Below are 288,358 nucleotides of genomic sequence, written 5' to 3' on the forward strand. Positions count from 1 at the left end.
GGCTAGGCTTGTAAATGCCCTATGGCAGATAGACTAGTATGAACCTATGAACCTTTGAACCTATAAGCGGAAATCGAGTATCTGCATGGAGATTGTGGTACAGTGGGGAGTGGGAATTCATCAACATCCCCACTGTAGTGCAATCTCGGAGTTAGAATGACATTCTATCGGCTGCAATGTGCCGAAAACAGAATATCTTACACACAAGCAGTTTTGCACCAAAAAGTCTCTTAGCACTCTTCAAGAAACATCTTGATGAGTAGATGGGAAATAGGAAATACACCCCGGGGATCACTTCTGTGTGTCTGCTCGTTAGTGGCACAGGAAAATAACTTGATTGGGTGGTGTAAGCCAGGGAACCTTGTTGGCTAGGCTTGTGTAGGCCCTTGGGCCGATAGCCTAGTACCTACCTATGAACCTATGAATATATAAGTAGGGGGTATGTGTGGGCTGTAGCCCCCCACATGGGGGGTGCATGGGGGCTAGCCCCCATGCAAAAACGTGATAGCTGTATAGAAGTTTGATTTACATCAGCTCCTATATGGCTATCACGTGGTGGTTTCGTCAACAATGTTGAATCAAATGTGTCGAGCATTGGTTCGACATTGAGAAGGGTAGATTTTTTTACTTTCGGTATTACCATTCGTTTATTTGAATGGAAACTGTTTTTCCGTTTGAATAACCAATAGTAAACTACATATATATATATATATATATATATATATATATATATATATATATATATATATATCATCTTATATTTATATATATTTATATAGCTAGGCATACTTATATAAACATATGCATGTACATATAAAATTACATTTTGTAAATATACACACATTTTATAGATAGATGGATAGATAACACAGATATAAAATAAATATACATACACAGTTCACTGATAGGTATAAAAATAAATATACATATGCAGTTCACTGACATTAGATCACAGGTTCATTTCACTGACACAGAAATGAGGTGATACAAATGATTAAAACTACATTTGACTGAACATTGATTTGAAAGAAGTGTCATTTCATTGAAAGCATTCTATGACTTTTATGATTTTTAATATACATTTCAGTCAACTGTACTTTCACTCATTTGAATCTCCTGATTTCTGTGTTAGTCAAATGAGCCAACATAACCACATACACATATATATGTATGCGTATATATATATATATATATATATATATATATATATATATATATATATATATATCCGTATCTATCTATGTATATATATATATCCGTATCTATCTATGTATATATATATATATATATATATATATATATCTATATATATATATATATATATATATATATATATCTATATATATATATATATATATATATATATATATATATATATATATATATATATATATCTGTTTTATATATATATATATATATATATATATATACATACATATATATATATATATATATATATATATATGTTTATATTATATATATATATATATATATATATATATATATATATATATGCATATATTTATATATTGAGGTGTGTGTGTATATGTATACATATGGAGAGACATATTATATATGGGTTCTATTCATTTACTCAAAAGTTCGAAATATTAAACCTATTTGTTACCAGCATTTTGTACCAAAATGTTAAAAAATACTGATATGTGGTTACCTGAGATCACGGAAGTACATTGAGTGGGATTTTATCATTTTCCAATTGAAGTGTGATTTTGGAGTTTGTATATAATTTCAGGGGGTGGGAATACAAAGAGCTTGCCCCCTGCATAATAAAATATTTAAACTTTGTTTTTTTAATTTTTTTTTATGCATTCATCTTGTGGGATTGATCTATTGAGATTCACACATTTGTGCATTTTTATATTGTATATACATACATACACACACACACACACACACATATATATATATATATATATATATATATATATATGTATATATATATATATATATATATATATATATATATATATATATATATATATATATATATATACATATGCACAATTCAGTTTGTGTGCATTTGTAAAGGCAGTACAAATGAAGAGGTTCACAGCTGCTGTAAAAAAGGGGGTATTGCTGCCATCTTAAAATCATATTTAAAGTACTTTAAGAAATGTACATTTGCTGTATGTGATATACATTGCAGATCAACCACACAGTTTCATTGCAATGATGTTAATAATTGTGCTGTATCAATACATCAAAACATTCATAAAGTTTAATGATTACTTGGTAAACTTCAACTTGTATTTTAAAATGTATTACCATTATATTCCACCATCATATAAACTGTAATTGGTAAAATTTGTGGCGACTTCCAGAACCTCCCTCCACTTCAATAATGAATGCATACACAAAGGCTATATGCCAAGGCAAAACACCTAGTCTGTGGGATTGGGGTTCTGCAGAAATTCTCTTAACTACTTAATATTGACTATGTTTGCAAACATGCAAAATGCAATGTTTTAGGCCATGCTGAATAACATACATAGTAATGACGATACCATTGTCTTAGCACAGAACTAATCTCAGTTAGAAACAGGCATGTATAGAGTTGATCATTATTGCTAATAATTTCTTGCAGCTTAGAGTAATTACTTTGAAATCATTTCCAGCATTGACTATCTGCACAGATTGCCATGGCAGTATGTCTTTCAGAAGCAGATATATCAATTACCAAGCCCCCCCCCCCCGACACTGTGGTGTCTCTAAATGTATCAACTTAGGAATGTTCAGTATGGCTACAGCAATTTACTTAAAACTGAAGACCATACCCTTTTTGTAGTAAAGGCATGCACCACGATAGCTTTTCCAGGATGAACCTCTTCTCAATCTTGCAATAGTTTTACAATAACTACATCTCCAAGGCTGAGTCACACATTTATACAGTAACATGCTGCATGGCCTCAGGACAAGACAATGTAGTGCTTTAGAGAATGAAATCATCAAAGGGATGAGAGGTTGTTTACATCAATTTTAAGCTTTATTAATAAAGATAACTCAGACGTGGGAATTACTGCATTGTTTTCAGTCATAATCCTCACACAGTTGGGGTGAGTAACTATTTTTTCCTAATTTTTCTCAAATCTCCACAGCCCCAGAAGAGATTATCTATAATCATCACCAACATCAGTAGAGACACATCTAGTTGGTGCAACACACTCATAACTATGTCAAATACTGAATATTAAATATTATAAAAGCATATTACCTTAAAATGCGGTACTATTATTTAATGCAGTACTACATTTCAGTTTGTTAGATTATCGTAGTCCCGCTAGCAGTCAATGATCAGTACAAAGTAACAGAGATAGTAATGTAAATGTATTACACTGAACCAGTAAAGTGCAAAGAAGTGCAAATGTTTTACCTGTCACTGAAACAGTGGTTGTCAGTATTTAGTGCAGATTAGGTTCTAAAATGGGAATGCAACCAAAGCAGCTAATCATTCTCATTGCAAAGAGCAATAAAGACAAGTGCTAACAGGTGGTCATAATTTGGTCATTCAGTTAGTACCTGCTAAATATGTAATAGTGCTTAACAACAATTTCTGATTCAATGGTTAAATATTTAATTTTCTGTCACTGAAGTAATGCAACTGCTTCATAGCATTTACGGGCCCATTTTTGTTTCCATAACTCTCTCTCTCTGTCTCTCTGTTTTTTCCCTCACTTTATTTTTCTGCATGTCCAGTAGTGTCTGGGGTAGTTTAGCTACAAGTCTCCTGTGTACGAAAATGATCTCCATCTTCTCTTGCTCATCCAGAGATGTCTTCAAAGAGTGGATGCAGTGGTTCTACCCCTTTGAGCTCCCCCAGCAGGAGGCAATCTGGTTAGGCAGCAGTGTGATCTTCAGGACTTGGTTGAGGCAGTGATTTGGGAGGACCATATCAATCTCTCCTCCAGCAGGAACAAGACTAGCTGACTTGGCCAGGTCTGTCCTTTGAGCCACTAGAGGCCATCTCTTGTCAAAATCAGGGTCTTCCCATCCAGGTCCATGAAGCAGGAGGGATAATTGAGGTCCTCCAGACAGGGGTGGTGACTGTGCCATGGATCTCCCCATCCCCTCTTTGTGTCTGTTTCCTATCTATATGTATTGCGAACCCCAAACGTCAGCCAACATCTGCGTTCCTGACTTTTCTGTTTCTCTCTTCATTGACTCTTTCCTAATCATCTTTTACATCCTCTATACTTACACCTTCTCAAACATCCCATTTAGAAAAAAAATGGAAAAACTGAGTTCTAACCCTACAAAAATAAAGTGCCTTCATTTCCCACCTCTTTCAGGAAAATCCTCTTAATCTGTTTCTTCCTGCTTCCCTTGTCTTCTGTCTCCCAGATTTCCAGATTTCCTGTCTATCCTCTTTCCATCCTTTTAAAAGCTCAAATAGGGTGTCCATACAAGGATACCCTTTCAAGTGAATAGAAGAAACCTTCCAACAGATTGGGGAGGCTCCAGGCCTACAATGCTAAGCTCAGCTCAACACAGGTTCTCACAGAAAATCTGGAAAGATCAGCACAGGCTCATGGTCACATGGTTTATATATTAATTCTTCTACACATAACTTCACTCTTTTTTACTCGTTTTACACCACTTCATGTGTGAAAAATTGCTTTGAGAATTTAATCGCTGAGCTGGGATGTTCTGAAGCCAGGGTTGCTTGAGTGCCCTTGGCTCATTTAAACACAAGAGCTGCAGGGATATTCACAGATTACCGTTATGTTCATGTGAATTGTGGGGTTATGAATACCATCCTTAGCCTGCGTCATCTAGCCTTATCAATTGTTTGTAAACAGCTGGGTAATAAGTGAAGGCTGCAGTAGATGCTGATTTTCCTTGGCTCAAAGATATTTCAGCATGGTGAATGCAACAATAAAATTAAAATATGTTTTCTATATAGATGGACACCTACGGAAAACTCAGATAAGATATTAAAGAGCAAAAGCTTTATGTTGTCCACAAAGGCCCATATAACCAAAGCAATGCATTTCAAGTAATTACATACAACACTGTAAGTTAGACTGTAACCTAGAAAGTTGATGTTATGAAGAACTATGTGGTTGGAAAAAACTTTTGAGAATTCATATTCAAACGCAAGAGGATCAATCAGTCAGCACTTAAGAAAATAAATGCAGACTGTTCACTGGAATGTTAATTAAACTATAAAATTATGCTGAATGTTCTACACAAAGCTACGGAACTCAAGATGTGAAGTAATACATTTCATAGGACCAACATAGGTTTTGCAGTTACTCGAGCTTTCATAGGGTCTTAGGAGATTACTATGCTAATTGATCATGAGCCCTTACAAGCCTAGCTAATTTTATCCAGATTTTACCCAATTTTCTATTCCTAGGGTAAAGGAAAACAAGGGTCAGCAATTGGGGTTTTGACTATTTTTACAGACTATTTACAGACTGCTACTATCCATAAGGGACATGGGTGCCACCCAAGGAGTGAATTTGTGATTTCCCATCTGTTGGACCAGATTGCAGTTGAAGATGATCAGGAAAGGGTGCTACTTCACATGAAGCGGAAGGCTATTCTAAAGGAGTGGCAATCTCTGGGACTCATATATGTCTCTCCAGGATGATTCATTCATGTCAGAGATCAGGTTTAGATCTTTGGAGTGGGTAACCCTTGTGCAGTTTTGTGAATACCCAATATTTCCATCATGGCTGTATCAGAGACTACCCTGGTAGTTTAGGCACAGAGCACCCTTCCATAATTGGTAGGAAATTAAATACAGTGATAGGGATTGTCATCAGTCCTCATATGACATGTTGGTTATATCCTGTATTTTTTTGGTGTGAAACCTCTGAGGATGATCCAGCTGTTGCATGTGCTTAGCAAGGTACATACCAAAGAGTGCACTGTACTCTATGACATCCTTAGAGCTAGATGCCATGCCCTTACTTTTAAGCTAAGCCACACAGAAGGATTTCTTCACCACCGTGGACACATGGTGGTCAAGGTTCATATTACTATATATCGAGTACCCAGATCTCTCACCACTGGGCTCACACTTAGTGGGTGCTATCAATGTTATAATTTATAGGAGTATTTGATCTTCAAAGGGTATTATTACACATTTCTTTGCATTTAGTTTGAGGCCATTGCTTTGACACCAGTCATTAGTCTGTGTCAGACCTTTCTGTAAGATATCAACATTATTTGGGGAGTCAGTGATTGCTCCCAAGTTGCAGTCATCAGCAAATTTGGTCAGCCAAAGGCCATACACATTTGCTTTGACATCTGAGAAGTATATCCCAAACAGAAAGGGGCCCAGCACTAAGCCATGTGGTGCTCCATGGGTGACTGGCCTCTTGCTGGGTCTAGATTACCCCCACTCTAACAACATGTCCTATCCATGAGCCATTTGGCTATCCATATGGTGACAGAGTTTTATGCCAATTTTTGAGAGTTTATCTATAATACCCAAGTGTGGTATTTTGTCAAATGAATTGGTCAGCTCAAGGTAGATGGTATGCACTCTTACCCTAATTCATGGCTCAAAGAAGTCCACAAGATTAAGCAGGCAGGACCTGCTTTTGACAAAGTCAAGATTGGTTGGGTCTAGAGTCTGGAGATTTTCCTATGTCATTGTTAATTTGGTCCAAGATTGTCCTTTCCAGAGCCTTGCATATGAGACTAATCAGACTTATGGGTCGGTAGTTTCCTCTTCCTGGGTCAGTTGATAGTCCCCTCTTGTGCAGAGGGATCACTGTTGCTGTCCTCCACTCTACTGGGACAGGGACTGTGGTTAAACAGTGACCAAGCGGGTCTGCTAGCTCATGTTTCAAACTATGTATTAGGCACCCTGGGATTCCATCAAGGCCCACTAATGCCATGTTTGTAGCTTTAGAAAGCACAGTGACAACCTGTTCTTTTGTGATAACAGGCAAAGTAATGGTAGGGGGTACTTCATGGGGAGTGACCATAGGTGGTGAGGGGGCAAACTTTGAGCTGAATGTATTGGCCAACAGGTTTACTATTTCTTCTGGCTGAGTATAGTCAGTATTGTCTACAGCCAACGCAGCACATTGTTGAGTGTTTCCCTTAACATTTCAGACATAAGTAAAATATTTTATGGTTATCCTTTGCTTGGGAGGCTATTTTAGTCTCATATATAGATTTTAAAGACTTAACTAGTTTCTTGATTTACCTGCTGAGATTAATGAGGGATTTTTTCTCTGCTGTGTACCCTCCCACTTACCTTGAGACAGGAATTTCTTTCATGTTTTGTGTATTCTATTTATGCCAGGGTTTCACCACAATGCCTTGTTTATCCAGCTAGACCTGGGTTTAGTTCAAGCAGGTGTTACCATTTCTATGTAGTTGTTTAAGTGTACAGGGCATTCATCTACACATCTGCATAGGTCTCTGTGTATTTGGGGTTAGGGGGAGTTTTAAAATCGCCTGTGCTATCACTTAATAGAAGGTAATTTCCCTTGGAAAAATTCTTTAGGGTTTTAGGGCTTGACAGGGGTTCTACTGTTACATTTATTTCAAAGGAGACTGATTTATGATCCTATCTTGCCAATGAGGACATGTTTGTGTACTATGTCAAGGATATTTGAGCCCCTAGTAGGAGTACAGATGAGCTGTTTCAGAGCATTTGCATTGACAAACTCCAGAAGTCTCTGAGCCTGCAAGTAAGTGGTCATATAAGTTTCCCAGTTTATGAAGGGGTGGTTAAAATCACCCATAAGTAGTGTGTTGGGCTGATTGGTAAGTGATTCTAACTTCAGGCATGAGGAGCGGCTTTCAAGGTTCATGGCTGAGGACCTGTAGCTAGCAATGATATGGTGAGCAATTTTGCCTATGGTGAGCTGGCCATGGAGTAACTCAAGCGAGTCATCCTGCTTGACCAATTCTTAGTAGAATAGTGATGTTCATATATTCTTTTTTCAAGCTATCAGTCTTTCAGTAAAAAATATCACTTGAAAGGTGTTGTGCGTAATAGACCACAAATTCAGAAGTACAAGTAAAATAACCTGGAATGCTGTATTATTTTTTTAGTTACAATCAAAATCACAACTAGAACTAGAACTTTTCAGAGATAAATCTACAGGAAGAACAACTTAAACATTAAAAAGTAACCACTTTATTCTGTTGTTGATTGTACACTCCACTTTATTTAATTGTTCATCAAAAATATATTTTAAATTTCTATCTTTCTTATTACTAAACAAAGGTTTCTTCCCAACCAGATTAGCAACTTCTTGGTTCCCAGTTAAAATATGGCAATTGTTGTGCACAATATCTCTAATCAACTGAATATCTAGAGAAAACACAACAGGCATAGTCACTAACCACTCTATATTTATAACTACATTTTGTTTGTCTATGACAATATTCGAATCTCCAGCAGCAAGGTGTAAACATTTTGGGATTCCCTCTATACTGAAAACACTCAAGCATATTCTCAAACTATCAATCATGTCTAAATCTGATAGATGTCTTTTGATTCTTATTTGTCCTTTAACTATATTATTCTTTAAATATGCAGGATGCATGGTATTGTAGTGCAATACGGCATTGCTAGCATTATTCTTATAAGATGTAGCAGAGAAAAGCTCCCCACTATCTTGTTGCTTGAAATTTCAATGTCTAAAAAATAAACTCTGTCAGCACTCTTATAACATGTAAACTTTAAAAAAGTAGTAGTCTTATTGATAGAGTTAACAAATACGTGCAAACTATCTACATCATCCATCCAAATAAAAAAAATAAATCAATAAAACATTGATACACTTTTATATAGACATAACTGGGACCTCTGTTTCCCAGTATGCCATTACTAAATTAGTATAATTAGGTGCCATCCTAAGACCCATAACAACCCCCTTCTTTTGTCTGTAAAAATGTTCTAAAATTGTGAAAAAAATATTATTTAAAACTTGTTCAGTGATCTCAACAATAAATTTTATTTCACCAATTGTATATTTTTTATGCTGATGCCAAGATTTAGAAAATCCATTCAATTCATATTTCATGAGGAATAACTGTATATAATGATTGCACATCAACTGTTACCAAATATTATTCTTCCCCACCAAAACATCTTTAACTTTTTCCAAACAATGAAAACGATCTCTAATAAAGAAATGGAAAGCTTCCATTAATTTAAATAATGCTCTATCAATAAATTTATAAATAGACTCTGTTTTAAAATGTTGCCACAGAAACTACAGATGTAAAAGGCAGGACATCTACATCTTTATGAGCTTTTGGTATCCCCCCAAAATTACAACTGATTTTCTATACAAAAAGAATTACACAGAAATAATCCCATTGCACTGCATGTCCATCTATATGATTTTTTCAATATCCCTTAAAGTATTTTTCTCATAAAAATCTCTGATTCCAGCATACACTTTAGTTTCATATTATAAAAGATGTATTGGTGATGACCACAACACCTCCTTTATCAGCTTTCATAATACAAATAGTATAGTCTTTAACTGTAGCCCTCAAAGCTTTTCTTTGGACTTCTGTTAAATTATAAAACTTATTCTTAAAAGGTTTAGACAGGGCTTCCCTAATATCTGTATTACGATTAAATTCAAAAGCTTTTTCTGCTGGGCATAAAGGGGAATTAAATACACTGGAGATAACAAAATCTCCCCTAGTGGCTTCAATTTTCCCATTAAAATAAACTTTTAAATTCAGCTTCCTAACATATACTTTCAGCAATACTTGACTTTGTTTTACTAATCATTCTCTCATGCGTCTGCTTTTTTCTGCATCCATTAAATATGTCCTAAATGGCCAAGAGTAAACTGCAATAAGTATATATGAAAGAATTTAATTAAGCTAGGAGTTTGAGTACCACAAGGCCACCAGAAATCATTAGGTTCTAAATGCTCCATTGTTCAATGATGGCCTAAAAAATCATGATTTAGGACTTAGGAAAGTAACTATTTTTTTTCAAGGAAGAAATTATTTATTTCCAAGACTTAATGTTCAGGGATGATGACAGAGTAGTTACCGATAAAATGAGCAGCAGTTTCCCACAAGCTAAGAGGAAAATGCTCATCAGGGAACAGAAATCATAACAGGGATGACTGCTTTCCTCCCTCCCCTCCCCCCAAAAGGTAGTCACCTTCTGTCTACCCCTCTGGTGTTAAATTGGGGTGGAATTGAAAGGACAAATAATCAGCCATATTTTAAGTTGCTGCTGTCATACAGCTACACAATATGCTGCCTTGGCCCTAACTACAAAAGGCAGGCACCTTCACTGTACTTCTTTGAAGCCAAACTATGATGAAAATGAAAGAACAAACAGAGCACAACAATATATTTCAACCTATTGCTGGCAGCTGTATGTATACAGCATACCTCCTTTCTCCTACACCTGTTTAATAGCCACATGTGTACACATCTAATTACAATTATGAAAAAAGTGGAAAAAACAACACTTACAGTAATTCATTCCAACTTGTTCTTACACAGTACACCAGCTTTAGACAAGGTATAGGGACCCTCTGTACACATCTCAAAGGTGAGATTTTGAGAAAAGTAAAAGAAACAATGAGCACTCTGTCCCCACTCACCACACAAGCTGTCCTTGTGTGCACATCTCTGAAGTTTGACTGCATGGTATATTAAAGTAATAATTACCACAGTATCCCAGGCCTCCACTAACTGTAGTGATCTCTGTGCCCACCTCTGAGTGGGATCACTTTTAGACTAGGTGGGGTTGACAGCAAATGACTCTACTAAGGCCACTTATACAGCCAGGAATGATGGCTCATAGAAGCTCTGAGTGTTCTGGGATGCATTCTGTGTAATATTTGTTCATTACCCAGGAAGTTTATGTACGTATCCACCATTATTATTTTTTCACAGTCACACACACACACACACACACACACACACACACACACACACACACACACACACACACACACACACACACACACATACACACACACACACACACACACACACACACACACATGCATGCACGCACACATGCACGCACACACACACACACACACACACACACACACACACACACACTGCCCCTGACCAACCAGTACCATCACAATATATTCACACAGATAATATCAATCTCTCTACAGCACAGTTTTGGAGTGTTTGAGGAATCCAGAGCATCTGAATAAAACCCATACAAAGACAGGTAGGACATGCATATTCCACACAGATGGAGTCACAGCCAAGAACTCAGATTGGGAGACAAGCATTGTCAGATGACAGTACTTCTTACTGTGCCACTGTACCAATGATGGGTTCCTTTCTCTTACATCTAGACTAGTCCACAAAAGATTGCCACTTATTGTGTGCAGTGCTGATGTTTAACTGTGATATAAGTGAAATAAATTATAGCCAGCTTTTTGATCTTGTTGTGACAACCCACCACTGGACCAGTAATCAACAGCCTCAATCCTTACCACTGGCAACAGTGGGGGATGTACACTGGGAGGATAATGGGAACACATGCAGTATTTTCAGATGCAGCTCTCTGCATCAAGTGCAATTTCCCTTAAGAACACACAAAGACCACAATCAGTCCGAGGCTGGTTTCTCCCTTTTTCTCCAGATCCCCAGTAAGTTTCACCACTAGCACAGCTATAGAGTTGAGATCTCAGCTAAGTGGCCAAGCCAAGACCTCCAGCACCCTCTCAGTTCAACTAGTGTTTTGTGTCCCTGCCCAAGTAGCTGACACACACTCTTTGAGGTGTGATGCATACACACACATACACACATATACACACACACACACACACACACACACACACACACACACACACACACACACACACACACACACACACACACACCTGGGAAAGGCCGGCACAGGTTTACTAGTTATGACAACTCCTTAGCAGCTACTTTAAAGCCCTAAACAAAGGTTGTCCAATCTTACTGTGTAATATTAATATTAGTACAAATGGTAGTTTGATCAAGAGCAAGTCTATAAGGAGTGGCCCATACAGTGTCACCAAATAAATATACGTGAGTACTCTCAGAACTTAAGTATCTGTACACAGATTAGCCGCAATGAAAGGTTTAAATATTTAATAATAAATAATAAAATAACAAGAAAATACTCGGTATACATTCACAGTGACATCAGAGTTCAAAATCACTGGAAATATGTCAGTCAGTATTTATTTTGAGAAACCTACCCTGCTGAAAATATCTAAAAAAGCATTTGTCACCTTTTCTGCCACAATGGAGGACAGAGCTACAGCTTCAGGATATCTGGTAGCATAATCTACTACCACTAGGATATACTTCTTCCCTGTGGAACTTGGGGTACTCAGGTCCCACAATATCCATATCTACCCTCTGAAACAGCTCCTCAATCACAAGCAAAGACCCCAAAGGAGCTTTGAACTTGTTTCCTGCCTATTCTGCCTTTTGGCACTGCTCACAGTTCCTGCAGTACCCTATTATATCCCTGGAAATCCTAGGCCAATAAAAGTTCTGCATAATACATCTTTGTGTACACTTCATGCTCATATGACCTGCAAATGGAATGTCATGGGCTATGGCTAGAAGTGTCAGATGGTAGGCTCTGGGCACTGCCAACTGCTGTATTCTTTCACCCTCTAGCCCTTCCTCAGGGGTCCACTATCTAAACAGTAATACTTTGTCCCAGTATACAGATTCTCCCTTTCCTTGAGAATCAGATGCCTCCCTGGCTACCTCCCTCAAGCCTTGTAATGTAGGGTCTGAGAGCTGAGGCTGTCTCAACTCTCTTTGTAACCCTTCCCAGCTTCCCTTCCACAGGAAGTCTGGTATCCTCTGAAAGCGCTGCCTCACTGTCAGCCTGGGTACTATTACTCACCTCTGCCCTTGCAGTCACTCTGTCCAATGGAACATCAGTACCCACAAGCAGCTGTGGGACACCTTCAGTCTTATTGCTACAAGGTAGCTCCCTCCCTGAAGTAGCCACCTCACCAGTCTTGGCTTCAAGTGTGCGGTCTGTCTGGGTCCCCCCAACAGGTGAACAGACCCACACGCTTCTTTCCAAGCCTGACTGCATGTAACTGCATGCACACACGGTACTGCATCATCAAAATCATTCCCTATCAGGACATCTACAGGGTTATCCTCAAACACACCTATTTACTTGCTTCCTTTTACATCCTCCCAGTCAAGGTGAACCCTGGCCAAAGGCATTTGAAATAGGGTCCCTCCTAAAGCTCTGACTGGAGTGGACTGCCCAAGCAAGTACTGCTCCTCTTTAACCATTGCAGGCTTCTCAATTGTTAGTTTAGAGGCTGTGTCTCTCTTAGCAGTGGTCTGTTTTCCATCTACTAAGATAGGATATAACATCTTGTGGTAGTTTGGTATCCTTGATGTCTCCAGACAACTTACTGCTGGCATTCTGTCATTCCCACTTACTGGCTGTCCTACCTTTTGTTCCCCACCTTGCCTCCATGGACATCTATATGCTACATGGCCCCACTGATTACATTTAAAACATTTAACGCTTGATCCTGGACATTTACCTGAACTAGTGGTTCCCGTGCTACTGGCAGACTCTGTTGGGGCTGTTTACACTGTCCCTTAGACTCATGTGCAGTAGTGGGTATCCCTTTCCTGTGCAGTGATGCCCTGCTTGCTAGGTATAGGTCTCCCTTTTTCCCCAACTCATCAGCGGTATTGCACTCTTTATCTGACAACCAGATTCTCATGTCCTCAGACAAAGTGCTAGGGGCTTGTTCCCTCACCAAAAGGTCTGCCAGCCCTTCAAAAGTGGTGACTTGGCACCCACTCACTCATCTACGAAAATAACTGCTTAACTCAGCAATATATTCACACACACTGATCTGCCTTGCATCTATGCTCACAATACATTTTTCTATAAGCTTCAGGTGTTAACTTAAACAATTTTTAACTGTATTATAATTCACGTAATCAGTATCAGACAATTTAGAAAACAGTTACAGCTTTACCATGGAATAAGGGAATCAGGAAATGTACCCAAAGCCCTGGGTCAACATTATACTGATTGCATAAAACTATCAATATTATCACCCCTGTAAATTGTGGAAGACATTTACTGACATTTATTGCTTCTGTGGTTTGGTTACTCCCTTCCCCATACCTCCGTGACCCTGGCAATGAGTCAGCATCTCCTTTTCATGTTGCCTCTGCCTCTCATTTTCTTTTGCTTCCAGACATCTTAGTCTGTCTGCTGATTCTAATTCTATTTATTTCTGTTTTATCTTTTCTTCAGCCCCGAAACACTGCAGTTTCTCATTTTCTTCAGCCTCTAAATGCCATAGTTTCTCATTTTCTTCAGCCTCTAAATGCCACAGTATCTCTGCTGATTGTATGTCCAACCATTTGGCCTCCAGTTCAAGTCTCTAACTCGAGATGGATTTTTAAGACCTCTGTGGAAAGGCTGAACTGTCCATTTTCTGAGAGTTATACATCCCCAAGGCCAGTCTGGTTATCCTCCTGGTTGCTGGTCTGTGATGCAGCTGTGACTAAGGCTGCAATCATTTCTGATTTAGTCAGGCTGGCATGCACCGAGCCTTTGTCTTGGCACATCTCAGTCAACTGGCTCCTTGGCAACTTGCCATACTCCTTTGCAGACATCCTTGCCTGCTCTCCCTGACTAAGCTGACAAAAATTAATTAATGAATGAATGAATTAATTAATTAATTAATTAATTAATTAATTAATTAATTAATTAATTAATAAAACTATTCTGATATGAAACTCAGATTGTCTACCATATGGCTGCTTCTTTAGTGACCACTGTTTACAGACTATAGGAGTTCAATATTCACACCACTGAATTCCAGTATGTGATGTTGTGATCCCACCACTGCCAATCAATAATGTGATGACCCACCACTGGACCAGTAATTAAAGAGCCTCAATCCTCACCACTGGCAACAGTTGGGGACGTACACTGGGAGGATAACAGGTGCACACACAGTATTTACAGATGAAGCTCTCTGCATCAAGTGGTTTCCCTTAAGATCACAAAGAGACCACAGTGAGTCCAAGGCTGGATTCTCCCTCTTCCTGCAGATCCACAGTAAGACTCCCCACTGGCACAGCTATATAGTTGAGATCTCAGCTGAGTGGCCAAGCCAAGCCTCCAGCATCCTCTCTGTCCAAAATGTGCTTTGTGTCCCTGCCTAAGTAGCTGAGACACACACATACACTCTTTGAGGTTTGATTTACACACACACACACACACACACACACACACACACACACACACACACACACACACACACACACACACATCTGGAAAAGGCTGGCACAGGTTTGCTAGCTATGCCCCCTTTTGCCCAGACTATAAGGTAGTTGTCACTGACACCAGCCAACTCCTTATCAGCTACGTTAAGGGCCTTAACAAAGGGTGTCCCATCTTACTGTGTAATACTAACATTAATACAAATGGTTGTTTGACCAAGAGCAAGGCTATTAGGAGTGGCCCACACAATGTCTCCTAATAAATATGTGAGTACTCTCAGATCTTAGATATCTCTACACAAATCAGCAACAATGAAAGGTATAAATATTTAATAATAAATAATAAAAGAACAGGAAAATACTCTGTAAATATTCACAGTGATATCAGAATTCAAAATCACAGGAAATATTTAAAACAACATTGCAGGACAGTCACAAATAAATAAAGAAATTTATCTAAACTAAGCTTTGCTATATTTCTGACTATATTTAAGAAAAGTATACTATTTCCAAGAAACTTACATCATCAGAGCAAGGCAGATATTGTGGTGAATGGTTCTTGTCAGGTGCCAGACAAAATACAGAATGCACTGCCTGTCTCAGCGAGTTTATTACTGCTGGGACAGCTTGCTGAATGACATAATTTCTTGTCATCTGATTCTATCCCAGGTGAAATCCCACTGCTGGAAGCTGGCAGTATTTAGCATCTACCTGCAAAAATGCATAGACCTCAGATCTTTGGCAGATGCTGGAAGTCATAAAACAATTACATACCTTCACATTTCAAGATTAGTAATTATTTCACCCTAAAGACAATATTGAAAGCTCCCTAGTTTTAGACATTGTGTCTCCTTGCTGCATTGATTTGAAAGATACCATCTTTATGGCATAGCCATAAAGTAATTTAATTTCAGTTATTTTTCTGATGTTAGCCTCCTGTATTCCAGTTTCCACTGTAAAGTTACAATAATGCATGTACATTTCTGTTCTATACCATTACATTTTAAGCACAAGCACTTTGCAAAAACCTTTTCAACACACACTTTTGTGCCAGCAGTTTGATATACACCTGATATACAGTTCTAATACATTTGAAACACAAGCATATGAATCATGTTGATATTCACAAATGACATATAATTATTTACAAAATTCCAGATAGCTGTGCTGGCATTATCTCCCTTTCGTGACACTTGTATATTTATACATACATTAGTGAAATAAATTATAGCCAGTTTGTTGATCTTGTACTGATATTTATACATATATATATATATATATATATATATATATATATATATATATATATATATATATTACATACTTACACTTTAATCCCACTAACAGACAGACAGACACACAAGCATAAGCCACAGCAGTGTTTTCTTTTTATACTGCATTTGAATGCAGATAAAAAAATACAAGTAAAGCAGTAAACATTTTAGGAGACATACTTCAGCATATCTCTCAACAGTCCCTGATTATGACTCATATTTTAGCTCTGTCCCTCTTAATCCCTCCTTGGAGAAAACATGGTGTATTACATGTAATTAATGTAAATAATTAGAGTTATAGACTTGTAATACTGACAGAATACAATAATGTGAATTACTATATGTTTTGTGGAATAAAACAAGTTAATAGTAATATTTTAAAAGTGTCCCTGATTATTTCTGGATTTGTCCCTGGTACACTGAGAGTCATGTACCTCAGAAATGTATTAGCTCTTAGAATGATTCAAAATACCTTTCAAATGCTCACCATAATGATCAGTTTCAACAACTGGCTAAAGTATTGGTGTCATTCAAAGGGGATCCAGTGTCTGTCAGCCTGGGATGACATGCTCGACAAGCCACGTTGCTTCGCTAGGGATGGCTTGCACCTGTCACCCTTAGGCTTTCGTATACTGGCCAAGGCTCTTGCCACCCCCATAGTGCCTTTTTTAGGCAAGGCTCAAAGGACAAACCTACCTCCATAGACAACCCAAGGATAAAAAAACTAAAGGTAATGCTAAACAATGCCAGAAGTCTAAACCTCAAGATGCACGCACTCGAGGCTCTCCTCAGTATGGAGAAAATTGATGTCTGTGCAGTAACAGAAACCTGGTTCAAGGCTGCTGAGAGCACCCCAGCACTACCATGTTATAACTCATACCATGCGTTTTGGCACCAAACCTCGGACCGAAGCACAAAAGGAGGGGGAGTATCTATATTCATCAAAGATACCTACACCTCAAGGTTAGCGGCACTGCACAAAGCATCAGAAACCATCCATGTGCAACTAACAGCGGGCCAAACTGCCTTTCAGTTTGTAGCCTGCTACAGAACATCCTCCCTATTACAGCAACCCCACTTGGCATTCCTGAGAACACTGGAGAATATGAAGGTCTCTCCAAACACTATGTTATTGGGTGACTTCAACTACCCAAGCATTGACTGGGAAAACTACTCAAGCCCAAACACCCTCGCCCAACGGTTCCTTGAATTTATAAACTCTAACGCAATGAAACAACTGGTCACCACTCCCACAAGAGGGAACAGCATATTGGACCTGGTCATCACCAACATGGGGACTCTATGTTCCACACCAGAGGTAAACCCCTCATTGGTAAGATCAGACCATAAACAAATTTCCCTGGACATCCATATCCCGTCCCCACCCCCAGCCAAGGAAATCACTGTAAAGAATTTCTCAAAAGCCAACTTTGCACTTCTCAAGATTGAGGTTGAATCCTTCAAAGCCCCTGGGCCAGAGGATAATACAACCCAATCCACAGGAATGCATGGATCGCGCTATCCCAAATAAAACCAAGACTCACTCCTCCAAAAACAGGAGACTGGTCTGGTGGACCCCGGCCATAAATAAGCTATACAACAGAAGGAGGAAGCCACTACATGACAGAGCAAAATCCCAAAAAGGGAAGGCATCTCTGATCAGTATTAGCAAGAAACTTTGATCCCTCATAAAATCATCAAAGGCCAGCTTCGAAAGAAAAATTGCCCTAGACACTAAAGATAATCACAAGGCCTTCTTTAGTTATGTCAGGAACATGGGTGGAAACTCCCAGATATGCTCTGAATTGTTGCATAACAGTACAAAATATACTGAACCTACAGACATAGCCAACATCCTGGCAGACAGATTCAGCGCAACCCCCCCCCCCCCCAAAGGAGCAAATGCCTATCCCAACTGAATGTAAACTCCCTGACATCACAGATGCACAGGTGAAAGCTGCCCTCTCCAAAGCAAAAAACACAGCATCTATGGGACCGGACGGTGTCCCAGGCTGTGTCTTACATGAGCTCCAAGAAGAACTGAACCCTCACATTAAGTCACTGTTCAAACTTAGCCTTACTACAGGATATGTACCCAAAGAATGGCGTAAAGCTACAGTGGTCCCACTCCACAAAGGTGGTGCCACAACGGACCCCGGAAACTATTTCCCCATAAGCCTGACTAGTCTGGTCTGTAAAGCTATGGAGCGTATTATCATGGAACTCATAAACAAAGACATTGGGAGCCTGCAGCCACTGGACCCTACCCAATTCAGTTTTGTTAAGGGCAGATCTTGCCTCTTAAACCTAGTTGATTTCTTTGAAACAGTTACCAAAGCCATAGATGAGGGCAAGGTAGTCCACACAGCCTACCTGGACCTCACAAAAGCCTTCGACACAATACCCCATTCGGGCATCATAAATAAGCTTACCAGCTTAAATATCAACCCCTATATCACAAGATGGGTTGCAAACTGGCTCAGAGATAGAACCCACATGGTCAGAATCACAGGTGCCATGTCCAAATCCAAATTAGTTACATGTGATGTCCCACAGGGCTCAGTTCTGGGACCTCTCTTGTTCGGTATATACTTCTCTGAGGTTCAGGCTAACACAGGGGGATTATGGCTGACAAAGTTCACATATGACTGCAAACTGGGGGCCATAATCAAATCTCCAGCTGACACAAGCATCCTCCAAAGGGTCTCACAGAGACGGATGCTTGGTGCCAGAGCCATGGCCTCAAGCTAAATGCTAAAAAGTGCATAGTCATCCCCTATGGGAAAAACAAGGTGCCCACAAATTACCACATAGGTGGTGATCCATTAAGTATGGAAGAAGTAATTAGAGATTTGGGGACCAATGTAGATAGTAATCTCTCTGATAATCACATTGCCAAAGTGGTTAGAAAGACCATCTATATAGCCCACCTTATCACGAAAGGGTTCAGATCTAGATCAAGAGAAGTCATTGTGCCCCTCTACTCGTCCCTCATCAGGCCCATAATTGAATACAATGCCCCTTTTGGGATGTACCTTACCCGACACCTGCAGCAACTGGAGAGACCCCAAAAGTACCTCACCAAGAGGATCATGGGCTACAAACAGATGTCCTATGCAGCTCGACTAAAGAAACTCCAGCTCTACTCAGTTGCTTACTGCCTACTCAGAGGCGATCTATGCCTGACGTACAAAGCCATGTCAAACCCAGAATTAATGGACATGCTCCACCTCAAAAAATCCAAGTCCCTTAGAGCTACACGCTCCAGGGACCTAAACCTCAGCACAAAAATAAATAGGACATGCTGGAGGGACAGATTCATTTCCCAGAGGCTCCCCTCACTCTGGAATAGAATCCCAATTCATGTTAGACATAGCCCCTCGCTGACCCTCTTCAAGCAAAATCTGAACGCATGGATGGGAAATCGCAAATTCACCCCTGGGATCTCTTCTGTGTCCCTGCTAGACAGAGGCACAGTAAACTAATCTTAAAAGGGTACCTTCTGTGACCTACTTTACAGAGGCACAGTAGGCTAATCTAATAGGGAGGCGGAAGCCAAATACACTCTGGCTAGGCTTATAAATTCCCTAGAGCAGATAGCCTAGTATCTACCTATGAACCTATAACTGGATTTCCTGATAGAGACCCTGATTTCTGGATTTCCTGACAGAGACCCTGATTTCCTGACTGTCAGGAAAATTTCCTGACAGGTGGCAACCATCATTCTAAATGAGCTGCCTCTATTTACCATGACCTTCACTGACCATATTTTTTTATTTATTTTGCATTTATTTTACATTTGTTAACCAGGGAAGTCGGACTGGACACAGATCCATTTTCAGCAGAGGCCCGGGGATAAAAGCTCCATGTAACACTAAGAATTTATGCATACAAGAATACAAATAGGCATACATAAGCAAGCATTAATAATTTTTAGGTAGTTTCAATAGTGAATGATGCATGCTAGTAAAACTCGAGTTACATATTTTTTTTTTACACTAGAAGAACGCTGCTTGTTCTGTTCAGAACTTTACATTAGTTAAACAAGTCAACAGGTCAACTGGCTCTATGAAGGATTTATCATTGGAATAGTTGGATCATGACAGACTCCTAGCAACAGTGTAGAATATGGATTAACCTGGGGAGTAGCATGAGCAAAGCCAGTTATTTAAGTAATGGGTTTTGAGGAGTTTTTTATTGGAGATAGGAGGTGGTAGAAGTTAATTGGCTTGGGAGTGAGTTCCAGATGTTGGCACTGGAACAGGCAACGAGAGATTTCCCTGCTTCATTTTTATGTTTGATGACATTGATGAGGTTTTGATTATTGGATCTTAAGGCTCTAGTGGTGGTATAGTGATGAATTAAGTGCTGAAGTGCTGTTTTTTTTCTGGAAGGTAGTAGAGCTTGTGACCTATTAAGAGTTGGTTGAGTAGGAGTAGCTGAGGTAGTTCAAGCCAATTTAGTTGCTTTAGGGCAAGGCAGTGATGGGATCTGTGAGTGGCATCTGTGGTGAACTTGGCAATCTTGTTGTAACAAGATTCCATTTTGTTTAGTTCACTGTGGCGAAAGTTGGGAAAGATAAGGGAGGCATAAAGGAGAATAGATAGGAGGTGAGTCCTTGCAATAGTGGGTTTAGTATGTTTGGTGATGAACTGTTTTCTCCTATAAAGGGGACCAAGCTTTTTGTTAACTTTCTTTATAGTTTGAGCTCTGTGTATGTCAAATTTCAGATTATTGTCAATTTAAACACCTAACAGTTTAGTGTGTGTGATTGGGTTGATTTTTATATTGTCTTTAGATGTTATGGTAAAGTCATTGTTTAGAGGTTGAGACTTTCCAGGACTGAAGAGAATGAGTTTTGTCTTTTTGGGATTAAGAATAAGTTTGATGTTAGTGAACCATGATTCTGCAAGGGTAAAGTTGTTTTGAGTTATGGTATGAAGCTCTTTTAGGGTGGGGCCAGCACATATAATGGTGGTATCATCTGCATATTACAGTACTGAGGCTGAGGGTGAGGCTGAGGCAGTCTGATTAGTAAAAAGTGAGAACAGCAAAGGACCGAGGAGAGACCCTTGAGGGACGCCTATGGTTACTGCTTGTAGGGAGGAGAGTTGGCCTTGCCATAGGACAGCTTGTTGACGGTCTGATAAATAGTTACTGAACCATGATATGGTGGAGGAGCTTATGTTAAGGGCAGATAGAGTTTCTAGGAGTATAATATGATTAACTATATTAAAGGCTTTGGATAAGTCGAAGAATATGGAGGATACGAATAGCCCTTTGTTTCTATCATGATTGACAATGTTAGTGAAATAGATTAGTGCTATGGTGATGCTATGGGAAGGTCTAAGGTCGTGCTGTGATTCGGATAGTAGGTCATTTTTTAGAAGGAACTGCATGAGTTGAGAATGAACAACGCTTAACAATATTTTAGATAGAGGAGATAGAATAGTGATGGGGGGGGGTAGTTGGTTAGCTCAAGGGATTTACCTCCTTTATGCAGTGGTATAATATGTGATATTTTCCATGAGAGAGGTACTTTACATTCTGCTATTGACCTATTTATTAGGATAGACACTGGATAGGATATGGCTTCAGATGTTATCTGAAGGAAGTCTGCTAGCAGATTATCAGCAGCCAGTGTGGCTGGTTTAAGTTTTTTGAGGAGTTTAGCAATTGTTTTTGTAGAGGCTGGGTGCAGTGAAAAGCTGGAGAGGTAGTTTTGTGTGTTGGGATGGGTTGGGATGTCTATTGAACTGGGGGTATAAGTACTATTTTGGGTGTTGGCTAGGGCTTGGACTATTTCTGTATAAAATTTATTAAATTGGGTGGGAGTGCGTTCATGGTTGTTTGGTAATATAGGGGTTGGAGTGGTGGATTTTACTGGGTGCAGTAAAGCATTTATTGTGGTCCAAAATTTGTGTGGGTTATGAACATATTTTTCTTGCATGGATTTGTAGTAATTAGTCTTGTCAAGTTTGATTTTGTTTTTTGGTTTTGTTCCAGAGTTCTTGATAGTGTTGTCTCAAGGTAGTGGTTTTGTTTTTGTGAAAATGTAGCCAGGCTTTGTCCCTTTCTTTCATTAATGTTTTGGTATCTTTAGTTAGCCATGGGGCATAGTTAGTTTTGATTCTGATAGTTCTAGAGGGTGTGTGATAGTTTAAGATGTTTAGGAAAGTAGAGTTAAAGTACTGCACAGCTTTGTCTAGAGTTAACTATTTTAGGGGAGTCCAATTACAGCATTTTAGTACATTGATTAATTCAGTAGCTCTAAAGGACATTTTGTTATGTATTACTCTAAGGATAGGATGTTGAATATAGTGGGATCGGTCCCTGATTAGGTAAGTTGCTTGTTGGTCGCTCAGACTTTCAGGAAGACAGCCTGACTGCTGTGCAAGAGTGGGGTCAGATAGCAAAATTCAGTCTAGGATGGACTGGCGTTTGGATGTCTTGTCAATTCTAGTGGGATCAGATATAATTTGGGTGAACCCATGGAGGTTAACGTAGGTATTGGGGGTTTGGCTTGTGCAGTCAGCCTAGTCAATATTAAAGTCACCTAATAGTATGGTTTCTTGTGGGAGAGAGGATGACATCCAGTTTAGTAGACTTTCCAGTATAGTGATGTTTTTGCCTGTGGGATATAACCCCTGCAATAATTATTTGTTTGTTGGAATTAAGCTTTAATTTGGCAAGAATTAGTTCTACATCTTTGATGTCTTTGGAATTAAACTCAAATTGTTCAATATTGAGGTATTCTTGGAATAGTATTGCTACACCTCCCCCCTATTTCCCAATTCTGTCACTACTTATAATATTATATCCAGGATATGTAATTTCATTGTTATAGTTTTCTGGTTTAAGCCATGTTTCTGTTAGCACAGCGATTTCTGGTTTGTATGGAGCTAGCAGGGTGTAATGATCATGTGTTTATTTAAGTATGCTTCTAGCATTTATGTTCAAAAGGAGGAGAGAGGAGGCAGGCCTTAGGTAAAGAGAATTTGTCTGTTTTAAGTTTGAGTTGGGCCTTGGATTAGGGTGAATGTCCCCATAGCAAGTGAGTTTTTGGAGAAGGTATAAGTAGAGTATGGTTAGTTTGTGAAATATTTTAGCTTGTTTTAGGGAATAATGAGGATTGATTTTGTATGTTAGATTATTATATACGAAGGAAATAAATTGGGAGGAGGTAAGGTCACAAGGTGATTTAGGAAAATTCCTTAGTTTTAAGAGACTGGTTAGCGGTTCTGTCTGCCATGGTTTAGAGGTGGTGATGTATAGTTGTGAGTGGTAGGAGGAAAGGATGGACAGCTAGAGGAGAGAGAGGATAGTTAGTGGGTAAGGTATTAGTTTTGGTAGCAGGGTACTGGACAGCGCAGTGATGCAGCGGTAGTGCTGTCACCAAACAGCAAGAGGTACCCTGGTTCGATTCTGAGCTGGGGTGCCTTCTGTGTGGAGTCTGCATGTCCTCCCTGCATTCATGTGGATTTCCTCTGGGTGCTCCGGTTTCCTCCCACATTACAAAGACATGCGTCTGGAGCATTTCTCCACAGGCCTCCACTGAAAACTGGCTTCATTCCAAGTCAGACTTTCCCGGTTAACAAATATTAAATAAATAAATGTTAAATACAAATAAAATTTTATATGTGCTTAAAGAGATGCGTGTGTGTGTAATTACAGAGGGTGGTTGTTGAATAAGGGTGTGGTGTAGAGTGTTACTATGGAGGATGATAGGATAGTTTTAATTGGGCAATTGAAAGTGAAAATTACTGGGAGTGTGGTCTATACAAATAAATGTAATTGATGTGGGGGTGGGTGGAAATGGGGGTAGGGGAGCGAATGGAGCAGGGCAGCACCATCCTGTAGATGCAGTAGTAAGCAAAAACAATCATTGAGTGTTTCTATAGCATCTGTATGGGAGAGATATGTGTTTAGTTTTAAATTCTACAACATGTTTTACTTTTTAATTGTTATTGTACACAAATCTGTGAAGGAGGAATAAGCAGTCGCTAAGCTGAGAGGAAGGCTAGGGAGGTAGAAAGTTGAGTGGGGAGACTGTGATAGGGAGAGGGGAGGCCCTGGGTCAGGGGATGAGAATAGAGGATTTAGTGCAGGAGGTGTGGGGCCAGGGTAGGGCACAGATGATGGTAGTATGTAGAGGTGTGAGGGACTGTTCCAGTGAGAGGCAGGGGGAGTAGGAGGAAGGGGATAGCAGAGAGAGTGTCTGGGTGTAAGGTTAGGTAGGTGGGTGCACAACTTGGAGGGTTGAGAGAGCAAGGGTAGTGGGGTGGGGTTAAGCATAGATGTGCAGTAGTTGCCCAGGAGCAGTATTTTTAAGGAGGCACAACAGTAGGTACAAAGTTATATTGTACAAAGTAAGTAAAGAAGGACAGGATTAGTTATAACCCAGTATAGCATACATTATTAATTGATGGCACTGTTGCTGGAGAGGAATTTTACCGAGGAGCAGAACTCGTAGAAGGAGGGGGTGGTCTTCAGACTTGACTGGGGTTTAGCTAAAAAGCCCTTTTTCTGTTTGGTGCCAGGGATGCTATTAATTGATGGCACTGTTGCTGGAGAGGAATTCCACTGAGGAGCAGAACTCGTAGAGTGAGGGGGTGGTCTTCAGACTTGACTGGGGTTTAGCTCAAATGCCCTTTTTCTGTTTGGTGCCAGGGGCCTGGTCAGTGTGACACACCACTGGGTTTAGGGGGAGAGAGGAAGAAAGAAAAAAAATACTTGCTGTGACAACTGCATTGCCTCTGTTTACCATAACGTTCACTGATTATGTGACAATCACATTCCAAATGAGCTGTCTCTATTTACAATGACCTTCAGTGACCATGTGATACACACTCTGATAACCATCATTCCAAATGATTGCCCCTGTTCACCATAACTTTCTGTATTATTTTGTATGACACTGCTTTGCTCACACTACCACTGTATGACACATTCTAAGGCTATGTGATGTTGCCACAAAGGTCTTATGCAATACTTTGTTAAATATCTTCAGTACAAAAATATTATTATTTGTTCACTAACTCAAGTTATTCAAATCGATTAGATAAATTTAGTAGGACATTCTAGTTTTGGGTGCACATTTTCATCAGCTTCTGGATATAATAAATTAATTCTTATCTACTAGTAGGTCACTAGTGTCCAGTGTCTGACTTAATTACATTCTTGAACAGAAATCCCATTTGATTACTTGCCATCCTCAGACAGGCTTCTCAGACCACTGAATGAAAGCTATTTGTGTGGAAGCTATGCTGAATATATATATATATTTTTTTGTCAAAGTGTTTAAAACAAAATGCTTGTTGGAGTAAGTCCCCTCTCCCACAACTATGCACATACTGGCTGTTTGCATCCTACACCTGCAGACTTATCACATAGAACTTCCTCTTCTCCAATACTTTATTAAAGAATATCTGTATAGGCTTTCTTCCTTCACTCCTTCCTGAATTATAGGGTACATTTCAGTGGGCTTTTTGCTTAAGTTTGTACATGATCATTTCCTCTGAGAAAGAACTGAGATAAGCCCCTTCTACCTGCCCATCATGTCTAACCAGATATGTTGTCACTCTCCCCCTTTGGAAACATGGAGTATTGCTTTGCTCCTGAGATCTTCTGGACATTGTACAACAGTTTTGTTCTCTAAACCCAGTGTATATGGTTGCTTACATAAGTGCATACAGACACAGAGACTACCATGTCAACTGTTTTATCAACAGTGACAGGCTGATATTGCTGCTATCTAACTTGTCCATTATCCTGACTTAGATATATTTCTGCTGTAAATGCTATCCACTGTTGTGTCCTGAACATTCTTCTGTGATAAACCCAGTCCATAATTATATCCTATGTATGTTTCTTTTGCCTGTCCTAGGTATTTTTCCATTGTACATCCTACACATAGTTCTGTTCTGGACACATTTATGTGTTTGATTCAGTCCATGGTGCCTTCCTAGGCATACTTCTATTGCCTTATCCTGTCCATGGTCAACTCTAGTTTCATAATCTTTTGGAGTGATGCTTCTTCCTCCATAATTCCACATTTGCAGTCAGAATCATTTCCATTTGGATAAGCTGTATGTCCTACAATAATTTTAAAGTTTCATTTGTATTAATTTATCATTCCTATTCTCTATGGAATATGGCCCCAAATCTTCCCAGTTCAGCCCTGAAACATGTCATCTCGTTCATCATCTTGGTTACTGTCCCCTGAACTTTCTCCAAAAGTCTGATGGTCAACTCTAGCTAGAGGTGTCAGATCTAAATATTACTGAAAGGCATAGGCAGTGCATAACATATGCACTAGCCTTGGGACCAGTCCCCACCCTGAAGCATCATCTTTCGGTCATATCTACTTGAAGGTTCCCTACTGAAATGTTGAGACTCTAAATCCAGAGTACTGACATACCATTAAAAGGAAGTCAAACCCAGAAGAGCAAAGATTGAACATCACTCTTCTCCTTTAAGCATCTTTTTTTGCAGAGTAGCCCCGTGCACCACCTCATTGTGGGGGTCCTGAAGTTATATATAACAACAGTGAAAATGCCATACCAGAGAGAAAAGGGCATATTATAAGAAATCACAATCTCAGACTAAATATATGTAAGTCGTGATTTTTGGTTATTCATTCTTCACATTATAGGACTATCAAATGGGGGTCCCTACCACTCAAATAGTTAATACCTCAGATTGCTGCTAGCTGTGGTTGCTTACCTCTGTACTGTTAAGAATGCTGCTTTCTCTAATGAACCACTGTCAATGTATCTCTTTGCACACTGACAATTTAAATGTGTATTCGTGTTACATGTTGGGGAACAGTAATTTCTTGTCTCCAGGTGGAGTACCCTACACTTGCTAATATTTGGTGCCATATTCCATATTTCACACTTTATTTGTACAGTAGAAAGTAAATTAACTGAACTAATCGGGACCTAGGGTAGTTCGGATAATCAAACTGTTCAGATAATTAAACATATCATTAAACCAGATAAAAAACTTCTAAAAATGTTTTTGATGAAGATTAAACAAGAAAAATAAAACACATTTGCTGTAAGTACCAAAGGTACAGTACAGGTATATTATTGTACTGTAGTTAAGTATTTATTTGTCAAACTACAGCATAAGAGATAACAAACAGGGGTTACTAGGACATACTCAGGACTGCAGCATCCACCCCTTTAAAGTACAACACAGTACAGTATCAACAATCCATCTGCACACTGTGGGAGTAGAACCCACTGCCTTCTGCATGATAAGCAAGTATATTACCTGTTGTGGCACTAACAATCCTTTTAAATACTTTAATGCAATAGTAATATCATTTGCTAAACAACAGCTGCACAATGTAAACAGACTTGGCATACGCAGCACTAAACTTCTCTTACCCTGAAGCTGTCAGCTCCTTGTTAAAATGCACTTGACACTCACTTTCTTGTAAAATACACTTGACATGCAACCATCTCTCTCAACTTTGTAGCACAATAAATCTGGAAAAAGCCAACATTTATTGGGGGGGGGGGGCAAAACCAAGGACTAAATAATGCTTGTATAGTCTTAGAAAGTTGCTAGAATAAAAGGTTTTGTGTTACTATGCATTTCCTGAAAGATAGGAAAACTGAAATGTAAATGGCTGTCATTATTTAGTGAATTCAGTCCTCATTGATTTGCCAGAAAACCACAAATTTTAAGAGGAGCCAAAAAGGCTTGACATTCTGTGAAAATCTGGACAGTTGAGAGCTATGCACTCAGCTCCTTGAAACACAAGTGATGGTAGAGGTAGAGAATTCAGACTCTTGTTTGCCTGAGCAAAGTAACACTAAACACCAGTTATCCCTAATTAGGGTATTTCACACACACACACACACACACACACACACACACACACACACGCGCGCGCACAGTTTTAACTTGTAGATGAGGTGGAAGCAGCAACAAACGTAACGTTAAATTCCGAGGAGTAGGAAGATCAGGTGAAGCAGCAGCAAACATTACATTCCGCGTTGTAGGAAAGATGCACGTACAGGCATAATTCTTAGGAAGGCTGTTGGAATAATTGACATTTCGGATGACTGACATTCAGATAATGAGCACACTATTGTATATGTAACAATTTATACAAACAGATTTGCAGGAACTGAGTAAACTAGTGGAACAATGCAATGACTTCACTTTTTTTTTTTTCTTAAGTAACCCAGTATATGAATAAAGATGTGTGTCTTAACTATTGCAAGGCGTTATCATCTTGGAATCATGTTACCTACTCCCCAAACCCCAACAAGTCTTGTTTCATAAACATTGCTCTGCCACAACTTCCTATTTAACTTTCTTATCTTAACTGCATTGAAAATGTGAAGCCTCATTTTTAGTGGTTCTGCTTATCCTCATAGTGAAATAATGTTTTTTATTTATATATTTATTCACATCACCCTACTTTCAGTATCAGACTCATTTGTAAACAGGTTTCACGTCATGCTACCCTTCCAGTAAATGTACTAAACATATAAAGTATGTATAATGCCTTCACCCAGGGAAGTCAGATTGTTACAATTTCAGAAGCCAACTTGCTTCTGGAATAGGTTGAGTTTGGCATAGTGGTCAAAGTTTACTTCACACATGCAAGGTGCAGGGTTTAATTCTTACATCTGGCTAATAGCTAGGCTTGTAATAGTCTGCATACCGATAACCTAGTGCTTACAGTGGTCAAGGTTTGCATAATGGTTAAGGTTTTTACCTCATAGGCACAAAGTACAAGGTTTGATTCTGACCTCTAGTTACTAGCTAGACTTGTAATAGTCTAGAGTCTGATAGCTTAGTATTTAGCTAATAACCTATGAACCAAAAGCATGATGTGTAGTGGTTGCATTCCTTACAAGGCACTGATTTGCACCAATATCAAAAGTAGGATGAAATCCTTGATAAATATTTGAAGACTCTGTTATTGTCGCTGTTATGTAAATGTGTCTGCTACTAAATAAGTACACACATTCTTTGCTTTGCTTATATTGCAATCTTGAGGTACTCTCTAGCTGTCTGAAAAGGAAAGAAAAGTAATTTAGTTAAGTATGCATACCAGAGATTAGATAAGAAAAGGATTCAAGAAAGATACAAAGTGTACTATTTAATTACATAAATCGTTAAGCATTCTATATATTTTAGAAGTATGAAAGAAATGATTGTTTCTTCAACTAAATCTGTCATCGCCTCTCGAATCTTTACTAACACGACTTCATTCCTGAGTTTTAAGTCTTAATAAATTTTATGAATGTGGTGACACAGTGATTAATTGTTTGTCTCTCCTTCAATACACCCCCAAATCTCTGGAGAGAAGAAACTTTCAGACTAAATCTACAGATATTTCTAATGAAACTAATGAAGTATTTAGACCCTTTTATTACAAATATGACAAAGGGCAGAAGCCATTACTTGCATTAATAAAAGTAATTGGCTGCTTTTACCACAATAAGTGCTTAGTTCCCTTATGAGCAAATTGTGTTTTTAGTGGCCTTGAGCCCAGAACTACAACTAAAATGCAACAGTTTTGTTAGAAAGTCTCCCTGACTAAAGCATAGCCTCATATATTGATACATAAACATCAGTAACATAGTTGTTAAAAGACTGATTGCAAGACATGATGAATACACTTTGGAAGAGCTGAAGTTGTGGAACATAAAAAGAGGGGAAAACAAAAAGAATTAAGATATTGTTTTGGCATGACAGTAGTTGCAAAATTAAATACCAGTAGTGGAAACAAGGATGACTGAATGCAGTGGGTAAATTATAGTAACATCTCTAGCCAACTAATAGGTTCATAGGTTCATAGGTTCATAGGTTCATACTAGGCTATCTGCCCTGGGGCATTTATAAGCCTAGCCCGATTGTGTTTGGCTTACGCCACCCCTTGATTTGAGTATACTGTGCCCTTTTTAAAGTTTAGTTTACTGTGCCTCTGTCTAATAGTGACACGGAAGTAATCCCCAGGACAAACCTACGATCCCTTATCCACTCATCAAGATTCTTCTTGAAGAGAGTCAGTGAGGTGCTCTGCCTAACATGAATTGGAATTCTATTCCAGAGCGAAGGGAGCCTCTGGGTTATGAATCTGTCCCTCCAGCATTTTCTATTTATTTCTGTGCTGAGGTTCAAGTCCCTCGAGCGCGTGGCTCTAAGGGATTTAGATTTACTGAGGTGGAGCATGTCCATTAATTCTTGGTTGGACATAGCTTTATATGTCAGGCATAGATTGCCTCAAAGTAGGCGGTATGCAACTGAGTAGAGCTGGAGTTTTTTAACTGAGCAGCATATGGCATCTGTTTGAGTCCCTTGATCCTCCTGGTGAGGTACTTTTGGGGTCTTTCTAATTGCTGCAGGTGTCGGGTAAGGTACATCCCAAAGGGGGCATTGTATTCTATGATGGGCCTGATGAGGGATGAATAAAGGGGCACGATTACCTCTCTTGATCTAGATGTGAATCCTTTCATGATGAGGTGGGCTATGTAGAAGGTCTTTCTAACCACTTTGGCAATGTGGTTGTCAAAGGAGAGATTGCTATCAACTTGGGTCCCCAGATCCCTAATTACTTTCTCTGTACTTAATGGGTTACCACCTATGTGGTAATTTGTGGGCACATTGTTTTTGCCAAAGGGTATGACTATACACCTTTTGGCATTTAGCTTTAGACCATGGCTCTGGCACCAGTTATCCATCTCTGCGAGACCTTTTTGAAGGATGTTTGTGTCAGCTGGAGAGTCGATTATGGCGCCCAGTTTGCAGTCATCTGCGAACTTGGTGAGCCATAGTCCTCCCATGTTGGCCTGTACCTCAGAAAAGTAAATACCGAACAAGAGAGGTCCCAGGACAGAACCTTGTGGGACGCCACTTGTGATTGGTTTCGAGTCTGACATGGCCCCAGCAATTCTGACTCTGTGGGTTCTGTCTTTGAGCCAGTTTGTGACCCATCTTGTGACACAGGGGTTTATATTTAGGCTGGATAGCTTATCTATGATGCCCGAGTGGGGTATTGTGTCAAATGCCTTTGCACAGTCCAGCTGTGTGGACTACCTTCCCTTCATCTATGGTCTTGGTGACTGTTTCGAAGAAGTCAACCAGGTTCAAAAGGCAGGATCTGCCCTTGACGAAGCCAAATTGGGTAGGATCTAGTGTCTGTTGGTCCCCAATGTCTTTGTTTATGAGTTCCATGATGATCCTCTCCATAGCCTTGCAGACTAGGCTAGTCAGGCTTATGGGGCGATAGTTTCCAGGGTCCGCAGAGGCACCACCTTTGTGGAGTGGGACCACTGTTGCTGTACGCCATTCTTTGGGCACATATCCTGTAGTGAGGCTGAGATTGTACAGCAGTTTTACTTGAGGGATTAGTTCTTCTTGGAGTTCATGTAGGATGCAACCCGGGACGCCATCTGGTCCCATGAAAGCAGTGTTTTTTGCTTTGGAGAGGGCGGCCTTCACCTGAGCATCAGAGATGTTTGGGAGGCTGCACTCTGCCAGGATAGATACTTGCTCTTTTGGGGGGGAGGGGGTGGAGAAGTTTGCACTGAACCTGTCTGCCAGGATATTGGCGATATCTGTGGGTTCAGTGTATTTTCTGTCGTTTAGAATCAACTCAGAACAAGTCTGGGAGTTGCATCCCACGTTCCTAACATAACTGAAAAAAGCCTTATGATTGTCTTTAGTGTCCTGTACAATTTTTCTCCCGAAGCTGGCCTTGGAGGATTTTATGAGGGATCGTAATTTTTTGCTAGTACTGATCAGAGATGCCTTCCCTTTTAGGGATTTTGCTCTATCATGTAGTAGCTTCCTCCTTCTGTTCTACAGTTTATTTATGGCTGGGGTCCACCAGACTGGACGCCTGCCTTTGGATGATTGGGTCTTGATTTTGTTTGGGATAGCATGATCCATGCATTCCTGGAGATGTCCATAGAATGTGTTTATATAGGATTCTGCAGTTTGGGCCGTAGTTTCCACTGGCTCTGGGGCCTTGAAGGATTCCACTTCAGTTTTGAGAAGTGTGAAGTTTGCTATTGAGAAGTTTTTCACTGTGGTTTTCTGGGCTGGGCGTGGGGTCGGGATGTGGATATCCAGTGAAATTAATTTATGGTCTGATCTTACCAATGAGGGATATACTTCTGGCATGGAGCATAGAGTCCCCATGTTGGTAATGATCAGGTCTAGTATGTTTTCCCCTCTTGTAGGAGTGGTGACTAGTTGTTCCATAGCATTTGAGTTTATAAATTCCAGGAACCTTTGGGCTAAGGTGCTGGGGCTTGAGTAATGCTCCCAGTCTATGTTTGGGTAGTTGAAGTCGCCCAATATAATGGTGTTCGGGGAGATCTTCATGTTGTCCAATGTTTTCAGGAAAGCCAAGTGGGATTCCTGACTTTGAGAGGGTGGTCTGTAGGATGCTATAAACTGAAAAGCAGTCTTGCCCACTGTCAGTTGCACATGGATGGTCTCCGATACTTTGTGCAATGCCACTTTCCTGGAGGTGTGGATATCCTTGATAAATATGGAAACTCCCCCTCCTTTTGTGGTTCGGTCCGGGTTTTGGGGCCAAAAAGCATGATATGTGGTATAACCTGGTAGTGCTGGGGTGCTCTTTGGAGCCTTGAACCAGGTTTCTGTCACTGCACAGATATTGATGTTCTCCATACTGAGGAGAGCTTCGAGTGCATGCATCTTGAGGTTAAGACTTCTGGTGTTTAGCAGCATTACCCTTAGTTTCTTGTTCCTTGTGCTGTCTATGAAGGTGGGTTTGACTTTTGAGCCTTGCCTAAAAAAGGCACTATGGGGGTGGCAAGAGCCTTTGCCAATATCCGAAAGCCCAGGGGTGACAGGTGCAAGCCGTCCCTAGTGAAGCAACGTGGCTTGTCGAGCATGTCATCCCAGGCTGACAGACACTGGATCCCCTTTGAATGACACCAACATTTTAGCCAATTGTTAAAATCTATCATTTTGTCTTTATACTGTGGCATCATTCTAGGTGAGGGTAAGATGCTGCTCAAGGTCAGGGTCATACCGGCCTGGGCTACATGATCAGAGAGCTCCTCTATGTCTCTTTTCATGTAGTCAAGGGAGGTACGTCTCAGGTCATTCACGCCAGCATGTACAATGACGGAGTCATATTTGTATTTGCTTTGGAGTGACCTGAGTGCTTGCGTTATGTGGCGGATCCTAGCGCCTGACAGGCAGCTCACTGTGACCTTCTCTTTATTCAGCCTGGTGAGCGGGACATCAGTGTGTCTGACAATAGAGTCACCTATTACAAGAGTATCAGGTATGTTATTCAGCCTTAAGGGCTGTGACTGCTTGGCACACTGACTTTGTGTGCTATGTGTTGTACGTGTTTTGTTTTGGGGTAGTGTTTGCTTGGATGTCTGCTTTGGAGGTCTCTGTTGCTTAGGTAGATTTTTATTTAGAGCCTCCGAGTATGTTTTTGTGTTTTTATGTGTTTGGTTCGCTGTTGTGGTGGGACTATGTGATACTGGAATTGTGTTGTGTGAGGTTACCTTCTCCTCCTGACTGGTTACACCAGTTTTGAGATGAGAGAGCTCAGCCTCCAGTTTGGCAATATGGTTGCATCTCTCACATATATTCAAACCTGTTTGGAGGAGGAGAGGGTTGTCCGTGTACATGAGACAGTTGTAACATTGCCTCAAAATTCCCAGATTCACCAGCTGGACTGGAGAGGAAACCATTGACTGACCTTTGGACATGCTAGAGTAATATAGGGAACTGAATTAAAATGGACCAATAGGGGACAAGGTAATCACAGAGACTATAAGAGTAAGTAGTGCTTATGGTTTATTAATGCTAACTTGTAAAATTTGGACCAGTGAGGGGCCTTAGAATGAGAATATGGTGTTTACTTTGAGAGATAGAGCAATTCTAATTAGAATATAGTCTCCCTCTACTTGCTGCAGCATCTAAAAGAAATAAATCTTCTATTCAGTCCATCTCAAATGTCATATGCAGATTCATTACTTTCTCCACAAGAAATGAACACCACTGTAAAACCTTTGAAAAAGCTAACTGGCTTCCCATGAAACAATGTACTGACTTTCTACTTGCCTCTCATCTACAGAAATTTATCAAGAATGACACCTTCCCCCACTAGCAAACAAGCTATTCAGAGGTGCACTAACATACAACTTTAGACAGCTTAACCACTCATGTCATCTCCTCCAAACCCCCCCAAACTAGATTTCACTGTACAGATCATGCTTTCTTGGTCCTTTACCCCAGAATTTGGCAACCTCACCCTTCTTTGCTTAAAGTCATTCTGTGTATCGCATTTTATGATTAAAAATAAAATCAGATTTCAAAACTCTAAGAAAATGCACCCGCTGTCTCTCTGGTCATATAACTTTACTTGTTCATAGCCTTGCTCCCTACACTTATGTTGCTGTAACTCTATTTGTCATCAAAATTCTCTTAGCATGCCAGCTTTGATTTCCACTCTGTATATAATACACGTATATACTGTGTTTTATCAGTCACTCTGCATATAATATTATTTATCATATCGCGGTCATCCAGGGCTGAGACCTGAAATAGGTCCTATGGAATCATGTTCTACATTAGTTAAATTCAAAATAAAATAAACATCTGTGTTCAGTACAAGAAAATTCAGCAACTGTTTTTGAAACACAAACACAAACACATTGCTAACATAATGATGAAGTTCAGCAAACTAAAACAGAAAGTCTTCAGCATGTTGGAAAGGAAATGTGGTAGTTTAGTCATCAAGAATGGGGACAAGGTTAACGGTTTGAACAGAATGCTAACCTTAGTAGAAAGATTAAGTTATATATTCAGCAGGATAAGAAGCTACTAAGCACAAGGACCCAACAAAAGGAGCAATCATACCTCATTATTAATGAAGATTAATCATGTAGAACTGGTTAAAACATCTGATATCCAGATGTATCAGATTAATCAAAAGAAAAAGAAGAACTTGGGGATTTACAGAAATCAGTGAAGAACTTTATTTATATAGTTATTTACTTATTTGGTTAGTTAATTAGTTTGATAGCATCAGCACACTAAAAGTGAAAAAAGTCAGCAGGTACATAGATGGCTTTTTTTTCCTTTATATGGGTTAAATAACATGGTGAGCAGGGGGTATTGATTGAAAAAATTACTTGCACGGAGTGACTGTGAAAACCAAAGGAGTCTAACCAAGGACTTCAAAATGAAGCACGCTAGCTGCTTGGAGCCTTGAAGGTAATGTACAAAAATATTTTACCATTAGTTTTTCTTTTTTATGCAATTAAACTCTCATCATATAAAACAGTGTTTGTTTTTCTAGAATATGTAGCTTTTATTGTAGTTAATTCAGTAGAACTATAGTCATTAATTTAATATATGGTTTGTTTATATTTACTGTATGCTGATCATCTATAACATTACTTGCCATTTACATTTCATTCATACCCACTTTTGCATGACAGTTGTGAGAAGAAAGGGTTTGTAGCGGGTAGGCATATTTTCAATGGTCTGTAGCAAACTTCAGCGCAAGGTAACTGCAAATGTAGTAAGTCATGTTACTCAGTTAGCCAATTATGCAATAAATGAAACATTCCTAAAAACAATAATACTGAAGTAAAAAGGAACAAATACAAAATTAAACAGGATAAGTTTCACAGTAAAATGTATAATGCCAGGCATACAGTGTAATATCACAGATGTAACACTGTAATTAATAGTTGTCTGACATGTGGTTATCATTTTTGGAAATCATCTAGAGGTATGTGAACCCTGTCAATGATAACTTGGCATAAAAGCACAGTTGGGAGTTTTACATTAAATGAATCAGTGGATTATTTTAATCTGTGAATCAGTGAAAATAAACATGCAATGAAGATTCCATAATGATGATGATGGTTATGATGATAATAAAGATGCAAAGTTGAAGAGGACCATGAAAATAATGAGAATGATGCAGATGAAGAAGACAGCTATCACAATGAAGACGACGATGAAGATGCAATGAATATCAACTTGATGAATATATGATGATTATGCAGATTTAAAGATGTTGATGGATGATAAAGATAAAAATAAAGACATCAATGAAGATGCAATAAAGTTGATGATGAAGATGAAGATTTGATAATAATCAATCAGAACATTAACTTGATGATGAAGAAGATAGGATGATGGTCATGATACAATGAAGATGACCATGAACTGAAGATGAAGCTAATGATAATGAAGATGATGTGATGAAGATAGATGAGGATGAAGTTAATGAGCACAGTCAATTTATAACACATGCACCTTCTGTATTTTCATCAGACAGACATTCAATGCATCTGCAATGTTTATTTATACTGATCACTTCATCTTAATTGCATATTCATCTTTACAGTCATTTTCATAATATCCATTGCATGTTCATTTTCATCAAATCTTTCTAATTAAAACAAAAAAAAACCCAGAAACTGAATGGACAAGAATGGAGTACAATACTGTATAAAATATTGAGTTTAATGAACCATTTTAGCGCTTTCATCTCCTAAGAGACTTCATCAGAAATAAAACCAGAACATTGTTCAATTAACATTTAAATACTGAAAGTCCTATGACATCACAATTAATCAATTTAAAATGACAGTGACACACAAAAAATTCCTTAAAATAACTGGCACAATTCAATTATATAAAACAGCCTAGGAACAACTTTATAAACTGTTTTATATATATATATATATATATATATATATATATATATATATATATACATATATATATATATATATATATATATATATCTATAAAAAATTTTATATATATAAAATTTTTTATTATAATTATATAATGTTGGCTTTTTCATGTCACATATGTGCCAGAGAAACATAATCGTTAAGACCTGGCATAGACATAGCTGCCAGTCTAAGTTGCCACTGGCTCTCTTTTTTCTTTAAAATATTTTTCCAATCCCCTCCTCTGGGGTTAATATGTACTATTTCTAAAATTCCAAACATGAATTTATCAAAATTACTGCAACACAAGGAATGTCTATATAAGGCATTAGTAGTTTTTCTATTTTTAATGTCATTTAAGTGTTCATAAATTCTATGTTTAAGCATACGTTCCGTATTGCCTACATAGAAATGTCCACTGGTTATACACCAAGCCAAATAGACTACCCCCCTAGTGTTGCAATTACCCTTTTTAAAGAAAACTTTACTCCTGACACTATTGTTTAACACAACCTGTGGTTCCTTCATTATGTATGTACAATATGAACACATGCCACACGGCCTAGTACCATTGCTGACCTCTCTAAAATTTTCTATTCTATTCTCTAATAGTTGTTTAATATTATAACCCACCTTATGAACAAATCGAGGCCTGTGTCCCACTTTTTCTAAGATATCTTTTTTTTTTAGTCCTGAAAATATTCCAATTTCTTACAAATGCTTCCTGGACCAAATCAATATTTCTATTGTATTGTAAAACACATCATAATTGCATATTCATCTTTACAGTCATTTTCATAATATCCATTGCATGTTCATTTTCATCAAATCTTTCTAATTAATTTGATCTTTATCACATCCTGTCATCCTAATCATCATCATTGCCAACATCATCTTCTAGAGTCCATCTTCAGCATCACCATCTCTGTTGTATCTTTTTATTAAATATCACCATAATTGCTGTTTTCATTCCATCTTCATCAGATCATCATCACATCTTCATTCTTATCTAAATCTGATCATTGCTCTCTTCACCATCTTCATCAGCATCTTCATCACATCATCTTTAGCATCCTTAATATTTTCATCTTAACTATCTCCATTGCATCTTTGTCATCTTCTTCATCGTCATATTCAGCCTAATCACATCTTCAGCTTCTTTATTGCATCTGTGATTATTCCAACCATTTTCATTCCAGCTCTAATGCATACAAACAAGAGTTACTGTAGGGTTTATCACCCAGATAATCCACACTCTTCTAGTTTTCTTTCTAAAAGTGATCATCCCAAAGAAGAACTCTGCTGATTGCCATATTACATCTGAATTATTACACTGCATGCCAAGTAATATACAGTTTATTAGGAATCTTATTTTCTTTCATTTTACTTGAATAAAATCGTATTTACAAATTGATCAATTTGTGTCTGATTGTTTTGCACTCTGTTTCACTTTATGTATTGAAATATTCTACAGACTACAGAAAATATGTCTTCCCAATAAAAATGTTTCTTCCCACAGCTGCATCAGAAGAAGGCAGGGCCAGATTACAAAGAATCATGAAGACGGTGTACAGTTGCTCTGTACATAGTTCCACTAAAATAATTAAAGTAATACCTATGCATTTAAGAATCAAAAAGCCAACTTTACATTATGAGAGAACATATATAACAAAAATAAAAGGTAAATCATCTTTTGGCTGTAATCTTTAACCCTGGACTCATTAAAAATTTTCATACAACTTAGAATTAAACATTGCAGCAAAAAGACAGCAGAGGGAATACCTGCAGGATAAAATGACATTCATGCTGCTGGGACAGAGATGTATGCAGAGTACTCGGGCTATGTGAGCACATTAGTTTTCATTACTGAAACATGAAAAAGAGTATTGTCAGACTTCTCATGCATCAGTGTTTTACAATTAATTTTATCCCTCTGTATATTCCCGATGTTTAAGCTATTAGTGGTTTGAGAGCAAAACAAAGATTATGATTTGTTTTATGTTTTCATTTCACTGTCAATTAAAATTTTCCTTTTGACTATACCACAAAATTATCAGCTTAGGTATTTTCAGTGGGATACATATGCCTACAAAACATTCTGGGTCATCATCAACTAATGTTACTTTTTAGAGAAACAGCTACTAAGTCAGATTAAAGTTTTGCTAATAAATTATCATGTGTTAATTTTCGATGTAGGCTGTTCGATCTATGAGAGACAGCTGACAACTTGTCTCACTAGGATACAGCTCCATTGTTGCTGTGGATATCATGAAACAGTAGGAGGTTCTAGATTAATGTAAAGAGTGAGGCATTATAAGTTCAGTCTTAAAGTCACATTAGGAGGTTTTGGCTTCAAGAAATATCAAGGGGCTGCCTTTATCAGTAAAAGTTACGTTTTGCATTGAGCATTTTAAATATATTGTATATGGTAAAGAGATTCCTACTATCACTAAGAGTTTGTTATTTATACTTGTTATAGAAGGTGTGACAGCACACCTTAAACTATAACATTCGGACTACCCATAAAATGTATCAAAACTCTAAAGTTAGAAACCTATCGTGGGGAAAGAAGTATACCCTTTTCAATTACTATCAAAGCTATGAGATGAATAATAGGCATGTAGCTAATAAAATCAAGCAAAGATGGATTGCCTCCTTTTCACACAAACTGTCTAGATCACCCACATAGAGGTTTTACTAACATGGCAGTACATGGAAAAAGTAAGATGCAAGCCCAAAACTCACTAACCAAAAGCCGGCAAAGACTGGTATGCAGCAATAAAGGCGACGCAGCTCCTCAGTTGAAAACTTTAATATGTAGAAAACACGACAGAATATACCACATGAACACGATCAGCCAAAATGAAAAACACACAGATGTTAAGCGCTTTCATCTGCCGATTGCAGACTTCATCAGAACATAATCCAGTGCCACTGTCTAAAGTATTTAAACTGATTGCGGCGCCAAACCAAGCTGACTCCTTAAAGACACAATACTCTACAAACAGCAAACATGTCCTACATACCCTAATACATAATAATTAATAAAATATAAATAAATGAACTGGCATTCTATACTAAAATATTCTCTACTAGATAAATTTGATACATATAGATTATAAATACTTAATAAATAGTACATAATAATAATTAATAATGAAATATATCTAATACTATGAATAAATCTATGAAATGCATGAACTGGAATCTATGTATGAATATGTATAATATATAAAATACATATATTGTGTGCAAGAAAAAATGTATGGCCATAATATAATCTCATATCAAATAAATACTATATACAAAGTCTATAAAAACACATTGTACAAAATTGATCACATTTTAAGGAAAGGTTTAATACTAATAAAATCATTAAGTCCTGGGGTTCTAGTGGCATCAACAAGAATCTGCCACTTACTCTCCCTACATGCAAGTTTTGTTTTCCAATCCCCACCTAATGGATTAATAAATTCCGGATCAATTATAGTGAACAAAAAAATGTGTTGTTCACCTGCGTCTTTAATGTGTCTGTATAAGGCATTGTTGGGGTCCTTAGTTTTGATCTTATAATAGTGTTCATATATCCGCTTTCTCAATTGCCTCTCCGTCTTACCTATGTAGAACGCAGGGCATAAATTACATTTGGCTAAGTACACCACTTGTTTTGTGTGACAATAACCACCCCTACTCCTAATTTTAGTGTGATTTACATCTTCTAATATTATATAAGATGAAGTATATATATATATTTGCATTGTTTGCAACTTCCACATTTCTTGGTATTTGTCCGTTTATCCTTCTTATTCAAATCATGACTACCCGCATTTTCTAATAATTTCTTAATATTGGGTGCAGTCTTGTATACTATGGTCGGATACTGGCCCAACTTTTCTCTACTAGCATCTGTGACTGTAATAATATCCCAATATCTAGTTACTATATCCTTGATGTAATTTACATAGGGGGAATATGTTAGAACATACACTCTACCTTCCCTAAATTTATTTTCTGTTTGTGCTTTTTGAATAATATCTTGTTTTCCCAATAAATTCCCAATATTGCTGCATACCAGTCTTTGCCGGCTTTTGGTTAGTGAGTTTTGAACATGGCAGTACATGGCATAGTTATCTCTGGATTTAAGTTTGTAAAATCTTTTCTTGAGAATTGATTTTGTTTTGTGCATGGTCATGTTCATGTTATTTCATAATGTGTTTTTATACTTGAAGATTCTTTAGAAGGCTGGGCTTTACGGAACACAACTGAAATAAATGCAGTTTCAGAGATATTGTTACATAATGAAAATTCCATTTTGTTTATTTTTGTCACACTTTGTTTCCATTTACCAGCTCACCTTATGAACTAGTCAGGGCTGTCTTCAGGTAAACTTGTACCCTAGGCAAAGGGCTCCATGGCACCTTTCCCACTGCCCCCCCCCAAGTATATCAGCTATTGCCTTCCATGCCCCCCCCCCCCAATCCTGGACTATCTACACCATTCAATTTACTTTTCTTCCCTTCCCTATAATTGATCTTACTTTTCAGTGTTTTTACTGCATTCATTCATTCATTCATTAAATTTATCCTAATTAAGCATGGTTATACTCTGATAACTGTTATGGAAATAACTGGATTAAACTTGGGATCTGGGAATCACTAGTCCCCCAGAAGCCATAGGTGGTTGTAGATCATTAAGATTCATTTTGGTGTATTTTAAAAAACTTTCTATCTATGATGACCTGAATGAAAATCATGTTTAAAGTAAGAAATTAAGTGTTAATATTTCAGTGTGTTGCTTTTTCCTGCATATCTTAGCTAACTAAAAACTGCATTATAATAACTATTGAGGAAATAACTGCATCAAGCTATATTTTTGAGATTTTCCCCATTCCTTTGATCTAACGATAGCCTGAAGAAAAACTGTGATTAAGAAAAGAAATTCAATCTTATTTTTTTTTTCAAGGAAGAAATAAGTTGTTTCCATTGCTTAATGCCCACAGCTGACAAAATAGCAGTTTATTATAAACTGAGAAGAGGAATGCTTGTGAAAATCCATAAATCATACCTGGACTAGTAGAGATTTTATAGAAATATTTTGAATATATGCATTTGTACTGCTAAACATGCTTAAACATTTGCAAATGAGTGGATGGTAAGCATTAGGAATTGGTGACAATTCTTGCAGCATTATGTAAGCTTTCATTTGATACTATCAATTACTGCATATATTCTATTTTGGTCAAGTTATTAACAGAAACATTTATATTGCATATATTCATAATTTGGTATAAAAAACACTTTCTCACTTATTTACCTTCGTATTTGGGTTGGCAGACATAAATGACCTGAGTGGTGAGCTGTCATGTGAAATGGTGTTGTATCATGCTAAGTGTATGCTGCCTAAGATGTTTATATGAAATATGCATAAATATATTTATTACTAAACAAGCATAACTATCTGCAAAGTGGTAGTTATTCACCACTTAACAGTGAGAAGTTTTCTAGCGCTATGCATGCTTTCATTTCATAGTATGGCAAACCATATAAACTTATTCTAGGTCCTGTTATTACCAGAAATAATATTATATCAGATATTCACAACTGGCAAAAATGGCAAAACAAAAAAAAGACAACAAAAAATACATTCTTTTTTACTGACCGCTCCATTTTTGTCAGCAGACATTTGTGATCTGTTTACTAAGTAGTCATGTTGGATGTTGTCTTACCACACTTCTTCAATATGGACACTGACTCAGATCTTTACATAAAATATGCAAACATGCATAGATATCCAATTTATTGATAATTAAGTATAAATATTTTCAAAACAATGGTGGTCACCAAACAACAGCGAGAGGTTTCTCAGCATTATGCTAACCCCTCTTCTCAAAATTCCTTTTAAATTCCCTAACAGGGAATCAAACCCAGGCCATGGAGGTGAGATTGTCAAATTGTAACCACTAGACCACCAGGGAGAATGATAAGTTACACTACAACTCTGTACATCATTCTGTATAATAAACTTAACAAGAATTAAATCATCAGAAATAATTTCCATATCTTTCAAATTGTAACCAAAGTTCTAGATTAATAAAACTACAGTAAGCATCCACTTCTAGTTGTCTTATAGATATTATGCTTCAAAATGCAGCACAGTTTGCTGCAAAATTAGTTGCCAGTTTTGTTGTATTCCTTGTGACTTGTTTGTTTTAGAACATATATTTATATTGTTTTCCTTTCCTAAGAAATAAACTCCAGTTGCAAGGATAAGAACATCTGTAAACCCATCTAACTTGAGTGATATATATTTTCTACAACACACTTTGTCTTAAATCATTCATTCTGAAAAACCTTTTCAGTTTTAAAAGGATATAGCTTTTATAAGACTGAGAAGCATCATATGTATCTTCCATCAACTAGTGAATATTTCTTAATTAAGACTGACACTTACAATCAATACCTCATTGAAGAAATTCTATAATTGTTTGCAAATGTTTGTTCTAACATAGTTGACCATATGTTTCTATATCTAGCCTTTATCTCTCTCTTTTAAATATATATATATATATATATATATATATATATATATATATATATATATATATATGTAGATAGATATATATGTATATATCTTTACCAAGCTTTTCTTTTACAAATTCCTAAATTTAATTGCAAGTTTCAGTGATGTCACTATTAAATGCTCATTTAGTCCAGATAGCTTTGATATTGAATCAAAGAAATGACACAATACAATATATATATATATATATATATATATATATATATATATATATTTATATATATATATATCACAGCAGTCTGCATCTTCCAGGGAAACAAGTTCTGTTAGTAAACCTGCTGGTCATGTTGCCCATTTTAAATGAAGGCTTCCAAAAATTAATCAAAATTCACCAGCCTCTTGGTTAATACCATATTTAAACCAAGCCTCTTGAATTCTTTTGATAAAACAAACAGAGGCCAGTGATGTCATATTAACTAGACCATCACATTTATTACATTTTTAAAATCACCAAGCAGCATAGCGTGTGCTGGTGGCATGGAGGGATGAAGCCCATTCTATAGCAAAGGTGACTCACATTGGTACTGTTGGTCAGGTGCTTGGCATTGCAGGCACAGCAGATGCAGCATGAACCATCCTGGAGGTGAGGGATGATGGCTCCTGCCCAGCATCCACCACTGTTCTGAAGACAGGGCCTCATCTGAAGAGTGAGGGTTTATCAAGATGTGGGGAGTCAGAGTAAGGATGATGTGGTCAAAGTCACCCAAGCCAGCAATGGTAGCTGTGTTCAGAGCATGTAGGCCAACATACATATATTAACAAGTGGGCATAGGTGTCTCTTGCATTGACACAGTTGATTACATTCACCATCAGAGGCAGGTTTAGGCAATACGTTTAAAAAATAAAACTCTCTATGCTGGAATGACAGCATGAAGGACCCTCTTAGAGGCCTGCATGACCACCTATCATAAGACAGTATAATGTTTGATTGAGGAGAAGTCTGATGTTTAGCAGACATGGGGACATATAGGACACAAAAAATTACCAAGCACAATAAAAGGAGTCTGCCTGTACCACACAGGTCTCTGTCATCTTAACATTAACCTTATCTATTTCATAAGCTGCCTTAAATATCTGCACTCCATACACTTTACTGTGAAGTAACTAATTCTAAGTACTAAAACCTCTACCATGGATTACCAGTGAGCACATTATTGATCCTGAGGCCATTCTTTCCTGATTGATCCACATTATTCACCCCTATTTCTTGGAGTTCATCAATACTAAATAAGTTAGAGCATTATACTCAGGTTTCTACTGTGAATTCTATGGACCTAGTACAGTAGTAGTTATTATACAATGAATGGCCATTAATATTAAAAAACAAGAATGCTGATTGGCCAGCCCAACCAGCGTGCCCGTTGTAAATCAGAGACTATACCAACAGGAAAAGATCCGGTGGCAAGGACTTTTTCCCGTTAGTAAGTCTCATAATTTTATTACTTTTCTTTTTTTTTTAACTAAAAAAAGAAACTGGGAGACGTAAACGAAATGAGGGAGATGGCACAGACAAAAATAAAATGATAATCAGGTAAGTTTTACAAAATTAAAGAAATGTACCTGATTATCGTTTTATTTTTGTCTGTCCCGGCTCTGTTGAAATTAAACGTCTCCCAATTTCTTTTTTTACTTTTTTTTTCATTTTTAATTAAAAAAAAGGCAACAGAGATCTTCCATTCTCTGTTGCTTCCTCTACACAGCTCTGATGTACTGCGTAAGTGTGGGAACACAAGTTACATACTCATGAGCACTACATCAGAAAAAGCCCCAGGATAGCAGAAAACCATGGAAGGGCACCACGGAAGTATTATACAAGGACATTATTTAAGAAAAGTAAGTATTTTTTTCTTAAATAATGTCATTGTATAATAACAATAACCCACATCTGGGTGTGAGCAATGCTAGATTTACCCACAGTTGTCTTTGTTTGGTCACTTAGGCTTTGCCCTCGTGACCAGACCACACCAGCCGTGAGTAAATCTAGCATTACCCACACCCAGACGTGGGTTACTGCTTAAATATAATCCTGCTGAGCTTATAACACTGCTATAATATTACTATTATGATAGCTCCTCAATTATACCATCTGTCCATGATGCTGTTGTCTTTGAATTAAAGGATACTGTTCCAATTGGCTACTAACCTCTCTCTACATTTTTGGAAATGTAATGCTGATATCCTGTCTGTCATTAAATATTCCTTTAATGTTAGTGAATGGGGTCATGAATCAGAGAATCTTTCACGGCAGGAGTCCACTGAGAATTTCTATAATTACTGTGAACATGTAGGATGGCGCAGTGGTGCAGCGGTAGTGTTGTCACCTCACAGCAAGAGGTTCTCTGGTTCGATTCTCGTCTGGGGTGCCTTCTGTGTGGAGTCTCCCTGTGTTCATGTAGGTTTCCTCCAGGTGCTCCGGTTTCCTCCTATGTTACAAAGACATGAGTCTGGAGCATTTCTCCCCAGGCCTCTGCTGAAAATTTGCTTTGTTCCAAGTCAGACTTTCCCAGTTAACAAAAGTTAAATAAATAAATAAATAAATGTTGTTACATATCACATTTCTCCTCAGCAGGATTAGCAAACAGCCTTTTTGGTAGGATAAAAATAGCTAGTGTGTAAAAGAAAAAGTAGGTGCTGTTGCACCTACAAAACATTTCTAATAACAGTCTTTTTGAAATCTCAATTTATGGAACAACTATTTATAGGGCAAACCCATATTTTTCAAGTTGCTTTAACATTAAACTACGTCACTTGAATTAGAGAAATCCATTTGTGCTATGTTCACAAGCAATGCAATGTATACTCTTCTGAAAAGGCTGAATTGAAGACATTATTATCCATTATTTTAGTGACTGTACAGACTCTAATTGTATTAATGACAAGTGTCATTCTATCTCTGAATCCCTACTTATTTTTACATGAGAAGCATTGAACTGCATACTCTAAATGGTTAAACTGTTTATTGGACTTGATAATTGTCCTGGGATCTTGACAGACAAATGTTCCAGCTTACATGTAGCCAAATGTTCCAGCTTACGCGTAGCATTAGTGTTTCTGTTAACTAATTTTTACAAAAGGATGCAATCCTAAAGGAAATGAAAATGTCAATCAAGCTTCCTGTTAATAAGAGTGGGTTTTCTAGTGCTTCACATAAGTATCAGCTTGGCCAATACACTGAATAAAATCAGTGACAGAGCACTGCAAAACTGACAACACCATGGTCTTACAATATATCACCAGATTTTGTTAGAAATGTATGATGTATGTTGAACATGGCCTGTTGGTATGATTAGAGCTTTTTGTCCCTAGATAAATGTATCCCACTTAATGTGGTGTAGTTGTATAAACAAGTAAGCAATAATGCTCAACAGGGTGTGTGTTACTGTGCAATTAACACCCGACCAGAGGTGTTATGAAGCCCGATGCAGCAGGAAAGGGCATTAATTACACATTAACACATTCTGGAGGGCATTATTGTGCTTAGAGAATGGGCTCTCTAAAATTATTGTGTTTGACTTACTTATTTTTTTTAAGTACTATATTATTTTTATTTTTTGTATATTTTTGATGTAAAATAGTTCCTCCGCCTAATATTTCAAACTTTCTGTGGTATATGTTAATGGTGTTGGAGGAAGTATTTTACATTAAAAATATATAAAAAATAATATAGTACTTAAAAAAAAAAAGTAAAACACAACAATTTTACAGACAGCCCATTCTCTCTCTAATACGCAGTCACTTCTGCTTTCATATACGCATACACTCACACAAGATCGCTCTCACTCTCTCTTGATCTCTCTCACATACAAACACACACACACACACACACACACACACACAAAGGCACACACACAGTCTTCTCTTCTTTCATGCATACAGTCATGCACTCACTCACACAAGACCTCTCTCTCTCTCTCTCTCTCTCTCACTCAATCTCTCTCACAAACACACAGTCTCTTCTGCTTACATACACACATTCACTCACATATGCAGACAGAAAAATACACAAAAATATATACACACACACACATATACACACACACACATTCACTTTTTTTTTTTTTTTTACACTCGCAAACAGCAGAAGCACTGCTTAGTGAGTATAAAAGTAATGTCGGCTGTTAGTTTTCTAACAGTCCGAGCTCCACGGCAGCTTGATATGCAGACTAATTTTTCACTGGGCATTACTTTTACATTAATACCCTGCTGGAGAACATTCATTCTCCAATCAGAGTGCTGATATACAGTTCACCCATTCTCTAAAGAAATATAATACCATTCCCCATACTCAGTTTATACAATCATGAAATTAATGGCTTCCTTATACACTGAGTGGAAGGCTGCTTTAATGATGAGAGACAGAAACTGGCACCTCGCAATGTTCTCTCTGAAGTACATGTTACACGTGGGTACCATATGATCTGTTTTATATCATCTATTTGGATTACTTCATCATATTAATTCAACAGTGTGTCCTGCTTAACCAAGATTGCTGACAGACCCAGGTTTATAACCAGTAAAAAGAAGGTTGCAAGTCAAAATTTCAAAAATGACTTCTGTTAGTGCAAAATAGGATTAAAACTTCACTGTCAATACATTTTCTGTGCGAAATAGGATTATAAATTTGACTCTCAATACATTTTCTGTTCACTTGAGCACAAGGAATAGCAACTGAAGTGGGAAGCAGCTTTTGCAAATGGGAGGAAGCGGAGACAGTTAACACAGATGATTAAGGCTAAGAGATGTTTACGTGCTGCTTTCTGTTATGCAGGGTTTGATTCCTTTAACCTTCAGTTGCCTGATGTGTGACCTTGAGAGAGCCACTTAATCAGGCAGTGCTGTGGGACAGTTCTGGAATTGGGCTAAGCTCCTCACTGAATTCCTCAATTGTATGCCTGGAAACTACCTATGAACTTATCATTACTGTGAGAAAAAAATAATTTCCATTAAAAACAATGTTGAAAATCTGAGCACAAATGTGGACCTAAACATTGTATATGACTAAAATATCACAGCTATAGTTCAAAATTGGCATAGCAGGATTATTCTACGGTTAGAGGCCATTAGTCATAAATTCAAGATAGTCATTGTTTGTAATAGAACTGCATTTGTGGGATCCTTTTTACTGTGTTTTTACAATAGGAAATGTTTTCCTGGTCTGTCTGAGTTGGGAAACACACAAAATGGCTCAAAGTGTAGTTGTTCTATTGGTCAGAGGGCTTACAAGTCAGTTTTCTGTTTTCAGTGCTGGTATAAATTCAATACATTTGTATGGAACTGCTCACCGCACATCAGCAGTAAGCAGTGTCCTGTAGATAAGCAAACACCTAGAAAGCACATTTTCCCTATATAACGGTCCACAAACTGTTCCCTGTAAAGCAGCAAAAACCTTCCACTCCAACAACCTTAGGGCAGCTAGTTTGTATGTCTAGTGGCAATAACATTAAATTCAGTAGAATATAGTATTTTATGTGTTGCAGGCTGGTCTGAGCCTAGCATTGAGTGGCATATTACCTTCATCGAGGATAATGCCAAACAGAGCTGGGTCATGGTCAAATGGGTCCCTAGGCAGGGTAATGGATCAGTGTCCCCCCCACATCAACTCCCCTCGACAGCCATTCCAGTATTCCATTACTTGGCTATTTCTCCCCAGTTACCATACACTGTTCAAATCTGTCAATGTACATACTATTTTCTTCTTTACGTCTGCTGCGATTACACATATTTGGACTTATTTTAAAACATTTACTTCAAATTTTGCAGCACAAATACTGATAGCCATTTGTTAAACAAAGCAATACAGTCTTGCAATGAAAATGGACTTTTCTGCCCTTGAAATGCACATTCATTGAAACAGCATTGAAAGCCACATTCAAAGAAAATGCATCTGGCCAGTGGCAGATTAAGTTTACTTTTATGATGTTTTCAAACCATTGGTTCCTTGCACACATTTTTTGGACCATATGTACATGCATGTGTTCTTTGATTCACCTTCCTAAATCTGTTAAATAACAACTTGTGCTGTATTATACAAGGGATATTAGACTGTGTTTTTTTTAACATTTCCTATTAAGCAATAATACAAAGTGTATAAACCAATAATGACAAAACTACCCATTTCAAAACATTTCAACCACAAAAGTCCACTCATTACAATCCACCAATATCATTAAATATGCACAATCTCTGCAGAAGTAAAAGTCATCTGAATAATTCCACATTAAATACATTTTTAACTGATGAAGAGGCTGCTGCTGGCAAACAAATTTACATTTCAGTGTTTCATGTATAAATTCATTGCCCGCTGCCCTTGAAGAATAAATTGCCTATGTAACATAAAAAATGGTAAGCTGGTAATGTTGTAATAGGGAATGGCTGACAAACTGACAACAATTTCATTGTTATTAGACATCCCATCCAAAGGGGGACACACTCAGGAGTGCAGCATCCCTATCACCACAGTATCAGCAATTCATCTACATGGTGTGGGAGGAGAACCCATAGCCTTCTGCAAGAAAGGCAAGCATGCTACCTGCTGAGTTACTACCACTGCTTTCAAATTCCATGGCACAAACACTGATGGGCATTTGCTAAACAAATCAGTTCCACATTGAAAACAGACTTCACATGAATAATAGTAAACTTCTCTTCCCTTGAAACTCTCAATTCTTTGAAAATGCAATGAAACTCAAATTCCTTTAAAATGCAATGAAACTCACATTCTCTGAATATGCACTGAAGATAATTAATAAGTGAGCAGTCTGGTAGTTAGTGTAGAGGATTCAGGGTCTTCTTTCTTGTAACCAAGGTAAGGGTTTGAGTCCGAGCAAGTTACGTAACTAACCTGTCAGCCAAACTGAGTGTATTTTACAAGCACACACACACATGCGCACACACTGCTTTCACTATACACTTACTGAGGGAACGTATGGGTTTGCTCACTTGTCTCGCTCACAAAGTTGTTCTTATCCACATCCTCTTCTCCACATTTAAAATCCATGTGAGCAGCAGTAGAAGGAAAACTTAAGTGTGTATGCATGTTGTAATGCACGCAGAAGGGAAGGGAAAGTTAAGTATGTGCATCAAGCATGCAGAGTGCGTCCTTAAAGGAGAAATATAACTTTTTTTTAAATTAGAAAAAAATGTTGTGGGCCTCACCCATCCAATGGGCCTCATTATTCAGGGGCCAGCTAGTGGACCCTAAGTAACTGCTTAGGTCACCTAGTGCTGGATCCAGCTCGGATACCAAATTACAAACAGATGAGTGATTTAACAATTGTCTGAGTTTCTGGTGTCATTCTAAGGAGACTGGATATTTGTTAGCGTGGGAGGACATGGTTAAACAGTCTATGTTGCTTTGCCAGGGCTGGTCCATTCCTGTCCCCTCTAGGCATTTCAATACTGGTTAAAAATTATCCACCTACATGCAGCCTTTTTTAGCAATGTCAAATTGACAATCCTACAGACATAGTTAAATTTACTCAACATAACTTTAAGGTGTTATTGTTCAAAGCCACCAGGCTAAACAAAAAAACTACACTCCCTCCAAGCCCTTCTCACACTCAAGAATATAGACATATGTGCAGTCACTGAGATATGGTTCAAAACTGCAGACAGTACTCCAGCAGTGTAAGGTTTTCACTACCTTCCACACTTTTGGACTAGTGGCTGCACAGCCAGTGGTTAATGGTGGAGGTGTCTTGATATACATAAATAACAAGCATACTTTTAAGTTCCTTAAACGGGATGAAGTGTTGGAGTTTCTACATGTGCAGATCACCACAGACAAAATTCTGTATCATATCCTAGCTAGCTATAGGTTACCCTCCATGTCCCAAGGAAATCACAGTGCATACTTAAAACTACTGTAGACTCTTACTATCTAACTGAACACTCTACTCATGCGGGACTTTAATTGTCCCACTAAAAACTGAGCAGCCTCATATCTCTGCAGGTACAGAGATTTCTGGACATCATAAAAACAAACATGCTTGACTAGTTAGTGCATATGCCCCTACTGGACCTCATATTCACAAATATAGGAGAATGTTGCACCTCCTGTCAGGTTCTCCATGGTAAGGTCTGACCATAAAGCTGTCTCCTTTGAAATCAGTATGAACTTCATAACTCCACTAAACCTAGCCAATCCCAGAAAACACAGCAACCTACACAGAATTGTTCACAGAAACCCTGAACAACCATATCAATGGCTGCAGAGAGGCTGCTGTTCCCACCAGAAGTAGCCCCAAAACTAACTCCAAAAACAAACCACACTGATGGTATCCCAAAGTAAACATATTATACAACAAAAGAAAAAAATATATCACGTCTAAAATCAGGCAGTATAACTCCCATAAAGATAAAAATTCTCTCATAAAACATAACAGGCAACTAAGAGGGCTGATTAAGTCCAATAAAGCCAATTTTGAGGTTAAGATACCCTCTCGGTCAAAATACAACCATAACACCATCTTCAGCTGTCAGAAACCTCAAAGGTAGCTCACTGCAGTGGTGGATAAGGGTACCACATTCATTGACTTAGAAGATATAGTGAATCTGTTGGCTGACAAATTCAATTTCAATTTTACCCCCCATTCAACCCCAGCCACCCTCTAAGAAATATGCTCAAACATAACCCCTGTGGCTATAAATCGAAAGCATGTCCTGGTTACACTTGCTAATGCCAAGAACATAGCCTCAATGGGCCCTGATAATATGCCAGGATGCTTCTTGAATAGTCTAAAATAGATGTGTCCAACCTGCGGCCCGCAGGCCGCATGCGGCCCTCAAAGCTCTTCCATGCGGCCCTCAACCTCTAACTGCAACATCGATGTACACATGCCCCAAAACACTTTTTTTTGTTTTGTGTTTTTCGCTCCTGTGACCTGTAATGCTAATGTCGGTGTGTGCATGTGCCAAAGCACCCTTCTAGTTTTGTTTTTGAGCCGAAAAAGGGTCCTTGTGTTTACGCCATTATTTTGCACCGAACAATCAGTGTGTGTGTGTGTGTGTGTGTGTGTGTGTGTGTGTGTGTGTATGTGTGTGTGTGTGTGTTCTTGCTGAAGAGGGACTCATGTATGGATTTGCTGCTGTTGCCTTTGAAAGAGACAGCAATTATCTGTGTTAATAGATAAGTACTGAGTTAGTGAGTGCATGCATGAAAGCAGAATTGTGTGCGTGAAAGTAGAAGAAGAGTGTGTGTGTGTGTGTGTGTGTATGTGTGTATATGTGTGCATGACAGAGAGAGAGATGCATGCACAAAGAGGCTAAAAATGGTCAGTCTACCTACTGAACACAAACAGTTAGCTCACAAATACATCATACATTAAGAGTACACTTTCATTAAATTGCGGCTTTCCTGACAGGGAGAGTGTTGTATTGAACATGAACTCATACCTCTTAACTGTATGGATTTTCAAAGAATGTCTGGATTTTTGCCTTATCTTCCAATTTGTGTCTTTTGCTTAGGAAATAAAAGTAGTCATCCAAGGTAATGCAATTCCAGGGAGTAAGAATGAGACAGCAGCCTAGGGTTAATGGGTCAGTAGTGGACTGACTATGTGGGTCTGTAGTATATAAAATTGCATTGTTTTTTTCAGACAAACAAAAAAGCACCTAGTACTGTTTTTTCATTGGTGGGTTCTAAGCAGTGATAGATTGAACAACAGTAAGCATAGCTTTGGCGGATCATCAATACTGGCAAATCAAGTGGGCACAATGTCATTTTTTAAATGTTGGGGGTTTTAGTGTGTATGTGTGTGCTTATGTGTTAGGAGTGCTGCAACAGTAGACGATTATTAAAGACAGAGACTTACGGACTGTGGAGAATATGTTTCTTTGTTTCAAAACCTAATACTTGGGTACGCATGCCAGAAGTAGATTTTTTAAGACATAGCTTCTTGACATTACAGTGGATGGATATTTACATTTAATGGACAATATATTAGCGTGGGCCTGTGGGGTTCTGAAGGATGCTAAGTCTACCACTGCCAATGTCTTGTAAAGTGACCTGGAAATGGATATTGGGATGTTACTGAAAAAATATAGTAAGTGGGCTTAGAAATATAGTTTAATTAAACAAAGTGTAGTTTCAATTTACAGGCCATAATTTAATTTCTTTCAGGTAGTCCAGATACTGGTAGATTGTATACCATTAGACTTAATTAGGGAGAGCTGTCATTCTGGGGAAACAAGCAGCCCTAGTTTCAGTGAAAGCTCTATGGTTGCTTGCAGGTAGGAAGTTGCAGGATGTTGATACAATGTGTTTTATTTATTATTTTTAATGCATTTGTCATTTCAAAGCATGGTTTTCTTTGATGCAAAAGAAGGCAGGACTGAATGAGCCATATAATGTTTAACTGACAATAATGGGATAGAAAGATTATAAGTGATGTATAATGTTTGCAGCTACAGTTGTTTCAATGGTGTCTGTGATGCATAACTATTTTTGGGCCTGTGTCCCACTTTTATTTTTCACTTTGTCCAGATTTCTTGCTCTAAGGTTGAGAGGTATGGTTCCATACTAAATCCGAAGTTGTATTTACCTTGGAAGACTTTTCGGCATAATTATGAAAAACAGAGCCTTTTTAATATCTCTGCTTATTTCCAATATAAACTGCTATATAACCTTGCAAATAACCTTCTTATTAAGCTACTTTACTTCTTTTGGAATTGACAGGTATGATTCATCTGTTCGGACATAAGCATAGAGTGCTAATGTGACTTTTGATTTCTTGCAGCAGTCTGTGGTTTACATAATCACAATAACTTTTCTGTGTTTCTGGGTGTGTAATCAGTTTAACAGTTTTAAAGATGTTTTCCAAAAATAAATAAATAAATAATCCTCTCGAGACTTTGAACTATTGACAAAGTCTGGGAATTTGTTTTTTTCAAAAGCGAAGGTCAGCATTACAGCTCAGTAAACTGTCAGTCTGTGAGTAACTTCTGCACAAATTAAAATGTCTGAATGTCAAATGGCTTTAGATTGGTGGGAAGTTTATTTTTATTTATTTTATTTTATTTTACATTTGTTTACCGGGAAAGTCCGACTGGACACAGGCCCATTTTCAGTGGAGGCCCGGGGAGAAAAGCTCCAAAAATAACAAAAAACAATATAATACAATACATGAGAGAGAGAGACAGCAAATTATGGATGTAGTACTCATACAATATGGCAGGAATTACATCCCCTAACAGTGAGAATCATTGAGGTACAGAATAAACTTAAAAACATTTTTTTTTTACAGTTATAATTAGAGCAAGGCAAATATCAATGAGTTAAGTTTTTAGGAGAAAGCTGTTTGTACATAGCTGAAGCTCTGAAACAATCTTTTGGTATGGATTAACCTGGGGATTGACAAAAGTTATATGTTTACACCAGTATGTAGCATTATAGTTTATGGTTTTCTTATTGATTTACTTTTTGCCGAGCAGTTGTTTGTTGATTTATTGATGGTCCTTTTGGTGGTTGGAAATTACATGGATGAATCCATCTCTATTATGATTTTTTTTTCAGATATTTTGACTTCCAGACAATTTCATTCAGTGAGTTGGTGTCATGTGATTAATGAGGTTGCCTATTTTAAAAGTAGGGGCTTGTTTGTGTGTGTGTGTGTGTGTGTGTGTAAGAGAGAGAGAGATTTAATATGTATACTGAATATAATTTTGCAAATGGAATTCTTAGTTAAACATGCCCCTCTTCTTGGGCAACTAGACTTGAGTAACCAATATTAGATCTTAGCCACCCAGCTGGGAAAGGTTAATATGTGGATTTTCCATCTGGTTTGATGAAGGCTATGCTACTTACCCAAGGACTACATTTATGGCTATCCATCCAGCCATCGTATTGCTGAACTATATTGTTTGATAATGAGCGGAGCTTTTTAAAGAAGGTAAAGGTTTTTGTGTCAAGAACCTGTCCATAAAAAGTGGCTTGTTTATGTTGCAGTGAAGGCTGTGAGCGTTTTAAGTATAACCAGTATTGCTGAGGTAGAGGACGTCTCTTAAGGCAGGATCTTTCTTAGCCTGGAAAGCAAGCCAATGATGAAATTTATAGGGGCCAGTCAGAGACAGAGGAAAGCAAAAACCTTTTTAGTCTGTTTGGATAAGTAAGTTAACTTAGTCCTTTGACCTTTTTTGTCAGAAATGGTTGTAGTCTTTCTTTTGGCAGGGTGTTTTGCTGAGGCACATGCCAAAAGGGGCATTGCACTCAATGGCTCTTGTAAAGGAAGAATACAGGGATGTTATGACCTCTTTGTCCCTGGATGAGATACCCTTACTAATGAAGTGGGCCATGTAAAAAGCTTTCCTTACAACGGAGACAACGTGGTGGTCAAAAGTCAGGTTTCTATCAACCTGGGTGCCCAAGTACCATATGACTGATTGCGTGCTTACAACATTGTTATTAATGTGATAATTTGTGGGGACATTACTCTCCTCAAAGGGGATGATGATGCATTTTTTGGCATTTAGCTTGAGGCCATATTTCTGGCACCAGTTATTTGTTTAGGTGAGACCCTCTTGTAGCTTATTCAGAATTGTTTTATTAAGTCAGTAATGTGAATTCTTTACTTTATTGCAAATTTGTTGAGTTATTTTTGTGGATTATAGTATTGTAGGACTGCTGATGTTGACATTTTACGTAGTTGGACTGCTGGAATGGTTTTCCCAGTGAGAAATGCTAGTGCTGTAGTGAATATCTGTTTATTGTAAATATATATATATATATATATATATATATATATATATATATATATATATGTATATATAGATAGATATATTAACTAAGATGTTAGAGTTAACTGTTAGATTAGAGAATTAGAATTAGAATGATAATTAGAATTTTAAGGCAAATATTAGGCATTTATTACATTTATTCATTGTTCAAATGCACCTACCAGTACAGCCAGGAGGTCGACTGTGGTCTTCCGGAGCAACAAAAGAGTTAACTATATGATATATTTTATATGCGGCCCCAAGACCATTTCTGTTCACTCAATGCGGCCCCAGCAAGCCAAAAGGTTGGACACCCCTGGTCTAAAATATGACTTATCAGTGCCACTGGAGTCACTATTTAACTATTGTCTTAAAGCAGGCTTTGTGCCATGAGAATGAAGACTGTAAAGGTTATCCCCCTTCATGAGGGTGGACCATCAACAGATCCCAGAAACTAGAGGCCCATTATTCTAACTAGTATTATTTCCAAAGCCATAGGAAGAATTATCATGGAGATGATGAACAAAGACATTGGAGACCTTTAGACACTGAATCATACCTCCCAACAGTACTGAATTACTCAGTTTTTACCAAATTTTGGGGTCCAAATAATGGAGTGCCACAATTCCTGAGTGGTACCCCTTAATTTCCGAATTTTCCAGCATTTTTTATTTAAACTTTTTTTCTGGGTTTTTGAGCTGATGTTGTCACGTGTGCGATTACATCAGCACTGTGAAACAGCCTGCCAGCTTGTCAGATTTGAGCTCAAGGGTTCAATGTGCATGCATTTCCAGCTGTTCCTTAGCTGTTACCAGGAACAGAACAAGAACAAGCCGCAACATGAGGTATGAGTGAGCTGCTGTTTCCCTGAGATTTGCAAGCTGCCTGGAATGGAGATTTAAGCTATCGCTATTTTGTTTGTAGACTGAAGGAGGTATTGGTGAACTGCTGCCTGCAATGGAGAATTTAAGCTGCTTTTGTATTGGTGAGCTGCTGTTTCCCTGAAGCTGTCATTTTGTTTGCAGAGGGAGGTTTTGTAGAGGTATTTACAGAGAGTTTAAGCTGCCATGCATTTTGTATTGAAGCTGCCATTTTATTTGTAGAGGTGTGTGTGTGTGTGTGTGTGTGTGTGTGTGTGTGTGTGTGTGTGTGTGTGTGTGTGTGTGTGTGTATGTGTGTGTGTGAGACAGAGAGAGAAACTGTGAGATACTTCTTAACACCTTCCACTGATTAGTTATTTCATTTTGTCGACTTATCTATATTAAATTTAAATACAGTGTTCAGAACTGAAATATACATTTTTCTTTCATTTTAATGAATTGTTTTTTTCCTTGACACTGAGCAAGTTGAATGTCTTCTGTAGATAATTGTTATCTCATTAAATCTAAAAGTATCAAAGTACTTACACTCTTTAGGTGGGACATATACACTTCTGGAAGTACTTAACGATATGCAGACGTTACTGAATGAGGAAAAGCTGCATTTGTTTCTATATTTTATCCAGCCCATTTGGCTTATCTGAAACAATAACCATCTCTGCATTTATTATTTATTTAGCAGGTTGTTGAACTAGACTACTGGACCCTCCCTTTTTCTTATGACTTAAGCATGAAAAAAAACACAACCATACAATTTAATAGTATACAAGGGGCTGTAAAGAACAAAACATGCGGTAATGTACAAAGACAGTACAAGGCAAAAATATGACACATCATGTATAAAATGAATACTTAGCATTACTGTTGTCATATACACCCCAGGGAAAGCTCCACTCCTAGGAATAAAACAAAAACAACAGGGGGATAAATTAGATAATTATAACAGGTAAATCACAAGTATTCCTAAGGAAAAAAGTTGTTAATTGATATGTGTAGTGCTTTGACCGTATAGTCTTCCAAAGACTCAAATTACTGATAGACCACAGCAATGGACATACTAGGTGGTTAGAGGAGGTACTCAGGCTCAAGTCTTGTACCTTAGGTACAGGTGACAAGAGCCGAATGTCCCTACCCATCACCACTTGTGAAATTTCCAAGATTTATGCCTCATATTTTTGTTCTGTTCCTCATAAAATCTGTGGTTTTCTTGATTTGAAGGATTGAATTCACTAAATAATGACAGGCATTTGAATTTCAGACTTCATATTCTTCAGAAAATAAATGGTAACACAAAACCTTTTATTCTAGCAATTTTCTAAGTTTTTAAGTTCAATATTACAAATTTGCCCATATTATTGGCTTTATCCAGGTTATTTTGTACTAAGAGGTTGAGAATAGCTATGGTGAGAAGTGAGAACTGAATTCTGTATTTCCCCCATTATTGGCTTTGTCCAAGTTTTTTGTGCTAAGAGGTTGTTTTAGAGCTATGGTGAGAAGTGAGAAATGAATTCACAAATGATAGCCATTTAAGTTTCAGTCTTCCTAAAGTTTCTATCTTTCAGTAAACTGCTGATTTGGCATAGTGGTATGTTGCTCTGACTGTAGTGCACAGGGTCCTGGGTTCAAGATGTGGCAGTGAAACGCATGGTGGTAACGCAACATTTTATTCTAGTAACTTTCCAAAATTATAATACAAGCAATGCTTAAAATATGCGCCTGTTTTTTGGGCTTTTATCCCACCCCCCACTATTAAAAATTGTCTTTTTCCACATTTCTTGTACTGCAAAGCTAAGAGATACAGCTGAGTGTTGAGTGGAGTTGAGAGCTTCAGGGGAAGAGGTTTATTGTTGCTTATGCTGAGTCTGCTTACATTGTTAATAGCATAACAGGTTAAATACTTGCTTTTGATGCAGAAGATGTGGGTTCTACTCCCACAGTATGTAGATGGCATTGCTGATACTGTACTGTGTTGTACTTTAAAGGGAGTGGGTGTAATAAGCCAAGGATGTAGCTACAGATAGAACAGAAGTGAGAAAATATTATGCACAAGGGCATTTGTGTCTCAGTGTAAAGAGCAAAAATATTAACCCAAATTCAGGAACAGAAAATCAGCGATTATATTCTGTGCTGCATTATAAGAAAAAAATGTGTGTGGAAGTACACTTTTATGATGGAAATCTTCTGAATTGGGCAGTTTTGACATTGGTTCATTTTGTTTCATTGCCTACTGGAAAAATGTTCAAACAATACATTTAAAATGCACTCTAACAAGTGTTCTGTATTATACAAGGAATATAATAAAGTCAGGAAGGTGTATCAAAAAGCACATGTATGTTTCTTTCTTGTGTGGAAGGGGCTTATGATTTGAAAACAGCCCAAAAGTAATCTTTATCCACCACTGGCCAGATGCATTTTCTTTGGAAGTGGTGTGGGTTTCAATGCTGTTTCAATGAATGTGAGTTTCAAGGGCAGGGAAGATTTAATGCTATATTTATTTTCATTGTGAGACAGTATTGCTTTGTTTAGCAGATGTCTGGTGTTTGTGCATTGTACTATAAAATATAAAAATAAAATCCAAATAATCAATGTAGAAGTAAAGCAGTATGCACATTAGTGTTTATGGTAGATGGGGTGAAATAGCCAGGTAATGGGACAATGGAATGGCTGCGGGGGAACTCTAGTGCCATATTTTGGTTGTTGCATTTGAAAGTTGGTATCCCATAATTCCATTGGAGTGGGTGTGGTTACATAATTATGCATTCTAATTTTAGGTTAATCAGCGTACCGATTTGTACCTATTTTTCATGGGTCTTGTCCAGATTTTTTGATGTTTTCAGTTTGAGAGGTATGCACTGGATTCATCCCAGTTTGGTTTCATCAAAGGAAGGTCATACTTAATGAGCCTGGTGGGCTTCTTTGAAAACTCATAACACCAAAAAGGGCAACCACAGTGTTCAAAAATGACCACAAATAAAGAAATAGAACACTGTAAGCAGCAAATGGACACCAACCAACTTGAAAAAATCAGTTTAATTCTCAATATAAATTTAAAATGGATTGAGTGCTTTCATCCCCCCATGTAAAAGAGACTTCATCAGAATCAAAGTAAAAAACATTGCCAGCTTGTTTATATGGTAATTAATGAATAATATCACACAAGTATTCAGACATGTAAAGGCACCATCCTCATAAAACACATGACTAAATAATCCAACTAGTATAAAGTCATAAAATAATATACATTATGATTTAAAATATGTATGTAATATTACTATAAAACTTATTCTTAAAAAATAATAACAAAATGACACAAACCTTTATGTCTGTTGAAAGTAAATTATCCTTAGGGGGCAGCTTTTCTATTAAGAATAGATTTAAGAACATCATTTTATTCAGTCCTGATTATTTGCTTGCTTGTAATCCTATCTGCTATTTGACCTCTCTTTCCTCAATAAAACTTCTATAATCCCCCCCCCCCCCAGGATTTGGTATGACATGTTCTAATATAGCAAAAAAAGAAATTAGAAAAACCAACACATGTGGTGGAATGTTTATATAGAGTGTTATTCATATTTTTTTGTGGAAATCTGGTATTGATGTTTGTACATCCTATCCCTTAACTGTCTCACAGATTTCCCAACATAATATGCTGGGCAGGATTTACAAATAGCTAAGTAAATCACACAGGTTGTCTGACAGTTACCCTTAGCAAAATGCACTTTAGATTTTAACATATTTCCCAAGATTAATGTCCTTTTATCATATATATATATATATATATATATATATATATATATATATATATATATATATATATATATTTACATTGTGAGCACATCCCACATTTGGATGTGCCTGATTTGTCTAAATTCCAACTTTGTGGAGTTTGTTCTAAACATTTCTTAAGATTTGTACATGTTTTCAACCCAAAAGTGGGCTTGACACCAACCACTGACCATAATGAAGAATTACTTTGTAAAATGGCCGAGTTACTCTCAATAATTCTCCTGACTTGGTGAGCCCTTCCCCAGTAAGGAATGACCATAGCTCTCTCTCAGTTTTTATCTTCCTCAACTGTGACGTCTCTTTCTGGAAGTGTACTACCTAACAGTGGGTTGTACTTTTTTCCCCACTTATTTTTGACATATTTTTATTGAGAATTAAACAGATTTTTTCAAGTTGATTGGTGTCCATTTGCTGCTTGCAGTGTTCTTTTTCATTATTTGTTTTCTTTGGAAACTCATCAAGGCAATGGGTGAGATTAAAATGTTGCACACTACCTACCTTGATCTGTCTAAGCCATTTGATACAATACCTCATTAAAGCATTAACACATTTACAGAATTAGTCATAAACCCCTATATAATGTGCTGTATAGCCAGCTAGCTGACAGATAGAACCCAGGAGGTTAGCATTGGTGAGACTACCTCCACAAAGAAGCCGTTCACCAGTGGAGACCTTCAGGTCTCCATTCCGGGCCCATTCCTCACTGGCAACTACTTCTTGGAAGTCAAAGCTAATGTCAAAGGTCTTAAGTTGACCAAGTTCACAGATGATTTCAAACAGGGAGCAGTCATATAATTCTTAACCAAAATACCAATAACACAGACACATGACTTGTGCCAAGGCCACAACTTAAAACTCAATGCCAAGAAATGCATTATAGTACCTTTTGGGAAGTCGGCTACCCTGGCAATCTACATCATGGATAAACACACCCTAAGAGTTGACTCACTAGTCAGAGATCTGGAAACTCATGAAGATAGTAATAGCCTTCGACCAACATGTGTCTTAGGCAGTAAGAAAATCCATCTGTGTTGCTCATCTTATAAGGGCTTGAGATCTAGGTCCAGGAAGTTCATCATACCACTGTACTCAGCCTTGATCACACCTATCATATGGCATAATGCCCCCTTCAACATGTACCCAACCAGACACATACAGCAACTGGAATGTCCACAAAGACAAAAATACTGGGCATAAACAATATGTCCTATGCAAATCACCTCAAAGCCCTATCTCTATACTCATTTTCCTACAGATTACTGAGAAGTGAGCTATGCCTGGTTTACAAGGCATCCTTTGACCCCCACCTTCTGCACATCACGAAACAAACAGCATTGGAACTTCTTGATCCAAAGACCTAAATTTTGCTTGTAACTAACATTTAAGTGTAACTGACCATTGAATGGGAAATTGGAAATTCACTCCTTCATAGGTTAATACTTAGCTAACTGCCCTTGCAGGTCATTTTAAGCCTAGCCAATTATCCCATTTGAGAATCAAACTCTGCACCTTGTGTTTGTAAGGTAAACACCTTAACCATTATGCCAACCCCAATCCCTGGTCTGGTACCTATATCTCTGATAGATATAGGCATCCAATAAATCAAGTCATATAAAAAAAAAATCACCTCCTATGTAATTGTCTAAAATATAACACTTGTGGGTCACATCTGAGTTGCATGGATAGGCTTATAAAGGCCCTAGTAGTTGTTAGCCTGGTATACACATACCTTAAAATAAGAAAAAATAAGCTGCAAACTGAGACACTGGGTTTATTAAAATAGTAAAGGATGAACAAGCTTTCAAAAAACTTGTCTATATTCAACTTAAAAAACAAAGATAATTATACTTAAAAGCATACTTTACCTAGTATAATAAATTGATAAGTAATCATGCTTTTGCAACTTGATTGCAGAATTAATAAAATATTATCCACACCAAGGACATACAAAAACTTATTTTTAGAAATACCCCAGAGGTTTGTAAGTAAAAGGATCAGGGGCCTAAACAATCTGAATTACAGAGAAATCTGGTGACCTTATCCCTATACTCAGTTTCATATAGTCTTCTTAGAGATTCATAGGTTCATAGGTTCATAGGTAGGTACTAGGCTATCGGCCCAAGGGCCTACATAAGCCTAGCCAACAAGCTTCCCTGGCTTACGCCACCCAAGAAAGTTATTTTCCTGTGCCACTGTCGAGCAGAAGTGATCCCCAGGGTGTATTTCCTATTTCCCATCCACTCATTAAGATTTTTCTTGACGAGTGCTAATGAAGAACTTTGCATGACATAGATGGGTAGCCTGTTCCAGAGTATGGGAAGTCTCTGGGACAGGAATTTATCCCTCCAGCATGTCCTGTTTATTGTGGTGACAAGGTTTAGGACCCTAGAGCATGTAGCTCGGAGGGATTGGGATTTCTTTAGGTGTAGCATGTCCAACAGCTCCGGGTTTGACATAGCTTTATATGTTAGGAAGAGATCACCATGGAGTAGGTGATATGCTACGGAGTAAAGCTGGAGTTTTTTGAGGTGGTCAGTGTAGGGCATTTGTTTGAGGCCAGTAATGCTCTTTGTGAGGTACTTCTGTGGCCTTTCCAGCTGCTGCAGATGTCTTGTGAGGTACATTCCAAAAGGGGCGTTGTACTCTATAATGGGTCTAATGAGTGTCAAGTAGAGGGGAACAATGACCTCTTTTTTCCTGGATGAGAACCCTTTTATGATGAGGTGTGCCACATAGAAGGACTTCCTGACTACTGTGGCGATGTGACTATCAATGGAGAGACTACTGTCCACCTGGTTCCTAAGGTCTCTTATCACACATTCAGTGTTAAGTAGATTGCTGCCTATGTGGTAGTTCATGGGTACAGAGTTTTTACCAAAGGGGATGACACTGCACTTTTTGGCACTGAGCTTGAGGCCATGGCTCTGACACCAGGCATCTGTCTCAGCGAAGCCCTTCTGTAGGATGTCCACATCATTTGGGGACTTGACTATGGCTCCTAGTTTGCAGTCATCTGAGAACTTCATTAGCCAGAGGCCTTCTGTGTTATCCTGTACTTCAGAGAAGTAGATACCAAACAGGACAGGTCTCAGGATGGAACCCTGTGGTACTCCACTTGTCACTGCTTTGAGGTCAGATTTGGAGTCTGCAACTTTTACAGTGTGGGTTCTGTCAGTGAGCCAGTTGGCAACCTGTCTTGTGAAGTAGGGCTTTATACCTAGTTTAGTGAGTTTAGCTATAATTCCAGAATGGGGGATGGTGTCGAAAGCCTTGGCGAGGTCAAGATAGGCTGTGTGAACTACCTTACCCTCATCTACGGCTGCTGGTGACTGCCTCAAAAAAGTTGACCAGGTTCAGGAGGCATGATGTGCCTTTCACAAACCCGAACTGGGTGGGATTCAGAGTTTGGTTACCAATGTCTTTGTTTATGAGTTCCGTGATGATACGTTCCATGGCCTTGCAGACCAGGCTCGTAAGGCTATTAGGTCGATAGTTCCCGGGATCAGTGGTGGCTCCCCCTTTGTGGAGTGGGATAACTGTTGCTGTGCACCATTCAGTGGGTACAAAGCCCGATGCAAGGCTATTATTGAACATGGTGCTTAAGTGGGGAGCCAGTTCATTCTGAAGTTCATGTAAAACGCAGCCTGGGATGTTGTCCGGTCCCATGGATGCTGTGTTTTTGGCTTTAGAGAATTCAGCTTTTACCTGCATAGTTGTGATTACAGGGACTCTGCATTCTTCCTGTATAGATATGGGCCCTTTAGGGGATGGGGGGGGGGGGTAAAGTTAGCACTGAACCTATCTGCCAGGATGTTGGCAATATCAGTTGGTTCTGTAATTTTTGTGCCATTGTGCTGTAACTCAGAGCAGATCTGAGTGTTGCCATCGAGATTCTTGACATAGCTATAGAATGCTTTGTGGGTGTCCTTAGAACTAGTGACGATTTTGTTTTTGTAGCTAGTTTTGGAGGATCTTATAAGGGATCTCAGCTTCTTACTGAGGCTGACCAGGGAGCTCCTCCACTCATGGGATTTTACTCTCTTTTGCAACAGTTTCTTCCTTCTGTTGTACAGTTTGTTTATGGTGGGGGACCACCAGATTGGCTTCCTTTTTTTGGAGGATAGCGTCTTGGTTCTGTTTGGGATAGCACGATCCATGCACTCGTATAAGTGCTTATAGAGTGCATTTGTGTAGGATTCAGCAGTTGTAACTGTATTGTCCCTCTGCATGGATGTCATAAAGTTCACAGCTTCTGTCTTAAGAAGCATGAAGTTGGCTTTGGAGAAATTTTTTATCATGGTTTCCTTAATGGGGGGTAGGGGCGGGATGTGGATATCAAGGGTGATTAGCTTATGGTCGGATCGGACCAATGAGTTGACTCCAAGTGTGGAACACCAGTCACTCATGTTGGTAATGACTAAGTCTAGGATATTGTTGTCCCTGGTGGGGGTGTGCATAAGTTGATCCAGGGCATTGGAAATTATGAATTCCAGAAAGCGTTGAGCTAATGAGTTGGTATATGAGTAGTTTTCCAAGTTAATGGTGGGGTAATTGAAGTCGCCCATTATTAGGGTATTTGGTTGAACCCTAATATTTTCCAGTAGATCAAGAAAAGAGGAGTGGGAATCCTGGAACATGGTGGGGGATCTGTAGCAAGCTACAATTTGGATTGCAGTTTTGCTCAGAGTTAGTTGCACTTGGATAACCTGGGATGCATTATGCTGAGCAACTAGCCTGTAGGTGTGGATATCCTTAATGAATATGGACACACCTCCGCCTTTGATGTTTTGGTCCAAGTTACATGACCGAAAAGTGTGATATGAGTTATAGCCTGGTAGTGCGGGGGTGCTCTCTGGAGCCTTGAACCAGGTCTCAATCACTGCACAGATATCGATGTTCTCCATTTTAAGGAGTGCCTCAAGTGAGTGCATTTTGAGATTTAGCTTCTAGTATTGAGTAGCAGTACCCTCTGTTTTTGCTTGCCTGTTTCTGTTAAGGTGATGAATTTGTTATTTGAACCTTGCCTAAAAAGACACTATAGGGGCAGCAAGAGCCTTAGCCAGTATCAGGAATCCTAGTGGTAACAGGTGCCTGTTGCAAAGCATCATGGTCTGTCGACCATGTCAAAGATGAACTGGGTCTTAGCTATAGGACAATAAAGAACCCAGTAGTCCAAGATATCTTATACCTCAATAAATCAAACAATCCAGTTAATGCTGGATGGATGCCCATAAATTCACTCCTGGTATGATTAGCCTGGCTCACCTAAAGAAGGGCCTTAGGGTGGGTATTAGCAAGATGAAAAAGGTCTTGATGCTCAGTTGCCTTTTAACTACTATAATCCTATTTAGTCTTAAATTACAAACATGGTTAAAATCAATTAATCTCATATATGTTATAAACTCCACATTAAACAAAATATCATTTCATACTAAATTTAACATCTTTTACTCTGAAGAAATGCCTTAATGAATACCTGTTGTTCAAACCTCAGAAGCAAGATGACAGTAAAAACTGAATAACCATATAGGTAGAATTTCTACCTTTAGTGATATTCACCCATGTTGATGGCATACAGGAATAGAACCCCGAGTATCACTCAGGCAACAAGAGTTCAATCAGTGGCACAGGCATGGGCGGGGAGGATGGGTGTGCACTTCCAGGAGGGGTGGGTGGTTGGTCTCTGCTGGTTGCTGTGGCTTCTGGGGGAGTCGTACTTACAGAGTCACTGCAGGGGGTTGGACCATGCAGCAGCAATGCACACTTTACATCCATCCATAAAAACAGGATGGGTGTTCACAGGGTAAATAAAATATAGGTGCATACTAGAAAATCTTCCTCCCCAGAAGTATAACACTACCTCAATGTTCCTATATCTCCTCACTGGCCCAAAACAATGGTTGGAGAATGTTCTAGGGAGGCTTGTAGGGTTTGGTTGACAAGGGAGAGGAGTAGAGATTGTTAAGAGCAGCTGATGATCAGCTTCAGGGACATCAATACAATTATACTTAAGTAGTATTCAGTTTACAGTGCCATTTGTTAGAAAAAAACATTCAGCCAGAGGACTTCCATAGAATCCATAATCAGGATCATCAGCTGCACATTTTTAAGTTTATTCATTGAATTACATCGTTTTACAGCATTCATGTGTCCAAGGATCCTGACATGTACTTTCCATTCTTTATCATATACAGAAAGCAGACTGCAGCAGCACTGTGCTAAGTATATCAATCTGCTTTAGTTATTTTACATTACTATGAGACAGGTGGTACACATATCCCATTGCTGGATGCCAAAAACACTCTGCAACATTAATGTAGAAGTGCTACAACAGCTGGAACAGATGTGTGTCACTAAAACAATTGGAGTAGATATTGAAATATTTTTTTAAATCATATACCCTTTTTTCAAAAATTGTGAGCATTGTCCAAGCCATGAATTCAGTCTAGCATATATCTTTAAAATGACAAAATTCCTACTTAAAATATTTATCTTTCTTTGCTAGTAAACAAAGTACCTGTTGAAAAGCTGAGTACCGTGGAATCGTGGAACTGAAAGTGTGAATGAGTTATTTTCTAAGCCTGAGGTTGCACTATCTTGAAGCATTTCTTCTATACCAAGGTAGAGTGAACTTAGTTATATATACAAAAGTAGCAAAGGTTTAGGAGACACAATCCCCGTTTTTGGGGTGTTAGGATTTCTATATAACAGTGAGTTTTAGAACTCTCTGTAATTTGCAGAAATTATAATTTCATTTTTGAAGTGTTAGGAACTACAGGACCTGGCCTCATACTTCTGATATGGAGTCATTTGAAGGACTAGAGAAATTTTACCATTTTTATTAGTCCGCTTCTAAGCTTCTTTTTCTTACAATACTTCTCCACAATAAATTATGGTCTTATGCCTTCCAAAACCTCAGCTCCACCACCATTACAGTAACTCCACTGTGAACTACAAATTATTTTCATTGTATCCCACTTTCAAAAAGCATCACATCAAACTTTTGTTTTGGTAATTCTGTCTACTTCATCAGTTTTATTCCTTAAGGCTCTTGAAAGTTGCCCTTTCAGATTATTTCTGATTATGTTCATTAAATGTCAATCTATATTCATAGAAAGGTTTTGCCTTCTGCTATAGGTTTCTAATACAGTATGAACTCTGTTGAGAAATTACTTCTACAAATTACTACATCCAGAAAATTAGTTTCATCTTTATTATATGAGCAAAGTTTAATGGAAAATAACATACTTACAAAAGATCTGTTAATGATACTGCTTTCATCACTTACTTCCTTGCTTCAGTTCATTTCTCTCCCGCAACTCTTTATCTGAATATGCTATGACCCTGTTTTTCCCCACTTCATATTGCAAATCCTGTTTGTATTCTACTAAATTACCTTTAATTTCTATAAACTGTTTAAAATTTCTCTAAATATTTAATCATTGTCTTATAAGTTGTATCTATTTTTAGCAAATGTTTTCATACTATGTATAATATGGTATAATTATTAAAACTGTAGATATTTTTGCATTATTTTTGAAGACTGTTAAATTATTGTACTTTAAATGTTTTTATAATACTTTGGAATGTTTCTCCCTGTATCTCCACTAAAATAGGTGCCTATTCAGTAGGACTTTCCTGGTAATTAAATGTCAATAAATAAATAAAATGTATTAGCATCATAGCCATCCTCTTTTAGCATGATTGTCAATGTATGTCCACCAAATGACCAAAACAAATGCTAAGTGCATGCTTAAGACAGGTTGATATATTCTGTTCCCAGTAGCTGTTGAAAATAATAACCTTTGAAATAAAATATGTTGCATTTTAAAACAAAATTTAGACAGTGTACTACCAGTTCAATAAATTCAAGACTGTATTCAGAAAGGTTAGTTAAGAAATATATATATATATATATATATATATATATATATATATATATATATATATATATACACACACACAAACACACACACACACACACACACAGACACAAAACCTGGTATTTTCAAATGTCCTGATAACATAACATTTACCAAAAAGTTTACTAATTCCTTAGGAAAATCAGCTCTACTTGAGGCTATAGGTCACAAAGGAAGCAACACTATATCTGTGTGCCTAAGATATATCAAAGAGAACAGAGCAGAAAGAAATGTTGCGTTGCCAATAATATTTCAGGAGAAATGCACCATTGCTAAAAAAAAAAATCAGCCAGCATGAAGTTAAACTTTTGGAAGTTCGTATATATAGACATAAGCAGAGTTAACTTGTAAGGGCTGCTGTCATGCAGAAGCTCCCCAGCTGTTGTATAATAAGTGCTGTCCATTATTGTGGTGCTGGATGAAACTGTTGCTTTTAAATCGAAAAGGCTTACTGAGCAATTATTGAAAGATTCATATTTCATGATATTTCATTTATGCAACTCTACCTGCTCATTAGTAGCAAACAGTGAAATAGTAGTGTGTTCATTTGGCATACATTCTGAATAAACACTGATGTTAAAATTGCTATTTGCTCATTATCACAAAACATAGGTGAGCACTTCAGTCATCCAGAAGGGCTACAGTTTCATGGATTCATTTTAGATATCTCAGCATTCTGAAGTTGATACATATCTGCCTCTGTCTTATTCAGATAAGAAAGAATCCTAGAACCCTTGATGAAAAATCACCATTCTCCCATATTCAAAGAAATTGTTGTGAAATTAATTTTAACCATAGTATTCTGAGGGTCTTTCCCAGTATGAAAGAAGCTCCAGTTATCTTCATCTTTAAGAAAGCTCCAGTGGACCTGTGCAACCCGATAAACTGTTAACCTACCTTTAAACCCTCCATCCAGTAGTAAATTAAATGGATTTTGAATCATTTGTGACCTTTCGTAACCTTGATTCTTTTTGGCCTTGTTTTAGGTGGTGACGGAGCATTGAGATTGCTGTGTGTTAATGGTCTTCTCAAGATCAAGTACCAAAGTTATTATTTATTCAGATGCTCTCTGATAGGTCACCACCATTGGACATATGGGTCACGGGATCTTGCTGGATCACCTGACAACTCACAGTACCTTGTCTTGTACAGTCCTGTTGTGGTTCATCTCTTACATTTGGTGACACACTCAGCAGTTTCTGGGACAGTTCTTCCTTCAACTACTATCTGAAATAGATATTTCCAAACATGCCTCTATTTCCAGATGTCATTTAAAGCAGAAATGTATATGGTCATTATCATTCAAATGATACAGTGATACATCTCCTTCCTCCTAGGTCTTAGGCCAGTCCTGTGGCAAGGTCTTTAACTGCCTAATCATATCCATTTGCTGTATAAGAAATTTAAAGGGTCTGAAGCCAAATCTAAGACAAATATGTTCAGGTCTGTTGTACTGGATAAAATTAAATATCTAGGCACTGCATATAGCCTGGGCAGTACCATTTGCAAAACTAATAACTGCTTTTCATTCTTCTCATAAGCCACTATACTGGAAAATAACTTTGGAGCCGTCATATAGCAAACGCTGTAGATGGTGAAAGATATTTACATTTCCATGGTAACAGAGATAAACTACTCCAAACCGAAAGGAGGAATACCTGATCTCATTGATAAGGACTTTAGTCATTTAGAGGGAGTACTCAGATACTAGCAATAAAATGAAAGCAGAGAGAACCAGCTTAACTTTCCAAACAATAGAAATCACTAAGGTTGAACCATTCTTGTGAACTCTTTACATTACATACATTTAATTTGTTCAAGTACAGACCCTTTTCAACAAGTAAACCAGCACAAACAAATCTTTGAAAGTTACATATTTTAAATGGTCGGCTTTCAGTGGATTAAGTATGATACTCTGTTTTTATCACTAGACTTGTTACATAGTAGCCATAGAAATGGGGAGGAAATAAAAGCTGCTGTGCACTAAAAGCCAAAATAAACAAAATCTGATGCTATCTTTGGGGTATAACAATTACGGGGTCTTGTATTTCTAATAGGGTACTAATTTGAAGATGAAATGAACTAGTTCACTAAATAGTGGCACAGATATCAAAAGGACCTAGAATAATACAAACAGAAACAGGCATGACAAAGAGATAACAGCCTTTCATTTCACCCCAGCAACCACCACATCATTGACAGATGCCAGATTGGTAAAGCTGGATCATGTCTATAAACTGTAACCCCAAAAACTGCTGCTGCATTTCGACTGAAACCTTTAATTCTGATAAAAAATAATGATACTTTGTTTTAAATTAGATTTCATTTGGAATATGAATATTTTGAGGATTTCATGGATAATACAAAGAGGTCATGGCTTAACAATTTATTGATATGTTGAGTGTGTCCAGAAGGTACAGACTTGGTATTAAAGAATCTATCCCCACCAAGCAGAGACACATTACTTCCTTTGAAATGTAGTCTAATGCAACACACATAACACTACTAGGAAAATATAAACCTCCTCTATTAAGACAGTTTTGCACTGAAATTTAAGCATATAGACTTCTAAATAATAATAAAAGTAGCAGCTGTCATTAAGGAGCTAATATGTGCAGAATGATGCATGACAGTTAATGAACATTCTTCAGATAGCCACTCTCTGCTTAGTTTATATCTGTTATTGCAATGTTTCCTCTAGTTTGAGGTATGAGACTGATTGCCCCCCCTGCTGAAAATCTGTAGAGACTTATTTCCTTCTTTATTTATTTATTAATTTATCTAGGCAAGTTGACTGGACAGAAGATGATTTTTTGGCAATGGCTCAAGTCATTTGCAGTATGCAGTGTGTGTTGACACACACACACACACAGACACACACACACACACACACACAGACACACACACACACACACACACACACACATACATTATATATATATATATATATTATATAAAATCTACACACACACACACGCACACACACACACACACACACACACACACACACATATATATATATATATATATATATATATATATATATATATATATATATATGGTTCTACCTGACTTAGTCGACAGCGTAGAACACCGACAACGGAATCCCGAGCTCCAGAAGATCGACAATGAAGAAGACCGATGCGAATCGCGAGTGCCAGAACATCGACAATGCAGAAGACCGACACGATGGATGACAACACCGACGCCGAGGATGCCGACATGGGAAAAGGCTGTGTGAGTATGCGGTAGTGACGGACGTTAGGGTGCGAGTCAGGTAAGTGTGGATATTGACGGTCTGTGGGGATAGGGGTGGGTTAAGTGAGTTAGGGTTAGGGAGCGGGTTAGGTAAGTGTGCGGTAGGGATAGACTTTGGGATAGGGGCAGGTTAAGTGAGTTAGGGTTAGGGAGCGGGTTAGGTACATGTGCGATAGTGACGGACCTTAGGGTTAGGGTTGTCGATAGTTGTGTATGTAAGGTTTAGTGTGGGTTTGTAAGGATTTTGGTGTGCTTGTGTTGTGTGTGTGGTTTGTGGAATGGGGATGTGTTTTGTTTTTTATTGTTGTTATTGTGGTGTGTGCAGTGTATGGGATTTCGTGTTTGTGTACCGTCGGTTATTTCGTTGTCGGGTATGTGAGGTTTCGTGTTAATGCACTGTCGATTATGTGGTGTCGGTGATGTCATTGTCGGTGTTGTGTTTCGACTATGTCAGGTAGAACCATATATATATATATATATATATATATATATATATATATATATATATATATAATATATAGATAGATAAGATACACATATACTGACACACACATACATAGGCATCAAACAGAAATTAAAAGGTAGTAATGTAGAGTACGAAATAATAGCTGTAATATAATATAATATAATGCACAAAAAAAGGAGTTAGTTGTAAGAGTATCAGGAACATACAATCTATATTAAATCTGAGAGGTAGATAGCAAGGAAACTAAAGTAGAGTGACTGTAGTGAATTACTGACTAGATGCTTAAGGATTAAGGACATTAGAAAAGGTAGAAGGAAACATGACAGACAACAGATGATCATATATATGTATATGTAGGTAAATACAAGTGCCCTCCGATGTCTGAATTTTGTTTTGATTTGAGGGGGACAACAGTTAGAGTGGAAAAGTTTGAAGTTTGGAGTGGCATGCACCAAGAAGCCTTATTAGTAACACGCAGCCATTTAACATTTCAAAAAATTACAGACTGGTGTTGACAGTGGTCTATAATATATATGAAGTACATATTTAGCAGTGTCTTTTGTAGTTTTAATGGCTTAAAAGAAGAGTTCCTTGAAATTAAAAGATACTGCCTATTTAAGATTAAGACTGTTTATGCTTTTGCAGTGAAGGATTTTGCATCTTTGCTAAAGATGCTGGCGATCCTGTAAAAGCTTTAGTTGACTTAGCACTCTTCCTCCTCCTCTTCATGTGCCTAATATGTTTGTGTGTAAACATCTGTCCTGCTTGGTGTTCCTTCCACCTGTAACATTCAAAAAGCAGTAAAGTAAAATTTTAGGCTCTGTTTAGATGAAAAATTCACTAATTTATATTAGGCACAAAATACTACCTACAAAGTCAGTATGTGTGTGCAAGAATGTTTTCACTAATATCAGACAGAGGGTAAAGAAGCTGAAAAGGCTAACCAGTCATGAACAAACTTCATCTTGGTATCAGTCTGCGTGGGGTTACTTGCATATTGTCTAAGCAATGAATTAGGGCCATTAGGGGTGTTTTTTTTACAATAATAAAAGGGGGTGTCAGAAATTATTCAGAAAACTGATCTATCTGGAATTATTTTGGGGTATAGGATATATGTCTGAAAATAAATTCATTAAAGGCAACATAATCAAATCCAAATAGTTGCAAATCAAATAAATTAAAAAAAAAATTCTGTTTTAACGCTGACTCATTAAAATGTGGAAAACACAACAAATTGCATGTTTATCCATGGTATTGCAAAGAACAATTGGCTTCATATATCCCACAGCACTAGTCCTAACCTTAAAATCAACCTTAACCCATCATTATGTTTAAAAGTCATCATACTTTTAACAGGGACTGTATATCAGCATCATGACAAATCTATATTGTTTTTGCAAGGCCATTTATGGATTGGTATTCTTGACTTGTGTGACTTCAAATACTCCAGCAGTATATGCACACATGCATAATGCTGTCCTAACCTGAGCAAACATGATTTCTTTAATAATACTTTATTTTCCTATATCAAATTGTATGTTTTCAAATATGTGACATATAACTCTTCCCAGTATGATTTTCCTATATGCAGCTACCGCTGCTGTCCCTTCAAACCTAATCATTGCTGTCTCTACATTTGTGTTTGAGTTTCCATTGCATGCATATATCAAGTCCAAAAAACATAAATTTAGACAAAAGGGGATGTCTTAACATTCTTTGATGCTGATAAGTACTGGAGTACACAACAGAATCTTAGAGCTTAAAAACATTTCCTTTGCCTCAATTTTCGGAAAAAATAATGAGATGTAAAGCTTTCTGGAATTAAAGTTTACTCACACAAGCAAAATATTAAATAGTTGAAACAGTTGTTGCAATAAAGTGTTAACAAAGTAAGAAGCAAAATATATAAGTAGTGGTCAGTACCAGCTCTGAGAATAAACAAAACTCGGCCGGCTTGAGGAATATGGCTTACACTTTGGCAAGTATGAGGAAAGGATAAAATGTGTGGCAATAGACATTTTAACATAAAAAAATTTGCATAAACTTGATCAAAGAATGTGCCTCTGTTGTCTATAATTTAGACAAGATATAATAAACGGAAAGAGATAGTGGGCTCATTTTAACAGATAACAGAGTTTAAAATATATCTCAAAAAGGACAACATTTTGATGAAAATGTAAAGGAGAGAACATTTAGAAAGCAAGAATATATAATCACTCTACAGATACAAGTGATACCACACCAAATATAATAGTGTGTGGACTTGTGAAAACCTCATCAATAGAAAGACAGTAAGGAGGTACCACGAGGAAGACAAATAGAAAGCTACCGGGTCTGTATGAGAAGCAACATGGAGATGGGCTAAATTCTCAGTATGTAGGCAACAAATAATAGGCTGAAAAAGAAAAGAAAATGACAGGCCAGGCTTGGAGTGTTTTTTGGGGTGGAGGAATGTTGATGGGAATGTAAGTCAGTATAACACAAGATAAAAGAAAATGCATGGTCCAGGCATATAATAATGTCTAAAAGAAGTAGGATAAAGTTGGATGGCTATTCATTATTCTGGAAATACAGACTGTATCTTATATAAGGAAATGAACAAATAAATGTCCCTGTTTCTTCTGTGTGCCATTTAGGGAGTACAGGTGCAGATTGCCTACACTAGAAATGTAAGTGACATCTCTGATGGGCTTTGAAAGTTGATGTGCTCAACTCCATATAGCTATGCAGCAGCAACATGAGGTGAAACCAAAGGAGAAGGGTAAAGGGCATAAAATGTGTTGACTATATAGTGCTGCAGTGGAGTTCTCAGTCAAAGGCCTGCCTTGCACAACAAGACAGTAAGGAAACCAGACTGTACGGTGCCCTACATGCAGTGACACCACTCTTAGTGTGATGCATAGCAGAACCAGATTCTTTAATCTACGCAGCATACACATTTTCAGCCTGCCATGCAGTCATGGCAACACCCCTGGAAATGGTAATGGAGGAAGGTTCACCATATAGTGGGCTGCCATCCTCCTGTGCCATGATACCTACCACAAGATTTCCAAAAAACACAGCACTATGACTGTTATAGGCATATACATACAGAGGTATATGATATCTGGACATCTGAGGTAAACCCGGGATGCTGCAGGTCCCAACAAAGTCTGTCTTTTAGGTCATGTGCTTGCATGATGCTACAATGATCCTTCAGCAAATGGACTCTACCTATGCTTGTGATCTATGCTATGATTGCTGTAATAGTTTGTAAGACAATCTGCTTAGCATTTGTCTTACACAGCTGGGTTGCCTTCTGTTGTGGACAGCGTGTGTAGAAAGCTTTTCTCATACTTATGTATACACAATACATTCACGGGTGACAACTTGCAGCCTGTCTACAACTTGCATTTTGAGAAGACAGTTTTCTGTTAGCCAGCAGATGGGCATGTACTGAAACACATGCTGTATACTAGTGTTTCTGGAAGACTGCTTGCTGTGTCAGTAATGAGGATATTAGAAATGATATGGGTATGATTACTGAATTTATAGGCTTTTATGTAACCCTTCTGTCAGTAATAATGATACTCTCACACACAGCAGTACATGGCATTATGCAGTCAATGCAGGTGTTGTTTAGGAGTGCAGTTTGTGGTAACCCATATCTACATTTGTGATGATCAGTTGTTCATATGATGTGCAGCACAACAGCCCCTTGTATATCAGTGCAGTGGTCGAGTTAGTCCCTCTGTATACGATATACTATTAGAGAATGATTTTAATGCCTGTATAATGCATTAAGCACTGTGTGCACAGAATGTTTTTCTGACTGTAATTAATGTTTATGACTCTCTCTGTTAATCTTTTGCTTTTGAAATGCAAGCTTTAATACCAAAAAATTACAATAAACAGGGTAAATTGAGAATAAGCATGGATGTGTTGTGATACCTAAATTACTGTAAAATACAACTGCCAGACCAGGAAAATTCCTAAATCGTTACACCACATCATATTACAATAATTAAATAAATAACATTGCAGATGATATTTTTTTATGAGAAGGCAAAATCCCTTTACCTTTGGCCTGCCCATGTTGGGCGATATGCCTCTCCATACTCCAACTTAAATATTCTTACTTCTCCATCACATAACCTTGGAAGAGGGATTTTCCATCTTCCATGAAGTTCTGTAATTTCAGAGTAGTAATATTTAAGCATGTGGGGGGGGGGGGTTGCAGGGGCAGTATTACACTGTTACCTTCTGTATGCTTTTGCTCCCATTCCTTATGACCATTTGGACTTTAAGCCCTTCATTCCTCCATACTGGATATAGCCATTACAGGGAAGGATGATCCATACATATGTGCAGTCATCTAGGCAGCCATGCGGGTTGCTTTTTACATGGCCATTCAAGACCCATCAGGTCTATTTTGATATTTTCTTCTTCTAGAGATCCATCCAGACTAGCAGCCAAAGGGAAAGTTTCCTGCCTCAGACCTCCTCTTACTACTTTACAGAATCTGTAAAGATGAGCCTCACAAGAGTATGTCAGTGAGCCTCTAACCACTTATAATTTTGTATAACTCTCTCCTATGGAAAGAATGAGAAAGATGTCACTGTTTTCTTTCTTAGATAACTAACTAGCAACCTATCCTGTGTGTATGTGACTTAAAATTGTACCTGCCTATATATACTGTTAAAATGAATATGTGACTTGAAATTGTCCCTATCCATACATATTTTAAAATTTCCATTTTTGTAATTTCACTGTAATACTTTTCACTGTAATTATACTAGTAATTAATAATGTAGTTATGTACACCTGGAGCTTTTCTCTCTGCGCCTCCGCTGAAAATGGACCTGTATCCAGTTGGACTTTCCCAGTTAACAAATGTAAAATAAAATAAATAAATAAATATATAAATACTTCTCCAGAGCTATGTCCACATAGTCTTTCATAAAGTCATATAACCAAAGTCCACATAGCCCTTCACAATGTCAGGTAGCCAAAGTGTTTGTATAGGTCCCTGAGCCCAGCCTGAGGGCCGTGTCAATGCTAGGAAATGGATACCCTCCCTCTGACATGAGTGTGCTTCCACACACTCGTTACCAATGCAGTGCCCATTTTGGGACATCAAGTACATCTCTCCAGTCTGCAGCAAAGATACAGGATAATAGTAAGAGGATAGAAGGAGGAAAGAGATGAATGGAAGAGCTTTTAACCTGATGGAAGACAAGAATAGAGCCAGACGTTGAGGAGAAAGGAGAACTTAAGCACCTGAGTACATGGAATTGTTTGCCATCTTTTAATCAGTAAACGTTTATCAAGAGCAGTGTCAGGGCTCCTGTTCCTCCATGTGTGGTAGCTCCTTCAAACATAGAATGAATATATAATTGGGCCCTGTAATGACAATCTCCCAATTTGCCCTTTTGTGTTTATGGAACCCCTTTTAAAGCTGCTGGTTGCCTGACTCATAATTTCAAGATTCCTAACTCACCAACAAATTAAGGCCTTATTTTATTTATTAAGTGAATGACATATTTTGCCCCTGTAACAGAAATCTTCCTATGTGCCCTTTTGTTGGTTCGGAAACTCTTTTCAAAGGTGCTGGTTGCCTCATGCATGATTGCAAAATTCCCTACTCACAAACACACAAAGGCCTTCTTTCAATTATACCATCACCAAGCCTCCCTTGCCAGTTGCTAAGCTGTATAATGGGTATCTGTGGTCTTCTTTTGCATTATTGTTTTCCCCTTCAGGAATGATGGATCTACAGAATTTGCCTGAATAAGGTTTCATCTACTCCTAAACAGTACAGTTCTGTAAATGCGCACAGGGTTGCTAACTAGATGCTAAGCATTATGTTAACTAGAAAAACAGCAAACAATCCAGTGATGCTTTAATAATTCTTTTTACTTCTAAGTACGGAATAATGTGTCAAGCCTCAGTTACAGAATCCTTTATTTATATGAGTTTATCAATTTAAAATCTTTAATTTGCAAAACTTTTTACATCTGTTTAATTTTGTAAATTAATTAGTCTCTTCATTTAGATAATTTAAAAAATTTTTCTGGTATAACCAGTTCTAGCCGACTAGTATAGCCCTCTTGCTTCAGGGTTCTCTAGCTGTGTAAAACTCATGATTCGCCTTCTAACTTGTCCGCCAATCCTTTGAATGGTTCTCATAGCAGGATTTAGCATTATAGACATAATTTTTCATAGCTTAGTGAAGATAATCCCCCTTTCACTAGTGATCAGGTTGCTTGTGATTTAGTGACAAACTGAAGAAGCAGTTTTCTTCTTACAACTCATAGAAAATGCGCCAACCTGACAACATAATTTATTTTTTGAGAACCCAATGGTCTGCCTTATCTTCCAGCTCATATTACCTGCCATGCCATTTAGTCAGAGGGTCTATTTCTTTACAACTGCTATCATTTGCTATGTTCCTGTACATATTAATTAGGCTCATTTAGTGCACTTCATTTAGAAGTGCTGAGGCATATGTTGCAATTTTGCAGAAATGTAGGTTTCACAGCTGGAGGCATTCTTGTAGTTTAATTACCATTTGTGTGTTCATGAGCAACTGGCTGAAACAAAGCTGCACTGAATAGACATGTTGCTTAGAAACATTCCTTTTCTCTGTGAGTGAAGCAGTAAGGTTGGCATAATGGTTAAGGTCTTGATCTCACCGATACAACATACAGGGTTTGATTCTGACCCCTGGTTATTGGCTAAGCCTGTAGTAGTCTGCTGACTGATACCCTAGTGTTTACATATTCATCCATAAATCAGGTGACCTTAGAGTTGCTACATTATGCAAAGGGGTAGTGAAGAAGTCTCCTGCATGTGGGCACAAGGTTCAAAAAATAAGGCAAAGTTTCATTACAAATGAAAGTTTAAAAATCTTGCTTTTCCTCCAATTAGCATGTTATAACTTTCTCAGAAGATTAACCTGTACCATTCCGAGCTTCATGCTTGAACCAAGATCCAGGCCTCAACCACTGGATGCACAGAAGTAGTAAACTTTAATTTTCTTCTGTCAATGATATCTTTTCTGTCATATTCCACCATCACCTCACCCAATTCTTACTGTCTTTTACTGTTACATTGTTAGTTTAAGGTCACCTGGAAGAAGTATTCTTGATTTTTCTGTATTGTGAAAAGTGCTGTGGTTTTCTTTCTAAGATTCGGTGCTTTATACATCATCAGACTGGATCTAAGATGTCATATTCCTGATCAGTCTTTCATCTCTGCAAAGTTCCCCTTTACCAAGTCCACCTTGTCTCTCATATCCAGTATCTTGGCTTCCACAAAGTTGGGCATCTTCCTTTCCAACCTCTGTATGATATAACTGTTGGGAAGTCTTTGTTAATTTTTTGGTTTATAAAAAAATAAAATACTGATTAAAAGTAATTCCAAAAGCATCTGACTGGAAAATCTTATATAAGATTTACTTATGATTAATTGTGCCAAACAGAATGATTAAAAACAATGATTCCAAAAAGTGTCTGAATGGAACATTTTCTGTAAACCTACATGTGATTTCCTTATGATTAATTGTGCCAAACAGCCAATCAGAACTTTGACTCCTGGATGCCCATTAAGCATTGCATGATTTACTACTGTGAAAATCTCATACAAGACTGTTAATTATTTAGCTCTCTAAAATGAAGGTGCTGTAAATTAGCTGCATTTTGGCATGCACTGAATGTATTAACATGCTTAATGGAAAAATAAACTGCATCTGGCAGAAGATATTTTTCTTACTGTGAAGAATGCAAAGCTTTAAATATATTTTTGTAAACAATTTCATAAACCTTTTCTGATTTACTGCTTTACAACATCATGTGATAAAGTATAAGGCAAGTATGAAGACTTAAAATAGCAGCTGAAGTTTTGTGGATAATTGTTCTAAATTAAATGTAATGGAAAATTATCTGCATATCAACTATGTCATGTCTAAGCCATTATCTGCATAATGAAGTTGGTTAATCACAAGTTTTCCTCTATCTGCATTGCTATTCCTTAATTTTATGGCCATGTGCTTTTTCTAGGCATTTATATTGATTGGATGGAATTTAATCTTTGCTTAATGACTTCCTATCTACTACATTAAGTTGTCTGACTCTTGAACAAAAGCATTTAACTTATTTTTAATACATTTTTTAAGCTGTCCTTCTGAAGATATTTTCAACTGGCAGTGGCTGACATGAGTGTTGGTATATTCCATTCTCACAGTGTGGTTTCATTTTTGTGTTTTAATTGGCTTACTTGCTGTTTTTTTTAATTCTTCCTTCCGTCTCTAATTGTTTCTTTTCATAGATTCACCTGAATAAGGCAGAGAAGTGATTGTTTTGCATATTTTTTTGCACTTCTGTGTATCAGATGTGTAGCACACCTCATTCAAAGCATGTAATTTTGAAAGAGATTAGAGAAACAGTGCATTGATTTCCTCACAGATTTAATTTAATATATATTTTATAAACACACACACACACATATATATATATATATATATATATATATATATATATATATATATATTTATTATATTAGCTTGGAACAATGACTGAAAACTCCAGTAAGTAACCACTTACCCACCACATTGAACTTTGCCCCTTACCCCTGCTGTAGTGCAATCTTAGAGTTAGTATATTTAGTTAGGGGAATTGTGGAGGACACAGACTCCCACATGAGTGGATGGGTTTAATTTGCTTCGATTTTAATTTTTGTAGTGTGACCAAGTGGTTACTTATCTGGAGTTTTCAGTGGTTGTTCTGAAAGGTAATTGAAATGCAGTTGTCGGTTACATCATCTTGGCATTATGAAAGTTGGGTATGTGGCATTTCACTCTTCTAAAGTAGACCCATATATATATATATATATATATATATATATATATATATATATATATATATATATATATATACACACACACACACACACACACACACACACACACACACACACACATATATATATAAATATATGGGTTTACCTGAAAACGCCAAAAGTCCACAGCATCGACAACGAGAACACCGATACCAGAAGATCGACAATGGAGATGATCAAAAGTTGAGAATCCCGATGCTGAAAACACCGACATGTTAAGGTAAGTGTGTGATAGGGATGGACGTTAGGGTCAGGGTGTGGGTAAGGTAAGTGTGTGATAGTGATGAACATTAGGGTAGGGTGCGGGTCAGGTAAGTGTGTGAAAGTAATGGACTTTAGGTTTAGGGGCGGGTTAAGTGAGTTAGGATTAGGGTGCGGGTAAGGTAAGTGTGCAATAGTGACGGACCTTAGGGTTAGGGTTTGGGTTAAGGTTAGTGCATAGATAGTTGAGTTTGAAAGGTTTAGTGTAGGTTTGTCAGGTTTTTAGTGTGCTTGTGTTGTGTGTGTGAATTTTCGGGAAAAGTATTTGTTTTGTTGATTGTCGGGATTGTGGTTTGTCGGGCATGTGAAGTTTCGTGTTTTGAACTTTTGGTTTCTTTCAGTTTTGTCGTGTCGGTTATTTCGTTGTCTGTGTTTTGGCATGTCGGTGTTATCAGGTAGACCCATATATATATATATATATATATATATATATATATATATATATATATATTTATATATATATTGTTTTTTTGGAAATTCTGGGTTTCATTATGGGATTTTGATGTATGTTTCATAAAGAAACTTGCATCAATAATTTGTCAGAGCATGCAATGAAAAACAATGGGAAGACGAGAGCCATACCTTTCACTTACATTACTACTGAACCATGTAGACCATGAAGACAGTGGTGTTTTTTTCTGAGACTGGGTGGCAGTCTGTAAGGGAATTTATCATTTTGTTAGTCTTGCGCAGTCTTAGGATATTCTACCTGTACTCTTGAGAGAGGGTGTTGTGTACTATCTTTTGTTTTACCATCCATTGGCTTGTCTCAAACATCTTGCACTTCAACATAACATAGCACTGAAGATTCATTGCTGATCATACTTATTTATCTATAGATAGCTACAGATACAATCAAATAATCTTAAAACAGACAGTGAAACAAAGATGGTGAGGGATAGCTTTATGTATAGTATGCTACTTAAGATAGTATTTGAAGCTATCATGGGTGATTTTGCTGAATAAAATTTTGGGGAACATTTGTCTAAACATCACTTATGTCATGTCTAGGCTAGACTGTTGCATGACAATGCCAATAGATCAGCAAGTAACATACTTATGGTTGATTCTAGGAAGATCAGAAACCTGTGGTTCCTATCCCAACACCAGCGACTTGGATTCATATTCTTGTATTGATGCTATAAAATGTGATATCCCTTGGATGAGACATTAAACTAAGGTACAATTTGCCTGAGTTATCAATATTTTATTTATAATATTCCTTGGATGAGACATTAAACTAAGGTCCCAGTTGCCTGAGTTATCAATATTTTTCTTACAATCAGGAATAATACTGTTTCTAAACTGTGCATTAAATTCTACAAAGCAAGTACAACTAAAAAGGAAATTGTTCAGTTGTTCATTAATTCCTGTGTAAAAGCCAAAGGCCATTCAGAATTCAGACTCCTCAATGAATGTATCTATCCTGAGACCCCAAATTTTTTTAAAATATCTGCAAAGACGACTGTCAAATATGTAAAAGAACCCTGTTAAAAAGTCAAAACAATGACTGTGTTAAGTAGTTTGTTCCTAAGCCTGTTCTTGACTAATAAATTCTGTAAGTAAAATATCCACCTCTGGTTAATATGCTTGTATTCAACAATCAGATATTTAGGAGAGATTGATATTCGCTCCAGAGCCCCTTGTAGGCTAAACAAAGTTTACCTCTTAGATATCTGTAACTGACTGAAAATCAGTCTCAACATTCTAGTCTCAGTGGGTATGATTTATCTCTATAAGTAATGGTACAACTTGTAAAATTTCACTGAATACCTTCTAAAACCAGGAGGTCACCTTTCTTATAGCAGCAAAGCAACACGTTGCACTCAATGATGGGTCAAACATATGTTATGAACATCCTCAAAAAAGACAGTCATTATTTCTTGTTGTAAAGTTCTTTAAAAAATAGCCAATAACTTTTAATGCCTTAGCTTTAACTTTTAAGGTATTAGTCCTATACTTAAAATTATAACATGTAAGAATATATATACACAAGACTAAAATATCGAAAGTGCAGTTAATTGAAAGTGCCCTTTACCGAGTTTTATATTATCAAATTTGCTGTTGGTATGGTGTGTTGTGGTTTGTGTTTGAGGTGCACTGTGGTCTGGGAGTTAAATATGGTGGACAATGTGTGGCTGTGTACAGAGATTCAGATAGGTTGTGTTTAAGGGTTTTTGGTAGAGTTCTTTGTTTTTTAGTTTTGTGGGAAGTTTTGGGAGTTTGATGGGTTAGGTGAGTGTGTGCGTGCGTGTGTGTGTGTGTGTGTGTGTGTGTGTGTGTGTGTGTGTGTGTGTGTGTGCATGTGTGTGCGTGTGTGTGTGCATATGCATGCATGTGCGTATGTATGTGTGTGTGTGTGTGTGTGTGTGTGTGTGTGTGTGTGTGTCTGTGTTGAATGCCGTGTGTTTTCTGAATATGTAGTATGTGTGTTTTTTGAATATGTAGCATGTGTGTTTTTTGCATGTATGTATGATGGTGTACGAAGTAATTGTAGGGTATGCAACAGTAGGTTTTTTGTGTATTTCATGGTAGTGCAACGTCGGAGTTGGTATATATATAAGTAGCTGGGGTGTGGGGGAGGTACAGCCCCCCACATGGGGGGAGGTGCAGAGGAGCTTGCATAGGTTTTGTAGGTGCATGTGTTTAGTGTTTTAGTTAAGGTTTAGGGGGTAGGTGGTGTTTGTGATGCTGTCGAGGAAGTTATTTTAAAAAAAAACTGAATGTTGCTTGCTAAAAATTTGGTATTATGTATTTTCGGTATAGTGACATTCTTTTTTTAATATTTCGGTATAGTGGGTGTTTGGTTTTTAAGTCTCGAGATACTGAAAGTTGGTCTTTCAGTCTTTCGAGATTTAAAAGTAGACCCATATATATATATATATATATATATATATATATATATATATATATATATATATATATATATATACACACACACACACACACACACACACACACACACACACACACACACACACACAAACACACACACACACACACACTGGATATAAAAATGCTATTTCTTTGTGATATAAAAAAATGAGACCACAATAAATCATTTCAAAACTTTTCCCACCTTTAATGTGACCTATAACCTGTACAATTCAATTGAAAAACAAACAAATCTGTTAGGGGGGAAATATAAAAAATAAAAGACATACAATAAGCTGGTTGCATAAGTGTGCACACCCTTAAACTAATACGTTGTTGAAGCACCTTTCAAGATGTGAAATTTCCAATTCATATTTTCTACAATCTACTACAAAGCCAGTTACCCACAGAGTGAACAATGTATGGATAACTGTGTTTTAGCATGGCATCAATGACAGCAGGATGAGGGACACTGTCAAAAGCCTTAACCAAATCCAGATAGATAGGGTTATGGCTGTAGTGGTGGTCACTGGGTAATAAAATTCAATTAAATTAGTGAATGTAGACTGCTTTTTTGCCAATGTGGAATGAAGTCCATTAAACACCCTTAAGGTCTTGTTTAAGAAAAGAAAGTAGACACCTCTCAAAACTGTTCCACCAGTAAAGACTGATAAGTCTATAATTACTTTTATTATTGGTTGGCCTCCTTATGAACTGGAACTATGTCCACAAGTTTCCAACTAGCAGGAACAGTACCAAAATACAGCAGGTTATTTAAAAATCAAGTGATAGTAGTCAAAATATATTTCCTGCAACATGCCCAGAAAATTCCTGGAATATTATCAGGTCCCATACCACTACCCTGTTTAATACAGCTTAGAGATACTCACACCGGGGTCATACTGAACACTGGGCACATTCTAATATCAGAATCATCATAACAGTGTAGCATCTTCTGCCAAGAAGTACTCACTGAAAAGTTTCCAATTATTCTCCAGCATTCAGCACTTCAGCTCAGACGGAAACTGGTTTGAAAAATTTAGCCTTATTACCAATGTATCCAATGCTGCGGTGGTGGTGCTGCGGTAGCGTTGTCGCCTCACAGTAAGACGTTGTCCTGTTTGATTCTCAGCAAAAGCATCTTCTGTGTGGAGACATGCGTGAATGGGCATACCTTCATTGAAGGTTGTGCGTCAGGGCTGGCAACTCGGCATGTAAAAATCTACTGCCAATCATTAGCGGACCGGAGTTCCACTGTGGTGACCCCTAACCAGGAAAAGCCGAAAGACACAACAACCAATGTATCCAACGTAAGAATAACATTTCTTAGAACAAGGGCTACTAACTGAATTATCTTCAAATTTTCTTTCTGCTAATCTCAAAGAGACATTTAGCCTTTTGGAGACTAAATTATAGTCTTGTTTTAAATCATTTCTTTTGAACATCTTCTAGAGCCTAAATTTTTCCTGGTTTTTCCTCAGAAGTTTAGTGTGACCAGTATGCCACTAGGGAGGTGTAGTTTTCACTAAACTGTTAGCTATTACTTTCTAACATCCAGACAAAAGAACTCTACACATGATTTCAAAGTCCTGTAATTTATTCACAACATTATTTACCTAGAGGAATTTAAGTCCATATAATTTATTTGATTAATAGTATTCAGATCAAACATCTTAGACTTATCAAAAATACTCTTTTGTTGATTCATATGGAAAGCTTTAGTTATTATATTAAATTCAAAATCTAAGTGATCTGAATTGTTTAATGGACACAATTGTTTAAGTTCAGAAATCTTATCTGGAATGTTTCTAAATAAGAGATCTAAGATGTTATTTGACCTGGTAGGAAAATCAGTCATCTGAGGCAAACTGTGTAACATACGCAACTCACAAAATTCATTCTCCCACATTATCAGTGTTGTGTCATCAGACCAGCTGATTCCTGGAACGTTATAGTCACCTAAAATTATCAGGTTATCATAATTCATAAACTTGACAAAGCCATCAGTATACCAGAATTAATCAGTACTTGATAATGTGGGCTTTTACAACAAACAAGTGTAATTGGAAACCAGAGTCAGCAACTCATACTTCTACAAAAATCAATTTTAAATTACAATCTTCTTCTAACACCCTAACAGTTAGCCATTGGGCCACAGAAATTACTCCTCCTCCTCCTATCCTATTATTTCTCAAGCAGCTAAATCATTGGCATCCAGGAAGACTACATTTAGTTCATTTATTTTATTCGTCAAATTTTGACCATTAGCATGATGCACTTTTAGTAATCTGGGGTGTCTTTTCTGGTTGTAACTAACCTTATTTACTGAGTAAAATAAAAAAAAATGTTTCACAATATTAACCAGTTTTGAACTTAACAATTTACCACCTAAATAATTCAAATGATATCTATCTTACCCCAATAAACTTATACTATTCACAATGTCATCCCAGGAATTAATAAACACAATCTTCTTATGAATACACCAGTTATATAGCCATTTGTTGAACAGCATTGCTTTTGTGAATTGGTAATCTGATAAGGCTAGTGCAGGCAAAATTTCTGAAAAAGCAAACATTTATTTTGTTTTTAAACAAACCTTTAAATATTACTATAAACTTAACAGTCCATTGGATTAGCACACTTGTACCACAATAAATATGATAAGTTAAGAAAAAAGATAGGTACTTGTGTGCGAAGTGGGTATAAAGTCTGTCACAGGCTTCCTTTTAGTAGAAATACAGTATCCAAATCAAGTCGATATAACACCAAATGTAAATCCAAGTCCGTTTATTCACATTCAACGAACAGAACATAAATAAAATAAAGATGAGCGCTTTCGCTAAAACTTAGTTTCTTCAGATCTTGCACAAAATGAATTAGTTCCACCCTTTATATAGTACTGATACTTTTGGTTAGTTGAACAATAGCAAACAAGTAATTATATAAAATTCTGGGCTGTGCTTAAAAATGCAATTTGTAAGAGCTCAGAAACACTTCAAAATGAGTCATCAGCATCGACCATTAAATATAAAAGATTTACTGTAACATACAGTCAAAACATGAAAATAAATGCATTTAAACATTGCATCATTAAAATATTGTAAATATACCCAAGAAGCATCCAATTAAAAGGTGTTCAAAGCTGGTTGTATCATGTTATGTATATATAGAGAATAGATATATGTATTTTATTTATTTATTTATTTATATATATATATATATATATATATATATATATATATATATATATATATATATATATATATATATATATATATCATATATTTGCATTTATCGTATTCATCACATTCATTATATTTATATTTATAATTATATTTATAATTATATTTATATATTTATCATTATACATACAGATTTATATACATAGATTATTTAATCTGTTAGCGCACCATTTTATACACACACAGTGCCTATATACATATACTTTATATATATACATTTACATTACACATTTACACACCTTAGGTTTAATTTTAATATATATTATGTTATTAAACATTACATTTTTTATATCACACTACTTATTTATATACATAGTATATTGTATTTATCATATTTATCATATTTATCACATTTATATATATTTATTATTATACATATAGATTCATATACATATATCAATTTACTTTATACATACTCATTATACTCATTATATTTATTATATTTATCATATTTATTACACCATACTTATTATTTTATATACAGATTTGTACATGTATATTAACTTATTCATATAGTGGTTACACATGTATATATATATATATATATATATATATATATATATATATATATATATATATATATATATATATCCGTTACAGATATCAGAAATACATACATATTTCTGTTATATACATATATTTACTTTTAATATATACATATATTTATTCTCCATACATACATAACATGATACAACCAGCTTTGAACACCTTTTAATTGGATGCTTCTTGGGTATATTTACAATATTTTAATGATGCAATGTTTAAATGCATTTATTTTCATGTTTTGACTGTATGTTACAGTAAATCTTTTATATTTAATGGTCGATGCTGATGACTCATTTTGAAGTGTTTCTGAGCTCTTACAAATTGCATTTTTAAGCACAGCCCAGAATTTTATATAATTACTTAATTGTTTGCTATTGTTCAATTAACCAAAAGTATCAGTACTATATAAAGGGTGGAACTAATTCATTTTGTGCAAGATCTGAAGAAGCTAAGTTTTAGCGAAAGTGCTCATCTTTATTTTATTTATGTTCTGTTCGTTGAATGTGAATAAACGGACTTGGATTTACATTTGGTGTTATATCGACTTGATTTGGATACTGTATTTCTTCTAAAAGGAAGCCTGTGACGGACTTTATACCCACTTCGCACACAAGTACCTATCTTTATCAAACCTTTAAATATTATCAACCATCCTATACATGTGAAAGAGAGGGGTCATTGACAGATCATTTAAACCTGGATGTATTATTATTGTGCTGTAAGTAGCTCTTCTCTCAATACATTTAGCAAGGCCTACATAAATATCTTGAGTTTACATCCCTCTAAACTAAACATTCTCCGATTATCTCTATCATTACCATCAAGTGGTCTAATGCCTTTCCTAATCATTGAATCACCCACAACTAACACACCAGCAGAATGATTCAACTTATCCCCCATATTTGCCATATCAGTTGTAAAATCAACACCATCACTTATCTCTTCTTCTCTTATATTGATGTCATCTTCCATTTCCTGAAAATCTAATTCAGTCTGCAATAAAAGATTTTTCCGCAATGTCATTCTGTTTAGTAAACACTGCCTGAGCCCATTTTCACTGTGAGTGGTTTTCTGAATAAAATACATGATTTCCCCAATGTATCTATGTTATAACTGGAATTATTTTTCTCCATAAAGGAATTAATATCCTTTTGAGAACTCTCAGAAATCATAACAACCTGTGTATTAGCCTTACTTTGTTTGGCATGAGCTTTGTACCTTAAATCCAACTTATCACTTAATAAAAAATCATAATCAGCCACTTGTAGTAATGAAATCTCTTTCCTTAAACCCTCTATTTCCATAGCTAAGTCAGTCAATTTGACACATTTAACACAATTTTGTCTGAGTTAAATAAATTCTGTGGGAGTATGCTATACATGAGACAATGAATGCACTGAAAAAGTGCATTTCAGTCGTTTAGTGACTGCAACCACAAATTAGTTAATATCTTCATTTTATATCATACTTATAAGAAATTTAAAAAATAGAAGCTCTGCTACACTCATGTACCTTCTGCACCTGTCGCACATATCTTGCTTTGATGCAAGACATATCTGTATCTTCGCATCACTGGCAGCCACTCACTAGTGCAATTGCTTAAATAGCAAGTCTAATCTCTGTCACACACACACACACACACACACACACACACACACACACACACACACACACACACACACAACTTTAAAGTAATATCAGGGAAAGAAACTTTGTAATGAATAAAATAAAATACAATGAAACTCTCAAAGCAATCTCTACTTGCTGGTGCACACTTAAATAGCAAATATAATCTCTGTCTCTCAAATACCCCCCCCCCCCTTAAAGTTGTAGCTGGGAAATGAACTTTATAATGAATACATTTAAATGCAATGAAACTCTCAGCTATGAAAACTATGATTTTTTTTCACCCAAGAATTTGTTTTTAAATTTCACACTTTCATTGCTCAGTTACACAGTTACATTCAGAATATATCATGTGAGCAATTTTTTATAACTCCTGCAGTATCTCATAACTTGCTATAAAGTAATAAACCCTCTTTACCTTCCAACTCAAGTTCACTTTTTGATACTTGTAAATACCTGTTGCTTGAAGTAATTATTTGTTTCTGTTCTATAATGAAGGAAGAGAGATCAGAACTCTGATCTGCTATTATTTCTACTGCTTTATTTCTACTGCTTTAACTGTGTTGATGCAACTGCTATTATTTGTTATCTTATCTTAAACACTTCACCTGCTGTCCCCCTCTGGGGCTTTCTGTTTTAACAGAAAGCTTAGTATTGAGTAATACATTGTCTTAGCTAATGATCCATTGTCTTCAGTTTGTAAAACATTGTCATTACCAGCACTGTTGTACCATCAAGCAGCAGTGATGCTTTTACTTTTTGTTCTGTTATATTTTCAAACTATAATATTTCTTTCTATACATCTGCAGATTTTGGTAATCTGCCCTTTTCTGGCTATATGACGTCCTACCCCTTTTACTGGTAGCTTTAGCCATAATTATAAATCTTTACAGTTTTCTTGCCCTGTGCATTGACCTTTACCCACTTTAATGCAGGTGTCTGGTGAGTACTCCCCCATTTTTTTTTCATTAAACAGAAGTAGATTTATTCACTTGCTGTTTCTCCTTCTTATTTAGATGGGGGGGGGGGCACTACCTCCTAACTATTGTCTCTTTAAAGTTGGGAAAATGTGTCTCCCTTATTATATCAATAGTTAAACCAGATAGTAAGCCAACAAGGTGAATGTTCTTTTCCAAAAAGCTTGAATTTCTGAATTAAAGGATATTGCTTCTTTCCCTTATGAATTGAAACTATTTGTTAGTAAGGACTTCTTTTCAGCCTACATACCAACACCTTAAGGAGGGTAACTGTATTGTCTCAATCTATTATTCCCTCAACTTCTATGGCCTTAATTAAGCAGAAGGACAGTAACACAATGCAGTCTCAACTAATCTGGCAGAGAATTTGTCAACGTTCATAGGTACAACATTATTAATAGCATGCTCTTTAGGTACTGCAGTTTTCAGTTATGACTACCAATATCAGTAGCTATATAACTATTTTATCTCACATTTGAAACTGTGTGTTTATAATTGTTACTTTTTCTTTGTCATGAACATTTGGCATAGACTTTCCAATTGGTCTAATTTGCTCAGTTCTATACAAACTTTCGTTGCATAACATTTTTTTCTACTAAAAATACAATGCCTTCAGAGTCTTTAGGGTCAGTTTGATGCACTAACTTTCTTCCATCCTGGGTTAGGACTGACTAAATTTATCAGTTGCCAATTTTCTATTATTTTATTGTTATAATTTTGACCATCAGGACGTAGCGTTACACTATATATTTCAACTAAGATGATTGTGACTTTTACCGTTTTTGCCATAAGAAAAAAGGTCAGCCATGATTTTTTTAGCTTGTGCCTCTTCAGTAGTATTAGCAAGAAAACACTTTTTACTTTATTAAATTCTGGTATGTCTTCCAGGTTCCATGTTCATTAAAGCTTGTAGGTATTCTTGCTTCAGTTGTATTAAATGAATTTGAGCGTAATTAGTTTAGTACCACCCTTTCTGAGTGCCATATTGGTTAAAGGGAACAAGAGGTTTCTTTAAGTCATTTTCTTTGGTTAGTGATTCTAACAGTGGTGCTGTCCTTAGGGTCACCAACACTTTTACTATAATAACCATCCCTGTGGTGGCAGCTGCTATGATTTGGGAGCAGTTGCTCCACTAGTGAAATCTTCCCACTACATGCTTACATTCAGGTGCAACGTCTCAAATAAACCAAACATCTCATTACTACCGCTGCAGTTCCTCACTGGAACAAAACTTCCCAGCACTACAGTATCACACATTTTCTCACGTTCTCATTCCTTTGAGAAATTGTACTCACTTTGGCAGCAACAAGATGGATACTGAGACTATTAGGATTTTAAAAAGTGTGACAAAAATGTATGCATTTTTCAACAGTCTGTGACTCTGTGTAAATAAAGCAGCTTACATGGTTACACAAAAATAATGCAGTACCTTTAAAACAGTTCCAAAATGCTGAGAGAAACAATCCCAAGTACCATGATTTCTTCTGGCCTTCTCAACAGAACAAATTCCAGACTTCTAAGGTTTTCTTTCTTCAGACAAGTCACTGCTTGCTACCAGGTTTCCTTTAAGCAAGGGGGAATGGTCCTTCTTCTGGCCTTTTATTTGTATTTTTGTTTGTGACAGTCATTCTTCCATTAACAACATATGTTCAGTAGTTACTTCTGATTGGTCTTAAAGATACAGGCTATTGTATTGGAATACTCTTAAGTAAAAAAAATGTTGCTATTATTACATTGAGTACTACTATATCCACACTATTTACAAAACTTTACACAATGTTTCATACTTTTGTGTCCCCTGTGTCACTAGTGAAAATCCCCAAGGTGGCTGTTCATGCTGAGTGGAATAGGTTCATAGGTAACTGCTAAGCATCTGTCCCTAAAAGAGAGTAAAAATATATACTTCTTTGTCTGTGAGATAAACACAGAAACCACAATGCCAAAATGAAGAGAAAATGGCATAAAAGAATGCAAATAATGCTGCTGTAAATATTGAATATAAAATTGTTGTGATTTTTTTTGTAAATAAGCCTATTATTTTAAATAAAGGTATTCCTTTAAGGGAGAAAGCATATGACAAGGTCCCAAGAAAGCTGATTTGGACAGTACTACTGTGGTTCAAAGTCCCAGAAACACTGGTAGAATTAGTGCAGGCTATGTACAAGGACCCAATGACTCAAGTACGAACAGTGTTCGGTCTCACAGAGAGATTCCCAGTGAGAGTGGGTGCACATCAGGGTTCAGCTCTGAGCCTACTGCTGTTCATGCTGGTGATGGGCTACATTAGCCAACAGTTTGGAGGGGACAGATCAACAAAGATGCTGTATGCAGACAATGTGGCATTACAGGCAGACTCTGAGCAACAACTTCAGCAAAGGATAGGTGAATGGAATGCAAAATCAATGTGCATGGAATGAAACTAAGGGCAGATAAGACAATGGTAATGTCAGCAATTGGGGAAAACAGAAGAAGCTGAGAATGGACATAGAAGGGAAGGTAGTAGAATAGAATAATAGCTTCAAGTATCTGGGATGGTTGGTTGAGGAGAAGGAAAGTCTGAATGAAGAGGTCAAGCCTAGCATCAGAGGGGCTGCAGCCAACTGACAGCAGAATGCCAAATAAGCTGAAAAGAAATGTGTACAAAACAGTGGTGCGACCAGTACTACTGTATGCTACAGAAACTTGGGCAGTAAAGGCAGAGCAGATGAGAAATCTAGAGGTGATAGAAATTAAGTGTCTGGGAAGGGTGGTAGGATGTACACTCTGGTACAGATGAAGAAATGAGGACATAAGAGCAGAAGCCAGAGTAGCTCCAATAGCAGAAAAGATTAATGAGAACAGATTATGGTGGTTTGGGCACGTGCAGAAAAGCAGAAGACAATCTGGTGAAGAAGATTTGGGACAGACAGGAAGAAAGTAAGAGGAAATGTAAGCATCCAGCAAAGAGGTGGATGGATTGTGTGAGAGAAGATCTGGTAAAGTCATGCATGAGTGTTGAGGAAGGCAGGAGTGTGTCATTGAATCAAGAGAGATGGCAACAGTTAACATGACACCCTGACCCTATGTAGAAAATGGGAAAAGGGGGGTGGTTGATGATGATGATGATAATGATTCCTTTAAGGGATCCTTAAGTGGTTTGCTGTATTAGAGTAGGTTCTCACAGGCTTGTTGATTAATGAGGAAAATCAGTGGTGTAGGAAAAGGATTTCTCTGGTCATCGACTTCAGAGCTGTTGGCCATTCATGCAGGGTGGGTTTTGTATCTGTAGCAGTGGTGGATGAAGAACTAGCAAAGACAAACCTGGACAGAGACATCAAAAAGAACTTGAACATCCTTCCTATCCAAACCAGAAGGAGAGCTAATGATAAATTCAGACAGATATGAGCATGTGTTTCTGTTCTAAGTGGTAACTTAAAAGTCATTTAAGTTGCTTTACAGTTCCATTTGGTTATTTGGGAAGAACATACATTTTTTTCTATTTGTATTCAATAAAATCACTATTTTTTTATTTATTTTTATTTTACATTTGTTGACCAGGATAGTCCGACTGGATGCATGTCCATTTTCAGCAGAAACCCGGGGAGAAAAGCTCCAAGGGTAAGCAGATACAGCATTACATAATATCAGAATTACATATTACAAACAGACTATTTACAGAGATGACATAAGTAAGCAAGTTAAACAAGTTCCACAGGTTAGAGTTAATCCCGAGTGTAAGTCAGGATTAAATTAAATTACACAGTAAACTAGTTAACAGATTTTTACACATTCTAGAGAGAGTTAGCCAAGCTTGATACATTGACATAGCCAGTTAAGTGACAAATGTTGTTTGAGTCTAGTTTTAAATTGACCTAAGGTGGAAAATAAGGTATTATCAGCTGGAAGAGAATTCCAGGATCTACTTACAGAGTTTGCAAAGAGAGAGTCACCAGCTGTGTTATTAATTTTGCTAGTCTGAATTAGTAATTTGTTAGAGGATCAAATCGGTCTAGGATTGTTATAGGGGGTGATAATATTTTTAAGTGCAGGAGTCCGGATTATAGAGGATTTTATAGGCCATAATCAGTTGGTTATACTGGATTAGGCTGGGTAGTTCAAGCCACCGAAGCTGATTTAGATTGATGCAATGATGTGTCCTAAAAGGCAGCCTGGTGGCAAACCTGGCAATGTGGTTGTAGCAAATTGAGAGTTTGTTAAGGACAGTCTTGTTTAAATTTGAGAGTAGAGGGGATGCATACAGAAGGGTTGAAAGAAGGTGAGAGCGAGCTATGGCAATTTTAGCTGGAGGGGTTAGGAAGGCTTTTATTCTGTAAAGTGACCCTGTTTTTTTATTGATGGTTTTGATAGTTTGGTTAACATGTAGGTCAAATTTTAGATTATTATCTATGATGACACCTAATAGTTTTTGTAGAGGAGTCAGGGGAGATTATTGTGCCATCATTTGAATTTATGGTAAAGGTGAAAGTGGTAGACCTACGTGTTGGTGAAAATAACAGCATTTTAGTTTTTTTGGGATTTATGATCAGACAAAGTTCAGAAAGCCAGTTTTCTATTGTATTAAAGGTGGTCTGGGTAGCTGACCATAACTCTAGTGGAGATGTGGCTGAGCAAATCACAGTAGAGACATCAGCATATTGGATACAGCTGACTTTTGGGATGACAGTATAAAGGTCGTTAATGAAAACGGAGAACAGCAAGGGCCCTAGTATAGAGCCTTGTGGTACTCCAAGGTAGGTAGGTAGAAGGTTAGAGAGTTTGTTCTGACAGAGGACAGCCTGCTGTTGACCATTCAGGTAGGATTGAAACCATTGCAGGGCTCTAGTATCTAGACAGAATGTTTGCAGGGCATGGATTAAAAGTTGGCGATCAACCATATTGAATCCCTTGGAAAGATCCAAGAAGAGGACTGAGGATATACAATTATTGTTGCGATTATGGTTTATGGTGTTGGTAAAGGCTAGGAGGGCTGAAGTAGTGCTGTGATGAAGACGGAAGCCATGCTGAGTGTCTGCCATAAGGTGATTCTGGATTAGGTGGTGCATGAGTTGTCTATGAATACATTTTTCCATAATCTTTGCAAGTGGAGAGAGTATAGCTATTGGTCTATAACTGGAGAATTCAGTAGAGCTGCCTCCTTTGTGAAGTGGGATTACATAGGATATTTTTCAGATGGTGGGAATTTTAGCTTCTACTATGGTTCGATTGATTAGTATTGAGACGGGGTAAGCAATAGCATCAGCTGATTTTTGTAGGTACTCGGCAGGGAGTTGATCAGCAGAAAGTATAGTGGGTATTAAATTTTTGCTCAAGGTATGGATAAGTGAAGTGGCAACTGGTTGGAAACTGAATGCGAGTAGGTTTCTAGGGCTGCTACTTTCAGGACCAGGGGAGCTAGGAGGTAGTTGGCTAGCTAGGGCGTGAATTGTCTCAGTAAAGAATCGGTTAAATCTGTCAGAAACATCTTCAGGGTTTTATCAATACTAGCAACAGGGATTGGGGTTGAAGTTTGTCCAGGATGTAGTAGATTATTTAAACCTGCCCAAAACTTCTGAGAGTTATTTTGATTTACTGTCTGTAAATTACAGTAGTATTGTTTTTTGTCTTGTAAAATGGATTTTTTAGTTTCGTTCCTGGATTGCCTGTATTTAATGTGGTCTGGGGGTCTTTAGAAGAACGCCATAAAGCCCATGCTTTGTCTCTAAGGGTAATTTTGAGTTTAGACTCTTTAGAAAGCCATGGCACAGTTTTTACCTTTGTTCTCTTTGAACAAACAGGTGCATGCAAATCAAGGTTCTCAAGGAATTTGTTGTTAAAGTATGCTACTGCTTCCTCTAAGGGGAGGTGTTTTAGAATAGACCAATTACATGAGTTTAGTTCTTTTTGGAATTTGGCAGGGTCAAAGTTTTTATTGTTTCTAACCTTTCTGAGTAAGGGTTGTTGGGAATTAATGGCTTTGTGCTTAATTACATATGTGAGAAGGTGATCGCTTAGGCCATCAGGGAGGGTACCAGAGGTGTACAGTTGGGGGTGACTATTCATGAGTACCCAGTCAAGTATGCTTTCTTTTTGGTTGGGTTTACCTATCCTGGTAGGGGTGGATATGATTTGTGTAAATGCATGCATGTTAATATGGGTGGTTGGGGATTCTGAGGAACAGGTGCCCCGGTCTATGTTAAAGTCTCCAAGTAGTAGGGTTTCTTGGGGGTAGTGACATGATAGCCAGTGCAGGATATCTTCAAGTGTAGATATATTGTTACCTAGGGGAATGTACATCCAGATGATATTAATGCATTTATTTTTATTAAGTTGAAATTTGGTGGCAAGAATCTCTGAGTTATTAATCTGAGGTGGTTGTATTACATCTATGGTGATATTCAACTCAGATTTATAGAGTACAGCTACCCCACCCCCCTTCCTCGAAGCACGATCCAGCCTGTGTATGTTGTACCCAGGTGGTAACACTTTATTGTCTGTAGTGTTAGGTTTTAACCAGGTTTCAGATAAACAGAATCTCAGGGGAGTGGACATCTAGAAGTGCATGCAATTCATGTACCTTGTTATTAATGCTTCTAATACTGAGATGACAGGCTAGGAGAAAGTTAGTTGGCCTATTAATTGTAGGTTTGTAGCTTAGATTGCAAGTAGAGGGAGTATGTGTATCTGAAGTGGGTAGGCCAGGGTTGGGATGAATATCACCACCAAGTATTAGGTTAAGTCTATACTTGGTGATGGACTTCAGGAATTTGTTTATTAGTTTGTGGTAGTGTTTGGATCTTGAGCTAATGTGCCTGGGATTGAGATGTTGATAGACTGAACAAGATGTTGGATATGACCTGGTACTGTAAGTATGGTTGCAGGTGGGAGGAATTACAGCTGGGGTGATAGTATGGCCTTTCGGGACCTGAAATCCCATGAGAAACTGGTTTTCATACAAGGTAAGGAGGTATGGTACAAACAAGAAGGGTAGTAAAGAGGAGTATATCATTAACTGTGATTCAGCTAGTGAGTTAAGGAACTGTTTTTCCTGGTGATGCAACACCAGAAGATAGAGTGGCGAGATAAAGGTACTGGAAGGGGGATGGGAGAATGCCAGATGAAAGCTAATAGGGGCTATCAAAATGTAGGTAGAAGAATGGGGGTGGGAGGAATTATCCCAGATGAAAGCAGATAGGATCTAGAAAGTGGGGGACTGGCTATAGTACTATAAATTTAGAGATACTGGGGGCGGAAGGAAATTTGGGGCAGGGAGGGGAGCGAAGAGAGCCCGAGCATAGCGAGGGTGAACGTAGCGGGGCTATTACAGTTTACAAGGTTTCCTAAGGTGTCCTAAAGCTATAAGGTAAGTATTCTTAATGTAAGAGTCAGTTTACTTAAGTTACAGGGGAAGGAGGCAAACACTCAAGTAGAAAAAAGAGCCCTATGGCTGACCAAAATGGTGACCTGCTTAATTACACAGCACTGTAAGTGAAAGCTTAACAAATGCTTTTTGTGTGCAACCTACTCTGCTAAATGCTGAGAGAAATTGATTTTTTTTATGGTGACCAATTGCAGTCCTGTAGACTCCATTTTGTAGGGAATTGTAGAGTTCGACTAGGAAAAGAGAAAAGCAGAGATTGTAGGGTAAGCATGAAGGCAACAACAGGCAGTTATTTTATTATAATACATTCAGAAAGGTTTGAGGGTGGGAAGGTAAAGTAGCACACTTCAGAATGAACTAAGATTTATAGCTAAGAAACCTAAGCAGGAGAGCAATGCAGTAAATAAACACTTGCCAGATTTTAAAGATATACCAGAAAAACTAAATCAATAGTTCACAATTGTACAACTGGAACATTGCCAGTAAAAGCACTTCAGGTACAGCTAGCCCAAGTTATTCAAGTCATAAAAGCACTTCTTCAATGTGTGTGTGCAATTTAAGCATTAAAAACACATACAGCAAGTAGGAGCTCTGATTATACACTTTCCCTAGGTACAGGTTCAGTTTAAACACAAATATTACCACAGAAATTCAGTAAAGTCACTAGCTACTTATAGAGCCTCTGCAAAAAAATAGAGCAGTCATTTTATAGAATGGTGATCTCCAGTTAATTTTGTATCCCACATTGTTGGGTGCAGCAAGTATATTTTGACACTGTTTTCATGTTAAACGTTCTGAATTCAGACTTTTTACTGCCAGAAAAGGGATATTTAAGCATAATTTCTCCATCTTCAGAAACAGCATTTCTGTTGTTTCTGCTGTAAGCACAACTGTTGGAGCAAACCTATCCTATGTACAGGGAATTTAGCCCTGTGATGTATGCTGGGAGTAATTTGTCTGGATAGTGTTAAAAACTGGAAATGGGTGTTTAGTACCCCACTGTGTAGGGCTAGGGTTAGAGTCAGTGGTGGGTGTAGAGTAATGGTTAACACACTTGAGTAATTTGGGCAGGAAAGGCTTCACCCTACATCATTGTACTTGTGTTTGCAATCCCTTGACCCCAACCCTAGACATCAGGGTACTAAATATGCTTTCCAAAGGACTAGAAGAAAAGACAGACACACACATACAGACTCTGGACATGCCAGCACTGAAGTACAACAAACAAGAACCCTAATGAAATGTCAGCACTTGAAATGCCAGACATCGCTCTTCTCTTTTAAACTTCTTTTTTGCTTGGAAGCAAGGACCTCTGGGTTCTCTTTTATTGGGCGCAAGCCCTCCACACTTCTGAACTTACATAAACCAATTCTGAAAACACCATGCCTCACAGAAAATGGAATATTCCATGAAATGGCCATCTTGGTATATGTAAGTCCATTTTTATGGCCATTCAGTTTCTGTGTTTTGGGACTCATTCTAGTAGGTCCTTTCATTTCATTTGGTTACCCAATAAACATCCATCCTCACCCCTAGCTCTATTCTATTCCTAAACTGCAAACACTCACACAGGTGTGCATGCACACAAAATAGATTGTCTTCAAAGTTTAATGTTCACATCTAACAAACTAGTACCCACTAGTAAACTGAGAAGGCAAATCCCTGGGAGGACACACAAATCATATCAGAGAATAGTGTCTGCCTCCCTGCTTTCAAAAGTATAGTCACTTTCAGTGACTCTGTCTGGTGTTCAGTTGGGAACAAATTGAAGTAGCAAATAATCACAGTTATACATTTCAAGCTGGTGTTTTCATACATTTACACACCATGCCTCCTCACCCCATCACCAAGGACAGCCACCTTCTATGTAGCCCTTTTTATATCAAGCTGTGATGAAAGTAAATGGACAAAAAGAATATAGTAACATATTTCAGCTTGTGTGTGTATATGTATTTTATCTCTCTCTCGCTATATATATATATATATATATATATAGATATGTATACACACACACACACACACACATATATATGCATGATACATGTATATATATATATATATATATATATATATATGTATATGAACCATTAATTTGTTGAAGCATTTGAAATACTGAACTTCTGTAAAGCTGGTAAAAGTGATCTGGTAGTCATATGATCACAGAATGCTGTCATTACTTGGTGAGAGATAATGCTATAGTGGGAAGTGAGAAATTGCCCTTTTCCAACTATTTTGTGCTATTGGAGTTGGTATATGTAAGTAGCAGGGGGTTATTAGGAGAGCACAGGTTTTTTTGGTAGATATCCGGTGGTGCAAACCTTGATCCTAGATGATTGTCTCTGTTGAAGTAACAGCCCGACGCTATGCGCAAAAAATGTGAAGAAGGAATTGTGGATGGATGGATTATGAGTTTCACTCTTCAGCAATCAAACTCTTGCAGTTCAACACTTCTATCTCTATCTGTTGCTCTCATTATCTAGATATAGATAGATACACAAACACACACAGACACACACAACATCCTTCCTTAGCCTTACCAGCAATAATCACCTGTGTACATGTCTGAGTGAAGAAAGTGATAAAATAGTGATCCCAGTAAAGTATTCTAACTTGTTTCTCCTAAACAACACACCTGCCCCTAGATAAGCTATAACAGCCTACTGTTAACATCTCTGAGGTCTGATTATGAGGAAAGTTAAATAAACATTTCACACACTGTTTCCAACTTTCTGTGCCTATATCTTTAGTTTAATTGTAAGGAAAAAAAAATTATAACAGCACTATCCCTTATTTTTGAAAGATGAGTTGTAAACTGCTTTTTTCTGCACACAGGGGATTTTTGTATATGCCCAAAAATATTGTGTGTTCACATTTTTGAAAATGAACGATAGTATTTTTAGGCACAGATAAATAAACACGTTGGCACTGCTCATGAAAAACTAATTCTATCAAGATGTAGAGTTGTTTTTTACACAGTCAGACAAATAATGCCACTGCCCCTGACAACCCAAGCCTATCACACACTGAACAAACACACACCAACACACACATACACCCCTTGCCTAACTACAGACAAATTGGAGAAACATTTCACCTATAAAGTGTCTGTTTTTTAGGAAGCCACAGTATCTGGAAAAAAAACAGAGTTGTGGAGGACATGAAGACTCAGCACTAAGGAAGCCATATCTAAGAACTTAAACAGAAAGTCAAATGCTATGAGATATCAGCACTATTCACTGTGACCACCAACTTTTACACATTTTGTCTGGACCTGCTCTTATATACACTGTAGCATGTCAACATACATACACACACACACACACACACACACACACACACACACACACACACACACACACACACACACACACACACACACACACACACACACACACACACACACACATGCACAAAGCCAGAGTAATAACTGTTTTACAATGATTTCAGAAAATGAAGTGCATTTTTGTGACACTGTTCCTGCCATTCCAGATCAGTTACTGTTTAACAGTGATTAAACAGCAAGATTAAGTTACTTTTACCCACAGATGACCTCTGCACCTTACTGTGCACATTACTGATATTGTATCAAGCCTCATAGCATTAGTTTCACTTGTGGTATCACCAGTTAAGCCTTAAAGCCCAGGTGAAGTTACAGAGAGAACATACCTCACATCTGTTCTAATGAGCCCTCTTTACCACTGGGCACTAACTAAGGAGTTTCAAGTCCTCACCACTGTCTCCGATAAGGGAGTGTCACTAAAAGCAGGGATAGAAATACACAGCTTCCCCTAAGGATACACTGAGAACAGGTTCCAAACCAGGGACTAGACTATATGCTTCACTCTAGGTCCCCAAATGAGTCTCCACAATAATCACTGCAGAGCATTGTGTCCCAGTTCTAGGTATCTGACACACTCACACTTAAATGTCTGATATTCACACATACACACACTCTTGGGAAAAACTAACACAGATTTACCTGCTGTGTCTCTTTGCCTAAATTACAAGGTAACTGCTGCCACCAAATACCACAATACTCTTCAAGAGTGATGTTCAATTATATTTGGTATAATAGATATTGAAACAAATGGTAGCATGTATTCCAAGCAGTAAGGTTTTTCCTAGTGGCCCTGGTGTTATCACAATAAGCATAAACACTCTCAAGTTATTAAAAATATTAACTAAATAACCAGCCACAATGAGAGGTAGTAAAACATTTAATAAATAAAAGGATTTAAAAAATGTAAATACCGAATAACTGATTCCAATAAACAAAGTTTCACATACCAGAAATATGAAAATAATACTGTAGGATAAATCTCATACAGATTTTAGAAAACCTCTAACATGTTGTAGTTCCGTGACCATCTGATGATTAACTGCCCCTGTCTAATATAAATAAATCGGGAAGGCAAGATTACACTCTTATTTCTGCAAGGCAAGGATAAGGAATTATGCCCACACTCCAGGCTGTTGTCTGTCCTCAGCAATTGTAAAAACTACTCTGGAAACAACTGGACTACTATTGGTGAACAGCTCTGGAAACAAAAACTGAATGATAACTGACTTAGAACCTGCTTTTACAGCAGATCTTTTAAAAGTAACAGGAAGCTATGAAAATTCTACTCTCTCATATCAGACATTGGAAAGTAAACAAACAGCTGCAGTGAAGATTCTATTCTCCCAGCTCTGGCACACAATGCCATCACATTTAGGTCAGCTGACTGTGGTATAACATACATTCAGAATGCTCTTAAAAATGTACATTTGGTCATCCAGAAGAACACTGTTTGATCTTCAAACATCCGGCATAAATCAGAGTGAGAATCAAAAGGCAAACTTATTTCCAAAATTATAGCTAGTCATGCTGGCATATGTAACACAGCATAATTTACAATTATTTGCAAAACTTCCACCAGTAATGCTAGCATAGATAATATCTAGTAACCTCACACCTGTAATGGAATCATGAAGAAGATTAATGCTCCAGGGACGATAAAGCATAAAAGACTAATATTTAGTATCTCTTCTACTATTTATATTTTCATCATATGATAAAAAATCCAATGGAAAGAACTTCACTAAATACATTATACTGTATAGCAAATTGAAAAGGAACATGAAACTTTGACAGTGCTAGGTTAACAGATAATGATCTTTCACAAAATAAGGAAAACTATGAATTTAATAAGACCATCCTTGAGTTCTGCAGGATTTGTGAAAAATGGCTTGTTCCCAGACCCCTGGCAGGTGAAAGCAATAAATAATGTAATACCTACAACAAATGCAGAAGAGACAAGAAGTATTCTTAGAATGGACAGTTCTAGACCTACATTCATAAAATACTTAAGATAAAAGAGTTTCTTGTGTAGCTAATAAAGAATGTGTTCTATTTGGGCAGAAAGAAGAATCAGAAGAGATACTGAAGAAGGGGTCAAGCTCAGACAGAATAATATCATATCTTGAAACAAACAGCCCTCTTTTCCCAGAAGAGAATGCAGGTGAGTAAAACTTTGTGCCATATTAAGCTAGACACAAGATGGCCATCAATATTATAGCATTCTTGTTTTTCAAAAAATTGTATTTTCCAGTAAACAAGTAACATATGTTCTAATTCAAATTAATTACATAATATATGGTGCAATGAATTATTAAGAAGAACAAACAAAATAAACTATGACAGTATATTCAAAGGCCTGAAAATAGAAAGTTAAAAAAGTTCTAATATTTCACTATTTTCCACTATTATTTTCAATTATTAATACTTGGATTTTTCTGATATAAATGAATAAGAGAAATCACCTTAATCCAAGGGTTATTGGTGAATACGTTGGAATGAATTCTTAGTTCACTGACTTTAGTATCTCTGAGAGTTAAAAACAAAAGAAAGTATTAAAATGTTGGCAGAATAGGTATTTTCCATTTTTTGGTAATGTATTTCCTTGTTATAGTAAGGATAGACCAAAGAAGAGTCTAATTAACATTCAACAAATATTTTTTTATCAAATACTTTAAATGATAGGAAGAACTTTGGTAAAGAAAATGTATCAGTAAATAAAGCCTGTAGAAGTTCTTCTATTTCAGACCAGAATAATCTCAAAGAGGAACACTCAAAAATGTGAATCCAGTCTGCTTTGCATCCTTGTAAACATCTTCAACACAAAAAGTGTTATTTCCATTCATTTTGGCAATACTATTAGGTATTAAAATGCTCTGTGTAAAAAATTCCAAGTAAAATATGACAATACTGAGACCAAGAAGTATGTCTAACTGATGATATCAGTTGAAATTTATTATGTGAAGTTGAGATGCATGAGCTAGCGTAATATGATTCCATAATTTTAAATTTAATTTTACTTTATAATCAATTTAATTTCAGAACTTTATAAAATATTTATCAATTTTAGTGTTATGATATACAGTTTCAAATATGAAAGAAAAAAGTTTATATTCTTCTTTAAAATGTGAATTGGAAATAGATATACATAGTTCATTTGCATGAGTTTTCAAATTATGTAATAATAACAAATCTTCAGAGTTTAAATTAAACTCCATAATACGTTTCTCAGTATCTTTAGTTTTAAATCTTTAATACAATGATGCCAGCAGACAAACCCCTTGGTCTCCCAAAGTTCCGATGTATGATTATTAATTTTATTGAAGAACTTTTTTTAATACTAAAAGGGATTAAAGATTCAAACCATACTTCCATATGAACATTAGAAAAAAATCACGATTATTAAAGTTTTTAGTAAGAGATTTCAGTATTCTGAATCTGTAGAATAAAGCATTTATATTGTATTAAATTACAAAGATAATGCCAAAACATTATTTGAATTAGTTGGGATGTATTTAAGCAAAAGATTGTTATCATCAAGAATATTTACGTGAAGAGTTTTCCAATTTGCATTATAGTTAGGGTCAATCAAATTTTGCACAATTTTAAATATTGAAGCTTTTATGCAACTAATTAGATCTGGAGATTTAATTCCCCCGAAATTCCAAGGTCTTATGTGATATGAGAGAGCTATTCTAGGTTTGCGAGGGAACCAGAGAAAGTTTAAGAAGATACCTATTTCTCTAATATGTTGTTTATTTGGAAAAGGGGATAGATCTTGGATTATATGCAAGAATCATTTTTATTAATTGAGGTCTATCCTCATTAAATAAAATGTTTAGCTAGATCTATAATATTGTCATAGTTAACATTTCTTATTTCATCTATGCACAATAGTAATTTGATACCTAAGTATTTAATGAATCAACCTGTGTGGCATTGATATGATTTATAAAAGTACATGTTTTTTCTTTTTATTATAAATTTAGATTGACTAAAATAAAGTCCCAAAATTGATTGAAAAGTTTCTATTGTTGTTTGAAGTTCAAAAAGAGTTTCTGAATTAGAGAGAGTTAATAGAGTATAATCAGCAAATAACATGACTTTAGAGGTAAAAGACTTATATATTTCTATACCTTTAATGTACTGATTTTGTTTATTTATTTATTTGTTTATTTATTTACATTTGTTTACCAGGAAATTCTGACTGGACGCAGGTCATTTTTCAGCAGATGCCCAGGGAGAAAAGCTCCACATCATGTACATGATAAATAGAGATACAAAGTTGCAGCGATAGTAAACATTACAGGTTGTTGGTTTTAATACTATAACAAGATATTGATTATCAACAATATATATAGTAAATGTTGCAAGTTAAGAAAGTTTCTTGTTGTTTATATTAGCAACAAAGTTGTCAGACAAGATGTTAAAGTATGTAAAGACAACTAGCTATTTCTGACTGTGGTTAATAGTGGCGGTAGTATAGTTGGGTTAAGAGTCTAGGTGGGAGGTAAGGGTGGGGGTGTTAGTCTGGATTAGAACAAGGACAAAGCCAGTGCAAATTTAAGTGGAATTTCAGCGCAGTTTTGAAAAGGCTGCTGGAAGGTAGAGTAGTCACAGAGGGTGAAAGATTATTCCAAAGTTTAGATATGGTACATGAGAACATGAAAATATGAAAATTTGTTGAATTAGATTGGCAAGAAAGAGGACAACTTTGTTTAGTGCCTTTAGTCATGGAAATATGTACAAAAATAAAAGGACCAATGTTTACATACACTAAATTATTTTTTTAGAAATGAAAAAAGTGAAATAAAATTTATGGGGAAATCAAATAATTCTAGAATTTTAAACAAGTATTCTGAATTTAAAGCACCAAATGCTTTTTCAATATCAAGACTAATCAAAAGGGCTTATTTATTATTCATATTCAAATAATCTATAAGGTTAAATGTGTCTAATAGTATCATGTGTTTGACTTTGAGGTATACAACCTGTTTGCTCCAAATTAATTACTTGTGTTATTGGTTCTTTTATTCTGTCAGTCATGACTGACATGAAAATTTTATAAACATTTAAAAGAGAGATTGGCTTATAAGCAGAACATATTTGTGATTTTTTATCTTTTAGTATCAGCGTTATTAGATGGTACATCCATGAAGGAGGGATCTTTTCATCAGATTGAATTTTGATAAGAGTTTTGTGAAATAAGGATAAGATATGAGATGGAAAGAGTTTATATATTTCCAATATTATCCCCTCTAAACCTAGGGCTTTATTAGATTTTTTTTTAATTTTGTCTACGACTTCTTTCTAAGTAACAATTTTATCTAGCTTATCTTTTAAATTAACTGGTATTTTATTAAGATTAACACTGTCAAAATTAAAAGTTGAGATTGATGTGTGATTACTTGAATTAGAATTTATATTAGTGTAATGAAATCTAAAAGGATCAAGAATTTCTGCAATGTCAGTAGTAATCCTTCTGCTTTTTTTCATTCCTAGTCTCTAAATTATTGAATTTTGATTGAATCTTGACTTTTCTGGAAAGATTATGCATATGTTTAGGAGATAATGAATAAGAATTAAATTTTATCCAGTCAAACTGGGCATTCCTAAACTTGGAAAAAGCATATGCCAAGGTCCCACAAAAGCTGGTCTGGACAGTACTGTGGTGGTTTGAAGTCCCAGAAACATTGGTAAAATTAGTGCATGCTACGTACAAGGACACAATGACAAGAGTGAGCAGTGTTCAGGCTCACAGAGGGGTTCCTAGTGGGTTTAGGTGTACATCAGGTTTCAGCTTTGAGCCCACTGCTGTTCATACTGGTGATGGACTACATTAGCAAACAGGCTGGAGGGGATGGATCAACAAAGCTGTTGTATGCAGATGATGTGGCAGTACAGGCAGACTCTGAGCTAGAATTTCAGCAAAGGAAAGGAAAATGGAATGCAAATCTGAAGGCACATGGGATGAAACTAAGCACAGATAAGATGCTGATAATGGCAGCAAACTGGGGAAATCAGAAGAAGCTGAGAATAGAGATAGAAGGGAAGATAATGGAGCAGGTAAACAGCTTCATGTATCTGGGAGGAGGAGTTGAGAAGGGTAGTCTGAATGAAGAGGTCAAAACTGGAATCAGAGGGGCTGCAGCCAATTGGCATAAAGTATCAGGTATAGTCTATGACAGAAGAATGCCAAAGAAGCTGAAAAGTAAGGTGTACAAGACATTGGTGTCACCAGTAATACTGTATGGTACAGAAACCTGGGCAGTAAAGGCAGAACAGCTGAAGAAGCTAGAGGTGATAGAAATGAAATGCCTGAGAAATGTGATAGCATGCACACTGTGGGACAGATGAAGAAATGAGGACATAAGAGCAGAAGCCAGAGTATCTACAATTGCAGAAAAGATCAAAGAGAACAGATTGCGGTAGTTTGGGCACATATGTAGAAAAGCAGAAGGCAGTCTGGTGAGGAAGATTTGGGGTAGACTGGAAGAACTTAAGAAGAGGTGAGGATGTCCAGCAATGAGGTGGATGGATTGTGTGAAAGAAGATCTGTGACAGTCAGGCATGAGTGTTGAAGAAGGCAGGAGTGTGGCACTGAATCAAGAGAGTCGGCAACAGTTAACACGTCAACCCCATGTAGCAAAATGGAAAAAAGGGGCTGATGATGATGATGATAAATAAGAATTAAATTTTAATCTGTCTAAAGCCAAGTTGGTTTTATGTGTTAGAATATCAGAATATTTTTATTTAATGTTTCTATTTTTTGTATGATGAATCTATTCTTTTAATGTCCTTAGAACTGACTATAAGAAGTCAGTTTTAAATGTTTTGACGTTCTGAACCCCACTCAGATTTTCTATACCAAGTTAAAATTTTCCAAAAAAATTAGGGTTTTAACAAGTCCTAAGTCATAACGATATCTATATCTGTTGTGTTATTAATTTCCCAAAATGAATTCAGTTCTGTAATCCACCAAGGTTTAAATTCTTTAAGATTAGTTATACAAGTGGGTATTCTGGTAGTTAAAGATAATCTTATAGAATTATCTTGACATTTTAATATGAGCGCATAATGCTCAGAAATTGAACAGGGAGTTATTATAATGTATGAAATTTTAGAAATTAAGTAATATAAGATTAATATCCTATCTATTCTCATCTGTGTACCAAACGTATAGTCTTGACGAGAGAATAGAAGTAAACTAGAGTCTTTCACATTAAAAAGTGTGGTTTAAATTAAGAGATACAATCCATTTTGTTAACACTTTAGCTGCAGACAATAATCTCAATTTCTTTTTGTTACTGGTATCAGAGTTTTTTAGTATGCATTTAAAATCCCCTCCTATAATTAAGCTACCTTCATATTTATCTGTTATTTTATCTATAAGTCTTTAGCAAAATTTGAACCCATACCCAAAAATCAATAAATAACTACAGTCCATAATCTGTTATTAAATTTAAAAAATATTAAAATTAAAGACCTTCTTCATATTTGTATATAATTTGGGGGAAAACTCTGGATTGTTTCCATAGAATCATGAAACCTCTTTTTATGGTTTTAAAGTTTGATTGAGCTAGAATTGCATACTTCCCTGACTTCCAGATATCTTTTTCTGAGTATTTGATACAAGCCAATATTATAGCATTCTTTGATGCCAATAAGTATTATATCCTACTATATCATATCTACACCCTGAGTAATCACTCCCCTATAAAAGTGCTTAGGTTCACTCCCTACTTCTCAAATCATCCTAAACGTATCACTTGTCTTAACTCTCTAACTTCCATCCAGAAAGTTTTAATGCCCTCCTCTCTAAAATAAACTTGAAATTCCTTACCTAACTCCCACTAGAAGAAACAGTTCTAGCTTTCAACTCCACCTTCCTTAGCATCTTAGACTTACTTGCTTCCCCTCGCAGAGTCCAAATTAAGTCCACCATATCTCTGTGGCTTTCAAAAGTCACTTGTACTCTTATGATAATTAGAGACAAACTATGGAAAAAATGGTCACAAACTAAACTTTTGGCAGACTTACAAAAATATAAAGAACTCAGACATTTGACAAAACAGTACATAAACACAGATAAAAAGGACTTCTATAACAAACCTCCCACAGCCCTAAAATCTAATCCGAAAATTTTCTGGAACTCTATTAATCAAATATTACATCCTGGTAATCTTAGCTCCCCCAATCCATGCCCAGACAAGACATCTGAAGAAACTGCCATTATCTTCAATACCTATTTTATCGATTCAATATCTAAGCTACTGAACCCTAACCCAAACTCCTCTACTACTAAGATCTCCAACTTTTCTGAACCTAGTCCTAATACTATCTCCTCAAATACCTTCTCCCTCAAACCTGTACCTACTAGCTACATCAAAACTCTACTCTTAAAATTAAAACCATGCTCAGCATCAGCTGACAATATTCCTTCCACTTTTTTTCTACTAGCAGCTGACTATCTTGGTCTTCCTGTATCTATCCTAATTAATCACTCTGTCTCTGAATCTAACATCCCTTCCATCTGGAAACAATGCTACACTCTACCTATACACAAAGGAGGTAACTCCTCTGATATCACCAACTTTAGACCTATCACTATCCTCTCCCCTCTCTCTAAAGTACTAGAAAAATGTATTCATAAACAAATAATTTGGTCACCACTAAAATAACCTAAACCTAGATGAGGCTGTCCACTTCTTCAACTGTACCTTCATCTCCATCCTAAACATCCATACTCCAGTAAGAAATGCCAAAGTCAGATCCAGGCATGCCCCATGGTTACAAAAGACCACCAGAACCCTAATGAAATCCAGAGATAAGGTCTGGAAGCACTGACACCTAACAAAAAATAAATCAGATAGGCAATCCTTCCTTGAACTGCACAATAAAGTCAAACAGCAAATAAAATTAGGCAAATCCCTGTACTATAAATCCACCCTAAACTCTGCCAACCATAATCCTAAGCAATTCTAATCCACTATTAACTTTATCCTTCACCCAGGGAAAGCTGACACCCCCAGCCATCCATTCCCCCCTCCTCCAGCAGTATTGCTGAATCCTTCAACAAACACTTCACTGAAACCATAACATCTCTAAACAAACAACACTTCCCTACATCAGCCCCCCCAACTCCTAACCCTAAACCCCCCACTCCTCTTTTCTTCTTCACCTCAGTACCTACCTGCAACATAAAAAGACTTTTGTCAAAATTTAAACTCACCAAACTCGCAGCTGACAACCTCCCCTCTGAATACTTGAAAATTGCAGCTGATACACTAGCCTACCCAATTTCAGTTCTAATCAACTGATCCATAACCGAAGGCTATGTTCCCTCTATTTGGAAAATATCCCACATCCTTCCCCTCCACAAAGGCATCCCCTACACTGACCTCTCTAATTATCACCCCATTGCAATCCCCTCCTCTCTCTCCAAGATACTTGAAAAATGTATCAATACCCAGATCTCCAACTACCTACTAGCTGATAATCTCCCCTCCAAAACCCAACATGGTTTCAGGCCATATCACAGCACTACCTCCGCTCTGCTCTCCTTCAACAACATTATACTTCATCACAAAAACAATGGCCTCCTTTCTACTGCCATATTTCTAGATCATTCAAAGGCCTTTGACATGGTATCTCATGAGCTACTACTCTCTACTCTCCCCAGCCTCTCCTTCTCACAGTCAGTCTGCAACTGGTTCCAGAGCTATCTAAATGGATGCCAGCAATCAGTAATCTGGGACAATAACCTATCACCTTGCCTCCCAGTTACTCTCAGAGTTCTCCAACGGTCTATCCTTGGCCCTCTGCTATTCTCACATTTCACAACCTACATACTGCCACCAGACAAGCATCTCATATACAGTATGCAGATGACTCTACTCTCATCTGCTCTGCCCCCACTCTACCAGAACTACAACAGATCACACAGAAGTCATTCTCTTCTGTAGAAAGCTGGCTATCCAATGCTCACCTCCTACTCAACTCAAGTAAGACCAAACTTCTCCTGTTCCAACCTTCCAAAGCCACCCAAAACACCCCCCACTTCAACATTCTCACCAAAGACAATACCAACATCTCTCCATCAACACACAAAATGACTCGACGTGGAAATAGACAACAAACTTAGATTTGATACCCACATATCTCTAACAATAAAAAAAGTTCACAAGAAACTTGGTGCTTTATATCGAAGCCGCCAATTCCTAATCAAGTCAGCTAGACTCTCCATAGACAATTCCCAGCTAATCTCTACCCTACTCTATGCGTCCCCCATACTTACCAACCTTTGAAGACAAGCTACCTGGATGCTTGTTACAACAAAATTGCTAAATTTGCCACTGGGGCCTCCTACCACTGCCATCATTGTATCTCCCTTAAAGAACTAAACTGGCTAGAACTCCAACAACTCCTTCACTTTAATCAAATCACCCTTGCTCATAAACTTAACCACCCCCACAACATTCCATCCCTTCAAACCCTTCACCAACCCTATCACTCCACTAGGCCCCTAAGATCAAGCAACAAAAATCAACTCATTGTTATCAAACCCAAAAACTCAGCAGAAGAAGACATATTTTCATGCACCATATCTAAACTTTGGAACAATCTTCCACCCTCTATAACCACTTTACCTTCCAGCAGCCTTTTCAAGACTGCACTCAAATTCCACTTAAGTTTGCACTGGCTTTGTCCTTGCTCTAATCCAGACTAAAACCTCCACCCATACCCCCCCCACCCTAGACTCTTAACTCAACTATACTACCACTACTACTAACCTTAGTCAGAATAAGCTAGTTGACTTTGCAGACTTAAAAATTGTTTGACAACTTTGTTACAACTTTTATTATAAACTACAATAAACTATCTTAACTTGCAACATTTACTGTATATACTGTTGATAATCAATATCTAGTTACTGTGTTAAGGCCAACAACCGGTAATGTTGTTTACTATTGCTTCAAATCTGTGTCTAGTTATCATGTACATGTTGTGGAGCTTTTCTCCCTGGGCATCAGCTGAAAAAGGACCTGCGTACAGTCGGAATTTCCCGGTAAAGAAATGTAAATAAAAATAAATAATAAAAATAAGTTATGCAGTATCTAATACAGGAAAATCTGCTTAAACCCACTCAACACGGCTTCATATCTAAACATAGCACCACTACAGCTCTGTTATCCTTCCTCAACACTGTCTCTATAGCCATGGGTATGAATAATGAATTTGTTAACTATGCATGATATTGAATGCATTTATGAGTAACTATTCTACATAATATTATCTTTAATATTAACTATCAGTTGTATCTAAATTGTATAATGCATCTTGGAGCTTTTCTCCCTGGGCCTCCACTGAAAATGGGTCAATTCGGCCCAGTGGACTTCCCCGGTAATCAAACTGCAAATAAATAAATAAATAACTGGACAACTATAAACATATTTCTTCCCTATTCTTGGACCTCTCAAAAGCTTCTGACAGTGTCTCACACTGTCTTCTGCTGCACAAACTGCATAACCTCAACTTCTACTCTGATACTGTTGCATGGTTCTCCAGCTACCTCACTGATAGATCTCAATCAGTGAGATGGCACTCTGCACTCTCCCCTCCTCTCCCTGTAAAATTGGGTGTACCTCAAGGGTCTATCCTAGGGCCTTTACTTTTTAATATCTTTACTAATCAGGTCTATACCTCCGGTCCTCAGTCATCTTTAGTGCAATACGCAGATGACTCTAGGGTCATCACCACAGCCAACTCTCCCTCTAAGCTCTTCCCAGCTACTCAGGCATCTTTTAACTTAGTTGAAACATGGCTTTCCAACAACCAGCTCTTCCTTAACCCTAAAAAAACAAAGTTGTTACTCTTCCTACCTAAAAAGTTCAACAATATTAAACCCCCCTTCTCCATACAGTCCCTTAATAACACTCCCATTCAGGTAGAATCCAGTACTAAGCTTTTAGGTGTAACCTTTGACTATCAGCTTAAATTTGACTTGCATGTTAATAACTGTATCAAAAAGACTCATTCAAAACTAGGGCTCATTTACCGTAACAAGAAAGTCCTTACCTCTGAAGCCAAGATTACTCTCTCTCTTACCTACCTTGTACCCAGTCTAATCTACAGTTCTCAAATTCTCACAAATCTTAACTCAGCACTCCTGACCGAGCTCAGATCTACCTACAACAAGGTAGATAGATTTTCTGCCCAACAAACCAACACATCCCATCAGTGTCTCTCTCTAAAACACCTAAACTGGCTTGAATTACCCCACCAGCATCTTCTCTCTCAGCTCCAGATCATCCATTCTATCCTATACCAGCCTTCCTACTGCAGCATTATCCCCTCTCATCTCCCATTATTCTCCCTCCTGACCTCTCCAAAGCTCTAACCAAGACCTACTACAAATCTACAAACCCAAGTCTAAATTTAGATGCAACATGTACAGCTATCACCCCACTATTGGCTGGAATAGGCTCCCACTAGAAATCAGGACCCTTACACATCCTAAACAATTTAAGAAAGCCACCAAAGAGCACTTTAAAAGTCACTGGTCCTGCCACTGCACTCTCCATCCTTAAACATCCCCTACTTCTCATACTTTAATCTACTTTTTGCCCTTAACTCACTCTTCTCACTAGCTCTCTCTAATCTTCCTTGACTACTCTTTCTACTGTCTTCTAAAATCTATTAAGCTTTCGGCTGTTCCCATTAGGGGTCGCCACAGTGGATCATCTGTTTCCATTTCTTCCCGTCCTCTGCATCATGCACTTTCACACCAACCGCCTGCATGTCCTCTCTCACCATATCCATAAACCTTATCTTAGGCCTTCCTCTTTTCCTCTTACCTGGCAGCTCCATCCTTAGCATCCTTTTCCCAATATACCCAGCAACCCTCCTCAGCACATGTCCAAACCAATGCAATCTCACCTCTCTTGCTTTGTCTCCAAACTGTCCAACCTGAGCTGACCCTCTAATATACTGATTCTTAATCCTGTCCATCCTAGTAACACTCAGTGCAAATCTTAACATCTTTAACTCTGCCACATCCAGCTCTGACTCCTGCCTTTTTGTCAATGCTACCGTCTCCAACCCATATAACATAGCTGATCTCACTACCCTCTTGTAGACCTTCCCTTTCACTCTTATTGGTACTCGTCTGTCACAAATCACTCCTGACACTCTTCTCCACCCATTCCACCCTGCCTGTACTCTCTTCTTCACCTCTCTTCTACACCCACCATTACTCTGAACTGTTGATCCCAAGTACTTAAACTCATCCAGCTTTACCAACTCTACTCCCTGCATCCTCACCATTCCTCTACCCTCCCTCTCATTTACACACATATATTCTGTTTTAGCCCTGCTGACCTTCATTCCTCTCCACTCTAAAGCATATCTCCACCTCTCCAGGGTCTCCTCAACCTGGTCCCTACTCTCACTACATATCACAATGTCATCTTCAAACATCATAGTTCACGGGGCCTCCTGTCTAATCTCATCTGTCAACCTGTCCATCACCACTGCAAATAAGAAAGGGCTCAGAGCTGATCCTTGATGTAATCCCACCTCCACCTTAAACGTATCTGTCACTCCTACCACAGTCCTCACCAATGTCACACTACCCTTGTACATATCCTGTACCACTTTTACATACTTCTCCGCCACTCCCGACTTCCTCATACAATGCCACAACTCCTCTCTAGGCACCCTGTCATATGCTTTCTCCAAGTCCACAAAGACACAATGCAACTCCTTCTGACCTTCTCTGTATTTCTCCAACAACACTCTCAGAGCAAATATTGCATCTGTAGTGCTCTTTCCTGGCATGAAACCATACTGCTGATCACTAATCATCACCTCCCTTCTTAACCTAGCTTCCACTACTCTTTCCCATAACTTCATGCTGTGACTGATCAATTTAATCCCTCTGTAGTTACTGCAGCTCTGCACATCACCCTTATTCTTAAAGATATGTACCAAAACACTTTTTCTCCACTCCTCAGGCATCCTCTGACTTTCCAAAATTTCATTAAACAATCTGGTTAAAAATTCCACTGCCATTTCTCCTAAGCACCTCCATGCTTCCACTGGTATGTCATCTGGGCCAACAGCCTTTCCATTCTTCATCCTCTTCATAGCTATCCTTACTTCCTCCTTGCTAATCTGCTTCACTTCATGATTCACTATCCCCACATCATCCAACCTTCTCTCTCTCTCATTCTCTTCATTCATCAGCCCTTCAAAGTACTCTTTCCATCTACTGAACACACTCTCCCCACTTGTGAGTATGTTTCCCTAATATATTTGAATACGATTTTACGTTAATTACAGAGCTCAAATCAAATGAAACTACATTTTGGAATATCTACCCAAACTTTCATCTCAGGACTGAGTGGAAGTCTAAGTGGTCACTGTTTCATTGATATGCTTGCATTTTTCAACTCAATTTAAGGGGGTTGATTTAGTGGGGATGTATTATCTGTGACAAATGACATCTGCATGCTAGTGATCATGGTTTTCTTTTCAAGGTCTAACTTCAGGAATATGCAAGTTATTCCCTCCAAAAAAGGTGTGTGATAATTGTTAGTGATGATCTGTCACTACTGTGAGTCACATAACTAGTCTTATACATTGACAAAGTAGGCACCTCCCTAAGACACCATTAAGATTCTCAGATAATTCTTCTGGAAAGTCCCAGTCATGAAATCAGTCTGATGGTGGACTTCTATTGCACTGCATTTTTCAAATTTGAAGATAATTATTGAATGCAGAAGTACTTGGCTAACAGTGAAGGACCTGAGACTGTATTTTATAACATCAAAATCCATTCTGGCATTTAAGATACTGGAATGCAAATTGACATAGACAACAGAAAATTACAGTGGCCAAGGTATAAGTCTTCATTAGCAAGTTTCATTAGCAACGAGAAAAAAAAAGTAGCTGGTTAGACTTTATATGATGGATTAAGCATGATCAAATTTCAGGTCATGTCATAGTACACTTTTAAATGTTTTACAGACTTCAGTCTTTCAGTGTGGTTGAAGATTCCTGACATTGATTTTTTTTTGCTAAGGAAGTGCGTGCATTGGAGACTTTCAGCACAACCTGCAAACTTAATTCCATTTTGTCTGAATAGCATCACCATACTGCAAGACTTTCAACTCTTAACAGTCAACTACTCGTGGGTCACTAAAGTGCATGAATCCTTGTTCAAACTGAAGGGATCTGAGAAAGTCTCGACTATAAACTTCTTCAAAGAGTGAAGATGGCTGTGACATTGATTAGGGCAAAGTTTCTAAATATAATGACAAATAGTTTCATAATTAAACTATAAATAATGGAACGAATTTGCTTACAGAAGAATAGCCGAGTAGAAATATGCCTTTACTAATTTCTGTTAGATCCTTTTCTAACTCACACTGTACTGTTCCGATATTTTTATTAGCATCTAGTTACTATGTTCTTATTCACATATATATTATTATTCTATACTTATCCAATGTTATTTGGGCTATATATTCAAGAATCTCTGCTATAAAATATGGGCGACATTTGCCAACTGACAGATATTTGAACACTCATTTGGAATTATGCAGAAAAACGATCATGGTGATTAATGATTATAGTACTACTGCAGCTATCAATGTATAAAACACTAACCCCGGAATTCAATAAAGCCTACACCAAGTATACAGACAGCGCAAGCATAACACACCTTCTTCCTCCTAAGTTTAGATTTCCTACTGATTTTCTTGCAGCTTTAAATGCTGAGGGGATTCATAAAGGTTACCACAAAGTGTAGACTACATGTACACATAGTATAATCTGAGTAACTACAAAGCACAGAAGATGTGGTATGATGTTCTTAAATACAGATGCTGTACACTTAGTGTAGGTGTTATTTAATTTAACCCTAAATGTTCAATTTATACTGTCTACAACTCAATCAATTATTAAAGTAAATATTTCCAATTAACTTCCTTATTTAAACTTTTAGATACTAAATACCATGCTTTAAGATGCAAACATTCTCATTATACAAAAGTTTCTGCTTAATCAAATGCTTTTCTGCTTCCTTAACTTTGACTTGTAATAAAATAGCAACCAACATATCAGCATTCTTGTAATGAACAGTATTATGAGATTTACCTAGACATATATCTCTAAGATGTTCCTTTACTCGGTCACTACACATTCTTTTAGTTTCACCAATATTTGATTGATTTACTGACTGAGTTGTAGACAGTATAATTTAACATTTAGTGTTGTATACATCACTTCCTTTAAAGGCTGTTTAGCCAAAGTGCTAGAAGTGTGAATTTCACACGTTGTTATTTTTACAATTTATAACTTGTTAGCCTAAGAGAAATGCAGTGGTCAAGTCCTAAACTATAAAAATGACAAATACACAGAACACTCATTCAGTTATTTCTTTTGATTAAGACTCTCTTTAATCAGGTTGCCATTATAATTTTCATTATATGACTCACTTAGATACTTGGCAGTCTAGATGGCATCCAGTTAACTGAATTTGTATACGAGTATAAGATTCACTTCCTCAAGTTTCAGAGAAATCACTGCTATGCGATTGGTAACGTTTTTGGTTTGCAGTCTAATCATAAAATGTTTCAGCAATTGAAACAGCAATTTTGCAGGCTAGTGAGTCCCCATGCTTCCACTGATATGGAAGGTAATGCTCTACAAACTCCAATCACTACATATACTACTGCCAAGATCACACTAACTCTGAGAAAGGATATAGAAAGGTTGGTAATATGTATTCAAATTGACTTGAAACTAAATATACAGGCAAGCATTCTGGTGTGAGGCTTAAACCAGCTAGCAGTTGGAACACAAACACCTCCAATAGAATCCCAGTTAACCTAGAGGTTGATAGTATCAAAGATCAATCCATGATGCTTTTAGTTTGTATGTTAATCAAAAAGAAGACACTGTTAGCTGTAATCTTTAATACTAACTGCTACTAAGCCTTATGGTTGCTTTATGAAGAACATACATGCATTAACATTTACATTGTTGTGGCTGGCTTGCCTATTATTTGGCTGCTTTAACTATTTGTAATTACACTTTTGGCTTGATATGGATCATACTTAGAAACAGACATGTTAAATCTACTAGTGAAAAAAAATGTTGCCTAGATTGAAATAAACATACCAGGAAAATCTACAAATGATGTGCTGAATGGTATTCTGAATACAAATTACAGTTCCACAGCCATGTATTGTAGTACGTATACTATACAAAGGAACTAAAAGGCCTAATGTAGTCAACAAGAACTTTAAGCACATAATGAAATTTAAGTCACATTGCTCTAATTATATCACAACAGAAAGTACACTATCTTGACTATGAAAGTCTATCTACACACCCTACACAGAAGAGAACACCCAACCTCCCTTTTTACAGATACTCTTAAAATCAGTCACTTCCAATTTTAATTTTTGTTACCTGCATGAAAACAAGGAAAACTTTAGCTCATACCTTATGGGTTAACCAAACAACTGTCCCTTAATTTGCTTGCAGCAAGAATCTGACTACTTGCATGACCTGCATATAGGAGAATAAAATGCTTATTCGTGGGTTCTTATAGGATTTCTGCTAATGTTTTTGACAATATTTTCAAACTGGTTCATTTTTTTGTCAACTTACTGTTGTACTTGTTTGTGTATTCAATTATTTCAAATGATCCAATGGAAAATGTCAAATAAAAAAAAAAAATGTAATGATCTGACCGTGACTGTTTCCAGATGTGCACTTTGGTAGCTATACAAGGAAGTGATAATGACTTAAGCAATGCTGGCGTGAACTGGCAGTAACACTGGAAGATGCACATAAATTATTAGTTGCTGTGTTACATTTAAAAACTGAGGAAAACAAGCCATTCCTTAGTCTGAATGTAATGAGACAATAATGAATCAACTACACAAGGCAAACACTTAATACAGTCCCTGGAAAAGGAAGAACTGATTTTTATGCAAAATTGTAGTCTTACTTTAATCATGTCTGTCATGTTAAAAATTACAAAAATGAGCAGATTATTTTTCCATATTTTCATATTTTGGGGGAAGATACCCTGGACAACCACCCCCCCCCCCAATAATATCTGATGAATTCTGCATATGTAAAGCATGTTGCTATGTAAAGAAATCATAATGGCACAAATGAACCATATATGTTTTTGGCAGGATATCAATTCTTCTTCTGCTGGGCAAACTTTAAACTCTAGCATGTTAAAAATTACCAAAATATCATTTCAATTCAAATTTTCATAAACTTTCTGGAGATAAATATCTTTAGATGTTTACTTTTAAAGCATTATTGTGCCCTTCAAGATGTCAATGTGCCTCTTATCCATCAAGAGCAGTACCATAACTTGGGATTGATTATTTCAATTTTTGAATAGAGACAGTACTGGTAGGATTAAGGACTGAAACTGTGCACTGATCTGACCTCAGCAATTTGTGTCCTCATGCAATCTTCATGAAGTTCCAGAAAGAAAAAGTAGACACGTCACCAGTGGTAATCCCTGCAAACTGCAAAATCTATATTTTATACACACACACATATATATATATATATATATATATATATATATATATTGACAACATGCTTTAGAGAAGAACATTGGGCTCTGTCATTAGAAATTTTCCTAAAAAATTAAGGATCAGACCCAGTGGATTAAGAAGTAATTTGGGCAGCTATTAGAAGCACTAAAGTTCATCCTTTCTCCAATCTACAATGACTTGTCTTATAATGACTATTTCAGGGTCTTTTCTAAGCTTTTTTTTAAGTGGTAAGCTATAGAATGGCATCAGTAGTTTGAGAGAGTAAATTCACATGGAATATATGCAGAGACCACTTCCAGATATGTGACTGTCCTGACTTTTGTCATTGTAATAACTTTGTGTTTGCTTATTCTGTGAGCTGAACTGAATCAGTACTATAGCCTTCTCTTTATGGACTTACCACAAAATAGGAAACCTCATTTTTCAAGAAATTAAATAAATAAAAAACTGTAGTTGCTAGGTTTGTTGAAACTACTTCTGGCCTTGATGTGTAGCAGTTTCAGACTTAAACTGTATTGTCTTGCTATTTAAATTCTTGTTGATGACTAGCTAAGCATTTAGCATCACAAAGATCATGCTGCACATGGTTATAGATGTGGAGGGGCATGATTAGGGCAGATGTCATGATAACAGTACAGAGAGAATGGAGGAAGTAATTTACACTTTGTCCCGGTCCCCTAAAAGAAACACATCAAACCAAATGACATTTGATGACCTTTATTACATTTCCATAAACATAAATATTAACCAATATTAATTCATTTCAACCAAACATAATACAGGTGAAATAACATCCATGTAACATTATCACAGGACAGGACACCGTAAACCTGCTTATCCTGATCAGTAAGCAGCGTCCATACCTCCACTCACTTACTTATGAAGCAGCGTACCAGTCACTTCCGTTACCATTTATTGCATTATACCTTCAGCCGAATAAGCAGATTCCTCCACTTGCTTATGCACTTATCAAGCAGCATAACTGCTCACTTTTGTTACCATTAATTGCATTATACCATCAACCAAATAAGCAGCTTCCTTCGCTTACTTATATACTTATCAAGCAGCATAACTGCTCACTTTTGTTACCATTAATTGCATTATACCATCAACCAAATAAGCAGCTTCCTTCACTTACTTATATACTTATCAAGCAGCGTAACTGTTCACTTTCCTTTCCCAACTTTTTGACTTGACCATCCAACACCAGAGGGGGAACAGAAGAGGGCAAGCCTGCCCCTCTTCTCTGCCCTATCCAAACTACACATAACCACATCTTCACTAATAAAAAGGGGGAGGGAGGGCGGGTAGCAAGTTCATGCCAAAATGTGACTCCTACTCCAGTTACACTTGCCTAACATCCTTTAAGCCCCTCTCTACCCCTACCTCACTTCCTCCCAAACCTCATCCATTCCTATTTAACCCTATCCTCCCCCTATCCTCCCAATTCCTGCTACTCTATTTATCTACCCCTCCTTGAAGATGTTCCTGGACAAATTGGTCTGTTCCAAACCTCATTTGTTCCAGTACCCTTCAAGAAACACATCACACCGAATGACATTTGACGACCTTTATTAAATTTCCATAAACATAAATGTTAACCAATATTCATTCATCTCAACCAAACATGATACAGGTGAAATGACATCCATGTAACATTATCATAGGACAAGATAGTGTAAACCTGTTCATCCTGATTAGTAAGCAGTGTCCATACCGCCACTCACTTACTTATGAAGCAGCGTACCTGCTCACTTCCATTACCATTTATTGCATTATACCATCAACCAAATAAGCAGCTTCCTTCACTTACTTATGTGCTTATCAAGCAGTGTAACCTCTCACTTTCCTTTCCCAACTTATTGAATTGACCATCCAACATCAGAGGGGGAACAAAAGAGGACAAGCCTGCCCCTCTTCTCCACCCACCAGCATGACCAGGCTGTTCCCCCTCTCTCCACCAAATTTCCATCATCTAGACACCATTAGGGGATAAGGCCAAACATCATTTGGTGTACAATAATTACCAGGACATTACCAACCCCTGGCAATTAACTAATGATTACCAGGGCATGATCTGCCACTGGAGCAGAAATACTCAACCCCCAACCACCGAAACCACCCTTCCCATAGCAACCCCTTTTACTTGCCCAATGACATGTAGAACAACCTGAAAACTTTCAAATGCCATTTAACAGCCACCTTGCCAACACCAACTACCCATTATAAACAGTAAGGCACCTAAACCTCATGATAGCTTTAGCAGTCTGACTCCTCTTAGCTCTATCAGTACCCTTGAATGCTACCAGCAATATACCAAACTTGAAAATGCCCTATGCCACCTGTTCGAAACAAGATTAATGACATGCCAACTCCGTCCAGAGTATAGAAAATAAACCATACCCTTTCTCTCCTTCAAGTATGGTAAATCAAAGCCACACTTCCCATGCAAGGACATCCCATCTAGCTCACCACCTGAACCCACTTACTTAATGCAACCCACTAATACCCTACCCCTGAAGGCTGCATCCCTACCCGAGCACATCCAAGAAAAAAACCCAGTTACCAATAATACAGTGTAAATTCACTCCTGATGCTCCCCACCGAAAACAAGCAAACAAACCATTATGGGATAACTATTGGGAAGAAAATATAACAACAATTCCATATGTGGCTGCATTGCTGGAAGACCATGAACTCTTTTCACACCACTCCATCTCCTGTCTTGCCTGTCGCCTGTCAAAGCCACCTTCCATCAACCTACCAAGTAATGCCCAATCAGCCCATCTCCATTTGCAACTTCCAAGGGATCTGTAAAAGAAAAAACTGCAAATACTTCATTTACACATAATCACAGCTTTTTAATGACAGTATGCACCACCACTGGCATATCTCCTTCATCAACTGCATAAAATGCATCTACTACTGCATACAAAACACCAATGAAATTTAAGATGTGTTAACAAAAGTACCTGTAAGATTTCCTCCACACCTCACAGAATCACGATACAACTGACATCCATGCGAAATAAAACAAATGAATGCATTAAAAGGCCTATTCTATAAATAAATCACTCTTTTCCTAAACAAGTAGTTCCCAACATTGTTAATCACAATTAAGGCAAAGAAAAAAACATCCATAGTTGTGCTATTATAGCCGATAACCAAATCTGAGGTGTAACCCCCCCCCCCACAGCTCTACCTATATCCCTTTGGACATGGGCAACAATCACCCATGTCCCTCTTAAATAAGAGTAACATGCAATACACACTGGATTAAGGAATCTTACTTACCTGAAGCTGGCTAGTTCATCAAAACCTTAGAGCCATTAACCTAGTAACTACCCCCGCTCCTGAAATTGGTGCTGCTCCTCCCACCAGTAAGAACCCAAAACTATCCCAAAGCAAATATCAAACCCTGCTATAATTTGCTTGCCCACAACATCCTCCCTTGGCCTTACACTACCCACCTTGAAATGCCTTAATGAATACAAAACAAACACTTGTTAACATACCATCTACCAGACATAAACCCAGCCTCCCCCAGCATAATACCTTACCTCCAAATACAAGTGCATAATAACCATAAATAAAACAAATATAGATAAACTGACTTTTAAGGACCCTAGCACCAGTAACCTAGTGATTTCTTATGCCTAATCAGCCTTTCTCCATATGCCCCAAATTCATGTTACAATAATTCCATCCTTTACAACCATCCCAATTCCCCTTGAAAAACACCAGTCCTACTTCACCCTGCTTATAAATTAACTTGAATCACCTTTCAGCACCTTGCCACAAATCTGACATGTCACATTAAGTACTTACCGAAATAAGCTTAGCAACCATCACCTCTCAAGAGCACTTATATACTCCACCAACTGATGATCCCCTGCGTTTCCCATCTGCAAATTAAGAGAAAATTATTAGCTGTGCACATTAACTCCTTCACAGTAAATGCTGCTAGATGCCACCTTACTCATGAATTTCACCTCTTTTATCCTAAAGACTCCCCAAAATATAACCAGGCCCAGTTCCCAAACCATACTATACATTTAAACCAAGAAAACTAGCCAAGGTCACACACCCGTACAGAACAACTGGCCTATTGAGGATAACTTTCATCTATTGCTCCTAAAACTAAAAATATGCACATGCGATAGCATGAATTCCCCGGCAGGTATGAAGTCACAAATTGACCAAAAACACCATGTTCTGGAATAGACCAAGAATGATGAAGAGGGAAATGCCGGAATTAATGCATATCTCATATTAAGTGACGTTAAGAATTACAAAGCTAACTCCTAATACTTCATTAAAAAGATCTTTATAGGTAAACCAGCATATTTTAAACACCCCATACCCACCCATTGAAGTTGACAGCACCCATTAACATGCGTTCCACCATTTGCCCATTTGTTCCACCCAATGAGGGCTAACTATCCAAACATTTAGAAATGACAAACTTTTATTATTTTTTTATTTTTTTTATTTTTATTTTGCCCAGATTCACTACATTATGTACAAAGTTAATGCCAAATATAGTTGGAATCTGTCTGACAGGCAAGATTTGTCTAATATATACCCTATTAATGACACCATGACTTAAACACCTTCCCTTAAAAACAAACACTGCCACTAATTGTCCTTTGACTACCATGTTTGAATCCTAGTCAAGCTATCATTCAACCTGGGTACAAATACTTTTCAAGGGCATTTCTTCTATATAAAACCATGTACCTCCATACCTCCTGTAATCAAATCTGACATCAGATACCACATCCCCTACAACATGTAGCTGCCTAAAAATCATGCCAAATTACAACAACTCCAAAAATTCCTACACAAGAAAATCACTGATCTAAAATTGCAAGAGTATTCAGATAGACTAAAAGTCATCTCCCTACACTCTGTGCCACAAAGTCTTCCTTGTAGTGATCTGTCAGTAGCCTTCCACGCTATTAATGACCCTACCCTGCTTGATCTCCTTCACCTGCGGAACACCAGAATCATGAAAGCTTACGCCGGATTATCCAAATGGTAGAGTCAAAGGCTGACTCAGATGCACTGCTTTAACTAAGAAAGTTATAATTACTATTAACAGTACATGCCATAACCTTCCCTCACATCCAGCCGTAGCAAACATGCCCTCTTGACAGGCATCTTCACGAGCAGACAAAAACCTGCAAAAGTTAAAGTCTGTCAAGTATTCCCCAACCCATCACAACCATGACAAAACTCCATTCCCTGTGACAAGCAAAGGACATCAGCCCAAGCAGACCCTGAATCCTCCTTCAAGTTGACAGCCCATACCTTAGACAAGACACAGACTGCAAACACAATACTCCACAGGCTCCAAGAAAAAACATCAGGACTGCAGACAAGCCAAAGATGCTCCGAGTTTGGTCCCAGCACCCATGGCCTCCTGCACACTCTCACACACCTGAATCCTCTCCCTCTGACACGGCACAAACAGGAACATAAAAGGAACAACAGACAAGGCAGTATTTGTGCCCCAAATGAGATAGCCCTACTGACTGTCATTGGCCAGCAGATTGACACTCAAAATATTGTCACTGGAAGTCTGAGTCCTGCTGTGGTGGGAATAACTGGCACTGGCAGGGCTTGAACCCAGGACCCTGAACACCATAATCAGAAACCATACTACTACTAGGCTATCTGGGATTTTCTACCACCACCAATAATTGACCCTGACCAGGGCTTGAACCCGATTGTAGTGATTAACCTCACGGTGCTTGGGAAATTATTCAAAGCAGATTCAACAAATAACTACAGAGTTGGCAACCCGACATAGCAGACATTGACCAAAGCATTCATTACTGCTGACCACAGCAGGCTCCTATGTGAGCTGAAGCTATATAATCTGACAAATGCCTATTTACATAAGCAGATGACCTGGGCACTTCTACTTACTGATCAATGCCACATCCTCACCTACCTTGATGTAATTGAATGCTCTGCAGTCAAATACAAATGTTTAGTAAAGACAGGAGACTACACATAAAGCTTAATTAAACCAAACCAATTATTTGTGGCAGAAATATAAGTTAACCACCTTATCTTTACATAGTCTCATCACTTCATTCAATGTCAAATATTGCTGATATAGTGAACTATTTAAAAAATCTTGGCCTATGGACTAACCTAATGTTACCCTTCATACTTAAATACCATTGTAAAACATAAGCATATGACATTAAGTAACTATGTCTTTCAACTTTTCCCAATTAGGGGTCACCAACACCTATCCTTTACAGAAGGCACACCCACCTGCACCTACCTGCATGTCTTTACAAATTCTGCAGCTGCAGGGAGGATATGCAGACTCCGCACAGAAGAAACCACAGCCGAGAATTGAACCAACGAATCCTCAGCTGCAAGTCAACAATGCCAACTGCTGCACCACCACCTTTGCAAGTAACATTATAACAAATGCTGTCCTTTACCACTAAATATCAAAGTCACCAATACCATGCCAGATGGAGTATTATAGCCACCGAAGAAAAAATTGTCACAAGGAACCGGAAGAGTAACCCTCCTCCTCAGCCTGCAGCACCTCCACAACCCATGAACTGGCAATCAATAACAGATTGAAACAAAGAAAGCGAGAAAATTGCACAAACAAGCCAGTTCTACTCCATGGCTGCAACTGCAACAGCCCATGGGGGAAAGAAATCAAACAATGACATATCTCCTGGATCACCATCACAAACTTCAAGGAAACTCTACATTCCATCAAATAAAAAAAGAGAAACATTGCAAAAATGCAAAATGAAATGCAGAATCCAGCCACACTACCCCTGCCACACATCAGTGCCAGTGCCGGGCATTCAAAAATCCCTTTTCTCTTTTTTTTAAATTTTTAATTTAAATAATACTGAATGTGCGAACCCATGAGGCCCACTAAACCCTTACATATCCGCAGTATGTGCATGCGCTATTACACAATATGCATTTCCCCATGAAATGAAGCACTGCCAAAGAAGGAGCAAGGCCAGCCTGCCCTGTACAAGGGAAAGCCCATGATTTAGTGCCCTCGGTTCTTCATGACAGCCAGAAAACCACCCTCTGAGGCAAACTGTGAAAACTCTGCAAAGATCTGTACAGTTGAGAGGCATGAATTCCCTGCCCCCCCTCCCTCAACAGTTAGTCACACGTGCTTTCGTCAGCAACAAGGCAAATGGGGAACAGCATCAAAATTAGTTATGCCAAATAAAATACTCAGCAATCAGCCTCTACCATTAATCTGAAAAATCTGGAATGTCTGCCAACCCTGGACACATGAGCAGCAACCCCCCTCCATGGAAAGGGAGCCTGCAGCCACCACTGTCATCATATGTGTGCATGACCCACTGCCATTAATACCTACAGGTTGTCTCGGACGTAAAACTTGCCATAGAAAGTTCACGCCAAAATGTGACTCCTACTCCAGTTGCACTTGCCTAACATCCTTTAAGCCCCTCCCTGCCCCTACCTCACTTCCTCCCAAACTCATCCATTCCTATTTAACCCTATCCTGCCCCTATCCTCCCAATTCCTGCTACTCTATTTATCTAACCCCTCCCCCCTTGAAGATGTCCCTGGACAAATTGGTCATTTCCAAACCTCATTTCTGGGGGAACTTGGCAGAACTTTTTTGTCAAAGGAGTATTGTTGCAAAACTGAGAACCCTAGTGTTCACCTTTTGCTCCAAAGATACTGATGAGATATGATTGGCATAATTATAACTGATAGAAACATATGGATTGGAAAAAGAAAGACTGGTATGACTTCAGAGGGTATAAGTGAAGCAAGGTTAGCATGACTGGTCACAATTTTAAAAGCAGTGAGGCCTAATTTAAAGGGAAAGATGGCAGCAAGATCGAAAACAAATGTGTAAACCCCCAGACAGGATCAATGCACGTTCATATTTAGTGTGCCAGTGAGACAGAACTATGCACAGCTGAACAGCAGTTGCAAGCCCATCAGGAAGACAGTTAAAGACCACAAATGAAAAAAAACTACAATAGCATGAAGAAGAAAGGGTAAAATGCAACAAGTGAAAGCAGAGATAATTAGAAAGTTATGTAAAAAATGGGAAATAGCAAGAAAGTGAGGTCAAACTAGAACAGTGTGGTAAAGATATGAAAATTAGGACAGCTGTAGTGAAAAGGGAAAGCAAGGAATAACCATGTCTTGGACAACAAGGTAGTTGAAGTTACGCTAACACAGTTAACGAAGTTATGACCATCAGACATTGTGCAGGACAGGTAAGTAAAAGCAATAATATGCTAAATATGAAATACATAGGGAAGGTGAACTATGAGAGTGTACATGTGCAATGTTAGTAGCAAGACTGGTCATTGGGCTATGCCACAGTAATTGAGAGACTGGTGTATCACTACAGTGCTGAGAAGCCTGTGGTCTGTCGCACTAGACCAGTCTCAGTGACAAAAGTCCCATGCAAATGTGGCTGTTAGCCCTGACGAGGGTAATCACTACAATGCCACCTATATGTGTGTGTGACTGTGCACAAGTGTCAGAATGCATGAGTTTGTAAGTGGGTGTGCAACTCTGTTGGATGGGTTGGTAGAGGGAACACTTGTAAGGTTTGCTTTAACTGTGCCCTTTTTGATTCAGAGACATGATAATGAACTGCTAATGAGCTGTTGCTCCATGAGGCTTTATCATGCCTGTAAATCACATTATATCACTGCTGATCTATGGGTCATTGCAGTATTGCCCACACACTACTGCTGGTGACATTCTTTCTCAATCCCAGATATTCTTTAGGATAGATAATTTTAGAGAAGTGACTGATCATTCACAGTAAACCTGTGCATTACTTTATTACACCACATGAATCCTTTCTTTTATGGAACAATAATGTACCATTACCAACACTGATTTAACATTGGAATTAATGTGCTATAGTATTAGAACAGTTCTATCATGAAGCTTGGTGCTTTTATACCCATGGCATTTTCAAAAGGACTAAGCTAATTTAAATTAATATATGACAGTAGTACATTCACTACAGAATTATCACTGACTTTTTCTTTTTAATTAAATCTATATCGCTCAAAAATAATGACATGCAGAAACACTACACACTGTTATAAATGAATATACATACAATATAATAAGTCCAAAATATGGAATGCCTGCAAAGAAAAATGTATTTCAAGACAAACACATGTTAAATGACTACTGCTATTTATCTGCAAAAGGAAAATGTTAGCATTTCGTTAACTAATATATAAATATACTTAGCTCCTGGCGACCTTCTGGGTATAAAATTACTGTTAAATAATCCTTCATTGGATGTGTCACTTTCTAGACCAATGCAAAGACTAAAACAAGGTTCTAATTATTTTGTTTCTCACCAACACCAATGTAATGGCAAATCTTCAGAAATGCAAAAAAAAAAAAAAAAAATGTGCGTGATTGTGTGCTTTCCAGATTTTATAGTAATCATTGGTCCTGTTACCTTACTTACATAGCTCTTAGTCTTTAATGTTTTTTTTTCTGCTAGTGCTGTATTGCCTCCTATGAAAAGGGTATTCCTTTGTTCCGACTGTATTACCAGTATTCCAGCATTTTTTCACATTGCTGTAATCCCTCTCATCTGTTTTCCTTTACTGCTCATCATTTCTTTTATCTTCTGTGGTTATTCAATAGTGTATTGTTTCTGCATATTCCAGTGTCACTATTAAAGGAAGACCTTCACCAGTTCTTAATGTCAGCAGTATTCTAAAAATAATAAAGTATATTATCAAGGGATGTTAGTGCTACTTGTGAGAAAGTGAACAATACAGGTTCTACTATAAGGAATCCTGAGGAACCTTAAAAATAAATATATATTCTTTGCGCTATCTCTATTTATACATATATATATATATATATATATATATATATATATATATATATATATATATATATATATAGAGAGAGAGAGAGAGCGCTTTAATTATATTCTTATTGTTTTTATTTGAAAGCTGTACATTAAACTTGTGTTTCTGTGAACTTTTATTCATTTCTTTTGTACTTTTTACCATATAGCAGAGCATAAACATCAATGTACGTTATCAGTCTATGGCGAGCTGCTGTATATGTTGGCTACACATGGTGGTCTATACTTATGTTGGCATCTCATACGCTTGTATCAATTTAACTTTCTACTCTGCTACTTCACTGTTTTCCTATAGTTCATCTTCTGTCTCTCTAACATAAATAAATGTTTATTAGTTCAAGTTTTGCTGCTGCAATATAAATCAGTTAACAGTATATTCCTCTCAATGTTATACATGAAATGTTTATGTATATTACTTTGCCTTTTACTCTGAAGATTGTCTTTCAAGGCTTGTGTGCATAAACTGCTTTCAAGGATTTATACAATTCTGGCTTCGGCCTTTATAAGAATTTTATAAACTGTATTTGCAAACTCTTCTCTTGTTTCTGCATTTTCTGGCATTAGCTGTGTGTTATTAATCTTAGCTGTCGCTGTAGTGACTGATGATATTGTCTCGCTCACACTCAGAACTTGTCTGTTTAATATATTCACTGACATGTATGGCCTATCTGCACTTTCATTTCCAGTTGTACATTGTACACATATCCTACCCTCCATCATACTCTGCTTTCTTACGTCACTATCATAGCTTTGTATTATTTCTTGTGGTGTTGTGTGTGTTCCACTACTCTTTGCAGACAGATTTCTCTCTCTCATTAATATGCTTTCAGACTCTGTCTCTGCAGACGCACAGGCCCATTTCCTTTTTTACTTCCGCTTTCTCGTTTTTTCCTGTAGATTTTGGAGTTTTTTCTTTTTTTTTTTTTTTTTTAATTTTCTGTAAAAATTATCTGGAAGATGACCACAATCTTCTTTTATTGTGGGTCATCATTAGAGCAATGAGAAAAAAAAAGTGCTGTATTATGAGTCTTTAAAGTCTGTGACATGGAATCTGTGACCGAGTCTAGGTGGTCTGCACTAGTGTTCCTCATGTGGCAGAACAGATCTGATGCACAGGTAGCTAGCAATCTGATTGGTCAATGTTCCTTCTTCATGTTATAAGACACATTACAGACCTTCACATACTGATGCAATTTAGATGAGGCTTCATGCAGTTACAATTTTAGAGAATTTAACACGTTGGTGTAGTTGACATGAATGCTGTTTTTCCTACCTTGGGGATCTCCGGCAGACACTTAAAGGTACAATATAATTGTCCATTCAGACAGTAAAATATATCAGTTCTTTCTAACTCCCCTAGCCAATTTCATGTAAGGCAAAAATCTGAAGTAATGGTGCATAGGTCATTATCCATGATAAGAACAATTAAAAAAAACCCTCATTCACTGGGGCAAATAACGACAATATGTATATCCCATAAGTACTCTGGGTGTAGCTTTCAAAATTAGCTACAGACACCAAATACCCTTCCCCATGCAGTTACAGCAAAAAACACTGTAACAGTCCAAAGGAACAAAGACACATGGACTATAAATGGGGGATCAAAATTTGCCATGAGGTGCTTGATCCTGAGATATGTCAGAGACAATAGGATGTCATCAGTACTTCTGACATCTGACATGATCCTTCAGTATCAGCTCATTATCCAGACATGCGCTAAGATGATGCACGACCTGATCCTTCAGTATCAGCTCATTATCCAGACATGAGCTAAGATGATGCAGATCAGACATGTAGGTTAAAGCCTGCTTAGCAGTTTAATGACTGTTGAGAAAGAAGGTACAATTTAATGTCCAAGTGTTGCCTGCAGTGTTAACACTTCAGTGATTTCTAGTTTCAGCATATATCAGTTTATAAATGAACAATGCAGCCATTCACAATATCTAAAGCCAGGTATGATCATTCAAACAATATAACAAAGACAACTCAAGCTGTGCCTTTCTACATATCTCTTACGAAAAGCAGATGAAACATGAACAAGCAGTGAAGCTAGAATGGATCCCCATAGTAGCTAAAATGGTAGATAGCCAAGGTTTAAATATTTTCTCCTGAAACTACTCTGTACAATCCAACTCTGGGACAAAACTTAAAGAGCCAAGAGCATAACTGTCAACCTGTTAGAGCAAGAAATTTGGATAAAGGCACAGATAATGGGGAACAAAGGCCTAAATATAGGGACACTTTTTAAATACTGCTCTTACAAACTTAGAAAGTTGAAAGAATAACAGTTTATGCATTAGCATGGATTTTCTGAAGGATATAGGTTCACAGGTTGGTACTAGGCTATCGGCTCTAGGGTCTATACAAGCCTAGCCATAACAATTCCCTGGCTATTTCTTCCCACACTATTTACTTCCCTGGACCCCTGTCTAGCAGGGCAACTGACATGATCCCCGGGGTGAATTTCCTTTCTCCCATCCAATCATCAAAGTTCCTTTTGAAGAGGGCCAAAGAGGCGCTCTGCATGACATGTATGGACAGTCTATTCCAGAGTCTGGGGAGTCTCTGTTTCAGGAACCTATCCCTCCAGCATGTTTTGTTTATTGTGATGACAAGGTTTAGATCCCTGGAGAGTGTGTCTCTGAGGGATTGGGATTTCTTTAAGTGTAGCATGTCCAACCGCTCTGGGTTTGACATGGCCTTGTATGTTAAGCAGAGATTGCCTCGGAGTAGACGATATGCGACAGAGTATAGCTGGAGTTTTTTAAGGTGGTTAGCATAGGGCTTCTGCTTTAGGCCTGTGATTCTTTTAGTGAGGTATTTTTGCGGCTTTTCCAGTTGTTGCAGATGTCTTGAGAGGTACATACCAAATGGGGCATTGTATTCTATAATGGGTCTAATGAGGGATGAGTACAGTGGGACGATAGCCTCCTTTTTTCGGGATGAAAAGCCCTTAGTGATGAGGTGTGCCACATAGAAGGATTTCCTGACTGTTGTGGTGATGTGGTTATTGAAGGTGAGACCACTGTCCACCTGTGTCCCTAAGTCTCTTATCACACTTTCAGCGTTTAGTGTACTGCCACCTATGTGGCAATTCACGGGTACATGTTTTTTCCCAAAGGGGATAACTATACATTTCTTGGCATTGAGCTTGAGCCCATGGCTCTGGCACCAATCATCTGTTTCTGTAAGGCCCTTTTGTAGACTATCCACATCATTTGGGGATTCAATAATGGATCCCAATTTGCAGTCATCTGCGAACTTTGTTAGCCAGAGTCCCTTAGTGTTGGCCTGTACTTCAGAGAAGTAGATGCCAAATGAGAGAGGTAACAGGACTGAACCCTGAGGTACTCCACTTGTCACTTGTCTGGAGCTGGATTTGGAGTAAGCTACTTTTGCAGTGTGGGTTCTGTCAGTAAGCCAGTTGGCACCCCATCAAGTGACTTAGGGATTAATGCCCAGCTTAGTAAGTCTATGATTCTAGAGTGGGGGATGGTGTCAAAAGCCTTGACGAGGTCCAGATAGGCTGTGTGGACTGCCTTACCCTTGTCCAGAGCTCTGGAGACTGATTCAAAGAAGCCAATCAGGTTCAGGAGACAAGCTCGGCCCTTCACAAACCCAAACTGGGTGGGGTCCAGTGTTTGAAGGTTGCCAATGTCTTTGTTTATAAGTTCCATGATAATACGTTCCATGGCCTTGCAGATCAGACTCATCAGACTGATGGGGCGATAGTTCCCGGGATCCAAGATGGATCCCCCTTGTGGAGTGGGATAACTGTAGCTGCGCGCCACTCAGTGGGTACGAAGCCTGAGGTGAGGCTATGATTGAACATGGCACTTAGGTGAGGTGCCAGTTCATTTTGTAGTTCATGTAGCACACAGCCCGGGATGTCATCTGGTCCCATGGATGCTGTATTCTTAGCTTTGGAGAGTGCATTTTTTTACCTGTGTGGCCATTATTACCGGAATTTGGCAATCTTCCGGTATTGAGATGGGCCATTTAGGGGGTGAGAGGGGGGGTGAAGTTGGCACTGAATCGATCTGCCAGGATATTGGCAATATCCTTGGAATCAGTATATTTAATGCCATTCTATAGTAGCTCAGAGCAGATCTGAGCATTGCCATTTAGATTCTTGACATAGTTATAGAATGCCTTGTGGCTGTCTTTGGAATCTTTGGCAATTTTATTTTTGTAACTAGCTTTGGAGGATTTTATGAGGGATCCCAGCTTTTTACTGAGGCTGGTAAGGGAGTTTTTTGCATCCTGGGAAGTCTGAAACTCAAATGTGTGCCCATTATTTTCTGACTTCAGTACTCAATGATTTGCCAGTGATTTACCAGAAAACCAATTTTATGAGAAATGGACCAAATATATGAGGTAAAAATCTGGACATTCTGCAAACATCTGTACAGTTGAGAGGTATGAAAGATAGTCCACACATTCCAAATGGTAGCCCCTCTGTACACATGATCTGTAATATCAAATGTTGAACACAGATGGAGGAGGATTACAATGAAGAATTCCTTTAAGCATTGTGAAATCATTAAATGCATGTAATCCAAATATGTGTTGACTCAGTGCAGTAATACTTAAACCAATATTAGATATGGCCTAGTATGACATTACGGACCAATAAGCATTCATATAGCTGTGGCACTATTGCCTTCAATTTCAGAAGCTTATACAAATAAAAAGAAGTAATGTCAATAGGTCAGGTGACATGCTATTTTTCCACTAGGTTTTTTTGACAAAATGATAATCTATGGGTTTGTTTTGTCAGTTCCTGTGTTCATTAAAAAAAATAAAATCTAGTAAACTGCTACTCAGAATTATTAACAGCAAAACATTAAAAACAAAAATGCTCAAAAATACAAGCCAGTGCAGAACTGGCAGACTGTCACATTTGTTAATACATACATTTAGCTCTTTTGTCTCTAATAATTCCTAAAGACTTCATCAGTCTTATATACTAAGATATGGGACTTCAGTTCCCAAAGGTTTAAGTCACTGACTAGATTGGGATTATTGAATATAAAAGTACAAATGTGACAGTGTTGGCTACAAGAAGATTACACTAACCAATATCTGACATATAAACAGACTAGAGAGTTTTCCAATAAAGATAATACAATTCCATTTTTTATAGTAATTTTTTGACCCCTCTCTCTGCTGTAGCCCAAAATCTCCTATCCCCTGTTACCTCATGTCTTCCATTCATTTGCAGTCATTGTAGGGCACTTAGCGAGGAAGGTAAGAGCAAGAGATCGCAGCTGTCACGAGCATGTATTGGATACTGCTAAAACCTCACCCCTATCTCTCTCACTGGCAAGAAAGCATGGTGCAGTGTCCACTACTCTGGATGCAGTGTAAGTGTGGTCCTGTATTAATATACGATTCTCAATACCCAGCATGTGCACACCTAGGAAGGCTCACATTTCCCCAGCATTCTTAGCTGCAAGAACTGCAATCCTGAGGCATTCTTAGGTATAGTGAATATTCTCTTCCAGAATAAGAGTGCAAGTATTGGACACTCACTCTCATTCCTTCCTGTCCAGACCTTGCAGTGTCTGGGTCATTACTTGCTCACAGATCATATGATGTGTAGACAGGGCCAAGACCTCTATCTAGTGGAAATGAGCAAATATAATAGCTTCTTGATATGCTGTTGTGCTGTATCTTACTTTAGGCCATTGAAATATATATTGTTTATTAAGTGCTACTGGTTGTACCTGCTTAAGCTTGAATTATACTCATCTGAGCTTTCATATATGACTAATATCATGACCAGCCTGCTTCTCAAAGTCGGCAGCATTACGTGAAAGACCTACTGCTCCTGCTGTTTGTCCACGTTGACATAATGCGCAAGGTGTTTCAGAGCTCAAAGACTATATTATTTCTTATGCTTCAACTGTATATTTCCCCATCTGTGTAACTAGGGGCTATACCCATGCTAAATTTTTCATTAAACATGCCTGAGCTCCCTGGCTTTATGACCAGCTAGCTTATATCCTCCCAAAGTTATCAGTATTAGGTGAAAGTGTTTCTGAGGTTAGTCAGAGGTGGTGGGACACATATAATGCAGAAGGTGCTCCAAAATTCTTGTCATTAGCAGCAGTTCATTTTGGAACTGAGAGCTGCTATTTTATGCAGTTACATAGATTTTAAGTTTCTTGAGTTCTTGGCGCACAGATCACTTACGTTAACAAGTAGGAAATACATTTTTTTCTAAAGATAACCCATTTACACTCTGTTGCTGATATTTTTGCAATGTGACTAAATGTTTTAGTCCTTAAGGTGTATCCCATTATGGTATAACCTTGTTGAAATAACAAAGATAACATACATTATCTTCTTAGTGTTTTGTTTATTAAATGCTTAGTAAAGATATGTATTTTAAAAATGTTTGAGTGGAAGAAGCTCTGTAACTATCAATGGTGGCATCATTATGTTGCAAAGTTGTCACACAGTGGCAGAGAGACTGTAGTCCTTAGGTACAGTTTACTGAAGTAAAATATTGTTTTTTGGAAGAACTGAGGGGGATTGTAACCCTTCCTTCGGTTCAGGCCCTTTGACCACTGCTATTATTACTCAAGTCTGAACATAATCCTGCAACCCTACTCATCTGACCAAGTAATAAGAAACTTATTCTTAATCCCTTTCGCTGAAAAGTAAACTACAGTTACACTGTTTGCACTCCAGGCAAGTCAGAAATGTTCAGGTTCTCAGCGGGGGCTGCCTTTGGTGTGGAATGTGCATGACCTCATCTGTGTGTGTTATTTTGGTGGTTTGATTCCCCCCATCTCCCAAAGACATCATTGTCATCGACTCCCTTTTTTCTCCATTTTGAACATGGGGTCATGCTGTGTCAAGTGCTGCCATCTATCCCTGTTCAGTACTTTTCTCCTTTCTTCTTTCGCACTCATGCCTGACTGTTGCAGGTCTTCTCTCACACAATCCAACCCACTTGCTGGATGCCCTTCTTTGTTCTTGTCTTCATCAGATTGCCTTCTGCTTTTCTGCACATGTGCCAAACCACCATAATCTGTTCTCTTTGACCTTTTCTGCAATTACAACTACTTCCACTTCAGCTCTTATATCTTCCGTTTTTCATCTGTCCCACACTGTGCATCCCACTACCAGTCTCAGGCATTTCATCTCCATCACCTCTTGCTTCCTCAACTGCTCTGGCTTACCTGCCCAGGTTTCTGTATCATACAGAAGTACAGGTTGCACCAGTGTCTTGTACACTTTACTTTTCAGCTTGTTTGGCATTCTTCTTTTGTACACTACACCTGAGACTCTGTGCTAGTTGGCTGCAGCCTCACTGATTCTAGCTTTGACCACCTCATGCAGACTTCCATCTCCTCAACCACCTCTCCCAGGTACTTGAAGCTGTTAACCTGCTCCAATATTTTTCTTTTTGTTTCAATTCTCAGTTTCAATTCTTCAATTCAGCATTTCCAAAGACATGCAGTAGATGAACTGGTAATCACCAAACTGCTTTTAGGTGTTCTTATAGTGTGCAACTGAATTGTGTGTGTGTGTGTGTGTGTGTGTGTGTGTGTGTGTGTGTGTGTGTGTGTGTGTGTGTGTGTGTGTGTGTGTGTATGTTACCGAATAAGTCAATTCCTGTGTCTGTAATGAGTTTCCATGTCTTGTGCACACTGATTGCCAGGACAAGCTCTGGTATCCCAATGTCCTTGTATTTTTTTATTGCTTATTGTTTGTTAGTCAGGGTATTGGACAGCTCACCCAGTGAATCATTTCAGTAATGGCCTGTGTGGTGCATTAGCAATAAATGTTTTACAACAAACAAAACATTATACAACACATGCTATATACAATGCACTGATATAGAATGGTTATTAATCATAAGAGCAAGGTTAATAAATGCTTACTGTATGCTGAGTTCTCAACATAACAGCAAAGGTCGAAATTTAGCATAACAGTACAAACTAGCAATAAACACTTTATTTGGTAATTCACATGTCTTGCCTACCCAAATTTGCTACACTAAACAAAGGACACAGATTATTAGATAAGAATGTATTCTGACTATGCAAATTACACTTCTGGTAGTTGCAATATTTACATTGCCTGTGGCAGAAGTGTTAAGCAAATGCATGCAAACTTCATAGCATAGAATATTAGGATAAAGAGAGAAGGTGCCCTCACTAACTATTAAGGCTAGCCAATACAATGCTAAATGTTGTATAAAGTATCTGGGGTAAACAGAGAATGTCTTAGAAGAGAATTATTTTACAAGAAAATAGTATGTAGTGCCTTTCCTATATCTCATCGAGTGCAAACTGGAAAGGTACCAAATGGTGAATTTCAACTGCTTCCTGATAGTTGTTTCTAAAAGGAAATTAATACCAGTGGCGTTTATACGTATGCACCAACAGTGATGCCTATGTTTTGTAAGATTTCAATTTTCTTCACGTTTATGTAAGTTCAGAGTTTGTACATATTTGTTTGTGGGGTATGGGATCTTGACTACCATATGGGGAAGCTGCAGGGGCCATCGCCCTTTACCAAAAGTACACATATTTTTGGATTTTTTTTGTAATGTTGAGTCCCCAGTGAGTTGAACTTTGTGAAATCAGACCTTCCTGAGTTGAGTATTGAAGACTCATTGATGAAATATGAGTACACCATTTAGTGATAATGAACAATGATATTTAGTTAACATAAAAACACGGTCAAGATATGCCAGTATAGACTACATGTTTGCATAGTATTTTCAGTAAATACACAATGTATTTGACTGGATATGTAGAAGCTGTTGAAGTATTCTGTATCTGATGCTGGAAACAGGTGCATTTTGTTCTCTTTCGAAGGAGTTGGAGAAGCTGTATTCGGAATGCTATAATGGAAATGCAGACTCTGATTTCAGTGGTTAAGTTATCACATATGTTAGGAGCGACAATGGAAAAGGCATGATCTGATATAAACAGTGAGTTTACAGTTCAATGGAAGAAGCGGAGGAGTGTACTGTTTGACCCAGAATGCAGTGCAGAGGTTGAACCTGTTAGCTTGGAGGAGAATTGTGGGGAACTAGTATAGCCATGTACTTTGTAAATAAGTACAAGACAGAGAAGTTTGAACCATTCCAATATGTAGATCCATTCTGCACATGCAACAGAGTGGCATTGGAGTTCATAGTGAGGGAATGTAGAAGGACTCCACATACTTACTTTCAGAGTATCTGCAGGTCAGAGGCATTTGTAGTCCAAGAGTGCACTATCAGCAGCTGGCTATAATCAAGCGGAGGTTGCAGAATGACTTTGCCAATTAGTTTATTCCCTCCAAGGTCTGAAATCTTGAACTGTGTCTGCAGGCATTGATAGTCCTGTTTGCTTTACATTTTAGAAGACTAATGCACACTAATTCCTGTTAGAGAGGGATCAAAAGCACTGCCTCTGCCTGATGCACACTGATTACTGTTAGAGAGGGATCTAAAGCACTGCCTCTGCCTGATGCACACTGATTACTATTAGAGAGGGATCTAAAGCACTGCCTTTGCCTGATGCACACTGATTACTGTTAGAGAGGGATCTAAAGCACTGCCTCTGCCTGATGCACACTGATTACTGTTAGAGAGGGATCTAAAGCACTGCCTCTGCCTGATGCACACTGATTACTGTTAGAGAGGGATCTAAAGCACTGCCTCTGCCTGATGCACACTGATTACTGTTAGAGAGGGATCTAAAGCACTGCCTCTGCCTGATGCACACTGATTACTGTTAGAGAGGGATCTAAAGCACTGCCTCTGCCTGATGCACACTGATTACTGTTAGAGAGGGATCAAAAGCACTGCCTTTGCCTGATGCACACTGATTACTGTTAGAGAGGGATCTAAAGCACTGCCTCTGCATTTGAATGATGTTAGATGTTCTATGCTGACCTTGCAAAGATAAGTGGTGATGGTGGGTCAAAAAGGTTAAATAAAAAGGACATATAAAAGCAAACTATGTAACGACACGTACATACACATACACAAAACTACACACTTTGTGGCTATAATATTTAATTATGATTGTGTTATTAAATGGGTCTTCATGTTACATACCAATAAGAGCAAGCCTACAAGGAGGGCAATGCACAGACTTGAACCACCAACCTTTGCTTAAGCTGATATCTTACACACAACAGTTTGTATAGTCTAATAGGAGGTTACCTTTCATCCACAAGGTTGATACCCTGTCAAAATTTCTTAATGTAGCTAGAAGACACCTGCTGCAAACACTAACTCCTCTGATCTGCCACAATGGCTGTGTAGTACATGCATATCTACAATACCTGCATCATCTGTGAAGCTATGGTTGTCACTCTCTCAAAGTATTAGGTAGCCAGATCAGATAATGCTGGATTAGCATAAGATTTTGATTTTAAGATAGCTATACTATTGTCTATTTTCCAGGTGAAGGGGAAGGAGTGTAGTTGGTAGGGGAAGGTTTCATAAATGCTTAACTTGGTGGGCTGCATGTTTTTGGAGATTTTGATTATTCATGAAGACGTGCTGTTGGTACCAGCACTGCCACTATTGGGTAGGGGGACTAAGTTTGGGTACAGTTTGGAAAGAGATTGTTTTGAACTAGAATGATGGAAGATATGGTTCTGCTGCAGTTGTTGGAGTCATGGCAACTAAATTATTATAGATGGTATTTGTCTCTAAAGTGCTTAGCCAAGGAGATGGGTGAAATGGTTGTGCAGCTGGCATTTTAAAAATATTTTTATTAAGTTTTGTTCTACTGACATCTGATTTGGCTCTACATATTGCTTTTCTGGCTTCATTTCTCACCTGTTTGTATAATGGCTGTGGTCTAATAGGAGGGTGCCTTTCATCCACAACATTGCTACCTTGTCACCATTTCTTAATGGAGTATGTAAATCTTTGTTAAACCAGGGTTATTTAGATGCATCTCTAGAGTTGGTTACTGTAGCTAAGTGTTTGTACATTCTACTTAAAAGGCTGAATGCTGCGTGAGTGGGATTATCTTTTGATGTTTTTTGCCTCAGTGTTGAGGATAATGATGCTGCCTAATATTTTAAAGTGTATCCTTTTCAATATGGGTGGATGTATGTATTTTTTAGGAGATCCATGGGACAGTAACAAGAGAGTAGTCAGTTAGATTTGGGGAGTGGATGCTAATAATTTGGAGGGTTTATTAGCTATCATAATGTCAAACAATATGTGATGGTAGGTGGATTTGGGAATACATGAGTTAGGTAGCAGTCACTAAGCAGGTTGAAAAAGTTGCATTGTTTAGCCCAAGAAGTTAAGAATAAAGTCACAAAAAGTATAAAAGTGTAGAGGATATTTTTTGTGAAATGGTGGCAGGGATTTATTTTCATAGCCTGTAGAACTGGGAGCAGGTTACGGGTAAAAGAGTAAAGCAGTCTATAGGAAAACAGATAGGTAAAGGATTCCTTTCTCTAACAGTCAAGGTAGTGATAAGCAAATGCGTATTGATGTCATACCTTGATAATACCTCTCTTGTAGTGGCTTTTGAAGGAAATAGCATGGTACAAGGCTTAAACAGTGTAATTTGCAGATTCACCCTCCTGTTCCCATGATCTGTGTACAACAGTACCTTACTACAAAGGGTAACTCAGATTCTGGTTCAAAGATGGTCAAAGCTTCTACTTTGCACCCTAATATTTAAGTTACATGCGTAAATTTGTCCTACTGCTACTATTACACTGTACTTTCGCTCATCTCTTACAGGCTGCATTCCTATTCCAGTAAGCTGGTTATACTAAAAGGACTAAAACATAGGTTACATAGCAGTAATCATTCCTGTTCAAATCTAGACCATATCATGGGATTTTCTCTCCCAAAATCCTTTGTTTGTACTCTACAATGGCTGAAATAGGTCTCTCTATGGGGATTCAGAAGGAGGCCAATTTGTTTAGATTGGGGAGAGGCCATGGGTTTTGGTGGCCCAATGCTGCTCTCTAGTGAAGGTTGAAGAGTAGCATTAGTGTATCAGATATGTAGATGCATATTGAGAGGATGGCGGAAGTTAATACACCATGGCAGGGATGCTCATATGCACGTGTTTATGTCATTACACATCCCTCCCCTTACATAAGTTTAGGGGATAGAAAATCTCTGCAGTCAGAAAACCTCACTTTTCACACCCTTCCCAAAAAGAAGATTGGATGCATTGTCATCTGTGACCCCAGGCTGTTGACCCTTGTTTAGAAGTAAGCCAGTTAGTCAGAAAAGGAACCCTGCTCATATTCATCCCAAAAAAATGATTTAAAAAATGTTTGTATCTTTAATGCCCTATTTTCTTATCAGTGTAAAAACCCAGTAATGTTTGCAGTGACAACACTGCGCCTTTTTAAATGTATGTAAATGCATTCCTTAGCAGTGTTTCTGTTTGAAACTTGAGCTTCTAAAATGTATATTAAGTGATTTGTTTGCATTTAGTCATGTTTCTGTTTGCTGTGTTTACCTCAACAGTTAAAGCAAATTTTTAATAATGTTTTTATTTGCACTGTGTATGTTACTTCTCTGTACAGATACTCTTTTAAGGATTTAATGTTTCTGATTGCTATATATCTGTGATTACTTTTTGTTGTAGCAATGTATATATCACTTTTTCTATGTAACAAGTCCAGGATTTCAGTAATATTTTTCTACCCATTATGCTATGCAAATGTTACCTTGTCCTGTTTGTTTGCACTCACCCAGAGACTGAAATAGGTCTCTTCAGGATTAGCCCATAGGTCTTCCATTAAATGTAATTGAACGTTCAGTACTCTCCCTTCAGCTGTTTGTCTGCAACATCTTCAGGCTGTCCTAACAGTTCTTAACTGCAGTCATTTCTTGATGTCCCATAGATTATGAATTTGTAGAGTTTCTGACTGGCTTGGCATTCAAATCCCATGTCTGAGATGGATGTAGTCTCCCTTCTGTATATAAAGGTCTACAAAGATGAATAATTCATGGCCCCTAACACTACATTTGCTACATACTTTGCACTAATCAATTTAGGTGAAGCACTGGGATAAAATAAAGCTATGATAGTTTAACTGATTTATTCTATTTAGGTGGAACTATGGCATGAATTACATGTCTGGCATAACAACAACAGGTGCTGGCAGATGGGTGAAGAACATTAAATGGTGTGTGCGATCCACTGAAAAACTAACACAATATGATATTCTACAGCTTAAAAGTGTTTGCCCCTCGTATAGAATATTTCTTTGTCAATGTCTCATTTTGGCGAATGCTGTGACAGAAAATCTCCCATATTTCTAGCATATTCATTTTTTGTGTGTATTCTGTTGTCTGTAATCTTGTGAGTTATTAGCTCTCCGAAGAACCTGTGCTATAACATAAAGCTGCTTTAACAATGTGTAAAAGTCCTAAAATGATACTATACCAAAACATCTACTAATTACTTTATCTGAAAAGAAACCTTATGAAACCTTGTGTTAACTATCACTTTGCTTGAATTTTTTTAACCTATACTCCATTAGAAAAAAAATAGGTTTTATTGTTTAAAAAGATGTGGCTGGAGAAGAAACAGAAACCCATAACAAATGTGAATGAATTCTCACTAATTACAAGTGGAAAATTACAGCAAACATAAGAAGAAAGGGCATAACATAGTTCATTGTATAAATCACTGAAATGCAGAAGAACGCATTTGTGTGAACTATGCTATTCTGATAAAAATCAGTGGCTTCCTGAGTTTAGGTAGTATGAAAATTGTGATGTCATCAGGGGCCACTAACAGGAGCAATATTTATTCAGTAACTGCATGTGCTCTATTCCTGCACTGCGAGGTTATGTATGATCAACCTTTGACTAACTATATGAGACCGTTTTATAGTACATTTTCAAGTCCAGAAGGTAATAAAGAATTGAAGGATCAGAGATAGAAAAATGCATATAAAATGTGAAATACTCAACCAAATACATGCAAAGTGTGTGAAGCTCCTTCTAGTTTTAAAACTGAGGCATTGGCAATTAGAGGATATGTCTTTAAATCACAAACTAGCTTGCGAAAGCCATGGATAAATGACCGGAGACTGTAAGATTATCTTTCCAAGTCCAAAGATCATAGTACGGCAAATGTACGGGAAGAAAAACAAATTCCTTTTTGGGTCAAAATAAACATTCAGAACAATTTCACTGAACACTTTGTTTTGCTTTTGCCTGACTTTCCCACTAGCAAGAGTTTAAAATTATGCTAGTACACAAAATAATAAAAACTGGAATAATCACATTAGTTCCCCTGCACCCTCATTGCGTGGATTCTAAATTTAGTTATTTTTTTCATCATCTTGTGCGTTTCCTTGGACATCTTCAAAATATACATCTTTTGGCCCACTTTTTCTTTATCTGTTTGTACTTGATTTATTCTGAATTTTGTAAATGGGAAATGCAATACGCCTATTAGCAACTGCTTAAGAAATAAAATGATTTAGATTACCAATAGTAAACTGATCATACAGATTACAGTCAAACCTGCCAACGAACAGAAATATAGAACAAAAATTTCAAAAGTGATATTTGGTTTGATTGACATAGTCTGTGTGGTCTAGTCACAATAAAACTGGCTGTTATGAGCTTTAAGTTCCTGGTTCAAATCCCACCAGTGTCAATTCTTTACTTAGTACATTTTAATAGTTCAAAATATGTTTTGCTGTATGTTGTCATATACTCAAATTTGTAGATTCCAAAGAAAATAGGATGTTGTATTTCATCTTAAGGTTTTAATTTGTTAAAAGTAAAGGTGAGTAAGGATTAAAAGGTGGCAGTGATTAGTCATGGAATAGGATAATACTATGAACAGTGGCAGTCCACAACAGGGGATGGCAAGCAAGCAATGATAAGACAGAAGAGGCTGCAGACTCTGCAGAGTTGTGAAGAGGAAAGCAGAAGAGATGTGGAAGGACTGGCTAGTTTGACAGTACTATGGGGGACAGGGCAAGAAATGTCTTTGAGACCACTTTTGTGTCACTCATGGAAGTATTTTATTTTCTGGATACAGTATTAATATCATATAGACCACTGTCTTAAAATCACATCAGACAGTGGTACTGTCTGTAGATCTGTCATGAATGCACCTATATACTCCTGTTCAGCAACAAATGCTGTTGCTGAAAATGGTCTAACACAAGTATCAGCCTCACCTGCCATTTTAGATGAATCTAAATGGTTTCCACATCCCATATAAGGATATTTTTCCTCAACAGTCTTATAGACTGATGTGAAAGGGTGACAGAAACTTACTACTCACATCATAAATGTACTCAACATTCCCTTTTCCTACCTTTCCCACACTGCTTCTGAACTATAATTCACTCTTGAACTCAGGTTGCAATTGGAGATCACGACCATTTATTGACGTAAACTTCTCCTGTTTAAATATCATGCAGAAGTGTACTTAAATTTTAACAACTAGTTTTATATAATGTCTTACTTCATGTCATACTGGAAAGAACAAGAAAGTGCAATTAAAAAGGTTTGGATACATTCTAAATGCACATTACTTTATATAGGCAGTAATTAATTAAAAATAAACACAAAAGGCATGGCACAGCTTGTGCTTTTCAATCCTGCCAAGGATGTTAGTGTGGAACATAAGCTGACAAATCAGTTAATTAGTAAAGTTGAATTGTTCAGTAAGAATATGGACCTTCTCTGAAAAAAAAAATAAAACAGAAAAAACAAAAAACAAAAACAATTGGGACCACAGTAACACTTGTGACATTTCATAATCAGTATATGTGCAGTCTCTGCTGTGTCCCAACTTTGGTAAGTATATTTATAAAAGTTAAATTGGTGTGCATAAAACAACTGTTCTTTGTAACTTCCATCCTTTCTTATACTAAATTAAGAGTTAGTTTGTAGAGATGTTCTATCCCTCTTCATATTCTCTTAACAACACAAAGAAATGAGGTTTGGTTTGTCCAGGGACATCTTCAGACGGGTGTCTAGGCAGAAGTAGTAATGCGAATTAAGAGGGTAGGAGAAGGAAGCTAGTTGTGTGTGGGGGGGTTAAATGAGATTTGGGGGAAATAAGGTAAGTGTAGGGAGGGGCTTAATGGGTTTTATGCAAGTGTAACTGGGTAAGGAATCACATTTTGGTGTGAACGTGCAACTGCAAGTTAACACATACGTGATGACCTGTGAGTATTCTGGTGCAGGTAGGCCTTGGACTCCGCTCAGGTCTTGTTTGTGGTGGGTGCGCTGGTTTGCCAGGAAGGATGATAGGGAGATGAATGCTTAGACTCAGAGGCATTTTATATTTCACTCATTCATTTTGAGGGTCAGTGTATTTGTACAAGGTAGGTACAGTTTACAGTAGCAAGAGGGGAGTAAGAAAAGATAATGGGGATTTTTTTTTTAAAGAGGAGCAAGGTGGCAAAGGCAGGAGAGATTTTGGGTAGAGGCTGATGTTGAGAATTTTGCTTAGTTTTTATTGTTGGATACAGCTGAGGTTTGCATTGCTGTATGAAGAAGCTATACAAAAGTGTGAGAAAGGAATATATAGGTGCATTCATGACAGATCTACAGACAGTTTCACAATCTTTTGGCAACCAACTATTCATACATTTGGATTCTTGCCATAGACTTCTTGTTTAAATGTATTAATCAAATATAATCAAGTATTTCTTATTGCATGGTTGGCTCTTAATCATGGGTATCATGGTTGAGAATGAAAGAAAGGAGAGGGTTGCTATGCATGATTGAAGGAGAGGTCCAGATATAACAGTTTAAATGGTTAACATCAATGGACTTGCATTTTGTTGATTGTTGCTGCTTTTTTGGCTCTGCATGGTGACTGCCCAGGACAAATATTTTCAAAAGTGTGCCTTGGCTCATAGTAGGTAATGAAGCTAGCTTAAATGAAACTTAAACTGAGCACTGTGAACATAAATATTTAATAGCCAAAAATAAATACAACTTCCTGAATAAAGCTGTTTTTAAGTTTAAGTTTATCATCTGTAAGTATAAGTCTTTGAAGTATGAAATCATGTATAACAAAGAAAGTGTAGGTTTACTGTAGAAAATTCTCATCTTCTTGTCTGTTTACAAAGTACAGTTACTAGCAATAGCTGAGCAGTTTTAGTGGCAAAGCTTAAGAAGTAAACTTATAAAAGCAGTTCTAACATTTTTCACATTATGAAATTGTTTTGGCTGCTATTGATTTTACAAGCAGAGTCTCTTAAGTTTCATTGATGCCTTTTCACAGACTGCAGGCTTGTTTGGTGTCATGGCTATGATCAGGACAGTGAGATACCAGGTGGTTGGAGGTACATGCTGATGCAGATCAAACATGGTGCATGCTGTCTGTGGTGGTTTCATCTTGCGGCACTACGGCAGTTGAGAGGTGCGTGGTTGTGCCACAAATGCCTTTTGAAGAACAAATGAAGTGAGATACCAGTGTATCAATTAAAAAAAAAAAAATAAAAATAAAAAAAAAAAAAAAGACAAAACAATGGAAGAACTTTAACAGTGTAATTATCATACTGTCTACAATTCATGGAAGCAAAGACTGAATGTAAACAATATTGAACTGTTACTTGCAGTGATGTTGACTGGGGCAGATTTGGCGCATGGGTTCATCAGTGATTCTTTTGGCAGAGTTGGATTTTGGGTCTTGGGATTTGGGCTTGGTGAGCTCTCGTGTTTGTGTTTTTTTTTTTTCCCAGTATGTAACAATTGGTGCAATCTGGAGTGATATTGCTAAATGTAGGGAAGGCTCTCTGCCTGGGGGGGATGAACCTTTCCGATGTGGTGTTTCGAGGCCCTTGAACTCTTATCAAATGGGGAGGGGTGTCTTTAAGAAGTTGGTTTATGCATGTGCAGACAACTCACAGTTTTCTTTCCTTTTGCAGATGGGGAAGTTCAGAGTGGGCATCAGTTGATGGCCTGAAGGAAGCAGGCTGGAAAGTTTATGGACTCTGCTGGGGTGGATGTTCCGGTCACTAGAGTTGTGCACAGTGAGGTTGCAGGTAATCCTACTTTATTAAGTGTCCATTTAGGTCTATCAGAAAACATGGGCTTTGGGGTAGGTGGGGACAGGTAAAAATGAGATACATCAGGAGCATGATAAAGCAGGTTTGGGGATTGTTTATGGGAGTTTGAGGTTGTCCATAGGTGGGGTGGAGTCACAACTTGACGTTTGGTCGGATTTGTGGGCATGGTATTTGGGCTTGAATTTTCCTGCAGCAGGGTTATATCTTGTGGAAAAGCTATGTAGATGGGTTGTTCAGTGGTTGATGTTACGTTTGAGAGAATAGTACTGTTCTTCATTGGATCAGCAGTGGATGGGCAATCAGAAGGAAGCACATTATATGGATGCCCTCTTTAAGGTTAAGGAAGGGTTTGACATAACAGTGCAAGGTATGTGTGTGTGTTGGGCATGTGTGAGGAACAGGTTTTCATGGTTTAAGTGGAAGTTTGACAGTCTAAGCAAGGCATTGTGTTTTTGGTGTTGCTAGTGGATGCAAGTCATGGTTTGGTTTTGATTTACAGATGAGAAGGTAAGTTAATTTGGGGGGCCTTGAGGGGTGAATGTCAGAACAAGTTTGGGTTAAGGGAGAATTGACTCTGATTACTATAGTTGCACAGGTGGCAGGTTTAGGTGATTTTGCAAACTCTAAGATGGTGGTTGGAGTAGGTTTTGATAGTGTGAAGATGGGCAGAATATGTCTATTGACCATATAAGCTTTGTTGCGACAGTTGGCATTGGGAAATGGAGGCCATTGGGTTACATTTTGGGGGTATGGGCTTTATAAATGTATGGAAGTCATTAAAGAGGGTGGTTTGTTGATCAGCAAATGCTATGTCGGTCATTAGATGTTTTGCCTTATAATCAATGATTGTTGGATTACTATTACATTGGTCTTTAAGGGAAATCTGTTTTCGTCATTATTACCTTCTTTAGGTGGTAAAAGGACGATGTGGTTAGGAGGATGGCATGAAGGTGGGTTTCCTTTTTTTTTCGGATGGTGTTAGGATTTTGTGTTTTGTTGGTGCATTTACCAGGTAATGCCTTGGAATAGTTACAAAGCTACTGTTGGTAGTAGGATAAGTAAGGATATGTTTGATCCACAGAGGTTATACAAGGGTATAGGTAATACTTCCTCATGGGTAGGGTTGCCAACTGTCCAGAAGTTTTCTTGACTGTCAAGAATTAAGGGACACTGTCCTGAAAATGGAAAGGACAGCATATTGCTTTGAAAAAATGCCAGGAGATTAATTTTCTTTTAACTTAAGCAGTTTTAAGGGTGGTGTTCTTTAAGAACACCCTTTGCATTCAGTTGCACACAGACACAGAAGATGAAAGCAGTCTTCCACGTCTGCATGACTGGTTGTTTACATCTTTGTCTTTCATGCGCATGGAATTTCAATTCTTGAAGATATTTGAACTGTGCAGTGGGCCACAGACGGACATGTTTCAAATATGGTTCAGGTACTTATGAAATGTTGCAGTTTTGCCCACTCATTCCACAGTCTGTTTGCATATAGAGAGGAAATAGAATGTGGAATTCCTAGCTATACGGTAATATTTCAAATTACTGTAACTGGATATTAATTAGCTATGTTGATGGCTAAAGTTGCAAGCAATAAAGATACTAGGTCTGAATGACTCCATGAATACTAAATGCATTCTGAAAGAGAAGGCTACTAAATTACGATACTGCTTTTATTTATGATGCTGTTTTACTCATGTTTTCACTAAGTGATTAAGTAGAATATCTTTGTTACACTTGATTATGCATTTCAGTATTATTGGTGGGAACTTAATCATTTAATGTGATCAAAGAAGTCTTTTAAATGTTTCTTTTTGTGGGTGAATTCATTTCTGGTGACAGATGTAGTCACAGACTTCTGACAAATAGTAGGAACTGATGCTATACAAACGTAATGTATCCACAAGTACAAGTGTGACAAGCCTGAGGATGCTGTTGTGCTTATCAAATCTAGTTGCATCAAATACTGACAGACAATTATATATATTAGATATAGATATACATATATATGGGTCCCCCATGTTTTTGTTGAATGCCGTTTCAATAAACACAGGGGGTGTGGTTTAATGTCAATGGGACGGATAGCCACACAGTGGAAATGTTGATATTGTGTAATGCCGATATACTTATTGTGTAATGCCGATATATTTTAAAGTTAGCGCCAGATTTAGATTAGGAGATATGATATAATATTGTTTGTGTGTCTAAGCATGTCTTGTGTAGTGGCAGTGTTATGGGATGGATTTAATGAAGCTAAGGTGTAGTGTTAAGGTTGAGGAAAGGGGCAGCATTATAGAGTTAACACCCATTACTAAAGTGGTACTGGAGGCAATGTTGACTGCATAACTCACTTTGTGATCCCCATGCTATCATATGACATTGTAAATATTTTTTCCATGAATGCACATAATTTAGGTATTGTATATTGCTGGTTTTATAGATCTATACTTTAGATATAAGGTTTATTTCTGTGCATGTTAACCCAGTTGTAAATGCACTATATGTAATACAGCCGTCAACATTCTTTTGTATCTTCTTATTTAGCCTGAGGCATGGCTGAAATGGATTCTTAGTTTATTTTGCTGACCTGCGTAACTTGTTAACTCAGCAGACTAATTCACATGCAGAAATCATATACTGTGGTTAACATGGCTTTATTTGTGTGCTTTTCTATGTGGCTACCCGGGTTGTTCCCCTTCATATTACTTTCTTGATATTCATATTGAGCACGCCTGATGTTCCAGATCTGACACAATAGAGTGAAAAATATGGTCCAACCATGCTAAGAAGCCATTGTTGCAGCTCTGGACTTTCTACCAACATAGAAATTCTGTTGGACCACAGAAACACCAGTAATTCATCATTAAATCTCAGACTTATTGTTCACTTTAAGTGCTCTGATTCTGCGTCTCTCTCTCTTTATATATATATATATATATATATATATATATATATATATATATATATACATGTGTGTGTGTGTGTGTACACACACACACACACACACACACACACACACACTTTTAACTTGGGTTTAGCTCTTGAAGGCAGTGGTTCACCTCTTCACCCCTTCATACCTGTGCTAACATCCATTATACAGATGACTATTTTTTTTTCAGGGCAGTTTAAGCTGAAAAGTGCAGAATTGCTCAGTACTTGGCACAGTGGCATTGTTCTGTAAATATGAAGCAGTACCTATCCATATTATTACTCTATTAAGTCTTTTCTATGTTGCTCATTGCCTAGACTGCATTAAACTAGAGTTCAGCATATTTCTTTACCTGGTCAAATTTTTGTAGCTTCTGTTCATTCTTATGTGAATGCTAAAACCTAACTAACTGCCTGGCAGACAGCTTCTTCAATACACAGACTTTTAGCATTTAGGGAGCTGCATAAATAGTTAATAAATACACTTGCCTTCAGTCTGTTATTTATTTTCAAGGTGAAGGGATTATTGTGTTAAGATCTCAGCTGGCAAATTGTCTACATTAGATATCTCCCTTTCTGGATGCTTATTAAGAAACCTAAACATATATACTTTCCTGCATTAGGAGAGAAGCAGAGCACTCCAAAACAAGTTTTTTTTTTCAAATAATTTTTTATTGTTTTCAAAATAAATTCAATGCAAACAGAATAGGGATACAAAACATTCTAGGTTGATAACCATGTGGATGAACCTGAATAAATAATTACAAACAGTACTAGAATACAATTCTAAAATAAGAGGCATTAGGAGAAATATAAAGCTACTGGAGGCATTGAAGACTACTAAAAAGAAAAAAAAAAAGATACATTATTTACAAAAACAAAAATAGAAACCCCATGCTACCTAAATGTATAAGAGCAGTATCAACAGAGAGAATTAAAGAGGTAAGACGAAGAAAGATATAAACACCCCGTTGGGTAAAAATTAGTAGTGGAAGATAGATAGAACAAGAAATTGCAGAGGAATGTCACATATGAAATGAACAAGGTATTAGTCACCTAGAATTACATCTAATAGGCAATTCCATAGATTGGCGAAGTAGGCTTTCTTTCTAGGACCATTGATAATGAATTTTTGAGCTGATATATATTTTAATGCCATCTCTTTGAAACCCTGCCATGACAATTTTGTGCGATCTATCCAGTTATAAGTGATGTAGAGTTTGATTAAAGAGCAGAGAGTGATGAGAATGTGAAGGTGAAGTTTAGGCATTTTGGAAAGGGGAATATTCAGTATGGCTGTTTGCCAAGAGAGAGTGGAGTTATAGTAACCCATCTTTTTTAGTCGCACTTTGAGAGAACACCATAGTTTATAGGAATGATTACAGTGCCACATAATATGAAGAAGATCTGCTCTCAAGCAAGGGCAGCAAGAACAAGCAGCGGAGTTGTTAGGATTAAATTTGTTGAGTATTACAGGTGAATGATACGCATTGTTATTTAACATCAATTGGGTATATAATAATTTTTGAAGGAGCAAGTTCAAGGGTGGTTTTTATGGCTAAAAGTTTTTGATCTTCCGTAATGGGAGAACCTATATTGTCCCAGAAGGTGGAGAAAAGGCAATTATTATTATCTAATAATGGTTTAAGTATATTGTAAGAGGAAGAGACAGTTTTTGGGATTTAAAAGTGTAGAGATAATTTCAGATATTTTATTGATTCCCAAAGAATCAGGTGTAGTGTAGACAACTTGAGAGGAAATGGTTTCACGTAGTTGACGAAGGATAACTGTGTATTTGTTATTGGCCTTGAGGGATGCACGTAGTTCTGTGATCGATAGGGACTTATGTTTAAGGAGGTCCCAAACTGTAAAGTCCTTGATAAGGGAGAACTTAGAGAGATCAAACATATTGTTGTTAATTTTAAGATTTGGATTCAGATGTAGTGGTTGTAGAAGGGGGAGAATGTTTTCAAGGTTAATGTCCTTGATCAATTTTTGAAATAACCTAATTTTATGCTTCAATAAGGGGAGTAATTTGGAGTCATATAGAGAGGAATGGGAAAGAAATGGGATAGCTTTCGGGTTGATTTTGTTGGAGATGACATGACGGTGCCATATCTTCAACCAGGCAGGAGTGTGGCTGAGTGGATTAGGATCCATGTATGAAATGGACAATAACCTGTTTGAGCAGATAATAGTGTAATATAAATGAAAATTTGGAAGGCCCACTCCTCCTTTCTCTTTGGGGAGAGTAAGTTTAGAGTACGAGATCCTGACTCTCTTGGGAAACCAGAGAAATTTTGCGATGTTATTGTTAAATTTAAGGAAGAGATTATTTGATATCATTATATTGGTAGCATTAAATTGATAAATAAGTCTCGGTAGAATATTCATCTTCACAATGGCTACTTTAGATAAAAAAGCTAGATTAAGAAGTTTCCATCTTTGTAGGTCTTGGCAAATAGTAGCCCAGGATTTTAGTAAATTGTTTTGAAGAGCAGAGGCTTGGTTGTGTTCAAAATTAATGCCGAGATATTTGATACTATATGAGATATGAAAGGAGGATTCTGGGAAAAAAAAAGGTTTATGAGCGTCAGGGTTAATTGGGAGAATAAATGATTTTTCTTATTAATTTGGAGGCTAGAGACACTAGAGAAGTTGTTAATTGCATTTATAATTTTGGGTAGGTCAGAATTGGGATACTGAAAGTATAAATTTAGATCATCGTGAAGGCCGATAGGGCAACTGTGTATTCAGAATTCTGGGGATGGTGTGGTGTGTATTCTGAACAATATATAAGAAGAAAGGTTCAATAAATATATTAAACAGGAAAGGAGAAAGTGGGCATCCTTGTCTTGTTCCATTAGTAATCATAATCGTGTTAGAGCTTTTTATTAATATATAAGGAAGTATAAGAGTTTGTATAAAGAATTCTGATCATATCTATAAAGGTTTTAGGGATATTGAAGTGAGTCATGGTGGAGAATAAGAAGACCCAGTTTACTCTGTCGAACGCTTTTGAGGCATCAAGAGTCAAGGCGTACAAAGGATTTTTATCTCTTTTAGTAAAATGTATTAGTGAGTCTAGAGTTAAAGTATTATCCCATGTATGTCTGTTGCTCATGAAACCAGCTTGATCCTGAGAAATTATATGTGGCATTATCTGTTTGAGTCTGTTGGCCAGAACAGCTGCAAATATTTTAATATCTACATTGATAAGCGAGATGGGTCTATAACTGTGAGGGTCTGTTTTGTCATGATTATTTTTTAAAATTAAAATCGTTTTAGATATATTCCAGTGCAGGTCGGTAATTCCATTTTTTATAATAAAGTTGAATATCTTAAGAAGAATAGGGGCGATCTTTAAGCTAAAGGTTTTAAAGAAGTTAGTGGTAAACCCATCTGGGCCAGGGGATTTGCCTAATTTGAGATTTTTAATGACATTTTGAATCTCTTGAATATTAAACGGAGCGGATAATAAGGACACCTGATCTGCATTAAGGGAAGGGGCAGCAATTGAGTTGAGAAAGATTTCTATTTGGGGGTTTAAGGAATTTTGGTCGTTTTTGCTATAGATATCAGAATAAAGATCATGAAAAAGTTGAATTATTTCAGAATCAGATTTGTAAAGTTTATCCTTATATAGAAGGATAGAGATTTTGGCAGCACCATTGTTATTTTTAAGTATTCTAGCTAAAGTTCTCGAGGGAATTTGTGCCCATTCAGAATAAGTAGCAATAAGTCTTTGTTCGTGAAGGGAGTAGTTATGAGAGTGTAAATCAAGTAATTCTTTACGTGTTGTTTTAATTAAATCTTCTAATTTTGAGTCAGGGTGTGTTCTCTGTTTTTTTTCAAGAGATGCCAGGGTAATGAGTAGGGCAGATTCTTTTTTTTACTGAGTTTTTTGAAGAATGAGGCTTTACTGATTAGAAATCCTCTTAGTTCTGCCTTGCACGCTGCCCATTGTTTATCTGGTGTTATGTTGGAATTTTCAAGATTAGAATAAAGGTCAGTGAGTGTATTGTTAATTTTGTTTAGAATCTCCTTGCTATGTAAAAGATTGTTATTAAGAGACCAGTTAGAGTAGGAAAAAGCAGTGCGCGTAAAGATAGTTTTAAAGGAAATTCTTGCATGGTCAGAAAGGAATCTCGGTTCACTACTGAAAGTGTTGTTAAACTTAGAGAAAAAATTAGAGACTAGAAAAAAGTCAAGGCGTGACCAAGATTTGTGGCAGTTAGAGTAAAAGGTGTATAGATTGTCCTTCGTTAAGATGTTACTAAAAGCAATAGTGTCGATGAGGTAAAAGTCTGAGATAAGTTCTTCTAAAGCTACCGAGGCTTGAAAGTTATATGATAACGAGTTACTGGTGCGGTCTAAGTTAGGGTTGATTACAGCGTTCCAATCACCACCTATTATATAGAGATAGTTTGGAAACGAACTGAGAATATTATAGATTTCAAGAATGAAGGTGTGTTGTTGAGAGCAAGGTCCATAAAGGTTAAGAAAAAGAACTGGATTAGTTGTGCCAGGGAGAGTAGAAGTAAAATAGCACCACCTGCCATGTTTGTCGGATTTGACTAGGTTTATGGAATCCTGAAATTGATTCTTAATTATGATGGCTACTCCCTTAGAGTTTGTACTATCCCCATCTGCTATAATGGTTCTAATCCATTTCTTGGAGGAAAATTTGTCCCAACTCTCTTTTGACAAGTGTGTCTCTTGTAGGAAGCATACATTGGCCTGAGATTTGAAGATAAGGTGAAATAGTAAATTTCTTTTGGCAGGATTTTGTAGTCCTTTGACATTCCAGCTATCAATGGTCCAGCTCATGGAGACAGACTAATAGGTTGAATTAGTGAAGCAAACTTGAGTTGAGAGATAGTTGAGTAAACAGAGTGTGATAATGAAAGCTGAGAATATATTATACAAAGCTTAAACAGGGTGAGGTGCGAATATAAGAGCAAAGGTATAGAATTTGAGAGAAAATAAAGTATAACTGTAGAGGTAGCAAAAAACTTCTTAACAAAACACTTCCTCTGATAAACCCCGGTGCCTAACCACCCCATCACCTTAGTAGAAGAAGTAAAAAAACATACATGCAATAACCAAAACAAATCTATACATATATACAGAGTATTACTATTCCTGCAGATCGTCATCCTAGATCACTAGCATTACACTTAACAAGCAACCCTACTAGTCTAAAGTTAAATGTAAAGTGACGTGTGTTTGTGTTAGACATGAAGAAGCCCACATTAATGATATGTTGACACGTCTGTTCAATTAAACAAGCTAAGAGAAGTCTAATTTTTCTTACCTATCCTTAATAATAAAAAAAAAAAAAAAAAAAAAAAAGGAGAGACTCTAAGCAGAAACTATCAAAGTGTACATAAAAAGCATTAGTTATAAAATACATATCTTTAAATGTTACAATAAATCTGCACGTATATAACAACCATGAAACATAAAGCATTTTAACAATCAACTAAGATTATGCGAACCATGTAGCAAGTGTAACAGCTTAAGGTAATATTTGAACAATATTCAAGACTTACTTATAAAATATGACTAAATACATTCTAAGTATATATTTCACATACTCTGTACAAATTATCTGATCACGTGCTAAAACTACCAAAAACTAGCAACTTTATTTATCTTTATTCACCTAGTAGACAAAGATAATTCTTGCTTTCGAGGAATTAAGAAGGTAGTTGGAGAGAGAAATCAAATTTGATAACTTCTTTACCCCGAGGTGAAACCTGGGATTTTTCTATTACCAAATGAATTGACACAAACAGTATGAATGATCTCCCTTCATCAGAATAAATATAATAGTCCCAGAGCAACAATTATGGCATCTTATATTTAATATATGACAGCCCGTTATAAATGACAAGCGTCTGAAGCACATAAACACATGTATTTAAGCTCTAGGAGCAAGAGATTGCATTCATCATTAGTTTGCTCCCTCACATTTTATATAACATGAAAAAACCAGGTTTCCCAAATCCTTGTAGAAATACCATGTTAGCTTGGGGAGAAATTAATAGTTTTAGACCTCTTCCCCATCTTGCTCATTTCTTAATTACTCTTCCAAGTGATCTACCTTCCCCCTGCTCTTGATTTTCTCCACTGACCTTACAGAACTATTACACAAGATTAATTTGGTCAAGAACTGGACCCATAGACCACAAACATGGCCAGAAATTAAATCTAAACAGAGATCTATGGCAGAAACACAAAATGATTTCACATGCTGTAATGCTTTGCCGTCAGTCTCGCACCAGAACTTGAAAGCATGGTGTTTTAGTGAGCAATTCTGGCAGACTAAAAGCTATGACAGTGGGCTGTTTTGCTTGTAGATGATTTGCTTGGTAATTATAAAAAAGCTAACAGGAGTCTAATGCAGTGCACTAGATGTAAATAAGTGTAGAACTGTCATAATCTTCTTTCCCATTGTCACAGCGAGTTACATCCAGCTTGTTTACCTCAAAACATAAACGCAGAGTGATGTTGATGCCTGCCATAGTATCTAAGCCACATTCTGTCTCTAATAGCCTTCGTAGCCGTTCCGGTTGCAAAAGTACCCCATAACTCGAACGCCCGTGTTTGCAGAGGAGCAAAGACAAAATATAGCTTGCTTGTGGAGAGAGACCAAACAATCCTCGCATTAGCAAGAGCGTAGTGCGTGGGAACCCGGAAGCGTTACCTGCTAAGAGGTCCCAGTTGTAAACAGCAACCACCAGAATTGTTCCCAACGAGCGCGCCTTGACTAAAGAGAAGAAATCTAATATAAGTGACTTAAATTTATAAGATTATAGGACTATGACATCCTAGAACCGGCAAGACAATGCAACATTTCTGAGGAATGGATTTGCAAGTCAAACAGCAGGTAAGCATAGCGAAACTATGCCAAACCTTTTACTATACCGAGGCACATGGAGATATTATTCAGCTGGAGATTCGTTAAAAGCCTTGATAAAGGCTGATTTCGCCTCCGCTTGTGTGGTAGCTGTATATTTAACTTCCTTGTTGTAAAATGTTAGAGTATTGGGATATCGCATCTGAAACCTTATGTTCCTTTGGATGAGAAACGAGCAGAACGGAGCCATTTTTCGTCTATTTTCTTTTATGACAAGAGGGAAGTCTTGGGAAAAAGTAATTTTATGATTTTTCCACATGAAAGGGTTGTGTTTTCTTGCAGATGAAAGGATCTGTTGTGTAACCTGATAATTGAGAAGTTTAGTGTACACTTGACGGGGCATAAGTGTGTCTTGGCGCTTACGGAGTGCCCGGTGCGCTCTTTCAATGATTATTTCAGGCTTGTCACCATCCAGCTGTAGAAGGGCTTCAAATATTTGTTTTGTGATAGAAAGTAAGCCCTGATTATCATAGTTCTCAGGTAGACCCCTTATCAGGATGTTGTTTCTCCGGCTTCTTGCTTCTAGATCAGTTAATTTCAGTTGTAGTTCTTTTATGGCAACAGATTTGGTAGATAACTCATCAGAAAGTGATTGTATTAGATGTTCATTTGACTGTGTTTTAAGTTCAAGTGTGTCCACTCTATCAACAATTTGATTAATAGACTTTCCTATATTAGAGAGTTGTTCCGAGAAGTTTTGTATAGCTGACTGTATGGGAAGTAGGGCCTGTTTTAATTCCTCCATATGAAAACTGGTATCCTCGTTAGAATTAAGATTATGTTTGCTAGGTTCAGATTGCTGTTTGTTAGTTTTTTGCCTTTTTGAAATGTTCTCCTTTTCTGGTGAAAAAATTGCTGAAGATTTGGCTTTTGTTGTTTGTGTTTCCATAATAACAGGATCACTTGAAGATTTCAGTTGCCTGGCCATGTGGTCTTCGGAGTGGTAAAAGCTGTATTCCGGCCTTGTCAATCTCTGTGAGTATGATGCTTTGAAAAGAAATCTAGATTTTGTAACTTAGTTTTAGCTTTTTATAGATCAGGAGTGCTGTAGAGTCCAAACAGATCAACAATAAAAGATTTGTCCTTATTTCTGAGAGCTTCCCGTAGCTTTAGAAGGATAATAAGCTTGCTAATTGTAAGTTACAGTAAGGAGCTCTGTGTAGATGCAGTTCACTAGCCGACCACCATTTTGGAATCACTCCAAAACAAGTTATCTTTCAACACTGCTACTGAACCAGAAACTATCTTGTATTGTAAATACTCAACACTGAAAAATGTTCCTCTCCAGCAGAGGCTTTTTTGAATTACTTCATGACAAAAGCTGGCAAAGACGCTTGGTATTTGGGGCATTTTATGGAAACTAATGCAAATGGAATGAAAAAAACAATTGCATTATATGTATTGTGCTGAATCCTGATAGGTTGTTGTACTTAATTCTTTTTGTTTGCTTTATTTTGTTGGAAATCAACTAAACCGTGCAAGTACTGTGCTTTTCAGACTTGAATTTCAGAGTGTTGCTACACAGGATTTTCTCCAGGATGGCAGATTATCTTTTATCTAAACCGTCAAGCACGTCACTTCATTATTTTTTTAGGGACTTAATGAACCTGTTTTCAGTTTGAAATCCATTCCTTATTGCAATATTACCAGCTTATAATTTTTTAATGTAACATAGGAAATTTATTCTTCAAGGGCAGCAGGCACTGAATTTGTAGATGAAACACTAAAATATAAAATTGTTTGCTAGCAGCAACCTTTTCATTAGTTACGGATCTCTTTAATGTGGAATTATTCAGATGACTTTTACTTCTGCAGAGATTGTGCATATTGACTGATATTGGTGGATTGCAATGACCTTAAACCTCGACACGGCTATTAATAGGACGTGCTGGAGAGATAGATTCATCACCCAAAGACTCCCTATGCTGTGGAACAAAATCCCGGTACATGTGAGGCAGAGCACCTCGCTGGCCTTGTTCAAGAGAAATCTTGACCAATGGATGGGAGATCGCAGATATACCCCAGGAATTACCTCAGTGTCACTGCTCGACAGAGGCACAGCAAAATAATGGGTATAGTTCCCCATACTACAGGGGTGGCGTAAGCCACAAAACAATGGGCTAGGCTTATAAATGCCCTCGGGCAGATAGCCTAGTATGAACCTATGAACCTATGAACCTATAAGAAGTTTGAATGGACTTTTATGGCTGAAACATTCTCAGTTGGGCAGTTTTGTTATTATTGGTTAATATGTTTTGTCTCATTGCTTACTCTCTTACTAGAAAAATGTTCAAAACTATACATTTAAAACATGCTCTAACAAGTGCTGCTGTATTATGCAAGGGATATAATTTGATTACATATTATAATCTACTAAAATCAGGATGGTGAATCAAAGAACTTTAGCATGGTCCTAAAAATGTGTGCAACGGGAGTATGATTTGAAAACAGCCCAAAGGTAAACAATCCACCACTAGCCTATGATTTGAAAACAGCCCAAAGGTAATCTTAATCCACCACTGGCCAGATGCAGTTTTTTGAATGTGGGTTTCAATGCTGTTACAGCGAATGTGAGTTTCAAAGGCAGACAAGTTTAATGCCAAGTCTGTTTTCATTGCGAGACTGTATTACTTTGTTTAGCACATCTACCAATATTTGTGCTATAAAATTTGAAATAAAAGTTTTAAATTAAATCCAAATCTCTGTAATCATTGTAGAAGTAAAGCAGAAAACAGTATGCATACAGAGTTTTAAACAGAGTTTATGGCAACTGGGAAGAAATGGAGAAATAGCCAAGTAATGGGACACTGGAATGGCAGTGTGGGAGGGGTCGGGGTACCAAAATTAAACGCATTGTGCTTTCACATAAATGTCCAGAATTTTTGACATGAAAAGTTGGCAACCCTACTCATCAGTTTAGTTCAGCTATTTAGGCAATGGATTGCTTTGGTATCTTGTTATAGGGCTTTGGGAAGTTAATGACAAGCATCCAACTTGGTTCAGAGAGGATGGAGTACACCAAATGATGTTTGGCTTCATCCTTTTTAATGTATGGTGAAGCTTGTTTTGGGAGTTTGGGTTGGATTTTGGTATGAAAAAGGGGGGACAGCCTGGTCAGGCTGGTGGGCAGAGAAGAGGGGCAGGCTTGTCCCTCTTGTGTTCCCCCTCTGGTGTTGTATGTTTATTTCAATGGCTTGGGAAAGGAACGTGAGTGGTTTGATGTTGATAAGTAAAAGTAAGCGAGTGGAAGTAAGGATGCTGGTTATTTGGTTGGTTGGTTAATTCAATAAATGGAAAATGAAAGTGAGTGGTGGACACTGCTTAATAAGTAAAATAAGTGAGCGGGGGTGAGTATACTGCTTATTTGAAGGGGATCAGGACAAATGCCTATGTCTTGGCCTATATACCGGTAACATTTGTTTTAAAATAACACCTAGGCTTGCTTTTAGGATTATTTTGTCTTCAATTCTATCCAGCAAAAAAAGAGGTACTAATATCTATGGCTGTCTCCAAGCCCTTGTGTCATTTCTCTCACTAAATAACTGAACTCTTGTCTACAGTAGCTCCCCCAGCACTCTGTCCATGCTGATTAAATTTCTGGAGAAAATCTCTCCACTTTGCTTTAGAAATTTAAGTAACATTCTCATAGGTTACCATATACTGCATAAAGCTCCTTGATGCTCCACGCATATAGCATCCTCATCTGTATGGTAGACTCCAAATGGCCTCCATTACCCACAATCTAAATACGGAACATGTAGGGTCATGCTATCCCACATTATACTGACTACTTTACTAGTACTTATATCTAGTGTATCAGCCCTAACATTTTACTGTACCATATTTCTTTAGTAGCACTATTCCCATACCTAGGCTATCTCCCACCACTCACTCTGGCTGAGCTTGTATTTAAACTGCCAATGCCTGTGGTAGCTTAGACGTCAGTGTCCTAGTCCACAGATATTTCAGTGCATTTGTTTTCAGGTCTATGGGGAAGGGTTATTTTAATACATCATATGCAGCTTTCCCTGTCTCATATTATATTTTAAACTGACCAGGTCTAGAGTAGCACAACTGTCAGTATTATAGCCCCCAGATCATGTCTAGAGTATCTTAATTTTCAGTGCTGTAGCCCCAGATGCTTCAGTGCATTAACTTTCATCTCTATGGGGAGGTAGTGTTTGGATTACTACATTAAAGTGCTTGTCTACACTTAGCCTTAGCATCCCATCACCGAGCAATTTATGAATAAGCTGCTTTTACACATCATTTTAAAGGTTATTTGCACTCTGCTGAATAAGCATGATATACAGATATGGCATAAATGTCATACATGTATTCTTAAATCCAGCAGATGAAAGACAAGCAGATAGCATTTCATAGCATGAGGTGGGATGGAGGCACATAAAAGCAATATTGCAAGTGAATTGATAACCCATGTCCTGCATAACTGCATATTTTAAAGAACAAATCAGGGTAACACATCCTGAATAGGGTTGTATAAAGAGAGTCATCACCAGCGCAATGGCTTATTTTTTACAGACTGGCAGAAGGCCTTACTATGACATGGAAGAATGTTCATTGGTCTACTCTGCTCTGCTATACTGTTTAGAGAAGTAATGTACTTAGATGTTTACACTGTTCTTCACTGAAAAATAGTTAGAAGGATGGAGTTTCTATAAGCATGAAATGCCATCCCACCGGCTATAGCACAGCGCAACTAAAGTGTAATGGATTTCTGCCTTAAAGCACCAAATCATTTTATTGTATGATCCTAAACTGTACACTCAGACTATCATCAATGTTTAGTCAGCCTCTAACAGGGGAAAAGGTGGATAATGTGAAGTTAGGAAGTTTAAATATTACTATTACAAGGAAAAATAATATATAGTCTTTGTGTAGATACTATAGGAGGCAAAGGAAATACTTTTTATAGTATCTAGCTATGGGTATCTTTCATGAGCACTAAAGTACACCCAGTGTATTATATTTTTATTTCACTATGCCAATCATCTTAGCTAACTTACATTCATTGCTTAAGGTATACAGAATGAAGCAAACGTTCTTTGCTTCCAAACAGTTTAACAGCACCTGGTATGCATTCTCAACCTGAGATCATATTGTACTGTTGTGACATCAAAGGATATCCAATGTCAAAAACTACAGTATTTGTACAATTTTATGATTTACAGTATATCAGAAATTTGTGAAAGTACATAAATAAAGTTGGATTCACTCATACCTGGTGGGATTTGCTCCCTAGTTGAAGGTAAAGTGCATTTTTAGTATCAACATCTGTTTCTTACAGATGCACTAACAGAGACTTATATGGTACCAAAGATAGGGGACCTTTTGTAAATTTTATGTATTGTGCAACTGTTGCACACAGCTTGTGCATGTTAAAAGTTGCAGAGAGATAGTAAGGAGGAGACAAAGTGAGTTTGATTTTGCTAATGAAATTTTATTGACACTTGCTACATTATAAAGCCTTTGTTTTGAATATTTCTACAGGATGTTTTTGCTGTAATAGTTATAAAGTAGTGTGCAACTGCAAGGCAGTAGCAAAAGTGAGCATGTTGATAACCTGTATATCTGAGGGTGGGGTGGAGTCAAAGGAAAGCAGGAATCCTCTTTTCTACTGCACAAATTTTTGGTAAGGCCCCATCTGGCATGCAGTTCTGGAAGCCATATGGAAAGGGATTGGGATGGCTAAAAAGGTCAATAAAAGAACAGACAATGGACATGGGTTTGGAAGGATTAAATATACACAGAGATTTAAAGTGGTGAATATTTATTATCGTATTAACAGTAAAATGGGGAATTACCTTTCTATATTTTGTTTCTCCTCCACTGCTAGCCAACTATCTACTCTGCCATATTCCTGAGGGCCCATTTCCTCTTCATGGCCAAGACTCAGAAAGAGGATCCATAATCCAGCTAGGCATCAGGTGATGTTATAGTGTGGCCATAACCCCACCCCCTGAATAGTAGGAGATGTGACCACCACAGGACCCACTATATCCTCTAAATGTGAGCACATACTCGCATGCACCTGCATGGAAGGCTACTGTCAGATGGCAGCTCTGTGAGCTGAATACAGTAATCCCAGGTCACATATGCATTGCTAGCCTTCATCCAGGGATCACGACAACCTGTAATCTGTTCCACTCCTCTTTGTGCCCCCCCTTCTACCCAAGGGCATGCCCATTGTCTGCATGTTAGCTCCAGCAGTTGCCCAGGCTGTTAGTTGAACTTGGGTCACCTGACTCATAGTCGGGGCTTTAAACAACTATAGGAAGAGAGGAAGAAAGGTAAATTTGATATGGTAACATGGCATAAATCAGGTAGAGGTAACATACTTGATCTCAAAAGAAAAGGTGAAACTGAGATGAAGGGCCTAAACTAATAGCAAGCTGCTCAACGAGAATTGTTATGAGCATAAGGAAGTATTAATTCACATAGACTTTATAGGAATCTTAGAATGCGTATACATAAACACACACACACACACACACACACACACACACACACACACACACACACACACACACACACACACACACACACACACACACACACATACACATATATTTGGCTATCAACAAAGGCTGACCTAAACTAAGAGCCAAACAATACAATATATTGACTACTAAGCTAAGCAAAACAAAACAAAAAAATTATAAAGATTACCTTAACCATAAAAAAAATTAAAAAACCCCAAAAAGTTTTTCTCCATATGGGGAACACCTTCTTGCACCCCCAGTCTTGCTACTTTGCATATATTAACTTTGAGATTGCACAACACTGGGGAATAGAATGTTCCTAATTGCCACTGCACCACGATCAAGCACAACACCAACAACTTCTATGAACAAACAGTCAACCTTCACTGGTTCATAGGTAAGTACTAGGCCAGCTGCCCTTGTGGAAACTGACACAATTTCCTTTAGTGAGAATCAAAATCTGTATCTATTGTCTGTGAGGTAAATACCTTAACCATTATACCAACTCCCAACCCTTTGCAGAACACTGTAGTCCTCTTCCTGTGCATTCGTTCCTTTTAACACATTAAAAACCTGGTCAGCCTTACATGATGTCAACCAATATGATTACACACACTCATATGCTTACGAGTGTATATGTATTGGCATATAAACATGTGTTTAGTCTTGGCCATAAAATAAATTATTGCACTCCTTTTCAATTATTTGCTAGTTCTGGAGATTTATTCTTTCATTTTACTTATATATGTAACATGTGTATATACATATATGTGTGTGTGTGTGTGTGTGTGTGTATGTACATATACCCCCCCCCACACACACACACACACACACACACACACACACACACACTCACTCACACACGGTTCATTTAAACTTAAGTTAATTTGATCTAAAAAGAAAAATATTGGTTCATATGACAGAAAACTCAGTTGATCTGAACCACAGTTGATTGAATCTCATTTGAATGAAAACTATGCTAGCCTGCAGAAAATTACTGGTGGCTTGGTTTTGGAACATAAAAGTTATAATGTAAATTATTATGAATTATTAATCATTAATTCCCTTCTAATGCCCACTGTTCAGTTTTACCTTTGTCTAGAAGCTTGCTTGTAGTATATTTAACTTAGGGGCAGAGGGGGCTTGCCCCTACCAAAAAAGCTTCTGGAGGTATACTTAGTGTATATGAAATTTTCAGTGAAGTATATTTTGACAATGTAGTTTGAAGAAATGAATTTTAGAGGAAATGAACCACATTTTTTTATTAAGTGAGGTGGTGATGAAGTTAAAGAGAATCATATATGTATATATAATGTGTGTGTGTATGTGGGTGCCGGCACATTCTGTGTATGATTTATCCTCAGTTAGTTGACTAAATTGTACGTCGACATCCTAAAGGTAAACCACTCTGTGTTGAACAAAACTTGGACAACCTAGTATGTATGTGCTGAGGAAGAACCCTGATGCATGCAACTTTAAAATGGTGTTTTTTTTGCAGGGGGGGCAAGCATCCCTATACCCCCCTCGCTAATTATATATACTAACTATGAGATTGCACAATCCCTGGTGAAAGGGAATATTCCCCTATTCAGTGATTGTACATCTCACACAATTTCTGCTATCAGTATAATCTACCAAATGCGGTCAATTAAATGAATATTGACCGAAATTCCTGTTGACCAAACCAATGGAAGCTATATACGTAAATATATATATATATATATATATATATATATATATATATATATATATATATATATATATATATATATGAATAGACAAGTATTGTACGGGTGTGGCAGGTTGCAGAAGGCCTTCCTGCAAAAAATGTTTTGGGGGATTTTACTGTTATTGTTTGTGCAGTCAAGTAAATGTTTTGATGTTTTGGGGTTCAACTTTCTTACCATTTGGCTAATGATAATACATTTTTATTAGTGTGTGTACTGTGCAATGTGCATGTATACTAAACTATACATGCATAACATGCACATATAGCCATCATACAGTACAAGTTCTAGAAAGTGACATTCTGCCCATGTTCTGATTTTAACTGCTTAGGAAGATAACTGTAATCTACAACTTGAAATGGAGCAAGTCACTGAGTTCACTAAATTTGAACAGTATTGTTTATCAAAACACATATCTTTAAATGCATTTTCTGAATAAGTGTCAGTCATTCATCTCTAACACATATAACAAGAATGCTGGGGATTTCGTTCAGATGCTTTAATACATGCAAACACATCAGGATAGATAGCAGCATCATTAAATAAGAACAAACTAGATAACAGGCAGACCTTATATACATACATGCTTACATCTCAACAGCTAACTACAAAATGGCAGACTAGCTTGCACGTGCTCAGTATTTATACACTTGTTTAAGCTCTTTGATAGCTTTTTAAAGGTATATACACACACATATTGATCTACAATAAGGTTGAAACACCCCAACATCAGCACTTAAAATGTTAACAGAGTATAATGAAAAAAATAAATAAATCCACAATAGGCTATGTTTGCTGAAAGACATAGCCTCAGAAAATGAAAATAAAAAAAAAAAAAAGAAAATTTTTTTTTTTTTGCAGGACTTCAAGAACCACCTGAAACCTCATATCTTGATAACTAAATATCCCAACTCTGAGATCTCAGAATAATGGGGAAAAGGCATATTTCTCTACCTTGTTATTAATGCAGTGTTACATGAGTGTTGATCAGCTTTCCTAATGACCAAATTAAGTAGGCAAGAAAGCTGACAACGTTTAGAAGAGTTGCCTAATTTAGCCAAAAAAAAAAAAAAGCAGGATAAATTTCAAAATTGAATTCAATTGTCTCTCTGATAAGTTATATGCTAGAGGATATTCCCATGAGTTAATTAGGGAAGCTAGAAATAAAGTGGAAAAGAATTTAAACTTGAATATTATAGCGAGGGTTCTGTTGGGGGTTTGAAAAGGCAGAAGAGGAAGAGAGCCATTTTCTCAAATGATCAAGTAGAGGTACAAGAGGACATTATATTTTTTGTCAATAGGTTTTCAGGTTTTTCACCAATATTGAAGAATTTGGTGGATTCCTTGTGGCCTATTGTTAGTAGAGATGATAATTTAAGGGACGTATTACCAAAAAAAGTTATGTTCTCTTATGGAAGATTTCAGAATTTAAAGGAGTTGTTAAGAAGTAAGAATAAAAGTAGGGAGATAATAAATGCAGGTGCATATGCCTGCGGAAGATGTAAAGTTTGTGAAAAGATCAGGAATTTTGATGGCAAGATGATAAATGGCATTATATATAATGCGATTGGCCATTTTGACTGTAATTCCTTTGGTGTTATTTATGTGATTGGTTGTAACTGTCCATCACCAAAATGGTATTTTGGACAGACTAAAAGCAAGGTCAAACTGAGAATTATGGAATACCGTGGTGACATAAGAAATGTTAGGTTGGATAGCCCCGTGGCCCATCATTTTCATGAGAAACATGGAGGTTTGACTGAAGGTTTTATTTTTAGTGTCATTGCTAGACCTCATGGGGTGGGGCTAAGTTATAGTCATTTCCAACAAAGGTTATTAAGAATGGAATCAAGGTTTATCATCAATTATAACACTCTTTATCCCAATGGTATGAATTTGGAAGCATAGGTAATTTCAAATAATGACATCATTAAATTATATATTTTTTGATATTTTGATAATTGCAGAATAATATAGATAATTAAATGTATTTTTGTAATATTTTTTGTAACGTGTTTTAAAATAATGTAAAGTTGGATAGGAATTAATGAAGTCAGATAATGTATTTTGAAATATTTGAATATTTAAAAGTTAATTGATTAATTAAGCAGCAATGAGGGGTTGCTTAAATATGACTGCTGTTCTTGTGTAAAGTATTCCGTGAGAAGGCGGAGGCCGAGGTACCAGAATCATTAAAGGATTTATCAGTGTGCAGTCTGTGCTGCGTTCTGTGGTTTTTTGGTGTTTTTCTATCGTTCTACAGCTTTTACAGCATGGATTGTGTTTTTCAGCTTTCCTAATGACCAAATTAAGTAGGCAAGAAAGCTGACAACGTTTAGAAGGGTTGTCTAATTTAGCCTGACTCATTTAAATACACTGTCCTACAACCGTTGTCGTATGCAGTGTAGTGCAGTATGCCCCATACTCCTACTCAGGTCCTCTTTCTTGCTCCATTTGCTTTTACAGCAGACATATCTCACTTTTTCTTTCTTTGAATAAATTTGTTTAATGCTGACTAAGGTCTTTTTCTGACTGATATGCCAGTAGAGTTCATAGATTACACCTTATATGTCTTAAAGCATGCAGGCATTTATTCCCCTGTCCATGTATATCATTAAGCTTATTTTGTACAGAAATATTCCTTGAACCGTGGACTTCCTCTTATTAATTTTCTTACATCTGGCAATACTGCTATAATACTGATATACTATTTTCACCTCTCCTTAAAATAATGAATTCATACATCCTTTTTCAGACTTGTTATCCCTTTAATAAATACAGCTAGGTAAACTCTGAAGTGCATCAGTTAAAAGGGCACATCAACATCCTTTCCTGTTTATTGTTGCTGGTGCAATTTTTCTTCCAGTGAAGACCTCTGTAAACCTACAGGTGCACTTTTTCTGTTCTTAATAAGGATTTTTATTAAGATTCCTACTCTGTTCTAAGCAATTCACTGTTCAATAATATTTAACGCCATTATTAGTAGTCATCTGTCAAAATGTACATGCACAACTAAAAATTAAGTCACCCTCTCTTCACATTTTGACGCAAGCTGCTGTGATCTGTCAAGTTTTAGCCCTTGGCTATTTTCTTTGTTTTTCTTCAGCAACCGCACATACCTTTAGATGATCATTGTGCAATCTCTTCTGTATCTAAGAGTCATTGTTCTACTGATGTCAAATAAAAAACAACTTGCTATTTGGGCCCTCTTAGTACCGCTACTAAGAGCTGCGTCTTTTTTAACTGCTGCTCCTTAATAATGACAAGACAATGGACTTATTTTTCTGCAATACCCATAAGTTTACAAAATCTTATCAGGCTAATATGTCTTATCTTTACTATGCATCTGGTCAAAACTGTTCCATGATTAAACTACCCTGAAAAATGACTGAATGTCCAGATAAAAATCTTTGACTTCCTTAATTGTTTACATTTTCAGGTGGGTAAGCAGATCAGAGCAATTTGCAGGATTTCATGCCTTCTCTGGCAACCAGTTTAGTCCATGGCAGTTGGGACTTAACATCTCACTTTGATATACACTTCTCCAATTGTTTTGCCCTCTTCTACAAATTTAAATGTTTCTTCCAAACAAAAGAAACAGGATATGCTTCACCAGTCTCACTGAGGGATAAAGCCCACATTGCAGCCGTGGTGACCTGAGTCCAACTAGTGGCTAGGATGCTTGATGTTGCAAGCAGGAAAGGTGGGCGTGGTCATCCTGAGGAGGGGGGGAGGAATGAAATTCCTGTCTGGCTATTGCAACTACACTAATAGGAGGGCCTTGGTTTGGAAGTAGAAGGCCTTCATGATGTAGATAAACAGTGCCTGGAAGACAAGGTCATAGCCACTCTATCCGGTGACTGTAACCCCCACTGGCACATCCTGGGGAGTATGCACACATACTTAGAGAGGGTATTTCCAGCCTTTGTAGTGATGCAAGGGCAGGACTAAGCCATAAACTAATAATAATAATAATAATAATAATAATAATAATAATAATAAAAAAAACATGCTCTCATTGTTGGGATGCTGATAAGAGCACGAAGCACCCTCAAGGCTGCCTGGATGATGGCCCCTCAGATAGTGTAATGACTGGTTGTTGGGAGGCTTGATGATCAGCAGGCATGAAGACAAGAATTATCATCATTAAAAAAAAAAAAAAAAGGCAGACACTCATACTCTTCTGAGTGTATCCTGAATAACATGGCCATAGGTTTTTCCAACACTAAAAAAAAAGCATACTGACCGGCTGCACCCATGACATTACTCACACACATATTATTCTTTTGATCTTGTTTACCTCAAGAGACATATGACAACCAGATCATCTTGTATCAGTTACTCAGTTATATGAAATGCTGCCCTGCTTTTTTCATGCATTTATTTAATCAATCAATCAATCAATCAATCAATTTGCACTCAATTGCTGGGAAAGTCTGACTGGGTTGAGAAGATTCAGTGGATAGATAGGCTTGTAAAAAAATATTTTACATCTAATCTAGCCCCTCTTCTTATTGTGCCTGAAGTATTCCATTACTCCATACCCTTTTACATATCTCTCTCTGTATATCTATACATATATATATATATATATATATATATACACACACACACACACACACACACACACACACACACACACACACACACATATATATATATATATATATATATATATATATATATGGGTCTACTTCAAATTAATGAAAAAACACTCACCCAAAAATGAAATCGCTGAGACAAAATTGCCAAAACCGTATTTTAATGAATGACCAGACTGCCAAAACTTCCAGGGCAAGTATACAGTTGTCCAACATGGGGGACTTTGCCCTTTTCCCCACTGTAGTGCCATGTCGGAGTTGGCATATTTAGTTAGGGGGGGCTGTGGGGGGCACAGCATTGGTTGGAGATAGTGCAGTGTGTTTGTTTTTAAATCTGAAGTAGACCCATATTATATATATATATCTACACACACACACACACACACACACACACACACACACACACACAGACACACACACACACACACACACACACACACACACACACACACACACACACACACACACACACACACACACACACACACACACACACACACACAGTGTCAGTGACAGCACAAATATAGATGTCTGTAAGGTTGAAGTTGGCCTGAATCTCCATTATTTTTTTAATTTAAACTCCAAGAGTTAAGCAGAGAAAGTCAAATTTTCTTTGAAATGGAATTTGTTGTGTGGCCATCAACATGAGTTGAACATTACCTAAAAAGGCACTTTGGTAGAAGCAAAAATTCTGCTTTGCATGTGAGAGTCATGTGATGAGGGGTGCAGGCCACCCATAGCAAAGCAGAAGGGTCTGTTGATCATCTGTAACCAGAGAGATACACACTGGCTCTCGCTAGAATGACATCAATTAACAAGCGGGTCATTTTGGCAAATTATTTTTTTTTTAGCATAAACATTCTTGGTTAGGGAAGTGTGATGTGCAGCTCTAGTGGTTTACCCTGCTTGTTAACATATGTTTAAGTGCAGCTGTGTCTGACTGCATCTCCCTTAGAGGGTAGAGCACATAAAGACATTCACCTCCTCCACATGGGTGACTACAAGGGGTCTGAATGAAGAGATGATAAATCAGCAAGCAAAGGAGAGTAGTATTGCTGGAATTAAATTCATCCTCAAGTCTTGGTGAGTACCTTCACAAGGTGGACCCTGTTATTCACACAATCTCACTAAGACGACACTGATATTTAGACTGCATTTTATACAGCATATATCACGGGCAGATGTAGGTTAAGACCCAAAATAAAAAAGTGCCCAATCCACTTAGGTGCACTGGTGCCAGGAATGGAAAAAAATGAGAGTGTTGAATTCTCAAGACATGGAAACATTTCTGTAATGGGGCTAGGTCAGGTCCAGGGGGAGGATGGTCCCCTGTTATAGAAGGAAGTAGTAGTCAACAAAAATAAAATAAAAAAATGATAGCCCAGAAAAGAGCAATAAAGATGTTAGAGTGGACTATTGAGGATAAGAAAGAAATTATGTATTGTTACTGTTATGCAAGAAATTTAGAATTTCCAGACAGAAGATATACAAAAAGATTAAGAGAGAAATTAGAGGAAAGAAAAATACTTGCACAAGAAAAACTGTTAGAAGCTTCAAATAAAAATTTGTGTTCATTAATACAACAAATTTAGGAAAAACATTATATAGACCAAGAAACCTTGGCCCATTTGGAAAAAGACTGAGGAAGTGCAAAAATATAAATAAAATCTAGAGATTTTTGAAAGGTATAAAAAAGAAATATGGACATGGGAAAGAAAGAGATCTGATATGGTACAATGTTTATGCAAAGGAGAAAGCCAAATTAATCAATACAAAAAAGCAGCCCCAAAGATATTCAAAGAGAAATATAGGCAAAGCCATCCATATATGGAAAATTTCACAATACAAAAAAGTAAGATTACAAAAGGAAATATAGAACAGAAGATAAGTAAAGTAGAAGTTAAAAAAATAGAAGCTGAAGTTATAGAATCCTTGTGAAGTAAAGACTTTAGTGTTGAAAGTCTAACACATATCTCAGCATGATGGAGCAACGTGTCCCCAAGTAAGGAGAAACAGGATAAGCAGGAGACATCTGAAGAAGAAATATGGATATGGGAAAGAGAAAGATTTAATATGGTGCAATCTTTATACAAAGGAGAAAGCAAAACTAATCAAAGCAAAAAGAGCAGCATCAAAGATATTTGAATAGAAATACAGGCAAATGCATCCAGATATGAAAATCTTTACAATACAAAAAATAAGAAAACTGTTAGATCAGGATTTTTTATTGTACATTAGTTATTAGGTATTAGACATGGTGCTGCGGTAGCGTTGTCACCTCACAGTAAGACGCTGATCAGTTCGACACTCAGCGAGAGCGTCTTCTGCGTGGAGACATGCGTAAATGGGCATACGTTCGTTGAAGGTTGTGCGTTAGGGCTGGCAACTCAGCACGTAAAAATCAACTGCTAATCATTAATGGACCAGAGTTCCGCTGTGGTGACCCCTAACTGGGAAAAGCCGAAAGACACAACAACAACAACAACAACAACAAGCTATTAGGTATTAGACAGGCATAGATAATAAAATAGACCAAGAAATTGTATTTTATTTATGCATACATTTTAGAAAAGCAGAAACAAAGAATCTTCCACTGAATGTTGACCTTGCTGGCTAAGCATGAGATAAAGCGAAGATTGCAGAAAGTTCTTGTTTTGTTCCTTTCTCAAAGGAAGATTGCAGACAGTTTTTGTTCTGTTCTTTTCTCAAGGGAAGAATAAAAAGATAAGGCAATTGTGAGGCTACAAACCAAAATGTAGCCTGAGAATCAAAGCTAGGGGTATGAATGTAGTCTATAGAGGAAAATTACTGGAAATAAAAAGGATATAATATGTGACGTGCAGGATAGCAGTCAGTCTAGTATGATGCAAGATTGGTTCAGATGTAAGTTTGATTTAGATGAAGTTATGATATTCATGCTTACAGTTAAGCTATATGTGTATCTCTGCTTATGCTGATTTGAATATGCCGCAATAATCTATCTGCTGTCTTATTGAATGTTGCAAACCAGAATAAAGGAAATCGAAAAAAAAGGAAATGAAAACTCAGATTTTGTTACAAAAGCAAAGAGGAAAAAATAGAAAAGAGGAATAGTAATGGAGAAGTTAAAGAAATAGAAACTGACGTTATGGATTACCTGCAAAGTGAAGGATTTAGTTTAGAAAATCTAAATTTGATAACATCACAGCAGGATAGAGCAATGGATCCCAAAATTAAGGAGAAACCTGTGGAGTGGGAAACATCTGATCATTTGCCATATGAAGATACATTGGAGCCTTCCTTAGGAAACCAGGACAAAAGTTCAGTTGGGGTGCAAGGAACAGGAAACTGTGGCAACTCTGACGCAGTCAATTTTGTGGAGTGATAGGCCAGTAAGCCCCCATATAAAAGAGCAACAGATGATACACAATGAAACTGAAGAGAATGTGGCACAGAAGGATGCTGTGGAGCTTTCTATAGAAATGGAGAACACAGAAAGAATGTGCCCTCAGTTTAGAGGAAAATGATATAAGAGAATAGTTGCTTGATTTAATAGAGATGGACATCCATATTAAGATCAATGATAGAAATAGACTACAGAAAGTCAATAGAACCCAAACAGTTAGAAGTTTGATAAAACAAATGAACACAGTAATTAGGACTTTTCATAGAGATTCATACAATATAACAGAAGTAAATAGTTTATATTAATGTACAGCTAAATTGATAACAGATAAAGTCTTACCATAAATACACAGGGCAGTAAGTGATAGGAATGAGAGAAATAAAATGCTATCATGAAAGTATCGAACAGAGAAAACTATAATGCAATTAAGACAAGATTTTTCACTGTTAGAAGACTACAGAAGAAGGAACAGATAATAAAAAATACTCAGTAAAATAGATGTGATAAAAGCAATGCACAGTATCAGAACAGATCACGATCTATCATGCACTATCACAAATAGTGAACTAAACATATCAACAGAGGCAGAAAAATTTAGAAGATATGCAGATAAATTTATAAAGGAAAAGTATAAAATAAACAATTTATTGTTGACAAAAAGTTTTATAGAGAATTGTGAAACAAGGCAAAAGGAATTGAAACACCACCAAAAAAAGAAGACATAGATACATTTTGAAGAAATATCTATGAAGATACTGTGGAACACAACAAAAGATGCTAAATGGAGGAACAAATAAAAGAAAGAATAAGAAATTCAAATGTACAGGATATGAAATGGGATGAAGTAACAGCCAGAGACTGATATGATAGGTAAGACTATTGCACTGGAGATTGTGCAAACATTATAATACTGAGATAGCTGAAAATTACTGGAAATATGAGACACAAAGCATAGAAAATAAAGTTGATATCACATGGGATCACCCATTACCAACAGTACAAAAAACAGATGTAAGAAAAAAAAAGATATAGTAGTTAATGAAAAGATGACACAAGTAGCATTGATCATTGAAATTGCTACACCCAGCGACTACAGTGTCTTATATACAGACAGACATAAAATCATAACATAACAGAATTTTCAGGCATAAACAAGTGCAATGTGGAAGAAGGATACTCAGTTACAATAGTAGTAGGAGCAACAGGGCCTTATAAAAAGGAATTTACAGTCATACTTACATATGTTACTGATACATGTTACTCCATACGAATTGCAGAGAGTCATTACTGGGCACATTGCAGGTGGTACAAAGAGCACTTCTGGCTAACGTCAAAGATTGAAACAATATTAATTTCATGAACTTTAATCATACTTGAGTCCATGCCAGTCATGGTATTAGAAACCCAAAAGACTTGGAGAAATTAAAAAGTGAAAGTAACTACAAGCTCATGCTCATTTTGAATGGTGAAGGATCCTTCCTCGTAATGTCCCCTGATCCTAGCACCAGAGAGACAACTGACTACTGCTCTCTCCTTACACAGTTTGATGAGTGCAGTGTCAGAGTCTTTGATAATGGAATCAGCTTTAACAAGGACTTCACAATTTGGAGAATGCCTGTATGAACATAGGTGCTCAGATGTGCAGTGCAGGTGTTTCCTGTAGAGGTATTTGAAGATGCAAGCTTGAGTGTACATACTAGTGTCTGCCTAAGTAGCCAAGGTCTTCTAGTTGGGTGTATGAGAGGCATAGGCATGGATTTGTTTGGCAACCTCTGCATCAGAAACATGTAGTGATATGCTGTTTACTGACTGTGTTCAGATTTTTGTGAAGGTATTTTGTATGTCTCGCATATTGATTTAACAAACATCTATTTTATTTTACATTTGTTGACCAGGATTGTCTGACTGGATATATGTCTATTTTTAGCAGAGGCCTGGGGAGAAAATCTCCAAGACATAAAAAACGAAAAAAAAGAATTACATAGTGATTACATCATAACAATATAAACATCATCGATAGTCATTTATAGTTAAAAACATTTTGTAAAATAGATACAATATAATGGTTCTCTAGGAAGTGCGTTTCTTCAGTAGATTAGTAGAGAGAAAAACAAAACAATGGGGAGGTATACCAGCTGGGAAAGGTGGTCAGGCGAGATTAATATTGTTAGTCTGAGTTGGTACAAGGGCATAACCATTGTGATTTTAGGAAGAATTTTAGTTGCTTTTTAAACAGTGGGGTGGATAAGAGGGGTGTTAGTTCACTTGGAAGCTTGTTCCAAGTGTTACCAGCAGAGTTAGTGAACAGGCAATCCCCAGACTTGTTGTTGGGTTTTAAGGTAGATACTAGTACCCTATTTGCAGATCTTAGGGTTGTTAGGTTTTTGTATTGGCTAATAAGGTTGCTGAAAATGGGAGTATTAGTAGGATGATGCAGAATCTTATGAATGATTGTAAGCTGTTGTATAAGAAGCTGACTTTGCAGTTCCAGCCATCCTAATAGTTTGAGATTCTGCCAGTGATGGGTTCTAAATGGGGATCCAGTGGCAAATCTGGCTATGTTATTATAAGATGTTGCCAGTTTGCTGATATTGCTTTTGGAGGGGTTTGTATAGACTGGGGGGGCATAGAGAAGGGTGGAGATTAGGTGTGTTTGTGCGATAGTTGACCTAGTTGAAGCTGTGAGAAAGGGTTCGAGTCTATAAAGGAAACCAAGTTTTCTATTAACAGATCTACTAGTTAGGTTAATTTGTTTGTCAAAGTTCAAATTATTATCAATAGTCACACCTAGCAGTTTGGTGGAAAGTTGGAAGCTATTTTAGTCCCATTGTTGGATGTGACTGTAAAGTTACTAGCAGGGGACTTTAAAGTGGGAGAGAACAGTAATAATTTGTTTTTTTTAGGGGGGTTAAGGAGGAGCCAGCATTGATGGAACCAGTTTTTGACTGTTAAATACTGTTTGGGTCTTGGTTTGAAGCTCTGCAGGTGACGAGGGGCTACATATTAATGTGGAGTCGTCAGTGTATTGTATACAGGTGGCCTGTGGAATGGATGTTTTCAAGTCATTAATGAAAACAGTAAAGAGGAGAGGTCCCAGAATGGAGCCTTGAGGGACACCAAGAGAGATGGGGAGTTGCGTGGATAGTTTTTTGTCACTGTTTTGGTGTCAAATGAGAAAGACCTTAGGATATCTGACAATAGTTGGTGATTCACCATGTCAAATGCCTTAGAGAGGTCAATAAATAGGACAGTAAGTTGTTGTTATGTTTTTTATTAATGCATTCTGAAAATGATAAGAGTGCTGCTGTAGTACTATGGAATGGCCTAAAGCCATGTTGGCAGTCCACTAGTAGGTGGTTTTGGAAGAGATGATCAAGTAATTGTTGATGAATACATCTGTCCATAATTTTTGCTAATGTGGAAAGTAGGGCTATGGGGCTTAGGGTTAGAAAGTTCATTTGAGTTACCTCCCTTATGGAGTGGAATAATGTGTGAGACTTTCCATAGATAGGGGATGGAGCATTCTGTTATGGTTCTGTTAATTAATATAGAAATTGGGTAGGCAAGTACTCCAGCTGCCATTTGCAGGTATTCGGCTGGTAGGAGGTCAGCTAATGGAGTGCAGGGTTTAAGTTTGAGAAGTAGGTTGCGTATATGGGATGTTGGGACAGGTTGGAGGTGTAATGTCTAGGGTAAATTGGTTGGCAGGGGTGACTCAGCAGTAGTAACAGGTGGTATAGGGAGTAAGGTATTGGCTAATGATTGGACTGTTCCAGAGAAATATTTGTTAAAAATATCAGCAATTTGGCTGGGAGAGTTTTGAGACAAATTAATGGGGGTAGGTGTTCTGGAGTGTCCAAGGTGTAGCAATTTATTTATTCCTGACCAGAATTTTTGTGGGTTTTGATGTTGGGTCTGTTGGAATGTAAGATAATAGTTTTTTTTATCAAGGAATATTAATTTTTTGTGACATTTCTAACTGCCGAAAGTTTAGATGATCAGTAGAGTTTTTAGTATGTCTCCATTTGGTCCAGGTTTTATTTCTCAGGTTCATTTTTTTTCCTTGTCTCATTTGTGAGCCAAGGGGCAGGTTTGTTCCTAATTCTAACAGTGCAAGAGGGAGCATAGTGTTCCAGAATTTGTAAGAATTTATTGTTAAAGTAAAAGACTGCTTCATCAAGAGGTAAGGATTTTAGGGGTGACCACCAATTGCAAGCTTTAAGCTCAGCTTGAAAGTTAACTGGGTTTAGATTTTTCTTGTTTCGTGTAGTTCTACAGTTAATTTGGTTGAGGAGTGAGGTCTTTTGTCTGGATATAAAGGTCAGAGAGTGGTCACCAATATCATCGGGGAGTAAGCCTGTTTTGTATAATTGGTGATTACTGTTCATTAGTATCCAGTCTAAGGTGGTTTGTTTTTTGCTAGGTTTATGGGTTCTGGTAGGGGAGGTGATGGTTTGATGAAATCTATAAAGATTGATGTGAGTAGTTGGATTTCCAGAAGTACAACATTTCCAGTCAATATTAAAATCCCCAAGGAGTATGGTTTCTTGTGGGAAGGAGGCGGAGAGCCAACTAAGGGTGTTTTCAAGAGTATTTATGTTATTATCTGGGAGGATGTATGAGCAAATAATGTACATGGCTTTTAGGGCATCGCTCCAGATATCCAAGGAGTAATGAGTTGTTGAACATGAAGCAGGTATTAAATTGCTTCAATATACTTAGTGCAAACAAACTGGTCAGGTAAAAGTTAAGTGCAGCTTGTGCCTGCCTGAGGACTGGTATTAAGGTAGTTGCATTACTAGAGCTGAATAAGTGTGCAGTATGTTAAGACTGATCTTATGATAAAATGTAGTGCTACAGTACTGACAGGGGTTAATTATGAGTGCTTTATTAGAGGGATGACATTTACAACAGAGAGCTGGGTGCTGAAGGAACAGGTAAATAATGAAGAAACTAGCTGATGGCTACAGAAAGTGTGGAATCTGGTGTATGTAAATGCCTGTAAAATCATACATGAATGAAGACTCTCAGTTTAATAATTACATAATGAGATGTATACGATAGTATTGGAAAGCAGGTCAGTCTTCGGGCATGTTATGCATGTGACAACTTCAGTATAAAATCAAAATGGATGCAACAACTTTTGTAGTTTTAACAAGCAGACATGCTCAGAGCTGCACTCATGAGCTGGCACTTACTCCTATAAGAGCTGCTGGTTTACATCTGGGAGCATAATGTGGTAGTAGGTTGGACAGATGGAACTGATGCTAAAATGCATTATATTCTACAGGCTGACTGACCAGTAGCTGACATAACATTTTCAAGTGAACAGAGGCATCATACAGGCTCCAGTTTGGCACATATCACCCACAAATAAGACTTGGATGATGAGTGGACTTCCTATATCAACTAACACTGAGATTCGTAGGCTCATAGGATATGCAAGGCACATTTGTCCAGAGACCATGAGCACCTTGACAAGATCCACTTTCAGGTTCAACAACCTTTCACAAGGAGAGTGGTGTCAAACTCTAGAGGCTAATTTTAGGGCATCCATCCAGATATCCAAGCAACATTGGTAGCATAACAAGGAATCACATTGCTTGATGTGTCTGTTCTGGAGGAAGGGGAGGTACTAGGTAATGAAATTCTTTCACCGCCTAGTTTTACTTACTCCTTGATGAAGACCAACATCTCTGGTTCTGATATTGGTTGCACAATTTGATTTGTCAAGGAATAGGAGGTGAAGAAGAACCTCAGGGCATGGTAGGCTAGGCATAACCCCCCCTTCCTGAGACTTTAGGACACTTAATACAAGGAGAAGGATTACAGTCTTTCCTAGTAGCTAAGGTTTTTGAGACCAGAGATCCTTTGTTTTAATGTGCCAGGTCAGATATATGCTAAAAGGTGCATTATGTTCTATAATATGTCTGACTAGCAGAATGAGATCAAATGGTTTGGCCAGATCAAGGAAGGCAGCAGGGATGATGTGGCTACTGACAACCCCCTGAATGACTTTCTAAAAGAAACTGATAAGAGCTAAGTTAGATTACTGTTCTCATGACATACAAGGCAAGGGATGATGCATTCCATGACTTTACAGATAAGACTCATACTGTAGATTGGTCTAGTTTCAGGAGTCTGTGATGGGTCCACTTTTATGGAGGGGCATTACTGGAGCAGTGCACCAAGATTCAAGGATATAATCTGTAACAAGGCTTAGATTAAACACTTTGAGAAGGGGTCAGTGAGAGCATGCCTAACACTGTTTGTAAATTAACCCAGTATGTTGTCTAGGCCCAAGGAGGTAGTATTCTTGGTCTTTGGAAGTACATGCTCCTTAGTGATAATGGGGGTGGGGGGACTTGCAGATGGTTTGAGAGCAGATGGTAGTTTCAGGGCAGAAGTTTGCTATGTACATGCTAGTCAGTATGTTTACAATGTTTTATGGCTTTTAATGAGAGGCTTCATTATGGAACATTTCAGAGAAGTATCAATAGTTATTTCTTAGTTTTCTGATGTAACAGATGAATCACTTATCATTAGCCTTTGCTTCAGTTGTTAGTCTTAATTCTCGTGATGCAATGCCATGCTTCATTGTTTCCTTCAGTTTCTTTGTGAGGCTGTTTATTCCATTTTGATGCTGTGGGGTTCTGACCCTACAAGGCAATTTAAGGAAATTCTTTCTTTTTTTCTAAGTTTCTTTATATTGCAAGACTACAGGATGGCTTGTTTTTGAATTTGCAACCATATTTAGTTCTAGAAGGGACTGTCAGGTCAATACATCTATGTAAATTGGCATACAAATCACTAATGTAGCTTACTTCTAAACCGGGGTCAGTTGTGGAGTTGACATGGTAAATTTAGAGATTTCATCATGCAGATGCAGGAGATTTGTCTTTTTTGAAGTCTCCAACAAAAATGGTATTCATTACCAAGGGAGAAGTTCTGAGGGTAAAGGTAATCAGATTATGGACAGACTTCATTAATGAAGTACCAAGTATAAGATGGGAGCAGACAGTGGCCAAGTTTGTGAGTATCAAGTCAAGAATGTTCATGCCCCTGGAGAGTTTGAGGACAGTCTGATCCAGGGCATTTTTTGCCTACCCAATCCAAGAATCTCTCAGTAAGCAACAATGGAAGTTGTAGGTGCTCCATTTTATAGCAGGATAGTTCAATTCACTAAGTTTTAAGAAGCCTTGCTGGGTCTATATTACAAGATTGAATGTTTAGGTGATTGAACACCTAAACATCAAACTTATAATATCAAACCTACAAATGTCGAACGGCACAGGGAAACACGTCGGTTGTCCACAGAAATAAAAAAAATTATTTTACACCCTCCCCAACTAAATATACCAACTCCTAGATTGCTCTTCAGTAGACAAAAGGGCAAAATCTGGTGAATGGCCAAGGGAAATCTTTCCCTGCGTTAAATCGTCCATTTGCTGTTTTTTGCTTTCGATATTACAAGTTTGATGTGTACATGTTCGATCACCTAAACATTCGATCTTGTAATATAGACCTGCTCTTGCTTATAGAGATATCCTCTAAAAATAAATTCATTGTGGTCATATTGAGCCACAGAGCGTGATCAGTATCAGGCTAGAATGTGGACATTTGATTTTGCTAAGGTGACCTGAAGTTCAAAGAATACACTTCTGGGGTCTCTGTGTAACCATTATCCCTGAGGAACACAGAAGATCTGCCATGGTTACCAGTAGGTCTGAGGACATATTAGGCTTAAAATCCAGCTACAAAATGGATGGTCTCTTAAGGGATTGAACTATGCCTTGGTAAGAATGTATACAGGATATGCTGCAGATGCAGAAGGTATCTCAAAATCAGGAAACTTATTATTGAGACTCCTGCCATTAAGTAGAACCACTTTCATATTGTCTAGTTTGGAAATTATGGAATTTAGTTAGGTTGGGATTTTCATTAAATGAACTCTGCCTAAAAAAGGCACAGTGGGAATAGCAAAGACTTTTGCCATTATGTGGAAGCCCTTGAAAGAAAGATGCAGACCGTCTTCTGCAAAGCAAGTAGGACTAACCAATGGATTACACAAAAATTACTCCCTAGCATCCTGATTTCTGTATTCTATAAATGAAAGAAACCCTGTTGTAATTTATGCCTCTTTGATAATTGCTTTATACCGTCTATAAACGTATTCTTGTCTGTAATTGACATGATGGTGAGAGGGTAACTGTAGTAGAATTTATTGTTAAATCTCCCCTCACTTTGGTATTCACTTGCCCTCAGTCACCATCTTCCTTCACAGTGCCGGTATATGTGCCATATGTTATTACATTTCCATTTGTTCTAAGAATGTATAAAACAATAACAAGACCTTGGTAGTGTGTTTTATTGGTACCAATTTCATTCAGGTCAGACAAGTTTTATATATGTTGAGCTTGTGCCCTTTAACTAGTATGTATGTATGTATGTATGTATGTATGCATGCATGTAGTGTCAGCTGCTGACTTGTTTGACATACTGGTTAATCCAATAAATGTTTACTAAAGGATGGTTTGGTTTTATACTCTACTTATCAGTGTAGTCCTATGTTATGATAATTTGCTCTATGCAGCTTTGTACACCATATTGGGGTGATTCTTTATCACTATACCCTCTGCTAAACCTATTTTTACATTACATTCATAAACTTTCTTCTCTCTCTAGTCTTACAGTACCCCATATTGTCTTGCTGTGACTCACCGTGGATCTTCCTCCATCTCTTGGAAAGAGTATTAACTTTATTGCCTCAGTATAATATTACAGTTTAGCAGAGTTTATTTTTTCTTTCCTTTCAGAACTTGTGGTCACTATATCCAACCCTGACACTAATACTGTAGGAGCTCTGCCACAAGGCCCATTTCCCAAACTTTTCACCAAGAATTCTGTCATTGTTCAATGTAAGCAAGTTTATCATGAAGAAACTTGTTGTGTATTAACTTTAAACAAATATGTGACTGCCCTGTCATGGAAAGTAGCTGTGGCATTCCTTCCAAAGGAGTAGTCCTTGCACTTCAGGGACCATTTACTAAGTTGGCCACTGTCCTTTCTCTTCATCAATAGATTACACTGTATATGCCAGTTACTTAGTCTCTGTAACTTCATGCATTCTGCATTTAAGTAAATGAAAGAAATCCTATTCTACTTTGATAAAAAGAAAAAAACGATGAGCGGACTTCCACGGCTGATGCAGCAACTCCACACACTTTAATGTCACATAAAAGCAAAACTAACAAACAGAGACCAAGTAAAAAGGTGAGCACTTTCCCAGTCTATAATACGACTGCTTCTTCAGACTTAATAAGAACAACTCTCCTACTATATATATATATATATATATATATATATATATATATATATATACACACCACTCAAATACCAATTAACTAATTAAGTACACACCTAAAAGCACAACCTGCTTTGTACTGCTTTAGTGAGGATAGACACAATAAAATATATAAATGCATAAATAAACTTACAAATAAACACATCATATATATAAAACCTCATATATAAAAACATCATGTATAAAAAACATCATAAAAGCATGGCATATGTTATATATATATATATATATATATATATATATATATATATATATATATATATATAAATATATATATGTACATAGTAGGAGAGTTGTTCTTATTAGGTCTGAAGAAGCAGTCATATTACAGACTGTGAAAGCGCTTACCTTTTTACTTGGTCTCTGTTGTTTTTGCTTTTATGTGACATTAAAGTGTGTGGAGTTGCTGCATCAGCCGTGGATGTCCGCTCATTGTTTTTTTCTTTTTATTGACTGATTCGTGGGTGGAGCGTTCCTTACCTAGCTTGTGTACTTTGTTTTTTCCTATTCTACTTTGAGCCTCATAATTGCTCTGTACTGGCTATAAACTGATTGTTCTCTGTAATAATTGACCTGAGGGTGGAAAAAATACTACTTGGTGATGTCAATATCTATTTGTTGAACATAACCTCCAACTTCCCTACATTTGCACTTATACCATTTCACACAACTAATTAATAGCCCCACATATTATACAAGATATCAACTTCCTTTTTAGACTGGATCCTATTGGAAGACCCTAGCAAATACACCGGCACAGGTATAATGATCATCTCCCAATCTATACAACTTGATATTTCACACATCCACTTACAAACAGCATATTTATAAAACAACTTGAAAACTCTCCAAGTTTAAACCATAAATAATCCTTACTACTCTATCACTATTAACTGCAGCATCTTAAAAATCTTCTCCTTAGATGATGCTGTAAATAAATTCAGCACAATTTTCTTAAATATCGTAAATTGCACCTCCTGGAAAGAGGAGACTAAAACAGATAGTGCAAGCTGGGTTATCCAAAAAAAAGTAGAATGCTAATGCAGGAGAGAAAAAAATAATGGAAAGAATGACAAAAATATAAAAAACACCACATTGAGAAAACTTCAAAATGCTTCAGAATGCTAAATGAAGACAACAACTATGCCATAGCAATATTCAGAATAATAATCAATACAACCCAAAAAATTCTGGTCAGCTATTAAAGAAATCTTACATTCCAGCCACAATTTTTACCCTAACCCCTCTCCAAATAACTTACCACTCGAAACTGCAACAGAAATCAAACTGTATTTCATAGATAGCACAGCGTCCCATCCCTAACTAAGGATTTCCAAACATCTGTTACAAAACTATAAAGAACATCATGACCTCATCAAAAAACATATCAATAAGGACAGAAATCCTACTTTAACTCTCCCCAAATTAATAGCAAATCCAGTCCATGTACATTCGGGACTACCCTAAATAAAATTTCCTCTCCAGGTTCCCCTTAAAACCCCTCCCCTTACCCAAATAACACCCCTCTAGAAACTGCTCACCTCCTCAATTGACACTTCACTGACACAGTTCAGAAACTTACACCCTTCTAACTCCAACACAAACAACCTTTCTACCCCTCCCAACCTTCTTAAAAATAACCTCTTCACCTTTCAACCTGTTCCTACTTCCTACATTAAATCACTTCTTCTGAAGATTAAACCATGTTCCCCCTCCTCTGACAATCTCCCACCTACCTTCCTCAAATTAGCTACCGAATCCATAGCCTATCCAGTATCCCTGTTAATCAATAGATCTATTCAGGAAGCAACAGTGTCAGCCATTTGGAAATCCTTCTTCACTATCCCGCTGCACAAAGGAGGGAACTCAACTGGCCCATTGCCATCCTCTCCCCACTCTCAAAAATACTCAAAAAATGTATTCATACACAGCTCCTTAACTATCTCCTCTATGAAAACCTTCTCACACCCACTCAACATGGCTGCTGGCCTACCCACAGCACAGCTACTGCCCTCTTATCATTTACAAATACTGTCACTGAGGGCCGTGATAACAACCAACTCATATCCTGTCTTTTCCTTAACCTGTCCAAGGCTTTTGACACTGTCTCTCACCCTATTCTTCTATCTAAACTCACCAACCTCAGTCTATCTGTTACTGCCCTATCCTTTTTCTACAGCTACTTTCCCATAGGCAAGAAGCCATAATAATGGCTCTCCTCCTGCTCACTCTACCTTCCAGTCACATCCGGTGTATTCTAAGACTCCATTTTGGGTCCTCTTCTGTTCAGCTTCACAAATGAGCTTCATACATCCTGCAAACAATCTTTCCTAATTCTATACACAGACAACTCCACTCTCATCTACACTTCTACCAATATCTCTGACCTCCATACTCTTACCCAAGAGGCCTTTCTATCAATAGAAAAGTAGATGATAATCAACTCATCCTAAACCCGCCAAAAAACAAACTCTTGCTTTTCCTCCCTTGTTTTCTCTCCCACCATAAATCCACCTTTGTCATCACATCCTCCAATAACACCAACATAAAGCCAGATTCCCCCACAAAGCTCCTTGGTACCATCATAGATGATGAACTTAAATTTAACTTACACATCCTTTAAAGTATAAAAAAAACCACCAGAAACTGGGCATGTTTTATCACAACAGAAAATTCTTAATTTCTAATGCTAGACTCTCCCTGTCTCATGCATTTCTCCTCCCTTCCCTTCTCTGTGCTGCTCCAGTCTTAACTAACATTCAGTCTACAACCCTGGCCAAACTCCAACAAACATACCACAAAACAGCAAGATTTGTCACTAACTCTCTTTATAACTCACACCATTGCCTTGTGCTCAGCTCTCTCCAATGGCTAGAACTTCCACAAGAACTCCTTCTATCACAATTTCAAATCATACACTCCACACTATACAAACCATCATCCTGCCCTCTCCTCCCTAGTATCCCCTTATACTCCCACTCGTACCCTCCGCACCTCAAATCAGCAACTCCTAGAGATTTACCAACCTAAGAAAACTGTCAGTAAACTATAATATAAATCCTCAGTTGCCCAAGTTTGGAATAAACTTCCAACATGCACACACTCCATTGCTCACCATATACACTTTAAAAAAAGAATTGAGAATCCACTTTTTTAAACACCAAGACCTGCATCTGTTATGACCCTACCTAACTCCACTACACTTCCACGCCTTACTCTATCCTACATTCCTTTCCATTAACCCTCCTTTCCTCAGGAATCTTACCCCAACTCCTCCTACACCTTCCCACCTTACACATGCAGTTCAACTCTCACACCTTTTTAGTTTTCCTAAAATACTAGATCACACATACTTCACCACCACTTCATTAATTGTATATATGGCTTTGAAAGCTGTATTGCTGTACATACCCAAACTATAAAAAAAATGTATTACTATTATGTATTTATATCTCTGATCTGATGTACCTTAATTGTTTCTGTATCACGAACTTTGAATTTTATGTATTGCTTAATTGTCTGTGACTGGAGCTTTTCTCCTCAGGTCTCCACTGAAAATGGGTTTCTTGCCCAGCTGGACTAACCTGGTTAACAAATGTCAATAAATAAATAAATAAAAATCTAATTCCAACCCTGCCCAACATATACATAAACACATCCACTTTTACCTATGCCCACATCCTATATAAAACTACTCTTGACTTTCCAAGTGAGTACCTTCAAACAGCAGCCAAAAGCATTGCCTATCCTGCCTCAGTCTTTACAAATGGTACAGTCCACGTATCCCACATTCCCTGTCTCTAGAAAAAGTCACACATTGTCCCTTTTCACAAAGGATTAAATTCCACAGACACTACAAACTTTAGACCTATGTCAGTCTTATAACCTCTACAAAATACTTGAAAAATGTTTTCTAAAACACCTGCTAAACTATCTCCTGCAGGAAGAACACCTATCCTCAACACAACATGGCTTCCATCCCTCTAAAAGTACTAACACTGCCCTTCAAACTGTCAATAAAGATAGAAATAACAGAAAACCTGTCTCCTCTTTATTTCTAGACTAGTCTAAAGCCTGTCACTCAGTTTGTCACAGCAAATGTTTACCGCAGATGTCCTCAATAGGTCTATTGCAGCCCACCCTTCAATATTTCAAAAGCTACCTGTCCAATAGGTATCAGTCAGTAAAATGGCACTCCATCTTCTCTCTGTACCTCCTAGTCACCACCAGTGTACAAGGATCTATCCTTAATCCCCTCTTCTTTTACATTTTCATCAACAACCTCTGCACATGCACACAACTGGTATTCCTAATACAATAAGCTGATGATTCCACATTCATAGGCATATCAGACCACCTGGCACATCTTCAAAAAATTACTCAGGAAACTTTAACAGCCACTAAAAATGGTTTTGTATAACTCACATCTCATGCTCACCCCCCCACAAAAAAGTATTACTTATTCCTCCAAATACAACTCTCATATTAAAACAAAATTTAAAATCATCTCCCTTAATAAAACAACCATTGATGTCACTTCTGATAGCAAATTATTAGGGATATAATAGTGGATGGCAATCTTACATAAGACATGCAGACACAAAATTGCATAAATACCTTACCAAAAGCTAGAGATGCTTTACAGAGCCAAAAACCTTCTTACCACCACAACTTAATTTTTTGCCTAGCACCTGGAAACTCCTATGATTAGAGCAGTACCCCAAAGATCTCTCTTGCATGTATCTTGTATCAATATCACCAAACCAATTCACATACGTGTCCGAATAGCTTTAAGCTAATCAAACCAGCAGGTCAAGCTCCGAGCTTAACATACTTACCTAACTTCTGAACAGACCACACAATAAAGGAGAATCTCATTTGAAGTTGAAGAACCAAGAGTCACTGTGTCATTTTTATGATTGTACAGGAGACTCTTTTGCAGCATTTTGAAAAATAAAAATCTCTTAAGCTCTATGTTAAGCTCAACCTGTTGGTTTGATTAGCTTAAAGCTATTCGGGCACACATCTAAACCAACACAACTTAAAATAAACTTACCATGGTCTACCTCCTTCACTTGACTACTTTATGGCACTCCCATTCTTTCTAATCTCTAAGTAGTAAATGCAACTTAAAAAGAGAGGAAGCCCAGGTTTTACAAGAAGTGTGTATTAACAAAGCCACCAGAGTCATGAAACCAGAGAAGGGTGGAGGACTGGTGGTTTGGAATGCTATAGAATACAACACAAAATGGAAAATTTACTTGGTAGTAACACCTATCAGAAAGTTTCCCTTAATGATGTGAGCACCAGTTATGCAAAAATTGACACTTCACTTTTTGAACTGGTTATGGATGGTGTGATAGATGGCAAGGTATGTGATTTACTGTGAAAGACCCAGTACAAAATACTGGGAATCTTTGGTATTCCTAAGATCCACAAATACCTTCAGGACCCACCACTTAGGCTACTTGTTAATGCTAACAACTCAAAAACATACCCTGTAGCCAAATACATTAGCTACTTGTTGAAATATGTTCTTCAAGATTACAAGTGGGTTGTAAAAGATTCCTGAGACTTCTTGACCCGAATTCCTCCATCCTTGTATACAGACAACCCGACTTTTGTTACAGTAGATGTAAAGGACCTCTTCACTCTTTACAGCTGTAAACCACAATGGTGCAATCCTACAAATCCTCCTAACCTGTGCATAGAAATGAATCTGGACAGCTGCCTTACCAGTCCATATTCAGGAAGAAGGCAGCAGACTGCTGATGCCCCAGAAGTCTATGTGGTGCTAACCACATAGACTGGAAGGGGATCAGACTGCAAAGTCAGCAGTCTTGGAACATTTGCAAATAGGAAGAAAAGAAGAGCCAGGAAACCAGAAGTATGCATTCCAGCGCAAACACAAATGTCCATGGATTTATTTAATCATTCAGGATGAAGCTGTGGATTTGCAGATGGACATGGATTTATTATATCATTCAGGATGAAGCTGTGGATTTATTTTATCATTCAGGATGATGCAGGTAGTGTGTGTGTGTGTGTGTGTGTGTGTGTGTGTGTGTGTGTGTGTGTGTGTGTGTGTGTGTGTGTGTGTGTGTGTATGTGTGTAAAGTGGTTAAAGAATACCTTAGGCTTGAACCCTGTACCTTGGCTACAGGTAATAAGAGCCTGAATTCCCTACCCACCACCATTTGTGAAACCTTTGCAGATTTTTGCCTCATATTGTGTTCTTTTCCTCATAAAATCTTTGGTTTCTGAATTTTTAATTCCTTCAATAGTTGATGGTGCAGTGATAGCATTGTTGCCTTACAGCTAGAGGTTCTCTGGTTTGATGTTTAGCTGGGGGTCCCTTCTGTGTGGGGTCTGCATGTCTTCCCTGTGTTTATGTGGGTTTGCTCTGGTGTTCTCCCTAGGCCTCTGCTGAAAATTGGCTTTTGTTCCAAGTCAGACTTTCCTGGTTAACAAATGTTAAATAAATATAATTGACAGGCATTTGAATTTCACACTTCATATTCTTCAGAAAGTACATAGTAACACAAAACCTTTTATTTATAAGATGAATATTTATAAGATGAATATTTGAAATTTGTCCCTATTTTTGGGACTGTATTCCCCCATTATTGGCTTTGGCCAGGTTGTTTGTGCTAAGGTTGAGAGCTATGGTGAGAACTGAATTCACTGAATATGTTTGAGGGCTGTATTTCCCCATTACTGGCTTTGTCCATGCATTTTGTGCTAAGAGGTTGACAGCTATGGTGAGAACTGAATTCACTAAATGGTAGCCATTTAAGTTTCAGTCTTCCTCTCTTACACAAAACATTTGATTTGGCATAGTGTTATGTTGCTCTGTCTGTTTTGCACAGGGTCCTAGGTTCAAGTATTTGCAGTGAAATGTATGGTGATAACACAGCATTTTATTCTAGCAACTTTCCAAGATTATACAAGCAATGTTTAAAATGTGTCCCTGGCTTTTGGGCTTTTGTCCCCCCCCCCCCAATAAATTTTGGCTTTTTCTGGATTTCTTGTGCTGTGAAGTTGAGAGATACAGTTGAGTGTAGTGTAGATTTTACAAGGAGCTGAGAGCTGCAGGGGAAGAGAAGTTTAGTGCTGCTTATGCTGAGTCTGCTTGCATTGTTAATAGCACAATATGTAGTGTACTTGCATTTAATGCAGAAGGATGTGGGTTCTATTCCTTCAGGGGGTGGATGCTGCCATACTGAGAATGTCCTCTTTGGTGAAGATACCTAGAAACGATGAACCTGTTATCAATTTTCCATCCATTCCCTATTGCAATATTACTAGCTTATCATTTTTTTATGTAACATAGGCAATTTATTCCTGAAGGGCAACAGGCACGTTATTTGTAGATGAAACAATGAAATATAAAGTTGTTTGCTAGCAGCAACCTCTTCATTAGTTACAGATCTCTTTAATATGGAATTATTTTGATGGCTTTTACTTCTGCAGAGATTTTGCATATTTACTGATTCTGGTGGATTGTAGAAGTTTGAGTAGACTTTTATGATGGAAATGTTCTCAATTGTGCAGTTTTGTCATTATTGGTGCTTGCATTTTGTTTCATTGTTTACTGGAAAATGTTCAAAACAATAAATTTAAAACAACCTCTAACAACTGTACTGTATTATACAAGGAATATAATTTAATAGAATCAGGAAGGTGTATCACACAACATATGTATGTTTTGTGTGCAAGGGGCCTATCATTTGAAAACAGCCCAAAGTTAATCTTTATACTAGCCAAATGTATTTTCTTTTAATGTGGATTTCAATGCTGTTTCAATGAATGTAAGTTTCAAGGGCAGAGAAGATTTAATGCTAAGTCTATTTTCATTGTGAGATTGCATTGCTGTGTTTAGCAGATTTCTTAGTGTTTGTGCTGCAAAATGCAAAATAAAACTTTCAATTGAAATCCAAATCATCGTAGAAGTAAAGCAGTATGCACATTACAGTGTTTATGGTAAATGGGGTGAAATAACCAAGTAATAGAACATTGGAATGGCTGCAGGGGGAGGCTCTATTTGATCATGATTGTGTGGGGGGGGGGAAGGGCCGCAAACTCAAAGACAGCCCCGGCTGAATTATACCTCTCAGTTGTCCAGATTTTCACAGAATGAATAGATTTTTGCTTCTTATTTTTGTTTTTTTCCTCATAAAATTTGTGGTTTTCTGGCAAATCATTTAGGAATTAAGTCACTAAATAATGACAGACATTGAGTTTCAGATTTCATAACCTTCAGAAAAATGCATGCTAAAGCAAGATCTGTTGTTCTAGCAACTATGTTTATACAAGAGCAATTTTTAGTACTACTTGTACGTTCCCCCGATATATTTGGCCTTGTCCAGATTTTCTGCATTAACAGGTTGAGAGATACATGCAAATAAATTGCTTTATAGAATTAGGCACATCCAAACCTCTCAACTGTCCCCAATTTTGGCTCAAAATATTGCTCTCCCTTTAATAATTCTTCTATTTGAGGGTCAATGCTGACTGTAATACAAAGCATGTGGTTTACATAGCTAACTGCCAAATTTGCAATAAATTCTATGTGGGAAAAACCGATAGGCCTTTAAAAGATAGAATAAGAGAGCATATATACCACATTAGAAAAAGTAGTAACTTTAATGCCCTAGCGAAGCATATAAAAGAAACTAATATGCAACATAATTTTAAATTTAGAGTCTTTATTTGTTATTATTTAGTGACTTAATTCCTAAATGATTTGCCAGAAAACCACAAATTTTATGAGGAAAAAAAAAATGCAATTTTAGTGTTTATTCTAATGTAGTTCAACATTTAATGTTTTTAAGTGAACACATAGATGTATTTATATTAGCTTGTGAATCACTAATATAGTGCAATACGTTTTTAAGAACTAATTAAATGCAATGCCATTTGATATATAAAGGGTGTGTTAACTAAGGTAATTATACACCTGAAGAAGCCTATGGTGAAAGTGCTTGTGTTTGTGTGCCATTAAAGCAGTCTGCCTTTGAAAAAGAAGCTGGAGCCTTGTCTTTTCTTAGTTACTTTTTGGATTTTTAGCAAAGACACCTGGTTGTCGTTGGTATATTTTTTCTTCATACTGTGGACTTATTTGTTTTTCAACTACACCAGGGAGATGGCTACTGGAATAGAAGACATTGAAACCATAGAATTGGATTACAATTTGAACTGTCGTATCAAAAATACAGAATTAACTATCACCCAGTTTATGAGTAAGGTGAGCAAAACAATTAATCCATTGCTTAACAGCCGTTTGCAAATAGAAGGAACGGACTTAATAAATACTGACTTCATAGCAATGAGAAGTGATATTTTAGCCTTAGAAAAGGAGATATTTAGGCTAAAAAGGGTGGAATATGAGAGATTCCACCTTGAAGTTTGTTTAACTGAAAGAATTGTACCCTGTGAATTTAGGATTCTGAAAATGCCAGCCCAGGATCCATGTGATGCCACGGTATTAAGTGAATGGCAGAAACTAAATCTGAATACAAGTTTGAGCTACTTAAGACTGTTAATAGAATCTGCTAAAAGAGAAGCACATAAAATAATAGATCTAATAAAACTTAAATATAGATCTCTTAATGATAAACATGATCCTGCATTAACTACTAAACTGTTAGATGATTCTATGAGTAATGCCAACTGCTATGCTCGGAAGTTAGCTCAAATCAAGTTAAAGAAATTAATAAGGGATCATAAAAATTATGCTTTGGGTCATGTCTTTACTTGTCTCTGTGAATTTAATACAAATGCAATGGCTGTTGAAGCTCAAAAGACGACAGGAACTGAATCACTAGTAAATAATAGATGTATGAACAATGATTTTACTTTGATCAAGGAAATACAAATAGATTTAGACAATCAATCCAACGCTAGTAAAGCAACCAATAAGAATGCCGGCATACAGGAAATTACGTAATTAGGTGCGAGAAGCAAGAATATCATAGTGACTGCAGAAGTGCATCACAATGAAGAAGAGGACAGCGCGAGTAGAAGTTTATCTAATCAAGAACCCCCTTTTTAGGTGTTGACATCCACACAAAATCAAAAGGAAATGCCGTTGCAGTTTCTTCTACCTATAAAAGAAAGGTCATTGAGCAGAGGGACAAGAAATCAGCAGATAAGAGGAAGGAGTGTTACACGAGGCAAAAGGAAGCTACAGGAAGAAAGGGTGAGTCCTTATACTATAAAGAAAGCATTCAACAAGATAAGAACTTAATAGTTAATCTGTCAACACACGTTTTAATGGTCGATGAAATGAATGTATTGCAAAAAGGACTATCCTTTATACCCGCTGCGGATAGTGACATTACTGATTTAGTTTTGGACTTCAAAATTTTTACAAGAAATGTTATGCTCAAAATGATGTTTGGAAATAATACTTTTCAAGATAACATGTTTAAGAAACCTAGCTTATTTATACCTAAGCAATGCTCACTTATTAATGCATTTGAACAGATGTGCATGGATGAATTCTATAAAACATATTATGAACAAAAAAGTAAGCAAGCTAAATTTAAATGGCATAATTTAACAAAGAATGAATATAAAGCTTTGTTAGATTTACAGCATAACCCCTTATATTGTAATTAGACCAGTAGATAAAGGGGGTCAAATAGTGTTAGATAAACATGTATATGAAGCTAAAATGTTTGAAATGTTAAAGAATTCACAATTTTATGTATGTATTAGTAATATAGAAGTTGAACAAATGATATTTAAAGTTAACAGTAAGTTAAAGGAACTTGAAACTTTGGGCTTTATGGGTGAGAGTCTATTTAAATATCCCACCATTCCTATTATTCAAGGTCAACCAAAAATACATAAAAATAAAAATAACCCCCCTAGGAGACCAATTGTAGCAGGTAGAACTTGGAGCACTGAGCCCCTATCCATTTACTTAGAGAAGAAATTAAATCCCCTTCTCAAGATTTCTAAAGTTATTTTAAAGGGTACAGAACACTTCATTAAGGACTTACATTCATTGTATATGAAAGAAGAGCAGGAAATAAGGAAATGCCTGTTAGTTACACTAGATGTAGTATCATTATTTACAGTCATCCCTAATGACATAGGAATTAAATATGTTATTAAAATAATGACTGAGTCAGGTAATTACGCTACTAATGAAGTGGAATTAATACAAGCCCTATTATACTTGGTATTAGAAAGTAACATATTTATTATTTGGAGAAAGTACTTATTGGCAAAAGAATGGCGTAGAGATGGGTACATTGTGCGCGAATACTTATGCAAATATAGCAATGTCTGTATGGGAAATGAATATATAGAAGAAGGAGCTTATAAAGATCTAATTTTATTCTTCCACAGGTTTATGGCTGATCTTTTTTTCTTATGGAAAGGTACTGTAGAACAATTAAAATAATTTATAATATATCTAAATACTTCTACACAATTTCTTAAATTTACTGAAGTTTGTTCCCAATATGAAGTTCATTTCTTAGATATCACAGTTTTTAAAGAAGATGACAATAAAATAAGTATTAAGATGTACAGAAAAGAATGTCATGTTAACAGGTTGCTAAGTAAGGATAATATGCATCCTAATTTTATATTCAAGAATGTTGCACAAAATCAGTTTTACAGAGCTTCCAGATTAAATGTTAAGAGGGAAGATTTTAAGCATCAGGTTAATGTTATTAGGAATGAACTAATGGAAAGAGGCTATAATGAATATGTAATTGATAGGAATGTAAATCAAATAGAAAAACTGAGGGAGAACAGAGCTAGGCCATATTTCTGAGAACCTTTAGAACATTCAGTTGATGTAAGAAATAGTAGTAAGAACTATGAGGCCAAAGATTTAAGACTATGTCTCAGCTATTCTAGGAACATCAAGGAATACACGAATACTATAAATAAGTATTGGAATATTTTAACCACAGATCATCATCATCTTCTTTTGGTTGTTTCCCTTAGGGGTCGCCACAGCGGATCACCTGTTTCCATTTCTTCCTGTCCTCTGCATCTTGCTCTGTCACACCAACCACCTGCATGTCCTCTCTCACTACATCCATAAACCTTATCTTAGGCCTTCCTCTTTTCCTGTTACCTGGTAGCGTCATCCTTTAGCATCTTTTTCCCAATATTCTCCACATCCCTTCTCAGCACATGTCCAAACCAATGTAATCTTGCCTCTCTGGCTTTGTCTCCAAACCTTCCAATCTGGGCTGACCCTCTAATATACTTATTCCTAATCCTGTCCACCCTCGTCACACCCAGTTCAAATCTTAACATCTTTAACTCTGCCACATCTAGCTCAAACTCCTGCCTTTTTGTCAATGCCACTGTCTCCAACCCATATAACATAGCTGGTCTCACTACCCTCTTGTAGACCTTCCCTTTCACTCTTACAGGTACTCGTCTGTCACAAATCACTCCTGACACTCTTCTCCACCCACTCTATCCTGCCTGTAGTCTCTTCTTCACCTCTCTTCCACACTCACCGTTACTCTGAACTATTGACCTCAAATATTTAAACTCATCCACCTTCACCACCTCTACTCCTTGCATCCTCACCATTCCTCTACCCTCCCTCTCATTCACACACATATATTCTGTCTTAGTCCTGCTGACCTTCATTCCTCTTCTCTCTAGAGCATATCTCCATCTCTCCAGGGTCTCCTCCACATGTTCCCTACTCTCACTACAGATCACAATGTCATCTGCAAACATCATAGTCCATGGGGACTCCTGTCTGATCTCGTCTGTCAACCTGTCCATCACCATTGCAAATAAGAAAGTGCTCAGAGCTGATCCTTGATGTAACCCCACCTCCACCTTAAACACATCCATCACTCCCACCGCAGACCTCACTGCTGTCACACTACCCTCGTACATATCCTGTACCACTCTTACATACTTCTCTGACACTCCTGACTTCCTCATACAATACCACAACTCCTCTCTAGGCACCCTATCATATGCTTTCTCCAAGTCTACAAAAACACAATGCAACTCCTTCTGACATTCTCTGTACTTCTCCATCAACACTCTCAGAGCAAACATCGCATCTATAGTGCTCTTTCCTGGCATGAAACCATACTGCTGTTCACTAATCATCACATCCCTTCTTAACCTAGCTTCCACTACTCTTTCCCATAACTTCATGCTGTGACTGATCAGTTTAATCCCTCTGTAGTTACTACAGCTCTGCACATCACCCTTATTCTTAAAAATCGGTACCAAAACACTTTTTCTCCATTCCTCAGGCATCCTCTCACTTTCTAAGATTTCATTAAACAATCTGGTTAAAAACTCTACTGCCATTTCACCTAAACACCTCCATGCTTCCACAGGTATGTCATCTGGGCCAACAGCCTTTCCATTCTTCATTCTCTTCATAGCTAACCTTACTTCCTCCTTGCTAATCCATTGTACTTCATGATTCACTATCCCTACAGCATTCAACCTTCTCTCCCTCTCATTCTCTTCATTCATCAACCCCTCAAAGTACTCTTTCCATCTCCTGAATGCACTCTTCTCGCTTGTGAGTATGTTTCCCTCATTATCCTTTATCACCTTTATCTGCTGCATAGCTTTCCTAGCTCGGTCCCTCTGTCTAGCCAATCGGTACAGGTCCTTTTCTCCCTCCTTAGTGTCCAACCTTTCATACAACTCTTCAAATTCCTTATCCTTAGCCTTCGCCACCTATCTCTTTGCCATGCACCTCATCTCCTTATACTCCTGTCTACTTTCTACATCTCTCTGACGATCCCTCTTCTTCTTTGCCAACCTCTTTGCCTGTATACTCTTCTGTACTTCCTCATTCCACCACCATGTCTCCTTGTCGTCCTTCCTCTGTCCCGATGTGATACCAAGCACCTTTCTAGCAGTCTCCCTTACTAGCACTGCTGTAGTTACTCAACCATTTGGTAACTCTTCACTGCCACCCAGTGCCTGTCTTAACTCATCCCTGAACTCCACCTCACAATTACCCTTTTTCAATTTCCACCATTTGATCCTTGTTGCTGCCCTCACACTCCTCCTTTAAGTCCTATACCACTATTTACATTTAAAAATAATCTATCTTTAAAAAGAAGACTATGTACTAATAAGGTAATATAAGTTCCACAGGAAATAGTAGGAACTACACCATTGAAACGATGTAACTGGTGTAGTTATATAACAACAGAAATAGAATATAAACACCCAGATATGGATAGGGTCTTATATTTGAGGGTCAGTGCTGACTGTAATACAAAGTATGTGGTTTACCTAGCTAACTGCCAGATTTGCAATAAATTCTATGTGGGAAAAACTGATAGGCCTATAAAAGATAGAATAAGGGAGCATATATACCACATTAGAAAAGGTAGTAACTTTAATGCCCTAGAGAAGCATATAAAAGAAACTAATATGCAACATAATTTTAAATTTAGAGTATTGGGGACAATTGATGCCAATAAGAGAAAGGGGGATATTAGAAATAAGATAGAGAATATGGAAGTAGAATGGATAGTGAGGCTCAGAGCTATCGTAGGACATGGTCTCAGTGATGTGATTCCATTGAGACCTGTTTTAAAGAATAGACCTTTATGTAGATAATATACCACTTTTGTAACTTACTACATATTCTTATATATATTTTTTATAGGTTTTTATATACTTGTTAATAATAATTTTAGTGATTATTCTAATGTAGTTCAATATTTAATATTTTTAAGTGAACACATACATAGATGTATTTATATTAGCTTATGAATCACTAATATAGTGCAATATGTTTTTAAGAACTAATTAAATGCAATGCCATTTGATATATAAAGGGTGTGTTAACTAAGGTAATTATACACCTGAAGAAACCTATGGTGAAAGTGCTTGTGTTTTTGTGTGTCATTAAAACAGTCTGCCTTTGAAAAAGAAGATGGAGCCTTGTCTTTGCTTAGTTACTTTTTGGGTAGTTTATTATTAATGGTGATGAATGGGTCAACAGGAAAATTATTGTAACTGTATTTCTATGAGAGTTGTATATGTTGCTAAGTGCCTGGCATGCTCAGTTTTCTATATTGGGAAGACAGAAAGAAAGCTGAGAGATAGAATTTATGAACACTGTTATGAAATTGACAGAAAGAAAGGAAAAAGTGCTTTGGGCAAACATGTGAAGGACAACCATGATCAAGGTTTCAAATTCTGGGAGTTAGAGTCTGTTCTTTCAGTTCCCAGAAGTGGCCCATGGAAGCTGAAACTTGACGCTTTAGATTCAAATTAAGGTGGCAGCTTTTAACAGCTGCAGACAAATTACCTGGCTTGAATGATACAGATTGTTTAGATAGCATTTTAAAATTGAAACAATTAAAATTGTATTTCATTTGTCTTTCCAACACTTTATATAGCTGTAAAATGTTTGTCTTTTCGGCTTTTTCCCAGTTAGGGGTCACCACAGTGGAACTCCGGTCCGCTAATGATTGGCAGTAGATTTATTTTTATGGTGCCGATTTGCCAGCCCGGCGCCCAACCTTCAACAAAGGAACATTCATTCACGCATGTCCTTTGAACACCACTCGACCACGGAGAGGACATGAAGACTCCACACAGAAGGCACTCCAGCCAAGAATCAAACAGGAGAACCGCTTACTGTGAGGCAACAACGCTACCACTGCACCATTACGGCTATATACTTTATATAGTTCATTTTCAATATATTTTTAGGCTGCACATTTTTTAATGTCAAATAATAAAGTTTAGATGTGCATACAAGGTGCTTTGGCTTTAACTTCACTCAATTGTTTTAACTAGCTTGGATGACATCAGAGCCATTAAAAACAAGTATTTAAGCAATGTGTTTTAGTCCTTCCTTGTCTTGGATGAAAGAACTTAAATGTATTGTGTTGTTATTCTTTCATTAAACTTGAGTATCTTATCTTCTGGTTCCTGTGTCTGCATTTATTACAACTATCACATTTGTGCCAGGATTTATACAACTTGTAAATGGCAACTTTGCTGAATTCTCCTTTGCTTTGCTGTGCTCCCTGGTTGTCTGGTTGTGAAGCTTTTGTTGGTTAAGTGGTTTATTTCGGCTTAGGATCCATATTTGGTGTTTCTTGCCTCTTTCTAAATATGACTAACCATCTTTTTTCTTTCACTGCATATTGCAGTTCCTGTTTGTATCATACTAACTTATCATTAATTTATCTATAAATGGATACAATTTTTCTAAATATTAAATAATCATATAAGGTTTGTCTATTCATAACCAATGTCTTCACAATATGTCAAATTTGGTATAATAATTTAAACTGTAAATGTTTTGTATTATTTTTGAAGAATGTAAAATTATTCTTCTTAAAATGTTTTGGTAATACTTTGGAGCTTTTCTTCCCAGACCTCCACTAAAAATGGGCACCTACCAAGTCAGGCTTTCCTGGTAATCAACTGTTAATAAATAAATAAGTAAATAAATACATCTCATCCCAGTGTGAGATATACTGGATCCAAGGGATAGGAACCAACTGCTTAGCCAGTTATTGAGACAAACTATCTCTTACTTGAATCTAGGTATCATTTTAGATGAAGGGAGAATTCCACTCAGAAATATATCTTTAGCTGGAGCTAGATAGTAAGCTCCAACATATCTTTCTGCATAATCTTGAGGGGACTATGTGCTGTTTCATTGAATACTACCATGCCATATTCGGACTGGCTGGAGGAGAGGGTGTTTAGGACCTAATTATGCCCACTACCTTGGCACCTGAGAGGAGAATGACTATAACCCTGTTCTTATGTAGCCTAACAAATGTAGATTCTGTGTTTCTAATATCAGAGTTTATATATATATATATATATATATATATATATATATATATATACATACACACACACACACAGATACGCACACACACACTCATTTTTATATATATATATATATATATATATATATATATATATATATATATATTATATAGCGATAGATATGGAATAATAAGTATAAATAATAATTAATAAGTATAAATGCAACATGAAGGAGACTGATATATCAAAGGTCTAACTGACCATTAGCAACTCGATACTAACTATGTAACTCTTTAACCAATTAGGAGGATTTTTCATAGTAGCTGAATTATGCCTACTGGATATGGGAGTGGTTTGTTTTTGGTGAAATGTTAATGTTAGTGTCGCTGCAGAGGCATGTAGAGTAAAGGGAATAATGGATTTTTCTGATACATAGTTTTAAGAGTTCTTGGAGGCTTGTATATAGATTTTTTGACAATACCAGCATAAAACAGCTTGGTATTATTAGTAAAATGATGTTATAATTGCATGAGTCGGTGTGTTGGTGCTTTGGTCACTGCAAGTAGTGGACTGTGAAGGGAATGCCTCGAAACTGGCTAGGTATTTGCACCTATTAGAAATGGCTTATACAGGGTTAAGTAGAAGTTCATTACCAGTGAGCATGAGACAAGTTTAACCTGCCTTAGGATACAAAGTACTAGATGTCTGGAAATGAAATGAAAGAATGGAAAAACTGGCCACCAACCCATAATGCCCAGTGCTGAAGTCTAGAAAGGGTTAGGAAGTAAAATGGACTATTGAGGTGTTATACAATTCTGGCAATTTGTGGGGATTACAAAAGTATTTATACAATTTGGGCAATTTTGGAGGGCTGCAGAGGTGCCTTTTTGCAACAAGAGTGTTTGATGTTTTGTGCAGTCCAAAAGCAGCACTAATTTTGTGAACCACTGTTCTCCAGAATTAATGCTATACTGGCTGGTGAGCACAATAGGCAGTGCCAATCTATCCTGAATGCCTGTATCAGGAATTCATTTCAGTTGAGCTGAAGTTGTCCAACCTCTGCCATCCACCCCCTTAGTTGGACATATTGGCATATATGAGAAGAGACATGGCAGTAGGCTGGTGACTGTTGGAAATAATAGGCTACCAGCTACAAACATTGAGGTTTTGTAGGTTTACAGAGCATTGCACGTGTGTCTGGGATAGCAACACAGAAGATACCATAAGGATAAACAGGTGAATAGAAGCAAATATGTGGTAACCTGTGATATGATGTTGGGGTTAGACATGGAGTTTTTTGATAGGTTCCCTCATACGCTCACAGCACATATGCGAAGGACACAGAGAATAAAATGGTGATAGTCAGAAGTGACAGAAAGTCTAATTTTCCACTCACATGCAGTGTACCTAATATGCTACATATGTTAAAGCTTGGGCTCAGTGCTGGGGCATTGCAAAAAAAGTATTGCAGATTAATGTATGTGCTTATACTCTGTTTCTAAGTCAGAGAGTACTGTAGAACACTGTGCAACTTCTTCATGGCTGTATTAGCTACAAATGTTGCTTCTGTTCTGCTAGGAACTAACTTCAGAGTCCTGTAAAGGTGTTGCTTTGGCTTCTGTTTTGGTGCAAGGTCAAATATTTAAAATGGACGAATGCCTGCTAAAACTGCAAGTTGACAGCGGTTTCTGTAGCATGTATTCATCTGAGGTTATATTACACATGCAGCTATGACTTGTTATATTTTAGAGAAGCACATGGGTGACATAATCCACAGTCACAGCCCACAGCATACCACCAATACACTGTCAGGGCTCATGCATGCTGCTTGCCTATGTATTTGAAATGCACTTTGTGGCTGCAATGCTAATGATTCAGATTTCATGTTATGAATCACAGACCACCATCTTGCTTTATGCATCATTCATGGAGATGGCTGCCAATGCTCCTTGGAGAGCACCTGGTTGGTGTGCTAAGAATAGCAAGACTATGCACTACTTGCTGCATGGCTAGTTCAGTGAGCTGCTCAAGGGACACTACCAGGGTTCTTTTATGAAGTGGATATATGGTGCGACTTTGCTGAGCTATATAGTGAAGCCTGTGTAAGTGATACAGGCACTGGTATGATGACCTGTTGTACTGCCACTCTTCTTCTCCAGCAGTAGAAGTGGAGGTCAGGCAAGGAAGGCCCATATGGTATAGTAAGTATCCACAATTGCTACTGTTTTCAAGATGTAATTTTGTCTTTTTTATCATTCAAAGCTGTGCTCCTAATAAAGGCTATTATCTCTGACAGCAGGACATGTTACTTTTGTGCCTGTCACAGCACTCCTGCATATCTTGGGATACTGCATAGCTATTCAATTGCGAGTATCTATGTAGGATGGCACAGTTCTACCATCTTGTATGAATATTTGGGATTGTAGCTTACTTGTGAATTTGTGCGCAGATTTTTATGCTTCTACTCTCACACATGAATACAGTATGTAGTAGTGTCATTTTGCACTGATGTCTCTGTATCGTTCTGACACCTGCATGACAAAGCTGTTTTGTCCCTTGTGTCTTTCGGCATTGACAGAAGGGAAGGCAACTCATATTGAATGCTGCAGGAAGTAGTTGAGACTTCCAGCACAGCTTGATTAGTTTTCATCATACCTAATACCGTGTAATTTATTACGTTCACCATTTGTAAGACATCTTCATTAATGTTCTCCTTCCCACTGTTTCTCCCTCCAGCAGGTCATGAAGCCAAGAATCTATAGGTATATCAGCCACAATTAGCCATTGTCCCATGGCTAGAGCAGATGAAAGAGTGTTTTACCTCGGCAGATGGGGGGGGGGGGATCCGGCTTCTCTCAAGCCAGCAGCCAGGCTTGAACACTTGTTGCAGCCCAGCAGTCAATGTGGCAGAAAGTGCTGGAGGCAGCTGATGGTGCAATTTCACTGAAAACACAATTTACTGAAACACATTTCACGGAAAGTTATATATGGCCTTTTCCCCACTGTTGTGCGACCCTGGAGTTAGTATGTATAGTAAGGTGGGGTGTGGGGGGGCATAGCCCCCCACCTATTTTAAATATTTTGAACTATATACATGGATACTTGCAATTCCAATAAATTACTATTTTCTGAACTTAATAAATACTAAAATATGTAAGGGGTGTAGCCCCCCCCTTACTATATATACAATTCCAGGGTCGTACAACAGTGGGGAAAAGGTCATATACAACTTTCAGTGAAATATGTTTCAGTGAATTGAGCTTTCAGTGATTTGTGCATTTATTTGACTTTCATTGAAATGTGCTTTCAGTGAATAGTCCTAGACCCAGATATATATATATATATATATATATATATATATATATATATATATATATATATATATATATATATATATTTCTATGATATAGATATATACACACACACAGATATATAGATAGATAGATATCTATATATATTTATATCTATCTGTGTGTGTGTATGTGTGTGTGTGTGTGTGTGTGTGTGTGTGTGTGTGTGTATATTTATATATATATATATATATATATATATATATACACACACAGACACACACAGATATATATAAATATAGATAGATATATATCTATATATATATATATATATATATATATAGACATATATATAGAGATATATATATATATATATATATATATATATATATATATATAGATATATATATATATATATATATATATATATATATATATATATATGTATATCTATATGTGTGTGTGTGTGTGTGTATAGATATATATATATATGTATATATATATATATATATATATATATATATATATATATATATATATATATATATATAAAACAGCAGGTATTTGAAACAACTTGCCCCGATATATGAGGGGCTGCACTACCTCTTATTTTCAAGTACTATATGACTTATAATCGTGGTCATGGGCCTGTAACCATGCTCCATAATTTATTGCCTGCACTGCTCCACTTTGGATGTTTTTCTGCATATTACCATTGCTCCATTTTCAACATCACAGCACAGCAAGCTGCTTAGCCAGTTGTATATTCATGTCGATTTTACAGTAGAGCACATCACCACTAAGCAGCACAAGCCCTTCTCTGACATGTATGCAGATCATATTCCTGAATTCTGACCAATGAAGTAAATATTTGTTGCTATAACAGTTACAGAACATGGGTTGTAAAATAATAGAAGAGCAGAAATTAAACAACAATAAAAAAGAACAGAGTTTGCAAATTAAAAGTCATCAGAAATAGACTTAAAAAGCCTTAGACACCCTAAGTGCAGAAAAGGCAGCTAAAACAACACAAGCATAATACAGTCTAAGAGTAGCAGACTACAAAAACAGAACAAATAGTGAAAAATCTTACAGGAACAGTAGAATAATATGAAAGAACAAGAGATGCTTACTGTATTGCAAGTGTCTGCATCAGATGCAGAGGTGTTTTTCATCTTTAAGCCTTATCATTCCTCTGAATATGCTTGAAACAGTTCAAGAGATGATTGTACAATGGAGTGGTGTGAGGACTTTGTGACCCATTTCTAATAATAACATGATTTTATTTAGTTCAATTTGTTTATCCTTTTCTGACTGGGTTAGTCTCTCTAAGCTAATAACCTCCAGGGAGACCTGAGGTGGGATTTATATTGATTAGAGGAAATTTTGTCAGGGCACCAGGGACATTTTCCTCTTCCTTTTAAGCACTACATGGAAGAAGAGGGCTAGCACTAGTGCTTGGATAATTTCAAGATGGAGGAAGGAGCAAACATTGCTGCTGAAAAAAATGGAGAGAGAGAGAGAGAGAGAATCACACTAAGATGAAATCCTAGTAATATAGTTGCAGTAGGGGTTAGGTTAGAGATACTGGAGAACTTAATGATGGAGAACCAAATGAAGATGAGGAGGTGAGTTGGATTACTGTGATGGACTGAGTGCTGCAGTCTGATTATGAAACTAATATTGTGGCAGAGAAGCAGATTACAGAGGCAGGTTTGGCTGATAGAGTAATCAGTTTTAAGACTATGTCTCTGCAATTGGGTACTGTGGATGGCAGAAATTAAGTAAGAAAAACAAAAACATTCAAGTGCTGTAAAACAAGGATCGAGAAGCAATATACAAGAGAGGGGTTCATCAGCAGCAGGAGAGACGGAGCTTCAGAAAACAAAAGACTGGTGTTAAGAATAAGACCATAAAATAATAAATAATTATAAAACCAATGTTACTATCGACAAGTATGGCATTATGCACAATATTATATTGCTTTTAGGATTTACTTAAAAAACACAACACCTTTGATATGTTCAGCTTCAAAGATTTTTGTGAAGTAACTTTTCAGAATTTTTCAAGTGCAGAAAAATATGTGGGTGAAAGAGAAAAAAAAATTATATATCAACTTTGATTTTTTTTCATAACTCTTACTTGGCGTTAAGAAAACTATGCAATTCAGAACTTCAGACATTGAGGAATTTGAAATTAAAATATTTTTTCACAATACAAGATAAGGTGGATGTCACAAAGAAAATGGAGGTTAACAAATGTATGGACGTGGAGTGGAAAAGTATGGCTTGGATATGCATAACAGAAAATTACTGAATATTTCAAATAGTACAATTTTTAACTGAAAAAGAGCAACTGTTGGGTATTGGGACCAAACCAAGGCTTGCTTTTATTGGGAGGATGAGACACATTTCCTTCAGCAATATACAAAATGCAGTTATAACCAATGTGGGTAGTGAAGCCATACTACTAGAAACTGTAGACTATTTTTAAGAAATGTAATGAGTCTGGCCCTTTTTGGTTTCCATGTTCCATTCTGGAAAATGAATGGATACAGGAAAAAACTGAGTGGGAGGAAAGACAATATGTGAAAAAAAATATTGAGTAAAAAAGCAGAATGACCAATATAAAGGAGGAAGAAAATGGAAAAATGAAAATCAAGATGAAGAAAAAGTGCAAAGGAGAAGATTAATGGTTGAAGAGATTCAAATACAAATGAAAAATACATATGATAGGTTAAGAAGTGAAGAAGAGAAATGTGGGAACTCAAAAATGGGAGTAATATGAATAGAAAGAAGATGAATCTTATGGAGAGAGGGAGAGAAGGAGAAAAGAAAAACAAGGATGGGAAACAATGATGCAGAAAACGGGAAAGGTAGGATCTAAGAATTCTGTGACTAAATATGCACAGTATGAGAAATGATGTAAGAGGATAAATGGTTACTGAATGGTGCAAAACAAAAACAAAAGATGTACTACATTTGCTGGATACAAGCTGGAATGTGTTAATCAAGAAAAAGGAGAAAAATGTGAAGCTATATGGAGATAAAATGATATGGTCAGTAGGATATGAAACATATTGTAGGTTAGGGGTGTTTAAAAGAGAAATAAAAATATCAGATATAACAGTTGTGATACCGGAAAAAGTGATGATATGAAACTTGAGAAAAAATGGAAATTGTATGAAGTTAATAGTAATAAATGTGTATGGGAAATGGAAAACAATGTAATAATACTTACACATCTGTCATACACAGATGGTTTAGTAATTGTAACCAGAAATATAGTATGGATAAGGATAACTGTGACAAGGATGTAAAAGGGGGGTAAATAAAGTTGGATTAAGGTTGAAAAGGTAACAAAGGTTCAGTGAAATAAAAAATGATAAATGGAATTTATTTTACGAGAGATTTGGAATTACATATACATTTCCTGGAAAAATTGAAAAAGAATTGTTTGAGATTTGTTGGTTTTATTTTGGGAATAAAGGCTCAATCCTGTTAGACAGGGGTTTCTAATCAGAAAAAAAGAAATGGGGTTTGAATTAAAAAATATAGGTGTGCATTTCATATCGATACACTTTTTGGTTATTAAAAATATGAAGTAGAATGAAAGCAATCTGAGCTGGAAAATAGTGCATGTGAAATGTGGATGGGTGTGGACAAAGTTAAAAGGGAGGGAAAAGAAGTAAAACACAGGAGATGAGCAAAGAATAGGATTACAATATGAAGTTCTGGAAATCAATATTGTTTATGTTAAAAAGATAAAACGGAATGATATAACATGATAGAGAAGTACTAATGGAAAGATTGTAAGGATGAGTTTAAAAAAAGAAATGCAAATAGAAGGGACAGATGTGAAGATTTCTGTGGGGCTAGAGATTTTTTATGGAGATGGTTATTTGAAAAAGTAGTATGAAATATAAACAATGAAAATGTAGCAAAGTAAAGCAGAAGAAATGACTGCACATTTCACAATCCAAAAAGTACAGAACTTTGGAAAAATGTTCCAAATGAGTATAAGGGAAAGGTGTAGAAAATATAACATATGGATATAATATTGTATGAAAAACATGAAAAGAAATGTGAGGTTGACAGATGAGATAGAAAATTGATGGTAACAGTATGGGTGTTTGGGAAAGGAGATGTGATGACTTGCTGTGTAATAAAAATATGAATGATGAAGATGTGATGGTTGAAATAAATAGATGGTTCATAGGTTCATAGGTTCATACTAGGCTATCTGCCCTAGGGCATTTATAAGCCTAGCGAGAGTGTGTTTGGCTTTCGCCACCCATTTTAAATTAATTTTGCTATGCCCTTTTTCGAGGTTAGTATACTGTGCCTCTGTCTAACAGTGACACAGACGTGACACAGAAGTGATACCCGGGGTAAACCTATGATCTCCCATCCACTCATCAAGATTTCTCTTGAAGAGAGTCAATGAGGGACTCTGCATAACCTGGACTGGGATTTTATTCCAGAGTGAAGGGAGCCTCTGGGTTATGAATCTGTCCCTCCAGCATGTCCTGTTTATTTCATTGCTGAGGTTCAAGTCTCTTGAGTGTGTAGCTCGAGGGGATTTGGATTTTCTGAGGTGCAGCATGTCCATTAATTCCGGGTTGGACATGGCTTTATACTTCAGGCACAGATCGCCTCTGAGCAGGCGGTATGCCACTGAGTAGAGCTGGAGTTTCTTTAACTGGGCAGCATATGGCATCTGTTTGAGCCCTTTGATCCTCTTGGTGAGGTACTTTTGGGGTCTTTCCAGTTGCTGCAGGTGTCTGGTAAGGTACATCCCAAAAGGGGCATTGTACTCAATTATGGGCCTGATGAGGGATGAGTAAAGAGGCACGATGACCTCCCCTGATTTAGATGTGAATCCCTTCATGATTAGGTGGGCTATATAAAATGTTTTTCTAACCTATTTGCCCATGTGGTTGTCAAATGAGAGATTGCTATCAACTTGGGTCCCCAGGTCCCTAATTACTTCTTCCGTACTTAATGGATTACCACCTATGTGGTAATTTGTGGGCACTTTGTTTTTGCCAAAGGGGATGACTATACACTTTTTGGCATTTAGCTTGAGGCCATGGCTCTGGCACCAGTTGTCTGTTGCTATAAGGCCCTTTTGGAGGATGCTTGTGTCGGCTGGAGAGTCGATTATGGCGCCCAGTTTGCAGTCATCTGTGAACTTGGTCAGCCACAGTCCTTCCATGTTGGCCTGTACCTCCGAGAAATATATACTGAACAAGAGAGGTCCCGGGACTGAGCCTTGTGGGACGCCACTTGTAACTGGTTTGGAGTCTGATATGGCTCCAGCAATTCTAACCATGTGGGTTCTGTCCTTGAGCCAGTTTGCAACCCATCTAGTGACATAGGGATTTATATTTAAGCTGGTGAGCTTATCTATAATGCCCGAGTGGGATATTGTATCGAAGGCTTTTGCAAGATCCAGGTAGGCTGTGTGGACCACCTTCCCCTCGTCAATGGCCTTGTTGACTGTTTCAAAGAAATCAACCAGGTTTAAGAGGCAGGATCTGCCCTTAACAAAGCCGAACTGGGTAGGATCAAGTGTCTGTAGGTCCCCGATATCTTTATTTATGAGGTCCATGATGATCCTTTCCATAGCTTTGCAGACCAAGCTAGTCAGGCTTATGGGGCGATAGTTTCCAGGATCCGTTGAGGCACCACCTTTGTGGAGAGGGACGATTGTTGCTGTACGTCACTCTTTGGGTACATATCCTGTAGTAAAGCTGAGAATGAACAGTAGTTTTATGTTTGGGTTTAGCTCTTCTTGGAGTTCATGTAGGACGCAGCCCGGGACACCGTCTGATCCCATTGATGCTGTGTTATTTGCTTTGGAGAGGGCGGCTCTTACCTGAGCATCTGAGATGTCAGGGAGGCAGCACTCTGCTGGGATAGATATTTGCCCTTTTGGTGGGGTGGGGGGGAGAAGTTTGCGCTGAACCTGTCAGCTAGGATGTTGGCAATGTCTGTGGGTTCGGTGTATTTTTTGTCATTTTGGACTAATTCTGAGCATATCTGGGAATTCTCACCCAGGTTCCTAACATAACTAAAGAAAGCCTTGTGATTATCCTTAGTGTCCTGTGCAATTTTTCTCTCTAGGCTGGCCTTAGACGATTTTATGAGTGCCCGTAGTTTTTTGCTAATACTGATCAGAAATGCCTTCCCTTTTTGGGATTTTTCTCTATCATGTAGTAGCTTCCTTCTTCTATTGTATAGTTTGTTTATGGCTGGGGTCCACCAGACAGGACATCTGCCTTTGGAGGATTGGGTCTTGGTTTTATTTGGGATTGCATGATCCATGCATTACTGAAGGTGTTCATAAAATATGTTTATAAAGGATTCTGCGATCTGGGCCATATTTTCCACAGGCCCGGGGGCTTTGAAGAATTCCACTTCGGTTTTGAGGAGTGTGAAATTTGCTTTAGAGAAGTTTTTCACTGTGGTTTTCTGGGCAGGGGGTGGGGTCAGGATGTGAATATCCAGTGAGATTAGTTTATGGTTTGATCTTACCAGTGAGGGATACACTTCTGGTCTGGAGCATAGAGTCCCCATGTTGGTGATGATCAGGTCCAGTATGTTTTCCCCTCTTGTGGGAGTGGTAACAAGTTGTTCCATAGCATTTGAGTTTATAAATTCTAGGAACCTTTGGGCTAGGGTGTTGGAGCAAGGGTAATGCTCCCAGTCTATGTTTGGGTAGTTGAAGTCGCCCAATATAATGGTGTTTGGAGAGACCTTCATATTTTCCAGTGTTCTCAGGAGGGCCGAGTGGGGTTCCTGGGTTTGGGAGGATGGTCTGTAGCAGGCTATAAACTGGAAGGCAGTTTTACCCACTTTTAGTTACACATGGATAGTCTCTGATGCTTCGTGCTGTGCCACCAACCTGGAGGTGTGGGTATCTTTGACGAATATTGATACTCCCCCTTTTTGTGGTTCGGTCCAAGTTTTGGGGCCGAAAAGCATGGTATGAGGTATAACCTGGTAGTGCTGAGGTGCTCTCGGGAGCCTTGAACCAGGTTTCTGTTACTGCACAGATATTGATGTTCTCCATGCTAAGGAGAGTTTCAAGTGCATGCATCTTGAGGTTTAGACTTCTGGCGTTGAGTAGCATTACTCTTAGTTTCTTATCCCTTGTGATACCTATGGAGGTGGGTTTGTCTTTTGAGCCTTGCCTAAAAAAGGCACTATGGGGGTATCAAGAGCCTTTGCCAATATCCGAAAGCCCAGGGGTGACAGGTGCAAGTCATCCCTAGTGAAGCATCATGGCTTGTCGAGCATGTCATCCCAAGCTGACAGGCATTGGATCCCCTTTGAATGACACCAATACTTAAGCCAATTGTTGAAATTGATCATCTTGTCTTCATATTGTGGCATAATTCTTGGTGAAGGTGAGATGCTACTCAAGGTCAGGGTCATACCAGCCTGGGCTACATGCTCAGAGAGCTCCTCTATGTCTCTTTTCATGTAGTCCAGGGAGGTACGTCTCAGGTGATTCACACCAGCATGGACAATGACGGAGTCATATTTGTATTTGCCTTGGAGTGACCTGAGTGCTTGTGTTATGTGGTGGATACTAGCGCCCGACAGGCAGCTCACCGTGACCTTCTCCTTGTTCAGCCTGGTGAGAGGGATGTCAGTGTGCCTGACGATAGAGTCACCTATTACAAGTGTATCAGGTGTGTTGTTTAGACTTAAGGGCTGTGACTGTTCAGCACACTGGCTTTGTGAGCTATGTGTTGTACGTGTTTTGTTTTAGGGTAGTGGTATCTTGGGTGTCTGCTTTGGAGGTCTCTGCTGCTTAGGCAGATTTTTATTTAGAGCCTCCAAGTATGTTTTTGTGTGTTTATGTGTTTGGTTTGCTGTCGTATTAGGTCTATGTGAGACTGGAGTTGTAGTGAGTGTGGTTTCCTTCTCCTCCTGACTGATTACACCAGTACTGAGTTGAGAGAGCTTAGCCTCCAGTTTGGCTATATGGTTGCATCTCTCACATGTGTTGAAATTTGTTGGGAGGAGGAGAGGGTTGTCTGTGTACATAAGGCAGTTGTAACATTGCCTCAAGATTCCCAGATTCACCAGCTGGATCAGAGAGGAGATTGACAACTGACCTTTGGACATGCTAGAGTAGTATTGGGAATTCCTTTATAATTGAAAAAAGGGCCAATGGGGAACAAGGTACTCAAGGGGAGTTTGTGAGGGTGTAGTGCTTTTCATTTTTAGTGCTGACTTATATAATTGCTTTAGTGAGCAAGTGCCAGGTAACTTAAATGCAGTGTGTTACAGGTAACTTAAATGCAAAAACGACAAACAGTAACTTTCTTTCAAGTGAAACAAGGAAATAAGTACAGTAAGCAATGCAGATACCACTAGGGATCCACAGAAGCACAGAAAAGCCGCGTTTTAGGTGGAATTAGCGTTTCAGGGAAATAACAAGCAAACAACTACAAGCATACAAACAAAGCTAGACTCAGCAGGCCTGGATGTAGTCTATGCTACTGCAAACAAGGTGTACCAATTTCAGTAAGAAACAGTTCAAATATGCAGGCACTATAAGACGTTAACCAGAAATTCCCAGCTCAGAAGGGCAGAGTCCAGCCTCTCCTCCCACAAGAGTGTAGACCACGAACCTTCTTAACGTAAAATAACTGGCCTGAAGCCCAAGTGCTTAAACCAGAACTAATACACTTTTAGAATAACAGACACTGAGTCCTCAGTCAGCAGTTCCCAACTTAGAATGATGTAAGCTACCTGTCCTGCCACCACAGTGCAGGCCACAAACCTTCCTAATGTAAAACAACTGGTCTGAAGCCTAAGTGATTAATCCAAAAGACTTAGAATGATAGGTACACTTTAATCAAGTTACTACCAAGCAGTAATAAATACAATTGAATACTTTAAAGAATGCCTGGATTAGTGTTCAAGTTATACAAACAAAGCTAGATTCAGCAGGGCTAGATCTAGTCTATGCTACAGCAAACAAGGTGTACCAATTTCAGTAAGAAGCAGTTCAAATATGCAGGCACTATACGCTTTAACCAGAAATTCCCAGCTCAGAAGGGCAGAGTCCAGCCTCTCCTCCCACAAGAGTGCAGACCACGGACCCTCTTAATGTAAAATAACTGGCCTGAAGCCCAAGTGCTTAAACCAGAATTAATACACTTTTAGAATAACAGACACTGAGCCCTCAATCAGCATTTCCCAACTTAGAAGGATGTAAGCTACCTGTTCTGCCACTACAGTGCAGACCACAAACCTTCTTCATGTAAAACAACTGGTCTGAAGCCCAAGTGCTTAAACTAAAAGGCTTAGAATGAGTTAAACCAAGCAGTAATAAATACAACTGAGTGCTTTTAAGATGATGCAAAAGCAAAATAAAGTAGGAAGAAACACAAATACAGTAAAAGCAGATACATTTTTTTTTGAGTGAGAAAATGAGATGGGCCCAGGAGGAGTATCCAAGTGCAAATTTACAAGAGGGGCGGGCAGTTTCAAAGCCACCAAGATTAACACTGGTTGTGGAGAAAAGTATGGTAGGATAGAATGAAAGATGTTAAATATACTAAGCCTACAATAGTTGACATACCAGTGCTTACTATAAACTAACAAAACCTATGACCACCCCTTCTTCTATAATATGTATCTTTAATTCTGGAAATAATAATATGAAATTTGACCTCATCACAGATGGATAAGATCCCCTTCCATAAGACAGTTACTAACAAAGGCAATCTTTCAAGTTGGCAGATTTGTGCAACTTTATTTCAAAGGGTACTAAGTAACATACAATGTTAACAGTTGTCTGCTACAGGAGGTATGAGGAATAGGGTCTATATTAGAACACCGAACATTCAAAATGTCGAGTGCTCTAATATCAAACCCTATCAATCGAAAATTCAAAACATTGAACAGTCAGAACAGCAATTTTTTTCCTAGGGAAAAAATTTGCTGTTCCAAAACACATACACACAACACAAGCACACCAAACAAACAGCAATCCACACAAATACACCTAAACTCTTACACCTAACCCTACACTAAACTAAACATATACCACTAACTATCCACTTACCTTAACCCAAACCCTAACCCTAAGGTCCAACACTATCGCAAAGTCACTTATCCCGTGCCCTAACCCTAACTCACCTACCCCACCCTAACCCTCACATCCACACAATCGCACACTTACCTGACCCGCACTCTAATCGTAACTCACCTAACCCGCCCTAACCCTCACATCCACACAATCACACACTTACCTGAACCTGACCCATAACTTTCCACCAGAGTGCTGAAAATACCGAAGCAACAGAAACGGACAACCAAATTCTTTCCCTAGGAAAAAATTTGGTTTTCTGTTTCTTCGATATTTTCAGCGTTTGCTGAAAACGGGTCAGTATTAGAACACTCGACATTTTGAATGTTCGGTGTTCTAATATAAAACCTGAGGAATATGGGTCTTAAATTAATTTATCATAAAACATGTATGCACTACTTATACAAAAGATCATATTAGATAAAGGCTGGGACCTTTTTCTTTCACTTTAGAGTTTAATACACAAAGGTTTTGCCAGCGTCATACAACAGTGAATGAAATAGCTTAATTTAAGAAAACTGCAGCAGCAATAAAAGGACTAAGGAGATTGTGATAACCAAGATATTAATTTGGTAATCTAGAATGTTATCTCTTCTGTTGTGCTGAGAAGGAACTTCTTCAGCTATCCCATGTCAAAAGTTTCCAGGGATTCTCAGATTTATTTTAGTGGTGCTTTTGATCTGCTATTCAAATTGCGAAGCCACAGAAGGTTAATACCTGCTGCAATGACTTTAGGCTTAGCAATCAGAGGCAGAAGATAATCAGAGTAAAAAAAAAAGATGCTTTAGTTCCATATCGCCATTATGCACACATTCTCTGTTTTCACTACTTGCCTCCAGGCTGTTGGACTTTTACAGTTTTTCAGGAACATATGTGACTAACATGATAATATAATATGAAAGGAAATCTAAAGTCATACTCATACAACAACTTTCGTTTGATTCAATCAAGAGTTCACTGCTCATGCTCTCCTGCTTTACAGACAAGCTGAACTTTTAGGTCTTTACAAGCAGGCCAAATTCAATAGCCATGTCTCCAGAAAAGCCATTGATGGCCTGGGATATGTGTTGTCACTGCAGTACTGTAAGCTCAAACACAGCTTTTAAAAGCAGTTATCAGGTATTATTTTGCTTATTGCTGCAACCTTGCTGGATGTATTCTGTGTTCCATCTCTACATCGGTATGCTTCTGCCAACATATGCCACACAATTAATTTAAAACCTCCACCACTATATTGTCAGGTCAGGCTCATTCTCACTGTATTGATACAGAGTAGCTCGACTGTAATACATACAAGGGCCATATTTTTTAGAGTATGAACTCCAGTAATTGTTCCGAAGGACAGAATGCTTTTTTTGCAATCCTGTGCATCTACATATTGTTTTTACCAAGGTAACATGTTTTAAAAATATACCCTACACCTGTTCTGTTCCCCCAATTCAACACTATCCACAAACTGTATTTTCCATTTCCAGGACTGCCACCCATTTTGTGATACCATGGTCTGATGCAAAGTCCTTCCCAGCAAATGAGAACTTGCAGTTTTACCTTTAAAAGCTAACCCTAGCTGGACCACTTTATACAATGCACCAGAACACTCTGTCAAACGTACATAATGACATATGTGCTGCAATGTAGGGCAGTCTCAATATATAGCTAAGCTATGTTTTACATAGCAGATGTGGATTCTTGGCCTTTACCAGAGCGCGGCATGGTTGGAACGAGTCTCACACCCTCCTCCTGAGGTGACAGGGCTTCCCATTTGTAGCCATCTTGTACTTTTCTTATCTTGTCTCTGCTGATAGTACTAGTAGAATCTCTGATGCAGGTTTATAGTTGACAGTAAAACACCTTTACAGACAGCCAGTTTTCTTTGCTCTGGAATTCTTATAATTTAGCATCAGGCATGGTAATGTGTATCCATCCATTTCGGAAAATATTGGTTGCTAGTATGATGTCAGTATGGAACAGTTCCCGTGTAAGCATCTGTATTATACTAATCACCATCCCAATGCTCAGTTTCCCAGGCCTAAATGATCCACTACCGAGTAATGGCCAAGGCTGAATCATTTCTTTGGTATTATTGTCTTAGCAACTAAAGCAAGGGAGACAAGACATATATTTGCTACCAGATCCAGATGGATATTTTTTCTCTTGTATTACTCATATTTCAGAATTATTCATTATCAGATCTGATGTTGGCAAAATGATGTATTCTCTGGATAAAACAGTGCTGTAAGTACTAAACCTATCTTAGTTAGAAAAACAAATGCAATGTCACTAAAAAACTTTTACTCACATTTTAGAATAATGCTTTGTTCTTTGTTTTTTATTGATTCTTATGATTTATACATCTTTTTCATTTTGTGAAATTTTATGATTGGCTGGCTATGTCATGTGTTTAAGATTTTATTATAAAACGAGTTGTAATTAGAAAATTGTTAGCACTGGTGAAGGGTATAACCTGAAAGCCTTGCACATTTGTATAAATAAATGGTGAGCTTGTTTATTTTAAGATTTTTCTTTTTTTTTATTGTACTGGTTACAGTCCAATTTAGTTAACCATAGTGTTCCTAATGTATTTGCTTAATTAATCTGTTTCTGGATATACTGTGGGCGCTTTTGTTTAAGTTGATAATGACACAGCCTGCATTAGAAATGGAGACTAGATACTTTTCTTCCACCTTGAGCTGCTCTCTTTGAAGTTTACTAATGAGGTCTGACAACCTGTTATTGCTGCACTCAACTGGTTCTGATATAGAAGGTATGGAATGGTTCTGATATAGAAGGTATGGAATGGTTCTGATATAGAAGGTATGGGAGCCATTGCCCAGAGTGCCAATAATCTTGGCAACCTTATTACTCTGCTTGAAAGGAAGGTAAACATTTATAAACAACTCCAATGGTAACAGCTAAGCTTTTCGGCTTATTTGGAGCTTGGCATTGTACCTATGGACCTACATATATTGAAGATGCCAGCGTATGCAAATACCTATCTGGAACTTCTAAAGAGATGGCAGCAATTAAACTTAAAGCTAAGCACCAACTATGTGGTGCTTATGAAGGAATTCTTTCATGATATTGAAACAAAGTTGATGAGTGAGATTACTGAAGCTGAGAACGATATTGTGAATATGCCTGCATTTGAGAATTCAGTACATATCTACTAGCAAATGGTAGATGGGTAGATTGCCTTTGACAAGAAGCTTGAAACTAGTAGCAAAACACAAGACGAACTGATAAATTAAAAAGACCCGTGGAAACCGAACTGCGAGTGAAAAAAATATTTTAATGAAGCGCTTTTCTTTTTGTTTTGTTCATTTTTAACCTTCACTTCGAAGGTACTCCCTATGTCCATATGCTTACAAAATTTACTCATCCTGCATCTCTGCATACAGCCTTTTCTAAACACTATTTTTGGATATAAACCTAGCTTGTCTAAAAGGTAAACGTCATTATTTATTAATTCCCAGTTTCTGCATACAATATGTGACACGATTGTACTGTTCATATTAAACATTGTAATTAAACTAAGGTTAAAGTTCGTATTCATATCTACCTGATTTACTGGGCCATTGGTAATACACAATCAGGGCTATCTTGTATCTCATTGTGAGCTACTGGGCTGTGCAGGATCGGTATAATTATTCTATTTGTCCTTTTATATTGGATCCCCTCTACTAAGGCTTCTATCGAGTCAATGGGGTAACCTAGTCCTCTAAACATGTTACGTGAACATTCATATTCAACTATAACATCCGAATCCAATAAGACTATTTTCACTGCTCTAATCAATTGACCTTTTACTATAGAACTCTTTTGTGTAAAGGGATGACAACTGGAGAAATGAAGGAAAGAGTTTGAATAAGTACTCTTTCTGAATATTTTCGACACATATCTCTTATTATTGAGATCTTTGGTCAGTCTGATGTCTAAATAAAAGTTTTAAATTAAAACAAACATTTACATGTAATTCAAAATTAGTGGTTTACCTAGCCAAGTCCCAACTTTGCTCAGCGTTTAATATAGGTAAGACGGAGCGTAGGAGGTGGACCAGTTTTGTTACTATTAGAAGAGCTAGAATTGTATTGGCAATTGATGCTGAATGCCTTTAATTATCCATCCATAAATGAAGCATGTAGCATTACTTGTTTACTTAAATTAAAAAGTTTAAAAAGACAATTTTTTTTGATAGAATATAGTATATTTTTTATTCTGTGATTATTTAGTTTATAGGAAATGTATATATAGCTTTTATTTTAAAATGTATAGTAGGTAAATGTCTCTTAAATTTCTGTGATTTACTTCCTGGCTTTTCAGGAGAATACGGATTAGTTGTTGTAAATCATGTGACAACTTAGTACATTTTTTAAATGTACAGTTTTCCACTAGCATTGATATCTGAAGAAGTTTTTGTACTACAAAATGAAAAGCGCTTCATTAAAATATTTTTTTCACTCACAGTTCAGTTTCCATGGGTCTTTTTAGTTTAAGAAGCTTGAAACTACTAAAGTGCAAGTTGCAGAAGGACTTCTTTTGGCTGCTCCCATTAGTGGTCACCACAGCAGATCAACTGTTTCCATTTCTTCCTGTCCTCTGCATCTTGCTTTGTCACACCAACCACCTGCATGTCCTCTCTCACCACATCCATAAACCTCATCTTAGGCCGTCCTCTTTTCCTGTTACCTGGCAGCTTCATCCTTAGCATCTTTTCCCAATATACTCTGCATCCCTCCTCAGCACATGTCCAAACCAACATAAGCTTGCCTCTCGGCTTTGTCTCCAAACCTTCCAACCTGGGCTGACCCTCTAATATACTTATTCCTAATCCTGTCCATCCTTGTCACACTCAGTGCATATCTTAACATCTTCAGCTCTGCCACGTCAAGCTCTGACTCCTGCCTTTTTGTCAGTGCCACTGTCTCCAACCCATATAACATAGCTGGTCTCACTACGCTCTTGTAAACCTTCCCTTTCACTCTTACTGGTACTCGTCTGTCACAAATCACTCCTGATACTCCACCCACTCCATCCTGCCTGTACTCTCTTTTTCACCTCTTTTCCACACTTACCATTACTCTGAACTGTTGATCCCAAGTATTTAAACTCATCCAACTTCACCACCTCTACTCCCTGCATCCTCACCATTCCTCTATCCTCCCTCTCATTCACACACACATATTCTGTCTTAGTCCTGCTGACCTTCATTTCTCTTCTCTCTAAAGCATATCTCCATCTCTTCAGGGTCTCCTCCACCTGTTTCCTAATCTCACTACAGATCACAATGTCATCTGCAAACATCATAGTCCACAGGAACTCCTGTCTGATCTCATCCGTCAACCTGTCCATCACCATTGCAAATAAGAAAGAGCTCAAAGCTGATCCTTGATGTAATCCCACCTCCACCTTAAACGCATCCATCACTCCGACCGCAGACCTCACTGCTGTCACACTACCCTAATACATATCCTGTGCCACTCTTACATACGTCTCTGACACTCCCGACTTCCTCATGCAATACCACAACTCCTCTCTAGGCACCCTGTCATATGCTTTCTCTTAGTCCACAAAGACACAATGCAACTCCTTCTGATCTTCTCTCCATCAACACTCTCAGAGCAAACATCACATCTGTAGTGCTCTTTCCTGGCATGAAACCATTCTGCTGATCACTAATCATCACCTGCCTTCTTAACCTAGCTTCCACCATAACTTCATGCTGTGACTGATCATTTGAATCCCTTGGTAGTTACTATAGCTCTACACATCACCATTATTCTTAAAAATCGGTACCTAAAAAACTTTTTCTCCATTCCTCAGGTATCCTCTCACTTTCCAAGATTTCATTAAACAATCTAGTTAAAAACTCTACTGCCATTTTACCTAAACACCTCCATGCTTCCACAGGTATGTCATCTGGACCAACAGCCTTTCCATTCTTCATCCACTTCATAGCTATCCTTACTTCCTCCTTGCTAATCCACTGTACTTCATGATTCACTATCCGCACATCATCTAAACTTCTCTCCCTCTCATTCTCTTCATTCATCAGCCCCTCAAAGTACTCTTTCCATCTGCTCAACACACTCTGACTTTAAGCTGGGACATATTTTTTCATGGCCCAAAGCTATGAAAAATAACGCATTTCAGTGCATTTCCAAAGGTGTGCTGAATGAATTAGATAGTTTTTCTAATGATTTATATGAAGGTCTGCATGCAACCAATCAGCATTTACAAAATGAGGCAATGACCAAAACGAATGGATTATATGCAGCTCTGCACAAATCTCCAATGAAAGCTTCCTCAGCCTCACCACCTAATGGTACTTCTACTGGGGTCCGCATGAATAATGGAACATCCAATCAGCAACTATTTTCAGCAGTTTTATCTAATCAGAATGGTGAATCAATTTCCGTCTTGCAAGTGGCTGATTCTCATTTGTTCAGCCAATCCAATCTAATGCATGCTCTTAGAACGATGAGATTTTTTTCAAACTTACAAAAGCTATAACACCACTTTTACTGGAAAAAAATAGATGTTTGGCTATGAAACCAGTCCAGGGGGTGATCACAACAATGGACAAATGTGAGCGGAATGAAGAGGAAGAATAACAGTCCACAGGTATGCAACAAGTTATTATGGCAGAAATAATGACTGTTCATCCTAACATTTTAAACCTCTCGGACTATATTTTAACCATGGCAGACATAAGTCTTTTAAATAAGGGCTTGCAATTCATACAAAGCAGGGTGGACAGTATTGTTGAAGCTCTGATGGATCTTAAAATCTTTACAAGAAATCTTAATTTAAAGTTGATTTTTAGGGATGGACGACAAACTGCCAGGAATGTTTGTAGGAAAAAAACAGAGTTTTCATACCTAATAGTTGCCCAATTGTTGATGCATTTTATGAGTTATGTGAGCAAGATCTGAGGGCACTTTATGATACTAAACTAAAAGAGAAGGTGTATAATTTAACTTTTATGGAATATCAGGCACTTGAGCATTTACAAAGTAATCCAAATTTAATTATCAAAGAAGCAGTTAAAGTGGCACTGTTGTAATTTTTAATAGAAATGACTATGTAAACTTAATATACAAGTTTCTATCTGATGTGAATACTTGTAGGAAAATTGATTGCATGGATATTAAGACATTTTTAACAGAAGTACATATGATGATCTATGATATGCAATTGCAGGGGGATATTTCTTTAGATCTTAACTTTTTCACTGTCCCTTGTCCAATAATTCTAATAATATATGGGCTACATAAAATCCATAAATCTGTGACCCACCCACCCATGAGACCAATTGTCTTGGGGAAGGGATGGATCAGAGAACCATTGTCCAACTATGTACAAACTGTTTTGAATAAATACCTTGTCCTTTGTCATAGTTACATTAAAGATGCAGGTGATTTTGTTGTCTAAACTATATGAATGGCATAGTAGCAATGCTGTTGATTATTATTTACTGGTTACTCTTGATATAAATTCACTGTTTACTGTGATACCTAATGAATATGGGTTAAATGCTATCCATGAGTTTTTTATGCACAAGCACAAATATGTCAGGAAAAGAAATAAAGAATATTTTCTACTTGACTGAAATAGTATTAACTAAAAATATTCTTATCTTTGAAGGTCAGCCCTACTTACAAATTGGTGGTGTAACCATGGGAACTCCCATGGTTAACACTTATGCAAATTTAGTGTTGAATCAGTGGGAGAATTAATTTATTTATAATGATAGAAGTCCCCTTAACACTAATGTTTTGTTATGCAAGCAGTTCATAAATGACTGTTTTTTAATTTGGAAAGGAAATGAAGAAAACTTGAAATAATACATTGAATATTTGAACACCACCACGGCTTTTCTAAAGTTTAAAATTAACTGCTCAGCTAATGCTATTTACATATAAAGTATATACAAACATGGGGTTAAATACAAATGTTTGCAGAAACAATGCTCATGCTAACAGGCATACTCACAGGAGGAGCATGTATGCCCCTCCTTTATTTAAAGGTATAGTTAAGGGGCAGCTTATGAGTGCTAGTAGATTAAATGCTAATGAAACTAAGTGTTTGGAGCAAATGAAGGAGATAGCCTTAGTGTTTAAGGAAAGGGGATATAATGAGATCTTTGGTGACAGAAACTATGAACATAATAATGAGTCAAAGAGCACAATTAGCCTCTCCTTAATACAGTGAATTTGCTATAGTGATTTAGAGAGTAATAAACAACCATCAAAGGAAGAGAAAATCAGATTTGTAACTACTTGTAATTCAAGGACTAAGAATGTGCAAAAAATATAAAAAGAAATTGGCATAAACTGACTTCTATGCCTGTGTTAAAGAGTTTAATACACGTAACACCAACATTTGCTTATAGGATTTGCCAGAATTTAAAATGGAGATTATGTTATAAGGACTTTAAGATGAATAATATGAATAAGCTTATTGATAAAGTTGGAACATTTCTCTGCTACAATTGCAGTTGTTGTAAGGATATCACTGACAGCACTGTTTTTATACATCCAGTAATAAATAAATCCTATAGATTTAATTGCCAGGCTACTTGTAATACTGTTTATGTTGTTTACTTAGGAACATGCTGTAAATATATTTGTTTTTATGTTGGGAAAATGCAGCCGAAAATGTAAAGATCATAGTATTGAATATAAATCAAACATATATAATCATGTCAAAATGAATGGCTTGGCAAAGCCTGTATCAGACATAGATATGGCCCAGGAATTTAAATTTAGAGCTATTGAAGTTGCTCATAAGAGCATCAGAGGAGGTGACAAATAATATTTTAGAAACAAGTGAATATAATTGGATTATAAGATTACAAGTTGATATATTCCCTGGGTTAAATAGTGCTGTTAGTATTAAACCTATCTTAGTTAAAAAACAAATGCAATGTCACTATGAAACTTTTATTCACGTTTTAGAATCATACCTTGTTCTTTGTTTTTTTATTGATTCTTATGATTTATAACATTTTTTTAATTTTGTGAAATTTTATGATTGGCTGGCTGTGTCATATGTTTTATGTGATTTTACTATAAACAAGTTGTAAATAGATAATTGTTAGCACCGATGAAGGGTTTAACCCAAAAGCTTTGCATGCTTGTATAAATAAATGAGCATGTCTATTTTGGGATTTTTTTTTTTGATTGGATAAAATTATTTAACATAGACTGATGACTGACAAATGGCTATCATTTAGTAGTTATTCTGATAAACAGTGAGGTAAAGTAGCAACCAGATTGTATATTCAGGTATAGCTTAAATTGTTTTACATAAGGATTTTAAACAAAGTCTTATTTGCATATGTTAATGTGAAGTGCAATTATGTTTAATATAGGCTATTTGTATTTTTTTGTTTGTTTATTTATTTATTTATTCATATTTGTTTATCAGGGTACTACTCTGATCTCAGTGGATCATTTGCAGGCACAGCCCAGGCAAACAGGGATCATATAAGAAATGAACAGAACATATTTACAAATATAAAGATATGCTAGAAAGTAATGCTCTCTCTCCCCCTCTCTCTCTCTCTCTCTATATATATATATATATATATATATTTATATATAGATACACACACACACGCAAACATTTACAGATTCAAGGATATGCTATAATATTTAGTTCAAGAAGCAGTTTACAATGTCAAAACATTGACAGAAAAAAGAAATGATGCTTATAAAAATGGAATTATGGGATTATATCTTGTTGCATTATATTGAAAATAGATGGTTAGCCAATGTGTGGCTATAAAGTAAATAATTCTAGACTTTGGCCACTCTCATAATACTTGTCATGGGGTTCCAGTAACACATACAATTGAATTAAGCTAAAATTAAGGGAAGAGGTGGTCAGGCAATTTCTTCACACTGTGTGTTCTCACTTAATAGAAGGAAAACAGTATTTCATGTCTTCTTATCATGCATTCACATACCAGACTTTATTGTAGGGGCAGTTTTTCTTTAACTAAAGCACTCTGTAACCTTTAGAGCATTTCTAGAGTTTTGCAAGCTCAAGGCTCATGCTAATGTCATTTTACTAAAAATCTGAAAAACTTGGTGGGGTAGAATAGGTCAGAAACAGGAAGCCATGACTACAAAAGGATTAAGGTTTTCAACACATCTGTTGGTAAGGGGGTTCTGCTCTCATATTTAACCATGCTTGTTTTATCTGCCTGGGCCATCATTTTTCTAGAATTCTCAAAATTTATAAGCATTTCCTAGATGGCAAATTACCCATCTATGGTATCTAATATAATATTCCACTTGTGGGACAGAACAACTTTTTCATGTAGCTTGTTCTCCATACAATGCTTGGAAATTCTTATGCCTATGAGGGATGCCTGTTTGGAAAACTGTGAGCATTTTCTGCTACTAGTACTGCTCTACAAGTATTTAGCGTTGGTAGATATGTCTCTAAAAGATAACATCTGTACTGTTAGCTAATAATGTGCAGAGCATCTGGTCTGTGTTTTTTTGATAACTGTGAGTTATCATGGCATTTATTTTCTTTGACTCACTGTCTGTTGATCATCACCCCCTCTCCAACATGATCATTCACAATCATTCACAATCAACAGAGCAAAAATTGATTAGGAGGGGCGATCATACAGCCATCATGGGTAGTTTAATTTCCTTTGCCACACTATTCCCCCTACACACACCCATAAAGCATTTGATTTCCTTTGCTGCAATATTCCTTCCATACACACCTTCAAAGCGTTTGATTCTTTTGCTGCACTATTCCTGCCACACACACCCTCAAAGCGTTTGATTCTTTGCTGCACTATTCCTTCCACACACACCCTCAAAGCGTTTGATTCTTTGCTGCAATATTCCTGCCACACACACCCTCAAAGCGTTTGATACTTTGCTGCACTATTCCTGCCACACACACCCTCAAAGCATTTGATTCTTTGCTGCACTATTCCTTCCACACACACCCTCAAAGCGTTTGATTCTTTGCTGCAATATTCCTTCCACATACACCCTCAAAGCGTTTGATTCTTTGCTGCACTATTCCTGCCACACACACCCTCAAAGCGTTTGATTCTTTGCTGCACTATTCCTGCCACACACACCCTCAAAGCGTTTGATTCTTTTGCTGCACTATTCCTGCCACACACACCCTCAAAGCGTTTGATTCTTTGCTGCACTATTCCTGCCACACACACCCTCAAAGCGTTTGATTCTTTGCTGCACTATTCCTGCCACACACACCCTCAAAGCGTTTGATTCTTTGCTGCACTATTCCTCCTGCCACACACACCCTCAAAGCGTTTGATTCTTTTGCTGCACTATTCCTGCCACACACACCCTCAAAGCGTTTGATTCTTTTGCTGCACTATTCATGCCACACACACCCTCAAAGCGTTTGATTCTTTGCTGCACTATTCCTGCCACACACACCCTCAAAGCGTTTGATTCTTTGCTGCACTATTCCTTCCACACACACCCTCAAAGCGTTTGATTCTTTTGCTGCACTATTCATGCCACACACACCCTCAAAGCGTTTGATTCTTTGCTGCACTATTCCTGCCACACACACCCTCAAAGCGTTTGATTCTTTGCTGCACTATTCCTGCCACACACACCCACAAAGCGTTTGATTCTTTGCTGCACTATTCCTTCCACACACACCCTCAAAGCGTTTGATTCTTTTGCTGCACTATTCCTGCCACACACACCCTCAAAGCGTTTGATTCTTTGCTGCACTATTCCTGCCACATACACCCTCAAAGCGTTTGATTCTTTTGCTGCACTATTCCTGCCACACACACCCTCAAAGCGTTTGATTCTTTGCTGCACTATTCCTGCCACACACACCCTCAAAGCGTTTGATTCTTTTGCTGCAATATTCCTGCCACACACACCCTCAAAGCGTTTGATTCTTTGCTGCACTATTCCTGCCACACACACCCTCAAAGCGTTTGATTCTTTGCTGCACTATTCCTTCCACACACACCCTCAAAGCGTTTGATTATTTTGCTGCACTATTCCTGCCACACACACCCACAAAGCACCAAGGAGGACTCATGCTATGGTCTGCAGAGAAGAACATCCCCTTGCTTCAACATGGGGGGTTTCCTCTCAGGTTGCCCATCCTTCCTCTTAAAGTATGGTTGGTGGTTTCTCCAGTCTCCAACAGGGAAATCTCACTGTCATGAGTTTAACCCTCCCTATCTGCCAGGAGAGAAATGTGGGGCTTGACATTTCATTCCCTCCTCCCTGCCAGGCTCTTTAATTGCCATGGCTACTAATTGAAGCCTCATCAGATGGTCACAGTCAGGACTTGGTTCCTTGGTCCACATAGCCAGGCTGAGCTATCATGACATTTTCTTGGGTGGGGTCTGATATTTCACACAGATTAGGGTGCTAGATTTTCACTTTCACTAATTATGTCCATAGGATACATGCTGCATCTTTTCATAACTGGTGGCAAAACAGCAGTATGAGGACCACTACCTCATAAATTTCTAGAAGAAAGAGTCAGTGGTTCCTATCTGTCAGAACAAAAATGTTGAAAATTTCACGCTATTCTTCAGTTCTCATGGTGAATATGGCCAGATTAATGCACACAGCTGTATGTTTTATGCTTGACATTGCTAATATGCAACTTAAAATGTCTATATTGTGACTGGATGACATGAAGCTCACCATTGTTATATGCAGTGGTAACTGGTTCATCATATGTCGGAGATGTGATACCTGATGTTTGATGAGCTGACGCTCATCGTCTAAGTGGAATGAGACCACTGCAATGCACCAGTGGTGTGCTGAGATGCGTTTTGCACTACCCTTGGGCACTGCTAGCCTCAAATTCTATGAATGGTGTACAAACACCCAGAGACTCCCCAGACTCTGGAATAGATTGCCCATACATGTCAAGCAGAGTGCCTCTTTGGCCCTCTTCAAAAGGAACCTTGATGATTGGATGGGAGAAAATAAATTCACCCCGGGATCACATCAGTCGCCCTGCTAGACAGGGGTCCAGGGAAGTGAATAGTGTGTGAAGAAATAGCCAGGGAATTGTTATGGCTAGGCTTTTATAGGCCCTAGGGGTGATAGCCTAGTACCAACCTATGAACCTGTGAACAGGGACGAGACAAACTATATCTTAAAGCTTTCATTCTACTGTGATTTTGTGAGGCACATGTTTAAAAGCTGCTAGACAGCAATAAGTCAACATACAGTTATTAGATTTACCTGATACTAAAAATGGGGGAAACCTGGCAAGCATCACAGTTTTTTGAAGTAAGAATAGTTTTAGAATATGTATTATTTCTGATCCCATGGGCAAGGATATTGAGGAGGCAATGACAAAACAATTCAAAGGTGTATACAAAACTGAAGATTGTAGCTTCTTTTAGACATACAGAGGTATAGAAAAAAGGGGACTGTGTAAATATTGTGGTTTGGTTTACAGAATCTCATGATAATGAGAGAGGTCTTTAATGTCAAACCAGGATGGGTGATTCCCCTCCAAAGGCAGTGATTTTACAAAGAGTAGATTATTCAGAAATGCATAAAGAAAATATAAACAAGTCTACTAAAAGAAAGTCATGGTAGCTTATCACCTACTAGAAATATGGGCATGGTAGATGGGCTGAGTTGATATTACCTGCTGTTAAGATATATGTATGAGCAGACATATATGTGTTGTTATGACATGTATTTTCATTCAACTACAATCATATCTGACATTAAATAAGTTTCAGCAGGAAATACACATTTTACTGTAAAAATTATGTTGGCTGGAGTCTAATGAACTATGCCCATTTTAAATTCAAAGAGCTCTGTGACATTATTAATCAATAAAGCAAAGGTAAAACAGTAACAATTTGGTTCTTGTTTCTTCATTTATCTCACAGCAAAAGATGAAAAAACCCTCAAACTACATGAAGATCTGTTCACTACAGATGAAATACCATGCAGTATGAATAAAATGTGGTTTCTCAGTGATGACATAGAAGAACCTGAAAGTCTTGGCACTCATAATGCTGAAGTCATAGCACCCTTAACCAGCCTTGTCTGAAAACAAAAAATAATGTGGAATGGTGTGGTTGTGTAACAGTTTTGCACAACACAGATAACTTGGAACAACAGATGGCACAGAACAAGAAACAGCTGGTATCCCAGCAATCAACAAATCTTATTTTTGCTTTGAGGCTAAAGTTGAGGCCACCTTTTGTCTAGTCATAGACAAACACTAACAGACTCATGTTCAATAAATGTCTGCACGTTGACGGTATATACATAGTACTGTATGTACCATACTGGCTAGTCTTCCAGTACTAGGAAAAAAAAAAGAACTTTCTAGAGTTGTTCTCTTCTCCAAAGACCTTGTGACTGCAATGCTGTGCTTTAAAATGATTTGCATATCTGTTGGCCTGACCTTATAACTACCCTGTTAATGTTCAGAAAATAGACTAGTTTGCGTGACTACGCAATATATTAAATCCAATAAACTCTTAGAGAAATGGGATTAGGACTTTATATTGCCCTGCTCATTCTTCTAGCTATCTGCAAGGCTGTGCTATCTTGGGAGATGTTATATAAAATGTGGGTGGTCGGGGGGGGGGGGGTGTTGAAGCTGTTTACATTGGGAGTGGGGGCTTATCTTGTCCTCTTGACCCAAAGCTGTTCAGTTACTCTCTTGTTAAATAATTTTCAGTGAATTTATCTGTTGATGAATTTTAGTCAGTCTGTGCTTCCATGTGAATGTAATGTTTTATGCATGCATAGAATAGAAGAAGAATGGAGTAAAGAGTAGTGAATGAACCATAGGGGAGAGGGAAATTAAAAACAAAGTTAAAACAAATTCTGCCTTAAAGTGAAATGTAGATAATCTTAATTAACTGTCTAGATAGTATTACAAATGATTTAGAGTATTAGTACAGCCTAGTCTTATATCATATAACGTTTCACCCCAATCACATAGCAGTACCTTCCCTTTCTCTACCTTTTATGCAGTGAAATGAATTGTAAATAGGTTCATACAATTGAGTAATTACACATTTTTAACCTAGCCACTCTAATCCTGCTTGTACATTTGGCTAGTTACTCCTCCTGCCCATCAGGGATAATAGGCTAGGTCTAGGGTAAATCTGAGCTTTCATTTCCATATGTTCAAGTTAGATTTGAAGATAGTGATGGATGTGCTTTGCTTTATATAAAGCAAGAGTTTATTCCAGAGGTGGGGAATTCTTTGTTAACAGATATCTGTCATTCCAAAAAGTCCTAGTCATCCTGCAGTGCAGATTAGGTTCCTTGATCTTGTATTTGTATTGCTACTGGTTTTACAGATATATTATAGTTCAAACAAGACTGGATCATTTACAGCTTTCAGACCAGGTATAGAGCAATGTGCATGAATCTGTACATGGCAGAGAAGAGGGCATACCTCTCAACTGTCAAGATTTTCATAGAATGTCCAATTTTTTACCACATATTTTCATTAAATTATGGCCTGTAGTTTTGTTTCAGATTTCATATTTTTCACAAAATGTATGCTAACACAAACCCTGTTATTCTTGCAACTTTCTAAGTTTATAAGAGCAGTATTTAAAATCTGTCCCTCCATTTGGGCCTTCGCCTAAAACAGTGTGTGTGTGTGGGGGGGGGGGGGGCAATGTCCAGGTTTCAGAGATTTAAGAGGCTGAGAGGTGAGGCACATCTTTCAGTCATTCTTTTTTAGTGAGGAACTGCTGGGGTTTTGCAAGTTATGCTCACTGTTTGGATAGGCATGTACAGAAGGGCATTGTGTTTGGATAGGTGCGTGCAGAAGGGCATGGTGTTTGGATAGGTATGTACAGAAGGGCATGGTACTTGGATAAGCATGTACAGAAGGGTATAGTGTTTGGATAGGTACATACAGAAGGGTATGATGTTTGGATAGGTACATACAGAAGGGCATGGTGTTTGGATAGGTACGTACAGAAGGGCATGGTGTTTGGAAAGGTAAATACAGAAGGGCATGGTGTTTGGATAGGTACATATAGAAGGGCATGGTGTTTGGATAGGTATGTACAGAAGGGCATGGTGTTTGGTGTTTGGATAGGTGCATACAGAAGGGCATGGTGTTTGGATAGGCATGTACAGAAGGGCATGGTGTTTGGATAGGTATGTACAGAAGGGCATGGTGTTTGGATAGGTATGTACAGAAGGGCATGGTGTTTGGATAGGTATGTACAGAAGGGCATGGTGTTTGGATAGGTATGTACAGAAGGGCATGGTGTTTGGATAGGTATGTACAGAAGGGCATGGTGTTTGGATAGGTATGTACAGAAGGGCATGGTGTTTGGATAGGTACGTACAGAAGGGCATGGTGTTTAGATAGGTACGTACAGAAGGGCATGGTGTTGGATAGACATGTACAGAAGGGCATGGTGTTTGGATAGGTACATACAGAAAGGCATGGTACTTGGATAGGCATGTACAGAAGGGCATGGTGTTTGGATAGGTAAATACAGAAGGGTATGATGTTTGGATAGGTATGTAAAGAAGGGCATGGTGTTTGGATAGGTACATATAGAAGGGCATGGTGTTTGGATAGGTACGTACAGAAGAGCATGGCGTTTGGATAGGTATGTACAGAAGGGAATGGTGTTTGGCTAGGTACGTACAGAAGGGTATGGTGTTTGGATAGGTATAGACAGAAGGGCATGGTGTTTGGACAGGTACATACTGAAGAGTACATGGTATTCTAGTATGGGGCTGATGAGAGATAAGTAGAGAGGAACTACAATCACTTCTGACTGTGAGGAGATGCTTTTAGTAATCAGTTGAGTGAGGCAGAAGGATTTTCTATTGAAAAAGGATACAGGGTGATAAAAAAAGAAAAAAAGGGTTCATTTTTCACAAAGTTGCCTAGGTCTGTAATAACACTGTCTATTTTAAAAGCAGTGTCAGTTAAGTAGTCAGTGTGTTAGAGTTCCTTGTTCCAAAATTATGTGATGATATAATTGTTGTCATTCAGCTTTATACTGTGATCCTGGTACCACAAGTTTACCAGTTAGATAAAGACACTCAGATCTTCCAACTGGGCCTAAGATAATGATGACCCCAAGCAAGCAGTTATTCATGAACTCTATCAGCCAGAGGCCATTAATGTCAAATTTGACATCAGAGCAGTACAAAATAGGAGTTCCTCCAAAATAAATAACTGGTATACACAACTGGTGACAAATCACTATGAGGCCACAAACTCCAAACGAGTAGTGTCTGTCAGTGAGCCAGCAAGAGATCCAGCAAGTTACACAGGGATTAATATTTATTTATTTATTTCCAGTTTGATGACCGGGGAAGTCCACTGGGCCAAGCAGAATTCATTTTCAGTGGAGGCCCAGAGAGAAAAGTTCCAAAAGCAGTTAACATAATATAACATAAGTAATGGAATATACAGTATACAAAAGCATAAATATAGAATTTAAAATACAAATACAAAATCAGGGAGTATACGTTTAAAGAACACAAATGTTACAATACAGATGAAGTCAAAAGTAATACAGATAATATAATTAAAAGTACAAGACAAAGTGTTTATACAAGTTTAGTGTTTGTTCTTACAACAGGTGATAGTATAGGAGATTGGAAGGAGGTTTGAAAGAGACAACAGTGTAATTTAGGTGAGAAGGGAGAAGGAACAGTCCCAGTTTGAGGTAAGATAAGAATGGAGCAGACATTTAAAATTAAAGTGGTTGTGAGTGCAACAGAGGGAGGGGAGGCAGAATTCCGTTGTTTAGCTAAGGACTGTGATAGAAGTAATTGGCCAGGAGGGTGAAGGGGTTTACAGATTTTAAGGAGGTTTTGGTTTTCAGATCTGAGTGACTGGGGAGGTAAGGGGTTAAGATAGATGAAAGAGATTGGCAGATGGAGGGTTGGAATAGGAGTTTGTGTGCAGTTGTGAGTTGTATGAATTTCAGGTAATTAAGAAGCTCAAGCCAGTTTAGGGAGTGGAAAGAATGGCATTGATGGGTGGAGTATATGGACCCTGTAGAAAATGTACAGACGTTGTTATAGCAGGCTGCCAGTTTGTTTGTTTAGGCTAAGTTGGAGATGAGTAAGTAGAGGGGCACCATAAGAGAGGGGAGAATGTAGGAGGAGGCTAGAGTAGGTCTGGTAGAAGAGGTTAGATAGTGATTTTGTCTATACAGCAGACCTAGTTTTGGGTGGGTTTTTTTTTATATTATTTTGAATGTGAATATCAAATTTTAAATATTCATCAATAGTGACTGAGTAGTTTGGTGTGAGGTGCAATATCGATTAGAGTGTTATTGTGGCTTTTTATTTTAAAGGAGCTTTTGTCTATGGTGAAATTTCTTGAAGGAGAGAATATCATGATTTTTGTTTTGTTAGCACTGAGAGCAAAATGGTTGTTTAGCATCCACATTTTGGTACTGGAGAAGGCTGTTTGGGTTTTTTTCAAGGAGTTCAGAGGGAAGGTTTGCTGTATAGATGATTGTGGAATCCTCGGCATACTGGATCAGTGTATCTATGGATTTGTGAAAGTTATTAATGAAAATACTGAAAAGTAAGAGGGCAAGAATAGAGCCTTGGGGGATGCCGGAGGGGTTGCTGAGAAAGGATGAAGTGGAATTTTTCCATTTAACAGCTTGTTGTCTATTGGAGAGATAGCTTGTGAACAAGGCTAAGGAGGTAGGAGAGAAATTGAGGGACCAAAGTTGAGATAAGAGCAGAGGATGTGAAACAGTGTCAAAGGCTTTGGGGAGATAAAGAAAGGACAGAAGAGCAGTGTAGTGCTGTGGCCAGGTATCAAACCATGTTGTGTTGGGGTAAGAAGAAGATTGTGTGCTAGGAATGGCAAGAGTTGGTGATGAATGCACTTTTCGAGGATTTTAGAAAGAAGTGAGAAAATAGCTATAGGACAGAAGTTAGTAGTGTCTGTGTTATTGCCACCTTTGTGGAGAGGGGTGACAAAAGCTTTCTTCCAGAGTGAAGGGACATAGGCTTCTTGAATGGACCTGTTGATAAGATTGGAACTGGGGAGGGCAATCCTGTTTGCAACTATCTTAAGGAAGGATGGAGGCAGATTATTAGGAGTGTAGGAGCAAGGCTTTAGTTTAAGGAGGAGTTTTTTTATGCTGCTGGTGAGAATCGGTTAAAGACTGAAAGGATATGGAGTTTTGCAAATCCAAATAGTTTTTTTCTGCCTGTTTATTAGTGCCATTGCGGTGCATTCCTTCACCTTGAAAATGATGTTGGTGAGGCTTATAGATATATAGCTGCCATGGTCCATGATAGGGCCTCCTTTGTATAAAGGGACTAATATAGCAACTCATAGGTTCTTTTGATGTGTCCAGTGGAGATGTTCTGATAGGGGTGGGTATTTCTCACTGACCAGGGAACAGCCCAATATGTTATCTGAACTTACAGATATGGTATTTCTAATCTTAGAATACATTTAATATCTGTTCAGCAGTAATTACAGATGTATATGGACAAGACACTTTGTATTGGGAAGATTGGAACCAAGAGAGGAGAGAAGATGGAGCGGGATTTATCTGTCAGGATGTTAGCTGTATACTCAGGGTCTGAGTGGGAGATGCAATTAAAAGAAACTCAGTACCAATACTCAGTATTATTTCTGAGGTTCTTTACCTAATTTATGTCTTGTGACCATCTTTTGCTGATATAATAATTTTAGTGCATACATAATTAGCTCTGTAGGATTTAATCTTACTCATAAGTTTATTAACTCTTTTGAGTCAGATTCATTACTGAGTTTTTGCTGTTCTGCATGTCTATGAGCTTTTTATATAATTTGCACCAGTAATGTTTGCTTCTAACTAAAAAGATCACATCAACTATCAATTTATTCAGTGTCTTGTACACTTTTGAGAGGACATCTCTGTCTCACTTATTCTGCCACGAGAGATCCAGTTGCCCTGGACTAAATGGCTCTGCAAGTCCAATATCTTCCCCAATATTAGAACCAGGGACTTAAACCTTCAGAAACAGATACATGAAACACAGGGCAGGGAGAGAGTTATAACTCTGTGCCTCTTAAATCTCTGGAATAAACTTCCACAGCACATTAATCAATGTGGCTCACTATCGTCTTTAAACATGACTTAGATGATTTGAATGAGTATCCGCAGATTTACTGCAGGATTGACTGGCATATCTTTTCTGGAAGAAGGAGGTGTGACCTGAAGGAGTGCACTGGCAAGGTGTGAATACTCAAGACACTGCCTTGGAATATCTATGAACTTGCCATCATACTTGTGGAGAACAGGAACTCAAGCCTCTGTGCAAGAGCTGACGCGAGTTTAGAGTTCGTGTATTTGTGACAGTATTTGCTACAGCATCAAGGGGCAGTGTCATGTCATGTTAAACAATCACATGTCCTTATAGAGTACAGCCACACTGCAGTGTGGAAGAATAAAGGCCTGACTACAACCAAATAACCCAGACTTTGTTAGTAGCTTGTTAATAGCTTGGGCATCTGAGGTAAGATATGGGTAGAATGGGAATGCCTGTCCTGGGAGGTTGCACACCTGGAGGTTCCTCATGGTGGAGCCCTGTGGAGGCTGGAGACATGCATGTTTGACATTGCTCACATGATAATAGGCAGAGGACATTGTCTGAGCTGCCGTGGAGTTTGCGGATACATTGCATTTCGCTGTTTCACATTTGTCATTGTATGCTTACAGGAGTGAGCAAGGGAAAAAATATGGAAGTTAGGACTTAAATTAAAAAATACCCCCAGGAAGCAAAATGGCCTTGATTTCCTCACCATCCCGGAGCATGAAAAGTCTAGAGGTGGAACAAGAGAGACCAGTAGACTCGGTGGATGAAGAAAGGCACAAGTGGCAGCTGACGGTCAGCTGCGGGATGGGAAAAGGACTAGAAGAAAAGCCTTATTAAGCACAAGAAGACTGTCACTGGACAAGTCTTTATATTGGGTTGGCTGTTGACCTGTACTTGGATCATATGGAGAACAACACAGCACAATGATCTGAGGTGACCAGTGAGGGTACAACAATGGACAAGGAATAGACAATGGCTGTGTTTCTGAGAGCACAATCAAGTTTGGTGATGCTCATAGTGGGGTAAGAGTACTACTTGATCACGTTAGTCTACAATGATAAAGTCAAGGAATGCTGCCCATATTTGTATATCTGTAGGTGTGCTAGCTTTTGAAGGGATAGTTAAAGCTACCTAGAAAGATGGTATTCATGTTTATGGAAAGACACTCTAGTTTGATATGTTTTATGAGGTACAGGTGTCATGGATGGAGTTCTGCAGTTGGTCATGATGTTGTACAAGGCCTTGTTTACTGATATTAGGATATGAAGGAGTTCAAGATCACTATCTAGGTCAGTTAGACATGCATACTACCACCAGCATTACTGTTGTGTTCATTTTCAGGGCTAGATGAATGGTAGACACATAAGCCAGGTAAGATAAGAGTGTTGCCCTTGTTCTGGAACCAGACTTCTGTGGCAATAAAAAGAAGAGTATTTTCTTGAATTAGACAACTAACACAAAATATTACTCAAATGATATTTGCCAGATTGTAATTTGTGTTCAATAGATTATTAGTCTGCGCAGACTGACATTGCCTAAAAAAAGCAGTTTGGAAGGAGAGAAAGTCTTACTTACTTGACAAAAGTCATGATGAGATACAGGTAGACAAAGATAATCCCTGGCAAAATGTTATGGATTGTCTTCCATCAACCTCCAAGTTGACACAGATATTGGGTACCCTTAGAAAAACATTGGCCTACTTTAGGACTTCGAAAGTTTAATAGCTCAAATGCATATGAATCGAACCATATGCATCGAACTATTAAACAATCGAAGTCCAAAAAAAAATATGCAAAAAAAAAATTTAAACTAATTTAGACAGGGGAGCAAGCCCCCCTGCACCCCCCTCACCCCCGCTACTTAAATATACCAACTCTGAGATCGCACTACATTGAAGTAAATGGAAATCTCCACCTACGGAGATTTCTGTTTACATTTTCGATGCTTTGTGCTTTCAGCGTATTCATGTCGAGAATATCGTATTCGATATTCTCAGACTTCGAGCACATAAAGTAGACCCGAAAAACATTAGTAACTTAGCCAGTTAGTGGGGGGTGTGGCTTGCCTGTAATAAAGATGGCAGCTTAAGTGATTTGCTCAACAGCAGTGACTTATATTAATTATTAATGTTCGCATTAGTGTTGTACCGCCCCTTGTAAGTGAAATGACGAGTCAGGAAAGCAATCTGAAACAATTGAGACTTTTAGAAGTTTTTAACAATGGTTCTCCAGAGGACCAATTACTTATTTGGTTCAAAAGAATGACTCTAGTAGTAGTAGACATTGAGGCCTATGACAGTGACATGGAACCATAGTGAAAACAACAAGCAGCATGCTTGTATTACCAAGACAGAAAAAGGTCACATCCAGCATGAGTAAGCTATGAAACAGATGCAACAATTACTTTCTAGTCACAACCAGTAACTAAAGGAGATAAATACCACACTACAGGCACATGCCACTAAACTAGATGACCTTAAAAATCTGTCTCACAGGATTAATGTTAAGAATTAAGGGCTTTCCAGAATCTGTAGAGGACCATGAGTGGTGTTCAATTATGAAAATATTACTGAATATTAATATCCTCCTACTAATATTAACGCTGACATTGCGAGTATACTTAGGATGGTACACAGAAGTGGTTCAGAGAGGGACTGCCCTGTCATGTACTAATGGCAATGCAGTCAGCTTGTGTGAGGGACTGGCTAATAATGCACAGTTGGAAACAGTGTGGTGGGCTTTGGGGAAAGATTAAGTTGTTTTTGCCACATTACTCCCCTATGCTATTTGCTTATCGATAAAGACTGCCCAAATATAAAAAGTGTCTGAAGAAGTTACAGTTTAAGACTCAACTAATTTATCCAGTAATCGTAGCGATAGAAATGAATGGAGAAAAGATTTTCTTAAGTGAAGAAAAAGCGATAACCTTTGTAGTGAAAGCTGAGGCACTGGAATACTTAAAGAAGGAGGCCTAACTTGGAAGACTTGGTTTCAAAATTTGAGATGGAATGGGCAATGTGAAAGCATAAGAGATCCCAAAGACCCCCAGGGGGCACATAAATCTAAGATAATAACAGTTGGATTGACTTAGCAATGGAACCTGCCGAAAACAAAGGGTAGAGGAAACTGTTGAATCTGCAGGCTAGAGGCTGAAAGGAGTCAGAGTCCAGAGCTAAGCAAAAAGAGGGAGAATCCACGTTAAGAATTATCCTTGGAGAAATCCTTGCCCTTCAAAGCTAAATTGTCCCAATCAGATGGAGAAGCTGCAAGTTCAAGTGAAGTTTTCTGAATAAAATTGTCAGGGATACAAGATAACCATGACTAAAGACTTTGAATCTTCCAACAAATCCAGTAAGGGAGATGAGAAGTCCTGGTCTTATACTTTTTCCAGGTCTTCTTATACTGTTGATGCACATCACTGGTTAGCCAAAGCTTTGCACGGGCTAGGCAAAAGTAGCCAAAATGGCTGCAGAGACAATGGAACCATGTGCTGCTTATTATTAGACTGGGGTCTGGCATGTGGACATGGCTAAGCTGTGGAGTTTTCTAAGTCTTAACCAGACATGCTGATTGATATGCTTCGGCTGAATTTCATGCTACCTTTTGTTTCTGCTCCTGTCAATATGGTATATTTTTACATATTATAACACTTCAGTAATCTCTGCATTCTTTGAGAGGTAACAGGAAGATGGATGTTAAGTCTGGTGACCGATTGGGAGAAGGTGAAACTAAGCTGGTTTCAACATGGCCTGCAGCTCAAATTTCCTTTCCTTTTTTCTTCTTCCTTGGTGGTGGTGGTGTTGAGCCACGAGTACTCCTTATTTCCTGCCTTACTTTTTTTTCCCCTCGGCTACATCAAGGCGTACTATAAATTAGAGAAACAGATGTTAGTCTTTTTGTTTCATGGAGCTACCAAGGAAGTATCATGGAAGGGTAGGTTAGCCAACTGTCTGACCTTCTCTGTTTTCTAATATTGTTATTCTTCTTGGTGTACATTAGCTGTTAGCAGAGTTTTCTTTGAGATCAGAATGTAATTGTAAATTAATGCAGAAGGTCTTGTAAGCTGCTAAGAGAATTGGAGTTTCATTATACAAAACTCAATCTTTACAGGATTTGGTAGATTTAGGAATCATATCTCAATGCTCAGAACTGGGTTGGTGAGAAGCATCATGAGAGCCTATACTTCATAACACAAAGCTAACTAGGACACTGTGCTGAGCGTAGGTGTAGGGATGCACCAAGGCTGAAGCCTACTGAAATAGTGTGCTGGAAAGGGTGAAAAGGGATAATTTAGGTTCATACTGCTTACGTATACAGCCACTTAAGGTCATATCCTGGAATATAGGAGGTAGTATTCATCTAATTAGGAGAAAAAACATTTTGCAGATGATACAGAAAGGACATTGCCAGGTGGTAGCTCTACAAGACACAAAATTTAAGGGGAAAAAGGCAACAAGATTTAGGTCTATACAGTCCCCCACTATATTTCCAGATTATAAAACCAGGATCACTAATAAAGGAGTGATATTAGAACTGTGAAAGTAATTACAAAGGGCTTGTATTGTAGTAGGACAAGAATATGAATTATTTGGAAAGGGTCTATTAATGGCCATCAGTGGGAATAGGCAATATTTATCTACTTAATGAAGATAATGAAGAATCATTTTTTGATTTGTTTGGGATTCAGGAGATGTGGACAACAGTTGTGGATTTTGCAATATTGACTGGGGACTTTAACGTGGTATTGATTGAGAATGAAAGTAGATTGTATAGAGTTAAAGAACACCACAAGATGTCAAATGTTCCTATGGAACTGGCTACAAATACAAACATGGATAGATATTTGGAGCTTTTTGCATCCTAATAAGGTAGTGGTTTCTTTTTTGAGAGTTTTGACCAAACAGGGTAGTCATATACATGTAATCATTACTCCAGGAACACTGGTTGATAGAGTAGGCAAACTGAGGTTTGGAGAATTCGATCTGTCTGATTATGCCCCTTAAGTGAGCACATTAAATTTGGAGCAGACTGAAAGACTAAGGAAGTGCAGGTGGGCCTTCTACAAATATAAAGTTGGAGAAAAGCAAAAAGGAACTTCAGGATATGGTAACAGAAGTGATGCAGAAGAACAGTGATGGGAAATAGAATTTAGGAGTCCTCTAGTGGGAAGGATGCAATGCATCCATAAGAGGGGAACTCGTGGGGAAAGCCTGCATGGAGAGGAGGCTTCTCCAGGACATCACTGCCCATAAGGAAAGCTGTTCAAACAGAGTTTTAGGCTGTGTGTGATTACTCACATTTGTAGGCAGTGAGGGGAAACATCAGTCAGGGAACAGAAATAAGAGAAGAGTTCAAAAATGTTTATGTGGTGTGACTCTCTATAATAACCCAGGTGTGTGTGTGTGTGTGTGTGTGTGGGGGGGGGGGGGGTTATCAAGGCAGTGAAGTCAGTGGACCTTTATGACTGCCAATATCCGTAAGGTCCCAGAAGGGTAGAGAATTATTAGAGAGAAATGAAATTGAAAGAAGTTAAAATTAATAAAACAGCTGCCTTTTTATAAAACTGAACATCTTGACATTTTCCTGGTGAAATTTTATGAGTATGGTGGAAAGAAATTAATAGAGGCACATACCTGGTTATACAATGGCTTAGGGGATTGGAGGCACAGATCTGTTCATAGGTTCATAGGTGTGTACTAGGCTAATGGCCCTGGAGCCTTTATAAGCCTAGCCCATAGGATTACCCTGGCATCATGTCACCTGACATTAGTTCCCAGTGCATCTGCTGAGTAGAGTCACTGGAGTGATCCCCAGGGTGAATTTTCTATTTCCCATCCAGTCAGCAAGATTTCTCTTGAAGAGGGACATCGATGTGGTAATTCATGGGAACAGAGTTTTTCCCAAAGGGGATGATGACACATTTTTTAGCACTGAGCATAAGGCCATGTTGTTAGTCTCAGTGAGGCCTTTCTGCAGGATGTCAACATCACTCAGGGAGTTAATAATAACTCCAAACTCGCAATTGACTGGAAGCTTTGTCAGCTAGAGTCCCTTAGTGTTAGCCTGGACTTCAAAGAAGTATATACCAAACAAGAGAGGACCCAGGACCGAACCCTGTGGGACTCCACTCGTGACTGGTTGACAGTCTGACTTAGTCAGCTACTTTCACACTGTGGGTTCTGTCAGCCAGTTTGCAACCGATCTAGTGATATAGGGGTTGATGCCTAACTTATTGAGTTTTTCTATGATTCCTGAGTGGAAAATGGTATCAAAGGTCTTGACCAGATCAAAGTAGGCTGTATGAACCACCTTCTCTTCATCCACAGCTCTGGTGACTGACTCAGAGAAGTTGACCAGGTTGAGCAGACATGATCTACCCTTCACAAAACCAAACTGTCCCTATATCCCTGTTTATTAGGTCCATGATGATGCATTCCATAGCTTTACATATCAGACTCATTAGGCTAATGGTGCAATAGCGCCTGGTGTCTGTAGTCGCTCCTCCTTTTTGGAGAGGGATGTTTGTAGCAATGCACCATTCGGTAGGGACAAAGCCTGAGGTGAGGCTGTGATTAAACTGGACACACAGGTGTGGTGCCAGTTCATTCTGTAGTTCATGTAGAACACAGTGAAGGATATTGTCAGGTCCCATAGAAGCTGTATTCTTGGCCTTGGACAGTGCTGTTTTAACTTGTGCAGCAGTAATACTGGGTGCCTGGCAATCTACTGGTATAGTGATTGGTCCTTTGGGGGGAGGGGTAAAGTTGGCACTGAATCTGTCAGCCAGTATATTGGCAAGATCTTTTGGCTTGGTATAGGAGGTGCCATTGTGCAGTAGCTCAGAGGAAATCTGGGTATTGTCATGGAGATTCTTTACATAACTGTAGAAGGACTTGTGGTTGTCTTAACTATCTGCTGCAATTCTGTTTTCATAGTTAGCTTTAGAGGATTTGATGAGGATCTCAACTTTTTGTTGAGGCTGATAAGGGAGTTTTTACAGTCTTGGGACTTCACCTTATTGCACATCAGTTTCTTCCTTCTGTTGTAGAGCTTGTTTATGACAGGGGACCACCACATTGGCTTCCTTTTTTTGGAGGAGAGCATCTTGGTTCTGTTGGGTATGATGAGATCCACGCATTTGTGTACGTGTTTGTACTGGGCATTGGTGTATGATTCGGCAGTCATGCAACTATTCTCCATTTGCACGGGTGCCGGGAAGTTAGCCACTTCTGTTTTTAGGAGCCAAAAGTTAGCTTTGGAGAAGTTTTTCATGGTTGCTACCTTTGTGGGGGTGGGGGGGGAGTGGGAGGGATGTGGATTTCCAAGTTGATTATTTTGTGGTCAGATCTAACCACGAAGGAGTTGACTACTGTTGTAGAGCAATAGTCACCCATGTTAGTAATTACCAGGTCAAGGATGTTGCTACCTCTAGTGGAGGTAAGAACGAGGTGGTCTAGGGCACTGGAATTAATGAATTCCAGGAAAGGTTGGGCAAGTGTATTGGTACAGGAGTCATTTTCCCAGTTAATGGAGGAATAGTTGAAGTCACCCAGTATGAGAGTGTTGGGTTGGACCCTAATATTCTCCAGGGTGTTTAGGAATGTGGAGTATCTTGGGACATGGTTGTGGACCTATAGCAAGCTACAACCTGAATTGCTGTCTTATCCAGTGTTAGTTGCACCTAAGTATTTCTGATGCATTATGTTGGGCTACCAGTCTGGAGGTCTGCCCATCCTTTAGGAATATGGAAACACCACCGTCTTTGGAGCTTCGGTCCAAGTTCTGGGGCTGAAAGGTGTGGAATGAGTTACAGCCTGGTAGTGCAGGGGGTGCTTTCTGTTGCTTTGAACCAGGTCTCTGTTACAGCACAAATGTCGATGTTCTCCATTTTAAGGAGTGCTTTGAGCGAGTGCATTTTAAGATTTAGACTTCTAGCATTGAGCAGCATGACCCTCAGACTGCATTTGTTTGTGGCTGTTACAGTGGTAATTTGATCTTTGGAACACAGCCTAAAAAGGCACTATAGGAGTGGCAAGAGCCTTGGCCAGTATCTGGAAGCCCAGAAGTGACAGATGCAGGTCATCTCTGGCAAAGCATCGAGGTCTGTCAATCATGTCATCACAGGCAGACAGAAACTGGATCTCCTTGGAATGGCACCAGAATCTTAGCCAATTGTTTAAATCAGTTATTTTCTGCTTGCACTGTGGTATCATTCTGGTTGATGTTAGGATACTGCTCAGGGCTAGGGTCATACCCACCAAACTACATAATCCGAGAGCTCCTCCATGTCTCTTTTCATGTAGTCCAGGGAGGTATGTCTCAAGTCATTCACACCCACACTTACAATGACAGAGTCATATTTGTACCTGTTGTTGAGGGACCTGAGTGCGTGCATTATGTGGTGGATCCTAGCACCTGACAGGCAGCTGACTGTTACTTTCTCCTTATTCAACCTAGTGAGTGGGACATCAGTGTGCCTCACTATTGAGTCACCTATGACTAGTGTGTTGGGCATGCTGTTTTGCCTTAGGGGCTTTGGGCAGGCTGTATTGCCTTAGAGGCTTTGGTTGAGTGGCACACTGTTTAGGAGAGTTATGTGTCTCGTGATTAGTGTTGTGTTGTGGTGTTCGAGTGCATTTCTGCCTTGGAGGCCGCTGCTGTTTGGGTAGATTTTTATTGAGAGCATGTGCAGAGGTGGGTGTGTGGTTTGTGTTTTTATGTGAAGGCATGTGTTCTGGAGGGCTGTGTGTTCCATGTGGTGTGGTGCAAGTGTTGACCTTCTCCTCTTGACCAGCTATTCCGGTCTTGGCTGGAGAGTGTGTGGCTTCCAGTTTAGATATATAAGTGCATCTCTCACAAGTCTGAGTGTTGGGAGGTAAGAGGAGAGGTTTGTCAGTGCAGATGAGGCAGTGTCTACATTGTCTCAGGATGCCCATGTTCACCAGGTTAATAGCAAAAAGAACAGGGAACTGACCTTTGGACATGCCTGGAGGGGTGGGCATTAATAGTAAGTATTGGAGCTGTTTCCTTGTAGAACATTAAGTGCTGGTAGCACTTTTGTGTGTACAATAATTGCTGCAAGAAGTGTGGTAAAGTGCTAGACTAATACACTAGTAAAAGTGCAGAAGAGGAGAGAACTAGCAGATCTAAGGGAAAAATTGAACAGTAGACTTTTTGGCACCACTCAGAATCTTACAAATAGTCCTGAACACAGCAAATCTGTATCTGGACTAGACTAGTTACATGAAAAGCAGGAAATGAGTGCAAATGCAGGCTTTTAATCCAGAAAGTTGAAAGAGATGGAAAAACTGCACAAATGGCCAATAAACTACAATTTCTGGGCCAGAAACCACTCTTCTTGTGGTAGTTAGGCTACTTAGTGCTTACCACTTCCACTAATAAGCTAGAAGGACTCCCTCCAACACAGAAAGACTTTGGGGGGCTCGGAAGCTTACAAACAGTCCTTGATACAGCAAATGTGTATCTGGACTAGACTAGTTACAGAAAGGCAGGAAACAAGCTTAGAACTTTTTTAAGCAACTAAAACAGCACTAAAAACAATTCAAATGCAGCGCAAGCTAGAACATTTGAATTGTAGCAATATTAATGCAAATACAGTTTAAATAAATGCTATTTATTCATCGATACTACAGAAAGGAGGATAATGGCTTGGTAAGCTAATGTCTCACACTGTGTAGGTGGCTAGGGTCTGGGATATATATCCAGAGATGTACTCTGAGTTTCCATTCGGTGCAAATTTTAGTCCTCTTTGGTGAGTCGGCTCTCATGATACAGGAGTTTGAACAATGGGATTATGGGAAGATGTTGTCTACTTAGACTTCAAGATGTTAAATATGGAGATTCTGAATAGAAAATGGTACCAACACTAGTTATGAGATACCACCCAAAAGACATAAGCATACTCTTGCCCCAAACATAAGATGTGCAAGGGATAGAACACTGGGATTATATCTTAGGTCCTGTACATGGAGAAGATGCTTTTACAGTTGAGCAATGTAGGCATGTAGGAAGCTACACTATCTAGGGCATATATTGGTTTGCAGTAGGACAGGAGAGATCCATATGGAGTAGAATAAGAGGAGATGGACAGATGCATTCTATATCCCAGATGTGAAAGAAATGGAAGGCAGTTAAGAAAGGAAAGGCTAGCACTATACAGAGAGACCAATAGCAGAGCAATGAAAAGTCCCTAAGGAAGGCCTTGTATGATCACTGGAATAAGAACAAAGGGTGTTAGACAGAGCAGGATTATTGGGACATGGTGGATATGGTCCCTAATAGACTTAACAGATGATACAAGTATAAAGACCAACAGATTTTCTTGATCTATCATTCTTATAATATACCCCAGAAACTGTGAAAAAGTGTCTAGCACAGGATGTGTGTTGGAGAAGAGGTGGTTCTAATGCAGGGTTGATACACATATTTTGGAGCTATATTACAGCACAGCACTATTGGAAGGAATGGGTGTTACTTATCAGAAGTGATTATAACATTGTCCCACCAGTGTAGAGGGAGCAGAGGTTATTGGGCCGGCAAAGGCAGAAGGGGCAAAACCATAGGTGAAAAGGAAACACTAATAGCATCATTTGAGTGTTGGTAAGTATTGCCAAAACACCAATAGCAAGAGAATGGACAAATCCATGGAATGTTCTGCATACCCAGTTGAGGAGATATTTGGCAAGGTATATAGCTAGAGGTTTTCTCTCATTCATTTTTAAGGGAAAATAGTCAACTAATCCTAAGGAGTTGATGGCCATTGTTGTTAACTTTAGATTATTGCAAATATGAAACTGCTGTTATCCAGTTTGCTAATGTATATAGTAGTGTAATTAATTTGGACATCTCTTGTTTAATGTGGCAGGGTTATATGCTCGATCATGTATACAGTTTATTGTTTTTGTTGTAAACTTGTGTTATGATTGAAAAATGACATAAAATTCAGTTAAAATAACTTGGCTAATAATTAAATTCAGCCATCTTTTGCTTATAAGGTAACCTTCTCAGGTAGGACATGACTTAAGACTTTTTGTAGTTGTAGAGATATATCCAGAGTTCCATCATGTCCCTTTCATGCAGTCTAAAGGGATACACATGACGTCATTTACAACCACATGGTCAATGACCATCGGTGAAGGGACTTGTTTCCTTCCCTTTGCTTAACCTTGTGAATGGTAAACTGTCAGGATGTTGTATGTATTTGGAAACACTGCAAATGTTTCAAGCAAATGGAGATTAAGATTAAAGGGGTATCAAACAAATTGTACACAAAGAAAAGAAAAATACTGGAATAGCTGAGCACATTTTTTTTAATATGTCCGAACTTTATCAGAGCTAAACAAGACTTACAAAGTTCATTTAAACAGTGCCCAAAACAATTACATGATTAGTCATCTAACACAAATCAATCTAAAACTTAACAAACAAAATCTATCAATAAATACTGTCTACTTAACTGTTTTAGTAAAAACAACATAAATTAAAACAATAATATTCAAATTATCTGTGCTTTAAGCAAACATTTAATATTAATACATTTACTTAACCATGGCCACTTATCAGCGGACAACAATATTGGCCAATTTACTTCTTTGCTTTCAAGTAATGTGTTAGTATTTCCTCCTAGTGGTTGCTTATCAATAAAGTCTAATGCAAAGAAACTAACCTTTTTGAAAATACCACAAACTACTGTAGCATGTTTCGCTAATGTGTTATTGTTGTCTCCTTTTTTAATGGCCACAACATGTACGTACATTTTATGTGAAAGTTTTCTTTCTGTCTTACCTACATAAAAAAAAAAAAAAACTTTCACAAGTTTCACACAGTGCTAAGTAGCCCACACTTTCAGATTCACATGTAAATCTACTTTTAGCTCATATTTCTCTGCTAGTATGTCTCAAGATAACACAAAAGCCTTCAATAATATACCTGCAGTACTTGCAGTGCTGACACTGAAGCATTCCTACAGGAGACAACTAAGATTCCAACAACCTAGTTACACATTCAAATAATAGCTTAATATTGTTAGTTTTCTTGTATGTAAAATTTGGCTTTCCACCAGTAATATTAGCCAGATCCTTATTGACTAAAACAATTTTCCAGTTGTTCTTTAAAATAATTTTTAGACCATCTAAGCCAAGTGAAATTGGTATTGGAAAAGTTCTATACAAACAGTTATTTTTTCCTTTAAATTTTGGTGTCAGTAACTCATATTTCAAGATAGGTGGAATATTCTAGTAACTTCCAGAACAATATTGTTCACGAACTCCTCTCCGTAATCTCTATTTCTAAAAACCTATACAAAATTTACTTCATCACTAAAAACTATTTTCCTGTGTTTACCAAAAAGTTCAACAGGGTGGGAAATATTTTTTTCAAAAGAGGCCCAGGAAGAACAGCTCCAGAGAAATATGAAGGTATAAGCAGAAAAAAGCAAAGTGTAAGAATACAAATTAGCAAGGTGCAACAACAAACATGTATAAAACATTTGCTGTACAATTTATAAAGAACAGAAAATGTATTACAATATATATAATATATATATATATATATATATATATATATATATATATATGTGTGTGTGTGTGTGTGTGTGTGTGTGTGTGTGTACAAAAAGTAGAGGAAAAAGAGAACTAAGCTTCTGATGAACTTAGAATCTAAATCATTTCATAAAAACAGCTTTTAGTACTATGTAACTAAATTATCCATGAAAATGGCATCAAGTCTGACAAATAAATTGTCAAAAATAAACTTACACTCAAGCAAGGAGTGAATTATACCACCTCCTGTGATGCATGTGAGGAAGGATAAGTGGAGAAAAAAGATAATGCAGGTCGGATTATTTTAGTAGAAATGGCTCTCCATCAGGCAGCCTCATATATGTTAGCGATTACAGGAATAAACTAATGCAAAGATGCATGTTATTCAACAAAGTGGAGACAGTTTGAGTAAATGACATAATTGCGATTTATTAGAAAGAAGCAGGTTGTCATTCGGACTTTTTATTAAGAAAGCTAAGTGAAGTTTTTTAAGGATAGGCATTTATGTGGCGTGTATATAATGTTGTGTGGCACTGTTTACTGAGAGCAGGCGAAGTAATCAGCTAGTTCCATTCATTTTAGTTGCCCAAGGGCAAAGCAGTGGTACGTCCACGATGGCAGCTTAACAGCAAATTTGGATATTATAGAATTTCTCAAGTTTAATTTTTAGAGTAGTTTACAGGTTTGTGAATATAGAAAAAGCATTTAAGAGGGTTAAAAGTTATCAGGTTGAAGATAAGATTTTTCTACCACTGCCTGTAATTAATGCTTGGTTTTATACAACAGGATACGTTTTTGGTTTTGTCCAACAGCAGATTGATGGCTAAGATTAAATTATTGTAATCGCTTATGATACCCACTATTTCTATTTGTATGAACAGTTTAATACTGGTGTATTAGATGACAGTGATAATGAAGGGTGTTCTGGAGTTCTGTTCTCAGTGTGTGCTTTTGGTGAGAATAGTAGTATAGTTTTTTTTTATTGTATAGTAGCTGAGAGTTTTCCAACTAAGTTTCTGTAGAGAAGAAAGATTCCTGGGTTAGTACCAGGAAGGTAAAATAAACAGATAAGCACTGACTTGTCAGCATATTGAATGTGAGTGGCATGTTTTGCATCTAAATGCAGATCATGAACGAATATAACAAACAAAAGGGGGCTTAGTATGGATCCTTGGAGCATTCCAGCAGACACAAGAGGGAAGGAAGACTATTCATTCTGCCATTTGACTGACTGGAATCTGTTGGACAGGTACCTATGAAGCCAGGTAACAGAGGATGTAGACAGGTTAAGCTCAGAGAGTTTCTCTAAGAGTTTTTCATGGGATGTGGTCCAAGAACAAAGAGGCAACCACTAAGTGTGCCACCATTGTGACTAAACTGCTTTGTAGCCTGAAGCTTTATGTCAGACCACCCTGCCGATTTTTGTCTGTGGTAGTGGTGTTAAGGAAGGTATATGCGGTATGAAATAAATGTGCATTTATGAGGTTTGGCTGCAGTGCACATATCAATAATGCCATGAGAATGAGGTCTTTGTGTCTTTGGAAGTGTTTTTTGGAATCCCTCAGCATACAGAAGTTTTAGTTTGTCTTGCAGTGTAGTTGTGGTGCAAGTTTGGTTACTGGTACTTAGTTTCCCTCCAGTTGCAATAACAAATTAAACCATTTCCATGTGGACTTATTCTTTACCAATAGAAAATGGCTGTCAATTACTATGCAGACAAACCACAACAGAGATGTGAGGAGATAGCTATGCCCAGAGTGAAGATAGCAGACTGCTTTAACTTCCTATTTGAGAAAAATGAAAAATAAAAAAAAACTCAACTGCAAAATTTGAACATGACATCAGGGATTACCGTTACTACCAAGAGAAAGGCACAGAATATGAAGAGATTTTATTTTTTGTTTTTCTCAAATAACAGGTCAATGAAGGTAGTCTGCTATTTTCGTACTGTGAAGAGCTAACCCCTCACATTTCTGCTGTGGTTTATGTGCTTGTTCATCCTGTGACTGACTTGGTGTATACATGGTTTTTGGGTGTGAGGCAGATTTAACAGAACCATTTGTGAGCTTTGTCATTTGATTTGTATGCTGCTTGTCTGGTGTTTTATACTACAGTTGATTTCACCATTCTGGCTTTTTATGAGTGGGTTCCTGACCTTTATTAACTGTTTTTCTGTGAGGTTTTATTTTTCTATAAATGATCAATGGAGGCAGTGCAAGAAAAGGACTAGTGCATGTGCTGACAAATGACTAGTTTAGAAGACTGCTGAAGACTCCATGCTGGGACAAAACACAGCAGCTGAACAGGAACACTAGTAACCGGAATATTCCCATGGATCCAAACGGCAAGACCAGCAATCTGAAAACTACTATGTTTCAACAGGAAAAACACCTGAAAAACATGAAAACCTTACAATGGGAAGACATCTTTCCTAATAAAAGCTTTGAGGAGAAGAGAATACAAAGAGGTCTGAGACTTAACAAAATTCTTATGGGGAATAATCTTGAAAAGAACCCTGTGATTGAATGGAACAACATTAGAAAGCATGTTTGAAACTGGTGGTGTTCCTATTAAACAGAATAAGAAATGCAAGATCTGGTCACCAATGAAAGCATTTCTTTAAAGTAAATGAAAGAAGGTCTGGTGTACCTGACAGCAAAATTGAAATTCAAGGTTGTGTTTGCCCACTGAACAAAAGCTAAAGAAATTAAAATGAAAACATGAATGTGACATCAGATTACAGTTAGTACCAAGAGAAAAGCACAGAAGCTGAAGACATTTTATTTTTCACTTTTTGCAAATAACAAGTAAGTGAAGGCTGTCTGCTGTTTTCATGCTGGGGACATATATCTCCTGACATCTCTGCTGTGGTTTACATACTTTTTCATCATGTGACACACTCTTGATGTACACAGGTTTCTTGGATGTGAAGAGAATTTACCAGAGCCCTTGGTGATATCATTCCTTCAATTATTATACAGCAGATCACCCACTGCCTTCCAGCGCCTAGTGCTAGAATGATGGCAAAGGATAGGGAAACATCAGGTTGTATATGTTATGGCATGTTCTGGAATTTGGGAACCCTTACTCTGTCTAGGAGGGAGAGGGAGCTGTATGGCATATAAAAGGGACACTTAAGCAGTGAGTGCAAATTGTACAAAAACAATGTAATACAGTATAAACAGCATGATGCAGTATCTGGGTAAAGTATTTTATCTGCTACCAGCACTTCTATATGCTATCCTTATCCTCACTAACCTACACAACAGCGTCCTGGGAAAACTTATCCTCACTAACCTACACAACAGCGTCCTGGGAAAACTTGAAAAATGCTACAATAAAATGACTAAATTCATTGCTAATTTGCCTAACAAATTGAATCACCACTTTGCATATCTCCTACTGTCCAGACTTTTGCCTCATATTTTTGGCCTTTTCCTCCTAAAATTTGTGTTTTTTTGGCAAATAATTGAGGACTGAATTCATTAAATAAGGACAGTCATTTGATTTTGGACGTCATATCTTTCAGAAAACAAAAGAAAGTAAAACCTGCTATTCTAGCAAATTCCTAGATTTATAACAGCAATACTTAAAATATGTTGCATTTTTTGGATCTTTATACCCCCATTATTTTTAGTTTTGTACAGATTTCTTGCACTGAAAGGCTGAGAGGTATGTGTCTTGCACTCTCAAAAGTGGCTGCAGTTCCCAAACTATCTTGCATTCTTTCAACTAAAAACTGTTCTTTCCATTTTTCACCTCCCAAATGAGTGTCTTTCCAGGTATACTCCCCCTCCCCTATGCAGTGGTATAACCCCAGAAAGACTGCTCTGTTTTAAAGACAAATTCCTGGCTCAACAATCTAAATCCCATAAAGTATCAGGGGATGCCCTTTACTCCAATGACATCTCCAGGATACGGACTACCATACCTAGCCCACTTAAGGAAAGTGAGAATAAGCTTACCTTTGAAAGAAACCTCAGTTCTCATCTCCTAAATGCTAGATTATGTCAATACTTGATCCCATCTGGCTAACTATCTACTATTCTATTGTAACTTTCTGCTTACATATTCCTTGCTTCTTACTATCACTAATGAGATGTCTGTTCTAATTATATTCTCTCCTCTTAACTATCATGTTCACTTCCTACACAAATGCTTCCACCTCTATTTAGCTTCCTAACATCAAAGCAGTACGACTTTGGAATTTACTCCATTATTACTAAACTAGAACAATCAAATATTGAAATCTGCTTTTGAAATGTATTGATTAATTTTAAAGTAATTTTACCATGTTATAAGATGTGTTTATTGTATAAAACATGTTTATTTTGTACCCATGTCTGTATGTAATCATGTAATATATTACCTGGGACATCTTTATCCTAATTATCATGCTATCTTAAGTGTGTTGTACTGTAATTATTTTTTTCTGTTTGTTATGGAGCTTTTCTTCCAGGGCCTCTATTGAAAAAGGGGTCTTGCATGGCCCACTAATATAATTCTGGTAAACGAATGCAATAACTTGATACAATAATAAATCAGTGTATGACTGGGCAGTTAGCACATATATGACAGCACAATCCAAAACTTGAAATGGTGCCAAGTGCAAAGACAAAATGTCTCAGGATTTTACAAGACGGATAATAAAATTTTGCAAAATTCTACGAGATGTATAATACAATAGGTGGAGTGCCCCAATATACAAGATAGCTAATACAATCCTGGGAACTCATTAAAAGCTTAGTGTGAACCATATGGCTCATAATAAAAAGGCACTGCTCCCACAACAATGTAATTTGTGTATACCTCTCAACTGTCCAGATTTTTGCAGAATATTTTTGGTCTGTTCATTATAAAGTTTGTGTTTTTTCAGGCAAATCACTGAGGCTTAAAGTCACTGAAAATGACAAACGTTTGAGTTTCAGACTGCATACCCTTGAGAAAATGCACAGCAACGTCAAACCTGTTGTTCTAGCAACTTTCTAAGTTTATAAGAGCAATATTTAAAATGTGTCCCTATTTTAGGCCCTTGGTCTCCACATTATTTTAAGCTTTGTCCAGATTTCTTGTGCTAAGAGGTTGAGAAGTAAGAATTTGTCATTCAGAGACATGTTAGCTGTGATGAGGTAAGACCTCATTATTGGATAATGTCAATGTCTCTGAGTCACATTTACTGCTATAATGTGCAGATCATTGCTGGTCTGCACATCAGAGGAGTAAGCTGCTGTTCATGCAGGCACTAGCATTCCCTCCACAGTCACTCTTACACACACACACACACACACACACACACACACACACACACACACACACACACACACACACACACACACACACACACTCCACAGTCCCCCTTCCTGTCCACCTGACTTGCCGTCTTCCAGTGGTTCCTTCCCTCCCCAGTTCCCGTGCTGATGCTGGTATCATTATGCCACTTATGTTAAATGTAGTCCTGGTAGCTAGTGTTGGCTCCCATCCATGATCTCTGTACAAATGCCGGTGCTGTTATGGCACTTAGATTAAAAGTATCCCTGCTGTCCAGTGGCTCACCAACCACTGATCTCGGTAGAGATGTTGGTGCCATTAAGGCAGTTGAGTATAATGTATCCTTGGTGTCCATTGACTCCCCACACACCCCAATCCCTGTAGTGATAACGGTGCCATTAAGGCACATAAGTATACTGTATCCCTGGTGCCTAGTAGCCAACCCCACCCCAATTTCTGTACCACAGTCATGATAGTTATTTGAACATGGCCATTTGGACATATTGAGTACTGTAATGTGGTTGGTATGGCCATGCTGCTCTACACAGACAAGTGATTTCTTGAATCCTCCTGCATGTAGATGCCTTCCTGGAGGTGGTTCTGCAGGAGAGAGAGTGCATGGTTAATTAGTATCTGCTTCTCCCCAGACTACCTCATTAATATTTAGCACAGCTGTAGGGATAGCCCTATGTGGGACTGCATGTCTTTGTGCTAGGGTGCTATGTTAGGGCAGTTGCTGAATAGCGTATGTAGAATGTTGCATGAAACATCAGGTTCTGTAGGCACAAGTACTCTAGGTGTGTGCAGTAGGCTTGGTAGCCACAGTAAGACCACCTCATTTTCTACTAATGTATCTCCTACCTCTTCCACATCCACCTCCTTACCTATTCCACCTAATTGCTATACTGACATCTCCCCAAGCCTCTATCCATTAAATCCCCTTCACCATCACAAAGTAAAGCCCTTACCTTCAACACTCAAAAAACACTTGAAACTACTCGTACTACCTACTCTATATTGTCATACAACCTATTCAACTCCAACCCCTAGCCAAAACCACCCTCCCTCTAACATAGCATTGTACATTGTACATAGCATCATGTGGAGACATACACCCATATCCAGGTTCCACCACTACTTCCAAAAAGTGTCTCTATATACTAAACCTAAATCTCCAAAGTGTTAACAACAAAATCTCAGACTTTCAAGCATGGGTCTCACAACAGCAACCCAACATCATTGCAAGCACCAAAACATGGCTAAAACCACATATTAAAGACACAGAATTTCTCCCACCAGGATATCAAGCAATAAGGTTAGACAGGACACAAAAAAGGAGGTGGAGTTGCTCTCCTATTTTCCAACTCCTACAATCTAGTGCCATTCACTGAGCTTCCTCCTCCTGTCAGTGTCTGTCAGCACCTATACAAACAAACCAGGAATCTAACCTCATTCAATCCTACCATCTTTAACAATATCCTCAAATCAACAGACTGGCATTTGCTGAAAACTCTCCCACTGGATGAAGCTGTTACTTCAATACAAGTCTTATTATTTAATTGATTTATTATTAATTAAGTTATTTACACTCTGTATATAAGGGAATGTATTTTTACCATGAATTGTGTGCTCATTGAAGGCTGTGGTGGCCGAGGCGCTAAGACATGTTTCAGTAATAAAATTTTCCACTTGGAATCATTGTTGTTTTTCATCGTATAGTCTTTTTTAAGACTGGTTTTTGGTTTTCTGTTGGTTTTTTATGTTACTTCAATACAACCTTCATGAACACTCTATGAACACACAGTTGGACAAACCTGGTTAACAAATGTCAATAATTTACCAACCCCTTACCACAATTCTCAAGCGCAGAACTTATAAAATTCTTAAATATTAACAACAGTAAAAAACTCTGCCTTGTCACACTATATATACCCCCTGGAAAAAAACATTCCTATATTGGAGGACATCCTAGCATGGATTTAATCCAATATCAAGAATTAAATTATTATACTAGGCGATGTAAATATCAATTGGCTACAACTCAACTCCAAACATGCCTCCTCAAATATTAATCTCTTCAACTTCACCCAGCTCATATAAACCCCAACCAGACCTAACAAAAGTAATGATAATGCATCCATTCTAGATTGGATCCTGGTCACAAACCCTAACAAGATATCCTCCACTAGATCTCTTCCTAATACCCTCAGTGACCACCTCCCTGTCTTTATTCACTGAGCTTCCTCCCCCTGTCAGTGTCAGCACCTATACAAACAAACCAGGAATCTAACCTCATTCAATCCTACCATCTTTAACAATATCTTCAAATCAACAGACTGACATTTGCTGAAAACTCTCCCACTGGATGAAGCTGTTACTTCAACACAACCTTCATGAACACTCTATGAACACACAGTTGGACAAACCCGGTTAACAAATGTCAATAATTTACCAAACCCTTACCACAATTCTGCAGCGCAGAACATCTCATAAAATTCTTAAATATTAACAACAGTAAAAACTCTGCCTTGTCACACTATATATACCCCCTGGAAAAAAACATTCCTATATTGGAGGACATCCTAGCATGGATTTCATCCAATATCAAGAATGAAATTATTATACTAGGTAATGTAAGTATCAATTGGCTACAACTCAACTCCAAACATGCCTCCTCAAATATTAATCTCTTCAACTTCACCCAGCTCATATAAACCCCAACTAGACCTAACAAAAGTAATGATAATGCATCCATTCTAGATTGGATCCTGGTCACAAACCCTAACAAGATATCCTCCACTGGATCTCTTCCTAATACCCTCAGTGACCACCTCCCTGTCTTTATTCACTGAGCTTCCTCCCCCTGTCAGTGTCAGCAGCTATACAAACAAACCAGGAATCTAACCTCATTCAATCCTACCATCTTTAACAATATCCTCAAATCAACAGACTGGCATTTGCTGAAAACTCTCCCACTGGATGAAGCTGTTACTTCAACACAACCTTCATGAACACTCTAAATAGTATAGCCCCAATACGTATACAACAGGTGAAAGATAACCACGCCCCCTGGCTATCCAAGTCAACTAGACTTCTCATGCAGAACAGAGACAAAGTATGGAAGCTATGGCAGGCACACAAAAATACCTCTGACCTACAAAAATTCAAAGAACTTCGCAACCAAGTTAAGAAAGAAGTCAACAAAAATAAAAAAACAACATTTCTTTAAAGAAAATGAAAGAAGGTCTGGTGTACCTGACAGCAAAATTGAGATTCAAGGTTGTGTTTGCCCATTGAACAAAAGCTAAAGAAATTAAACTGAAAATGTGAATGTGACATCAGATTACAGTTAGTATCAAGAGAAAGGCACAGAAGCTGAAGACATTTTATTTTTCGCTTTTTGCAAATAACAAGTAAGTAAAGGCTGTCTGCTGTTTCCCCAAGAAATTCTGGATCTCCATTACATCATTACTAAACCCAGGTAAAAAAGACAATCCCCACCATCACCCTGAAAATATCCTGAAGAAATTGGCTCCCTTTTTAACACCTTCTTTATTAATTCTATTTCTGACATAACTCCAAAATTCTCTCAAACTAACCTCTCCATTTCCGACACTTCCACACTTAGTTTACCCACTTTTTCCACCTCCCCTCCCAACCCACAATTCCTTTCAGAAGCCAATACCAACCCCTCTACCTTAACCTTAAAGCCCACCCTTACCTCAGTCATAAAACACTTACTACTAAATTTAAAACCCTGCGCCAGTGCCCCTGATAATCTACCTTCAAAATACCTAAAAATAGCAGCAGACAGTATCTCCTACCCCATAAGCATTCTCATAAACAGATCCATCTTAGAGTCCTACATCCCTAAAATATGGAAAAGGCCCTCATCCTTCCTCTTCATAAAGGTGGCAATAATACAGATATCTCTAACTTCTATCCCATTGCAATTCTTTCTCCTTTGTCCAAAATGCTAGAACAATGTGTCAATTCCCAACTTGTCAGCTATCTTCTAGACAACCATGTTCTCTCTCCATCACAACATGGTTTTAGACCCGACCACAGTACTATAACTGCCCTTATATCATTTATGGACACAGTAAATAGAGCCCACAACACAGGCAGAATAGTTTTAGCCCTTTTCCCTGAGCTATGCAAAGCCTTCGATACAGTTTGTCACCCTTTACTCATTTCCCAGCTCTTCAATATCTGTCTCTCTCCCATACCACAAATTGGTTTTCTAGCTACTTAAATGAAAGACAACCTGCCCGTAAGGTGGCAAAACTCCATTTCCTCCTTTCTCAACACCACCACTGGTGTTCCCCAGGGCTCCATACCTGGACCCATCCTCTTCAGCATATCCATTAACAATTTCCAAACCTCCCTATCTCAAGGGTCAGTCATTCAGTATGCAGATGATTCATCTGCTCTCCCAGCTCTATCCCTGACTTACTTACACTTACTCAAAATACCTTCTCTGTCACCGAATCCTGGATGCACAATAACCATCTACCCTAAACCCCCAAAAAACAAAATCATACTTTTCTCCCCCCAAAAAACACCCCCGGCAAACATTTCTGACTTCACTGTCTTTTCTCTCAATAAATCTTTAATAGAAATCATTAGCCACACAAAGCTCCTTGGAGTCACTATTTATGAATATATGAAATTCAGTCTTCATATACAACACAATATTTGTAAAACACACTTTAAACTTGGAACCCTATATAGACATAATCGCTTCCTAAGCCCATCCACAAGAATAACCCTAGCCACAACATGCTTACTACCCTCTCTCCTGTATGGCGCCCCCCTACTTACTAACATCCAAACCTCTGTTAAACTCAAACTTGAAATGTGCTACAATAAAATTACCAAATTCACAACCCACTCCAAATGCTCCTCTCATCACTGCACTGCCCTCAAGTTACTTAAATGGCTAGAGCTTCCTAACTACCTCTCCTGCTCTGAGCTCTAATTTCAATTTCTACCACCCCAATAGGTCATTCAGATTAGGAGATCAGAAACTCCTACAGATTTACAAACCTAATCTCCCACCCAGTCAGCTTCTTTACTCATTCTCAACAGCCAAGTGCTAGAATGCTTTACCTCTACCAATTAGATCTATTAAAAACTTCCCTTTATAGCCACTTCTCTGCCTGCTGGAAATGCACTTGTACCAAACCCCCTTAGAAAATGTGTAACACCCAAATTCTGCTCCCATCTCTATTGTTGGTAAATCAGCAACATTGTAGAGACAGGCGATAGATCATATACGCCATATAGATACACAAGTTATTTCCTGTTGATTAAGACTGTATACTTCTGTAATGTCCCTTTTGACAACTTTCTATATATATATTACTTTTGTAATTGCTTTTTTATCTTTCTGTACAATTTTATCCTTGTAATTTTCACTGTCTATTTTTTACGTAGAATTAGATCATTGTAATGTTAGACTGTAACTTTTAAAGTGTTAATACTATGGAGCTTCTCTCCCCGGCCTCCACTGAAAATGGGCTCGACTAGGCCCAGTGGTCTTCCCTGGTAAACAGAAAGCAAATAAATAGTACAAAAATAAATAATAAGTACAGTGCAGAAAAGCGAATGTAATGCAGAAAAGTGTGTGACACAATTACAGCAAGGATACAGTCATTAGGTTCATAGGTAGGTACTAGGCTATCTGCCCGAGGGCATTTATAAGCCTAGCCATAGTGTGTCAGCTTTCGCTGCCCCATTGATTAATTAACTGATCTTCTGTCAAGCAGAGCCAATGAAGTGATCTCAGGGGTGTATTTTCTGTTACCCATCCACTCGTCAAGGTTTCTCTTGAAGAGTGTTAGTGAGGGGCTCTGCCTGATGTAATTTGGAATTTTGTTCCAAAGCATGGGGAGTCTCTGTGACAGGAATCTATCCCACCAGCATGTTCTATTTATTGTTGTGGCAAGGTTTAGCTCACTAGAGCATGTGGCTTGCAGTGACTTGGATTTCTTTAGGTGGAGCATGTCCATCAATTCTGAGTTGGACATGGCTTTGTAAGTCAGGCAGAGATCACCTCTGAATAAGCGATATGCCACTGAGTACAGCCAGAGTTTTTTCAGTCGAGCTGCATAGGACATATGTTTGAGACCAGTAATCCTCTTGGTGAGGTACTTTTGTGGTCTTTCCAGCTGTTGGAAGTGTCTTGTGAGGTACATCCCAAATGGGACATTGTACTCTATGATGGGTCTAATGAGTGACGAGTAGAGGGGCACTATAACCTCTTTATTTCTAGATGTGAACCCTTTAGTAATTAGATGGGCCACATAGAAGGATTTCCTAACTACTTTGGTAATATGGTTGTCAAAGGAGAGATTACTATCTGTCTGAGTCCGCAGATCTCTTATTACCTCTTCTGTATTAAGGGGGCTGCCACCGATGTGGTAATTCGTGGGTGTTTTGTTTTTCCCAAATGGGATGACTATGCATTTTTTGGCATTTAGCTTATGACTTTGACACCAGGTGTCCATCTCAATAAGGCCCTTTTTGAGGATGTCTGTGTCATCCGGAGAGTCAATTATGGCTCCCAGTTTGCAGTCATGGGCGAACTTGGTTAGCCATAGTCCTCCTGTATTTGCCTGTACTTCTGAGAAGTATATGCCGAACAGTAGGGGTCCCAAGACCAAGCCTTGCGGGAACTACTTGTGACTGGTTTAGAGTCAGACCTGGAGCCCGCTATTCTTACCGTGTGAGTTCAAGGAGTAAACCATCAACCTCAGATTGTAATATAGCTGGGCAGGGTGATAACTATCAAACTAAAAGCTGCAATGTAAAAAGGCAAAAAATCAACCACAGCAAGTGTACAATATGATACATACAAAGTCTGCCTGAGTCATATGTTATTAAATATGGACTTTGTGATGTTAGGCAAAAGGCTGATGCTTAATTCCATACATAAATGTAGATGATAAGCTATAATATAATGTGGACTACTAGGCAAAAAGCCAAAATGGCTTCTGTCCTGCACATGGGCTTATGTAGGAGTATAGGATATGAGTCCATTATATGAATGATAGGACTACTGCAGCATATGTTCAGGAAATGCAGTCGTGCACATGTTCATAGGTTCATAGATTAGTACTAAGCTAACTGCCCTTCCGAGCCATTTTAAGCCTAGCCAATTATGCCTTGCAAGATTCACACCCTGTACCTTTTGTTTGTAAGGCAAGCACCTTAACCATTAGGCCACCCTCCCAACCCTGTAGACATCTATTTGATCTAGGATTGCCATTGTATTCTTGCACCAATGAGTGAAACCCACAAATTTTACTGCTTTAATCCCAAATATTAATTGCTCATAGAATAATAATACTACATTGTCCAAACACACAACTTGGCAATGAGGACTGTTCATGCATGGCAGAGTAATTGACTGTGAAAGTAAGCAGAATTGGTCAGAAAACTGTAAAAAAAAAAAACAAAAGAAAATCATTTTAGAGGGATCTAAGGTATATCAGTATGGAAGGTGATGACTGACAGCTTAGCCTGGTTTCTCAAGAATGGCCTTCCCTTCACTCTTCAGAACGTCTGCTAAGAAATTTGCTGTTCCCATAGTGCCTTTTTTAAGCAAAGTTCTTTTGTTGTATGACATCCTAACCTAGTTCATAGGTTCATAGGTGTGTACTAGGCTAATGGCCATGTAGCCTTTACAAGCCTAGCCCACAGAAGTGCCCTGGCATCGTGCTGCCCGACATTAGTTCCCAGTGCCTCTATCAAGTAGAGCCACTGCAGTGATCCCCAAGGTGAACTTTCTATTTCCCATCCACTCATCAAGATTTCTCTTGAAAGGGTCAGCGAGGTGCTCTGCTTGACATGTACCAGAAGTCTATTCCAGAGCATGGGCAGTCTCTGAGTGAGGAACCTGTCCCTCCTCATTGTGGTAATGAGGGTGAGGTCTCTGCAGCATGTGGTGCGGAGGGATTTTGATTCCTTTAGATGTAGCATTTCTAACAAACCTGGGTCAGAAATGGCTTTGTAAGTCAAGCAGAGATCGCCTCTTAGTAGACGATAGTGTATTCTAATCTTGTCTACATGGTGTAACTCTGCTCAACGCTAGGAGTCTGAACTGTAAACTGTCTGAGTTGCAATGGTTTCACATGCCTGATCACATTCACGTTTATGTTGTTACTGAGGTTCGGTTTCACTGATGTCATAATCTTCTATAACAGTGTATTGACACCTTTCATTCTTTTAGAATGTCTAGGGGTGTTAGTGGAGTATTTGTTTATATACTCTAAGCATTAGCTCATGCCAAATACTTTAGGATTCCAAATTTGAACTCCTTGACATTTTGGTCATATTTTGTAAAGTCAATTACCACATTATAGTCAAATATAGGTCCCCGTCAATGTCACCTTAAGACCACAGTAGGCACCCCTGCAAGTTGGATCCCACATGTATTAATTTCAATAGCCAAATTTTAGTCATCTTTAGTTATCCATGTGTCATTTGTGAGTCTTACCCCTTGAAGAGTATATATTCACAGCATTTCCATAATTTCATTAATACCAGCTCCCTAGATGAAATTGTCCAGGTTTCCATGAAAAGAAGCAACATACTTGACACAGTCTTTACGAATGTTGCCTTTGTGTGTGCACCTACTAACGTTATCCCCTCCTTAATAAAATCTGGACAAGAGACCATTACCTTTTTTGTCAACCTTTGTACCAAATTCCCCACAAATTAATTTCAATCAGGGGCTACTCCAAGATTTCATTAATACCAGCTCCCTAGATGAAATTATCCAAGTTTCCATGCCAAGAAGAAACATACTTGACTCTGTCCTTATGAATGTTGACTTTGCTTGTGTACCTACTAATGTTATCTCCTCCTTAATCACATCTGGCCAAGAGACATAGGTTCATAGGTTGGTACTAGGCTATAGACCCTAGGGCCTATACAAGCCTAGCCATAACAATTCCCTGGATATTTTTTCCTACAATATTTACTTCCCTGGACCCCTGTCACACAGGGTGACTGATGTGATCCCTGGGATGAATTTCCTATCTTAACCTATGTTAACCTTTGTACCGTATTTTCCACAAATTAATTTCATTCAAAGGCTACTCAAACGCCAACCTTATATCACTGTTTGAGAGCCAAAGAACTTAAAATCTCTTGCTGACCTGACCTTTAAAACCACCAGTTTAGCTGTGATTTTACAGCCATCTTAGCCATTGTATAGATAGGACATGCATAAGCATATCTGCAGGGATCTTAAACGCATCATTAGGAAGAGTAAGGGTCACTATGAACTGAACACGACCAACTCTTCAAGGGTCAATCACAAGACTTTCTTCAAATGTATACTATGAGGATTAGCAGCAATGCACAATGCTGCTCCAAACTCAGAGAGAATAGCATTACCTAGTCTGATATCAGAAACATAGTAAATGTCCTGACTGACCAGTTTAGCTGAAAGATTACCCCTCTTAAACTCCCGAATGTCTCTTCCCTTGAATCCTTTAATTCTAACCCTCCCATTATCCCTATGGAAAATATTCTGTTAGCTATTGCCAAAACTAAAGCTAAGAGCTCCTTGGGCTTGCTAATATACCAGGCTGCTTGATGTTGATACTATGTATGTTGAAGCCATCCTTAATATTTCAATCTCAGAGGCTTCAGAGCGTAAGCCACAGTGGTGCAGCGGTTAGCGTTGTCGCTTGACAGCAAGAGGTTCTCCAGTTCGATTCTCAGCTGGAGCACCTTCTTTGTGGAGTCTGCATGTCCTCCTCGCAGTCGAGTGACATTTAAAGACATGCAGGTAGGTGTGTGCGTGAATGGGTGTGCCTTCTTTGAAGGTTGGGCGTCGGGCTGGCACCTCGGCACAGTAAAAATCCACTGCCAATCATTAGTGGACCGGAGTTCCGTAATGGTGACCCCTAACCGGGAAAAGCTGAAAGACATTAGTTTTTGGCTTCAGAGAGTGCGTTCCTGGGATAACCATGATCATGATACCTCTGCATAAGAGCAATGTGGCAATAGAAATTGTCATCTCATTATCCTCACTAATATGATCTGTAAAATCACTAAGCAGATCTTAGTTATTTTCATTAACAGTGACTCTGATAACTTACAATCAGTCTTAATCGGAGTGCTTTTGGGAATGTTAGGTATTATTTTCTTAATTTACTTGACTTTTTGGATATTGTGATGGACACCATCAATAAAGGGTCATTATGTCCATCCTGCTTATTTTGATCTTGATAAAACACTCATATGGATTAACCTTGAAGGCTTTGCTGATAAAATTACCATCTTAATCATTAACCCCTGTGACAGATTGATAGCTGGATTTCTGATTCTATGTCTAGGGTGAGACTTGGTAGTACCTTCTCATCACTAACAGTTTTCTGAAGCTGTGGATCACAAAAAATCAAACTGTGAACTGCAGCAAAAAGTTTATGTTGACTGCTTTCTAAGTTGCCTAAACACTAAGCTACTAAATACATTCATCATTTATTTAAGAAGCCACGATACAACACACAGCTTCTTAAATGAATTCTGGTACTGCAGTTTCACCCCATTAATAACTACCAGTAATGCTTCCTAATATCCTGTACCCCACCCTTTGATTATGATTCGGCAATTGATTCCACCACATAATCTTATATTCGTCAAGAAGGTTTAGAGTCAGCATCTGGTGTACTAACCATGTCCTTAGATGTAATGCAGAAAATGGAGCATAGTTATATTTGGGAAACCATCCTTTACTCTTGAATATTTCATAAATGGAACGATGCTTAAGGCTGATGGCTGTTACAGATATAGGCACGTTCTTTAACAATGAACTGTCCATCATATTCCTCAAGTATCAGTTGCAGTATGTCAATTTTTTTTCATTGGCCAGTAAATTTTCAGAGTTGTATCCTTATGTTCCAAAGTGGTCTTAATCTCTTACATTCCTCTCATATTAGGCTGATCATTTGTTATATTGCTCTGATTTGTATGCATCTTACCCAGCAAACATATCGCAGCTTGAAAGGGCTCAACAATTTCTAATAAAGAAAATGAAAAGTTAGGCTCCCTTAGCTACCCAAATAGATTAAAAAATCCTTTCAATTTTTCCTCTTCATACAGACTCCTATGTGAGGACCCTTGTCTTTCCTTTCAGGCTATGGAAAAAATATTTTACTAAACCTTCTCCACCACAAGTACACCTGTAATGTTAGAAAAACTTGTTCTAAAACTAAACTTACATTACAACATAAATAGGACTTCTTGGAGGGATAATTTCACTATCTAAATAATTCCTTTCATGTGGAATGAAGTTCCTTTACATATTAAATGGTTCAACAACTTAACTTCCTTCATACTAAGTCTTGATGTTTGGATGGCTTTAAATTAGTTTACCAAAGGCTTAGTAGAATGAACTTTATTAAGAAGTGATGTAAACCTACCTGTGAGACTTCCTAGGGTACATGACTAAGCTATGTATGATTGTTCAAACCACCTGCCTAGCATTAACCTATGAATCTATGGAATTATTTGTGGTGCAACAAATAAGAAGTGTTATGCTGACCACAAAAGAGATTAGGGGGTTGTGTGAGAAAATCAGCAAGAAAAAGAGGCCTTGTATAATATCATAAAATAATGACTGCAGTGCGACTCTGAGACACACAAAAAATAACTTTAAAAATTATATGATGTGATTTACAGGCTGTGTATGAACAAACTTTCTGAAGGATATAATTATGAAATTTACCTATCAAAATACCTACTTATAGACCTGGATCTATGATGCACAGGGATACAGCCTCAACGTCAACCCAAATAGCCAGAGTTTCAAAAGAGGCTCAGGCAATGGAAGAGCCATGGGGGGAGGGGGTTATGAGAAATGAGTGGTAATGGCTCACCTGTCTTGGTGGAAAGGTGTGGTGTCTCCTGATCAGCTTTTATGCTGCTTCAGTGCAAAGAGTGGAGGTCCAAGTACTTGAAAAGAAGGTTCTGACATTACAGGGAAATTGCATGCTGCGGACAGCAGACATCCATATCTTGTCACTCCCTAGCCTCACCTTATTTATCAAGTCTGTACTAACGCTGATTTGAGCTCTCATTTTCTTCTATAATGTTCTAATACTCTGTAAAGCTGTTCAATCTCCCAATACTTGTTTCACAGCTGCCATCATAAAATTTCAACTTAAACTATGTCAACTACATTATGAATGCCCATATGACACTGCGGATAACATTTATATGAATAATTTAGGTGTTTTGGATACGTCCAGATACAAAAAAGCAAAATCAGCGTGTCCCGGAGTAGAAAAAGTATTTTTAAATAAATGTAGTATTATAAAAAAACATAACTTTTATAAATCTGTGAGCAAAAGGTTTTCATGTACTGGTTTTGATGTAGCAAGATTACCTAAACAGTAAAAAGTGGCAGACTTGCTGATATAATAATACATTAGAAGCTGCCAATGCAAACTGAGCCATTTCTTACAGAGTAAATTAAACAGAGCTATTTTACAAGTAACACGCCAGACGACAGAAGAATTTGGTTGTTGATAAGTGTAACCGACACCAAAATATAAAGGCCAGGATTCATAGTCAATTTACATATTATACATGGGCAGGCAAATTGCCCTGCATACTACAAAATTCTTTTCCAGTTCTTACAGATTGTTTTAGCTGTTCAGTAGCTCATTCTGTCACTATTGTTTTCAAAGCCAGTGTAAATATTTTAGGCAGTGTGCTGGGCCTTTACAGAGCCCACTGCAATGTTCTATGGAGCACACATTTATACTCTGCAAGCTTCCCAACAGAGCAACACAAAAAATCTTAGTGTACACTTGTATTTCAGCATATACCTATACATTTCAGTGGAGTTAAACCAAGCCAGATATAATGAGCAGGAGGGAAGTGGTACTGTATGTATGTATATATGAGATGGTGTATGAAATGTCTGTGTGAGTGCATGTGTGCATGCATGCTATGCACAGGGACTGTGTGTGAGCGGCTCTGTCTATGTCTGTGTGTTCAAGGTACAGATAATGTTAGCATATATATTGCTTGAGGTGACTGCAACTGCTACATATGAAGAAATTAATACTGAGAATGCAGGAATTAAATGTGCATATGTTTGTCTATATGTGTGCATGTGATTGCGTATTTGCATATTTGTGCATGTAGTGTGTGGGTGTCAGAGTGCCTGTGCAGTGTGTAAGCCTGTGTGTGTGCCCTGGATGCAACCAAGGAGGGATGGTTGCTAGTAGATCACCAAAGATGATTCCATAATAACTCAAAAAAAAAAAAAAAAACAAGAAAAAAACAAAGAATCTTGTTAAAATCTGTGAGCAATGATGAATACAGAGATGCAAGCAAGACCAGTCATTTGAACCCTCGACAATCCCCCAATGGCACCTGCTTAGCAAGAGTTGAGGACAAAGTTTACTGAAGTTGGGGAAAAGAAGTCCTTCAAAGGATCAAAAATATAGAAGCTGTAGCAATAGCAGCTCCTTGCCACACCTACTAACACACATACCAAAAGTAAATCATTTTAGCAGATGCATTCTCAATAGCAATTGCTTAAATGACTACAGATATTGCACTTTTGCTCAGCCAGCAAACAAGAAAGATTGCACCACTGAGTTACAAGGAACAACCTGTGGCATTTTATGGTGGTGATGATGTCGCCTGAAAGCTTGTGCCTTCCTCTTTTGTTGTGTCTAGCTATGGTACTGCAATAATGACACCTAGACCTGATGTGTATACATCTGTCTATATGCTTGTGTGTATCTGTCTGTGTGCATCTGTCTGGTGGGGTAGGACTGGGTGCCTGTATGTGGTCTGCTAGGACCTCTGCTAATGAAGCAGTGCAGACCTGGTCCCAAGTGAGCAATCAAATTCTGACTTAATGAGATGTTACCTTGGGGAGACTGTGCAGAACTATGAATCCCAAGACATCATGAAAGAACAACTTGAGCTAGCTGATGCAGAGCAATGTCTTCCATTGATTATGAACCCCAGCCACTCCTTGATATTTGCTTTATTAATGTATACAACCTGAAAACTCAGAACAATAAAGATGTTTTAGAACCATAACTCCTACTACTAATATGCACCCAGTACATAAGCTTTCATATAAATGTATACAACCTGAAAACACAGGACTATAAAGATGTTTTAGAACCACAACTCCTACTCATAATATGCACCCAACACATAAGCTTTCATATGCGGAGGCATTCTCCAGAAACCTACCTAAACACCAGAGAGCTCCAAAACACAAACATGCTACACCTAACACTACACCCAAGGCATACAATGCACAACACACTAGCATCAGTGTCTCACAACATAAGCTCTTAAGGCAATGCACATCTATTCCAAATGTTTTAGTTATAGGTGACTCTATACTGAGACATACAGATGCTCCACTTACACAAGGAGAAGGTTACGGTCAGCTGAATGTCTGGTGCAAGGATTCATCAGATTACACATATACTAAAGTCTCTCAACAATAGCATTATGACTCCATCATAGTTCATGTTGGTATGAAAGACTTGAGACATACCTCTACACTATATGAAGAGAGACATAATTGAGCTCTCTGAATATGTGTCCCATGCAGGTATGTCCCTAGCTTTGAACAGCATTTTATCCTCACCTAGGATGACACCACAGTATAAACAAAAAATGATCGACTTCAATAATTGGCCTAGCTTCTTTTGTCATTCTAAGGGGATCCAGATACTGTCAGCCTAGGATGACATGGTGGATACACCACGCTGCTTTGCCAGAGATGGACTTCACCTGACACCTCTAGCCCTTCAGTTGCTGGCTAAGGCACTTGTCTCCCCAAAATGCCTTTTTTTAGGTAAGGTCACAAAAACTAAATTTTTAACATGAAAATACCAAACACAAAGAAAGTAAGGGTATGCTGCTAAATGCCAGTTTAAATCAGAAACTGCACTCTCTAGAAGCAATCCTGACCCTGCCCTGGAAGATATTGACATCTGTGCTGTCACAGAAACCTAGTTCAAGAACAAACAAACAAAGATACAAACAAACAAACCCTAAGTACCAATTCTGTAGTGAGAGACCAGGGAACACAATTTGACTGTGACCTCAACTTCGACCACCATGTGTCTACTGTGGTGAAGAAGGCATTCTACATCACTCACCTGATTAGCAAAGGAATCACCTCAAGAGCAAAAGAGGTTATAACTCCCCTGTATGTCATCAGGCCTATTATTGAATATAATGCTCCCTTTGGTATGTACCATACCAGACACCTGCAGCAGCTTGAGAGATCTCAGAGATTTCTAACCAAGAAAATTCAGGGTTTCCAGCATGTCTTATGCAGACAGACTGAAGTCACTGTCACTGTACTCAGTAGTATATGGACTACTTAGAGGCAACTTTTGTCTGGCTTACAGGACTATCTCTGAAATGCTGCACATCTGTAAGTCAAATGGGACTAGAGTCACCCATTCCAGGAACCTCAGACTAGCCTGTGACATAAATAGGACCTGCTGGAGAGACAGATACATCTCTCAGAGGTTGACACTCCTCTGGAATAGGCTTCCAATCCATGTCAAGTGGAGCACCTCCATGAACCTGTTTAAGCACAGCCTGGATAACTGGATGGGAAACTATAAATTTCTGATGGGGATTGCCCCTGCTTCTCTCCTGGACATGAGTAATCCTTGTTAGAAAAATCTTGTGCATAGACAATATCTCTCATCCAGGATTATACTGGGATTTAACGGCTAGGCTTGCAAAGACCCTCAGAGGTTAATAGCCTAGTAACATTCTATGAACCTATTTTAATATGAATTCATACCACAGAATGCTGTGTGTAACCTGAAAACTCAGGATTACAAAGACATTTTAGAAGCATTTTAATATGAATGCAAACCACCAAATGTTGTAGTTGTAGGTTTGATGAGAAGAATCACTTAAGTATTTTTCAATATACTTTTTTCTTTGGTACCCACCAACCCTTAGCCACCCTCTTATAACTCTTAAACTCATTCATTCATCCTTCAGTGCAGAGGGCCCCATCTCTATAATAGTGAGAGTGAAATAGAAGGAATCTTCTTTCTGGCAGCCTCATGGAGGAGTTTATGCCATAGCCTACACCTCTTTTCTGCATATCAGATTGGTAGGGAGTGTTTTATTTTCCTAGGAGTCTAAAGGTCTGGGTTTAAAACCATGAATGAAGCTACTGGTATTCAGGATCACCGAGAATTACACGGGGCCCCCTCCAAGAAGGCTGCATTATTCCAAATGCTGGCCATGCGAGTATTTCAGTTCAGCTAAAACCCCATCCCTGGGTAGCAGATGTTTGCATTTGCATCACAGTTTGATTCTACCATGACATCACCTTGTGGGTATATATTCCCACAGACAGACCTAAGAAAGACTACCATTACTGGCATGGTTGGACCAAAGTCTCATCCTCAGTCTTGTACCAGAAAATCTTTTCTTTTCAGTGGTACGCAGAGCATACTAGAACCACCAAGGACTTTGCCACTGATTCTGTTCCTTCCCCATGTGGCTTCTCCATCACCCAAGCCACTACTCAAACTCAGATCATGTGGGTTATAGCCAGGGCTTTATTCCTCTATGCTATTGAATGTGGCTAGCCATATGAACATTTTCAGTTTTGTGTTGCAAAGACTAGCAGAGCACTATCATTCTGGGGAAGGACTGGCTGATGTACTAAGTGACAGTTCTGGGTGGGACATATATTGTGAAAATGTTCTGAAAGAGCAATGTCACATTTTCCACCAAAGTGAAGCCCATCACTGAACACATGATCATCAATAAAAATAGCAATCAAAACATGTGGAAGGTACAACATGATGTTTACAGAAGAGTTATTATCCCTTCTAAAATACAAGCATGTTTTTTGGCTTGGTAAAATGTGCCATAAGTCTGGTATGTGATTGATACAAGTAAAAATAATGGCAAATGTCATAAAAGGATCCCTTTAAAGGTTCACATATTCCAGCTAAGTGTTTAGCCAAGGAATCCATCAATAAGTTAAATGTATCACCCTGTACTGGTAGAAGAACAGCAGTATCCCAGTTAAGTAGTATTTCCTCATATAACCCAGATTATAAAATTGTGAAAACCCATCTAGTCATTCTGATTAGTTTGATATGTAGAAGGAACTTATTCCAGAAATACTGGATACTTTGGGTTAGGTACCTATTATGCTAGCTGGTACTGTTAATGTAGTAGTACAGGTTTAGGACTGGCCAAGAAACACTGAGAAACTCAGGATTACAAAGACATTTTAGAGCATTTTAATATGAATTCAAACCACAGAATGTTGTAGGTTCCATGAGAAGAACCCAAGTCTATTGAAGTGGTTTTGGTAATTGATGAGGTACATGCTAAAGGAGGCATAATATTCAATGATGGGGTTAACAAAAAGAAAAAAAAGTGGAACAGAAACTTCTTTGTATGTAGAGGAGATAACACAATGCATTAAGTTATGTAATGTAGCAGAAATTTCTAATCAAGACAGAAACATAGTAGTTGAAGGATAGTTAATTAACACAAGTACCAACATCCCTGATAACTGGGTCATACTTAAGTGGAAAGCTGTCTTTCTTGCACATAGGGATGAAGACAGAGTTAAAGCAAACTATGCAGAATTTCTTAGCAATGAGGTAAAGATTTTGATTGACACGTCAAACATTAGTTTGGTCCAGCATATGTAGATGAATATAAGTATCAGAATGGGATTTGCTTACCACTTCCATTCTACAGTCATCAGCAAACTTGGTTAGCCACTGTCCTGCACCATTTCTTGGTTTTGTTGCTACATGCCAGCTTTTCAACATATCCACACCATTAACAGGTAATGCACTGATCAATATTGACTAATTTCAGGATTAGCAAGGGTGAAATACAAAATATTTCACAAACAAAAGGGCAGAAATGTATGCAAAGAAAGTTCACAGTTACACGGAAAAATTGTAATCCACTGCAGCTCCTTATCATGTGTTACCCCACCCACTGATTTCATTCCAAATCCTCATTGTGTTACCCCACACACACTTCCATTCCAACCAGGGGCGGCTCGTGCTATTGGACTGCAGGACTGCAGTCCCCCAGCTGTAAAAATGAAAAATAAAACAAAAACAAAAAGAAAATAACAAAAATAAAAAACGAGTCCTGGACCATCGCTCATGCGCACTCGCGACATTTCCCACTATCTGGACTGCTGGTGAACCAGTTGGAGCATGCTCACAGAATCCAGACTGTCTCACTAGCAGTCTGGATTAGAAAGACAACATTGGATTTGCAAATTTTCCAGATGTCTATGCAGTTACAACTGCATAGACAGGAAGGGTATTGGACTGCAACATCCGCAGGCTGGTGCTCTCGCAGAAAGGTGCATCACAGCATGGAAGGGGAAGGACTTGCTTGCTGGATTGTACAGCTCATTGTCGCAGACTTACTATATGGATTAGCTGCTGCAAGAGACTTTCTATATGGAGGATCAATGGCAATGCTGCTGCGGATGGATTAACAGGTGTGTGTGTGTGTCTACATGGTGGTGGCTAGTGAATAAGGCTTGAACTCTGTACCCCCACCTTGGACCCAAGTGACAAGAGCCTGAATTCCCTACCCACTACTATTTGTAAAAACAATTGCAGATTTTTGCCTCATATTTGTTCTGTTCCTCATAAAATTTATGGTTTCTGTATTTTTGTTTCTTGGTACAGTCAGTGATGCAGTGGTGCACTGGTAGCATTGTGACCTGACAGCTACAGGTTCTCTGGTTTGATTCTTAGCTGGGGTGTCTTCTGTGTGGACTCTGTATGTCCTACCTGTGTTTGTGTGGGTTTGCTCTGGTGTTGTCCCATCTTACAAAGACGTGTTTCTCCCTGGGCCTCTGCTGAAAATTGGCTTTTGTTCCAAGTCAGACTTTCCTGGTTAACAAATGTTAAATAAAAATGACAAGCATTTGAATTTCAGACTTCATATTCTTCAGAAAGTACATGGTAACACAAAACCTTTTATTCTAGCAATTTTCGAAGTTTATAAGATGGATATTTGAAATTTGTCCCTATTTGTGGGACTGTATTCACCTATTATTGGCTTTGTCCAGGTTTTTTGTGCTAAGGTTGAGAGCTATGGTGAGAACTCGGTTCACTGAATATGTTTGGGGGCTGTATTCCCCCATTAGTGGCTTTGTCTTGTCTATGTGTTTTTTGCTAAGAGATTGAGAGCTATGGTGAGAACTGAATTCACTGAATATGTTTGGGGGCTATATTCCCCCATTATTGGCTTTGTTCAGGTGTTTTGTGCTAAGAGGTTGACAGCTATGGTGAGAAGTGAATTCATTAAATGGTAGCCATTTAAGTTTCAGTCTTCCTCTTTTTCAGAAAACCGATGGTTTGGTGTAGTGGTATGTTGCTCTGACTGTTTTGCACAGGGTCCTGGGTTCAATACTTGGCAGTAGTACAGCATTTTATTCTAGCAACTTTTCAACATTATACAAGCAATGTTTAAAATGTGTCCCTGTTTTTTGGGCTTTTGTCCCCCCCCCCCCCAATACATTTTGGCTTTTTCCAGATTTCTTGTGCTGCAAAGTTCAGAGATACAGCTGAGTGTCAAGTAGATTTTACAAGAAGCTGAGAGTTGCAGGGGAACAAAAGTTTAGTGTTGTGTATGCTGAAAATGCTTGCATTGTTAATAGCACAACAGGTAGTGTACTTGGTTTTGATGCAGAAGGCTGTGGGTTCTACTCCTATAGTAGGTAGAGACATTGCTGATACTGTACTGTGTTGTAAAGGGGATGGATGCTGTAGTCCTTTCTGGCAAAGATACCTAGTAACTATGAACCTATCAGTTTGCCATCCATTCCCTATTGCAATATTACTAGCTTATCATTTTTTTTAATACAACATAGGCAATTTATTCCTCAAGGGCAACAGGCACTCTTTTTGTAGATGAAACAATGAAATATAAAGTTGTTTGCTAGCAGCAACCTCTTCATTAGTTGCAGATTTCTTTAATGTGTGTGGAATTATTTAGATGACTTTTACTTCTTCAGGGATTGTGCATATTTACTGATAATGGTGGACTGTAGAAGTTTGAGTAGACTTTTATGATGGAAATGTTCTGAACCGGGCAGTTTTGTCATTATCAGTGCATGCATTTTGTTTCATTGTTTACTGGAAAAATGTCCTGAATTGGGCAATTTTGTCATTATTGGTGCATGCATTTTGTTTCATTGTTTACTGGAAAAACGTTCAAAACAATATATTTAAAATGCCCTCTAAAAACTGTACTGTATTGTACAAGGAATATAATTTAGTACAATCAGGAAGGTGTATCAAAGAGCACATGTATGTTTCATGTGCAAGGGGCCTATGATTTGAAAACAGCTCAAAGTTAATCTTTATCTGCCACTGGCAAAATGTATTTTCTTTGAATGTGGGTTTCAATGTTGTTTCAATGAATGTGAGTTTCAAGGGCAGAGAAGTTTTAATGCCAAGTCTGTTTTCATTTTGAGACTGTATTGCTTTGTTTAGCAGATGTCTTAGTGTTTGCGCTGTAAAATGCAAAATAAAACTTTCAAATGAAGTCCAAATCATCATAGAAGCAAAGCAGTATGCACATTAGTGTTTATGGTAAATGAGATGAAATAGCCAAGTAATGGTTCATTGGAAATGCTGCACGGGGGAGGCTCCATTCAACCATGATTTTGTGAGGGGGAAGGGCGGCAAACTCAAAGACAGCCCCGGCTGATCTATACCTCCCAACTGTCCAGATTTTCACAGAATGAATAGATTTTTGCTTCTTATTTTTGGTTTGCTCCTCATACAATTTGTGTTTTTCTGGCAAATCATTTAGGAATTAAGTCACTAAATAATGACATACACTGAGTTTCAGACTTCATAACCTTCAGAAAAATGCATGCTAGTAAGACCTGTTATTCTATCAACTGTCCCAGTTTATACAAGAGCAATTTTTAGTCCTGTTTATATGTTCCCCCAATATATTGTCCTTGTCCAGATTTATTGCATTAACAGGTTGAGAGGTACATGCAAATAAATTGCTTTATAGAATTAGGCATAGCCAAACCTCTCAACTGTCCCTGATTTTGGCTCAAAATGTTGCTCTTCCCCTAATAATCCCTCTGCAAAATAGCAATTTTGGAAGAAAACGTGGAGGGTTTACAGTTAAGAAATAACTGTAATAATCAGAGTTATAGATTACTTTTATTTCAAAAATGCAAGTAGATTATTTTATTTTGTCAGCTGCTCAAGTTAGCAGTACTAATATTAAAAAAAATGATCCCTTCTTTGACAGGTTCCCAGCTGTATTGTGTGGCTATTTTATATTTTTGCATCACATTTTTGGTCTATTTTTCATAAAATTGTGTTTTGTTGGCAAATTAGTGGCAAATATTTAAAGACTAAAGTTAGAAAATAATGACAGACATTTGAGTTTCAGATTTCATACCCTTCAGAAAATTCATACTAATGCAAGACCTACTATTCCATTATCTTTCTAAGTTTATAAGAGCAATATTTAAAAAGTGTCCTTATTTTTGGGCCTTTGTCCCACTTCTATGTATGGCTTTGCCCAGATTTCTTGCTCTGAGGTTGAGAGGTGTATGACAAATATGTCAGGGCCATCACAGTCAGCCAGAGACATTTCAAATTGTGACATACTTGTTGCACCCCACTCACCCATGTAGCGACTGTGAATGTGTCCATTCAAGGCAAGGAGCAGTCATGCAGTGTAAATGTGCAGAGTATCCCACCATCCAAGGTAGACACAAGTACTACTTTTATTCTGTCCTTGATTTTGCAAAATGTTCTGTTTTCTGTCATATTTTTATACTGTTGATTTATGCCTATTATTACTCAGAAAGTGCTGTTGCCTTGTGTTTAAGTATCAATGTTTTAATGACCATCAGGTAAGCTTCTCTGAGATTGCAAGATGCAAGTAAGCTTTAATAAGCATACTGTTAAAGAACTGCCAACACTGAAAGCCTTTCTGTTGTTGCCATGCAGAGAATACTTACATAACTATATAATGTATAAGCCTTGGTTATTGACATGCATATGACAGTATTTGTAATAAAGGACAGGATTACATTATTTTAAGAAGCTCATTACACTTGTTGGAGACTTCCAGTCATCTCTGCAGACTTTACCCGTAAACTAAACGGAATGCCAATCTATCATGTGTGGTCTATAACCTGTGCAGTAATCCTTTAAGCAATGTATCTTGAGCTTGTTTCTTGTTTGCTTTTCATTTTTTACTTTGATCATGTTTTCCCCATGAAACAAGTAGATAGTTGTCAGGCAGCAGGTCTTTTTTGGATAAGAAACATTTTACAAGTGGGGGTGTCACAGAGATTGCTACTTTCAGCATGTTACTTGGTACTTTAATAAAGCTGAATATAAATTAGAATTAGAATTGCAGTGCAAGGAGAAGTGATTTGAGTTGAGTGTTGCTTGTTTTTGTTATACTTGATTTTGACTGGCATTCCAGTAATGTATTTAAAAAGTAATTTATTTTTTCATGCCTCACAACCTTTTTTTTCCATCTAGATATTAAGTAAGCTGTCATGCAGCCAATGCATTGAAATGTTCTTTTCTTCTACACCTCATTTTGTCTTGATTGGACTCTCATAATGATGGCTTGGCACCCAGGGCAGCCTATTTAATTAAATGCAGTTTTTGTGGTTTTTGAGCATAGCTCCTCCCTGTTCTAGTTGGCCATACCCCTTCCCATTGACCCCACCCATTCAGCTGTCTCCTGCAGCCCCCCTTTGATTTGAAGTCACCGGCCGCCACTGATTCCAACTCCTTAACATCAGTTTCCCTGTACACTAATTCATTGAGTTACAAGCAGAAGATGATTGATTTCAACAATTGGGTAAGTTACTGGTGTCATTCTAAGGGGATACAGTACCTGTCTGCCTAGGATGACATGATTGACAGACCTCAATGCTTTGCCAGAGATGGCATGCACCTGTCACGTCTGAGCTTCTGGATACTGGCCAAGGATCTTGCCACCCCTTATAGTGCCTTTTTTAGGTGGTATTCCAAAGACCAAATTACCACCGTAACAGCTACAAATAAATGCAATCTGAGGGTCATGCTGCTCAATGCTAGAAGTCTAAATCTCAAAATGCACTCACTGAAAGCACTCCCTAAAATGGAGAACATCGACATTTGTGCTGTAACAGAGACCTGGTTCAAGGTAGCAAAAAGCACCCCTGCACTACCAGGCTATAGATCATTCCACGCGTTTCACCCCAGAGCTTGGTCCGAAGCTCCAAAGGTGGTGGTGTTTCCATATTCATAAAGGATGCGCACACCTCCAGACTGATAGCACAACATAACACATTAGAGATACTTCAGATGCAGCTAACATTGGGTAAGACAGCGATTCAGGTTGTAGCCTGCTATAGGTTCCCAACCATGTCCCAAGACTCACACTTCATGTTCCTAAGCATGCTGGAAAAAGTTAGGGTCCAACCTAACCCTCTCATGCTGGGCAACTTCAAATACCCCTCCATTAACTGGGAAAACTACTCATGTACCAATACACTTTCCCAACGTTTTGGGGAATTCATTAATTCCAATGCCCTGGACCACCTCATTCTTACCCCCACTAGAGATAGCAATATTCTGGACCTGGTAATTACTAACATGGGCAACAATTGCTCTACACCAATAGTCAACTCCTCCCTGGTTAGATCCGACTACAAACTAATAACCTTGGAAAGCCCCCCCCCCCCCGCAAAGGTAACCACCATGAAAAACTTCTACAAAGCTAACTTTGGGATCCTAAAAACAGAGGTGGCTAACTTCACATCACCCATGCAAATGGAGAACAGTTGCATGACCACAAATCATACACCAATGCACTGTATGAACATGTAAACAAATGCATGGATCTTGTCATACCTAATAGAACCAAGATGCTCTCCTCCAAAAAAAGGAAGCCATTCTGGTGGTTTCCTGCCATAAACTAACTCTACAACAGAAGGAGGAAACTGATGCAGAATAAGGTGAAGTCCCAAGGCTGGAAAAACTCCCTTATCAGCCTCTACAAAAAGTTGAGATCCCTCATCAAATCCTCTAAAGCTAGCTATGAAAATGGAATTGCAGCAGATAATAAAGACAACTACAAGGCCTTTTATAGTTATGTAAAGAATCTCCACAGAAAAACCCAGATTTGCTCTGAGCTACTGCACAATGGTACCTCCTATATTGAGCCAACAGATTCGATGCCAGTTTTACCCCTTCCCTCCAAAGGACCAATGACAATACCAGTATATTGCCAAGCACCCAGTATTACTACTGCACAGGTTAAAACAGCACTGTCCAAAGCCAACAATACAGCTTCTATGGGTCCTGACAATATCCCTGGCTGTGTTCTACATGAACTGCAGTGTGAACTGTCACCTCACCTGTGTGCCCTGTTCAATCACAGCCTCACCTCAGGCTTTGTCCCTACTGAATTGTGCACTGCTACAGTCATCCCTCTCCACAAAGGAAGAGTGACTACAGACCCTGGGAACTAACTCCCCATTAGCCTGATGAGTCTGATATGCAAAGCTAAGGAATGCATCATCATGGACCTAATAAACAAGGATATAGGGAATCTCCGAACTCTGGATCCCATACAGTTTGGTTTTATGAAGGGTAGCTCATACCTGCTCAACTTGGTCGACTTCTTTGAGTGAGTCACCAGAGCTGTGTATGAAGGCAAGGTGGTTCATACAGCCTACCTTGATCTGGCCAAGGCCTATGATACCATTCCCCACTCAGGAATCATAGAAAAACTCAATAAGTTAGGCATCAACCCCTATATCACTTGGTGGGTTGTAACTGGCTCGCAGATAGAACCCACAGTGTGAATGTAGCTAACTCCAAGTCAGACTGCCAACTAGTCACAAGTGGAGTCCCACAGGGTTTGGTCCTGGGTCCTCCTGTTTGGTATCTACTTCTCTGAAGTCCAGGCCAATATGAGGGGACTCTGGCTGACAAAGTTTGCAGACAATTGCAAGTTAGGAGCTATTATTAACTCGCCAAGTGATGTTGACATCCTACAGAATGGCCTCACTGAGACCAACGACTGGTGTCAGAACCATGACGTTAAGCTCAATGCCAAAAAATGTGTCGTCATCCCCTTTGTGAAAAACCCAGTTCCCATGAATTACCAAATTGATGGTAATTCACTGAACACAGAAGGCATTATAAGAGATCTGGGAACACAGGTTGACAGCAACCTCTCTTTTGATCATCACATTGCCACTGTGTTCAGAAAGTCCTTCTATGTGGCACATCTCATTACTAAGGGTTTTGCATCCAGGAAGAAAGAGGTCATTGCCTCCATCTACTCTTCTCTCATTAGGCCAGTCATCAAGTACAATGCCACATTTGGCAAGTACCTCACTAGACACCTGCAACAACTGGAGAGGCCACAAAATTACCTCACAAGGAGAATCCTAGGCCTTAAACACTTGTCCTATATGGACAGACTCAGAAAATGCCAACTATTCTCTGTCTCATATTGCCTAATTACAGGTGATCTCTGCTTGACTAACAAAGCCATGTCTTACTCAGCTCTGTTATAAATGCTACATCTAAAAAAATCTCAATCCCTCCACACCACACGCTCCAGAGACCTCAACCTCATTACCACAATCATCAGAACGTACTGGAGGGACAGGTTCATAACCCAGAGACTGCCCATGCCATGGAATAGACTTCCCATACTTGTCAAGCAGAGCATCTTGTGGACTCTCTTCAAGAGAAATCTTGATGAGCGGATGGGAAACAGAAAATTCACCCCAGGATAACTCCAGTGGCTCTACTCAACAGAGGCACTGGGAACTAAGGTCGGGTGGCACGATGCCAGGGTAATCCTATGGTTAGGCTTGTAAAGGCCCCAGGGCCATTAGCCTAGTACACACCTATGAACCTCATACACTGATTCCATTTCAGCTGATTATGTGTTACCCCCAAACAGTGAGTCCATTCCAACTCTGTCATGTGTTACACTGGTCACTGATTCCATTCCAGATCCTCATGTGTTACCCAACACACCAATTTCATTCCTGTTCATTATGTTTTACCTGACACATAGATTCCATTCCAACTTCTCATCATGTTTTACCCCACTCATTGACTCAATTGCAGCACCACATCTTCAGTTACCCCACACACGTATTCCATACCAGCCCCTCATCATGTGTTACCCCACGCTCTGATTTCTTTCCAGCTCCTCATCCTGAGTTACACTATACACAGAGTACATTTCACCTCTTGATCATTATTTGCCCCACCCCATGAATTACTGATTCCATTTCAACTTCTCATCATGAATTATCCCAAACACTGATTCAATTCCAGCTCCTCATCATAAGTTACAACACATTCTGATTACATTCCATCTCCTGATCATGATTTATCGCAGACATTGATTGCACTCCATCTCATCATATGTTACCCTCACACACAGATTTCTTTCCATCTCCTCATCGTAAGTTATACCACACACTGACAGCATTCCAGACCCTGATCATGAGTCAGCCCAGACATTGATAACATTCCAGTGCATCACCATGAGTTACCTCACACAATCAATTCCATTCCAATTCTTAATCATGGTTTATTCCACACATCTATTCCAGTGCAGCTCCAACTCATAATGTACTGTCTCACAAACTGATTCCATTCCAGCACCACACCATGAGTTATCCCCACATACCAATTCCATTCTAGCAATACATCATGAGTTACCCCCCCCCATTCACAGAGTCCAATGCAGAACCACATCATAAGTTATCCCTGTGCACCAATTCCAGCACCACATCGTGTTACCCCCTGCACCCAAATTCCATTCCAGCACCACATCATGAGTTATGCCCACATACCAATTCCATTCCAGTACATCATGAGTTACCCCCATAATGATTCCATTCCAGCACCACATCATGAGCACCACATTATGAGTTACCCCCACTCACTGAATCCATTGTAGCATCACATCATAAGTTAACCCTCATGCACCAATTCCGTTCCAACACCACATCATGAATTACACCCATCATAATGATCCCATTCTAGAACTACATCATAAGTTACCCCCACATACAGATTCTATTCCAGCACCACATCACGTGTTACCCCTGCATACCAATTCCATTCCAGCACCACATCATGTTATCCCCATGGACCGATTCCAATCCAGCACCACATCGTGAATTATCCCCAAATACAGATTCCATTCCAGCACCACATCATGCGTTACCCCCACATACTGATTCCATTCCAGTACATGAGTTGCCCCCACATACCAATTCCATTCTAGCACCACATCATGAGTTAGCCCCACATAGCATTTCCATTCAAGCACCACATCATGAGTTACTCCAATGCACCATTTCATTCCAGTACCACATCATGAGTTACCCCCATGCACCAATTCCATTCCAGCACCACATCATGAGTTACCCCCATGCCCCAATTCCATTCCAGCACCACATCATGAGTTACACCCGTGCCCCAATTCCATTCCAGCACCACATCATGAGTTACCCCCATGCCCAGATTCCATTCCAGTGCCACATCGTGAGTTATCTCCACATACTGATTGCATTCCAGCAACACCTCATGAGTTAGCCCCCACATACTGATTCCATTCCAGTACCACATCATGAGTTAATCTCACATACTGATTCCATGGATTTAATATTTAATAGGAAATATTTTAAGTTACACTACTCTACATTCAATTCCAGAATATCATCTCTCACTCTAATACTTTAACACATTTGCAAATAAGAATGCCGTATGTCTATTTACTTTTTTATTGGCTAACTATGGTAATGGGCTGATTACATGATGACCCATTTCAGCCTCAGACTTAGAAAAGAATAAAGTTTTACATGTCAAACAGATAAATAGGTAATAGGCTCACAAAACTATCAAGCACTGAAAATATTAATAGCACGCATAATATATGCGCCTGTCTATAGTCCAGTATCACATTATCACAAAAGTAAGCACAGAAGATACCTATGTACAAAATGAGGAATTAAGGAATTCCTCATAGACAAGGTAGTCCTTCAGAATGCATTGCAACTTGTAGGTGGTGTTGTCTAGGGATCTATATTATATCAGCAAAATGTAAATACATCAAATACCTCTTCATCGACCCATTTTCAGTGAAAGTGAAAGTCAGTGAATAATCGTTACATCTAAGTTTTTCACATGGTAAGTAACCAGTAGGCCATCTTTGGGAATTTGCCCTTTTCCCACTGTAGTGTGACTACGGAGTTGGCATATTTAGTTAGGGGGGTTGTGGGGGGCAAGACCCCCACCAGGGTGGGTTTTAAATTTTTCTGTTTTTATGCGATTGTTACGTTGGCCCACTGCTTACTTACCATGGGAAAATTTTCAATGTAATGATCAAATGCGGAGTTTAACTTTCACTGAAAATGTGTCAATAAATAGGTATTTGATGTATTTACTTTTTGCTGATAAAATATAGACCCGTTGTCTTGATATGTCAGACCTTGGTAATGGGACTAATATGAGAGAAAAAAATGTACATAAAAAGATTGAGTTTAATATATTTCCTCCTAGAACTACTGGGGGAGAGATTACTGAAAAAATAAAAGTTGAGTAATTAGCTGAATGTGTAAGTCATAGATGGAGGTTTGAAGCAGGTACAAATCACACTGTTTTTCAAGGAACACAGCACATTCTCTGTCTCTATATTTGGTGCATGAAGAAGTACCAGATATTTCTCTTGGCAGAGAATCCCATAAACACATTCCAAGGATTGAGAACACATAGTAGTTGCACCATTGGCGAGTACAGAGCACTATTAGGCTGAAAGTGAAGTTGCATTCAGTAATCTGAATAGCGAGCTTGTGGCTCAGAGGAGTACAATCACTGTAGATTGTTTTACATATAAGATGGAGTACAAGTAGATTATGAAACACTTTTACAGAAAGCCACTTGGCCCATTGTAGAGTTGTACAATGGTGTTCAATTTTAGGTGACAGGACAGGGATGAAGCAGTAGCTTTTTTTGGAGAAGAACTGTAGGTCCTGATGTTTTTCATGAAGAAACAGGAGAGTAGAGCTAATGCATATTTCCAGTTGTAAAATATGTTTCCTTACACAATTTCTTCCTTATGCTATATTGAACATTTTGCAGCACTCAAGTTGTGTAAAATTACTTCTAGCTTTCATGTTGGTGGCATGAAGTGATATGTTTAAGGTTAGAGCTAGAGTGACACAAATGTTTTTGAAAGATGAAGCACACCCTACAAAATGTTTTTTTTTTTGCTGCACAGAAAAGCGGTGTTTGTAGAAATGGCACAATGTTTAATTTGTTTTAAGTCCAAAAAAATATATGTCAAGTACACTTCAGTTATACATAGAAATATGATGGTTATTAGCAAGACGTTTTCCTTCCATATGTTAATCTTAAAAACATTAATATGTATTTGTATTTCTCTGTCATTACAAGTCTTGTCATTTGTATTCTGCAGCAGCACCCCCAGTGGATAAGATCATTGTGAATGTAAACAGAGTAATATTACCACCTGTCCATAGCATGTAAAATTTACAGAGATACTTCACCAATGCATTTCATATATTTAGTCAGCAGACTTAGTCGCGTCACAGCACAAGGTTCTCCCGTTCGGTTCTTGGCCGGAGAGCCTTCTGTGTGTAATCTGCATGTCCTCCCTGCGGTCGAGTGATGTTTAAAGACATGCAGGTAGGTGGGTGCATGAATGGGTGTGCCTTCTTTGAAGGCTGGGTGTCGGGCTAGCAACTTGACACCATAAAAAAAAAATCCACTGCCAGTCATTAGCGGACTGTAGTTCCACTGTGGCAACACCTAACCGGGAAAAGCCGAAAGACATTACTAGTCAGCAAATGTATAACTTGCAGTCTTAAAGTCCACTAAACATTGTAGCCTTATAACTTTCATACCATTTGTAATTTATTACAGAAAAAATATTAGATAGTAAGAAAACATGTTTTTTGCTGAATAAAGCTTGCCAATATGTAGCATAATGCTATGCATTCTGGTAAAGTTACTGTCTCACTTAAAAGTACATCGGTCATTTTCTGCAGCAACATTTACAGTTTACTTAATTTGTATTTATACTCCTCATGTTAGAGCTGCAAGTAATTTTGCTAAAAATGAAGAATTATGTATTGTTTGACTTTTTAAGCTTCAATGTTTACTCAGGTTTTCTCTATAACTACACCCACAAATTATGTCATGATAGGCAGAGATGTACATACAATTGCAAGGTGTTATGGGTAGACAAAAACAACCTACTATTTTAGAAGAACAAGCTTCTTATTTACATTGTAGTTTCACTATCACTTTATCAAGTGCTAATTTTTCATTTTATGTCCACTTGCAAGATTTGGTTGCTAACTTGTCTTTGTGGGAAGTAATAATGTCCTATTGGAGAACATAAACTAGTGTATAAGCTACTGTATTTCTATGCTAAGTAGTGAAGCATTGTGGGTGCAGTTCTTCATGATGCCATGACAGGGGTATTCTGCTCCAAGAAAATACGTTTTGCCTCAGGATGTGTATAATTTGGTGTTGAATAAGATAAGGAAGGAGGTTTAACTTACTTTTGCCACAGAACATGACCAAGACACTTTAAGCATTATTTAAGCAAGTCTAGTATTCTCCTCCAGATCCCATGAGAAACCATTATATTATAACAGAGGCTGTAAAATGGTGAAGAGGAAAATGCCCTTAACCACCTCAACACATCACTAATTCACCATATGCAGGAACTATTCAGAGTTAGCAGTCTATATTATATTTAAACATACAATCTTAACTTTTGAGTGACTGAAATTTTTGTGGGTGTTTTTCCATCTGAGCGTTAGTTAATCATCATCCCCCCTCTAGTATGATTTCAGTGGCCAAGTCATTCCTACAACAGACTGTTTACTGCAGCTCATATCACCCCTGGATGGATCCTGCTCTATAGAGAATAACCTTTCAATGACTGCAGTGCAAAAGGCCCAATCAGAAGATGTTTGATTATCTTACCAGCTGTAAGAAAATGATTGCTTCTCAATGGATTAATAACCTCCTAAAGTTCTCCTGCCATGCATGGCATTGAAACAGTGCATGCACTATCACCCTATTGTAACATGCACACCATTGCACATGCTCATAAATTTGGGCGCTGTGTGTAAGTACTACTTGGTCTTTACAAGTGCATACTCAGATCTGTACTGTTGCCACATAGCCTCCGCCTGTGCTAAAGGTTTGTGCAGTAGTGGATAAGAAGGCCTCTCCTCTCCTTCCCCTGAGATAGAGGACCTTGCATCAACCAGTCTGTTCCACTTCCCCTCCTGTGTCCTGTATCATGCATCCTACTAAAATACTCAGCATCCAGGTCACAGTCAGGCTTCAGCCCTCACTCCTGTGTTCAAGATCCAGCTGTCTAAGACACTGTACAATAACATTGTGCTTTTATCTGTAGAATGACTAATCCTTTCAGAAGAAATTATTTCTTTTTGTAAAAGGTTTAATTGACATGACATAATAAACATCAAGAAGAAAAAAAAAGCCTTTTAAATTTAAAACATGAAATGCTCAGTTTGGTTATTTTTCAAGTTTCTACACAGAAGGCAGCCACTATTCATAGCAATTATTTTGAAAAAAAATGTTTTACTTAGAATTCTTTCCATAAGTTTAGAAAAGAAAAAGAATACATTTCCCTTACCCACCGGCATCTGGTACATGTTGTTTCTTTCCACGCCACTGATTTATAGACTCTATTAAATGTTTCCACTGTTAAACTTTTAATAGAAAAAGCAGCCACATAAATAGTTGCATTTTGTATTTAAACACAAATGAGCAAACATCGCTTTGTGTTTGTATTTTGAAAGTTAAGTCATACCATTTTGGGCAGTTTCTTTTTTTAACTACCATAAGGCTACCTTCTAACTGCCCTACAGTTCTGAACATTTGTGATCTTGATGGAGGAGATCAGAGGAGTTACTGTTCTTTTATCAAGAGGCAGTTCTGTTCTGAATGTATGACCAACAGCAGCTGGACTAGAGACACCTCTATGGTAGCAAGACAGCAAAAGCAGCTTTGGCTCTCAGATATGGAGAGGGGAAGATTAACATTTTCATACCCAAAGCATGTTTTCCACTTCTAAATTTTTTCCACTCTGGATACTATACTGCATTATCAGTCTAGTGGACTTGCATATTTTCCACTTCTAAATTCTTTCCACTTTGGATACTATACTGCGTTGTTATCAGTCTAGTGGACTTTTTGATATCTTTGTCTATAGCAAAAAAGAGAATCTCCTTAGATTCCTTGTTCTGCAGGTGATGTATTTTCTCTACATCACACAGCTAAAGCCATATTTTAGCACACATGAATTCTTAGTTATGTTAGCAAGGTCACAAGCAATTGATGTTTACTACTTTAGCTGCATTTGTGTATGAGAAATCTTCTCTATTTCTGTCCTTTTGGTATCGTTTTTAACATCATCCTGTATATTATTGTCTCTCAGTTATCTACTAGTTTTAGCACATTATGGTGCTTGTTAAGTATTTTTACTGAAGTATGTCACCTGAGATCAGAACCCCTCTTTTGAGATAACACAAGAGAACTTAATATGATTTGTTCAAGGTTATATTGATGCACGTTCTTGGCAGTGCAGAGATTCTGAAAGAGATCAACAGTTCTGTGGCCCACTATCTAGAACATTCCAATAGTCTGTATCAGAGTGCCAATGGTCTTTACAGATATGATAACTAAGAAATGTACTTAACTCTGGGCACCCCGAAATTCTGATATGAATGGGCATTTGATACCTATACAAGTCCCTGGTGCTTATAATGGTCACTTTGAAAACTGTCTCACAGGTTAAAAGCATTCTATAGCTATGGCAAGAATCTCAATGGCAACACTCATATCTGCTCTGAGTTACAGCACAATGACACTAAATATACAGAACCAACTGATATTGCCAACATCCTGGCAGATAGGTTCAGTGCTAACTTTAGCCCCCTCTCACCCCCTAAAGGGCCCATATCTATACCGGAAGAATGCAAAGTTCCTGTAATCACGGCTGCACAGGTAAAACCACACTCTCCAAAGCCAAGAACACAGGATCCATGGGACCTGACAACATCCCAGGCTGCGTTCTACACAAACTACAGAATGAACTGGTACCCCACCTAAGTACCTTGTTCAATCATGGCCTCACCTCAGGCTTTGTGCCCACTGAATGGTGCACAGTGATGGTTATCCCACTCCACAAAGGGGGAGCCACCACAGACCCCAGGAACTACCACCCCATTAGCCTGATTAGCCTGGTCTGCAAGGCTATGGAACGTATCATCATGGAACTTCTAAACAATGACAGTGGAAATTTCCAAACTCTGGACCCCACCCAGTTCGGGTTTGTAAAAGGCAGATCATGTCTCCTAAACCTGAAAGACTTCTTTGAAGCAGTCACCAAAGCCATAGATGAGGGTAAGGTGGTTCACACAGCCTATCTAGATCTCGCCAAGGCTTTCGACACCATCCCCCACTCTGTAATTATAGATAAACTCACTAAACTAGATATAAATCCATATGTCACAAGATGGGTTGCCAACTGGCTCACTGACAGAACCCAGTGCCCCACACTGTGAAAGTAGCAGACTCCAAATCCAACTTTAGACCAGTGACAAGTGGAGTACCACAGGGTTCAGTCCTGGGTCCTCTCCTGTGTGGTATCTACTTCTCAGATGTACAGGCTAATACAGAAAGTCTTTGGCTAATGAAGTTTGCAGATGACTAATCGAAACTCCTAATGATGTGGACATCCTACAAACGGGCCTCACTGAGACTGATGCCTGGTGTCAAATCCATGGCCTCAACTCAGTGACAAAAAGTGCATTGTCATCCCTTTTGGTAAAAACTCTATACCCATGAACTACCACATAGGTGGTAGTCTACTTAAAACTGAAAGTGTGATAAGAGACCTTGGGAGACAGGTGGGCAGTAGTCTCTCCTTTGATAATCACATCGCCACAGTAGTCAGGAAATCCTTCTATGTGGCACATCTCATCACAAAAGGTTTCTCACCCAGAAAAAAAGAGGTCATTGTTCCCCTCTACTCAAAACTCATTAGACCCATTATAGAATACAGTGCCCCTTTTGGTATGTTCCTCACAAGACATCTACAACAACTAGAAAGGCCACAGAAATACCTCACAAAGAGGATTACTGTCCTCAAACAGATGCCCTATGCAGACAGTCTCAAAAAACTCCAGCTTTACTCTGTCGCATATCGCCTACTCAGAGGTGATCTCTGCCTAACATACAAAGCTATGACCAACCCAGAGCTGTTGGACATGCTCCACTTAAAGAAATCCCAATCTCTCCATGCTACACACTCTAGGGACCTAAACCTTGTCACCACAATAAACAGAACATGCTGGCAGGATAGAGTTCTGTCCCAGAGACTTCCCATACTCTGGAACAAATTACCTATCTATATCAAACAAAGCTCCTCATTAGCACTCTTCAAGAAAAATTTTGATGATTGGGTGGGAGATAAGAAATTCACCCCTGGGATTACTTTTGTGGCTCTGCAAGACAGGGGCACAGGAAAATAATTTTCTTGAGTGGCGCCAGGGTACCTATTTGACTAGGCTTACGTAGGCCCTAGGGCCAATAGCCTAGTACCTACTTATGAAAAAAAAATCTAATCTATTTTAAATTATAGTACTACAAGAGAGAATCCATTTTCTGTTAAGCACAGAAACTTGTAATCAATTAGTTAAGTGATACAGTGTAGGGGGAGTCCCCCACCCCACACACATGAGGTTATAAAAGGCTTTGTTCTTCATACTAAAGCAGGATTTGAATTCAGTTACAAGCACAGATGAAAAGTCAATTTGCTGATTTTCATAAACAAGAACGACACTACCTACTGCTCTATTCATGAGAGCTACATATTCTCACTCTGAAATCACATATACATTTTTTTCCGGACTGCCATGTTTACTTTCTACAGTATTTAGTAGCTGCTCTGATGAGCAAATTCTCCTCTTGGATAGGGCTAGTCTTCATGTTTTGCCTTTTAAAGGCTACAACAACACTACCAGGTAGTTAGGCTCAAGTCTCTGACCATCTGTAGTCCAAGCCCTTCAAGTGTTTCTACAAAACAGTCCCTTCTCACTGTAGTATGGTTCCCATCAGCTAACTGAGGGCTTTGGTTTCATTAATAGTCATGGAATATGAAGAAATGTAGTACATGGTTAGAATTCCATGGACTCGGTGAGTAACCTTATAATTCAGCAGAGCAGCTTGCTTTTGTTTTCATTTTACACTTATTAATCTCACATTTTGGTGGTCCCTCAGTTTTATAGCTGTTTTGATGTTAAAAAAAAAAATAGAAGATAAATCCCATAAAAAGAAAAGAATTTGGATCAGCTTCTATTAAGTGGAAGAATGTGTACAAGAAGATGCCAAAATGCATAAAAATACAGACATATGACTTTAAATCCCGGTGTGAGAATTTACGACTCCATTTACAAAGGAATATAAAGAGAAGGGAGGCAAAAAAGCAGTCTGTCTTATTTTTTTAAGGTTTTTCCACCAGGTACAGCTAACAAGGCTCTTGCCATACAATCCACATTCTGCTGTTTCCTAATGTCTCTGCTCCTCCTAAGAAAACTACCGCATAAAGTAATTTTAGAGCAACACGTCTTCTAGCTTCAGTCTGCATGTCAAATATTCTTAACTTATTGTATTATTACTTTGTTCATAATACAACAACCTTTTTCATTCACTCCTGTTTCTACCTATTAGAGCTATGAAGCATGTAGTGTTTGAAAAATTTGCGAAGGACCACATTGTATCCAAATGACTGTGATGGGCATTGAATCAACATTCTTAAATTTAACAGTTTGTGCTTTTGAATAATCTGTTCTTCTCCCCTTTCTTATCAGTTTCTTATATTCTAGCCTTTAGACTATAGCAACATAACCAAAAGAGAATATGATTTTGATTTGATCTTTCTTTGCACATATTACATTTTAAATGTAATTCTTTAAATGTGTTTTACATGTCAAATGTACTGAAAATATATAATTTTGAACTGCTTTCTAAGTTCTTAAGCAAGTGCTCACTTACTGTGCAGGGTCAGCTGCAGTGATGAGCTAAAGATCAGTGTTAACAGAATAAGTAATCTAGTAATGTTTTATGATGGGTCATGTCAGTTTGCATTGTTTCATAAGCTGCCAAACAGTTCATAATTTGGACCTAGCCAATAAAAATCTGATTTAAAATACATGCTAGTGTATTGACGTC

General features: G+C 37.9%; 1 long non-coding RNA gene across 1 annotated transcript; it reads left to right on the forward strand.

The window, feature by feature from the left end:
* Positions 1-57,264: 57,264 nt before the first annotated feature.
* Positions 57,265-228,663, forward strand: LOC122809113. The gene is made up of 4 exons (XR_006365862.1): positions 57,265-57,497; positions 103,987-104,086; positions 159,197-159,274; positions 227,974-228,663. It is a non-coding gene; the product is annotated as an uncharacterized LOC122809113 (long non-coding RNA).
* Positions 228,664-288,358: the final 59,695 nt, after the last annotated feature.

The sequence above is a fragment of the Protopterus annectens genome, chromosome 8.part0 (assembly GCF_019279795.1).
Source record: "Protopterus annectens isolate FY-2018-M chromosome 8.part0, PAN1.0, whole genome shotgun sequence".
Classification (NCBI taxonomy): domain Eukaryota; kingdom Metazoa; phylum Chordata; order Ceratodontiformes; family Protopteridae; genus Protopterus; species Protopterus annectens.